The sequence below is a fragment of the Paroedura picta genome, chromosome 7 (genome assembly GCF_049243985.1).
Source record: "Paroedura picta isolate Pp20150507F chromosome 7, Ppicta_v3.0, whole genome shotgun sequence".
In the NCBI taxonomy this organism is placed as follows: Eukaryota; Metazoa; Chordata; class Lepidosauria; order Squamata; family Gekkonidae; genus Paroedura; species Paroedura picta.
Genome location: NC_135375.1, coordinates 121,582,913 through 121,871,270, shown reverse-complemented (window position 1 = coordinate 121,871,270; position 288,358 = coordinate 121,582,913). Strand labels below are relative to the sequence as shown.

The window sequence follows — 288,358 nt, the reverse complement described above, 5'->3', positions numbered from 1 at the left end:
GGAGATAAAATCTTGATATGGACACCATCAATTGAGTCGAAGAGCATCAAGGAAATCGCAAATCCAGGACCCCTGAAGTCAGGTCACAGCCACAGTCCAGCTTAATAACGGACTGCAGGGAAAATTCATACATCATGGGCACAGTCTCTCGTGGCTACCTGGGCCCTGGAAAGGCAGTTTGGGGTTGGGGAAGTTGATTGCAGAGCTAGGAAAAGTACAGAGGAAGACAACCTGTCAAAATCATGGGTTATGCTTTTGCTGAGTATTGGCCATATTGCTTGACATGCCTTGACCTGCATATAAGAACCAACTCTTCCTCTTCCTCTTCCTCTTCCTCTTCCTCTTCCTCTTCCTCTTCCTCTTCCTCTTCCTCTTCTTCTTGCCCTGGACTGTTCTGATGTCATAACCATATTTTATCATTTTACCTTCTATTATATCACTTGACCTGCCTGCATATCACTGTGGTGTTTGATCCCGTAGGGACATTTGATCCATGGATTAGCAGAGCTGTAGCTAGCTGGCCTGGGGTTTTATGGAGGGGTTCCATGTTTGAAACTGGGGAACGTCCATCTTTCTCACCTTCTTTGGGACTTCGCCAGTGCCTGCCTCTGTCCCGGTCAGGAAAATTGACTGCAGAGCCACCGTGGTGGAGCGGTGACAAATATCTGACTAGTATCTGGAAGACCTGGGTTCGAATCCTCACTCTTGCCATGGAAGCTTGCTGGGCCAGTCACACTTTCCTAGCCTCCCTCACAAGGTTGTTGTGAGGATAAAACAGAGGAGAGGAGCATAACATAAGCCACGTGATGTCGCCCTTGGGAAGAAAGGCAGGATATAAACAAACTTTAAAAAGCATAAATAAAAGGTTCCATCAGTCAAAGTTAGTCTTGATCTGTGGCTCACATATTGAAGAAGGATAACATTTGTTTAGGATGAACAGTCTGACCTGCCTGGCTGACAATTTCATTTATCAAATGGTAGATGAACCCACAAGAGGTTCAGCCATACTGGACTTAATACTGACCAACAGGCAAGAGTTGGTGGATGAGGTGAAGGAGGTGGGGACCCTAGGGGGAAGTGACCATGTCCTCATAGAATTCCTTTTGAGATGGGGAGCCAAGGAAGCTTGTAGCCAGACGCGGATGTTGGGTTTTCGAAGGGCAAACTTTAATAAACTCAGAGACATGATGAGTGTCATACCATGGACAAGAATGCTGGAAGGGAAGGGAGCATGTGAAGGGTGGGCGCTACTCAAACAAGAGCTATTGCATGCTCAATCAATGACTATCCCAGAAAGACGAAAACACTGCAGGAGCTCTAAGAAGCCTATTTGGATGAACAGAGAACTTCAAGAGGAACTAAGAAAGAAAAGGAAAACGTTCAGGAAATGGAGGGAAGGACAGAGCTCTAAAGAAGAGTATCTACAGGTTACTAGGCACTGTAGATCAATCATCAGAAAGGCCAAAGCTGAGAGTGAGCTAAGATTGGCCAGGGAAGCCCATTGTAACAAGAAAAGATTTTTCAGTGTGAGGAGCAAACGTAAAGTAAAGGAGGCAATAGGCCCACTGTTGGGTGCGGATGGACAAACCCTAATGGAAGATGCAGAGAAAGCAGAAAGGCTTAGTGCCTATTTTACATCTGTTTTTTCCCACAGGTCAAAGTGTTTAGGCACATCTAGAGATGGCCGTAGCCAAAGGATAGTGTCTGGGTGGCAGGTTAACATGGATAGAGAGGTTGTCGAGAGGCTTTTAGCTGCATTGGATGAGTTCAAATCCCCTGGTCCGGATGAAATGCACCCGAGAGTACTCAAAGAACTTTCCAGAGAACTTGCACAGCCCTTGTCCATCATCTTCGGAACCTCTTTAAGGACTGGAGATGTCCAGAAGGACTGGAAGAGAGCAAATGTTATTCCGATCTTCAAAAAAGGGAGGAAGGATGACCCGGGAAACTACAGACCAGTGAGTCTGACCTCTGTTGTGGGGAAGATAATGGAGCAGATATTAAAGGGAGCGATCTGCAAACATCTGGAAGACAATTTGGTGATCCAAGGAAGTCAGCATGGATTTGCCACCAACAGGTCCAAGTAACCAAGTAACAGGTTTGCTGGACCGGGGGGAATTCGATTGATGTCATTTACTTGGATTTTAGTAAAGCTTTTGACAAGGTTCCCCATGATGTTCTGATGGATAAGTTGAAGGACTGCAATCTGGATTTTCAGATAGTTAAGTGGATAGGGAATTGGTTAGAGAACCGCACTCAAAGATTTGTTGTCAATGGTGTTTCATCAGACTGTAGAGAGGTGAGTAGCGGGGTACCTCAGGGCTCGGTGCTCGGCCCGGTACTTTTTAACATATTTATTAATGATCTAGATGAGGGGGTGGAGGGACTACTCATCAAGTTTGCAGATGACACCAAATTGGGAGGACTGGCAAATACTCCGGAAGATAGAGACAGAGTTCAACGAGATCTGAACACAATGGAAAAATGGGCAAATGAGAACAAGATGCAATTTAATAAAGATAAGTGTAAAGTTCTGCATCTGGGTAAGAAAAATGAAAAGCATGCCTACTGGATGGGGGATACGCTTCTAGGTAGCACTGTGTGTGAATGAGACCTTGGGGTACTTGTGGATTGTAAACTAAACATGAGCAGGCAGTGTGATGCAGCGGTAAAAAAGGCAAATGCCATTTTGGGCTGTATCAACAGAGGCATCACATCAAAATCACAAGATGTCATAGTCCCATTGTATACGGCACTGGTCAGACCACACCTGGAGTACTGTGTGCAGTTCTGGAGGCCTCACTTCAAGAAGGACGTAGATAAAATTGAAAGGGTACAGAGGAGAGCGACGAAGATTATCTGGGGCCAAGGGACCAAGCCCTATGAAGATAGGTTGAGGGACTTGGGAATGTTCAGCCTGGAGAAAAGGAGGTTGAGAGGGGACATGATAGCCCTCTTTAAGTATTTGAAAGGTTGTCACTTGGAGGAGGGCAGGATGCTGTTTCTGTTGGCTGCAGAGGAGAGGACACGCAGTAATGGGTTTGAACTACAAGTACAACGATATAGGCTAGATATCAGGAAAAAAATGTTCACAGTCAGAGTAGTTCAGCAGTGGAATAGGCTGCCTAAGGAGGTGGTGAGCTCCCCCTCACTGGCAGTCTTCAAGCAAAGGTTGGATACACACTTTTCTTGGATGCTTTAGGATGCTTAGGGCTGATCCTGCATTGAGCAGGGGGTTGGACTAGATGGCCTGTATGGCCCCTTCCAACTCTATGATTCTATGATTCCCTTTACCGGCCAAGAGAGTATATTTCACAGAAAACAGCAAAGGCAGCAGTGACCTGTTGTCTGAAGACAGAGTAACTGCAAGAACATCTTTTGAGTTGCAAAATTTCGGAGGTCAACTATCCGCCAAAGAGAATGGAGAAGGCAGCATTGCAAGACAGTATTCAAAGTCGGGCCACTCCCTCAGGTTGGCCCCTCCCTGGGGTTAGACCCCCACGGGATCCTGCAACTCACCCCTTGCTTGCCCCCCACCTTGCCTTCCTTTCTGGTGACTGTTTGACAGGTGTGGCTCTGCAGGACCCTCAGCTTGTCATTAAAATCTAGGATGGCAAGCCACTGCGACGACGCTCCATGAACAAAACCAACCAGCCGGCTTCCTGGGCTTGAAAGAGCTTCCCTGAATGGATGGGAACATTCGCCTTTGTGTTTCACATCTCAGAAGGGGCTCAATTAAAGCCATTTGCTTTGCTATGCAACCGTTTCCACCCCGGTGGTGTGAAGGAGCTGAAGTGGGCATATTTTAAAGAGCCATCTCAAAATTGTTCCTTTTTTTGTCCCTCTCAGCAGTGAGTTCCCGCCCCCGTCCCTGGTTCAAGCCATCATTTAACACACATATTGAACGTGAAGATCCCGCCCTCTTCCACCTGGGCTCCTGTCCCCTCCCACACTCACCGCTGAATGCTATAATTAGTACAAACTCTAGAAATATAAATTATTTCCCCCTGCAAATTTTGGTCCTCTGTTCCATGAGCTCCAAGAAAGCTATTTGAAAAGCAGCTGTCTTCCTGGTCCTGCGACTGTAGCCACGATGTCACATTTCCTGGCAATAAAAGCAACACACCTTGCGCAAAATAACTGGGGGAAAGGGCATTCTTCTACATTTTGCGCAGTGCAACAATGAAAGAAAACCCACCTTGCTTCCTTGCCTTAACGGTTTACTTGTCAACATTGAAACTTCAGGGCAGAAAACTTGACTTGAACAATTAGACAGAGCAATCTATATATATTTAAAATAGCAAACGTCTGTGGATATGTAAATCTGCTGATTGGGGCTACGCTTATCCAAAACTGGTTATCCCCAGGTTTGCAGGACAATGTGAAAAGTTAAATAAATTCCCTGGGGAAGGCTTAAATAGTAGTAGTCGTAGTATCACATTGGCAAAATGCTCATAATCGTCTGGGGATTTCATAAAGTGCCCCATCATGCTGTCAAAGTGAGGACACTTCCATGTCCCTGCCCCAGTATCCCACCAGAGGAGTTTGCCTTCCTTCCTTCCTTCCTTCCTTCCTTCCTTCCTTCCTTCCTTCCTTCCTTCCTTCCTTCTTGTATTACCATTGCCAAGGATGATGTGGATTCACGCAGAACCTGACCCACAATCCAGTGGGAAAGGTACTGTTTTCTTCCCCATTCATATGATTGTGTGGAATTGTCTCTGGTACTGGATTGTTCTCAGTTGAGTTTATTGTGGTCTCCTACCCACAAACATAATTCCCATTCACTGACACTCTCTGTGTTTTCATTGTGTGCTCTAGAATAGATTGTCCTGTTTCGATAGACTTTTGGGAGCAAAATTAGTTTTTGTCACAGTTGTGACACAGGGCCATTCCGCACTCGTTCAAAATTGCACAATGGTTACAAATTGAATCGCTACTGTTTTGCTGTTATGCACAACGTCATTGACAATCTGCAACACTCCTGAAACCGATCCGCAAAAAGCGCTTCATTGTAGCGCTTTCAGGGAAATCCCCAAAAGTGGATTTACCCTCCAGAAAGCGCTACACTCTTGCAACCAATCTGCAACACTAGCGGGAAAGTTCTGTGTGTTACCATTGTTGCGGTTTCTGCAAAGTCCCTCCCCCTAGCTCTCTCCTCTGATCTTCCAGCGAAGCGATCGCCATTTTTTTTTCTCAGAGCAAGCGGAGATCAACACACCAGCGAGCCTTCGTTTACCCAGCAAGGCTTCCCTGGCTGCAGTCCCTCCCCAGAGCTGTTTTAAGTCACAAAGCACCAAGCAACACACAGACCCGTTTGCTGGTTTATTTTCCCTTTATTTTTCACTCTATTTTCGGCCGAAAATCGCGCCCGTGCAGGGGGGGAGGTATTTTTTTTTCCACTCGGGGGGAGTGTGGCAACGATGAAATGGCAGCTCAAACACCACCTGCTAGCTAGATGGGTCTCTCCGTTGCAACGAATCAACGCAGATTCGTTGCAACGTGTTTTTTTTTTTTAATAACCTTCCTTAAAGGGAAAGGGGCTTTTCGGGAGCATGATAACGGCCGCCCATTGACAGCCAGGGGTGGGACAAAGCTTGGCAATATCGCTTCCTGGCTAGCGATTTTTGCCGAGACCAGAAACCTGTGGGAAACGATAGAAACGCAACTGGATTCCACTACAAAGGCTGGTATGCATAACAACTAATTCCACTATTTAAAATGCCGTTTTTCCATTCTGCAACCAATTTGCTACATAGATCCTGGTGCGGAATGGCCCACAGTTTCCTTTCAGTAAATTCTTCCTCCTCCTTCTTCCTTTTTCTCTTCTTCCTTCTTTCTCTTCCTCCTCCTCCTTGCTTCTTTTTCTTCTCCTTGTCCTCTTCTTTTTTTTCTTTTTCTTTTTCCTCCTTCTTCTTCTCTTTCTTCCTTGTCAGCACAAGAAATGCACTTGTTATTTGCATATACTCTTTCCCCCTTTCTTGCTTTGATGCTTTACCAGGGCCCTAATTCTCTCATGGGACAACTCATCCACTGTGAACATCTTAACACTTTTGAATGAAGTTCAGTGTCTATGTTGTCCTCAGTCTCTCTCCCAACTTCTGACTACTCTCTACTCCCTTATCAATTAATATCCAGTATCTCTAGAATTGCAGCTGGCTGGCCATATTTTTCAGTCTGTGTCATTTTTGTCAGCGTTTGTCCTTATGGCTTGATCCTGGGCAAAGATGTTGTATCTCCTCCCGGTTCTATTTGCCAAGGGCATGCTGTGAGCATCAAAACAAGTCAAGGTTTGCAGTGCCTGAGGACTTGCTCCTCTTTACTGTTCTCCACCCAACAGCAAAACTGGGTTCCTCATGACCAGTGGCTGCGTTGCCTGCATTCACGTGGATGTCATTTCCCCAGAACTGCTGAGCCAGAGGTAATTTCTGAGCATGCCGTGTGCACAATGGGGAGTGCTACAAGCAAATAGTTGAAATGGGAATTCCGTCCATACATATGCACAGAGGACGGGACATGAATTAGTACACAGCGTAATTTAAGATGTTTAACAGATGCAAGGGCCTCACAGGAATAACAAGCACATTATATTCTTGTTCACAAGTTGGTAAAATGCGGTATGGATCCTAATTCTGTCTGGTGAATCAATAACCGGTTGACAAATCGTGCCCAGAGGGTACTTGTTAATGGTTCAGCATCTTCTTGGAAAAGAGTGACAAGTGGAGTACCCCAAGGATCTGTCCTGGGGCCTGTGTTGTTCAACATATTTATAAATGATTTGGATGAGGGATTAGAGGGGAGACTTATTAAATTTGCAGATGATACTAAACTGGGAGGGGAAGCAAACACAACCGAAGACAGCTACAGAATACAGGCTGATCTTGATAGGCTCGAGAAGTGGGCTAAACTGAATAAAATGAAGTTCAATAGGGACAAATGTAAAGTTCTGCATTTAGGTACGAAAAACCAAATACATCAATATAAAATGGGGGGCCTTGTCTTGGCAGTAGCATGTGCGAAAATGATCTAGGAGTCTTAGTAGACCATATATTGAACATGAGTCAGCAGTGTGATTCAGTGGCTAAAAAGGCAAATGGGATTTTGGGCTGTATCAAACGGAGTATCATGTCCAGATCACGGGAGGTGATGGTACCACTGTACTCTGCTCTGGTTCGGCCTCACTTGGAGTCCTGTGTTCAGTTTTGGTTACCCCAATTGAAGAGGGATGTTGACAAACTAGAACGTGCTCAGAGGAGGGCAACAAAGATGGTGAGGGGTTTGGAGACCAAGACATATGAAGAAAGGTTGGGGGAGCTTGGTTTGTTTAGCCTGGAGAGGAGATGACTGAGAAGGGGTCTGATAACCATCTTCAAGTATTCAAAAGGGTGCCATATGGAGGATGGAGCAGAATTGTTCTCTCTTGCCCCAGAGGGACAGACTAGAACCAATGGGATGAAATTAATTCAAAAGAAATTCCGTCTAAACATCCGGAAGAAGTTCCTGATAGTCAGAGCTGTTTCTCAGTGGAACAGGCTTCCTCAGGAGGTGGTGGGTTCTCCATCTTTGGAAATTTTTAAACAGAGGCTGGAGAGCCATCTAATGGAGAGGCTGATTCTGTGAAGGTTCGAGGGGGTGGCAGGCGACAGTAGATGAGCGATTGGGATTTGAATGTCCTGAATTAACTCTATTATTCTATGATTCTATTATTCTAAACAGATTTTATAAGATTGTTCTTGTTTGGGTTCAGTTGTGGGGGGGGGGAATATAGTAAAGGAAATAAAAATGTCAAGATTAGAGGCTAATGGCCAGATGCATCCCCAGTTGTGGACCACTGAAATAAATTAACAGACAACCTGTCATTGCACTCCATCACTCTCCCCCCTGTCAGAATCAGGCGTCTGATCTCTGCCATGATTTGTGTCCTGTGTAACACCATTTTGGTTTATTATGTGTTGTTTTAAGGATCTCTGTGTAACTCTGTTTATGTAACCCCGAGCTGCCCGCTTCAAGCTGTAATTTAGACTAGCAATTGCTGTCCTGTTCTGTGTTACCAGGAAGGGAGGATCTGTCTAACACCCAAGGCCGAGACAGCCTGGCCATTGTCTGGAAGGGAGCCCGGGATGGCACCTGTGCAAGGGGGGCTTCTGCTCTCTGGGAACTGGGCAACTTTGGACGGGAAAGAACTGGTAAAAGTGTCTGTTGTCTGTGAAGTGGCCAGAATCGACTATGAGCGTTGAGGTGTCTTGATCTGCTATCAATAACGCTTTCTATTAACCCAGAAGCAAGTTGTTAGTCTGTCTTCCCTTGACACCCCCAAGCATGGAGACATCCCCACAAGTGACTGGTCATGCAGAGTTATGGCAGCTTGGTATAGTGGTTAGGAGTGCAGACTTCTGCCGAGCTGGGTTTGATTCTGCGCATGAACCAGCTGGTTGACCTTGGGCTCACCACAGCACTGATAAAGCTGTTCTGACTGAGCAGTGATATCAGGGCTCTCTCAGCCTCCCCTCCCTCACGGGGTGTCTGTTGTGGGGAGAGGAATGGGAAGGTGAATGTAAGTCATTTTGAGATTCCTTCAGGTAGAGAAAAGTAGCATATAAGAACCAACCCTTCTTCTTCTTCAGTAATCTCAGGGCTCTCTCAGCCTCTCCTCCCTCGCAGGGTGTCTGTTGTGGGGAGAGGAAAGGGAAGGCAAATGTAAGCCACTTTGAGACTTCTTCTGGTAAGAGAAAAGTGGCATCTAAGAACCAACTCTTCTTCTTCTCCTGTCCTCAGACCAGAGAATTAAAATCCAGTCTCCCATTCTAAATTACACTGTATTCGACTACTCATTACATTATATTACAATCCACTATTCAATTCTATTATCCCAAATAAGAAATAAAATAACATGAAAAGGATATATGGCCCTCATGGGGGGATTGTCAGGAAAGCAGATATAAGGGCTGAATGAGGTTAGCATGCATAGTGAAATAAGAAACCAATATTGCTGTTCAGGCCAGGGCAGTTTAACAGCCTCCCTCTTTCCCTCATTTTTTGAGAGTTATAATAATTTCCCTTTCCAGGTTTTTCCAGCGCCTGATTTCCTAAATGATTGCCATAGCCCTTTGGACCCAGGTGGCAGCGCCTTGCTTTCCCCAGTTTGAACTTGACTCCTCTGAAGTTGGGTCTGTGTATCTTGGAGAAGAGTAGGGCAAGGAGGGATAGGAGAGACATGTTGAAGTGGGGGCCAGCTTGTTTACTGCAGCTTTGGAGGCAAGGACTAGGAGCAATGAGTTCAAATTATGGGAAAGGAGGTTCCACTTCAGTTGTTGTTGTTGTTATGTGCGAAGTCGTGTCCGACCCATCGTGACCCCCTGGACAATGATCCTCCAGGCCTTCCTGTCCTCTACTATTCCCTGGAGTCCATTTAAGTTTGCACCTACTGCTTCAGTGGCTCCATCCAGTCACCTCATTCTCTGTCGTCCCCTTCTTCTTTTGCCCTCGATCGCTCCCAGCATTAGGCTCTTCTCCAGGGAGTCCTTCCTTCTCATCCACTTCAGTAGTAGAAAGCAATTTCGGGTCTGCGTGGGCTGTTCAGCAATGGGACGTGCTGCCTCAGAGGGTGGTGAAGTCTCCTTTGGAAGTTTTTAGAAGGAGATTGGATGAGGCCTTGTCAGGAATGTGTGATTTGTTAAGTCCTCGGGAAGGGGGGGGGGCTGGACTGGATGGCCCTTTGGGGTCTCTTCCAGCTCAGTCTATTCACTGAAAATGTGGGCAGTCCCCCCTGCTGTAAAGACGGAGCTGTTAACTTGCCTGTTTTCGCCCTTTGTTATTTCTTCACATTTTGCCAAGTTGGGGTTTTTTTTTTTTTAATTGCCGTGAATGCCACTGATCGGCTGTTTCCATGGTTACTTGTTCCGGCATGGCAGTGCCAGAAAACACACACACAGACACACACACACACGGTCACATGCCCAGCTTTTAACCCAGAACATCTGCAGGTTGTTTTGTCACCGGTGCTATTCTGAATGCTCTCTATTGGAACTGCAGGCGTTGGATTGGCGCGGCAGATCTTAATAACTTAATTACCTGTTGCCAGAGGCAGTGCTGGACCAGTGCTGCTTCCCTGCGTGGGACTTTCAAGAGGTGAAGGCAGCAGAGGGCATGGCCACATCCCAAGAGTGCATTGCAGCCCCTGCATGAACCGGACTACAGCAGGCCCTTTTCCCAGAGGAAGCCCTCTTTCCTCTAGGGTTGCCAACCTCAAAGGAGGGTGAACTCTAGAAGTACGCCAAGCCCTGTGTACAAAAAGCGGAGAATCTCATTCAAAGCACAGAACATGTATTAACAACAAAACAAAATCAGAGTCCAGAGGCACCCTTAAGACCAACAAAGATTTATCCACTTGATTTATTCACTTGCACTCGAAAGCTCACGCCTTGAATACATCTTTGTGGGTCTTAAAGGTGCCTCTGGACTCTGATTTTGTTTTGTTGTGCTGCTTCTGATCAACACGGCTTCCTACTTGAATGAATTAACAAATTACATTACGTTAACAGCCATCGATAATAGCCCCCCAAATCCTTAGTCTGCACACTGCACCAAAAGGCTCCATTAGATTCTTCCTTTGCAGGTTAGCTTTTCTTGCCTGGAAGAATTTTTTCCACGGAGTCACAACTGCTGGGTGCTGAAACAAGCTCTCCCAAAGATAAGTCCTCTTATAAACAAATTAAGGCCAATGGAACTCCTGGGTATATTCTCGATTTCGAATACTTTCTTCCAGGGTCAATGGGGACTCACAAATACATCTTGTTATTTTCATAACAATCTGATGGACCACAGCTTTGCAGAAGAATGTCTTAAAGCAGGCTGTCCAGTCTCAGCTCATTTCTCTGAAGAAAACAGAGGCTTTGACAAGTGGACTCTGTGACATTGTCCCCTGCTGAGGTTGCTCCCTTCCCCAACTTAGCCTCATCCACTTGCTCATCCTTGTTTGGCTTGCTGTTTTGGCCAGAGACTGCACACAACTCTGATATTGAGGATTGTAGTTTCAGAAACTAGTAAGGCGGTGCATTTCCATCTTTTCAGGGCTTTCCGATGGTGATCCAGCATTCTCTTGCAAAATAACCCGGAAGTGCTGAATTAGAATTCCTTAAGAGGCCTGAGAATATCTCCCCTCCCCCAGGGTTGAACAAGGACCTGAGGTTTCTTAATCCCTATGCTGCTGCTGCTGCTGGTGATGATGATGATGATGATGATGATGATGACGACAATCATAGAATCATAGAATCATAGAGTTGGAAGGGGCCATACAGGCCATCTAGTCCAACCCCCTGCTCAACGCAGGATCAGCCCAAAGCATCCTAAAGCGATGATGATGATGATGATGATGATGATGAAGATGATGTTTAAATTTATTGCCCACCTCTCCCTGAGGGCTTAATGAGCATTAAGTGTCTCAGCAAAACCTGGGATGCCCCACCCAACACAGACGTTGACTAGCTTAGCATAACTAGTGCTCTTTGTATTTTCCTTAGCAAGTTTTGCATCTTTTGTAATCACCTTTGAACCCTGCATTTCCTGGTCTCCTGGCACCACCATTTAAAAAAATATATCCCTACATAAAATTATGGCATGAAGAATCCTGGTTAAAAATCAACTCTGGTTGCTCATAATACACATGAGCATGTGGACCTGGGTAACCCCCAGCCACTTTACCCAGTGTGATGTCATGGTTGATTCTCCGCACCTCCACATGCAGCCAACTGGGTGACAGTGGGCCAGTCACAGCCCTGATAGTGCTGTTCCGACCGAGCAGTTCTGTCAGAGCTCTCTCAGCCCCTCCTATCTCACAGGGTGTCTGTTGTGGGGAGAGGAAGGGAAGGCAAATGGAAGCCCCTTTGAGACTCCTTCAGATAGAGAAAAGCAGCATATAAGGACCAACACCCCCTTCAAGGATCGCTGCCTTGTTGTGGCAAGGGGGCTTGCGTAGCTCAGTGAAGCTATGAGCTATGCCGTGCAGGGCCACCCAAGACGGACAGGTCATAGCTGAGAGCTCTGACAAAAGGTGATCCACTGGAGAAGGAAATGGCAAACCACTCCAGTATCTTTGCCATGAAAACTCTATGGACAGTTCCAATAGGCATAACGATATGACGCTGGAAGATGAGCCCCTCAGGTCGGAAGGTGTCCAATATGCTACTGGGGATGAGCAGACGGCTAGTACGAGTAGCGCCAGAATGAATGAAGCGGCTGGGCCAAAGCCGAAAGGACGCTCAGTTGTGGAAGTAACTGGTGGCGAAAAGACAGTCCGATGCTGTAAAGATTTTTATTCCATAGGAACCTGGAACGTCAGATCCATGAATCAAGGCAAGCTGGACGTGGTTAAACAAGAAATGAGAAGACTGAACATCGACATTTTAGGAATCAGTGAACTAAAATGGACAGGAATGGGTGAATTTAATTCAGATGACCATCAGGTATACTACTGTGGACAAGAATCTCGCAGAAGAAACGGAGTAGCCTTCATAATCAATAAGAGAGTAGGAAAAGCAGTCTTGGGATACAATCCCCAAAATGACAGAATGATCTCAGTTCGAATCCAAGGCAAACCATTCAACATCACAGTGATCCAGGTCTATGCCCCAACCACTGCTGCTGAAGAGGATGAAGTTGATCAGTTCTATGAAGCCCTACAACACCTTATAGAAGCAACGCCAAAAAATGATGTGCTTATCATCATGGGGGATTGGAATGCTAAAGTAGGAAGCCAAAAGATAACTGGGATAACAGGCAAGTTTGGCCTTGGAGTACAAAATGAAGCAGGGCACAGGCTGGTAGAATTTTGTCAAGAGAATACAATGGTCATAGCAAACACTCTTTTCCAACAACCCAAGAGACGACTCTACACATGGACATCACCAGACGGTCAACACAGAAATCAGATTGACTATGTACTCTGCAGCCAAAGATGGAAAAGTTCTATACAGGCAATAAAAACAAGACCAGGAGCTGATTGTGGTTCAGATCATGAGCTTCTTGTTGCAAAATTTAGGCTTAAATTGAAGAAAGTAGGGAAAAGCACTAGGCCACTCAGGTACGAACTAAATCATATCCCCGACGAATATACAGTAGAGGTGACAAATAGATTTAAGGAATTAGATCTGATAGACAGAGTGCCTGAAGAACTATGGACGGAGATTCGCGACATTGTACAAGAGGTAGCAACTAAAACCATCCCAAAGAAAAAGAAATGCAAGAAATCAAAATGGCTGTCTGAGGAAGCTTTACAAATAGCTAAGGAGAGAAGGGAAGTGAAAGGCAAGGGAGAAAGAGAAAGATACACCCAATTGAATGCAGAATTCCAGAGAAAAGCTAGAAGAGATAAGAATGCCTTCTTAAATGAACAGTGCAAACAAATAGAAGAAAACAATAGAATGGGGAGGACCAGCGATCTTTTCAAGAAAATTGGAGATATGAAGAGAACGTTTCATGCAAAGATGGGTATGATAAGGGACCAAAATGGTAGGGACCTCACAGAAGCAGAAGAGATTAAGCAAAGGTGGCAAAATTATACAGAAGAACTATACAAGAGCGAGCTTAACATCCCTGATGACCACAGTGGGGTAGTTACTGACCTGGAGCCAGACATCCTGGAATGTGAAGTCAAATGGGCCTTAGGAAGTCTGAGCAACAATAAAGCTAGTGGTGGTGACAGCATTCCAGTTGAACTATTCAAAATCTTAAAGGACGATGCAGTAAAAGTGCTACACTCAATATGCCAGCAAATTTGGAAAACTCAGCAATGGCCACAGGATTGGAAAAGGTCAGTTTACATTCCAATCCCAAAGAAGGGCAATGCCAAAGAATGTTCAAACTACCGCACCATTGCACTAATTTCTCATGCTAGCAAAGTTATGCTCAAAATCCTACAAGCTAGGCTCCAGCAATATGTGGACCGAGAACTTCCAGAAGTACAGGCAGGATTTCGAAGAGGTAGAGGAACTAGAGATCAAATTGCCAACATACGCTGGATCATGGAAAAAGCTAGGGAGTTCCAGAAGAACATCTACTTCTGCTTCATTGACTATGCTAAAGCCTTTGATTGTGTGGAGCACAACAAATTGTGGCAAGTTCTTAAAGAGATGGGAATACCAGAGCATCTTATTTGTCTCTTGAGAAATTTATATGCAGGTCAAGAAGCAACAGTGAGAACTGAACATGGAATCACGGATTGGTTCAAAATTGAGAAAGGAGTTCGGCAAGGCTGTATACTGTCGCCTTGCCTATTTAACTTGTATGCGGAGCACATCATGAGAAAGGCGGGATTAGAGGAGTCACAAATTGGGATCAAGATTGCAGGGAGAAATATCAACAACCTCAGATATGCAGATGATACCACTCTAATGGCTGAAAGTGAAGAGGAACTAAAGAGCCTGTTGATGCGGGTGAAGGAGGAGAGTGCAAAAGTTGGCTTGAAACTCAACATCAAGAAAACAAAGATCATGGCAGCCGGCCCTCTCAATTCCTGGCAAATAGATGGGGAAGAAATGGAGATAGTGACAGATTTTATTTTCCTCGGCTCCAAGATCACTGCAGATGGGGACTGCAGCAAAGAAATTAAAAGACGCTTGCTCCTAGGGAGGAAAGCTATGGCAAATCTAGACAGCATCCTAAAAAGCAGAGACATCACCCTACCAACAAAAGTGCGTTTAGTCAAGGCTATGGTATTCCCAGTTGCAATGTATGGCTGCGAAAGTTGGACCATAAGGAAGGCCGAGCGTCAAAGAATTGAGGCTTTTGAACTCTGGTGCTGGAGAAGACTCTTGCGAGTCCCTTGGACTGCAAGGCGAACAAACCGGTCAGTCCTAGAGGAGATCAGCCCTGACTGCTCTTTAGAAGGCCAGATCCTGAAGATGAAACTCAAATACTTTGGCCACCTCATGAGAAGGAAGGACTCCCTGGAGAAGAGCCTAATGCTGGGAGTGATCGAGGGCAAAAGAAGAAGGGGACGACAGAGAATGAGGTGGATGGATGGAGTCACTGAAGCAGTAGGTGCAAACTTAAAAGGACTCCAGGGAATGGTAGAGGACAGGAAGGCCTGGAGGATCATTGTCCATGGGGTCGCGATGGGTCGGACACGACTTCGCACATAACAACAACAACAAAGGACCAACACTTCTTCTTCTTCAGTAATCTCAGGGCTCTCTCAGCCTCACCCACCTCACAGGGTATCTGCTGTAGGGAGAGGAAAGGAAAGTTTAATGTAAGCCGCTTTGAGACTCTTTCAGGCAGTGAAATATAGGGTATAAAAAAAACTCTTCTTCTTATAAACCAGACATTCATTAAAAACGTCCGTTCACCCCAAACCCTCATGCTCAGTTCATTTCATATATTTTACAGTCATAGGCCATTAAATATCCAGCATCAAATAGAGATAAAAACAGTAAAAAGGCATCTGAATAAAATAAAATCATGTAAAAAATTATGAAATGACCTCCGTGCTCACTAGGCTGAGCCTAATGTTGTCAAAAAGGTGCTCTGCTCTCATATAGCAATATTTCTTCCCCCTGCCCTGAGGTACGTAACGTGTGGTGTCCGTTGTTTTGAAAAGAGGGGCCGTTTCCACTTATGGCCTCCTGTCTTCGGTTTATCCACACTGTAATTACCGCAAGTAGGCAGGTGCGTAGAGGTCTGACGGAACTGCATGTCCATAATGCAGCGCGCTGTCGGCTGTTCGGGTGAAAGCAATTTGCTTCTAACCCTGCCAGGAGTCCTTTGTGGGTTTCATTAGTGTCACTTTATCCTTCTGTCAAGAGAAGTTGCCGGGCAAAAGACCGTGGGGTGTGACTCAACTGTGTAAGAAAACCTGGGGGTGGGAGGGAGCTGGCAATTCATCAGAGCTTGCATGACTAAAATTAGAGAATCTTAAATAATAGCTGCACACAAATCTCTCAGTACAACTTGGAAACGATCGGCACAACCCGGAAATCATGGGCAACCAATATGGTTTGGGGGTTAAGAGTGGCAGACTCCGATCTGGAGAACCGGATTTAATTCTCCACTCTCCCCCCCCCCCCCACTCAGGACTGCATAGTCAAATCAGGGCTGAATTGCAGGAATGAATGGTAAGTCCCTTAAGCTCCGTTCAGTGAGAAGAATCATACTGCACTGCTTAAGGTTGTCCATGCACTTTGTTCAATGTTGAAATTTAATTTTTTGTGTTTGCAAAAATGCTAGACATTGTATCAGGTTTTAGTGTCCCCTACCTATGTTCATCTGAGTTGTAGCTATCTGCATCTACTTGAATCTTTATGCCATTAAAGTTAATCCAGATCTGTATCTATCCCCACGCCTCCCCATGCAGCCAGCTGGGGGACCTAGGGCTAGTCACAGTTCTCTTAGAGCTGTTCTCTTGGAGCTCCCTCAGCCCCACTTTTTTTTACAAAGTGTCCGTTGTAGGGAGAGAAAGGGAAAGGTGCATGTATGAGATAAAGAATAATAAAAATGCTTAAAAGGGCAAGGACTTTGATGGTTATTCATTAGCAAGCAAAAGGCTTTGTGTGTATGCACAGAGGCACACATTCTTTAATACGAGGACATTGCTTTCTAATTGTTGATTCGAACCAAGCCGAATGAACCTGGATGCTCCTTTTTCTGTTCCTGCCCCACCTCATGCTCCTCCTCAAGGCCCAGTTGAAACCAACAGCCCACTTCATGCAGAGAAAACAATTCTCCCCTCCCCTCAAAAAGGGTTTATTCTCATTTCAGTGTTCTTCCCAATGGTTTGCCTACTTATTCAGGAGACATTAAAGTGGATAAAACAAGAGGGCCCTGGGGAGAAAGGTGATGGGGCAGACTGATTATAGCTGAATTGGATAAGGAAAGGGTTAACACAATTCCCCTTACATCACCATAATGAAAAGGGCTAGACAATTAGTTTTAACAATGAAAACTAGGAATGCATACAGGGCATTTTTCAGCAAGCTTGTTGCCCCCCCCCCCATCTGCCCTCCTAGCGCAATGGGCCTGGCTGTTGATGTGTGAAGATGCTGGCATTTCAGGTCATAGATAGAATCCCTGTGCTCACAACTGAAAGAGAAATCAAAGATCGGAGTATTCACAATAATGATTTCAGCTTCTGGCCCTTCATCTTCATTTAATGGTATTCCCCAATATATTTTCTGAAAATTGTACTATTTGGGATTATTTCCCCTTTTGAAGCAAATGCATTCTCACTTTCTGCATGCATTCCAGCTTAGAGTTGGGCACAAACCAGTTCACAAGGCAAAATTTGGAACTAGCATGAGCCAGTTCAGAGCCCCTAAACCAACGTTCAAGTAAGGCACATTCCCCAAACATTTACTGAACTTTTGTCCAGTTCAGTTGTTCAGGGCAATTTAAACCTAACAAAAGGTTTCCTGTCAGATGTTAGGTTTTACCAGTCAATTTTGCTCCCCCCCCCCCCCCCCCCGCTTTGAGACTGTAACATTGGCTGGACCTCGCTCATTTGGAGGGTAAGTCCCCCTTCCACCAACCAGCTAATTGGTGGCAGGGCAGTGGGGTCTGGCAGTGGGGGACCTCTGCCTCCACGGGGGGGGGGGGGGGAGAACAGGGGGACGGACTGCCAACCCTAAACCAGTTTTCAACCCTTCCTCCTTCCCTTTGCATTTTCATGGTTATGGAGTCAGACTATTTGCTTCCTTGAACCTTAAAGAATCAAGGGAGGATAGAAGAAGAAGAGTTGGTTCTTATATGCCACTACCTGAAGGAGGCTCAAAGCGGCTTACAGTCGCCTTCCCATTCCTCTCCCCACCCAGCTGGTTGCATGTGGGGGAGCGCAGAATCGAACCCAGCATGCCAGATTAGAAGTCCGCACTCCTAACCCCTACACCAAACTGGATACTGTTTTCAATGGGGTCATCACCGCCGTAGACACAGTACACATACTCCCCCCCCACACACACACACACTACCTTTTTGCCATAGATATATCAACATCATGGCTCAATTCCAAAAAGAGAAAATGAACAGGCACTTAGGGGTAACACCTGCAAGGCTTCAGGGGGGAGGGTGGCATTCCTGGGGCTGGGGGCTGACTTGGTTCAGGCCTCCACAGTCCCTCTTTGTGGCAAAAAGCCAAACGAAGCCATGTGCGGGGCGTGTCCTGGAACACCTTCTGTCCCCCAGCCTGACACCCAATTCCAGCTGGGGCTGATCTGGAATGGCTGAGCCCTTGGCTGCAATTAGTGACATCGTGGGTAATGGAGACCCTCCCTTCGGATCTACACAAACACCAGGCGCTCTTGACAATCCCTGTGAAGATGAACATCCAGTAATTGTTTCTTTACGTTCTGAAAATTATAGTAATTACGTTGTGTACAGTGCACTGTTTATTTCGGAGCTTGGAAGATTTCAGGGCACAGGGCAGAATTATTGACTCACACTCTGAGACACGGGTTCGTGCAGATCCCAGTGAAGGAGCAGTGAAGTCGTTTCTTTTGCAGCTGCAAAAAAATAAAACTTTAATCTTGAATCGTCCCTCCAGTAGACTGTGTTGAGCAAGCTTCAGAACTCTGGGAGAAGGAGCAAAAATGCCTGTTAGAGGAAACACCACCACCTCCCCCCCCCCTCCATACTAGGCATGTGAAAAGGGAAAAAAAACTTGGGTTGTTTCTAATTTGGTTTAACCTGAATCACCTGAATCCAAATTTCCGTACTGGGATTTCAGTTCAGCTTGGTTCAGGAAAGCCGGTCCCCCCGAATCAACAGCCTGACAAACAGCTACTCCAAGGAGAGGACTCTTTCTGCGGATCATGCAGATTCGGGAACCCAAATCAAAAGCCAAAATGATTCAGATCCCAAAACCAGCAGGGGATTCTTGCTTCGCTGTGTTGGTCTGAAGGAGCACAACAAAGCCAGAGTCCAGGAGCCCCTTTAAGACCCACAAAGATAGATTCAAGGCGGGAGCTTTCAAGTGCAAGCACAGAGTGCTTGCTCACACCTTGAATCAATCTTTCTTGGCCTTAAAGGGGCTCCTGGACTCTGATTTTGTTAGGGATTCTTGGTTCAGGTTAAAACTAAAAGAACAAAAGGAAAACAAGACATCAGCACTGATTCATTTTGTCCAAGTTTTACCCATCCGAATGCAGACCCTTAGTCCTTACTTACCTCCCTTATGCCCTTCCGCCCCTCTTCCAGGCTTCTAAGAGGTTTTTCTGATTCTCAGGTGCCTCTCCCCAGGGGTCCCGGTTTCAATCTGAGAAGCACTGAAAGGCTGGCAAATGGTTCTTTCCACTCACTCGTCCCCATGAGCTGAAGGCTTTTTAGCAACCCCAGTGGGTTCTGCGCAATTTGTCATTTATGCAAATCACCGGGTCACTCTATGCAGTCACATTGTCCCAAATAAAATAAAAAGAGAGGATCATAAGAAGTGTGGCTATAAGAACAGAATGAAGTTAACTACCCACTTGAATCGCATTGTAGTCCACCCCTGTTACCTGTGCAGAAAAGCCCTCACAAGTAGTTCAGTTTTGCATCGTTTGTGGAAAGCTGGGGGGGGGGGGCAGGCTGTTCCGCAAGTTAGGGGCCACAACTGAAAATGCACACGCCTAGGCAGTTGTTGACTTTGCACATTTCCCTTGCTGTTGTTTGAAAATCTGTTTTCCTTGGATTGCCAGCTGAAGCTGTTATTGACTGGCAGCCAGCCCATGACCCCCTGCCATTTTGAATGTGCCGCTTCAGCATAAAGGGCTTATTTTGGCCCTACCACATGGCCACATCACAGCATCAGCCAACAAGGCCAGGGGAGGGCTGGAACTGAGTCACACAGTGCTGGCTGCCGTTTGTGAGTTTTTGTAAATGTGAACCTGTACGTGAAGATGTCTAAATGAAAAACTGGACAGAGGGGTGCCCCTCAGCTGACAGTAGCCAGGAACCTGACTCAGAAGGCAAAATGTTAAATGCTTGGTGTCTCCCGAGAAATGGTGGATGACAGACAGAGGGAGGCTGACCAAGGCAAGTGGCCTACTGCCTCCGAACGTGGAGGTTTCCATGGCTAGGAGCCACCAACAGATCTATACTCCATGAATCTGCCTAATCCCCTTGGGACTGTGGACACAATTATTACATCTTCTGGCAGCAGATTCCACATTTTAATGACACACCGAAGAAATCATTTCCTTTTCTCCCTCCTGAATTTCTTGTCCATCAATGTCAGTGGATGTCCTAAAGTTCTAGTCTTTTGGGAGAGGGACGAAAATTTATCATTGTCAACTCTGCCAACCCCATGCATTATTTTAGAAACCTCTCTCATGTCATCCCCCCCCCAGTTGTCTCTTTCCTAAAGTGAAAAGTCCCAGCTACTTCTGCCTTTCCTCGGAGGAAACATGCTCTGATCCACTTTATAATTTTGGATGCCCTTTTTTTGCCCTTTATCCAGTTTTCCAATATCTTTTTTGAGATATAGCCATGAAAGTTACACACAGTATCCCAACTGAGGCTGCACTGTAGATGTGCAAAGGGGCATTATAATATTGTCTTTATTAGTTTTAATATTGGTTTCATTTCCAGCCTCTTTCCTAACAGTCCCTGGCACAGAGCTTGCCTTTTTCATACTTTTCCCCACTGGCAGTTAGATTTGCACAGTGACAAAAATGGAGATGCTGCTTAGACATAAAGTTTGCATTAGGCTTTGTGACTTTCAGGAAGAAGCAGATGTCCCTTGCCCCTCCAGCAAGGGTCCCTTTGCCTGTGACTTTTAAAATGAAGAATTTGGGACGAGACATACAGATGTTGCAAGCACAGCTGAAGCCCAGAGGGTTGTGGCCTGCAGTCGCCACCCCATGCTTCTGGACTAGAAAGCCAGCACTTGGATTTGCATTTTTAAAAGCTGAACAAAATGTGGTCCAGTTCCTGCCATCCACACGCCCCATTTGGGCTGCCAAGGAAGTCTCAGACGAACAGTCGCTTCCGTACAGGCCTGCCTGCCTGCCGTTGAGCAGCCGTGCCCTTCGCTGGATTGGGCCGCGGAGATTGTCCAGTTAGCCCCAGTCCGGGTCAGACTTCCAACAGGAGCCCAACACAGCCTCTCTCAGCCCCACCTCGCCCCTTGGTTGGCATCTGGAAGTGCCCCCTGAGATGCCCGCGGGGAGGGCAAACCGGCTGCTTCTCTCTGTGGCTCCGGCAGCCCCAGTCTGCACCGTCCCCTGGCGCTCGGGGGCCGAGCTAATTGCCCTTTCGTTATTCAAAATACATAATGATTTTGCAACTGGGGGGAAATCTGGCTGCCAAAGGGATTGTGCTGAGAAGTTTCACGAGGCTCCCGTTGCCAAGGAAACCGCTGCCTTCCCGTTTCCTCATGTGGAGCCGCCGTTTCGAGAGAGCTGCTCCCGTCCACTGATCAGGGAGGGGGGGACAGAATAATCAGGAGGGGTTTTGTTTTGTCCTTAAAATTGTATTCGGTGTTATTTCCTAACACGGAATACCGGGCAGAAGCTTTTCAAGGGAGGCAAAAAAAACCCCTTGTGGGAGCGGTGTGATTATTTCGTGCATCCGGAGGCAGGCGTTCTGGCGAAGGGGCTAGGACATGAAGCCAAGGTAATGTGCCGCTGGAAAAGATGCAAGGCGGTTCTTTAGCCGCTCGGCCCCTCTAAAGGCACCAAAGCCCCACATCCGAAAGAGCAAGGGGTGGATGTCCAGTCTGCCCACAATGCTTCAGAGGCGCTCCACAGCATTTGCATAAAATACACTAATATCCAAAATGACGGAGGAGGATGCGTGTGTGAGGGCATCACAGGAAGAGGCAGCAGGGCAGCAGATGAGGGTACAGGTGGGAAAGATACATCTCTACGAGAGGGAGGGATAAAAAAAGAAAAACATTAAAGACAGCAACCTACAGAGATTGACACCTTATCAAACCATTACCTATCATGGAGTTAGAGGATATAACGCCGCTTAGGATCACACGGTAACTTTATTGAAAATGGAAATCATCCTCTCCAAAAATCTCCTTTAATTAAGAAAAGGGTCACATATGCGAAGAGCAAAAACATGGCAGTTACTTGATTGTGCAACAACAAAATTACCTCTTTAAATGTGCTGAATTGTTCTAACTTTCCAGAGTGCTAGGTAAAGTTTCTATAAATGTGAACAGTTCACAGAAGGGTACTTCTCTTTGGCTATTATCTGGCAATACAATACATTTTTAATGAAGCAGAAACAAAGCTAAATAACAGCAAATGTTCCAAAATGAAACTCAGTGTCATTTTTTATTTATTTAATTTTATTCATGACATTAATATCCCGTTATTCAATTACCAGGGAGATACAAAATTTAAAAATACTTTTTTTTTCAAAGCACACCCACATTTAAAAACCATTAAAATTAAGCCTCTCCCCCGAAACACACATAATGGAAACAAATTAAAAACAGAGTTAAAATACATAGAAAACATTTTAAAAGTAGTTAAAACACTGATTACGAGGGAAAGATCACAGAAGGCTTTCCAAATAAAGCAGGAAATGTTGATAGAAGATGGCAACAGAAGGGGACAGACGAATCTCCAAGGATTACATCTCTGCTGAGAGAAGTTGGGGCTTCTGGAGCGCAGTCACTTTAAGACAAGCCTTGCAATCAGGATCCAGGAAGTCTTTGAACTGATGCCCTGGCCAATCAGAGAAGACTGCTTTGCTACACAGCTCCCCTGGAGAAAATGGCTGCTTGGGAGAGTGGTCTCTACAGAGTTGTACCCCACTGAGGCCTCTCCCTTCTCCAAACCTGTCTCCTTAGGCTCTACCCGCCCCCTCCAAATCTTCAGGTATTTCCCAAGTGTGATCTGCTGACCCTAGTCTCAAGACTACAGCAAACAGCTCTCATTCCTGACCTGGCTAGCCAATGGAATTGTGAAGAAACTGAGAATCAGAAACACCCAGAGCTGGAGGAGGCCACAGAGGGACGCCCAGACCAGCCCCCGACCTTCTCGGGGGCTTAAAAACCACACCCTCCTGACAGGGGCTTATCCAATCTCCTCCTAAAAGCTTTGGACAGTGGAGATGCCACCACCCTGGCAGGCAGCACATCCCGTCGACGAACAGCCCTCCCTGACAGAAACTGCTTCCTAATATTTAAGCTCGACCTTCTTTCCTGTAATTTGAATCCCTTGCTCCTAGTCCATTTCTCTAAAGCCGCAGTCGGTAGGAGATGCTGTTTGCCAGATACCAGAGAGCTGCAGCCACCCTCTCCTCCACATGTTGATGGACTGCCTCTGCAGCCTCCCTTGGAGTAGGGAGACCAGCTCCTCGAAGGTTCCTCAGGTTGTCCTGAAGTTCAGGATCTACTGGCTGTCGCTCCATGAGGACTCAAAAAGTTCTCCCACCAGTCAGTGCTTCTCTTATCCACCCACATCTGTCTCAGAAAGTGCACCTCGGAACTCAGAGGGACATTTGAGTCCTCCAAACCAGTGGTCCCCAACCTTTTTATCACCAGTCAACGCTTGAGAATTTTATTGAGGCCTGGGGGTGGCCTTTGCCCAGGGATGTCGCTGCTGCCTCCACTTGCTTTCCCGGCAGCGCCCTTGACTTCCCGCCGTCCACTGGGGGGCCCTGCCAGCAGCAGCTGCGGTGTGCCACGCAAGGGGGAGCCCCAGCCATGGCAACCACTGGAGATCACCAAAGGCAGAGTGGTAGGGCAGCCCCTCAGGCAGCAGCCAGGGAGGAGGACAAGGAGGAGCTGCGGCCCAGTACCAACTGATCCATGGACCGGTCCCGGTCCCTGGACCAGGGGTTGGGTACCACTGCTCCAAACCACCGCTGAGAGGGGATTGGTGGCTTCCATTGATTGACAACCCAAGAAGCGGGGAATAAAGTTCACCTTGTCTGTGCTTCAAGCTTCTCCACCACCTCATAGGAAAGGGACACAATGAGGCAGCGGGAAAACACGGGAGGGCTGTCCTGTCAGAGAGTGGCCAAATGCTCATTATACCATCATGCCTTTAGAAACAGGAGGCGACGTGCACTTTCCGCTTCCGTGAGAAATTGGTCTGAGGCTTAGCTGTGGTTGATATAATTACAACAGAGAAGGACAGTAAGGGAGTAAATGGGGAAACCACTTGTTTCCAAACACTCCCAAGAAATTCACATGGATTAAAAGTCTGCATCTGATTGGATCCACGGAGGATCCTGCCACAAGCCAACCAGTCAGATTGTGGCCACTCACTGTGAACCCACTGGCTTCTGTGAGGAAGCCAGCCAGCCACGAGCCAATCAGAGGCTGCTCAATCCTCAGCAGGGCTGCATCCACAACAGTCTTGGCCTCTCTGCCCGGTTGGTGGAACTTCAGAGGAATTGGTTGGCCCCTGGGTGAGACAGGATATTGGCCTAGGTGGAGCCTTACTGGTCTGATCTAACCGGGCTCGTCTGAAGTTCTTATGAAGGCCTCAGTTCTCTGCCCTGTTGTTGGCCTTCTAGAGCAGTGGTCCCCAACCCGCGGGAAGGCTTTAGCGGCCGATTTGCTCGCGGCCCAGAGGGGCCGGGAGGGGGAGCCGCGGCCGCCGGCATGGCGGTGGCGCAAACGCGCATGCGAGGACTGCCGCGCACGCACGTTTGCGCCCCTGCTGGGTGCAAATGCGCGTGCGCGGCAGTCCGCGCGTGCGCGTTTGCACTCGGGCTGCCGCACGTGCGCGGGCCCTCGGGCCACCCTCTTCCCCCACTACGCCGCAGCGGTCCACAGCGAGCGTAGGCTTGCGGACCGCTGTTCTAGAGGAACCAGGTGGCCACTGTGTGGGACAGGAGGTTGGACCAGATGGCCCCCTGGTCTGATCCAGCAGGGCTCTGCTTAGGTACTTAGGAAGGCCTCAGGCTCCCTGCACTGTGGCTGGCCCTCCAGAGGAACTGGTTGGCCACTGAGTGAGATGGGAGGCTAGACTAGATGGACCCTCCCTGGTTGGACCCAGCAGGGCTCTTCTGAGGTTCTTTGGATTGACTGAACCTCTCTGCTGTGTGGCTGGCCCTGCAGGGGAACTGGCTGGCCCTTGTGTGAGGCTAGACTGGATGGGCCCTCCCTGGTCTGACCCAACAGGATTCTTTTTGTGTTCTTATGAAGGCCTCGGCCTCTCTGCCCTGTTGACCTCTGGATGAGACAGGATGCTGGACTGGATGGATCCTTGGTCTGACCCAACAGGGCTCTTCTTGGCCTCTATGCCTTGTTGTTACCCCTCCAGACACAAAGCTGATGGGCTGTTGACCTGATCTAGCAGGGCTTTTCTTATGAAGCCCATGGCCTCTCTGTCCTCTTGTTGGCATTCCAGAGGAACTGGTTAGCCAGTGTGGGAGACAGGATGCTGGACTGGAGGGACTATTTGTCTGATCCAGTAGGGCTCTTCTGATGTTTTTCTTATTAAGAAGCAGAGTACATTTGTCTGAAAAGCTCAACAGCTGAGCTTCCTGTGCAGCCATTAGATCAGCGCCACCCCCCCTCCCCAAACCCAAGCAGTTTATTGCCTCCCCCCTCAGCTTGGCTCTCCAACATGGAAATCTGCTGGCTTCCATCTCTCCTGAGGCAACTCCACTTGAAACACACTTGAGACCAAAACATATCTGAGCCCTCGGCTACAGACCGCCTGTCTTCCTTTGATAATCCCGCCCCCTCTTTTTCCTTCTCGGGGAGCAATGTACAGGAACTACGGGTGCCTTGTGGTGTGGATCCAGGCCCCCTACTTTCCCCCAAACAGGAAAATGAATTATGCCAAACAGCTAAAACTGCAGAATTAAGTTATGCAAAATAATGGGAAATGTTAAAATGTGCTTGGTTTGCATAAAAGCTTTGGGCTTTTCTTTCTGTCTTTTTAAAAGCTCTGTATTTGGTTTATTTTCATGCAGTTTTCTTTTAGCTGCAGAATCCACAAGCCCTTCTGTGTTTATTAATGGCTGACTGGGTGTCTACATGGGCAGCTGGACCCCTGCTGGAGATTGGGGGGGGGGCAGGGACATTGGGGATGACATCATTTCCAGGGCAAATCCAGAAAAGATGTCTCTAGGATTCAACATCTATGATTTTGCAAGGGATTGTAGAATTTCCACTGAATTGTGGAGCACCACGACAGCACTTCCAGGCTTGCACAGGAAATGACATCATGCCGGCTGCTGGTATGTTGGCTTTTGTTTTGCCTTGTATTTCGTCCACTCTCCTCCGAAGAAGGCCACCAGCTGGAGGGGGAGAGCTGGCAATCTAATCCCTAAGGCAGACCCAAGATGGAGCTGTAGCTTGGTACGGGGCCACCAGACCTTGAAGGGCGGGGTTCCAATAAGATATTGACCCAGGGCTTTCCCTGTGGCAGGACACCCCCCCCCCCAGCCGTCAGATTTGCCCACCACTCCTCCAAGCAGTGGTGGAAGGTTTTTTGTGTTTTTAATTGACATCAGCTATATTGTGGCATCACTTCTGGGGAAAACTAGTGACTTAGGGCCCCTCTATGTTTAGCCATGGAACAGAGATTAAGATGTGGAGAAGAATATCATGTGCAAAAGTGCATGACAAGTGGAAAGACATTGGGGGTGGGGTGGGGGTGGGACCCAGCCAGGTCACCAAGAATCCCAGCAGGATGGGAGAAGGTTGGAAGAGAGAAAGAGTTGTATCCATTCCCTTTCTCCTTTGTCCCCTGAAACCAGACAAGTGTCCACCCCTTCTCTTCCCGTCCTCTGTTTGATTCAGGAGCCCTATGGGGCAGGCAGTTAATGGCTCTCTCAGAGGAGACGGCCCCCTGGCTGCCTGTGGGAGCTGAATAGCCTGCTGCTCTTGATAAAGCGTCTCCCGCTAGTTCCACACCTCAGCTTGCCAGGTACACGGCTGCTCCGACTCCCAGGAGAGGCAGGGACGGAGCGATGCAGTTGGCAGCAACCGGTCAGCAGCAGCAGACCCACGAGGAGAGCCCTTCTCCCTACTGGAATGTGCCTGCCTTCTGCCTGACCTATCGGAAGATAAACCCCTTCCCCAAGGTATGTTTCTGGCTTGCTTCACCCTTGTCTGCAGAGCTGTGCAGGTCCCCACTGGCTCACAAAAGAGGCCCAGGAGAACATGGCAGGGCCGGAGGGCAGAGTCCATGGCTCTGTAGCTTACCGAGGTCCCCCTCCTCCCTAGCCCCGCCCTCCCCAAGCTCCAACCCCAAACCGGCAGGAATTTCCCAGCCCAGAGCTGGCAACCCGGTTCCTGAAAGACCTCTTTAAAAGAGCTATATTTTCTCCAAGTCTATTCTATGACTGAAAGTCAGGGCTCTATAATATATTAGTTTATGATTCAGGATGTAACACAGAAAAAGCAGCTTATATTACTAAATACAAAATACAAGAAGAAGAAGAAGAAGAAGAAGAAGAAGAAGAAGAAGAAGAAGAAGAAGAAGAAGAAGAAGAAGAGCTGGTTTTGGTACCCTGCTTTTTACCAGCTGAAGGAGTCTCAAAGCTGCTTACAATCACTTACCCTTCTTCTCCCCACAACAGACACCTTGAGAGGTAGGTGGGGCTGAGGGGGCTCTGAGAGAACTGTGACTCAAGGTCCCCCAGCTGGCTCCATGGGGAAGAGGAGTGGGGAGTCAAACTGAGTTCTCCAGATTAGAGGCCACTCCTCTTAACCACAACACCCAGCTGGCTCTCAAATCAATTTTCAACTTTCAGATCTGTTGTGCATAATAGATCTTTCTCCTAATAGCTTTGAAAAAGATGGCAGGGCTAACGTGGTAAGCAGGAGGCCTGGCTCAGGAACTGAGACCTGACCCATTATGGGGCTGCCCATCCCTTGAAGGAACAAGTCCTCCATGTGGCTATTCAGTTTCTATCTCAGGCCCTTCCAAGAAACCATTCATAGCTCTGGAATTGGATGCCGTCAGCCTGCGAGCGACACCCAGCCCAATATCTCTCTCTACAAATCGCCTGGCAGTGCAGCAGAGGTTTTGAGCCCCTGCGTGACTTCCGAGGCTCAGAATCAACAAACTGAAACGGAATCCAGGAAGGACACTATTCAGGCCCAGGGCGTTCCTGCAGCATTTGTTGGGGGGAGAAATCATGGTCAATCCATCAATCGCCAAAGCTCTGCCTTTCGAGCGCACCGCATCTGTTCATCTTCATCCTCCAAAACCTCTTCCCTCCCCCACCTCTCTGTCATCTTCTCAAAGGCTGTTCCTTCTGGCCAAAGTGCTTGCCCCTTGGCAGGTCTGAGGGGTATGTTCATTCATTGTTTTCTGAAACAATTTACCTTGTTTGCAACTTAACGGCACCTGTTGTTGGTCTTCCAGAAGAAATTGTGAGACAGGAGGCTGGACTAGATGGACCCCATTGGTCTGACCCGGCAGGGTTCTTCTTCTGTTCTTAGAAAGGCCTCATCCTCTCTGCCAGTTGTTGGCCATCCAGAGGAACTGGCTGATCCAGCAGGGTGTAACTATCCTGGTATTCACTGGTCTCCCATCGCAATACATACCAGGACTGACCCTGCTTAGCTTCGGAGATCTGACCAGAGATCTGACCCAGGATTACCCAGAATTCTGTTTTTACTTTCTGTGAAGATAGTTTCAGAGGATTACATCAGAGCAGCCATATACGGATCCCACATGATTTTCAGAGTATGAGCTTTCAAGAGTTAGATCTCCTTTCATCATGGACCTGGGGATCTCGGAATATTTAAGAAATAACAATTAAGCCAACATTTTCATTTTCCTTCTCGGGCATGTTGGCATCTCCCCTACAGCCTTGGAAACAGCCAGGTTATCAGTGTGACGGACCTGCCCGGTAAACCATGCCCCCGGCCACGCTGCAAGCAGGGAAGTGGCTAATTACAAAGCATCTGCTGCTTAGATGAGGTTTTTCAGAAAACAATTAATTGAAAGCACCAAGGCTTTACGCCTGGCAACAGACCTTGCATGCAGATATCTCTGGTCTGCAGCCATCCATTCTGCGCTCAGGAGAGCTTGCTCTCCGCTGAAGGATATCCCAGTATCTTGTCTGCACGCACAGCCGCATGGAAAAGAACTGCGGTCAAAGAAACCACAGCCGACACACTACGGACTGCTGAGTTCGATAAGCCTTCTTTGCGACTTCTTCCTTAAAGACAGGAGATGTCAAACCCCTTTTCCATTTCTCAAGGTGTAGCAGAATATGTTTGGATGCGAGTCGAATGGTGGTCAGAGTCTCCCGGAATGACAGCTGACCTCCGGAGGAAGTTCCCCCGGAGGAAGTGGCAGCTTCGGACGGTGAACTCTGTGGCAGGGGTGGCCAAACTGTGGCTCTCCAGAGGTCCATAGACTACAATTCCCATGAGCCCCTGCCAGGCAGGAGCTCATGAGAATTGTAGTCCATGGACCTCTGGAGAGCCACAATTTGGCTACCCCTGCCCTATGGCATTATATCCCACTGAAATCCCACCACTCCTCAAATCCTGCCTTTTCTGCAAATTCTCTAGGAATTTCCCATGACTGTCCTAATCCGGTTCCCCAGGCCCATCTTGAGAGCCGAGTGAACATTGCTAGAGAACAAAGTTTGACTCCAATGGCACGTTTAAGGCCAACAAAGTTAGATTCAAGATATAGCTGTTGTGTGCTTCGGACCAACACAGCTGCCCACCTGAATCTAGAAACATTTATGTGTGGAGCATCCATATCTAGAGCCTTTTTTCATTGGTTGAGGAGGGATGGAGAGATGTCTGTTGAGTAATAACGTGAACCAGTAAAACCCAGTCCAAGGCTGGATGACCTGATGGACAATATTTCCATTCACAGTAGGACATTTAGGAACCTCACCTAGGGCTTGGGTGTGTCTGAACTAATTTGTGGAGGCATCTCTTGACCCCTCCCATCCCTCTTGTTGGAGGAGTCTTGGAGAGGAGATAGACCATGGTTTTCATTGTGGTGAGATTGTCCAGCTGGACATGCAAGTTTGGACTTCTGGTCATGTAGCTATCTGCACTAGCTCCCAAGTGGAGCCCAAGTCAAATTCAATCTTCGGATTCTTACCTTTAAAGCTGGACTGGGACCCCTTTATTTATGGGGCAGTCGCTATGACCCCCAAACAGCACTAAGATCGAGTGATCAGAACTTTTTGGGGGTCCCCAGCCTGAAAGAAGTGAAACTGGCCTCAGTCAGAGGCAGGGCCTTCTTCACCCTGGCCCCTTTCCTGGTGGAACCCTCTCTCTGGTGAGATCATGAGCCTTCAGGAACTTCGGCAGTTCCAGAGGTAAAGACATCTGTTCTGCCAGGCCAGGAAACCAACTAACATCCCTGCTTAAGAAGACATCAACGTACCCAGGATAAATTAGCCCCCCCTGGAATGTTTTTAGGTGGCAGCATTTGGGAAAGTAATTTTCACCTAAATTATGGGCCATTCTGCACAATGACCAAAGTTGCTAAATGTTTGCAGTATGCAGAAACGCTATATTTAATAGTGAAATTTCGTCATTCCGCACATCTTCAATTCTAGTGGAATATTGAAGTCCCCGTAGCGGTCTATTCATTCTTCACAGGTTTCTGGTCTCGCCGGAATCGCAACAAAGAGGCGATATTTTTCCGCGCTTCTTCCCACCCCTGACCGTCAATTAAACAGAACAGCCAATGTTCGTGCTCCCAAAAAGCCCCTTTCCCTTTAAAAACTGTATTAAAAAAATCCCAAAACACCAGTAGCAACGAATATTTGTTCATTCAGTGGCTCAGAAAGACTTTTTTTGCTGGCGTAGGAGCTGGTGCTTAATCGTTTACACACTCTTCAAGTAAACCCCCCCCCCCCAATGGGTGCAATTTCTGGCCGAAATTACGGGCAGTGTCGAACAGGGGGCTGTATTATGCTCAGAAACTATAAAGACAGTTGCAGAAGGGAACTTTGTTTGACTGTTAAGCACTTCTGAATTGCTTGTGGAGGGACTTCAGCTGAAGAAGCCCCGCTTATTCGATGCTTTCACCAGTTTAAGGGGGAAAAATGGCAATCATGTCTCCAGAACCTTGGGAGCAAGAGCTAGCGAGGGACATTCTTTCTACCGCTATTTTGAGAACGCACATGTCTTTTGCTGATTTCTTGTGGCTTGTGCTCAGAAGTGTAGTGGTTTTTTCAGGGGGAATCCACTTTTCTAGATTTCCCCCTAAGCGCTATAAAATTCCGATTTTTGCTGGAGTTTGGTGGGAGTTTTGCGGTTTGTTTACAATGTCATGTGGAACGTTAAATTAATAGTGTTTACAAAAGGTAAGACCGGCTACATTTAAGTCGTGTGGAATGGACCTATATATTCACTAGTTTAAATATGTAAAGCTTATGATTTTGTCTAGTTTGTGGTATTTTGTTGTTACGCAACCTGAGCCATTTGAGAAGGGCGAGTTATAAAAATAAAGTGATTGTTTTTATGAAAGCAGACCCTCCTTCTTCCCAGGCAGGATCGAGTGAGGGGGACACTTCTCATTGCTCTCCTCTGCCCCCTCTCCATTTTGTCCACGTCCTCTTTGAAGTGAGGCCTCCAGAACTGCCCACAGGACCAATGCAGTATACAGTATCGGGACTGAAATCGGGACTGACATCAGGACAGCCCAAGGCTGCATTTGCCTTCTTGCCTGCTGCATCCCACTGTCTGCTCAGATTTAGCATACCATCCACAAGTACCCGAAGATCTCGTTCACACACACACGGTTACTCAAAGGTATCTCCCCTCCAGTAGGCCTGCTTCTCATTGTTGTGACCCAAATGTAGAACTCTGCACTTCTTACTGAATTTCATCTTGTTCTCATTTGCCCTATATAGCACGATAGAGCAGCTGGGTCTCAAGTGCTCCAAAGACTGACATTGTACATGGTCATGGAATTGCAGCATGGCACATCAGTCATACTGGCATAAGATGTTCTTTTTATGTCTAGCTTTACTGGGCTTTATTAATAAAGCCAGGTCTGTTGGGCCGTACACAGGAAACTGAGCCAAAGAAGATGAGAACATCCAGACACGGAAGATGTGTGAAAAGCAGGCCTCTCCCCTGTCACGTGCTTAGAAATATAGTATCTTGAAAGATTACAGTGGTTAATTTGCACATCTGTAGTTCTGCCAGCTTCATTTGTGGGAGCTAATTTGCTTATAAAGCCGGCAGTGAGTGCATGGTGCATTTCAAAAGCTAATTATTTTCACAAACTCTGACAACCTTGATCTGGCAGAAGGCAAGGGAAGTTCTATAAATACCTTCGCCACAGACACGTTCATTAAATCCCTCAACCCCAGCGTCTCACGTTCGGTCTAAGAACATTGCTTGAAAGATGAGTCAAAAGTGAGCAAGGCTTCCTCCCCGTCAGTCACGCCAAGGGCTCTGGCACACCTGGGTGAAAGGAAAGCCGGCTGCTGTCATCTTCCAGCCTCACCAAGCAGCCCCAGAAGCATTGCTGCTTCCAGCGGTTTAGTCATATCGCGGTTCTTCAGTTCACATTCCAACCATGCTGCGGCTAGACAGAAAAAGAAGGAAACAGGGAAGCCCTGATACATTTTCCCCATTACCAGCCCCACTCACACTTATCAGCACAGAGCTGTGTCAGCGTTATTGCCTACAGAAAGACGATCCGAGTTGGGATCTCTCACTGAACTTCGCTCACGTCAACTTGCAACTGACTTACGGCGGGCCCAGCAAGTGAGAAGCAGAGGAGGGTGGCCATTGCCTTCCTCCGCAGAGCCTTCCTTGGTGACCTCTCATCCAAGCCTTGTGACCCCAGGACGGGGCTTTGAAGGCAAGCAAGAGGGAGAGGTGGTTGGCTATGGCCTTCCTCTGCAGAGCCTTTCTTGGTGGTCTCTCATCCAAACCTTATGGGGACCAGTAGACAAGAGAGAAGGAGAGGTCATGGCTTTCCTCTGCAGAGCCTTCCTTGGTCGCTTCTCATCCAAGCCTTATGGTGACCCCAACTAGACAAGAGAGAAGCAGAGGTGGTTGGTCATTGCCTTCCTCTGCAGAGCCTTGTTTGGTGGCCTCTCATCCTTGCCTTATAGTGATCCCAGGATGGGGCTTTCAAGGCAAGAGAGAAGGAGAGGTGGTTAGCCATTGCTTTCCCCTGCAGAGCCTTCCTTGGTGACCTCTCATCCAAGGTTTATGGGGACCCCAACTAGACAAGGGAGAAGCAGAGGTGGTTGGCCATTGCCTTCCTCTGCAGAGCCTTCCTCGGTACTGACCATCCAAGTACTGACCCTGCTTAGCTTAGACTTAAGGAGACCCCAGCAAGAGGCTTTTGAGGCAAGGGAGAAGCAGAGGAGGCTTGCAAGTGCCTTCCTCTTCAGTCTCCCTTGGTGGCCTCCCATGTCAGTTTCGACCCTGCTTCACTTCCCAGGTCTGCCACCTTCCTCCTGAACTTCCCTCGGGGGTCTCCTGTTCTTCACCTAGGAGGTCCTCCTAGGCAGCTGCAGCTTGCGGGACAGTCAGGCCTGTGAGAAAGTCCAGCGGTGCCTTTTAGACAAGGGCTGCTTGTTCAGGAAGCAGGGTCATGATGCCAGCCAAGAAACCGCAGCCCTGGACCACAGGCAGCCTTCACAGATCCACGAGGGGAGGTGGAAGCTTCTTGTCTCAGGGCTTCATGGTCAATGCTTCATGAAGAAGGAGTTTGTTCCTGCAGGGTGATCCAATGGCTGGGGTTGACGCTGAAGGAGACAGGCAGGAGAGGTGAGGAAATGGCGCACCATGAAGCACAATCTAGACTGATCATCTTGTATCTTGATTCTGTCTTCTGGTGTGTTTGCTACTCCTCCCAGTTTAGTATCATCTGTAAATTTAATAAGCACCCACTCTGTTCCTTCATCCAAATTATTTATGCATATGTTGAAAAACACAGGGCCCTGAACAAACAATTTGCTTAGAAAAAGGCACTAAGGGCTATGGAGAGGCTGAGATGGGAACAACACAGTTGTTGCCAACCTCCAGCCAGGGCCTGGAGATCTCCTGGAATTACAGCTGAAGTCAAGATGAAAGAGATCTTTCTAATTGATTTAAAACTTATTCCAGTTCTCCTGGAACAAAATGCTGCCCTAAAGAGTGTACAGCATGGCCTTACAACCAACTAAGGTCCTTCTTCTCCCAAAACCCCACTCTCAAATCTCCAGTTTTATCCCAACCTGGAGCTGGCTTTCTTGGGCCCTTCCCCTCCACCAACCTGCTTTCTCCAGCCACCACCCTAAACTTCCAGGTATTTCCCCACCCAGAGGCAGAAATCCTCATGTTCAAGTACAAACCTGAGCTGCAAGTTTTTGTGTCAAGAAATGTGCATAGGAATAAAGTGGCGGCACTGTGGACACCCATGCTCTGGATGCCGAAGGAGGAGGAAGGGAAGAAGAGGAGGCAAGTTGGTTTTGTATACCCCTCTTTTCACTACCGAAGGAGTCTCAAAGTGGTTTAAAAATACCAATCCCTTCCTCTCCTTACAAAGGACACCCTGTGAGGTAGTTGGGGCAGAATGAGCTCTGTGAGGAGGACTGCCCTAAGAGAACTGTGACTAGCCCAAGGTCACCTAGCTGGCTGCGTGTGGAGGAGTGGGGAATCGAACCCGGCTCTCCAGTCAGCCACTCTTTAAACAGGACACCACACTGGCATGAAACTTTATAGGCAAGGGCTAAAAGGCCGGGTTTCCCCATGGATCAGAAAAGATTGTGGAAGTAGAAACTAGGAACAAATGTTCACAACAGAAGGAAGCAGAGGGTCCTCCAGAGGAATAAGTTTGGGATTGGCGCTATTCATTCGTTAATGAGCTGGAGGCAAAGATAAGCAATGAGACAGCTAATTGCAGGCGGCAGGAAGTAATTTGTGCTGCTGGGGAAGCAAGCAGGTGGCAGTGAGCTGTAAGAGGAACTCCGCAAGCTAGGCAAGCCGGCAAAACTTTCATTTTAAAGGCCAGGAAAAGAAAAGAGATCCGATGTACAGCAGTCCTCCTCCCTGCATACATGTGGGGATAGGATCCATAGGGGCTGAGAGTCTCCAGAGGTTCTCGGGGGGCACTGCACAGAATTTGCATCCGTGGTTTTCAGCAGGGCTTCAAAGGGGACAAAAAGACACATGAAATCCTATTCAGCATTTCCTCTAGTGAAAAAGGTGCAGTGGAAAAATATACTCTATTTATAGTTCTAGACTTTTTTGAGATTAAAATTTTCAAGGACCTAGAAATACTAAAAATATACCAAGCCCATTGTCAAGATCTGCAGGAGCAGAGTCCAAGTTCAGAGCTATCTCAGTCTCTAGGGTTGATTTATATGGCGCAAATGCCCCAGCACAGAACTTCAGAATTTATTTATTTATATTTATATACCGCTCTCCCCTGAAGCTCAGGGCAGTTTACAGAAAATACAGAAAATAGTACATGGAACTTAATTTTCCATAACAACAACAATAATATTAACATTAATAACATTAATACTTTCCTGTCACCCAGTTTACGCACATTGTTCTGCTAAGTACCTATTCCCTGTTTAAATATGCAAAGCGGAGCAGCATTGGCTGCTTAAAAGAATGAAATAGTTTCATAAAGAAGAGAAACAAATCTTGTAAGTAAGAGAGGAGAGGGATAGTCCTAACAGCCTAACTGACTAATGTCCCGTGGAGGGAAGTCAGGCAGGAAATGTGCTCAAAGGAGCAGGAAGCCTCCTGTTGAGCCAATCACAACACAGGAGGAGATCATTTGAAAATACCAAGAACCTCCTAATTTAAATATGCTGTCTCCTCCGGTAGCCCCTGTAAGATATTCTTCTTAGGCTGTTAAATCATGCCCACTACAGCTCTTGGCTATTCCGACATTCCCGCCTGCCGAGGAATGGGTCATTCTCTTCTTCCCAGGCTGCACCTGGACATGCCTTTTAAACGCTTCCCCAAGGGGCTCAGCCAGTCCTTTCTCCCCAAGGAGTGACAGGCCCCTGGGCCAACAGATGCTTGCCTTGGGATAGTGAGCAAACTGGTCCTCCCCCCGACTTCTTTAAAGGGCTGGCTGCCCCATTTAACCTCTTCTAAGAAGGCTGGTGCTGCCTGCTGCTCTGTTAAGAACAACCTGGACCTGGTTGAGGCCAGGCGTGCTTCTGTGGGGCCAGGGATCAGCGGCCGGTTGGCTTTGGCTGAGTGTGGTGCTCTTTGAGGGCCATTGGCAGAGAGGCAGTCCCTCAGGTACAGAGGGCCCAGACAGCATATGGCCTTGAAGGCCCTCGGCTTGATTTGGGATTCCACTGGCAACCAGTGCAGCTGTTGGAGCATAAGCTGGCTGTGGGCCCTCTAAGGTGTTCCTGTCAGGACCCTGGCTGCAGCATTCTGAACCAGTTGTAGTAGTTGTAGTAGTTCACCTAAGGAGGTGGTGAGCTCCCCCTCACTGGCAGTCTTCAAGCAAAGGTTGGATACACACTTCTCTTGGATGCTTTAGGATGCTTAGGGCTGATCCTGCATTGAGCAGGGGGTTGGACTAGATGGCCTGTATGGCCCCTTCCAACTCTATGGTTCTATGATTCATGCATAAGGTTTTTGAGGAAAGGAAAAGAAGACCCTGCATTTTTGTCCTGGCTAATCCGTACATGCTATGCAATACCAAAAAGGGAACATATTTTAGAAGGTGGGCCCCAAACCAAAAACTTAGGAACACTAGCTGGAGCTACACTGAACCACCATGTTTATGCAATATCAAATATATTAAATAAATAAATATATGAAATATATTAAATTAGACTTCCCTTTAAAAAATACATGCTTATTCTAACATGTCTTAAACATTCATTTTTTCAGGATTTTTCGTGGCCACCCAGCAAGCTTTTAGATTTTGCTCTTATGCAAGGCAGCCACCTCACACAAGATATCGACCACTGAGGAAGACCCCTGGGGGTCGAAATGCGACTGGCCCGTTCTGTCTTGTGCAGTTAGATGTGTGTTGTTTTTACTTTATCTTTAATATACCATCGGTGTACTCTGCATAATAAATATTTGTAAAGATTTTTTAAATATTGTTTTGCAGCTCAACCTTTGGGTCCCTGAAATCAGTACATGCTTAGGCAGTAATTGCTGTGCTGTGACATCTTTGCTCTCCAACCTCGAGGTGGGGCCAGAATTGCAACTGATCTGCAGACCGCAGAGGTCAGTTCCTCTGGGGGAAATGGCTGCTTTGAAGGGGGGCTGTGTGGTGGTGTACCCCCCCCCCGAGGTCCCTCACATCCCCAAACCCACCTGATCCAGTGTCAAGGGCAGGCAGACTAACAACTTGCTTCTGGATTAATAGAAAGCTTTATTGATAGCAGATCGAGACACCTCAACGCTCATAGTCGATTCTGGCCAATACAGGTCAAACCCACACTTTTACACTATCCACTTTCCCGCCCCAAACCGTACAATTCCCAGGGAGTAGAATCCCCCCTCCCACAGGTGCCAGTCCGGGCGCCATTCCAAACAATCATAGAATCATAGAATCATAAGAGTTGGAAGGGGCCATACAGGCCATCTAGTCCAACCCCCTGCTCAACACAGGATCAGCCCACAGCATCCTAAAGCATCCAAGAAAAGTGTGTATCCAACCTTTGCTTGAAGACTGTCAGTGAGGGGGAGCTCACCACCTCCTTAGGCAGTCTATTCCACTGCTGAACTACTCTGACTGTGAAAAACCTTTTCCTAATATCTAGCCTATATCGTTGTACTTGAAGTTTAAACCCATTACTGTGTGTCCTCTCCTCTGCAGCCAACAGAAATAGTGAGGGCGACTTGGCCTTGGGTGTTAGAGAGTTCCTCTCCTACAGATAAGTGAGCTAACAGAAATATGCGCAGATACTAAATCAAAGCCAAAGCAAGCAGACAGCTCAGGGTTACACCAAGGTTTCAAAAACAGCACACATCCCCCCAAGATGGAGTTACACAGGTCAAGCACAAATCATGGCAGAAGTTTAATACAACCATTCCTGACATCCAGCCTCCACCCCAAATATCCAGGAATTTCCCCACCCCAGAATTGGCAGCTCTATGTGTCAGGATTGTAGAATCTCTGCCATAAATTAGCCTGAGTTCTTCCATGACAGTTATATTGCTTGGCGCCTGGTTGCTCCAGGTCCTATATTCCCGCTAACAATTAAATGTGAAATATGTTGTTGTAACTCTTATCACTTGTTGAGGCCTCTCGGCTGGGCCGGTTTCGCTATCGCCCAGTCAAGGCCATGAGAATGTATCACTGTTTTAATTGCATGTGCCTCTTCCCTCCTTCTCCCCTCCCTTGGGAACTTTCAAGTTTTGAGCGGGAGAATTGTATTGATAAGAAGAAGCAAATCTGTACTCAGGTCAGATTTGACTTCGCCAGTCTTGATGCGTGTAGTACTTCTCAATAAAGCTTTCTGATTATTAAGAAGCTAGTTGTGAGTTCTCTCAGCGCTTGACACTATGCCTCTATCTGAGAGCCTCTTGTGGCGCAGGGTGGTAAGGCAGCTGACATGCTGTCTGAAGCTCTGACCATGAGGCTGGGAGTTCGATCCCAGCAGCCGGCTCAAGGTTGACTCAGCCTTCCATCCTTCTGAGGTCGGTAAAATGAGTACCCAGCTTGCTGGGGGGTAAACGGTAATGACTGGGGAAGGCACTGGCAAACCACCCCGTATTGAGTCTGCCATGAAAACGCTAGAGGGCGTCACCCCAAGGGTCAGACATGACTCGGTGCTTGCACAGGGGATACCTTTACCTTTATGCCTCTATCTATGGATAGCCATCAGACGTAGAGGCTGATTCTGTGAAGGCTCAAGGGGGGGGGGCAGGTGACAGTGGATGAGCGAGAGGGTTGTGAGTGTCCTGCACAGTGCAGGGGGTTGGACTAGATGACCCCAGAGGTTCCTTCCAACGCTGTTATTCCATGATTCTATGCCTTCTTCTGCTCCAGGTGTGAAAACCTCAGCCCACGGACAATACCGATTACAGCACAGGGAAAGCAGAAGAGCAAAAGGAATGGCTGAAGTCGAATCAGCTCAGCAAATCAGAAGACAGGCAGGGGGGCCATTCTGGGCCACAGTCTGCCAAAGCGAGTCCATCCAGTCGAGGGTCAGGCGGTTCAGGGAATGATGAACTGACGCCAAGCAGAAACATTCACCCGACTCGTTAATTGTCACCTCTGCCCGATAGCAAAATGATGTGGCAATTTAGTCAATTCCACCTCAGATTATGTGGGAATTGCGCTGAAACAATTAACTTTCCAAAGGGATCTTTAACTTGGGGACATGATTTAACTGCTAGAGGATGCCTGAAGCATAAATCAGCGTATTCAAAGGCTTTCAGGAAAGACAGAAAAAACCTGCTTCAAACTTAGAAAAAGGCTAATTTTGGAAGGTTGGTATGCAGTTTCACGTTTAACCATATCACGTTTGGTCTCTGCAGGAGCTTTTCCAAACAGTGGGATATACTGGATATACTGGATATACTGGCACCCTACATGTGGACACTGGGGTGCCAACTGGTGGAGGGTGGTGGAGGACTAGTGGGAGCTGCAGGGAGTCCCGTCTGATGTACAGGGGCATGTCCACCTCACTTCCTGCGTGACCTGGATGTGATGTCATCATGTCCAGGATGTCGGGATGACACTCTGGTACTTGGGCAAAAACTCTATGGCAGAAGCCAGGAAGAATTGCTGCCCAAATACCAGAGTATCTCTCCAACATCAGGGATGTGTTGTTGCCACTTCTGAGTCATGTGGGCAGTATGTGTAGACATGTCACCGCCTCTTGGATGGATCTCCCTCTTTTTCAGGGCAAGTTCTCCTTCGCTGGCCAGCTGATCAGCAGTGGGGAGGTGGGGCCTGGAAATGGGGGACTCCGCCTCCAACCAGAGGCTCTAGCAGCCCATCTCTTCAAAGCCAGACAAATATGAGCACGCATGTTCACAGGTACCACGTGGCACCAGGAAGCCATTTTAGTGCCCACAAATATGTGCTTCCAGGGAAGCAACGGTGCAAGTCAAAGAATCACATATTCCACCAAAGCACTGTCCAATTCCCGGTCCTGAGAATTTTTCTCCCCTTTTATGCAGGCTTGCAAATGTCATGGGATGTGAGTAAGCAGGTGAACCCAAGCAATGCAGAGATATCTCAGAGCATCATGAGATATGAGCATTAATCATGACATGTCACTGTGCAGTTCCAACCTTTCCTTTTAAAAAAAGCCCTGTGAATTTTTTTTTAGGGGGGTAGGGCCGACGTCCTCTGGTCACTTGGATGCTGCTTGTGCTCTTTTCTGCTCTAAATCCCTCCCTGCTGTCTCCTCTTGTTGCACTCAGCACACAGCTTGGGTCTTAAAGGGGAAGCCACCTGGGGGTCGATTTAGACTCTGCCTTTCCATACTGACCCACCTAGGTGGATAGTCTGCAGGGCAGGATTTCTCAACCAGGGTTTCATGAAACCCTGGGGTTTCTTGACATCTCTGCAAGGGTTGCCCAAATGGGTAGGAGAGAATTCACTTTTAATACATTTTTTAAGTTTGTTAAACATTTATAGTGGTATGAGCATCTATAGCCACCCCCTCCTCTCAAAATGGTCACTGATGGCCCTGGAAGAGTGGAGTCCGGGACATGTCTGGGTATCCAGACATTGCTTCCAGCTGCATGGGCCAATCCAGGCATACCCAGCAAAGCTGGGTGCGCCAGGATTGGGCCAGAGCCTGGCCACTGGCCGCCACCAGAAACTGGCTGTGAGGCACACTCGCAGCCTCGTGGCCAGACACTCCCTGGCCGCGGAGGAGAGTGGTCCTGCAGCGCCCTGCCCAGCCCACTGCTGTGGCTGCCCACCAGCTCGCCTGGCAGCCCGGCTGGCTGCCGGAACAGTTGCCCACACCGCATCCGGTGTGGCTGTCATGGGCTCCCGCTGCTCGCTCCCACTGCATCCCTGGGTGCAACGAGCTTTCAGCCTAGTCCCTAATAAAGAGTGAGAAAGCAGAGCTTCCTTCTCTAGGCAAGGCAAGTCCCTCACGGATCGTGTTGGGGCCTGGCTTCTTCGTTGGAAGACATCAGCTGCCCCTCCAGCGGCCCAGGAAAATGAAGCTAAGCAAGGAGGCACCAGAAATAACCGGCAGGCTTCAATGTATTCCTAGTTTCTGGAAATAATTTTGTTCCCATTGAGAGCATTTCCGATATGCATGATTTGTAAATATCTGTAAATATTCATGTGAGCCTCAAAGGGGCCGCCTCTCTTGTTTTCTTGGAAGTGGGTTTTAATAAGGCCAGCCAGCCAGCAGCATGACTTTCGGAGACCAGGGCTGGGGTGGATGCTCTCAAAATCAATCCTTTCCTTGCAGAAGGGGTGCCTTGAGGAGCAGGTGTGTTGTGGGGGGGGGGGTGTATGGCAGGGTGTATGAGATGCCAACCTCCAGGTGGGGAACAAACAGATAAGTTGGCCAAATGGTGGAGATGAAAATAATAGTCCAAAAACCTTTGGAGGCCAACAACAAAAATAATGTAAATAATGTATTCCTACTAAAGTTACTAAACTATTTCCTGATATCTGAACTTTTTTTCAATCGTGAACTTCACAAACAGAGAGAAAAAAGACTCCTAAAAATGGAATGCAAAACTCGAGTCAAAACATATTCAAATGAGTAGCCATGTTGGTCTGAAGGAGCACAATAAAATCAGAGTCCAGGAGCACCTTTAAGACCAACAAAGATTTATTCGGGACGTGAGCTTTCGAGTGCAAGCACTCTTCCGCAGACTATGATCTTCTTACATGACAGGGAATATATAGCAAAAATCAGTTCTGTTACATCAGTAGACACAACCAAATACAGCCAATGATAATCCTTTGTCAAAACAGCCAATCAATCCCCTAGAATTCAGTGTACTTTCCAAAGAGAAACCAAAAGGTGGCTGATAGGGAGATCAAAGGCTATCACCTCTCCACATGTTGCTTGCTCCATACAACTGTCACAGTGCCCCTGACTTCCCGCCGCTCGCTGGGAGGTGCTGCCAGTGCCACACCGAGGGGGAGCCCCAGTCATGGCGACCGCCAGAGAGCACCAAAGGTGAGCCGGCAGCAGAGTGGCAGGGCAGCCCCCGAGGCAGCAGCCGGGGAGGAGGACGAGGAGGAGCCGCGGCCCGGTACCGACTGATCCATGGACTGGTACCGGTCACTGGACCGGAGGTTGGGGGCTGCTGTTCTACACCATAAGTCTGGTGGAAAAAACTATATGAACAAAATTTCCTCAAATGCAACTTCCTAGACAGAGTCGATCTCAACCTGGGTCCTAACCAGGAATATTTCTTTCTTTATGCATCTGTTCCTCCTTGTGCACGGGCAAACATTTTCCTGGAGGAAAATTTGTTCTTAAAGATTTTTTCTACCAAATTCATGATGTAGACACTTTTACATAACTATTTTGATTTGAGTTTTGCATTCCATTTTTAGGATATTTTTTCCCTCCATTTGTGAAATACTTGACTGAAAAAGAGTTTAGATATAAGGTTTTGTGCCATAGTAATATATTATTAAAATTATTTTTGGACTATTTTTTATTTTCTAGGAGGGGCTTAGAGAGCCTCCGGTATTACAACGGCTCCCCGGGTCACAGAGATCAATTCCCCTGGGGAAAATGGCTGCTGGGGAGGATGAACTCTGAACCTATACACTACTGAGGTCCTGCCTTGTTCCCTAAACCCTTATACTCTACCCAGGTTTCATCCTCAGCTGGGTGCTTGCTACGGCCCTGTCTGTTAGACTTAAGTTGGTGGCTCTCCAGATGTCCTTGGACTACAGTTACCATGTGCCCCTGCCAGAATGCTGGAGACAGACAAGGAATGTCACTATACAGGGGAAAGGGTGCTGACCTCACTATCTTATTCTAATAGTGCAAGTTAATGTGCAAAAAGCAGAAATCTGCCCACACTGGTGGCTGTCTTTCAAATATCGTGGTTTATATCCACTCCTGGATATCACAAGGGAAAGATAGGATCACCACGGATCAATCATGCATGTTGCAGAGGGAATGTGTAAGTGCCCAAAATCAAAATGGAAATCGAATTCAGTGCAGACAGGAGGGATTTATTTGAGCTGGAAGTAGCGGAAAAGCCCCGTGGAGACTCATGCAGACTCATGGTTCTCAGCACCGTTATTAAACGACTGGCTGCTCTGGGACCCCCGTGTTGCACCACAGAGCTGTCGAAGGGCTCCTTATACCACCGATGTCTTCTTTTCCCTAAGGGGATTTATTTATTTGCTTTTCCCAAAGGAATAATGGCTAATTTGTGTGTGCAGATGTGCATATTACAGCAATGTGTTCACTGAAGTGCGCGGGAAGTCATACGAGTGTGTCACGGAGTGTCCTAATGAGGCAGCATCTCTCAGATGCTCCAAGGAGCCAATAGGAAAGTCCAATAATTTAACTGGGGCATAAGAACGTGGGTCAGGGGGCAACCTCTGCTGATGCGAGTGCAATCCCATTATACCAAGGTTAGCAGCAGGAGTATCAACGTGTCTTCTCTGAGACGAAGGGGAGCCCAGCTAAGCAATCAAAGATGTGTGTTTCATGCAGAAAAGGCTGGACGCTGAAACTTGGCTGCTGCTGCTGCTGCATAGTTTCAACTACTGTTTGCAACAGCCATGCCAACCTCCAGGCTGGAGTCTGGAGAACACTATCTCCAGATTACAGAAACCCGTTCCCCTGGGTGGCTGCTTTGGAGGGTGAAATCTACAGCATGCCCCAAGGAATTCTCACCCTCCCCAAACGCCACCCTCCCCCCCCTCCCAATATCCAGGAATTTCTCAACTTAGAGTTGGTAGCAGGCTTTTCTCAGCCTTGGTGCTTCTTGATGGCCCTGGAAGGGTTTCCTAAGTGGGTGGTAATTAATTTTGTATGTTTTTAACATTTGTTAAACCTTTATTGTGATATGACCATATATGGTCATACTAACCCGTTTCACACACACACACACACACACACACACATGTCTAATGATGAGCTTGGAGGGGGTGGGAAGGGGAGGAGCCCCAGATGGGCATGTCCACAGCCATATTCTGTACAATGGCACCATTTCTGGGGTGTTTCAGGGGTTCCTCCAAGATAAAAAAGCTGAGACAGGCTGGTTGGTAGAGTTGTATGGCTTGTTTTGATCATCCTTAAACCGCCCGCGGCGCCGCGGGCGCCGGAGACTAAATAAAACGCTAAGTACTGTTGGGGAGGAGTTAGGGCGGGCTCTGTCCGGGATAAAAACTCCGAGTGTCAATCCTGGACCAAGGAGGCAATGGGGAGGCGAGCTTCGCGCGCCTCCCCATTGCCTCCTTGGCCGCCATTGCCTCCGAATCGATGCGGGGAAAGGAGCAGGGCTGCTGCGTCAGAGACACGGCGGCCCTGCTCCTTTCCAGCCGCACACCCGCCCAACTGTGCTTTCTCCTGGCCGCTGGGTCGTGGTGGGGGGGGCCACGCCGCCTTCTCCCGGCTGCTCCAACGGCCGGGAGGTGGCTGAAGATGGCTGCCGTTGCTGGCCTGGGCCCTCTCGCTGCTGCTGCAGCGGCCTCGCAGCCTCCGGGTCGTTGCCCCACCGCGCCTGAGCTGCGACACACGCCCGGACGCCGACCACCTCGCGGCCGCACCGCAACAAGGTCAGTCTAGCGCCCATTTTATTAAAAAATAAAATGGGCTTTAACTCTAGTTGCTTTATAGTTGAGTACTTAGGTTTTCCTTTCCTTTGTCTTGGGGTACTAATCTAAATTGTCTTCCTGAACACAGCAATCAGATGTCCAGTGGGGCTAGAACAATGGCTGAAAAGAAATATAGTACTTCAGACCGGGGAGACCAGTATGGCTTGGTTAAGTTTTTCTATTTGCAAAGTGGGATCCACTTCCGCTCAGGTTGGCAGCCCCTAGCTGGGAAATTCCGGAGATTTGTAGGTGAAGCCTGAGGAGGGTGGCATTTTGTGAGAGGCAGGGTGGCTAAAATACCACAGAGCAGCCATGGAGGACCCCCTGAAATATTTTTTCAGGTTTCGAGCGACCCTGGAAGTGGTGACCTGCCCCTCCAGAGAAGTGGGCACAGAAATAGGATGCAGGAGCCAGCCCAGTCAAGAGAGTGACCATTCCCATTGTGGAGAAAGAGGAAGACATAAGGCCTGCAGAGCGACAGGGGAAAGGGGCTCCAGGGACGCCCCTAGTGATGTCAGAGGCCATCCAGCATCCTGGGAAAGGCCGAGTAACCAGCGGGGAGCTCTGCGGAATCTCTGCTGTAGAGTCTCTCCCCAAAGCAGCCATTTTCTCCAGGGGAACTGATCCCTGTAATCCTGAGAACAGTTGAGAGAGCCAGTTTGGTGTAGTGGTTAGGAGTGCGGACTTGTAATCTGGCAAGCCAGGTTCGATTCTGCGCTCCCCCACATGCAACCAGCTGGGTGACCTTGGGCTCGCCACGGCACTGATAAAACTGTTCTGACCTAGCAGGAATCTCAGGGCTCTCTCAGCCTCACCCACCTCACAGGGTGTCTGTTGTGGGGAGAGGAAAGGGAAGGCGATTGTAAGCGGCTTTGAAACTCCTTCGGGTAGGGAAAAGTGGCATATAAGAACCAACTCTTCTTCTTCTTCTTCTTCTTAAAATTTATTTTCCCATTTTTAGCCCGATACTCCTACAAGCAGCTCTGGCAAGTTGCAAACTGGTTATTCCCTGATACCCCCCCCCCCCCAATTTTGAAACACCATTTAAAGCCCCCAAACAGTCACAATGTCCAGCAGCGGAAAAAAACCTTGCTCCCCATCCAGCCAGATGCCCCACCCCCCAGGCCTCAGGGTGAGGGTGTAGCCCAATGACCTGACTCAGCCTAGGGGAGGCCATGAGCCTCAACCTCAACCAAAGACCTGGGCCTATTCTGCTCACAATAGATAATGCACTTTCAATGCACTTTAGAAGTAGATTTTCCTGTTCTGCACAGGAAAATCCAGCTGCCAAAGCATATTGGAAGTGCATTATGCTATATGTGCAGAATGGGCCCTGGTGGAAGAGCTCTGTTTTGCAGGCCCTGTGGAACTGTGATGGCCTCCATCAGGGCCCTCAGCTCTTTGGGTCCCACCGTGAAGGACTGGCCACCCTGGATTTGGGGTGGTGGGATCGGACTGGCTCAGTGGTTCTTCCCCATGGCACAGAAATAACTCCCTTGAAGCCCCCTGACTGAATCCGAGGTCAACCAACGATGCCTAAGATTTTACATCCCTGGCTAAAGCTTCGGTTATAAACGTTTACCCAGCACAATAAATCCCCCCTTCCTCTCCTGTACAATTCTGTCAAAAGTCCTCCGGAATTTATTATCCGAATGTTGCTGGCAGATCTGTTTTCACCCAGCCAAAAGTGAGGGGTGGGGAGTGTATTTTCCAAGGAGTTTGCTTTAAAATATCCCGGCGGTTCCGCTGAAGGCAGCTGTCTCTCTCGCTTCCGAGCGGCACCCAGAGAGATCTCTGAGAACACAGAACCTGCAAAGCGAAGGTAGGGGAAAGGCATCACATTTTAACGGGATCGCTGGGAGTAGGACAAAAATATATCTGTGCCTGAAATTAGAATTGCATAAAGCAATTCTCCAGCTTTTATTATTGCCTGTTAAGTCAGGAGCATGACAAGCTTCAATTACAGTATTAAGGATCTGTCTGAAAGGTGGAGGTTGTGGCAGAGGGAGGGGGGGGAAGGGAGGCTTCTTTGGCAACGAATCGTTTTTGTCAGAGAATCATCCCTTCCCCTCCTCATCCAGGCTTGTCAGCCACTGTGAAGCAGAAGCCTAGCTGTGGGATCTCTAGGCCTGCCGCTCTGGGCAGGGAAATGCCTGGAGGTTTGGGGGTTTAGGGAGGGGCGGGAATTCAGTGGGGGATAATGCCGAGAATCACTGGGGGGGGTGGCCTCCCCCGCCCCCATTGCACATCTCAATGCTCCCAAGATTCCAAAGTCCCTTCACATCCAAAACTCAGGGAGGGTAAGAGATGAAGGGTAGGACAATTGGTGGAGCTGTCCGTGTTATCAAAGCCACAAAGAAGAATCAGTTCTCTCTTTACTTTCCAGAAGAGTTGTCTTTCCTTTGCTTCTAATCCTGCTCTGTATACAGTCTAAAAAGATAAGTAGAGAAAGACATAAGAACATGAGAGAAGCCATGTTGGGACAGGCCAGGGGCCCATCCAGTCCAGCACTCTGTTTCGCACAGTGGCCAAAACCCAGGTGCCCTCAGGAGGTCCACCAGTAGGGTTCAGAACCCCAGAAGCCATCTCATTGTGGCCCCCCAAGCATCAAGAAGACAGAGTATCCCTGCCCCAGAAATATATACCTTTGGGCAAATGCTCACTGTTAAATCCCTGCTCCCCATGAGAAATGAGAGAAGCCATGCTGGATTAGGCCAGTGGCTCATCAAATCCAACTCTCTTTGTCTCACTGTGGCCAAATCTCAGGTACCCTACACAAGTCTTCCCACCATGGCCCCCCGAGAACCATCACTGCCCCAGAGAGAGTGTCCCCTCTAGACTTTCTGGCTGATAGTCACTGATGGACCTCTGCCGTACATGAGAACATAAGAGAAGCCATGTTGATCATGCCAGTAGTCCATCCAGCCCAACGCTCTATGTCTCACAGTGGCTCAAAACTGGTGCCTCAAGAGCTCCACCCCCAGGCCAGAAGACCTCCCACTGCTGCTCCTGAAACACCAAGAGCATAGAGCAAGACTTCCCCCAACAGAGTGTTACATCTAGACCTTGTGGCTAATAGCCCCTGATGGAGCTCTGTCCCATATGTTTACCCAATCCCCGCTCAAGCTGTCTATGCCTGTAGCCACCACCATTTCTTTTGGCTGTGAATTCCAAGAGTCTGCTCTAATGGTTAGGGGCAGTGACTCCTAATCTGATGAGCTGGGTTTGATTCCCGCTCCTCTTCCACATGCTACCAGCTGGGTGATGCAAATCACAGTACTGATAGAGCTCTTCTGATCAAGCAGTAATCTCAGGGCTCTCTCAGCCTCACCTCCCTCACAGGGTGTTTGTTGTGGGAAGAGGAAAGGGAAGGTGACTGAAAGCCGCTTTGAGACTCCTTTGGGTAGAGAACAGCGGCATGTAAGAATCAATTCTTCTTCTTCTACTTCAGTAATCTCAGGGCTCTCTCAGCCTCACCTCCCTCACAGGGTGTTTGTTGTGGGAAGAGGAAAGGGAAGGTGACTGAAAGCCGCTTTAAGACTCCTTTGGGTAGAGAACAGCGGCATGTAAGAATCAATTCTTCTTCTTCTTCAGTAATCTCAGGGCTCTCTCAGCCTCACCTCCCTCACAGGGTGTCTGTTGTGGGGAGAGGAAAGTGAAGGCAATTTGTAAGCTGCTCTGAGACTCCATTGGGAAGAGGAAAGTGGCATAGAAGAACCGACTCTTCCTCTTCAGTAATCTCAGGGCTCTCTCAGCCTCACCCACCTCACAGTTGCTTGTTGTGGGGAGAGGAAAGGAAGGTGATTGGAAGCCGCTTTGACCGTTTATGCACTGGAGGTTTCATGCCAGGCTGCAAGCTGAGGTTTTAGTCGTGGCCAGTTGTCCCACCTCTTCCTGCATCCACATGGGGGAGCATTTGGCCTGGTGCACATCGTCCGCCCCTGATTTGTGCTTCTGCACAGGAGCTGGGGCAGTGCATAAATGGTCCCAGTGCATAAACGGTCTTTGAGACTCCTTTGGGTTGAGAAAAGTGGCATATAAGAACCAACTCTTATTCTTCTTCTAATGACTCTTTGGGTGAAGAAGGACTTTCTTTTATCTCTTCTAAGGCTTCTGCTCGATTTCATTGAGTGCCCATGATTCTATGACTTTTTATGATTATCCAGGGGTCTTTTGCTGCTGGCATCCTTGGGATTCTTTGCTTGGGGCACAAAGAGCAGATGTGCATTCCTGTTGGTTACTGGACGCCCCATTCCCCCCCCCCCAAGGAACGTCCTGGGGGTCTGTGAGAGTACACTTGATTGGGAGCAATTTTTTTTTTCTGTCGGGAAATTTAATCTTCTGTGCTTTTATTGCACAATGTAAAAACAACTCATTTCTGTGCAGTTTTATTTTCCGGTAGTCCACCTATGGTCATTCTGAATGAATGGTGAGCAAATGTCATTATAGAATCATAGAATCATAGAATCATAGAGTTGGAAGGGGCCATACAGGCCATCTAGTCCAACCCCCTGCTCAACACAGGATCAGCCCTAAGCATCCTAAAGCATCCAAGAAAAGTGTATATCCAACCTTTGCTTGAAGACTGCCAGTGAGGGGGAGCTCACCACCTCCTTAGGCAGCCTATTCCACTGCTGAACTACTCTGACTGTGAATTTTTTTTCCTGATATCTAGCCTATATCGTTGTACTTGTAGTTTAAACCCATTACTGCATGTCCTTTCCTCTGCAGCCAACGGGAACAGCATCCTGCCCTCCTCCAAATGACAACCTTTCAAATACTTAAAAGAGGGCTATCATGTCTCAGGCGTCTCTAGCCTTATTAAGGTTTAATAGTCTATAATCCATAGTCTAATGGCAGAAAGCGAAGAAAGCGAAGAGGAACTAAAGAGCCTGTTGATGCGGGTGAAGGAGGAGAGTGCAAAAGTTGACTTGAAACTCAACATCAAGAAAACGAAGATCATGGCATCCGGCCCTCTCAATTCCTGGCAAATAGATGGGGAAGAATTTGAGGCAGTGACAGATTTTATTTTCCTGGGCTCCAAGATCACTGCAGATGGGGACTGCAGCAAAGAAATTAAAAGACACTTGCTCCTCTCTATCCATGTTAACCTGCCACCCAGACACTATCCTTTGGCTACGGCCATCTCTAGATGTGCCTAAACACTTTGACCTGTGGGAAAAAACAGATGTAAAATAGGCACTAAGCCTTTCTGCTTTCTCTGCATCTTCCGTTAGAGTTTGTCCATCCGCACCCAACAGTGGGCCTATTGCCTCCTTTACTTTACCTTTGCTCCTCACATAACTGAAAAATCTTTTCTTGTTACAATGGGCTTCCCTGGCCAATCTTAGCTCACTCTCAGCTTTGGCCTTTCTGATGATTGATCTACAGTGCCTAGTAACCTGTAGGTACTCTTCTTTAGAGCTCTGTCCTTCCCTCCATTTCCTGAACATTTTCCTTTTCTTTCTTAGTTCCTCTTGAAGTTCTCTGTTAATCCAAATAGGCTTCTTAGAGCTCCTGCAGTGTTTTCGTCTTTCTGGGATAGTCATTGATTAAGCATGCAATAGCTCTTGTTTGAGTAGCGCCCACCCTTCACATGCTCCCTTCCCTTCCAGCATTCTCGTCCATGGTATGATACTCATCATGTCTCTGAGTTTATTAAAGTTTGCCCTACGAAAATCCAACATCCGCATCTGGCTACAAGCTTCCTTGGCTCCCCATCTCAAAAGAAGAAGAAGAAGAAGAAGAGTTGGTTCTTATATGCCGCTTTTCCCTACCCGAAGGAGGCTCAAAGTGGCTTACAGTCGCCTTCCTATTCTTCTCCCCACAACAGACACCCTGTGGGGTGGGTGAGGCTGAGAGAGCCCTGATATCACTGCTCGGTCAGAACAGTTTTATCAGTGCTGTGGCGAGCCCAAGGTCACCCAGCTGGATGCATGTGGGGGAGCGCAGAATCGAACCCGGCATGCCAGATTAGAAGTCCGCACTCCTAACCACTACACCAAACTGGCTATGAAGGAATTCTATGAGGACATGGTCACTTCCCCCTAGGGTCCCCATCTCATTCACCTCATCCACCAACTCTTGCCTGTTGATCAGTATTAAGTCCAGTATGGCTGAACCTCTTGTGGGTTCATCTACCATTTGATAAATGAAATTGTCAGCCAGGCAGGTCAGAAACTTGCATGACTGAGGACGCTTTGCAGAGTTTGTTTCCCAGCACACATCTGGGAAATTGAAGTCACCCATGATGACAAGGTCCTGCCGCTTGGATATTTTCTCAAGTTGCTCACAAAGTGCAGCATCCACATCCTCTCGTTGGTCAGGCGGTCGGTAGCAGACACCAACCACCACACTGTTTGTTTTCCCCTCACTTATTTTCACCCAGATGCTTTCCACTGTAGATATGCTCTCCTTCACTAGAATTTCCTGACAGGTAAGCCCTTTCCTCACATACAGTGCCACTCCTCTACCTCTTCGATCTATTCTGTTTTTTCTGAACAGTTCATATCCATCCACCATTACATTCCAGTCATGAGAATCATTCCACCAAGTTTCTGTGATGCCTACTAGATAATATCTTTCCATCAGCATGAGAAGTTCCAGCTCTTCCTTTTTATTGCCCATGCTTCGGGCGTTAGTATAAAGACATCTGAATCCTTTTACTTTTGGTTCCCTATGAGCTGGCCTTGCCGGTTGGGCTGCCTCCGATCGTTTTCCTTCCATACACTCCCTATGTTGATCGTCTCCTTCCCCTAGTGGCTTTAGTTTAAAGCTCTCCTGATGAATCTCCCCAGGTTCCTGCCAAACACATTCTTCCCCAGCTTCGATAAGTGCAGTCCATCAGGTGCTAGTAGGCCTTCCTCAAGAAAGCCTATCCCATGGTCCCAGAAACCAAATCTCTCCTGCTGGCACCAAGTACGCAGCCGGTGATTCACCTCCATTATCCTCCTCTCCCGACGCATTCCTCTTCCCTTGACAGGCAAGATTGAAGAGAATACCACTTGTGCCCCCATTTGCTTGAGCTTCCTCCCCAGATCTTGATAGTCTTTTTTAATAGGAGCGATGGTATTCAGGGACATGTCATTCGTTCCCACATGGACCATCACAAATTATATACTACATCGAATCATAAAGCTTTCTACGGCATTGTCCTGTATTTGGGGCCACCCTTGATGAGTGTCTGGAGCTGCCATTGATGCAAAATGCTGTGGAGGGACTGCTGGCTGGGGCCAGATAGTGGGACCAGGTAGTAATGCATAGAAATGCCAGCCCACAGGGGGGAGACACAAGAAAAGTTGGTTTTTACGCCCTGTACTTCTCTACCCGAAGGAGTCTAAAAGCAGCTCCCAATCCAGTTCCCTTCCTCTCCCCACAACAGACACCCTGTGAGGGAGGTCGGGCTGAGAGAGCCCTAGTGTTGCTGCTCTGTGAGAACAGTGATATCAGGGGGTGTGACTGGCCCAAGGTCACCCAGCTGGCTTCAAGTGAAGGAGTGGAGAATCAAACCCAGCTTGGCAGATTAAGGGCCGCCACTCTTAACCATGACACCAAAATGGCTCTCCAAATGAATGGGTTACACTGCATGGGTTATAAACCATAAGATAGCTGAATATTATTTTAAATATTCTACTGATGGTCTTATTTCCAAATAAGTGAGCAGCAGTGTTTCAAATGCTTAATGGTTTACAAAACTGAAAGAATTTCAGTGGAAGAGGCATCACTGATTTTCCAGAAATATAAGACATTTGATAGTGAACATTATTCTCCTGCTCAAGAGATACAAATGTCTAGTCATGAGTATGATAAATAAAGTATGATAAATAAAGTATGATAAATAAAGAGTCAGTTGTTAAACGGCTGTTTTCAGAAATGATTCTTTCATGGGGCTTTAGTAAGGTCTGAGCATCCATAGAAGAATTTTTCTTTTCAATAAGCTCATAGAGAGTGGTAAATTTTGTTATGCTTTATTATAGGCACGTCTCTGTGTATTTGTAAGCCGACATTTTATTAACTCCCATATTTTGTTACTTAATTTGAGATAACTGATTAGGGTGTGTGGAGGAATCATATTTTTAAAAAACAGCTGCTTAACAACTCACTACACAACTAATTTGCATCTCTTTACCTAGGAGAACAATTATTTCGGTTCCCAATCAAATTTCATCTGTCTTAGGAAGGTCAGTGACACCTCTGCAACGGAGATTCTTGAAGTTTTGCACACTGCTGAATGTTTGTAATGCTGCTGCTCAGTTATTTGGTAATAAGATCTTTGAAATGATATTCAGCTTTTTTGCCTCTCGCGGCTTATACCAATTTCCAACCACCCGATGAGGCCTGGAGATCCCCCAGAATTCGTACACCTGTCCCTGCCAAGGGATTAAGATCACAGGAGAGCCTCTCTGAGTGTCCCAGATCAAAACAAAGTCCATCCAGGGGCACCTTTAAGACCAACAAGGTTTTATTCAAGGCCTAAGCCTCTCTGTGTGAGCAGACGTCTTCAGATACATTGGAAAAGAAGTTCTCTGTCCAAGTGGAGAGGCAGAGGGGGAGCAGCGGATCAGCCTGCAGCAGGGGTGGCCAAACTGTGCCCCCCCCTCACATGTCCATAGACTACATAGACTTTAAACTTGAAGGAAAATTAGGCTGCACAGGAAAGGAGAACCAGAAATGCAAGACATTTAATTTTATTCCAGAGAATATTTGGCTTGTCAGTCAACCCAGCACTGTACATGAATGCACACAGGAATGAAAATGCATTTGATTACATTAATATTCATTTTGGTAAAAATTAGCCAAGGCAACTTATCAGACAGACTGGAAGCATAAGATTATCACATTTTATCCCTCCATTTTGCTCAGATCCAGCGTGGTGTCGTGGTCAAGAGCAGTGGCCCCTGATCTGGAGAGCCGGGTTGGATTCTCCTCCACAGGCAGCCAGCTGGGTGACCTTGGCCCAGTCGTGGTTCTCTCAGGGCTGTACTCACAGAGCAGATTTCTTAGAGCTCTCCCATCCCCACTTACCTCACAGGATGTCCGTTGTAGAGAGAAAAAGAGAAAAGAGCTTGTAAGCCACTTTGGAGCTGCTTCAAGTAGTGAAAAGTGGGGTATAAAAATGCCCATCTCTTCTTCCCTACCTCATGTGCATGGATCTCACATCATGCCTCACAAAAAGGGCAAACTGATTGGCCCAAGGTTACCCTGTGAATTTTCAAGCCAGAGTGAAGATACAAACCCAAGTCTCCCCGATCCCAGTTGTAAGCAGCTAAGGAGTTCAGAAATAACCTCCCCCCAAACACCAACACACCATCTCAGTTATTTATTCTATTTGATTTATTAACCCCCCCCCCCGCCCCCTTTGGGAATCAAACGGGTCAACTGTGGGAAAGGGAAATTGACACCCAAATCTGGGTTTGAGGGGTGGGGGAAACAGCGAGTCTATCTGCCTGGGTCTTCTATTGTTCTGTGTCTTCCACAATGCCCATCTTTCGAGGCTGGCTGCCTGTAGATGCCACCTTGCCCAATAAGGACTACCTTAGATTTCCCCAGTACCTGGGACACCTGCATGTTTGTTGTTCATGGTCTGGAGGGTGGACTACCCCTTCCCCTCCCCAGATTCCACCCTCTCCAGCTTCCCTCCATAGATCTCCAGGAATCCATTGAATCCTAGAGTGGGAAGGGGCCACACAGGCCATCTAGTCCCACCCCCTGCTCAGTGCAGGATCAGCCCAAAGCATCCAGGAGAAGGATCTGTCCAGCCCCTGCTTGAAGACGGCCAGTGAGGGGGAGCTCCCCACCTCCTTAGGCATTCCACTGCTGAACTACTGTGACTGTGAATATTTTTTTCCTGATATCTAGCCTATATGGTTATACTTGTAGGTTAAAGGCATTACTGTGCGTCCTCTCCTCTGCAGCCAACAGAAACAACATCCTGCCCTCCTCCAAGTGACAACCTTTCAAATACTTAAAGAGGGCTATCATGTCCCCTCTCAACCTCCTTTTCTCCAGGCTGAACATTCCCAAGTCCCTCAACCTATCTTCATAGGGCTTGGTCCCTTGGCCCCAGATCATCCTCGTCGCTCTCCTCTGTACCCTTTCAATTTTATCGACGTCCTTCTTGAAGTGAGGCCTCCAGAACTGCACACAGTACTCCAGGTGTGGTCTGACCAGTGCCGTATACAATGGGACTATGACATTTTGTGATTTTGATGTGATGCCCCTGTTGATACAGCCCAAAATGGCATTTGCCTTTTTTACCGCTGCATCACACTGCCTGCTCATGTTTAGCTTACAATCCATGAGTACCCCAAGGTCTCGTTCACACACAGTGTTACCTAGAAGCGTATCCCCCATCCAGTAGGCATGCTTTTCATTTTTCTGACCCAGATGCAGAACTTTACACTTATCTATATTAAATTGCATCTTGTTCTCATTTGCATAAACCCTTTGACCTGTGGGAAAAACAGATGTAAAATAGGCACTAAGCCTTTCTGCTTTCTCTGCATCTTCCGTTAGAGTTTGTCCATCCGCACCCAACAGTGGGCCTTTACATTTGCTCCTCACATAACTGAAAAATCTTTTCTTGTTAAAATGGGCTTCCCTGGCCAATCTTAGCGCACTCTCAGCTTTGACCTTTCTAATGATTGATCACAGCTTTGGCCTTTCTGATGATTGATTACCCGAAATCACACTCACACACATTGCTCCCCAGAAGTGTATCTCCAGTCTGGAGTTGGCTTCCATTTCGAGTAACCCTGCCACTCCAGAGAAGATTTGAAACAGAAGAGCCATGCAGGGCCCTTTTATTGGAGACTGACAAAAACAACCTTGTAGCTTACTCTCCTCTCCTCCCTTTTAGCCCCACAACCGCCTTTTAAGGTAGGGTCAGCTGAGAGAACGTGACTGCCCCCAAGTCACCCACTAAGCTTCCATGGCAGGAAAGGGGATTCGAATCTGGGTCCCCCCCCCTGATTTTGGCCTGCATCACACCACACTGGCTCTCACATTGGCTTTCTAATTCCCTAGAATTCTCCTCCTTGTCCAAAAAGTGAGCAGAGCGCTGCACTCTGACAGTCAAAAAAGCAGCGAGAAGAACAGGAAAATTATTTTTTTAAGCGAAAAGCAGGCACTTCCCATACGGCCCTAAAAATAGGCAGGCACCCTCTTTGCCACTCTAATTGTGCCGCACGTCCCCCGTGATCAGTTCCACTCAGCCTTTTATGTCTAATTCATCGTCATGGTATCAAACGGGTGCCCTACAGCTTAAGAGGCATTCATTTCCCCCTTCTGAATCACTGCCGTACCTTTGCCCCGTCCCACCTCCACTGCAAGGCTGTCCCTTGCTGGGTTTAAGGGCTCTGCTCACCATTCTGGAGCTGCTGCATCGGAAGAGAGAGCAGGAGGGGGGACAAAGGACCTTCCGTCCTGGTGGTGCAGCCAGAGAGGGGTGAGAGGCAGGTGGGGCATGACATGAGAACCTCTCCACGTGCCCAGGAGCCTGAGGGGGCGAAGGCAGAAAGGTTGTGCACCATGGCCGGAGAGACAATTGATCCACCTGATTATCAGCCAAATCTTCAGCTTTCTTGCAGGAGGAGGCCCCCTGGCTCCGTATCTTCCACCCTTGGCCAACTCGGTCTCAGTGATGGGGAGAAGTGGTGCCCCACTCAAATCTCGCCCCATGCAGTACAGCAGCCTTCCTCAACTTCTTTACTGTTGAGAAACCCCTGAAACATGCTCTAGTCTTCGAGGAACCCCAGAAGTGGCAGATTGCGCAGATCGTGGGTGGGAAACCTTGGGACATGCCCCACTGAAGTCCCTCCCCTCCTCACTCCCTAAAGGCCCATCCTTGGCCAGTTTGGGAGGGGGGTCAACACAACCATATATGGTCATATCCCCTGATAAATGTTAAACAAATTAAATATATATATATATATATAAAGAATTAATTGACTGTCACCCATTCAGGAAATCCTTCCAGGACTGTGAAGAAACCCCAGGGCTTCACGAAACTTTGGTCGAGAAAAGCTGCAAGAGATTCAGAACCGACAAAAGGAAATGCTTCTCTCCTTAATGAGTGATTAGAAGGCGGAACTGGCAGCCGAGGGATGCGCAGGACGGCCACGAGCCAAGACAACGGAAAGTGGATTAGACAGATTCACGGGCATTGGCCTGTCTCTGTGGCTACTCGCCATGGTGGCCAAGAGGAGCCTCCCTGTTCAGAGGCACTAATTCTCTGAATCCCAGAGCCACGAGGTAACATCAAGAGAAGCCCTCAGCTTGCTCCTCTTCCGGCACGGCGTCCTTCGACGGGCTGCACTAGCCATGGCAATCCACTACCCGATGGCTGTTGGCCTCAACAAGGGCCACAAGGTGACCAAAAATGTGGTCAAGCCACGCCAGTGCCAACGCCATGGGCACTTGACCAAACACACCAAATTTGTTCGGAACATGATCCGAGAAGTATGCGGCTTCGCACCATATGAGAGACGAGCAATGGAATTGTTGATAGTCTGCAAGATAAGCGAGCTCTGAAATTCATAAAGAAACGGATTGGGACTCACATCCGGGCCAAGCGAAAGCGTGAAGAACTCAGCAATGTTTTGGCAGCCATGAGGAAGGCAGCTGCCAAGAAGGACTGAGTGGCTCTCCCAATAAATGCTGCCTTGAACACCCAGCAAAAAGAGAGCGAGAGAGAGAGAGAGAGAGAGAAGCCCTCAGCTTCTATGCCTTGTTGTTGGCCTTCCAAAGGAATTGTCGTTGGCCCTCCGGAAGACCTGGTTGGCTACTGTGTGAGATGGGACACCGGACTAGACGGACCCTCCCTGGTCTGATGCAGCAGGGCTCTTCTGATGTCCTTAGGAAGGCCTCGGCCCCTCTCTGTTGTTGGACATTCAGGGGACCTGGTTGGCTACTCTGTGAGCTGGGAAGCTGGACTAGAGGGACCAACGGACTTTGCCTTGGCCTCTATGTTTGAATAGTCAATGCAGGGAAAAAACCTGGAGCTTTACACCCATGGCAACAGAAAATGGGAGAAGAAGCAAAAAGCAAGAGTCCAGGAGCCCGTTTGAGGCTAACAGAATTTGTGGCAGATGAACTTTAGTGAGCCACTGGCCACTCCTTCAGGTATGATGAAAGCCCCTCGCCTGCCAGTCTTGAAGGTGCTCCTGGACTCCTGTTCTTTTCTGCTGCTACAGACAAGCACAGTGACCCATCTTGATCTGTCTCCTTGGATAAAAAGAGATCTCAATCTGGTTCTGAAAAGTCTAAAAGGTTTTTCATCAGGAGAAGGGAATGCCTACCCAGTAAAGCAGGCTCTCTCAACCAGGGCTTCATGAAACCCTGGGGTTTCTTGATGGCCGTGGAAGGGTTTCCTGAATTGGTGGGGAAAATATAGATACTAGCTGAAAAGCCCCGTGCATTCAGGAATGCCATGGGCACTAGCAGGCAGTGGCAGGGAGAGCAGGCCAAGGGGGAGGGGGGTCCGTACCAGAGGTGCAGCGGCAGTGAGCAGGTTGCCAACTCTCAAATATATATATTTAAACATTTCTCAGGTGAGCCACCCCTTCCTCCCCAAATGGCTGATGATGGGCCTGGAGGGGGTGGGAAGGGGAGGGGTCCCAGGGGGGCATGACCACAGCTCTGCTTCCCAGCCATATTCTGCCACTTCTGGGTTTTCTGGAAGCCTGAAGAATGTTTCAGGGGTTTCTCAAGAGTAAAAAACTCTTGTTGAGTAAGGCTGCATTAAAGAGACAGCAGAAGAGTGAAGCTCCTCTAATCTTTTTTATTAACTTAGTTATCTTTTTCTTTTTTCTAAGAGCTGATTTGAATGCTAATTACATTGGTCCCTGCTTCTCCCCGGAGGCATTTGCAGCTGAAGCTTGCTTCCGTCCTCAGGGGAAATTGTGTAGACTCTGTCCTCAAAGAAGGGAAGTGCAGACTGAAGTCACAAATCCCCCACGGAGTCTTTGCGCGGATTCTTGCAGAGCCCCACTGGTATAGCAGGAGCATCACTAAGCCATTATACCCACCGGGTCCAATCCAGTCCCGCTGAGAAGCTACGTCTCACCCAGAACCATTTGGTTCTCATCCCCAAGAGCGTCTGGTCAGGTCAGTGGGGCTCCAGGTGGGCAGCATGATGTGGAACCTGACTATAGATGAGGTCCCCAACAGGATACCCACGGGCATCAAAGTGCCTATTGGCATCTCTGGTGCCCACCAAGTGTTTTTAGGAAGTGAGTGGGGCCAGGTGGGGCTCCCGGAACCCCGGAGTTCTCATTGGCTGCACAGCAATGATTTGGTGATAGCTGCCACTACAGTATTCTTTCTCTCTCTCTCTCTCTCTCTCTCTCTCTCTCTCTCTCTCTCTCTCTCTCTTTCCCAGTGTATTTTTAAAAATTGTTTCTCTTGTCCCCGGTCCTTGGGCCTCTTCTTTGGGTAGGAAAGGGCTCCACCTGCCCCGGTTGCTGTTTCGTGGCTGGACCCACCACCCAAAGGCCTGTTAGCAAGCCAGTCCTCAGCAAGCCACACATCCTCTTGGCGCACGGAGCAGGGAGGACGTGGAGGACCTCTGCAGTGCCGCAGGCTCAGGTGGAAGCCGGCAGTGATGCTTCATAAACCCAGACTTTGCAGGACTTTGAAGTTCACAGCCAGCTCTTTGAACTGCAGCTGGAAGAAATTGGCTGAGAGTAAATCCTTCAGGACAGGTTAAATATGTGCTGCATCATTTATGCCAGACAGTCAGCTCTGTCTTTTTTGGCTGCATTTTTGAACTAGTGGAAAATCCTGAACTGTCTTCAAAGGAAACGTCATGTTGAGAACCACACCGTCGCCTTTGCCGTGGGATTTCCCCACAGCCTCTGCCTTTCCACAGCATCCTGTCAGGTTTGCTCTCCAGGTGAGTAGAGGAGGGGTATTTTGCTCCTCGTATTTTGGTGCCACCTGGAGAAGCAGGTGAACAATTTCCTGGGAATAATCCCCATTGGGCAGGGGGTTGAACTTAGCTCTGAGTAGACCAGCTAAGGCTTGTTGTGATAAATGGTGGTAGATCCTTGTTTCTGTGAATGGCTGGCCAGTCCTTCTTTGTCTCTTGGCAATCTCTGGGTTCACAGAGCCCCATTCAATCCATGGCCTACTGGCCTGCTGACTGAGCAGTACTTCAAGTATGCAGGAGAGAGCAGCGAGAAGCCAGGGGCTGCCCTGATGCTCACTCCAGAAAATGACCGTTTACGCACTGGAGGTTTCATGGCAGGCTGCAGGCTGGAGTTTTAGTCGTGGCAGGTTGCCCCACCTCTTCCTGCACCCACATGGGCCTGGTGCACCTCACCTGTCCCCTGTTTGTGCTCCTGCTGGGGCAGTGAAGTTCCCAGTGCGTAAACTAGTCAGATTTCATTGCACTAGGCCATAGGCCCAGGGTAGTCAAACTGCGGCCCTCCAGATGTCCATGGACTACAATTCCCATGAGCCCCTGCCAGCGTTCGCTGGCAGGGGCTCATGGGAATTGTAGTCCATGGACATCTGGAGGGCCGCAGTTTGATTACCCCTGTCATAGGCCATCGCAAGATCAGACAACAATAAAACTGTTCATAACAAACACAGATCTGTCACAGTTATCGCCTAACCAGAATAAAATATTGGACTTAACCCATTCATTCTGCTCATCAGCTACTTAGAAAGCCCACAGTGTTGGCCCCAAGGCCAGCTCGGATCTTTCTTGTGGCCAAAGCAAAGGTGGCAAAACTTTGTTTCACAAATGGGTCCGTATCAGAAAGCAAATGCCTTATTTTATCATGAGCAGAAGAAAATGGCCCTGGAATAATTTTATTTGGAAATTTCCTCCTTGGATCTGTATAAAGCGGACATTCCAATAGACAGTGTGGCAGATCTTCATCTACTGGGTTCCCACAGATACAGAGATGTTGTAAAAGAGGAATTTGAGCATATCTCCCAGTCAGAACAGAAGAGGACATTGACTGAAATCTCAAGGCTGAAAATGCTACCCTTAACCCTTAAACGTTCGTTAGTTTGTTCACTCATTCATTCTACCTTTATTGGCACGCTTATATTAACCAGATATCTGGCTCTGCTGTGATCTTATTTAAGGGTCTTAAACCACGGAGCACACCTGGAGTGCACAATTAAAGATCTGCCAATTTTTGCATCTTGTAGGAAAACCCACTGTTTAGGTCTTTATTATTTCTCAGTTCTGCTAATAAATCATCTGGTGTAAGATCAAGAACATGTGGTAGCACAATCATGGACGCAGGTACAACAGCTAACAGCTCCGGGGCCGCAGACAGAGGGTAGTGATAGGAGAGAGAGCATCTAACCAACACCAGCTCACATGTGGAGTCCCACAAGGAGCAGTCCTCTCTCCTATTTTATTCAACATCTTTATGTGCCCTCTGGCTCAGCTGGTGTGGAGGTTTGAGCTGGGCTGCCGCCAATATGTGGATGACACCCAGCTCTTCCTCCCTGACTCCCCCCCAGAATCCTTAGCCAGATGCCTGGAAGTAGGGACAAAATGTATCAAGCAGAGTTGTCTGAAGCTCAACCCTACAAAGACGGAGGTCCTATGGTTGGGTAGGAAGGGACCATGGGAGGAAGCGTGTCTGCTCATCCTGGACGGTGTGCAGCTCTCAGCAACACACACCGCCAGGAACCAGGGTGTGACCCTGGATGCTTCCCTTACAATGGAGGCCCAGGTCACAAAGGTAGCGCGGCTGGCATTCTACCACTTCTGCCAAGCCAAGCTACTAGCACCCTACCTGGATCCAGAGCACCTAGCCATAGTGATCCACGAGACGGTCACCTCTAGGTTGGACTTCTGCAACTCACTCTACGCAGGCCTACCCTTATCCTTGATCCATAAACTGCAACTGGTACAGAATGCTGCGGCCAGGATTCTCACTAAAACATCATGGAGATCCCACATCCAGCCGGTACTCCAACAACTTGGCTGGCTCCCAGTTGAATTCCGGATCAAGCTTAAGGTTCTGGTAATCATTTTTAAGGCTGTTTGGGCCCAGTGTATCTGAGAGACCACCTCCCTGCCTATACCCCCAAAAGAGCCCTATGCTCCACCACCTCCAACTGGCTGCAGATCCCTGGCCCCAGAGAAGCACGTCGGTCCTCAACAAGGGCCAGAGCTTTCTCGGTCCTGGCCCCCACCTGGTGGAAGGAGCTCCCTGAGGAGATCAGAGCCCTGCCCAAACTTCCACTGTCCCGCAGGGCCTGCAAGAGGGAGCTCTTCCACCAGGCATTCACTTGAGGCCGACCGACTCAGTACACCTGCTGAACCCCCAGACTGAAAGAACCAACCCCCAATGTTACTGTTGTTATTTATATTATAACTAGTAATATAGCCCGCTGTGTGAGGAATACAGCGGGCGCTAGGAACTAACCTTTGTGTCCCCCGGCGGCGGTCCTCTGGGTGGGCTCTCTGCGGCGGCGGCTGTTTGAGGGGGTGGCCTGACGCGGCGAGAGACGCTTCGCGGGAGCCCCCCGGCAGCGGCACTTCGCACGACTGCCGGGGTCTCCCTGGGGCGGCGGCCTGACGCGGCGAGAGGCCAGGAGCAACTGGTCAGGCCGGGAGCAACTGCGAGCCGCGCTGTGCGCGGCTCGCAGTTGCTGGGGCTGAGAATCAGAGGGACCAATCGGCAGGCGCAAATCACCTGTCAATTGGTCCCTCCAATTGTCTGTCCAGAGGAAGGGTCCAATCCGGACCCTTCCTCATCACGGACAGATCCCGCCCCAGAACCCCTTAGCGAATTATTTAGTCCGCGGCGCCCACGGGTGGTGTTTAGATGTGGTTTTGCAATGTCTTGATGCCTTATTTGAAAGTTGATGTTACATATTGTTGTTACTATATGTTGTTCCACATAATTTGTATTGTATTACATAATGTTCAATGTAAACCGCCCAGAGCTGCAAAGAAATGGGCAGTATAGAAATCTAAATAAATAAATAAAATAAATAACAAATGAGTCGGCAGCTGAAAAAAGTTATGCAATGAAAAATGCAATGGAAATCTGTAAGGAAGTAATTGTCGACCAGCAACATTTAAAGGACATGAAGATGCAAGCTGAAAGCGCCCAGGAGGCTGGGCATGAGGTGTGCCCTTCCCAAGTCCGCCACATTCCTCACAGGATGGCCGCAGGCAGCAAGTGTCATGCTCCAGCACTGCATCCCGACGGCTCCCTTATTTTGGGGATGATTCCAAAACTTTAAAGATCTACATTTTCACCTCATCGGCATCTTTAACCTAACATAAAAATAATTTGACATTTAAAAATTGAAAATGTTTAAAATGTTCTGAAAACTTAATGCAATAAATGTTTGTTTTAAAAAAAGGTGTTGTTAAATATTTGATGTTTACACATGGATCTTACATGACAATCCAATTCTCGACACTTTTTTCAGCTGCTGACTCATTCGTTAGCTGTTGGACCTGCGCCCATGATGGTGCTACCAGATTTCCCTCTGGCTGCTGCATACGATGTTTTCCCATCAATAAATACCTGCTTCACTTGGTAAGCTCTGTCCGTCATGAACCCTGAGCTGGTCGGGGTGACCAGAAGAGACCCCCTCAAAAAGAACTGCTCCATTCACAGGCTCCATTCACACCTCCCCGTGTGCTGTTGACAGAGACAGGCATAGATTCCCACCCCACCTATACATAGAGGAATAATTTAGGCAGGAAAAATAGTTCCCATCGAGGAGGCTTTTGATCTAAAAGGTGTGAATTCAGGAGACATCCCCTCTGCCCCCTCTGCCATCCCTGGCAGTAAATTTCCAGCCCCTACTCTGTGAACTAAGGATGAGGAGAGATAAAAAAGAGTTCTTCCCGGAAGGGAGAGACAGTCTCTACAGAAAAATGAAAGGAACATGGAACCTCTAAGTTCCAGGGGAGCTCAGGAGAGCGATCATGACACTGTCCTGATTTTTGAGGCAGAGCTATTGGACCAAATTCACCTGCTTGGATGCAAGCCTCCTGGTTTCTGTCCACTTGGAAATGTTTACTGGAAGCCTGGTAGACAGCCTTGCCCAGAGGGGAGAGAGAACGAGCCTCCCGAAAGGGAATCAGTTTTTACTCCTTACCATAAAAAGGGAAACTGCTGTCCCCAAGACAGAACATTTGAAGGGTTTATTGACTGGCTAAAAAAGATTTATATATTGACTACTGGAAGCATAAATGCTGAGAAGACTCCACTATGCTTTCGATCACAGGCGACAAATGGTTGGTTGTTGCTCAAAGCCCTCTTCCTTCCAAGGATGCCATCAAAACCTTGAGCATTTATGACTGAAGAGAGGAGTCAAGCAAGAAATGAGCTCCTTTCTAACCAAGGTTGAAACCCTCCAGGAAACAAATGCTCTTGCATGCCAAGTGCCTGGATGGCCAGGGCTCCGTCCCACCTCCTCACCTGCCATCTGCAACTGTGTCCATAACGGAGGGTTACTTGCCCCAGCTGGGATATGGTCTCCGTTCTTTCTGTGCCTTCAAAAATGTTGTCTGCTAATCACGGGCAAAGGCACCATTGTGGGAGGCAGATACGAAGCTGAGCGCAGCTGCCGGGGGCTCCCTGCCCGGCGGCCTGACGCAGCGAGAGGCGCCCCAGAGAGCCGCTGCCCCAGAGAGCTGCTGCCCCAGAGAGCCGCTGCCCCAGAGAGCCGCTGCCCCAGAGAGCCGCTGCCCCAGAGAGCTGCTGCCGGGGGACACGCCAAACTGCAAACTGTAAGTTGCTAGCGCCCGCTGTATTCATCATACAGCGGGCTTTATTACTAGTTTATTAATGATCTAGACTAGATGAGGGGGTGGAGGGACTACTCATCATGTTTGCAGATGACACCAAATTGGGAGGACTGGCAAATACTCCGGAAGATAGAGACAGAGTTCAACGAGATCTGAACACAATGGAAAAATGGGCAAATGAGAACAAGATGCAATTTAATAAAGATAAGTGTAAAGTTCTGCATCTGGGTCAGAAAAACGAAAAGCATGCCTACTGGATGGGGGATACGCTTCTAGGTAACACTGTGTGTGAATGAGATCTTGGGGTACTTGTGGATTGTAAACTAAACATGAGCAGGCAGTGTGATGCAGCGGTAAAAAAGGCAAATGCCATTTTGGGCTGTATCAACAGGGGCATCACATCAAAATCACAAGATGTCATAATCCCATTGTATACGGCACTGGTCAGACCACACCTGGAGTACTGTGTGCAGTTCTGGAGGCCTCACTTCAAGAAGGACATCGATAAAATTGAAAGGGTACAGAGGAGAGCGATGAGGATGATCTGGGGCCAAGGGACCAAGCCCTATGAAGATAGGTTGAGGAACTTGGGAATGTTCAGCCTGGAGAAAAGGAGGTTGAGAGGGGACATGATAGCCCTCTTTAAGTATTTGAAAGGTTGTCCCTTGGAGGAGGGCAAGATGCTGTTTCCGTTGGCTGCAGAGGAAAGGACACACAGTAATGGGTTTAAACTACAAGTACAACAATATAGGCTAGATATCAGGAAAAAGATTTCACAGTCAGAGTAGTTCAGCAGTGGAATAGGCTGCCTAAGGAGGTGGTAAGCTCCCCCTCACTGGCAGTCTTCAAGCAAAGGTTGGATACACACTTTTCTTGGATGCTTTAGGATGCTTAGGGCTGATCCTGCGTTCAGGGGGTTGGACTAGATGGCCTGTATGGCCCCTTCCAACTCTATGATTCTATTATTCAAAGCAGCTTACAGTCGCCTTCCCATTCCTCTTCCCACAACAGACACCCTGTGGGGTGGGTGAGGCTGAGAGAGCCCTGATATCACTGCTCGGTCAGAACAGTTTTATCAGTGCCGTAGTGAGCCCAAGGTCACCCAGCTGGTTGCATGTGGGGGAGTGCAGAATCGAACCTGGCATGCCAGATTAGAAGTCCACACTCCTAACCACTACACCAAACTGGCTCTCAAAGGAAACGTTATGTTGAGAACCACACCGTTGCCTGTGCCGTGGGATTTCCCCACAACCTCTGCGTTTCCACAGCATCCTGTCGGGTTTGCTCTCCAGGTGAGTAGAGGAGGGGGGCATTCTTGCCTTGATATCCCCATGAAGGGTTGCCAAAAGTCATTGGTGATCTGACGGCACCTTCTACCATCAACTTCTGGAAGAGAGCAAATGTTATTCCGATCTTCAAAAAAGGGAGGAAGGATGACCCGGGAAACTACAGACCAGTGAGTTTGACCTCTGTTGTGGGGAACATAATTGATCAGATATTAAAGGGAGCGATCTGCAAACATCTGGAGGACAATTTGGTGATCCAGGGAAGTCAGCATGGATTTGTCTCCAACAGATCCTGTCAGACCAACCTGGTTTCCTTCTTTGACCAAGTGACAGGTTTGCTGGATTGTGGAAATTCGGTTGATGTCATAGAATCATAGAGTTGGAAGGGGCCATACAGGCCATCTAGTCCAACTCCCTGCTCTATGCAAGATCAGCCCAAAGCATCCTAAAGCATCCAAGAAAAGTGTGTATCCAACCTTTGCTTGAAGACTGCCAGTGAGGGGGAGCTCACCACCTCCTTAGGCAGCCTATTCCACTGCTGAACTACTCTGACTGTGAAAATTTTTTTCCTGATATCTAGCCTATATTGTTGTACTTGTAGTTTAAACCCATTACTGCGTGTCCTCTCCTCTGCAGCCAATGGGAACAGCATCCTGCCCTCCTCCAAGTGACACCGTTTCAAATATTTAAAGAGGGCTATCATGTCCCCTCTCATGTCGTTTACTTGGATTTTAGTAAAGCTTTTGACAAGGTTCCCCATGATGTTCTGATGGATAAATTGAAGGACTGCAATCTGGATTTTCAGATAGTTAGGTGGATAGGGAATTGGTTAGAGGATCGCACTCAAAACATATTTATTCATGATCTAGATGAAGGAGTGGACTACTCATTAAGTTTGCAGATGACACCAAATTGGGAGGACTGGCAAATACTCCAGAAGATAGAGACAGAGGAATAGGCTGCCTAAGGAGGTGGTAAGCTCCCCCTCACTGGCAGTCTTCAAGCAAAGGTTGGATACACACTTCTCTTGGATGCTTTAGGATGCTTTGGGCTGATCCTGCGTTGAGCAGGGGGTTGGACTAGATGGCCTGTGTGGACCCTTCCAACTCTAGAATTCTATGATTCTATTATTCATATTGAAGTCACCTTGACCCGGATGGGCCAGGCAAGCCTTGGAGGTTAGGCCATTTGGATGAGACACCACCAAGGAAGTCCAGGGGTGCTCTGCTAAGACAGGCAATGGCAAAGCACCCAGAGGGATCACCACAAGTTGTGTGGGACCAAACATCATCTACCATCCCATCCATCCAACTTTGTCCTGATAAGCAGGTGTTCTGTACCACACAGACTATGTGGGCCATGAAGACCTACTTGGGTCCAAATCCTTGGACAGCCTTGAAGCTCACTGGTTGCCTCTGAGGGTGGCCAGCCATGCAAAGTTCTTGAGGCAGTCCTGGCAAGGCAAATGAGGAAAGAGGAAATGGGCTCCACTCATTCCACCCATTGTTGTGACTTTGTGCAGATTGTACCAGTAGGCACATTCTGAGTCTTCACAATGGGGAAATGGGGAAGGGGAACCTTCGAGGACTTGAGGGGAACGGAAATCCCTCCCTCGCAGTCCCCGGCTTGTTTCCCTTTTGCTCTCATTGGAGAAATGCTGATGTCCCCCTTCATTTGGGCAAAGATGAGCTGAAGACACAGGAATCACTTTCACCTAGGGATGGTAACCTCCAGGGGAGACTTGAGAATCCTCCGGAATTACAGGACATTTCCAGACTAAAGAGATCAGTTCCCCGGGAGGAAATGGCTGCTTTGGAGGGTGGACCCCTTAGAATTATACAACATGTGAGTCCCTCTGTTGGGACTTTTGGATTTGACTCAATCCTGAGTTCCTCCAGAGAAATAGAGCTGAAGAGTAATAGAGTGTTTGTATGTATGCAATCGTTAATTATCTTTGTGGATGAGGCACAGATGTAGACTCACAACACTTTTGAGTTTTAAAAGAGAATTATCTTTACTGGAAAGTTTATTCATGAAAATATATATCATATTCATCTGCTTCAGTCTCCTTACTGAAGCAGACTACAGAAGTAGTTACAAAAGCAGCACATTGCAATGCTCTTGTGGCTAGGCTGCAGGCAGACTACATGCCACACAGATCAGCAGATGGAGAGCGCAGAGAGCCTAAAGGCTGCTTGCTTGCTTCTGCAAAGGGCACACACACTGAGCTGCTTTTCCTGAGGAAAGTGGAAGTGGGTGGGAGCTCTCCCTCTAACAAAAGAATCCTTAGAGTACATGATGGGGACTTTCCACTGCTTGTGACTGAAATTTCCAGCCCCACTAGTGATTGGAATGACCTTCCAAGAGACACTAGGAGAAAATGATTCCCCCTCTACCGGGAAATTAAATATTCCTCTGAAATTGATCTGCCTCTGGACTTTATCATGTGAACACTTCCTAATTTGGGGTGGTCATAGATGCATGCACCATGCAATGCATTACGACAGCCCAGACGAAGGGTTGTTTTCTTCAAATACCCCCAAACCAAATAAACTGTGACTGCCGAATGGCGGGACTTCATTCACGATCCAATATTTTCTTTTACCATCCGTAATACGAAGCAGAAAGAGATATACTTTTTGAGAAAACAGATTTTGAAATAGTCATCCTTCCCTGATAATGGAAGACTAAGATTGAGTGGTTTATGTCAAAATTGTGTTGTGGACTACAGCAAACCTCTGTTTTACTGTCCCTTAAAATGTGTGAATTGAGAGGTGTATGGATTGTTTTTGTTAGGTGCGAAGTCGTGTCCGACCCATCGCGACCCCATGGTGTCAGACGCACAGGAAACTCACAACAAAACTTATTCAAAAGAAAATAGTTTTATTGATTAGCACTATACGCATTGGACTGAAAGTCAAATCTGACTCGAAGCCAGATTTGCCTCAGCTTATCAATACATTTCTCCCGCCCAAAACTTGACAGTTCCCAAGGAGGGGGGTTAGTGAGAAAAGACATATGTGAAACAACAACAGGATTCCAAACTCCCATCCTTGAGAGAACGACAACAACCCTGTGTGCCCATAACAAGATAAGGTTAGAATAACATCACTATTCTATTTTATTGCTACAAACTACAAGGCCGGGGCTAGCAGGCGCCAGGTTCAATTAAGCAATATAACTGACATGGAGGAACTCAGGCTAATTTATGACAGAGATTCTACAATCCTGACATCCCTCCGCATTAAAACTAACTTCACTCCTCCATCTAGCCGGCATCTACTGGGCGAGGACAATCCGGGAATGCCCGATGGAAAGCCCGGAGGAGGCGGGGTGCCTTCACATTCCTTGCCTCCACCCACTCTTTGTCCCTCGAGGGGAAATCTTTCCAATCGACCAGATATTGAAGGCGACCCTTGTGCAAACGAGAGTCTAAAATTTGGTTGACTTCATAGTGGGTGTCTTTATCGATGAAAATTGGCACAGGCTGGTCTGGAGGAGGGTGCCACTCGTCAGGGACCGGAGCTCTCCGCAGCAGGCTGGAATGAAAAACCGGATGCACATTCCTATAAGTCTTTGGTAAAGCTAGCTCAACAGTCACAGTATTAATCAGTTTTATCACTTTAAATGGCCCCACGTATTTAGGGCCAAGTTTCTTTGATTTCTGTTGGCACCTCAAGTTCTTAGTAGACAAATAGGCCAGGTCTCCCACTTTCCAGTCAGGTGCAGGTACTCTTTTCTTATCCGCTTGAGCTTTATAGGCTTGTTTTGCCTCCTTGAGGCTAGCTACAATTTCTGGCCAACCTGTACTGATGGTGGCTGCCCATTTATTTATGTCAGGAGCCTCAGTGGAGTGGAGCTCCCAGGTGGGGGCTGTTGCTAAATCAGTCCCATACACTACTTTGAAAGGTGATACCCCAGTTGAGGCGTGAACCCCATTGTTGTAGGCAAATTCAGCCATCGGTAATAAAGAGACCCAATTGTCCTGCTGGTGATTGATGAAACAACGTAAGTACTGTTCCAGGATTTGGTTTACCCTTTCGGTCTGGCCATTTGATTCAGGGTGATAGCCTGAAGTGAGGGCTTGCTCCACCCCCAAAAGTCTCAGGAGTTCCCTCCAAAACTTAGAAACGAACTGGGGGCCCCGATCCGTCAGGACACGTGTCGGGATCCCGTGCAGACGTACCACGTGTTCAATGAAAAGAGAAGCCAACTTTGGTGCTGAAGGCACCCCCGTGCAGGGAATGAAGTGAGCCTGTTTGGAAAAAGCATCCACCACCACCCATATAACGGTGTTCCCATGGCTGGGAGGGAGGTCCGTAATAAAGTCCATAGTGACATCTGTCCATGGACGAGAGGGGGTGGGCTGTGGTTGCAATAGCCCCTTTTTCTTGCCTCCAACTGGTTTTGAGGCAATACAAATAGGGCATCCCTGCACATATTTCTCCACATCTTTGCGCAGGGACGGCCACCAATATTGTCTCCTGACTAGGTGCAAAGTTTTTACAAAACCAAAGTGTCCAGCAGTTTTCGCGTCGTGGCAAAGTTTCAAAACTTTTCCCCTGGCCACAACAGGAACAAAGAGTCTCTCGCCCTTAAAAAAGAGCCCCCCCTTCTCAGTCAGATCAGGGCGGAGGGAGCAAAACTCCGGATCTTGTGACATCTCCTTCTGGACCCAGCCCCCTGGGATGGGCGTATCAATCTTTACGTGGCTGCGCGTCACAGCGGCCATCCCTAGTTGGGCGGGAGTGAAAACGGTGTCCACCAATGGGTCTCGTTTGCTGTTGTACTGGGGCAGGCGTGATAATGCATCTGCCAAAAAGTTCATTTTACCCGGCAGATGCTTTAGGGAAAAGTTGAAACGGGCGAAAAACTCTGCCCATCTCATTTGCTTGGCGGAAAGCGATCGGGGCTGCTTAAGTGCCTGAAGGTTTTTATGATCCGTCCAGACTACAAATGGGATCGCGGATCCTTCTAGCCAATGCCTCCAGGTGGAAAGGGCCAATTTTACTGCAGCCGCCTCTTTTTCCCAAATTGCCCAATTTCGCTCTGCCCCTGAGAATTTCTTTGACAGATAGGCCAGCGGGTGTAACTTTCCGTCCTCCCCCTCTTGGAGGATCACGGCCCCCATTGCTACGTCCGAGGAGTCTACTTGTACAGTAAATTGCTTAGAAGGGTCAGCATGGGCCAGTACGGGTTCGGACGTGAACAATAACTTTAGTTTGTCGAATGCGTTTTGACAGGGGGGAGTCCACAGAAGGGGCGTCCCCGGGCGGCTCGCCGTTTTTCCCCCTTGTTTGGTTTTCAACAAGTCAGTGAGGGGCAGCGCCACTTTGGCGAAATTGGGGATGAAAGTCCTGTAAAAATTAGCGAACCCTAAGAAACTTTGTAGTTGCCTCCTGGTGCGGGGAGGTTCCCAAGCCAGCAAGTCACGCACCTTGCCAGGGTCCATCTCAATCCCCGCTTGGGAGACACGGAACCCCAGAAACTCCACCGCATCGCGGTGGAACTCACATTTAGACAGTTTAGCAAACAATTGGTGCTTTCGCAAGCGGTTGAGCACTTCGCGTACCAGATCAGTATGACTCTCAACATTCTCAGAATACACAAGAATATCGTCAATGTAAACCAACACCCCTTGGTACAATAAATCATGCATAATTTCATTAATCATATTCATGAACACGCCCGGAGCGCCGGCGAGGCCGAACGGCATTACGGTGTACTCAAATTGCCCCAGGGGGGTGTTAAAAGCCGTTAGATATTCGTGCCCCTTCTTGATCCGAACTCGGTAATAGGCTTCCCTCAAATCCAATTTTGTAAAAATTCGTGCCTTCCCCAAGTGGCCCAACAAGTCTTTTATCAGGGGGAGCGGGTAGGCATTGCAGGTGGAGACCGCATTCAACCCACGGTAGTCAGTACACAAACGTAGCGAACCGTCCTTCTTTTTTACAAAAAGGACCGGGGCCGCCAATGAAGATGTGGCCGGTCTAATAAAACCCCTCGCCAAGTTCTTATCCAAAAATTCCCTAAGCTCCGCCATTTCCCGGGGGCTCATGGAATAAAGTTTGGCTTTGGGGAGTGGTTCCCCTTTCTTTAATTCAATGGCACAGTCAGTTTTACGGTGGGGAGGCAGTTGGTTGCACTCTACCTCCGCGAACACATCAGCAAAGTCTCGATACTCAGGAGGGAGCGCTGTCCCCCCCGATCCCAAAGCGGCCACAACCCCCGTCAGTGGGGAATCCCGCGGTCGAGCGTGCTGCTCGCAGGCGGGAGAGGTAAAGTCCACGGTCCCTTCTTTCCACTTCACTAGGGGGTCATGTTCCTTCAGCCAATCCAACCCTAACACACAAGGGAAGGCAGAATGAGGGGCTACCAAAGGCTGGATTTGCTCCCAATGTTTTTTTATGTCCAAGTCCATTGGGCGCGTTTTCGCCGTGGCCTCCCCTCCGGGAGCACATTTCCCATCCAATTGGGTGATGGGCAAGGGTTCCCTCAGCGGCACCTTTCCCACCCCCAAAGTCTCGGCCAGTGCTGGGCTCACTAGGGATTGGGTGCACCCAGAGTCCACGATACACCGGACTCCCACTGTTTTCCCCGACTTGGGGTTGGAGAGCTTGGCAGGTAGGAGTAGTAAGGGGGAATCACTCACCACGCGTTTGCCCCTGTTGGCGGCCTGCTGGCGGGGCGCCTTTACAGCAGACCGTCCTCGTTTCCCGACTGCTCCTCGGCTTGATCCTCGTCCTCCAGCCCGCTTCCCTCCTCCGAGTCGTCCACTGCTGGCACGGCAGTCACCGGCGCCAGGAGAGACTTGGCACTTTTCTTGGGAGTGGTTTTCTTGGCAGGCTGGGCTTTCGGTGGGGCGCTGCTCACGGCCCTCGGGGTCGCTGTTGCTTTTGAGGGGCAGTTTGCGAGAAAGTGCCCCGCTTGGCCACAACCCAAGCACAGCCCTTTTTCCATGCGCCGGGAGCGCTCAGACGGCTCCAACTTGGCTCGGGGCTTGGTTTTCGCCGGGGTGGAAGTTTTCGCCACGGTTTTGCCTGCCAGGACTTGCACCATCGAAGCTCGCTCCAATCGATTTTCCATCTCCCCAGCCAATTGGACCCAACCTTCGACTGTAAGCGGGTCTTCCAGGAGGAGGCATTTGTCTGCCAGAGTAGGATTGAGGCCCCCCACAAACGACAGCACACGTTGGGGCTCCGTCCAGTCCGGCACCGAGGAAGCCAGCTCTTTAAACTCCCTGGCGTACTCGACCACTGACAACTTCCCTTGTCGGTGAGCCCTGAGTTTCTTCTCCGCGGTCTCTCGCTCGAACGGTTCCACGTACATCTGGCGCAGGGCTCTCATGAAATGGTTGTAGTCACGAATGGCTTGGGGGTGATAGCGGTACAAGTCCACAAACCATTTGGCTGCTTTGCCTTCTAGGGCTTGGCCCACGAAGCGCACTTTCTCAGCATCATCCTGGAAAGTGAACCCCATTTCCATCATGTAGGCCTGGAGGTGCACCAGAAACGTAGGAAAATCGGAGGGGTCTCCGGAAAACTTAGCCTTGAATTTATAGGTGCTCCGCATCTCCACACCCCGGAGGTGGGCTGGTAGGCGCCCCGGGCCCCAATCCGCCGGTGCCGGGGCCGGTGCTGGGGGTCTTGCACCGCGGCCGATGCCTCGTCCTCTCCCCGCCGCCGCTCTTGCTCGTTCCGCCACCCGGGCTGCCTCCGCTGCTCGTGCTGCCGCTCGCGCCGCTTCGCGCGCCGCTGCTGCCGCCGCCGCCTCGGCTCCCGCAACGTCCGCTGCCGCCGCCGCTGCTGCCGCCGCCGCTGCGTCCTCGCCTCCGTCCGCGCCGTCTCCTCCGGCTCCATCGCCGCCCGCGCCGCCTTCGTCCTCTCGCTCCTCGCCCTCGCCTTCTTGTTCGCGTTGCTCTCTCGCTCGAGCCTCTGCCTCCGCCTCGATTTCCAGCTGCGCCCTGGCCCTGGCCACCGCCTCAGCATCCGCTGCCGCTTGCGTGTCCGCCATGCCGTGCTCCCGCAGTGCAAGCCCACCACTCACTCGTCGCAGGCTGGTATCGTGCGCACCACCACCACGCACTTCCTTCAGCAGGCGTTGCGTTCGGCGCTTCTCCTCCGGATCCAACCGACCCGAAAGATCCTGCAGCCAGTTAGTCACCCTGTCCAGCTTGTACTGCAAGTCCTGTGTCTCACCCACAGGCTCCAGCGCGTAGCTAGGCAGTCCCAGGTGCTCCGGCCACCTCTCGTCCCCAGTAGGGCGGTCGTATTTTGACAATCGCCTGCGCTGGGTGACGTGTCGTTCCAAAAATTCCTCGGGCCCCGGGGTTGTCCCCGAGATTGCCCGCATCATGCCCGAGCTGTGCGGGCCGGCACTCGCGCCGTCGCCCTGGGAGAGGTCCCAATCCAGGCCCTCTCCCTGCTCAGAAAAAGTATGTCCCTCGCCCTGCATTTTGCAGGTGAAAGGAGTTGTGAGATTTGACTTGATGTCAGACGCACAGGAAACTCACAACAAAACTTATTCAAAAGAAAATAGTTTTATTGATTAGCACTATACGCATTGGACTGAAAGTCAAATCTGACTCGAAGCCAGATTTGCCTCAGCTTATCAATACATTTCTCCCGCCCAAAACTTGACAGTTCCCAAGGAGGGGGGTTAGTGAGAAAAGACATATGTGAAACAACAACAGGATTCCAAACTCCCATCCTTGAGAGAACGACAACAACCCTGTGTGCCCATAACAAGATAAGGTTAGAATAACATCACTATTCTATTTTATTGCTACAAACTACAAGGCCGGGGCTAGCAGGCGCCAGGTTCAATTAAGCAATATAACTGACATGGAGGAACTCAGGCTAATTTATGACAGAGATTCTACAATCCTGACACATGGACAATGATCCTCCAGGCCTTCCTGTCTCCTACCATTTCCCAGAGTCCATTTAATTTCACACCGACTGCTTCAGAGACTCCATCCAGCCACCTCGTTTTCTGTCGTCCCCTTCTTCTTTTGCCCTCGATCGCTCCCAGCATTAGGCTCTTCTCCAGGGAGTCCTTCCTTCTCATGAGGTGGCCAAAGAATTTGAGTTTCATCTTCAGGATCTGGCCTTCTAAGGAGCAGTCCGGGCTGATCTCCTCTAGGACTGACCGGTTTGTTCGCCTTGCAATCCAAGGGACTCGCAAGAGTCTTCTCCAGCACCAGAGTTCAAAAGCCTCAATTCTTTGACGCTCGGCCTTCCTTATGGTCCAACTTTCACAGCCATCAAGACCATAGCCTTGACTAGACGCACTTTTGTTGGCAGGGTGATGTCTCTGCTTTTTAGGATGCTGTCTATATTTGCCATAGCTTTCCTCTCCAGAAGCAAGCATCTTTTAATTTCTTTGCTGCAGTCCCCATCTGCAGTGATCTTGGAGCCCAGGAAAATAAAATCTGTCACTGCCTCAAATTCTTCACCATCTATTTGCCAAGAATTGAGAGGGCCGGATGCCATGATCTTTGTTTTCTTGATGTTGAGTTTCAAGCCAACTTTTGCACTCTCCTCCTTCACCCGCATCAACAGGCTCTTTAGTTCCTCTTCGCTTTCTTCGCTTTCTGCCATTAAACTATTATTATAAACTATTAAACCTTAATAAGGCATAGAGAATCTATGATTCTATGATTCTATGAGACCACTCAGGGCTGGAATAAGGCATTCCCTGTTGCATCAAGTGATGGTCTTAGCTGATCTTCACCGTCTTCACTGATCATTATGTTTCCCCTGATCAGGCTTGCTTGTAGCTGTCACGTGACAGTTCTGCTTCTATCTACAAGGCAGTCAGGCAGCTTATTGCTGGGTGGGAGGGGCAAAGGCCGGACAGCCTGCCAGCAGGAGCAAGCAAATATTCTATCTCTTTCCTGAAACTAGTGGACTCCCTGTCATGGAAACGAGAAAATACCGTATACGTTTGAGCTTCTGCCTCTGTTGCTTCCTCTGCCTTGCCTGACAGCATGGGAATGCAAGGCCTTCTTTGCCTCAGAGAATGAATACCGGGCTCTGTGAATAGGCAGGAGGAAGCCATCCCAACACCGATGGGATGGTGCCTGAATTTGTGCCTCTTGAGAAATGAACCAGATAGAAAAACAGCCAAACTTGTCAGACTGGAAGCTTTACAGCTGCTCCCACATGTCAGAAATAATCCCATCTGAATTCAGAGCCTTTCTGATATTTATGAATGGGCGTGGTTAAAGTTGGGTTTTGATTAGTGAATTTTCAGGGGCATGTCTGTAATCTATAAATCCCCCCCCCTGCTTTTGTTCTGTTTGCAGGCACTCCTTAAAGTAATTTGGGCTTCCTTGACATTCATGAATCATTCAAGGCCAATTGCCAGGCTAACTGACTCTCCCAAAATAAATCAAAGACTTTCATTCATGTACACTCTTTGCTTCATGAATATTCTAACTTCCTTTCTCTCAAGGAAAAAATAACGTTTTAAGCACTCTACTTTCAAGCGTTCTGAGGAAGTGGAGCCTGCAGGAAGGAACTAGAGCGGCAACAAAGGAAAGAGGACCAGAGGATGAGGAACATGTTGGCCAGGGTCACCAGTGTGGTTTTTGACTCAGGGGTTACAGGAACACAAGCGGGATGGATGCAGATACTCAAAATCCACTCATGGTTCCGGAAGAGAGCAGGAACGTGAGGCTGGTATTGCCTCCTCTCCACTCAGCCCTCCTCTGCAGCCTAAAGATGTGAATATATGGACACGGACACAGGCACCTCTTCCTGAGGAAAGACCCAGCAGTTATGTGATCCGAGAGAGCAGATAATGAGATCGTATAGGGCAGGGATTCGCAACCAGGGGTCTGGGGACTCCCAGAGGTCCACTGGAAAGCCAGAGGGAGTCCGCAGCCTTCCCCTCCTGCCTTGATGGACTCAGCCACAAGCTGGACAATTGGCTGCTTCCATTGCTCCCCCCCCACACACACACACACACATCGAGCATAAGTGAGCACTCTCATGATTTCTGCACCTGGGAGGGGTGGGGCCTGCATTAAACCATTTCCTCTCTCTCCTTTCTCCAGTTCTCCTCAAATCTGCCTGTTAACATGGGTGGTGATGCCCCCTCCAGTGACATGTCACTCCCGGGGGAGGTTGCAGGGGTGTGTGGCCAGCTGCCATCAGTTCTGGGACTTCTCAAAGCTTGAAAATTATTTCAGGGGCTCCTCCATGGTCAAAAGGTTGGAAAAGGCTGCTCTAGGGTGTTTGTTTGTGTTTGTAAAATTGAGCAAGGAAGGCAAGTTGGTCTGTAGGTTTAACAACATGGAATAAAATTAGGTCATTCACAAGCCCGATCCGGGAGCTCGCTTGTTAGGATGCAAATCCCCAGGAACCTATGGCCAGAGTATGCTAAGAATTGTAGTTATTTAGATACTTGAGAATTTAAAAAGTATGGATTGTATTCCTTGAAAGGTGAAGACATATAGAGGAACAGGCCCCTGAAGATTGGTTTGCAAATGGATAAATTAATTGTATACCAATTTTAGCTTGACCCACTTTTGAATAAACTATAAGAAAAGGACATAGGAATATACAAGAGACAATCTGATAGTTGGTTTATTTTCTTCTTTGCTGTGGTTAAAAAATGTCCAGGAAACCTCTCAAAAAAACAGAAAGTCCTCTCTCGAAAAATCTCTTCTGTTGCAGTGTGTGTTTGTAACTGTGATGGCTGGAAACATTCCCTGTCAGTTTCATTCCCTCCAGAATCTGCCTCATGTACCCAATGAATCTGATTTCTGTCTAAAGCAAATGAACCACCAGAATGCTGCAACTACTGTAAAGGCAGATAAACCTGGATATAAGACATCTCCCCGCCCCGCCCCCCCATGGTACACAAAAAATTCTGTTTTTATATAGTTATAAAATATAGTTTCACTTGATAGCTGTTGTAGCCTGCAGTAGAATGACTAAATTTGAATCCAGTACCAGCTTAGACAGCAATGAGATTAAAGGGGTAGAAGCTATAGACCCAGACAACTTGGAAAATAAAACAGAATTCTGTTTGGGGGCTTCCCCCCCCCCTTTTTTTTTTTTTTTTGCATTAGTTGATTCCTGCACTTTTGCATGGCATTTATGCTGAATTTTTAAACACATTCTTCTTTCCTGTCGCTTTCACTACACACCTCAGTTGGGAAAAATTTTGTCGCTTGCCTTGATGTCTCCCCCGTCAGCGTTCAGTTCACTTTCCAAGTGCTTGCTTCTGGGTTATTTGAGAGTGTTTTGGGGTTGGTTTCCCCCCTTGCTTCCCTGGAACACCCCTCCTCACACTTTTCTCTGTGCAGGAGGACCCCGTCCCATGATCCCAAATCCATGCAGTTGCTCAAGGGAGGGGCCCTTCTGTCTCCTGCTGGCTCTCTCTGGGCTCCTGCCCCCACTGCTCCCCCTGGAGGCCTGGCCATCTGAAGAAAGGGGAAGTGTGTCAGCACAGGCCCGGGGCCAGTGGAAGGACAGCACTGCAGAGGAGCGTGGAATAGAGTGGCCAGGAGCATCCCGCTCATCTGCTCCCCTGTCTGTCTCTCCTCCAGGGCTGTCTGGAGCCCAAAGGCCGAGTCGTGTCCTAGATCAGACCCAGAGCCAATTCAGCCCACACTCCACTCATAACAGCGGACAGCCCAGGGCTGCTGGAAGCCTATCGTGGGTAATTGCCAGCGACAGATGCTACGTGATTTTGTCTAATCCTTTTTTCAAAGCCAGGGCTTTCTGGAATCCCAGGCGAGATCATCACTCCACCTCCCACCCACCACCACTCTCTGCATTTTCCAAAAGAAGAAAGAAACAGACTGAGCTGTGGAGCTCCATAAGAATGCCGCTGCTTCAGAACTTGACTCAGGAGCCTTGATCTCGCTGCACTGGGTGTCTCTCAGCAGGGATCGGAGTGCAGCAAAGGTCCTTGCAAGAGTTTAGTTTTCGGGGCTGGCTTCTGCTAAAGAGAACCGATGCTTACTACAGGAACCACTGGGAAAAGATGCAACTTCCCTTTGTATTTCGGAGCTAGTGTGGTGCAGTACTTGAGTGTATCACACTAGGATCTGGGGGACCCAGGTTCCAATGCCCCTTCTGCCATCAAAGCTCACAGGGCAATCCTGGGCCAGTCATAGTCGCTCAGCCTCACCTACCTTCTAGGGTTGTTGTGAAAAATAAAATGGAGAGGCAAATGCTGCAAGTTGTTTTGGATCCCTACTGGGGAGAAATGTGGAGTACAAAGGAATTGAATACAAAAGGAAATGGGAAGAGTTGAAGGAAGAGACTGTTTGATGAATGGGGGACTGACTGTGTAACTTTTAGAAGATGTGTATGAGAGAAAGGCTAAGGCAGGCATGACAGACAGTCAACAGTTGTTGCTGTTATCTGGTCTGAGAACCTTGGAGGAGAGGAGATTCCGATGAAAGTGTCAGGAACTTTGAGTTGACAGTTCACTGCGAGAGACCAAAGGAAGCTGTGGGAGGACCATGAAGGATCCTCGGTTAGGGAAGTAGGACACATAGCCCATCCCTATCAAGACTTAGGGAAATAGCTCCTTGTTAAGGGAGGTGATCCTGTCAAGTCTGAGGGAAATAAGTCCCAGAAGACAAGGGTGATTCCCTAGGCAGTAGATAAGGAATGAAACTGGAATTTGTGTGAATGTTCCTGCTTTCATCAACTTTAGGGTCTCTGAGACCAAGAAATTTAAACTTGTTTATGTAAGCAGAGATTACCAAGAAATCTCTTCCCTCAAGTTTTAAATCCCAGTTGAAATAAATACTGACTTGTTTGTAACAAGTTACCTGGTGTCTATTTTTATACAAAGTTACCCTATTCCTGTTGCCTGTTCACCTCGTAAGTCCTAAACCTGATTCCTACCTGACCGTTTCCCCTCAAAATGAAATAGTTTGTTAGTTTTAGCTTACCATCAGCCTCACATGTGTCATTATAAAACACAGACAAAAGAAGGATTTTAGTCTCTCCCCTCAGTTCCTCAGTTCATTCATCTCATGTCTCCTACTGTCATAATCCAGTTTGGTGTAGTGGTTAGGCGTGTGGACTTCTAATCTGGTATGCCGGGTTCGATTCTGCACTCCCCCACATGCAGCCAGTTGGGTGAACTTGGGCTCGCCACAGCACTGATAAAACTGTTCTGACCGAGTAGGAATATTAGGGCTCTCTCAGCCTCACCCACCTCTGTAAGGTGCTTTGAGACTCCTTTGGGTAGAGAAAAACGGCATATAAGAACCAACTCTTTTTCTTCTTCTTCAGTAATATCAGGGCTCTCTCAGCCTCCCCTCCCTCACAGGGTGTCTGTTGTGGGGAGAGGAAAGGGAAGGCAATTGGAAGCCACTTTGAGACTCCTTCGGGTAGAGAAAAGCGGCATATAAGAACCAACTCTTCTTTTTCTTCAGTAATCTCAGGGCTCTCTCAGCCTCACCTCCCTCACAGGGTGTCTGTTGTGGGGAGAGGAAAGGGAAGGCGACTGTAAGCTGCTTTGAGCCTCCTTCGAATAGAGAAAAGCTGCATACAAACCAACTCTTCTTTTCCAAGCATAATGGTCTTTTCCAGTGACTCTTGTCTTCTCACTATGTGACCAACATCCAACTGCCTTATCTGAGTCATCTTGGTTTCTAGGGAGGGTTCAGTCTTGATACGGACCACTTATTTGTTTTTCTTGGTGGTCCACGATGTGTGTCAAACCATATTTTGAAATGAATCAACAATTAAAGTCTTGTTAATACAAAACACCAACTATAATAATAATCTTTAACCACTCCGTGGGAGCAGTATAAATAAAGCAGTAAGGGCCCTTGGGGTGGGCCCAGTCCGGGACGGGGAAGAGTGCCGATTGGCCCCTTGGCCCTGGACTGGGCCAACCCCCTGGCCACCGACATGGGCTGGGGAGCTTTGGGGCCAGTGAAGGGACAGCCCCGTCGCATCACAGACGAGGCAGCCGTGTCTCTTTGCCGGCCCCGAAGCCCTGGGAGGCGGGCGGGGGTGGGGTGGGTTTGGCTCAGCCCAAGGGACAGACCCGCCGCATCGCTGACATGGCGGGCCTGTCCCTTGGCCTGCCCTGAAGCCCCGTGGTCGGCCCCGGAGTGGGGGGTGGGGGTGGGGTGGGGCGGGCTTCCGCGCAGGACTCCAAGCCCCACGCTGAAGCTGGGAGTGAGGGTGGGCGGGGCAGTGAGTGCGTGTGGGGGAAATGAGTCGGGGGAGTGAGTGGGGGCCTGGGAGGGGGGGCTCCAGCACCCACCCACTGCCCACTAGCGCCTGCTGTATTTCGGATACAGTGGGCTTAATTTCTAGTGACGACAAAAATAATCATCTTTATTTTCATAGCCCGCCCTTCCCGGTTGGCACAGGGCAGTTAACAACAAAATAAAACATACAAATAATAAAAATTGTGTAGTTAAAGCAATATATGAATTTAAATAAGGTTATTCTAAAACCCACCTTCTTAAAAACCTGAGACTTTTTCTGTTCATTCGGTGACAGAGCAAATTCCTGCATCCACATGGCAGCATTTCCAGGCCGGGGTTGTCCCTGGCCCAACTCAGGCCTTTGTCTGCTTCGGGCGCGGATGAGGCCCATGTCAGGACTGGGCCATTGCGGACGGAAGAGTCGGGCTGTTCTAGCCCCACCCATGGCCGCCAGTGCGGCATCCCGGAAGGGACAAAAAAAGTCCCAGGCAGCTCCGACACACTGTGCAGCGCGCTGGAGCTGTCTGGGGATTTATTTTTATTTTTAAGAATTTAAGTATTTTTAAGAATTGAAAAATACAAAGACATGCCCCAGCCGGTTTAGCAGTGTGGGGGGACCTCTTTGCCCCCGCTGCCTCATCCAGAGCCACAAATCCTGGGTGACAAAATGGTCCCCCATCTGGAACCCGGAAGGATCAGGGTGTCTTGCCCCAGATCGGGTGCCTGGTGGCAGCGCGGCCTAACGCCTCCTGTGTGGAATAAGTTTGTGGGAAGTTAGTTTATAGCGAGGGAGTCAGTATTTTGTGGGCGAGGTTCTCAGGCAGGGTGGGGAGTGTTTCCTTGACATTTCCTGGTTTCAACCATAAGCCTGGTGGATCAGCGTTGTCTTCCCGGCTTTCTGGAACTGAGGGTGCTCTACTATACAACAGTAACACATGCATTGGCCCTAGAAGCTTTTCTAGCCCTTTCTGTTTGGTTCAGTTTCCCTCGCAAATCTGCCTTGAAGAAGAAGGCCTGGTGGTGCCTCCAGAACTGTCCCAGGTGGGAATGTTATTCACGTCCGTGGGGAGACCGGACCAAAGAACATGCCTCATGGCCAAAAGGCTGCGTACTCATGGGCAGTTTTGTAAAGAGGAACTATCTTGATTCCCCTGAACCCAGCTTCTCTCTGACATCCAACAAGAGAGGAGGAGCAGGAAGGGAAGCTGGCCAGCATTTCTGAATGTCACTCTGCAGATGTTCGGACCCAGGCAATGACTTCCAAAACTTGTCCTCCGTCTATGGCACCCTTTGGTGTGCAATGCTGAAAAATTCTTACCTGAAGAGTGCAGAGAGGTATCGCAGAAAACTACAAAGAGAAATGAAAGAGAAATTCTTCTTTTGAAGGGGAAAAAAGAGAATAAATCAACAGCTATCTCTTTACATCCCAAAAGTGGATTTCAGAAAAATATACTTCGTTCTCCGAAACATTCCTGAAGACATGACTGGCCGAATGGGTGTCAGGACTGGATCACTCAAAAGATTTTCTGGGCTCCCAGCAGGACAGTTAACCCTCAGGGCTGTGGGTCCCAGCGCATGTAGAGATTCATAGAAATCTCTACACCTCTCTGCTGCTCTGACTGGATTCATCCGCAGCCTTTAAAGTGTTGGATCTCGCCACCGTGTTGAGATATTCACTCACAGAAGGATCACGGGATGTGCACGGTCGTGGTCTGAATCATTCCCGATGGGTCAGACTCAAAGGGCTGCAGTTGGAGATCATTGTTACAACGGCTGCCTTGGTCTCCCAACTCGTTCTGTTAAGGTTTGTGGAGAACAAAGAGAGTCTGTGCTGGGAAACCTTTTTCCTTCCAATACCTTTTTTCTGCTCCAGGGATTGGGCTACTGCTCTGATCTGGGCCCATTCTGCACCCAAGGGCTAATGCTCCTTCAATGAACCTTAGAAGTAGATTTTCCTGTTCTGCACTGGAAAATCAAGCTGCAAAAGCATTGAAAGTGCATTATCCTATGTGTGCCCTGGATGGCCTAGGCCAGGGGTAGTCAACCTGTGGTCCTCCAGGTGTCAATGGACTACAATTCCCATGAGCCCCTACCAGCGAATGCAAATGCTGGCAGGGGCTCATGGGAACTGTAGTCCATGGACATCTGGAGGACCACAGATTGACAACCCCTGACCTAGGCTACTCTGAACTCACCACATCTTGGAAGCTAAGTAGGGTCAGCTCTAGCAGAGGGCCCTCAAGGAAGTCCAGTATCTTTATCTGATCCTTGAAAACCCTATGGCAGGGGTGGCCCAACTGCGGCTCTCCAGATGTCCCTGGATCACAATGCATTTATTGATTGCATTTGTATACTGCCCTGCTGTAAGGCTCAGGGCGGTTCACACAGAACGTAACAGAACAAACTCACTCATTATAAATGAAAGGTAATAGTAATAACAACAGTAAACAGAGAAATCACATTTTGCATAATGAACAATCTTAACAGGCCCATGGTTGGTTCGATCTGTCAGATGGGTTCAGGGAAGGAGGATTGGGACCCAGCAGCTGTTATTTAGTTTTGGTCGACCTCAACCAAATGCCTGGTGGAGGATTTACCTTTTGCAGCCCCCATGGAACTGTTTAGTCTCCTCTAGGGCTCTGATCTCCTTCGGGAGCTCGTTCCACCAGGTGTGGTTGAGGCCAAGCGAGCTTCCCTGGGGCCAGGGATCACCAGAAAGTTGGAATTGCTAGAGCGTAAGGCTCTTTGGGGGGTGTAAGCAGAGAGGTGATCCCTCAGGTACACTGGGCCCAGACTGCGGATGACCTTAAAGGTGATTACCAGAACCTTTAGCCCAATACGGAATTCGACTGGAAGCCAGTGTAGTTGTTGCAGGATGGGCCAAATGTGGGTCCTCTGTGGTGTTGCTGTGAAGACCCTGGCCGCAGCGTTCTGGACCAACTGCAGTTTCCGGACCAAGGCTAAGGCCAGGCCTGCATAGAGTGAGTTGCAGAAGTCCAGTCTGGAGGTGACCATCACATGGATCACTGTGGCTAGGTGCTCTGGGGCCAAGTAGGGTGCTGGTAGTTTGGCTTGGAGAAGGTGGCAGAATGCCAGCCGTGCTACTTGGGTGACATGAGCCTCTATAGTGAGGGAAGCATCCAAAACCACACCCAGGTTCCTGGTCAGTTTATTGATATATCCCCCCCCCCCCGTTGCCTTCCCTTTAATTTGTTCTTCTTTAGTAATGCCGCTAACTATAAAACATATATCTAGGCAGAGAGATATGTTCTACTTCCAAGATGCTGTCTTCTGAAACAGCATCTTGGCAGGTTTCTTTTCTAGTTAGTGATACGCAACTCAATTCTTTTTGTTACACTGTTTCCATTAATGTAGGGGGTCTAAAAGGGGAACCAGTTCAATTTAATGGATCTTGCATCTCCGAATCAGGAGCAGAAATATCCATGCATTTGCACATGAACTTGAAATCTTTATTCAATGTGTCAAAAGGCACAGAGAGCATTTGTAAATCTTGTCTTCCAGATGCTCAGAGCTGTCACATTCTCTTTACCATCTTTCTTTCTGTCTCAGCTCACATAAGAGAGCCAAGTCTGTTAAGGACTTGGGTATAGACATCGGTGTTTGTTCAGGATCCTCCTTAAATTTTACACTGCAGGGTTTTCAGTAAAACTGGGTATATCCACAGGCAGATGGGAAATCAAAAAGGGCCCTGGAAAAAATCCTTATGGTTGCCACCTCTGGGTTTCAGGAATACTGGGATATTTTGGGGGGGATGGAGTTTGGGGGAGTGGGATATAGGGAGGGTGGGACCTCAGCAAGGTCTACTCTCCCCAAGCAGCCATTTTCTCTGTAATCTGGAGACCAGCAGACATCTCAAGAGAACTCCAGCCACTACCTGGAGGTTGGCAGCCCTAAAAGCCCTCCAGAGTAGCCTCAGGTCTGTTGGTAGAATTTGAATACACACAGAGAGAAGAGCACCAGGTTGCTTAAAGGACAAAATTATTTCACAAAATAAAAATTCAGATGAGATACTGTATCGAAAGACAGACCTAACTGACAGTTTTGGCTGTTGTCTGCAGTCATCTTGCTCACTGTTCTGGAGGCAAGCAGGGAGGAAGTGTACTCAGACAAACAAGAAGTCCCCTGTTGAGCCAAGCAGGATGCTGGAGGAAGTTCCTAACCAAATGATCCTCATCTCCTCTGATGCCCCCTGCAGGACACCTTTTACGTGATGCGCTCTGCAGATCTTGTGTATTCTAACAAAGGGCTGATTCTGCGCTTACTTAGGGCCTTTTCGCACGGGGATCTTTGTTGCAAATTGTTTGCGGAATGAAAAATCGCCATTTAAAATAGTGGAATTCGTCGTTATGCATACCTGCCTTTGTAGTGGAATCAGTTGCGTTTTTTAGCGTTTCCCACAGGCTTCCGGTCTCGGCAGAAATCGCTAGAAAGGAAGCGCTATTGCCAAGCTCGTCCCGCCCCTGGCCGTCAAGCAGCCAATGGGCAGCCGTTAGCATGCTCCCAAACAGCCCCTTTCCCTTTAAGAAAGGTTTTTTTAAAAAAAAAAACCGACCCATAGCAACGAATCTAGGTAGATTCGTTGCTACGGAGAGACCCATCCAGCTGCCTAATGTGAGCTGTCGTTTGATTGTATGATCGTTTGCACGCTGCCTCGAGTGATAAAAAAAAATCCCCCCCCCCTTCTCACGGGCCCGATTTTTGGCTGAATTTATGTGTAAAAAATAAAGGGACTTTATTTCAGCAAACGGGCTTTTAAGTGGTTTGTGCTTAGTGACTAAAGGTGAAGGACTGAAGCCAGGGAAGCCTCTAAACAGAAAGAGGCTCGCCGGTGCGTTTATCCCCGCTCGCTCGGAAAAAAAAAATGGCGATCGCTTCGCCGGAAGTTTGGAGGAGAGAGCCAGGGGGAGGGACTTTGAAGAACCAGCAACAATGGTAACGCACAGGTCTTTAGCGCTACTGTTGCAGATTGGTTGCAGGAGTGTATCGCTATCTGGAGGGTGAATCCACTTTTCTGGATTCCCCTGAAAGCGCCACAACGAAGCGCTTTTTGCGGGTCGGTTTCAGGATTGTTGCAGATTGTCTACGACGTCGTGGGTTATGGCAAATTAGTAGCGTTTCCAATTAGCAACCATTGTGCTATTTTGAAGCCGTGCGAAATGGCCCTTAGTTTATTCCATTGTGGATCCTGCTGATTTCAGATCGATTTGAACTTGGGTTTTCCTCTATCCTTCCCGCCCCCCATTGAAACAAAAAAGTGTTCTACACTAGATAGAGGGGAAGCTTTGAACGGGGGAGGGGGGAGCCAAGTGCAGCAGGAGCCTCTTTCTTTTCTTGAATGAGAGGAGGGGAGAGGATTGGAGACAACAGAGGGGGGGGGGGCAAGAGGCAAATCACTGCTGAGAGAAGTTGGGGCTTCTGGAGCGCAGTCACTTTAAGACGAGCCTTGCAACCAGGAACCAGGAAGTCTTTGAACTGATGCCATGACCAAGCAAGGAAGACTGCTTTACTACCAGGCACGGAGAAGGAAGTTAATTCACAAAAAGTAGAAATCTGCACACTTACTAATGGCGATTTTTGAAATATCGAGGGTTATATCCACTTCTGGATGGATATCACGGGGGAAAGGTAGGGTCACTCAGGAAAATTTAAAGCGCCCAAAATCAAAATGGAAATTGGATTCAGTGTAGACAGCAAGGATTTATTGGGACTGGGCGTGGGTAAAAAGCCCTGTGCAAACTGCACCCAGGTCTACGTGTAACACCTAGCCGCTCACAGGTTGGAGATTTCAGGATTTGAGCCTGCAGACGTTGAAGTTGAATTTTTCTTTTTACTTTTTCACCTGCCATTGTTTTGAGAGCTGGTGAGCAACAGGAGGAACCCGTGGGTCATTCTCAGATCACACTGGGGGCTGGACAGCCTTGTAAAAACCAAGGAAAGCTGACCCCATATTTCTTTGACCTCTTGACAGTGGTCTGACTTGTCCATTGTTCTAGATGTGTCAGGACCCATTGATCAGCCATGGAGCTGGAAAATGAACACACGTATGAAAGCTCTGCTGTGTCAGCCCAATACTCCCACTGCTGTTCCCACCTCTGGTTTGGGGAGATTTCTTTCCAGCGGCTTAGAAAGGAGGCAGCTCGTTAGCACATCCCCGGCTGAAGCAGGCAAGCCCCTTTTGCTCCGAGGATTGCCTGCTGCGTTTGTAGGGAGGATTGTAGGCAAGTTTTTGTTTAAAAAACCCCCGGAGAATCTGATTCCTGCCACACGAAGGTATCAAGCGCCTCTGCACGTGTATTCCAGTTTATTTTTAATGTGACATTGGGGAGAATGGGAGACGAGGACCATGGAGCACTAATGACCTGCTTAGTTACGCATCCGGCCAAAAGGAAACAACATCGTCGGGTCGGGAATGAAATGAAAGGCAAGGAAATATTCTGACCCGCCTGGAGTCACAGCTCTGGGCTGACCTGCAGTGTCAAAACCCCAGCTCAACAAAGGCACTCACCCCAAAAACCTAGCACGGTGTCGTGGTTAAGAGTTGCAGCTTCTAATCTGGCAAGCTGGGTTTGATTACCTGCACCTCCACATGCAGCCAGCTGGGTGACCTTGGGCTCGTCACAGTCCTGTTAGTGCTGTTCTCCCAGAACAATTATGTCAGAGCTCTCAGCCTCACTTCCCTCACAGGGTGTCTGTTGTGGGGAGAGGAAGGGAAGGCGATTGGAAGCACCCTCACACCACTTCTGAGGGTGCTCGAAGCCTCTAAAATGGTTCAGGGTTTTCTCAATGGTTGAAAAGTTAAGAAGGGCTGCCTTAGAGTTACCAGCTGCAGGAGGGCAAATTCATGGAGATTGGGGGGTGAAGGCTGGGGTGTGCAGGGTTTGGGGAGGGGGACCACAGTGGGGTCTAATGCCCTACAGTTCACGCTCCAAAGCAGCCATTCTGGTCTTTGACACCACTGATCCCTGTACCCTGGAAATCAGTTGTTATTCCAGAGGAGCTGGGCAGCCCAACCTTGGCATCACACCTCTGTGCATGTGATGCCAGCTTCGGCTGCCCACTAGGAATGCCAGCCTCCAGGTGGGGCCTGGGGATCCCCCGGAAGCACCACTCATCTTCAAAGCACAGCGATCCATTCCCTTGGAGAAAATGGGTGCTTTGGAGGGGGGACCTCGTGGCCTTGTCCCCCACTGAGGTCCTCCTCAGGCTCCATTCCCAAATCTCCACGAGTTCCCCAACTGGGATCTGGCCAGTGTGGTGTCATGGTCGTGGTTAACAGCGGTGGCCTCTAACTTGTAGAGTTGGGCTTGATTGCCTGTTCCTCCACATGCAGCCAGCTGGGCAAGCCTGGGCTACCTCACAGAGTATCTGTTGCAGAGAGAGGAAGGGAAGGCGGTGGGCAGCTGCCTCGAGACTCCTTTGGGCAGTGAAAAGCAGGTATAAAAACCAAGTCTTCTTCTTCCCTCTCCATCCCCACATCCTCTGCCAGTGGCCAGTGGGTACCGCATACCACAAGGACCCTTCAATGGCACCATGTCATGGAGTTTTGCAAAATGGCCGCTGGGGAGGGCCCTCCCACCCTGTGAAAGGAAAAGGTTTTAATAAAAAAGAAATCGACCCTTATTTGTGCAGGTTGACCCACCCCCTCCGAAACTGGCCAATGATGGGCCTGGAGGGGAGGGAAGGGGAGGGGCCTCAGCCATTTAATCCTTTCCTGGCTGAGGCTCCTCTTGCTTCTGTGGGGGTGTGGCAAGGGGGCGTGGCCCGTTGACATCACCTCTGGGTGCCTCGAAGCCTGAAAAATATTTCAGCAGTACCTCCACAGTCAAAACGTTGAAAAACTTTGACTTAGGCCAGGGGTAGTCAAACTGCGGCCCTCCAGATGTCCATGGACTACAATTCCCATGAGCCCCTGCCAGCATTTAAGGCATCAGTCGGCCTTTATCCTGTCCTGGAGGACCCTAGGACTTCATATTCTGAAATGGTTCCTCCCTGTGCGAATGCTGGCAGGGGCTTCTGGGAATTGTAGTCCATGGACATCTGGAGGGCCGCAGTTTGACTACCCCTGACCTAACCAGTGCCAGAGACTTTAGAATTCAAGACAGGCCCCAGCGGCAAATCCCCACAGATCCCCCAACCTGCAGCTGCAAGCCCTGGTCCCCAGCCCTAACAAACTGGCATTGCATCCTTTCTCAGTTTGCTCCAAGCTCTGTTTCACGGGGGCCTAAGAGCATCTCACACTCTGAGAACTGTTCAAAGGCCTAGCTGCGGGGCGGGGGGAGCGGAGGCGAGAAAGCATCAAGGGAGCCAATGACACGGCGTGCATCGGCCAAGCCCTTTGCAGGAAGGGGCTGGGAATGTGGGGGCAAGCACAGTGTGGGGCAGAGGTCCTAATGGCTTTGACTTTGTTGTGCGTTTCATAACTCCGGAGGAATTGGGGAGCGAGTCTGCGACTCCACGCTCTGCGTTAACAGCTCGGCTGACAAAGGAAGAGTGGGGAAAGTTCCCGCCAGGAGCCACTCCACTGCAGCGCCAGAGAATATGCTTATTATTTTGCAGAAATATAACAGAGCTATTATCTCTGCATTTCTAATGAACAGCCAGGGAAGACTCCCTGCGCTCTCCCGTGGAGGGACTTTAAAAGGCATTCTTCCGCCCCAACAAAGAGGTGAGGTCAAATAAGCCTTGAAAGGTGGGGCAGAACCAGCCCGCTTCGGCCTTGCAGGCCCAGTTCCGTCCTTGCCCACCCCATTCTGGCTGGGTGCCAACTCCAGGCAGGTGGCAAAACGAACTCTCTGGGTAACCACTGCCACCACCTGGCTAAAGTACAGCTCCGGAGCTGGGGGAGCCTGGACCCCTAGCTGCCCCTTTCACCCCTGTGAGGCTTTGCCTCTGAGGTCTCCCACAGCACCGTGGGGGATGAGATCCTGCATGGGTCCACCCCTCTAGGCCTTCCCTTTGCACTTCCGCTAGCGTTTCCAAGGCGGGTGAGCACTACGTGGATCTGAGCACCGTGGCCCACTTCCAGTTTATAAAAGATTTATAAGAGAACAAGGTTTAAAAAGCAAGTGTTTAGCACAGCACAGAGTTAAGCAAAAGAGACCCAAAGAAACTGGATGAAATGCAGTCCTCCTGTCCCTCCGCTAAACATGCCCTCTCTGGTGTTAAGAGCAGGGCAGGCACCTTGGCTTAAAGAGGTCCCAACGTCTCATTGAGGCAGCTGCATTGGTTGCCAACCCCAGCCCCGCTCAGAGAGAGCGGAAAGAATGTAAAAATGCATGATGAGGCTTCCACATTTTTGTGTCGCATTTATCCAAACTTGTGTCATTTGTTTCAACGATAGAATACCTCGCTCCCTTTGAGAGCTATTATCAAAGGAACACCTCTCCCTGTAGAAATTGTTTCCTGAAAGTTTATAGAATCAGCTAAATGCTCTGGCAAGTCTTCTGCCTGTTTACTGGCATTAAGGACATGAAGGGATTCTACTTGTAGTGGTTAGGAGTGCGGACTTCTGGCGAGCCGAGTTTGATTCCACACATGCAGCCAGCTGGGTGACCTTGGGCTCACCACTGTCTCAGCCTCACCTACCCCACAGGGTGTCTGTTTTGGGGAGGGGAAAGGGAAGGGGATTAAAAGCCGCTTTGAGACTCATTTGGGTAGAGAAAAGCGGCATATAAGAACCAACTTCTTCTTCTTCAGTAATCTCATAGAATCATAGAGTTGGAAGGGGCCATGCAGGCCATCTAGTCCAACCCCCTGCTCAACACAGGATCAGCCCAAAGCATCCTAAAGCATCCAAGAAAAGTGTGTCTCCAACCTTTACTTGAAGACTTCCAGTGAGGGGGAGCTCACCACCTCCTTAGGGAGCCTATTCCACTGCTGAACTACTCTGACTGTGAATTTTTTTCCCCTGATATCTAGCCTATATCGTTGTACTTGTAGTTTAAACCCATTACTGTGTGTCCTCTCCTCTGCAGCCAACGGAAACAACATCCTGCCCTCCTCCAAGTGACAACCTTTCAAATACTTAAAGAGGGCTATCATGTCCCCTCTCAACCTCCTTTTCTCCAGGCTGAACATTCCCAAGTCCCTCAACCTATCTTCATGGGGCTTGGTCCCTTGGCCCCAGATCATCTTCGTTGCTCTCCTCTGAACCCTTTCTCAGGGCTCTCTCAGCCTGCCCTCCCTCACAGGGTGTCTGTTGTGGGGAAAGAAAAGGGCAGGTGATTGGAAGCCGCTTTGAGACTCCTTTGGATAGAGTAAAGCGGCATCTAAGAACTAATAATGCAGACTGTCTTTCTGGTTTTCCTCTTATCAGTTTAACTTTTGTTCTGTGGACAGTCTCCAGGGTGGAGTCTGCACTGAGCTTTTATTCCAGGTCGATTCAGTCCCTTCCATCTCCACTGAATGCGATTTCCATTTTGATTTTGTCCAATTTAAATTTTCTCTCTGCAACAAGCATGATTGATAGGGAGTGACCCTACCTTTACCCTGCTATATCCTAGAGTGGATATAAACCTCAATATTTGAAGAATCGGCTTGAGAAAGCATAAGAAAGCATGAAGAGCTCTGACTGCTTCTAATTTGTTCCTGAACTCTGTGGTAGAGAAGACCTGATTGGCCAAGGCTGCCCAGGTGACAAGCTTGCCTTAAAGGGGAAGCCCCTAATTTCTCTCAGCAGAAGCTCCCAGAAGCCCTAACTTGTCGGTAGAGATTTTCCTCTTCCTCCCTCCTCTGCTTGCTCCAATCCTCTCTTTCATCCACTTCAAGAAAACAAAGAAAGAGGCTCCAGCTGTCCTTGGCTCCCCCCTCCCCTTCTGAACTTCCCTAACCATGTGCAGAACACTTTTCTGTTTCAATGGGGGGGGGGGAGAGGAAGACCCGAGTTCAAATCGATCTGGATTAAACACAATGGAATAAACAAAGTAAGTGCAGATTCAGCCCAGGTACTAAACTCCAGATGACAGAGATCAGTTCCCCTGGAGAGAAGGGCTGTTTTGGGGGGTGAACCCTATAACATTGGGCCCCACTGAGGCTCTACCCCGATCCCAAGGAGTTTCCTAAACCAGGGCTGGCACTCCTAAGTACCCTGGTAGAGTGGGGACAGCTATTATTATTATTATTATTATTATTATTATTATTATTATTATTATTATTATTATTATTATTATTATTATTAGATTTATAGCCCGCCACTCCCTTGCGGCTCGTATAAGAAGCTATAAGTAGCTTTGTGTTTTGTGGCCATAGTGGGAGGGGAAGCTGAGGTCAGGTCTGGCTTGCAGTTGCCACCCCATTCCGCTGCTACTCTCTGCTTTTCCCTTGGGGAGGAACAACCCCGGAAGCAGAGCCTGGTGCTCTGTCAGCAACATCCCGCTGTTAAAAATGCATTTCAAATATTTATCAGCCACCTTCTTTCCTTAGGGCTCCCAAGGTGGCATATACATTCTATAAAGGAAATCTGCAGAATACGTAAAAAGGCATAAAACCAACACTTAAAAAAACACTGTTTAGGACTGCTCTAATCAAATCAATCAAATCTTATCAAAAGCCTCTTGTGGCGCAGAGTGGTAAGGCAGCGATATGCTGTCTGGAGCTGTCTGCCCATGAGGTTGGGAGTTCGATCCCAGCAGCCGGCTCAAGGTTGACTCAGCCTTCCATCCTTCCGAGGTCGGTAAAATGAGTACCCAGCTTGCTGCTGGGGGGTAAACGGTCATGACTGGGGAAGGCACTGGCCAACCACCCCGTATTGAGTCTGCCATGAAAACGCTGGAGGGCGTCACCCCAAGGGTCAGACATGACTCGGTGCTTGCACAGGGGATACCTTTACCTTTACCTAATCAAATACAGTCTGAAATGTCTTCTGGTGCCCTGAAAAACGAGAGCCAAAAGGCTAAATGTGCCCCCGGGGTAGGTTGTTCTGTAACTGTGGAGTGGCCACTGAAAAGGCCCCGTCTTGTGTCTTATGGCCATATCACCTGATCAATGTTTAACACATTTTAAAAATATATATAAAAATTAATTAACGCCCACCCATTTGAGAAACCCTTACCAGGGCTGTCAAGAAACCCCAGGCTTTCACAAAACCCTGGTGGAGAAACCCTGATCCTCGGTAGCACAGCAAAACGGGAGCCCAGCCATGCCCCAAAGCAGGGGTAGTCAAACTGCGGCCCTCCAGATGTCCATGGACTACAATTCCCAGGAGCCCCCTGCCAGCATTCACTGGCAGGGGGCTCCTGGGAATTGTAGTCCATGGACGTCTGGAGGGCCGCAGTTTGACTACCCCTGCCCCAAAGGTTTATCCCAGGATCCGTCCAGTCCAGCCTCCTGTCTCCCACGCTGGCCAGCCAGATCCTCTGGAGGGCCAAGGACAGGGCAGAGAGGCCGAGGCCTTCCCCCGATGCTGCCTCCTGGCGGTGGGATCCAGAGCAGTAGCACCCCTGCATGTGGACGTTCCCCTCAGTCAGCCCGGCCAGCAGCCACTGACAGGAGGTAGCTAATCCCGCTTCCCAGCTGTGTCTTCCTGCGGCCATCCCTCCACCCTCTGGCAGCAAACCCCACCAATTTGAATCCCTCCCTGCGTCAAGTGGTGTTTCCTGGTGTCCCCCCTGAACCTACTGCCGTCGGCAACCTCGTAGCAGCCGGAACACGGACAGCGGAAGGGCGGAGCGCTTTATAAATTCTGATTTTGACAAAGGTTCTGCCACCTTTGACTCTCTCTGACCCAGTGACGCCTTTAAATATGAAATGCTGTTGCCTGCTGCCCACAGCCCCCCTGCTGGGAGCCCGGTCCAGAAACCCGACCCAGCAACTAACGCACAGGACCAGGCCTAGTCCTTTGGGAGGGGCAGGAGAACTTCTCTTGGGCAACTCCCCCCCCCCCCCCCGCATCCCTGTCGGAACCTCCGCGCCCCCAGCCCCGCCGCTCCCTCGCGAGCTCCGCAGCCTTCCGTGCCGGGCGAGGGGCCCTGCGGTGCCCTGCCCGCCCACTAGGGGTCGCCCGCCCCGCAGAGCCCCCGCGCGCCGGATGCGCTCCGTGCCGCAGACGCCCAGCGAGGCAAGGCAAGGCGAGGCCAGGAGGCGAGGCAGGCTGAGGCTGGGGCTGAGGCTGGGGCTACGCTCCCTCCCGGCCTCCTCCCGGCCTCCCTCCCGTCCCCGGCGGGGCCGCGGGGCAGGGTCGCAGCGCCGCCCGGCGCCCGTCGGGGGCATCGTGGCGAGGGCGGCGCCAGCAGCCGGAGCAGCCGCGGCATCCCCGGCAGGGGACTTCCCCGCCCGCTCCCGCTCGCCTGTTGCGCGGCCGCCGAGCCCGGGCGCCTGAGCGCGGCGGCGGAGACGGAGCCGGAGCCGGAGCCGGCGCAGGAGGCGTCGCGGTCGTCGCGCTGGAGCCCCGCGAGCGGCCAGAGGCGGCCCGTGCCCAGCGGCGCAGGCGAGGCGGAGGCAGCCGCGCGGCCGGGAAGATGCAGCTGCCCCCCCGGGCCCCGCTCCCCTGCTCAGCCCCGGTGAGTGACGGAGGGAGGGAGGGGCTGGTAGGGGGCTGCCGCCGACCCGAACTTTGCCCGGCGGGGGCGCGTCCGGCTCCGGGGGAGTCTCTGCCCCGAGGACCTTCCAGGGGGCGCGTTGGCCCCCCTCCTTCCGGGGACCCGGGATCCAGGCAACCCTCCCCCCCCACCGCACTTTCCCTTTTTTTTGGTGGTGGGGGGGGGCGTCCAGGACTTTCCCTTCTCAGCCCTCGCCGCCGCCTCCTCGCCACGGAGGTTGCTCTCGGGATGTTGCGTGTGCGCGGGGCGGCGTCGCCGGGCCCCTTCCCGGGTGGCGGGAGATGTGGGGCGCCCTCCCGGGTCCGCCGCCTGCCAGAGCCGCCATCCCCGGGGAGCCCCCGCCGGGGGAATTGGGGAGCCGGAGCCGGCTGGCGGGAGAGAGTGTGCCCGTTTGGCAGATGGAGGGACGGAGGTGGCGGTCGTGGCCCCGGGGCTCGGCACCTCGGAGCTGGGGGTGGAGAGGAGGGGTCCGGCCGGTCCGTGGCGGCCCTGGAGCACCAGCTGCCCCTCTCGCCCTCCGATGCCATCCAGGGAAGCCGCGGCGTTTGGGGAGGGTCTGCCAGGAGACCCGCCGACTCGCTTGGGCTTGAGGAGAGGCGCTCCCTGGCCTGCAGATGGCAACGGCCGGCCCCGGGCAGTCCCTCCACCTGTTGGGCTCGGCGGAGAGACGGCCAGCTCTTCTTCGCCTGCCGGGTGGGAACCGAGCTCTGCAAAGGAGCGCAGCTGCGAACGTCAAAGGGATCAAGGGCGCTGGGGCCGAAAAGGCCTGCTGGATGCCCGATGGGGGGGGGGGGGCTGGAGGGGCTGTGGGGCGGAGGGGGGCAGGCCCTGACCTTGTGGGGCGGCCGAGGGCAGAGGAGGGAGCTCGGACCAGGCACCTGTTGAGCCGGAACAGAGATCCCTGGGCTGCTCTGTGCTGCGACTCTGTCAGGGGCGGCGGTGGGCCTTGGAGGGGAGGGGGAGCTCCTTTCAGGAGCATTAGTGCTGCACCAGGGCACCGCTCCCCCCCTCCCCTCCCCAGGGGCTTCCATCCCCCCAGCCCCCCCACCCCCCAGGCCCAGGTCCCTTGGGCTTTTCCAGGGGCTCCTGTATAACAGACTGCCTCATGGGGGCCAGACTAGGGCTTAAATCAGTAGCCCCCCCCCCCTTCCCGATTGTTTGGCTTCCTTTTCAGGATCAGGAAGGTTGTGAGGCAAATCCGTCCCTCAGAACATGAACTTCAATCCACAGGGTTCTTTCCCCCAGCCAGAGGGCCCTTTGGAGTTTGCACAGACTCCGGCTGTCTCCGCAGGGTATTTCTCCTTGGGAACTTTTATCGGAGACGACGGCTAAAAATATTTTTTATTGCATTTGGGGAAGCCAGCATTGGATAGCGAGCGGAGGGATGTGCAGGCTGCTGGCGGAGCTCTTGGGGAGAATCTTGTCGCCTTCAGCCCCACAGAGTTGCTTGGGGGGGGGGGGAGACAGAGAGAGAGAGGGGGGGGGAGGCAAGGGAAGGAGAATGGCAAAGAACTCCTGTGAAGGGAGTCCTGCAGACCGACTTATATGGTAAACAGAAGGGCTGGAGGAATTCATCGGTGCGCTGCATTTGCTTGTGTCAACTCCGGCATGGGTCGGCTGTGTTACGGCATCCATCACAGAGGTTTGAAGAAGTTGTGTGTGTGTGTGTGTGTGTGTGTGTAGGGGGGGGGGGCTGCGGGGAACTGGAGAGACCTGGCTTGGGACCCTGCAGAGTTGCAGGATTACAACCGTCGCTACCTGGCGGCATTTACACGGCACATAAGACTGTCTGCCTTTCGCCCTGCGTCTTCTGTTGGACATTTGATGCCTTCCATCAATTTTGCACGAGAATGATTGCGGCTTTTGTAAAGCTTGTAGTCGGAGACTCAGGCTCTGGATGTTTTTAACTTTACCAGTGTGCACGCCATATAATCCATCGATTAACATTTCTGATATTATTTTGTTTGATGCAGCTTGGCCCTTGTCTGCCGTTCTGCCATATTTCAGATCGAGTTTGTTTCCTTCATGCGTTCAGCTTTGGGTTCTACCTCCTTTTGCTTTCAGTAGCCTCTCCGCCGATTTTCATCTGACCTGGCAGCCAAAATGCTCATGAGCGTTGAGAGAGAGCAATCAAGAGCCTGCGTAGGACTAGAACCCGCTCCCCCCTCCCCGGGACAATATTTGTTTATTCCTTATTTGCAGAAAATTATTTCTTGACTTCCTGTGTTTGCAGGGGCTGCTGAGGCAGCTAACGATTTAAAACAAGCAAGACAAAATCACATTGCCAAACTATGGAGAACAACTCCCCCCTTTCAAACAGACATCATTAAAACAGATTTGGAATAGAGTTAAAGTACGTGCAGAGACCTAAAAACAGGAACTGAAACGTTGGTCAGGGAAGGAGGGATCACGGAGGGATTGCCGGGGGGGGGGGGGGAGTCTGGATGACCAATAAACATCCTGCTATAAAAAGAGACCCCCCCCCCTTCTCTGGCTGTTAGAAATCATCACACTCTCGACAGGCATACCTAGTCCATTTTCTTTTCTGGCCAGAATCTCAGGGCAGAACATCTGGTTGTACCTCATTTTTTGTCTACCCAACAGCCCTGTGAGGTAGGTTAGTCTCCAAGAGTTTGACTGATCCAGAGCTTCCTGATGGGGTGGGGATTCGAACCTGGGTCTCCCCGGCACTCTCAGCGCTGTATCAAAGAGGTATGAATGACATCCTCTATTACAGGTTTGGCCAAGCTGTGGCAGGAGCTGCTGTGAATTGTGTCCGTGGACACCTGTCCCTGAAGATCTTATAACAGGAAGCTCTGTCTGAGCTGGCTCTGAGGTGGGCAGTAACAGGAAGCAGGAGGAAAGGAGAGGTCCACTAGAAGGGCACATTTTGAGTCCAGGGCACATGGTCTGAATAAAACTTAGTTGGTCTTAAAGGAGCCCCTGGAATGAAATGTTGTTCTTCTGCTTCAGACCAGCATGGACACCCACCTGACTCTCACTAGAAGGTACATTTTGCCTTCCTTACGACATTTCTTATTTTATGTCTTTAAAGTACCAACGCCTCCAAAGCAGTGCGAATTGTCTGGCTATAGAAGTCCTGCCCCTTAGTGGCCCAGGCTAGCCCCGTTTCATCAGATCTTGGAAGCTAAACAGGGTTAGTCCTGGTTAGGACTTGGATGGGAGACCCCCAAGAAAACCTAGGTTGCTATGCAGAGGTAGACAATGGCACAACAATCTGTCTTTGCCCTGATCTGGGCCCTTCCTGCACTCGCATTTTCCCCCACTGTAAATCATGCTGAATTGTGGTCAATTTGAACCGATCTCTACAGACTTCCTTTCCCCCAATTTTAAATATGTTGCCCTTCTGCATTTGCATTTTCCCAATTTTCAGTCTCCTTCCCTCTTGGGGGTGGGGGGGAGTCAGGTGAAGCTCCAGCTGGCATCCGAGGAGCACAAGGCTGGAGAGTGTTTTATTTCCGACCTTTTGACTCCCGAGGATACAGCCAGAGCAAGCCAGGGGGGAGGGGCAAGTGGAGCATGAGGCTGCTTGTTTATCTTTCTTTTCCTGCAGGAGCGGGGTGGGGGCAGGGGAGAGGAGAGACATTAGCCTTACAGAGAATGAGGAGGGGAAAGTAAATCCAAGAGGAAAATCTCTGCTGAGAGAAGTGTGGGCTTCTGGAGCGCAGTCACTTTAAAACAAATCTCAAAGTGAAGGCAAAAATAAGTCTGGGGGGGGGGGGGGGGAGTCTTGCAACCGGAAACCTGGCAGTCTTTGACCTGACTCTCTGACCAATCAGCAACAGACTGCTTAGCTATGTCAGCATTGGAGGCGCCAGGGAGGAAGTTAATCCACCAAAAGGCAGAGATCTAAACTTAATAATGGAGTGGTTATATCTGCTACAGGGCAGATATAACCTTGAAGCAGATATAACCTTGGAGTGGTTATATCTCCTACAGGGCTGCCAACCTCCAGGTGGTGTCTGGAGATCTCCAGGGATTACAACGGATCTCCAGATGACAGAGATCAGTTCCCTGGGAGGAAGCGGCTACTTTGGGAGGAGGACTCTATGCCACTGAAGTCCCCCCCCCCTCCTCAGACTGAACCTGCCAAATCTCCAGGTTTTTCCCGGCCAAGAGCTGGCAGCCCTAATGGGGTTTCTGTGGCTCTCAGAAATGAGTTCCCACATGGTGGGAAAAAGCTTTGCTAGACTCATTTCTGCACTCCAGGCTGTTCTTCAGGGGCTTGGGAGTCGGGCCTTCTCTGTGCCAGCTTGCCCCCAGCCTCCTGTCGCCTTCTGAGGAGGAACTGCTCATGGGAGGTCCTTTAAAAGGGCCTTGTTAGATAAGTGATTGCAGTAGAGCAGGGGTAGCTAAACTGCGGCTCTCCAGATGTTAATGGACTACAGTTACCATGAGCTCTCACCATGGGCTCATGGTAATTGTAGTCCATGGCCATCTGGAGAGCTGCTGTCTGGCCACCCCTGTCATAGAGCATCTTGGAAGACACTGTCTTGCAGATATGTGGATAATAAACCAGGGGAAAGAAGAGCTGTTGTCTTGTACCCTGCTTTGTGCTAAAAAAAGAGCCAGCGCGGTGTAGTGGTTGAGAGCGGCAGCCTCTACATTGGAGATCTGGGTTCGATTCCCCACTCCTCCACATGTGACCTTGAGTGTCACAGTTCTCTCAGTGCTGTTCTTGCACAGAGAGCTCTCTCGGTCTCACCTATCTTGCAGGGTGCCTATTGTGGGGAGAGGACGGGGAGGCGTTTGCAAGCTGCTTAGGGCGAGAACTCTACAAGAGTCCTGCTGTTTCCCCCAAAGTTCCAAGAGTGCATTGCATCCCTGCCCCAGTCAGAGCGTTCCATCTATACCATGTGGCAAATAGCCACTCAGGGGCCTCTAGAATCATAGAATCACAAAGCTGGAAGGTGCACCCACAGTCATCTAGTCCAATCCCGTGCACAATGCAGGACACTTACAACTACCTGCCTACCCACAGTGACCCCAATTTCATGTCCAAGTGATTCCTCCACCAAAAATCTCCGGAATCCAGCCTGGCCTGGAGGGAATTCACCTACCAACCCACAGGGGCGATGAGCAATTCCCTGGGTATGCAAGGAAGGGACCAACACTGGCACATCCCTTCCTGCCCATCCACTCACAATCTACCTAAGTTCATAAAATCAACATTTCTGTCAGATGGCTATCTGGCCTCTGCTTCAAAACTTCCAAAGATGGAGAACCCACCACCTACAAAAGAAGCCTGTTCCACTGAGGAATCACTCCGTCAGGAACTTCTTCCAATTGTTTAGTGGAAAATTCTTTTGAATTAATTTCATCCCATTGGTTCTGGTCTGAACCTCTAGGGCAACAGAAAACTTTCTCTGCTCCATCCTCTATGTGGCAGCCCTCCAGGTATTTGAAGGTGGCTATAATATCACCACTTAGTTGTCTTCTCTCCAGGCTCAACAGACCAAGCTCCCCCAACCTTTTCTCATACGTCTTGGTCTCCAAACCCCTCACCATCTTTGTTGCCGTCCTCTGGACACACTCCAGTTTCTCTACATTCTTCTTCAATTGTGGTGCCCAAAACGGAACACAGAACTCCAAATGAGGCCGAACCAGAGCAGAGTAAAGTGGTACCATCACCTCGCGTGATCTGGACACTATACAACCCCAAATCCTATTTGCCTTTTTAGGTACAGAGTCACATTGCTGATTCATGTTCTGTGTCTGGTCTCCCAAGACCCCCAGGTCCTTTTCACACATACTACTACCAAAACATGTCTCGCCCATCCTATAGTGATGCATATTTTTCCTACTTAAAGGCAGAACTTGACATTTTTTACTATTAAAATTCCTTTTATTCATTTTAGCCCAGTTTTCCAGCCTGTCAAGATCATCATGTATCCTGATTCTGTCTTCTGGTGTGTTTCCTTCCTGTCCCAGTTTAGTGTCATCTGCAAATTTAATAAGCACCCCCTCGATTCCTTTCTGAGGTCAGGGACCGCCTCCGGTGGTGAGGGGAGAGCCGACGGCCCAGGTGCCGTGCACACGTGCGGCAGCTGCACGCAGACGCGCACGTGCAGTTGCCGCGCATGCCTGTTTTTGCTACCAGGTGGCGCTGATGCGCATGCGTGCAGTTGCCACGCATGCTCATTTTCACCACCAGGGGGCGCAAACGCGCATGTGTGGCAACTGCAAGCATGTGCATTTGCGTCGCTGGTGTGCCGGCGGCCGCGGCTGCCTCTTCCCTTCCTTCTCGCTGTAGGGGGGGGGAGGCAAGGCGTAGCTGCTGGTGGCCCGGTATCGTGGCCTTTGCGGCCTGGGGGTTAATGACCCCCGATCTAAATCACTTATGAATATGTTAAACAACACAGGGTCCAGGACAGACCCCTGAGGCACTTCACTCATCACTCCTCTCCAAGGAGACGAGGACCCATTTAGAAGCACCCTTTGGGTGTAGTCCGTCAACCAGTTCTCGATCCACCTGACAATAATAGGATCCATACTGCATTTTACCAACTTGCCAATAAGAATATCATGGGGAACCTTATCAAAAGCCTTAATGAAATCCGGATAAGCTATGTCCACAGCATTCCCCTGATCTTGCAAAATAATAACTTTCTCAGTAAAAGAGACAAGGTTAGTCTGACATGACTTGTTCATCACCTGTTACAATGTCACTTTCTTGTCCCCTAAAACAGCAGAGCCCCTGGTTGCCCCTTCCACTTTCTGGGAAATGAAGTTGTCATCAAGACAAATCAAGAATTTATTGGACTTTTCATTTTTAGCAGATCTGGTCTTCCAACAGATATCTGGGTAATTGAAATCTCCCATGACCACTAGGTCCCGTCTCACTGGTATAGGAGCATCTCATCCAAGTCCTCTGCCTGGCCTGGTAGTTTACAGCAGACCCCCTCCATAACACCACAAATATTTCTTACTCCTTTTATCTTTACCCAAAAACTCTCAGCTAAACTCTCATTCTTGGATACACATATTTCCTGATTCTTAACATATAATGCTACTTCTCTACCCTTTTTTTTATTTGTCTGTCCCTTTTAAATAAGTTGTACCTCTCAGCCCTATTATTCCAGTTATCCCACCAGGTTTCTGTAGTGCCTATTAGGTCACAGCCCCCCTCCTGTATCAGGACTTCTAGTTCTTCCTGCTTGTTTCCCATACTCTGTGCATTAGTGCAGAGACATCGTAATCCTTCATACGAGTATCCCAGGCTTTTAGTTTTTGAGCTTTCCTGTAAGTTCATAGTTCCCTGCATATGTGCCATTCCCTTTAAATTTGCAGTCTTCCCATCTACGGTTATCTTAATTGAACTAGGCTTTGAAAGTACGTCTCGCTCCCCCATTGTACTTAGTTTAAAGCCCTCCTCACCAAGTCCACAAAACTCTTTGCAAAGACATTTCCCCCCACATTTGTGAAGTGCAAACCATCTGCCATATGTGAGAACATAAGAGAAGCCATATTGGATCAGGCCTACGGCCCATCCAGTCCAATACCCTGTGTCACAGACTGCCCCAAATGCAGGTGTCATCAGGCGGTTCATCAGGGGAGCCAGACCTCCACAGGACACCCCCCCTTTGCCCCCCAGGATGCAAGAAAACATTGCATCCGTGCCCGAGACACAGGTTGCCATCGATACTTTGTGGCTAAGAGACAGTGGTGGACCTCTGTTTCCTATGAGAACAGAAGAGAAGCCATGTTGGATCACACCAATGGCCCGTCCGGCCCAACGCTCTGTGTCACGCCATGGCCAAACCCCCAAAGTCCTCAGGAGGTCCACCAGTCAGGCCAGAACTCCAGGATCCCTCCCATCCCCCCCCCCAAGCACCAGGAAGACAGAGCATCACTGCCCCTGCTTTTAGTGCACAGTGAGAAGGTGCAATGTTGCCAGGGAGCTCGCTCAATCGCTCAATCGCTCGCTCCGTCCCGCAGCTCAGGGAAGCTTTCCGTTCCCCCAGCCACAGGATCCGGCACTGTCTCTCCTGGAGCGTGCGCTCTCTCCCCGGCCCCTGCCCGCAGCGTGTGCAATCAAGCTGTCGGCTCATTCTGCGCATCGAGGGCTCATCCCAAACAATCGTTCTGCCCGCAGCCTTTTTTGCTCTCTCTGTTTTCCGCCTTGGCGATATTCTTGCAGCTTAGATAAACAGATTTGGTGGGCTGAGGTGAGAATTCCCGCCACTGTGTGCCCTGCGCCTGTGGTTCAAGCCTGACCGCTCAGGCCCCTGCCTCTGCCTCCCCTTCGGCCTGGCTTCTCCTTCTCGAAGGGATGCATTTTTACCCCCACGCTCTCTTGTACTGCTGCTAACCAGCGGCAGCATTTTTAAAAACTGGCAAACCTCTCCCCTCTGCCCCCTCCCCACCTTCCCCTTGTGCTTTCTGGGAGTCCTCTCTGCATGCACCCTTTGTTACAATGGACTCAGAGGAGGGAGAGTCATTACATTCCAGTTCCCCTTCATTATTCCTTCCTAGTACAAGCCTATCTTGTGAGCAAACGTGAGGAAATGATTGAGGAGGGAGAGATCTGAAAGGTACCTTGCCTCTGAGGCTTTCTTCCTTCCCTTTTCCTTCCCATGTCCTTGGCTCTCCCCCCCCCCATTATTTCCCACCTGTGGCCTCATTTGCCCCCTTCCAGTCAGCCCCACTCTGTCCCCCTCCTTCCGGTCAGTCCTGTGGCCTGTGTGACGGAGGAAAGGGGGGTCTAAAGGCTTCCAGTTGAAAGGTGTTCATTATAATCTGGCGTTCTTTAAAGACCTGACCATCTGCTCCCTGCACTCTACGGAAATTTTGCAACCTTGAGAGTTGTTTCCAAAGCAAGATCAGAGAGAAGCAGGGAGGCGTAGAACTGCTCTGATCTTCCTGGGGGATTTACTAACGCCCGGCGTCAGGGATTGTGAGCGAATGCCTTTGTAGTAGGATCAGTGGCATCGTACATGCTTTATAGGAAACGCGCAGTGCCTTTGGGATGGAATTCCCGAGACTCTTGGCCCCTTTCCTCCTGGGGTGTGCTGATTGCCAGGTGTTCAGAAAGACACATAGGTGTATGTGCACATGAGTGTGCTGCTTGTGTGGCTAATGAAATCCCCCAAAAGGCTTCTTTCCCGCGAAGGAGGGAATTCCACTCCTCTTCCCTGTGCATCTCCTAGGGGTGGGAGGCAGGTGTGCTGCTAGTGGCTTTCCTGATTATACGCCTGTTGCTCATGCTTTGAAAGAAGCTCTCTCTCGTGTGGCACAAACCTTAATCCAATTGGACACCGTTTCCATGCTTCGTGAAGTGGTACCAGCATCGGAACTGCGAGGAACAAGAGCCATAGATCAGGGGTAGTCAACCTGTGGTCCTCCAGATGTTCATGGACTACAATCCCCATGAGCCCCTGCCAGCATTTGTCCATGAACATCTGCAGGACCACAGGTTGACTACCCCTGCTATAGATGACTCCAGTGACGTTCATCTCACCATGTTCTGGCAGTGAAAGTGGGTTTACTGTTTGTTTATAACCCATCTATCTCCCCAGAGGAGCTTACCTCACTCTCCTCTCTTCTGTTTTTCCTCAGAACAACCCTGCAAGGTAGGGTAGTCCGAAAGGGTGTCCCTGGCCTAAGGTCGCCCGGCAAGCTTCCATGGTAGAGTGGGGATTCGAATCTGGCTCTCCCAAGTCCTCGTCTGGTGCTTCAGGTGCTTTGCCAACCTAAACCAACCAAGACGTTGCTTTGTGTGTACGATTGGAGGGGAATGGAGCATGTCAAAGATTTGGGCATCTTAAGTCACCAAAGGCAAGAGAACAGAAAACTGAACTGCATGTGGCCATTGATTGGCTTCCATGACTGAAGAAAGTCAGCCTAGCCACCCTATGAAATAAGGATGTGTTTTAAAATATGGGGCATGTGTAATGCACATTGTGTGTTTTGTGTGTGTTTTGCACTGTGCATTTCACAGCATGCTGTAGTGGTTAAGAGCGATGGCCTCTAATCTGGAGAACAGGTGTGATTCCCCCGCTCCTCCTCCACATGCGGGCAACTGGGCGACCCAGGGCCAGTTACAGTTCTCTCAGAGCTCTCTCAGCTCCACCTGCCTGTTGTGAGGAGAGGAAGGGTAGGTGATTGTAAGCAGCTTTGAGACTCCTTCGGGCAGGAAAAAGCGGGGTTCAAACCCCAGCTCCTTGTGTCCCTTAACACGAAGCAAGTGTAGTGGTGAGAAGAAAGAGTGGAAGCTCTGTATTTCAGAGAGGGTGTTCAGTCCAGCACAACTGGGGATCAAGGAGAACGAGATTCACTTGCAGAAATGCTTAGAGTGGAAATTGTGGGCCTAAAAGGAAACTCTCCTCTTGGAGTCACCCGATCGAAAGTTAGAGGAAGATTTAAAAACGGCCGAAGGATTATGAAAAGCAGCTAGATGAAACAGCCGTGTCAGAACAGGTGATTTTAACTCCCCACACATTGATTGGGTCAATATGTGTTCAAGTCAGGAGAGAGAGATTGTGGCCCTGGAGCAGACGGTCACAGAACTTGCCAGCGGGGAGGCGACCCTGGACTTGGTCCTAAGCAATGCCCAAGACCTGGGGAGAGAGGTAAATGTGATAAATTTATAAACGTGTTGGGAACGGTGCCCACCCTTATCCACTGTTGTTGTTGTTCCTCTATATATTTATGAAACAGCACAGGGGGTGGGATGTGTCCGGCTGTCCAAGTTGGAATAGGGCCAATCAGGGTGCAGCCAGCTTTGCCCTGATTGGCCCTGCCCCTGCAGCTCCCGCCCTCCATCCCTGGACTCTAGCCTCTTTGCTCTCAGACGCCTCAGTGCCTGGAGCCAGCAGCAGGAAAGGGGAGAGGGCCCTGGACAAAGGGTCATGGGGGAGGGCTAGCTAACAAGGGCCTCTTGGCTTGCTAAGCAGGGCGTGCTAACGAGGGCCTCCTGGCCTGCTGACTGCCTGCTAAGGAGCTCTGTCCAGGGCCTGCTAACGAGCTACCCAGCCCCCGCCTGCACCACTTGATCTGGCTGCGACCTGGGGCCCAAAGCCACCTTAAGCTGCCTGGCCAGGGGAGGGGGCCCTTTCAAGGCCTGTTCTTAGGAACAGGCTTTGCAGCTAGTTAACACTATGAAGTTAAGTGTCTAGGCCGGGGCTTGCTCCCAAAGACTGAGATAACCACCTTTAACTTTAGAAAGGGGCTTGTGAAAAAGAAGCTGAAAGGAAATGTAAGGAGGGTCGAATCCTTCTGGGACGCTTGGAGGTTCACAAAGCTATAGAAAAAGGCTTGCAAAGTTAATGGACCCCTCCCCACCCCACCCCCTCCAAGTCCACCAATGGCCATCTTGGGTGGGGGGGGGGGACAAGTTGGCATGACCATATATGGCCATATCACCTGACAAATGTTTAACAAAGTTTAAAAATATATTTAAAAATTAATGAACTCCCACCAATTCAGGAAACCCATCCAAGGCCGTCAAGAACCCCCGGGTTTTCCGAAGCCCTGGTAGAGAAAACCTGCTCTACACCCATGGGATCCGGCTTCAACGGGCACCCTTCTCCCTTTCGCCTTCCATTGTTTCTTGCGGCAGAAATTTAATTGGCTTGGATAGATGTGGGGCCTGTCACTTTTTTGAAAACATGAAGCCGAAATCCTTTCGTGCGGCAGGCTGCGGTGCCCTGTCAGACGAGGCAGATGCGATTTGCCACAGGCTCCCGCTGATGTTTGTCAGCTCTCGCTCGTCCCAGGATTCCCCTCTATCTCGTGGCCGCAATCCTGTCGTTTCCGCACCAGTTCTTTCCACTCCCATTTACATAATTTGTCCCCTCCCAGGCAACGTGGCTGCCAAACAACTCGGTTTCTGTGTTTTCTGTGATACCCTCTCTGCCCCCCTCCATTAAAAACCAGACATTGTGTATTGGGTTTTCCAACTGGTGGGATGATACGGACTGGGAACGGGTCATCGGGGTGCCTGGAGGAGGAGTGTGCTATGCACAAGGCTGTTGCGGGTGTGCTGATGGCACAGTAAACGCACGTTGGAACAAATGCACATAGGACCCAACGTCAAGACTGTCGCGACCCACTTTCTTTTCTGGTCTCATTGGACTGTCACGAGGGAAAGGAGCCCCGGAAAACCACAGCTATGGTTCCCTTCCTCACAGATTGTGAAGCAGAGCAGTGCCTCAGTGGTGCTCAAGGGGTGCCAAGGACCTGCAAGGACCGATCCAGGGCAGTGAAATGGAAACAGTTTATGCCTGGAGGGTAACATCTTACTCTGTGTTATGCAGTCACATCAAGCAGACATCCAGACTGACTCTTTTAGTGTTTTGTTTGTGACTGATTAACAGAGTTCCTTCATTGTCCAGCCTCTGCTCTCAAAGGATGAATTTTGATTTTAAAGAACATTGCCGCTCTTTCAGTAAGACGGAAGTCTTGACTCACGAAAGCTCCTCCCCTGCCACAAATGTGGTTGGTCTTACGGACAGCGTGTAAACCAGGGGTAGTCCAGCGAATGCTGGCAGGGGCTCCTGGGAATTGTAGTCCATGGACATCTGGAGGGCCGCAGTTTGACTACCCCTGGTGTAAACACTTAGGGGCTAATGTGGTGCTTAATAAAAGTCAACATGGATTTCTCAGGGATAAGTCCTGCCAGATTAATCTTATTTCTTTTTAAATGATAGAATGACTAGTTTAGTGGATGACGGAAATACGGTGGCTATAGTACATCTTTGTTTTAATAAGGCCTTTGATAAGGTCCCCCAGGATATTCTTGTCAGAAAGTTAATAAAAGCAGTGATGGATAAGGTCAGAACCAAATGGATTGGTAATTGGCTGGCCCAAAAGTCACCCCACAGGAGTGAGGGAGGCGACCAGGGGTGCACCGCAGGGTTCTGTGCTGGGGCCGCTGTTGTTTAACATTTTCATTAGTGGATGAGTCAATAGGGGATACATTGATCAAATCTGCAGATGACACTAAAATGGGTGGGGTGACTAATCCCCTGAAGGACTATGATTCAAGGAGATCTGGGTGTAGTCTTTATAGGGCTTTTCACCTGCTCCCAGCTCGAATAAATCCCTGCTGTCTACACTGAATTTGATTTCCACTTTGATTTGGGGTACTTTAAATTTTTCCTCTGCAGCACACATGATTGATCTGAAGTGATCCTACCTTTCCCCCACGATATCTTGCAGTGGATAGAAGCCTTGATATCTCAAAAATTGGCACCAGTAAATGTGCAGCATTCTGCTTTTTGCTGATTAACTTGCTTCCTCCTGCCTCCAATGCTGTAGCAAAGCAGTCTTCCCTGGATTGGCCAGGGCATCAGTTCAAAGACTTCCTGGTTCCCAGTTGCAAGGCTTGTCTTAAAGTGACTGTGCTCCAGAAGCCTAACTTCTCTCAGCAGAGATTTGCCTCTGTTGTCTCCAAGCCCCCCCCCCCCAGTTCTAGAAAAGAAAGAGACTCCTGCTGCTCATGGCTCCCCTCCCTGCTTTGAGCTTTCCCAATTGAGTGCAAAACACTTTCTGTTTCAAGGGGGGGGGGGAGAGGAAGACCTGAGTTCAAATCAATTTGAATTCAGCAGGATCCACAATTGATAAAACAAAGTTAAGTGTAGAATGAGTCCTGGATAGACTGGAAAATTGGGCCACAGCCAACCAACCAAATTTTAATAGGGAAAAGTGTCAACTACTACATTTAGGTAATAAAAATATGATGTATAAATATAGGACGGGGGATACCTGGCTTGAAAGGGACTTTGCAGTTCTGGTAGACAATAAGTTGAATCTGAGATGACAGAGCAATAAGACTGCTAAGAAGGCTAATGGGATATTGGGCTCAGAACCTAGAGCAAGGGAAGTTCTAATACCACTCTATTCCCCGTTGTAGACCTCATTTGGACAACTGTGGCCAGTTCTGGGCTCCGCAGTTCAAGATGGACCTTGACAATTTGGAATATGTTCAGAGAAGGGCAGCTGGGATGGTCGAGGGGTTGGAATCCAGGCCTTAAGCATTAAGGTTCAGAGAGCTGGGCCTGTGTAGCTTGGAGAAGAGGAGGCATCGGGTGCTAGGACAGCTGTGTTTAGCTACGTAAAAGGAAGACATGTCGAAGAGAGGACCAACTTGTTGACTGCGGCTTTAGAGAATTACGAGCAAAGGGTTCAGATTCTGGGAAGGAGGTTCCACTTAAATATTAGGAAGCATTTTCTGACGGGGAGCGCCGTTTGTCGATGGAATCTGCTGCCTTGGAAGGTGTGGAGTCTCCTTTGTTGGAAGTTTGTAGGAGGAGACTGGATGAGCCTCTGTCACGATGGTGAGGGGGGGGGGCTAGACGGTGTTCCCCTTTGGTGGTCTCTTCCATCTCCGTGTGATTCTTCGGATTCTTCGGATTCTTCTTCTACTGGACTCTTCCTCTTTTCAGAGAACTGGGACTGGCCCTGTGGAGGAGGCAGAGAGGGGAATCAAACCCAGTTCTCCGGATTAGAGGCTGCTGCTTTTTAACCACTACACTAAGATGGCTTTCTGATATTTTTTGCAGTGTCAGGGCTGTGCAGGGACTCACAGCTTCAGCATGCAGTGTCTCAGGAGCAGACCAGTTCCTTCTGGCTAGGCAGTGGCCTAAGGCATGGAGGATTTGGGTTTCCTGGGATTGAACCTGTGGCGCTTTATGTGCCAATCAGATTCTCTACCACGGTGCCAGGGCTTGGTCAGCACGATGGGGTCTCTGAGGGATTTGGAAAGCAGATCTGTAAGCACATTTGTACATCTGTTTGAAGTATCGGGCAACTGGGGAAGGGAGAGGAGGAGAGGGGACGGTCTTAGGGGCAAGGAAACATTTATTTATTTTATTTTATTTATCATACTTTTATACCGCCCTCCCCGGAGGCTCAGGGCGGTTTACATTATAACAGAGAACCATACATAAAACCATACATGGCCTAGGTCTGGGTCGGCATCGATGTGGCCAAAGCAAAAAGGAAAAATGACAGGTGATAAGAAATAGATTTCTTTAATCAAGTCTCTGTGCCATTCGCTGTGTAGACTCTGTTGAGGGAAATCTATGAAAACACAATTTTATATTTTAATCTTTAACCACTCCTAGCAGATTAAATAAAGTAGTTAAGGGCCCCAAGGGCGGGCCCTGTCCGGGATGAGGAAGGGTGCCGATAGGCCCCTTCCCCAAGACTGACAATCGTGCGCAGCGCGGCTTGCAATTGGTCCCTTGCCACCGGACTGACGAATCGGAAGGCACTTCGCGCCTCCCGATCCGCCTCCCTTCCTGTTCGCTCGCATGCTGCCAGTTGCCGCCATTACGAGCCTCGCCTGGGAGAGGACAGGTCGCTGCCTCGCACTGTCCACCCGAGCCTGCCTTCGCCTGCCACAGCACTTTCCAGCCTGCACGCCAGCCATCCACGTCCCCGCCCGCCCCGCCACACTCCGACTTCGCATCCTGCCCAACGAGCCCTTTGCCCAGCCGACCACCGCAAGGAGCGCTGTCCACGCAGCAGCCGAACTTCGCCAGGGAACCGATGAGCCAGGTAGTCAGCCTGCCGCTCGCTTCCCGCTACGCGCTCTCCCCTCTCTTTCAAGCCCTCCCCATCCCCGCTCGCCTCCACTGCCCCTTCCCACTATGCGCTCTCCGCCCTTTCAATCCGTCCCCATCCCCCCTCAGCTCCACCGTCGTTGCCCAAAACACTTTCAACCCCCATCCTTCAACCCCTCCCCACCTACGCACACCTCCACCGCCGCTTCCCCGCATGCGTTCTCCCCCCTCCCAAGCCCTCCCCATCAGCAGACACCTCCGCCAACACTTCTCCGCCCTGCCTTCTCAACCCTCTGCCACCTCTCCCACGCCCCCACCCATCCCTGGTCGCCTCTGCCGCTGCTTCCACGCCCCGCATTCTACACCCCCACACCGCTCCCTTCCTCCCACCACTCCCTTCGTCCGCCATCCCTTCCTCCCTCCTTTCTGCCTTCCTTTCTGAATTTCTATCCCCCTTCCTTCATCTTGTTCTCTGTGCGTCCCTTTATTGCTGTCTTTCTTTCTGCCTATCTTCCTCCCTTCCTTCTGCCCCTCCAGCCACCCACCCCGCTATTGCCCGCTGTATTTTGGGTGCAGCGGGCTTTATTTCTAGTATAAATATAATTTATATCATTTGTAAAATGATTAAAAACAATATTAACAAGACAGGATCAAAACTGGGATGCCTGTTGGCCTAGATACCATGAAACAACCATGCAAATGCTGGCAGGGGCTCATGGGAATTGTAGTCCATGGACATCTGGAGGACCACAGATTGACTATCCTTGGACTAGACCATCTGAGTAGGTCAGGCTTTCTCAACAGGGGTTTTGTGAAACCCTGAGGTTTCTTGATGACCCTGGAAGTGTTTCCTGAATGGCTGGGAGTTTATATTTGGTCCTGGCCCCAACCTGAGAGCCATGAAGGGGAGCTGAGGGCCATGAGCTGAGGGCCATGAAGGAGCCTGCAAGGTGGAGCTCTTCCACCAGTCATTTAGTTGAGGCCAGGACAAAGAAGACCTGGGTCCCTTCCTTAGAGGCCCCCAGATGCCTGATCATCTAGGCAGGTGACCTCTCCTGAGGTCAGTGGGCAGTGCACTCTGGGTCTGGACTGGTGGGTTGGGAGGGAATAGAGGGAATTTTGCTGCTAAGGCTGGTATCTATTTTGTTATTGTGTTTCATGGTTTTTATTGTAAACCACCGCGAGCTGGCTTGGTCCAGGAGTCACAGTTAATAAACTTAATTACACAGACAAACACACACATACATATATGAATGGCTATATTAATTATTAATTATAATATATGGTTATGTTGACCAGCTCCCCCCCCCCAAAAAAATGGCCAGTGATGAGGGGGGGGGTAAGGGGAGGGGCCCTGGTCATAAACATCCTTGCTGGCCAAGGCCTGTCACATGTGGTGGTGACTGAAGACCAGGGTGACAAGTACTCCCATTTTCATTTAACTTTGTTGCGGGGGAGGGTGATGGAACAGGATATCACATTTGGTGGGAGGATCTGGGTGACGTCACTTCTGGTGACCTGTGACTTCCAGGGGTGTTTCCCGGGGTGGTGTGTCCTGATGACATCACTTCCGGGATTTCTTGAAGCCTGAAGAATGTCTCATGGGTTTCTCATTGGTAAAAAGGCTGAGAAAGGCGGGAGTAGACAAAACTGATGGACCAAGGGTCAGATTCAGAATATGGCAGCATCATATTTGGAGATGCTCAATGGTGTAGAACAAGGGTAGTCAAACTGCGTCCCTCCAGATGTCCATCGACTACAATTCCCATGAGCCCCTGCCAGCTCATGGGAATTGTAGTCCATGGACATCTGGAGGGACGCAGTTTGACTACCCCTGGTAGAAGGTCCCTGGTTCAATCCCCACCTCCCACCCCCCCAGTCTCTTGTTAAAAGGATTAGGTTTTATGTAATGTCAGAGAACTCTGCTGGAGACCCTAGGGAGTCTGAGCAGACGTTGGTGGACCCAGGGTCTGATCCAATATGAAGCAGTTCCTGTGATCTTGCATACAAGTCTGATAGTGTCTGATCTGCATCTGAACAAGGTAGCTTCACTACGGAATCTCCCTTAGAAAAAAAATTGTGTTGATGTTCTTGTGACCTGTAAGTCTACTAGTGAACATCCAAGGAGGTTCATACACTCTCCTCCCTGGTTCTGAGCACTTCTATTTGGATTGTCCGACTTGTGCCTGTTTATTGCTGTGCATATAAAAGTCTGCTGTGCAAAATGGTACAAGGGCATTGCTGCCACACTATTTGCTAGGTCACATTAGCAGGTAAGGTGACAATGTCGCTTGAGTAGAGATGGTTCAATCCCTGGCTTTGAATTCCCCTTGAGTGATCCGGTCCTCCTGGTGCCCTGCCACTTCATGGTTAAACAGCAAGCTGCATCAGATGCTTGGTCAGTATTGGCAGTGACTCTCTAAATGTCTCTGGCAGAAGATTTTCATATCACCTCCTAACAGATCATTTTAACTGGAGATACCAGGCATTGAACCTGGGACCTTCTGCATGCCAAGCAGTGGCTCTTCCACTGAGCCACTGAATGACTCTCATTCAGGCCTAATGAGGGGGAGGTCTTATCTTCCAGGAAAGACCATAGATCCCTGACTTAGCCTTGAGCTGCCCTTGACATGGAATAATAGCCTCTTGTCTACTTGATGGTCCTGATCCGTGGAATTTGTCTAGTTGCCTCCGGACTGTTCCTCATTTCAGCAGGTGAGAACTGTAATTTCAGGTCCACGGGGTAAATCTTGCAGGGTTTGTTCCCCATCGGGATCTCTGCAGAGGTAGCTAGTAGGGATGTGTGCCTTGGCTTGGTTCAGCCACCTTGGTGTGCCCCCTTGGGCTTCGGTGATCACCAAGGTGGCCGAACCGAGCCGAGGCACACATCCCTAGGGGCTAGGTCTTTGGGTTTGGCTGTAGGTGGTGGACTGGATGCAATGTTTTGGATGTCAGCACAGTGCATTTCAGTGTGAATTTTGGGCTGGGTTTGTGATGTAAACCAATAACTCTTTTTGGATATGAGAACAAATCTGTGTGATAGCCTTTAGATTTCACAGAATCCTTGGGAGAATAAGCAGGGAAGTTTTGCTTGCAGCTAGTGTTGCTTCATCGGTTAAGATCGGCTGGTTTTTAATTTATGCAGTCTTTAGTCTACTTGAAATAATAATTCTGTTTGTTTTTTTTTTTTAGTAACTGTTAAACAAGTTTACTTAGATTCAGGGCAACCATTAGAAGAACAATTCTTGTAGAGCTGGCAGGCTCTTTTCTTAGGGTTTCAAAGGTTTCAGTTGTAAGAACGACAGATGTGGAATCATTCTCCCAGGTACTGACTGAAGAAAATTTTGGTGAGAACACATTTCTTTTGTTACTTTTACTTACCAAGAGATTCACTCTGCCTCAGACATACAAACGGAGGAGACACTCGCAGACCAACTCGAGCTATCCAGTTAATTGACAAAATAGACAGAACCAGAATCATAACAGATTCTCCCATGATAGATTGCTCTTCCCTCCAGTATGAAGAGTGCTTGTATGCGAGGATGTAAAGCCCTATAAGAAAATACTGGGACAAAAAGCTACACCAAGTCAATTTCTTTTCCTCCTCCTCAACTTGATATACAGGAGGAAGACTCACCAGAGCATTCCCCGGTTCAATAAATGATTTCACATCATAATCTTCTTCAGTGACAAGTTTGAATTAAGTAATAAACGTAATTAACAAAAATATAATGTTTATTGTCTTGTTTAGTAAATAACAATTTAACTACTTAGTCCATTTATGTTTATTATAACAGCTTCCAAAACAAGTGTAAATTTAGCACAATATTCTCTGACCTCTGTAACATTAAAGAATCATACTAGTATAACTGAATGTAAAAATTAACAAAGTATTCCATTATAGGTAAGGTAAGTACATAGAGAGATAGTATACATATCTTGTATGTATACATACATACCTACTAAATTAAGGGTTTTTTTAACTATAGAAGACAATATATTTTTTGGTTAAGTCTATTTCTTAATTTGGAGTTGCCCCTGAAGAAAATTATGATGTGAAAGTGTTTATATAACTGGGGAATGCTCTTCCTCCTATAAATCAAGTTGAGAAGGAGGAGAAGAAATTGCCTTGGTGCAGCTTTCTATCCCAGTATTTTCTTATATTGTGTAACTTTTGTACTGGGTGGTCTTTGTTTGCATGGGATGTAAAGGTAAAGGTAAAGGTAAAGGTATCCCCTGTGCAAGCACCGAGTCATGTCTGACCCTTGGGGTGACGCCCTCTAGCGTTTTCTTGGCAGACTCAATACGGGGTGGTTTGCCAGTGCCTTCCCCAGTCATTACCATTTACCCCCCAGCAAGCTGGGTCCTCATTTTACCGACCTCGGAAGGATGGAAGGCTGAGTCAACCTTGAGCCGGCTGCTGGGATCGAACTCCCAACCTCATGGGCAAAGCTTTCAGACAGCTGCCTTACCACTCTGCGCCACAAGAGGCTCTTGCATGGGATGTACAACCCAGCAAACAGGTATCATGATCAGTATGGCTCCAGTGCAGATGTGATGTTCTCTACCCCCGCTGTGGACAGACCTTCATCTTCTCACCCCTCTTAGGAACATTGCGAAGGAATTTGAATCCTGCTGAGGGATTTCAGGAGCCCCTTGGGAGATTCAGTCCCAAACCTCCGGTTTGTTGCCCGAGATCCACAACATCTTTTGGCCAACTGCCTGTTAACGCTTCCAGTGTGTGAGGAGGCAGGCTTCAGCTCTTGAAAGCTTCTGCCACAACAAATTAATTCATTTGGGTTGTTTTGGTTGCAGCAGCCTAATTTGGCTAACTATCGCTTTAAAATTCTTGTTGTTAAAAATAAAAGAAGGAAGTTGTCGGGGGAAACCTGATTCTTTTGAGCAAGCTGGCCTGTGGCATTTTGGTTTTAAGAGTCTTGGTCATTGGCTTGTTAGCGTGCCACGTGGAGTGATTTGGGTAGAACATAGGTTGGCCAACTTCCAGGTAGGACTTGGAGATCCCCCAGAATCCTAGCCAATTGACAGGCGACCAAAAGCAGTTCCTCTGGAGAAAATGGCTACTGAGGACCCTGTTGAGGTCCCTCCCCTACACAAACCCCTCCACTCCTCCCATACCTCCAGGAATTTGCCAAACTGGAGTTGGTAACCCTAGCTGGAAAGGAGGTCTAGGGACCATTCTTGCAGACTGCATGCTGTAGTAAGCAAGGACTGATGCTGGACAACCTGTAAGCAAGAAGAAGAGGAGCTAGGATTTTTATACCCTGCTTTTATCTACCCAGAGGAGTCTCAAAGTGGCTTACAAACCCCTTTCCCTTCCTCTCCCCTCAACAGACACCCTGGGAGGTAAGTGGGGCTGAGAGAGCTCTCAGAGAAGTTTTGCAAAAACAGTTTTTTTGAGAAGGGAGAAAATATGAAGAATTTTTTTTAAAAAAGCTATTCAAAATACAGTTTGAGTCCAGGGGCACCTTTAAGATCAACACCGGTTAATTCTGGAGGTAAACTTTCACGTAAGTACAGTTTTCTTTGCAGGCTTATTTTCCATGCAAAAGCTTCTACCCAGAATTAAACTTTGTTCGTCTTTATGGTTCCATTGGACTCTAACTTTGTTCTGTCACTTCAGGTCACCTTCGCTACTCACCTGAATTTAGCGATCCAGAGTACAAAAAGAATTCGTACCAAAGGCTGTGGAAAGCAATAAGAACAATAAAGAGAAGTTCCAGTAATCCCCTTCATATCCAGTTAATCAGGGGAACTATCTCCCCCAATTTCCAAAATATGTAGTGCTGAAAAAAGCAACAACAGGGGGAGAGGCATTTTTTTTTTCGAGTGACAAAGGACTAGGACATTTTTTGAGCTAATCAGATCAGATTTTTTTCCTTCCTGGCAAACATTTGCAGTAGATAGAGCTTGATATCATTATTGCAGAAAGGAAAGCCAGCCTTCCTCATGTTTCTCATTAAAGGGTTCTTTCCCTTCCCGCAAACATTGAAAGAAAGTTAGTTAACTCATAAACACAGTATTTAAAATGTTATGTTCACAGAACAAAGCCGCAGTCCAGTGGAACCTTTAAAACTAACAGTTCTGTGCATCAAATTGGAAAAAAGAATCCTTACCCGATCTTGCAGAGCGTTAAATAAATTGATGGAATATGGGTCAATGGCAAAACTTACATATTTGTTGAGCAACAGATCAATATCAGATTTTAATAGAAAACGGAGTCCAATATTTGAATATATACATGGATAAAACGAGATGGAAAGAAATAAATTGTTTGTATGCGATATACGTAAACGATGGAAACATGTGAACTCCAGGGGGACAACAGGTTCTCTGCAAAAATATGTAAGATATAGTGTGATACATCAGCTTAATATTCATACTTTTGCAAATGAAATATGTAATGTCTTTTTCTTTTCTTTATTCTGTACTATATAATGTCTATTTTGGAAGAAATAAAAATTTATATCCCCCCAGGCAAAAAAAAAGACCAACAAAGTTTAATTCTGAGTATAAATGTTTTGATTAACACCTCTTCAAATGAAAAAGACCACAACCCATATTTAGACATTGCTGGTCTTCAGGTGTTACTGCACTTAAACCCACCTAGATTATTCCATAGAACTAGTAATAGTACACTCTATTGCTAAACTAATGTAATCCTGGCCTCTCTTAGCATGTTGTTGTTGTTGTTATGTGCGAAGTCGTGTCCGACCCATCGCGACCCCATGGACAATGATCCTCCAGGCCTTCCTGTCCTCTACCATTCCCTGGAGTCCTTTTAAGTTTGCACCTACTGCTTCAGTGACTCCATCCATCCACCTCATTCTCTGTCGTCCCCTTCTTCTTTTGCCCTCGATCACTCCCAGCATTAGGCTCTTCTCCAGGGAGTCCTTCCTTCTCATGAGGTGGCCAAAGTATTTGAGTTTCATCTTCAGGATCTGGCCTTCTAAAGAGCAGTCAGGGCTGATCTCCTCTAGGACTGACCGGTTTGTTCGCCTTGCAGTCCAAGGGACTCGCAAGAGTCTTCTCCAGCACCAGAGTTCAAAAGCCTCAATTCTTTGACGCTCGGCCTTCCTTATGGTCCAACTTTCGCATAGCATAGTTGTCAATAAATATTGGTATGGAAAGGACATTTCCCAAATCTTAAAAAGACAATTAAGAGGCCTGCTGGAATTTGATTACCAGTGGTTTGGTGTATATATGTATTTGGCAAAATATTTTATATTTGTCTTTCTAATATTTTATATATTGTCTTCCTAAACTCCTTGACACTACCACAACACCACTGCATAAGGTTCTAGAAGCTTTGTGACAGGTAAATATGGATAGATAAACAGTTTCTCAAATCTGCTAAGTAGATGATATCACCATAGGAAATTTCTCCAAGCTGTAAGTGAATTGCTGGATGTATAGCTACCATGGAAATGTATCTCCCCTGAACGACTGAGATCCTAATAGACCAATTTCTTCCCTGTTTTATATATTTCTTGACTTGCTGAAGCTATACATTATAGAAGGCGTCGATCCAAAAAGGTCACTGTCCGTTTTTCGAACACCATCAAATGTTCTTTATGCGTTGCGACTTCTTAAAGCTTCTTAGGGTTTAAGTACTGGGAAATGACAGTATTTGTCATCTTGAGGGGTTTTATTTGTTGGCGGGCGAGAGATGAGAGAAATCTGTAATAAAGTCCATAATGTGAATTGTATTGCTTCTAATGACGCAGTAAATGAGTTTGACAGGGCTCATTGCTTACGACAATAAAATGTCCTAACTTGTTTATTGTGGATTTTAGGTAGGGTTTGGCCTTGTAGTTGTCCTGATAGGTCTTTCTTTTTTCAGACAATTTCCAGTCTGAAAACAGGACACCTGTGTCCTTTCCAACCCATGGCAAATTGTTTGTTTAATTGATTGATTGATTGATTTTATTATTCATTATATCTGTATGCTGCTGCTCCTGAGCCTGCTGTCTCATGGTGGCTAACAACAACAATAAAAGGAAACCATTACATGCAATCACATACCCCCCCCCCAAACCCCTAACCACCCACTGTCACCGTCCCTCCATTCTGCCAGATCCCTGAAGTCCCTGGGGATGATGTTATAGGGGAGAGAGTCCAAACTCCAGAGGAGGGGCAAGATCTTCTGTCAATCAAAAGCCTAGTGGAAGAGCTCCGTCTTACAGGCCTTGTGGAACTGAGTCAGCTCTGGCAGGGCCCTGATCTCTCCTGGGAACTCATTCCACCAGGCAGGGGCCAGGACCAAAAAGGATCTAGCCCTGGTCGAGACCAGGTGAACCTCCCATGGGCTAGGGCAGTGTTTCTCAATCTGGGGGTTGAGACCCTTTGGGGGTTGAATGACCCTTTCACAGGGGTTGCAGCATGGCAAGCAGCTTGGCCAGGGGGGGGGCGCCATCCACACAACAGCCTGAAGCAGCGGAAAAGTGCGAAATCGGCATGGTGGGACAACAGGCTGAACTGAACCAAGAAACCCCGGGGAAAAACCAGTTCATATGCAGTCATGAACAATGGATATTCATGCCATTGGTCAGTTTCAGTTTAATTTCTGTGAAAGAACACTTGCAGAATTTTGGGGTTGGGAGTCACCACAACATGAGGAACTGTATTAAAGGGTCACGACATTAGGAAATTTGAGAACCACTGGGCTAGGGATTACAAGTATACTTGCCCTGTGGGGAATGTAGGAAGACAGTCCCTCAAGTACACTGGCCTTAAAGGTTAATATCAGCACCTTGAACCTGATCCAGTATTCAACTGGCAACCAATGGAGCTGCCACAGCACTGGCTGGATATGGGCCCTCCAAGGTAATCTCACGAGGACCCTAGCAGCTGCAGTTTGCACCAGTTGTAGTTTCCTGGTCAAGCCCAAGAGTTTGTTACAGTAGTCCAGTCAGGAGGTAACTGTTGTGTGGATCACTGTGGCCAGGTGCTCTAGGGACAGATAGGGCACTGGTAGTCTTGCCTAGCGTAGGTGGAAAAATGCCACTTGGGCTACTCTAGCGACTTGAGCCTGCACTGTGAGAGAGGCACCAAGAATCACGGTCAAATGTCTGGCAGAGTGCACCCTGTCCAGGAATTGTTGCTTATGTAATTAAACCATTCTAGGGGCATTTCCGCACATCATTAAAAATAGTGTCATGTCAGTTGTGGCGTAACGCTACATATAATCACACCTCCCGCCCCCTTCTCACCTTTTTTGCTGTCTCGCTCTTCTCTGCCACCATTTTGTGCTTCTCTCCCTGCACAAGTGTTGCTGGAAATGGCGGAAGAGAACAACACGATTTATACGCGACTCTCTTCTGCCTGTCAATCAAGCCAGGCAGCCAATCTCCTTTCTCCAGGTTTTAAAGGGCCCGTGATGCCTGCTTATTTTTTCAAAAAAGGTTGCTTGTTCCAAACAGATATCGTTCCAAACAAATAAGGTTGGTTGTTCCAAACTTGATTAAGGTAAAGGTAAAGGTATCCCCTGTGCAAGCACCGGGCCATGTCTGACCCTTGGGGTGACGCCCTCTAGTTTTTTCGTGACAGACTCAATATGGGGTGGTTTGCCAGTGCCTTCCCCAGTCATTACCGGTTACCCCCCAGCAGCAAGCTGGGTACTCATTTTACCGACCTCGGAAGGATGGAAGGCTGAGTCAACCCTGAGCCAGCTGCTGAGATTGAACTCCCAGCCTCATGGGCAGACAGCTTCAGACAGCATTTCTGCTGCCTTACCACCCTGCACCACAAGAGGCTCTTATAAAACTTGATTGTACCCATATAAATGTTTACGTCCTGTCACAACTGAAGCTTATATTGACTTCAACAGGAGGACCCATCAATTCAACTTTATCGGTTTGCAGACATATCCTCCAAGACTAATGTCCAGGCAGGAAGGACCGTTCCATAAACAGGTTTTTGCTGTATTTCTTAAAGTCCCTCAGAAAGTTTGTGAATGGCGTTCAGTGCATTTATTGCAGGCTTTTACTGTTTTTTTATAACCTTCCTTGGCTCTTTCTGGGAAGGCAGGAGACACGCGGAGTCATTCAAAGAATAAATGCAGTGGTGATGTCAGGCCAAGGGAGTCGTGACAGTGACTCGGCAACTGCGCAAGCTCCAGAGGCGACCCGTGGGAAGGCTTCAACAACTCGGAGTGATCCTACGGAATTAGAACAGGAGTCCTTGCCAGCTGATTCTTACTGACAGCAAGAAAATAGGCTTGGGTTGCGTCCTGTAATTTCACAGGGAGGCGGCCTGTGCAGAGAAAAACCTTCTCTTATTCCATCGCTTGTACTTTACTCCTCCTCTCTCTGTGACTTATTCACTGCAAATGGAATTGCTTCTAACCCCCCCCCCCCCCCATCCCATAATTAAGTGCTAGCAAACACTTTAGGCACGATCCGGTGTGGTGCAGTGGTTAAAGAACAGTGGACTCTAATCGGGAGAAGAGACATTCATTCCCTCCTCCTCCTCCTCCCTGGTCTGCCGCTGTGCCGTCCACTCCCCCCCCCCCCCTGAATTAGCAAGCAGCGATCCAGTTTTACCCCACTGCAGGGGAGGGCAACTTTTGAGGGACTCCGGGAGGACTGCTGGATTGGGTCCGGCCTTGTACCAACGGCCCTATCGAAATCAGTCCCGTCCGCTCTCCAGCGTCTTGGGCCAAGGTCCTCCCCATCATGGCCTGCCTTGGTGGTCCCCAAGCTTTTTGACTTTGTGGGCAACTTTGTAATTCTGGGCCAGGGGGGTGGGTGCAACCGTGAAAGGGATGCCGTAGGGGCTAGAGCCAGCCACAGAAGGGCTATCGTCACCCAGAGGATGCCCAAAGGCTGAGGGGGAGAGGCCGTGATTCAAAAGTGAACAGGGAAAGATGAACAAGGGAGCATAAAGCAAATGGGCCGCTGCAGCTGAAACATTATTTTAACTAACTTTTGAGGTCCATCCAGTCTCCAGTAGCCGGTCAGATGGTTTTTCTGGGCAAGAGTCTTACCCTGCCCACTTTATGAAACCTCATGGTGGGTGCTGGGAAAGGTGTTAGCGGGTGCTCTGGTACCTATCTGGAGGTGCTAGGCCTCAGGGGTGGCAAAACTATGGCTCTCCAGATGTCCATGGACTACAATTCCCATGAGCCCCTGTCAACAGGGGAATTGTAGTCCATGGGTGTCTGGAGAGCCACAGTGTGGCCGCCCCTGTGCTAGGTATTGACGTGGGGGCTTCTGCGTGCCAAGCAGGTGTTCTTCTGAGCCTGGGCCCCTCCCTGGCTGTTGGTAGAGCTGACCGTGGCTTTTCTAGTCCTACTTTTTATAGTTGCTCACCACTTCTGTGCCCTTTGTCAGAGGAATCCCCACAGCGTACAGTAGGATCCGCTCAAGTGAGGAGGAGCCAAAACCTCGGTGTGGTGCTTAAGTGTGGCGACTTTTAATCTGGTGAGCTAGGGTTGATTCCCCACTCCTCCTCATGCAGCCGGCTGGGTGATCTTGGGCCAGTCACAGCCTTGATAGTGCTGTTCTCACAGAACGATAATAGGGCCCTCTCAGCCTCCCCTCCCTCACAGGGTGTCTGTTGTGGGGAGAGGAAAGGGAAGGTGACTGTAAGCTGCTTTGAGACTCCTTATTGTACAGATAAGTGGCATATAAAAACCAACTCTTCTTCTTCAGTAATCTCAGGGGTCTCTCAGCCTCCCCTCCCTCACAGGGTGTCTACTGTGGGGAGAGGAAGGGAAGGTACATGTAATCCACTTGGAGACTCCTTTGGGTAGTGAAAAGCGGCATATAAGAACCAACTCTCCTTCCTCAGTAATCTCAGGGCTCTCTCAGCCTCCCCTCCCTCACAGGGTGTCTGTTGTGGGGAGAGGAAGGGAAGATGACTGTAAGCCACTTTGAGACTCTTGGGTGGTGAAAAGTGACATATAAGAACCAACTCTTCTTCTTCTTCAGTAATATCAGGGCTCTCTCAGTTTTACCTCCGTCACAGGGTATCTGTTGTGGAAAGAGGAAAGGGAAGGCGATTGTAAATAGCTTTGAGACTTCTTTGAGTAAAGAAAAGCAGGGTGTAAAAAACTCTTCTTCCTCCTCTTCTTCTTTGCTTCTTCTCCTTACACACAGAGAAGGGACAATATTTGATGACGATGTTATCTGTTCAGTTGTGTCCGACCCTCAGCAATCCTATAGAAAAGTTTTTGCCATACGTTTCTGTCAATGGCCACTTCTTTTGGTTAGTTCATGGTCATCCCTGTGTCGGCTTTGATCGTGTCGAGCCAGCGGATCCTTTGGCGACCACGTTTCCTTTTGCCGCTGACCATGCCGAGCGTTAATGATTTTTCTAGCGAGTTTGGACATGATGTGTCCAAAGTAAGTGAGCTTTAGCTGTAATATCGTGCCCTCTAATGACATCGTTGGTTTGCTCCTCTCTAAATCTTGTTGGTCACTTTGGCTGTCCATAATTCGAAAGCATCGATTTTCCTCTTCATGTTTAGCTTGTGTTACTGGCGCAGGACAGAACCTTGCAGGGCTGAGGGAAGTGATGCGGGATCAAGGACCGTGGCAAGAGCCGTGCCATGGGATCACCGCGAGTCGGACACGACTGAATGGCTGACAACGGAAACACCTGCTACTGTTACTACGGCACTTCCTTTGTGTATAGCGCTGGGGGGCATATTGGAGACTGTGTCGGGGGGGGGGGAGAGCAGGGCTCGCACCCAAACGGGAGCAGAAGAGTGGTGGCCGAGTGTGTCGCTCAGATTTGTTTTCTTCTGGAACTTCTTGTCTGGCAACGCAGCCCAGAGGCAAATGGAGGGAGATGGCTGCAGTCCGCTACCGAACTTGACAGCTGCTTATTGCCTGCCTTTTCCCCCAGGTTGTTTCTTGAAACAATCTTATGCAACGACTGCAGTGGAAACTCAGAGGGTCGGTAGGAAGCCGGTCCAGGCCTTTTCCTGGGGCTCTCCGTCTTTCAAGAAGATGCCATGTGGTGTTGACGTTGAGGCCTGCTTCTTCCTGAAGCCTGCCGTTTCCAACCCATCAGTGCTGTGTAGGCGAGCGATAACCCCCAAACCTCTTTTCAGTTTGGAGAAAAAAGCACTTCTGTGCCCCAATAGCAGGGGTCCCCAACGTGGGGACAGTGAGCAAGGACCCTGCCCTCTCACACGCCTCGTGGTCTCCACCAAATGTCCTTATAAAATGGGGTGAGGCTTGAAAAGGCCTTTGCCCAGCAAGGCTTCTGTTTGGCCTTTGGAGATTGGATTGACTCATAGAACCATAGAATCCTAGAGTTGGAAGGGGCCATACAGGCCATCTAGTCCAACCCCCTGCTCAACGCAGGATCAGCCCAAAGCATCCTAAAGCATCCAAGAAAAGTGTGTATCCAACCTTTGCTTGAAGACTGCCAGTGAGGGGGAGCTCACCACCTCCTTAGGCAGCCTATTCCACTGCTGAACTACTCTGATTGTGAAATTTTTTCCTGATATCTAGCCTATATCGTTGTACTTGTAGTTTAAATCCATTACTGCGTGTCCTCTCCTCTGCAGCCAACGGAAACAGCATCCCGCCCTCCTCCAAGTGCCAACCTTTCAAATACTTAAAGAGGGCTATCATGTCCCCTCTCTACCTCCTTTTCTCCAAGCTGAACATTCCCAAGTCCCTCAACCTATCTTCATAGGGCTTGGTCCCTTGGCCCCAGATCATCCTTGTCGCTCTCCTCTGTACCCTTTCAATTTTATCTATGTCCTTCTTGAAGTGAGGCCTCCAGAACTGTCTGCAGAGGCTCTGTAATGAGGTCAATCCCCTTATCCTCTTCAGGACTGGTTGTATCGTTTTTATTCCGAGTTGCACAGCTCTGGTCTATGAACTCCTCCCTTTTCTTAATTTGGGTCAGAGTAATAATCCTCTCTTCTAACCCCCTAATCCTTTCCTCCAAAAGTTTTACCCGCTTACACTTGGGGCAGATGTAGTCCATCTTGTCTTCAGGGAGGAAGGCAATCATGTCACACTCACTGCAGATGATGGGATGAGTGTCCTGGAGGTCCATTGTAACTTCTAGGCAGTGCAACTACTAGGGAAATATAATCTACTGATAATAATTGTTAGGCCAAGATCCCCAGGCTAAGAGCTGCAGGCCAAGAGCCCTTTGTCTCTCGCACCTCTGGCGAGGAGCAGCCCTTTTTAATCCTCCCAGCAATCACCCAGCCATCACCTCACTCAGCACCACAATAGCCTCACCTGGTCAGCAGCAGCAGCACTCCACAGCAACTCTCTCCACGTGCTCTCAGTTGTCTGAGCTCTGCAGCTTTTATAAACTTGTTGCTTTGGCAACAGCTGCCAGGTGCCATCCACACAACAGCCTTGCAGGGTAGATCAAGACAGAGCATTCATCTGTCTGGAGCAGCAGAAAAGAGTGAGATGGGCATGGTGGGACAAGAGGCAGAACTGAACTGAGAAACCCCGGGGGGGAAACCAACTTATAAGCAATCATGGACAATGGATCTTCACGCCATTGGTCAGTTTCAGTTTAATTTCTGTGAAAGAACATGTGTATGATTTTATGGTGGGTGGTCACCACAACATGAGGGTCACTGCATTAGGACTGGACTACACCGTGTCAGATATGGCTTCCTGCTCAGAAAGGATGGGAGCTGCTGCCTGAAAGTTTAGATCTCCTTGTGGCAACTCAGACCAGTGGTCCTCAACCTTTTTATCACCGGGGACCAGTCAATGCTTGACAATTTTACTGGGGCCCGGGGGGGGGGGGAGTCTTTTGCCGAGGGACGTCGCGGCCGCCTGAGCCCTTGCTTCACTTGCTTTCCTGCTGGTGCCCCTGACTTCCTGCCAACCACTGGGGGGGCGCTGCCAGCAGCAACTGCACAGTGCCATGCAGAGGGGGAGCCCCAGCCATGGCGGCCGCTGGAGAGCACCAAATGTGAGCCGGAGGCAGAGTGGCAGGGCAGCCCCCGAGGCAGCAGCCAGGGAGGAGGACAAGGAGGAGCCACAGCCCAGTACCGACTGATTGACGGACCGGTCCCGGTCCCCGGGCCAGGGGTTGGGGACTACTGACTCAGACCAAGAACCTCCTGGACCGTGTGTGTTTCTTTTCAGAATTCTCAACATAGCACAGTTGGCTCACATCCACGAAGGAGAGCAAGATTTCTTTCACTCCCCCTCCCCCCTGCCAAGGATAAGAAATCCACTAGTTTGAAAGTGCTGGAAATGACGAACAGGCTCCTATAAGCCTAACAATAACATTGGGACGTGTTCGGCCCATAGATGGATTGCACATGACATCTTTGGTCTCTTGCTGCTCGATACTTGGCAGGCCCAGTTCAGGTTCAGTCAAGAGACGCCACTGTCAGGACACCTTTGATACATTTCAGATCCCCCCCCCCCCGTCTATTCACCTGTCGTGGTCGGCATTAAAATCTCAGGGAAAAGTTTGCCTGTCCCTCTCCTGCGCATTGGTTTATGACTTCCATGCCACGAAGCGGCTCGTAAAGTTAAACTATTTAATAACAGCTGGAGACTCAGAAATCAGAGCGCTCATAAATTTAAACTTTCGCTGTAAAATATGAAGCGGGCACTTCCTTAAATGAATCTTGACTAATGCACAACGTGAAAGGAAAATTAACAGCAGCTGAACAGTGTGGGGGGGGGGGAATGAAGGACTGGATGGAGGCAGAGAAAAAACAGGGGAAGTAAACTATTTGACAGTTTCCAAGATGTTTATACTCTGAAAGAGGAGTGAAAAGCACCACTCTGACCCAGGGCATATCACCTGCTTGCGGCTTCTGTGAAAACTGATCTCACAAGGAGCTTGAAAGCTGCAAAAACCCTCAACAGGATTTGGCGCTAGGTCAGGGAGCTGTGAAGTGCATTCTGCCGGTGAAGAATGCCAAGGTGGCTTTCGGATTTCAGAACTGTTGGGACAGCTGAGTAAACTTGTGATTGCAGGCTCCACTGAATTCACATTCTCTTTCATGCGGAATGTAAGAGTGTCTCAAGGCTGTCAGAACAAAGTTTGAGTCCAGTGGCAACTTTAAGATGAACATTATCATGTGGCTGAATTTGGATGCTGTGACACAGCTTACTAATTTAACAGAATTAATTTTTGCTTTATATTCCCACTGTCATGATGGTAGTTCATAGTCTGAGAAAGAGTGCTTGCACTCGAAAGCTCACACCTTGAATAAATCTTTGTTGGTCTTAAAGGTGCTGCTTCTGACCAACACAGATACCCTTTTGAATCTAAGAATAAAACCGGTTCTGTTTCATGACTTCCCATCGGAATGTTTGTTCAGTCATGAGATCCAGGAACTCAAAAGTGGAGCTATAAAACAACATAAAAAATTAACCATTATGTATTAAAGAGCCTCTTGTGGTGCAGAGTGGTAAGGCAGCGATCTTGAAAGCTTTGCCCATGAGGCTGGGAGTTCAATCCCAGCAGCCGGCTCAAGGTTGACTCAGCCTTCCATCCTTCCGAGGTCGGTCAAATGAGTACCCAGCTTGCTGGGGGGTAAAACGGTAATGACTGGGGAAGGCACTGGCAAACCACCCCGTATTGAGTCTGCCATGAAAACACTAGAGGGCGTCACCCCAAGGGTCAGACATGACTCGGTGCTTGCACAGGGGATACCTTTACCTTTACCTATTAAAGTGCACCAATATTAAGTTAAAAACAAAATAAAATCAAAGTAAAAACTATACAGATCTAACTGCACATGAACAGACCAAATGCATTTTGACTGGGTATTCCTTTTTTTGGAGCCCCATGTAATATCTAGGAACACCACTCTCAGTAAAACTACTTTGCATAGCTTTTCCGACATATATGAGAAACACAAAAAGAAATTTGTTGGGGCTACACCTCACAGATTTCCCTTGACCACCCAGCTATGCTCTAGAACTGGTTTTAGATAAGAGTGCATTATTATTTAACTAGATTTCAAGCCCATTTTAAATTGAAATAAAATGGGCGCTAGATGGGCTGGGGGGGAGAGCCCGTCCCCCGCAGAAGCCGGAGGGAAAAGGGGGGCTGAGAAGGGAGGCTCCCACCCCCCCACCCTCCCCAAAGGCTCCCACGGCGTCCTGTCGGCCCCGGGAGCGGGCTCGCCGGGCGAGGCCGCTGCCGGGGCCGAGAGAAGGCCGGCTCCCACCACCCCCACCCTCCCCAAACGGCGAACGGCCCCCGAAGCGCTTACCTGTTGCTGTGCGGGTGAAGCAGGGAATGGGGAGCCGCGCTTTGCGCGGCTCCCCATTGCCTGCTTCGGGCGGGATGGACACTTGGAGGGGCCAATCAGGAGCCGCTTCGCGGCTCCTGATTGGCCCCTCCGAGTTTTTATTCCGGACCGGTCCCGCCCTAACTCCTCCCCACTACCCCTTACTCCTTTATACAGTCGCCACGGGCTGTGTACAGATATTATTGACCACTGAGGAAGACCCAGTAGGGTCGAAATGAGTTCGGTCCGTTCATGTGCAGTTAGATCTGTACAGTTTTTATATAGTTTTTACTTTGTTTATAACCTAATATTGGTACACTTGAATAAATAACGGTTAAAATTTTATCTTGTTTTATAGCTCCATTTTGAGTTCCTGACTTTGTTATTGGTTGGGTTTTCGTTCCCTTTTTGGTTTTGCAGTCATGAGATCCATCACGAAGTAAGGACCATGAAGCTTGCATCAGGCTCAGTGGCTTTATTTGGCAGTTCTCCCTTGAATGTGGGCTCTGTGTGAGATGGGGGATTGGAGAGGCTCCAGTGTCCTTCTGGGTGGGCGGGGGGGGGGGATAAGAAGCGTTTAGCGTGGCTAAGGGAGTGGCTGTGGCTCAGAAGTAGAGCACCTGGTGGAAAGGTAGAAAACCCCAGGTCTAGTCCCTGGAACCTCCAGGTAGAAGGAACAAGTGGCAGGTGATGTGAGAGATACCCGGGAGAGCCACTGTCAGTTTGAGGACAATTTTTATGATTGTCTTTTATTATTGTAATTGTGTTTGTGTTTTTATTGCCGTGAGCCACTCCGAGCCATAAGGGGAGAGACGGTATAGAAATTAAGTAACAACGACAATGGCCTTGATGACAGAAGACAAATTTAGAATGTGAAGCGCTTTAAAATAATATATGAATATATACAATCATCATCAAATGTATTATAATACTGAAGCAGAATAAGAACAACATTTCATAGAATCCTAGAGTTGGAAGGAGCCATACAGGCCATCTAGTCCAACCCCCTGCTCAATGCAGGATCAGCCCTAAGCATCCTAAAGCATCCAAGAAAAGTGTGTATCCAACCTTGGCTTGAAGACTGCTAGTGAGGGGGAGCTCACCACCTCCTTAGGCAGTCCATTCCACTGCTGAACTACTTGGACTGTGAAATATTTTTTCCTGATATCTAGCCGATATCATTCCACACACAGTTTAAACCCAGGACTGTGGGTCCTATCGTCTGCTGCCAACAAGAACTGCTCCCTGCCTTTCTCCAAGTGATAACCTTTCAGATACTTAAAGGGAGCAATCATGTCTCCTCTCTTGATTATAAATTTCCCCTCTCTTCAATATCTGTATAAAGAATTTAAATTTGAATAATATTGATTCCCCCCCTTTTATTGTGAGATATTTAATGGTTTTTCTTTTTGGAATGTGATATATTAAAGATCATAGTTAATAAGTTGCAGTTGATAGGCAGAGGTATTGAAGTGTTTGATGTGGAATAATGTGGTAATGATGACAACTAATAATATAGCAGTCAGACAGAAATATTTGAAGTGAGAACTACAATTAAGATTATGACAAGGAGAATGTTGTTTCTGGATTGATTGTTTTAGAGACCCTGGAATATATAGTATGGTTTGAACACTGTGAATTGTTATCTTTTTATCTTTTTTTCTTAAAATGAAAAACATCATTTAAAAATTATCTTAACAGACCCTGGTTCCAGGGTTGCTGAATCAGCCCAGGGGTCCATCTAGTCCAGCCTCCTGTCTCACACAGGGGCCAGCCAGTTCCTCTGGAGGGCCAACAACAGGGCAGAGAGGCCGAGGCCTTCCTAAGGACATCAGGAGAGCCCTGCTGGATCAGACCAGGGGTCCATCCAGTCCAGCCTCCTGTCTCACACAGGGGCCTGCCAGTTCCTCTGGAGGGCCAGCAATAGGGCAGTGAGGCCAAGGCCTTCCTAAGAACATCAGAAGAGCTCTGCTGGATCAGCCAAGTAGTCCATCTAGTCCAGCATCTTGCCTCTCTCACAGTGGTCAACCTGCTCTTCTGGATGGCCAACAACAGGGCCTTCAGAAGAACATTGGAAGAACCCTACTGGATCATCCAAGTGATCCATCTAGTCCAGCATCTTGTCTCTCACAGTGGCCAACCTGTTCCTCTGGAGGTCCAGCAACAGGTCAGAGAGGTTTGTAAAATGATTCATGGGCTAGAGAGAGTTTTCTCCATCTCCCAAAACACTAGATCTCAAGGATATCCATTGAGGGCAGTAGATTCAATGTGGCCAAAAGGAAATACAGTGATTTAAATGTGGATGTGCTGCCAGAGGATGTAGTGATGGCCACAGGAATGGACACATGACAGTTAGGTCCATCATTGACTACTAGCCATGACGAGTGAAGTTCCACTTTCGGAGGCAATGAACCTGTACATCCCAAAGGCAGGAAGCAACACCTGTGGAAGACCTCGGCCTCTCTGTCCTGTTGTAAGTCATTCAGAGGACCTAGCTGGCCACTGGGTGAGACAGGAGCTGGACTAGGTGGACCCCTGGGCTGATCCCGCAGGGCTCGCCTTGGTTTCTATGCCAGGGTTGGCCAAACTGTGACTCTTCAGATGTCCATAAACTACGATTCCTGTGAGCCCCTGTCAGCAGCCTGGCAGGGGTTCATGGGAATTGTACTCCACGGACATCTGGAGAACCACCCTTGTTTGTCCACCTCAGCCATAGATCCATACTAGGGTTGCCGGGTCTTCTGGCCACCAGCAGAGGGTGCTGGGGACGTATGGTTGCCGGATCCAGGTTTGGGGACTCCTGGAGATTTGGGGTAGGCATCTGGGGAAGACAGGGGCCTCAGTGTGTTACCATGCCTTACAGTCCACCCTCCAAAGCAGCCATTTTCTCCAGGGGAACTGACCTCTATCATCTGGAGAAGAGCCACAATTCCAGAGGGTCCCTCGGTCCCACCTGGCAGCTGGCAACCCTAACCTATGCAGGGACGTTACAATATCAATCATTTTATTCTCCATCCCTTCCCTAATAATCCCTAACCTACAGTTTGCATTATTCACCACTGCAGCCCCCTGTGTTGAGTTACCCACCATGGCCCTCTCAGCAAGTTCAGACCCCCTTAGCCTCGACTTGAAGCTGGGAGTTCTTCTTTTCTCCCAATGTGTGTATCAATGTCTTTGTGCCTCATGCTTGTTTCAGCCCAGAGAACGAGCATAATTCACAACCTCCCCGTGTGTCCAGTTTCTTTACGCTGTGTATTGTCCGTTCCGCAGCAAGGACAGTGTCCCTTCTGACACTCACTAGTAGCATAGGGAGAATGCGTATTCCCCCTCCCCACGTGGGAGTTCCCCCTGGGAAATTGGGGGGGGGGTCTGCAGGTGTCAGATGATGGCTGGGCCACGCTGCAAAACCCTCCCCACCTTCCTGTTCCCTGCCTTGCACCGTTGTACAGAATGATGTGTTTAAAGGAATGTTCTGATTTTCGAACGCTTGGAGTCGTCGGCTTGATCGCCAATGCATTTGATGCTACCTGACAGCGTCTCTCCGCCGGGCACTCCGAAATGCTCCCGAACCTGGAGAAGCTCTTCCTTCAAGAACTGGGAGAGAAAGAGCCCGTTTCGGCAGCAAAACACTCTTGCTAAAAATATCAGTTATGATTTATTTTCTTACGTGCTGAACCAAGGAGAGGAAGGGAAATGATACTAGCCAGAGGGCAGGTAAGGACTGAGTACAGGTAGGGGCATACCATCTTAATACCTTCCCCCACGTAACTACCAAACATTCATTTAAAAGTGAGCACCTTGTGGCTCTCACCCTTGTCACCGCTGTGTTGGGTTAGCAACCTAGCTCTGATAAACCCCTGGTGGGGGGTAGAGAGCTGGTGGAACATCATTGTGCAACATCACTGTTTCATACCCCAAAAGTGACACCACCACATTGGATTTTCATGAATCTCTATGGTAGGATTTTCATAAAACTCTAGAGATTGGGGAAATTTCCCTAGACGGCCCCATAGCAAGTTGACATCACTTCTCAGTCTACACCCAGAAATGACGTTGCAGCATCGTATGAGGCTTTGCCCCTGCATCTTCCCATTCTCCCCCCCCCCCCGCTGCCCTGCAGAACAGCTGGAGCGGATGGAGCTGCATATAATGATAGAATCATAGAATCCTAGAGTAGGAAGGGGCCATACAGGCTATCTAGTCCCACCCCCTGCTCAAGGCAGCATCATTCTAAAACAGAGGTAATCAAAATGCGGCTCTCCAGATGTCCATGGACGACAATCCCCATGGGCCCCTGCCAGCATTCACTGGCAGGGGCTCATGGGAATTGTAGTCCATGGACATCTGGAGGGCTGCAGTTTGACTACCCCTGTTCTAAAGCATCAGTCTATAGAAGGCAACCTCCTGCTGTGTCCATGTGTGGGTTTCCCCAAGAGTCCAAATAGCTCTTCCTCCAGACTCTCTCAGGTCAGGAGAGCAGCACAGGTGAGAAGGCTGAAGCCCATTCCCCCGGCCATGCCACAGTCAGCACACGAAGAGCTCCATTGCCTGGCCAGTGAGCTGCATTTTGCTCACCAAGTCTGAAGTTGTGCATCACAGTGAGAATTGTCTGCTCAGACTCACATTTGCTCTACAGGGCCTCAGTCTTTCCACTGGTCCTTTTTAACTGGGAATGCCGGGGATTGAACCTGAGACCTTTTGCATGCCAGACAGGTGGTCTGCCACTGAGCCACAGCCCCTCCCCAACAAACACCGGGGTAAAAGTTCTGTGCAAGCAGGTGCAAATTCACCTGGAGGTTGTGACATCCGTTCCAGGGCAGAACCCTCACACTCCTTTTGGTGAATGAGTGAGCATGCAGTCAGGGGCTCATGGGAATTGTAGTCCATGGTCATCTGGAGAGCCACAGTTTGGCCACCCCTGGTCTATCCACACTTAGAATGTGGTGGTGCCCCCCGATGCCCGGGCATGCTGAGTCACTCCAGTGCAGGATCTCTACGCTTGACATGTGATTTAAAAGAAAACAGCTCCACGATGGCAGCGTTTATTTACTCAAAAATCCATGGCAGATTCCTGCCATTTAAAAATAGTTTCCGGGCCCAGTGGCAGGGCTCTCGTGCTCCCCTCTGAGCATGACGGGTGAGTCATAAGGAGCCAAGATGGGGAAGGAGGGAGGGGACGCTGCTCTCCCCATCCACTGAAGTCCTCTGTAGTTTGTTGACGATGCAGCTGGTGCAGATGCAACCCCCAGAGACCGGAGCTCTTGTGTGTGTGGTGGGGGTGGTGGTGATGGGGAGGAATGCATTAATTCTGAGCCCAGCACCTGAGTTCTGCAGAGGCCCAAGCAACTCCGTTTATGAGGCATCATGAAATGTTAACTCTCCTACTGGAAGGGAAGTGGGGGGAGAAGTTGGGCGCCAGGAGCAGCAGGCAGCTTCCTGGCAAGTGGCAGAAGGGGAGGTATTAAGCCTGAACTATTGGGGGGAGGGCACCGGTCCGTCGCAGTCACCACACCATGGACCTTGAGGCTGTGCTTTATACCTCCTCTTGCTAACACGCTGATCACACTTGTGACGATGTCAAGGCTCTTGTCCAGATGCCAGCTTCCAGGTGGTAGCTGGAGATCTCCCCGTATTGCAACTGACCGCCAGGCCACAGAGATCAGTTCCCCGGGAGAAAAAATGGGAGCTTTAGAAGGCAGTCCTTATGGCATCATACCAGCCTGAGGTCCCTCCCCTCCCAGACCCCGCCCTCCTCAGGCTCCACCCACAAAATCTCCAGCTGTCTCCTGACCTGCAGCTGACAGAGCCTCTTTCCTTGTTCTTTTTGTGAACCGTTCTCCTCTCTTCTCTGCCCCCCTGTGTCGCTAATGCAGCTCTGATGGTCAGTTCGTCTGAGTTTCCCAGAAGAGCGAACTCTTTTAAAATCTGGCCAAAGCCTGGATTTCTTACATTGCATGTGCCTGCCTATTTTGCGTTTGATGACCAGCAAGGAGTGTCAGATCTGTAGTATCTGATAGATCCTGATGTTTATGGCGTACAGATTATCTGTGGCTCTGACCAAGAAGAATTGGATCCCAGATATCAGGGATGCAAAGGCCTTTGCTAAATTTAGGGGTGATGGTTAAGCTTACCTTGTTGGCAAGACCTGTTGCGAATGCTGTTGAGGGTCTCTTTCGAATGCCTGAATGCAGCCTTTTTCAACCTTTTGACCATGAAGATACTGCTGGGATATGGCTCAGGCTTTAAGGTACCCGGAAGTGATGACAGATGGCCATGCCCCCTGCCACGCCCCCGGAAGTGGGAGGAACCTCAGGCAGCAAAGGCTTAAATGGCCAGCCCCCCCCCCCTTTCCCACCTCCTCCAGGCCCACCATTGGCCACTTTGGCAGGTCAACCTGCCCAAATAAAAGTAAAATATTTCAAAAATTAAAAAAAAAGAAACTTTTTCTTTTCTCCTTGCTCAGAGCTGGAAGTGGCAAGCCCAGGGTGGGAGGGTTCTTTCCAGCCCTTGTTATGCCAGATGGTACCTCAGTACTGTAGTTGGGAAACCCTGCCTTAAAGATTTGCTGGTGCATTGTATTGCAGTCCTCCCTACCACAGCATTGGGCAGGGGAGCAAGGAAGCACCTTGCGTTGCCAAGGACTGTCTGTCGTCAAGTCCTTTTGTGCCTGCATCGTGGTCTGACTCCCTCCCTCTATTCCTCTTCACAGCCAGGATCCTTTTCTTTTCAGTTTTCAAAGGGGACGTGTTTTTTTTTAACGTGTCCTTTCTAAAAGTTCCCAAATGCCTTAGAAATATCTGCTTCTGGTATGCTTTTGCAGGACAGTCCTCACACCAGGCGCATCTTTTAAATCCGATGAGATTGATGCTGATGAGATTGGAAGGGCATAACTTTTTTTTAGGATTGCCCGGATTGTGTCTAGTCCTGGCCTAGGAGCCCGGAACGGAATTGACTGCTGAGGAAGGCTTTGGGAAATAGCCCTCTCCATCCCGGGAAAAACAGATCCTGACTCCGGAGAGCTAGTTCCTAAAAGTGATTTTGGGCAGGGAGAGGGCATTTTAAAGTGGTGTGAGAACCTGCAGGCCCAAATGTTTCCTGATCTGAACATCTTTGCCTTTCCTGTTAAGCCATGCTGGGTCTGAGGGACTTTGCAACTCTCACCATGCTGTAAAAGTTTTAGGGAGCCTCAGAAATGTGGTGAACGGGGAGGGGTGATGTAGGTAGCAGAAGATGGCGAGGAGGGGAAAGAGATCCGCAGAACATGCATGCGCAGGAGGCTTGGCAGCACCCTTGAGAATACACATGAACTCTTCGTATCCCCAAACAAGCCAGTTCTCAAGGCCTATGGATGGCATGTGTGCTGCACTATCAGACTGACCAAACATCTGTGCTAAAAATCAGATATGGACACGTTGGACTCCAAGGCTAACTTATCAAATGATAGAACAGCTTTAGCATCCAGGGGCACCTTTGAGACCAACAAAAGTTTTATTCAAGGTATGAGCTTTTGTGTATACAACGTTATGGAATGGAATTCATCAGTTCAAATGTATAGGTAGAGTGTGAGCGTAAATTAACATACAGCGTAATGGAAACGGTTAGCACGTTCCAGAGATAATTAGCGGAAAAACAGCAATTTGGATTTGTTTGTATTCACTTAAAATTGACTTGCCTGGGAAACATTTAGCCACAGTAAAAACATAAATGTCTGCATTAGGAGAATGCTGGGCAAATAGGTAGTCAATTGCTAATGATGATTTTTTAAAAAATGAAAATAAATTCCAGAGTTCTGTTTCTCCCCCCCCCCTCTATTTATCACATGCATTACCTGCCTTTCTACCTTGCAGAACTCAAAGCAGCTTAAAGAGTAGAATCTTCAGGGGTTGTCAAACTGCGGCCCTCCAGATGTCCATGGACTACAATCCCCATGAGCCCCTGCCAGCAAATGCTGTGGCCCCCCAGATGCCTATGGACTACAATTCCCATGAGCCCCTGCCAGCAAATGCTGTGGCCCCCCAGATGCCTATGGACTACAATTCCCATGAGCCCCTGCCATCGAATGCTGGCTCATGGGAATTGTAGTCCATGGGTATCTGGAGGGCCGCAGTTTGGCTATCCCTGGAGTAGATAAATGAGGCCAGGTTAGCATGTTAGTCTGTCTGTAGCAGCAGAACAAAAGTCTGGTACCACCTTAAGCAGAGTGGCCAAACTGCGTCTCTCGATGAACCCGTGCCTTAAAGACTAACCACATTAGGGGAGGAGTCTGCGTGAGTCACTGCTCACTTCTTCGAAGACTAACAAAATTGCCAGAGATGCTGTAAGTCTTTAAGGTGCTACTGATCTCCTGCCTCTCCCTTCCCAATAGTGGGTGTATCAGTCTTTTAGGCACAGGGACAGATTTATTTTATCGCCTTGTTTGCTGTGTTTTTCTGTATTGTATTGATATGCCCTTTTAATAGGAGGTTTAATGGTTTTTTAATGACTTTGTGACCTGCCACAAGCCATTGAATGGGAGTGGTGGGATATAAATCTCATTCATTCATTCATTCATTCATTCATTCATTCATTCATTCATTCATTCATATGCCGCCCTCCCCTGGGGCTCAGTGCAGTTTACATAAAACGCGGAAAACAATACATGGAGTTCAGCTTTTCACAATAACAATAACATTAAACTATAACAGAGGTAACAGAGTATAATGCAAACAGGTCCAGAGCAGAACGCGTGGGAGGGAGCAGGGGCTCTGTAGATGTTGCTACTTGACCTTGGATATTTCCATGGGAAAATTGGGTTTGTGCCCATCCCTAGTTGCCAGCTCTGGAAAATTCCTGGAGGTTTTGAGGGTGGAACCCACGGAGAGCGGGGTTTGCGGGGGGGGGGGGAGGCACCTTAGCAGGGTGTAATGCCCCAGAGTCCACCCTCCCAAGCAGCCATTTTCACCAACGGAACTGACCTTTGTCATCTGGGATCTGGGGATCAAGGGTAACAGAGGGGCATCTCCAGGGACGCCCTGAAGGTTGGCACTTTGGTGTCATATCCCTGCCAGACTCACTGGTGGTCCTTTGGGTCAGCTGTTCCCTGAGTCTCCTGGGGGGGGGGTTGTGAGTTGAGAATGGAGGTGAACCGCCTTCAACTCCTTCGAGGGTGGAATAAAACCGGGCTCAGTGCTGGAACATGCGAACTGAAGGCCCGGACGTCCACCGCTGCTCCTTCTCTTTCCTCCCTCTGCCTTTGCCGCTCCATTATGAGCAATCAGACTCCGAACGACAAAGATTTGTTCCGCTCGTGTCGTAATGGAATTGAATAGGATAAAATCATAGCAGCAAATCAAGAGCCAGAAAGGCGTCTCCCGTAATAACCGTTCATCACATCGACCTGTTAAAAAATACGGCGCCCTCTGGCAGCGGTGGTTACTGTTTGCGAAAAGCATCATAATTTTGCTTTATGGGAAGGCCTTTCTGTGTAGCAGGCCTTTGGGATATCTGAACTCCAAGTCCTTACAGAGGAAACAATAGGGACATAAGCGCTTCGTTCTTCTCCTACTATAAATACTCGGACCATAATGGAGCTTCCCTCATAATAACCAGCTGGAACTACAGAGGTTGCTCGCTGGAAGTTTTGAAATTTAGATGCCAGCCCTCCTACAGATCAGCTCCATGGCCTTTCAGATCGACACAGAAAGCATGTGGAACTGAATAGGCTGCCCAGACCTCTTGGGAAAGTATTGAGGGTGTCCAGGGATTCTGGCTATGAGAGGGCCCTCCTCTGGACATGGAACTGGGGCCCCTGTGGTTGGGCAGGAGTGGTCAATTCCCTGCATTCTGCCAGAGGTTCAACTAGATGACCCTGGAGGTCCCTTCCAGGTCTCTGATTCTGTGATTCTAACATAGAATCTAACTTGATTCAAGCACAACATGACTTACATTTCAGGTAAGGTTTGGCATGCCCTTGGGGGCACACTTTTTCTCATGCTGCTTTAGTTTTCGAGACCCTCTTGACTGGAGCCCCTTGTGCGGAGGGAGCACATCACAGTAATTAGACCCTGAAATTGTCAGGAGAAGTATGTGGACTTTCAGATTCAGAGGTGGAAAATGTGTGTGTAAGTTTCTCGTTGGGTGATGTGAATGAACAGTGCTTGCTGATGAATCCCAAAGCACCTTAAGGCGGCAAACGCGGGGGCTGGTCCTCATGAATGTCCAGAGCTCTTTCCCTTTGCTTGCCGCACTTCCCGGTGGTGGTGTGGAGTCACAGTAAGCCGTGGCAGATGTTTTGTAGCTGGCTCCGCCTCCTGTGGCAAGCAGCCATTTTGGGGCCGAGCGCATCATGCTGTGCTGGAATTCCAAAGATATCCGCAGACTCAAAAAGTGTGGTGGCCTAACAAGAATGAGGAGGGAAGGGCTGTGAACTGGTCTGGCCCTTCCTCAGGGATGGCGAGAGACTGTGGCGGGTTTAGCGGAAGCTGGGAGAGGAGGGCGGTGGCCTCAGGTGTTGTCCCTTCCTCTCATTCAGCAGGGCCTTTCTTAGTTGCCAGTGCTCCTTCCCTAACCTGGATCTCGCTTTTGCAGGGTCAGAGAAGACTTTGTTGGATAGAATGAGAGTCAGGATGCTGCCCATTGTGCAGTGAATGCAGTTTTCGGCAGTTGAACATCCTGACAGCTGCCGTCCTCCATGAGCCGAATCTTGGAAAAACTGATCAGTTTGCTCATTCTTTGTTCAAACAGTCAACTGCCAAATGGCTCATAGTGACCACAGGTCTATGCAGGGGGCGGCAGGGTTCTCATTGGGCTGTGCAAAAACCGATATGTGCATTATCATGTCTGGCTCTGTTTAAATGCACGGAAACTAACCCTCCCAACAGGCTCCAGTTGTTCACAAGCAGCTAAACTGCATGACAGAACCATGGCTATCGGCTCCTGACTGGTGAGCAGAATATCTTGGCATTGTTTGTTTCCCATCCCCGCCTGCCACGACTTGGGAAGGGTGTGTGAGTGTCCCTGACAGCATACAGCGTCTGTAAGGCCTCCAAGAGGATTCTGGCTTGCATCGCAGATACGGCTTCCAATAACCCTGCAAAACAAAATTCTTTTCAGATGTTTTAATTTACGGTTAACCTTTACGAGCTGCTACAAACACGCTGTACAACTCAAGCGGCTGGAGTGTCACTCTGAAAAAAGCCATGCATGGAGGGCGGTGTGTTGGAGCGTGGCCATTTTTATACGGGATGGCAGGATGCCGGTTATGTGTAGCCCTATAACCTGTGGGCTCACACCGGCAGTCGTGGGAACTAGTGGCAATTGGATCCATGAAATGTCCACCAGGAAAGTCAGGGTTTCACAAACTGCGCTGTTTCCATTTGAAATGCGTCGTTCCTTCAACTGACATTAAAGGACAACTTTTCTTACCTAAATAGTGGAGGGAAACAACCTCCTTCAGGAAGACCCTTCGGTGCCTGCTTTTTCATTTAAGACAGGCGGAATCCATGATCAAACAGTTTTTCTGGGTTAATCTTGCATGCATTATTCAGGCCAGACCTCCCGGCTTGCCCTTTTGGGCCCTACTTCTTCTCATATTAGATGAGTTAAAATGTCAGGGACATAATCTCTGAGATGCACCAAAATGGGAGGGGACCTAATCTGACCTCCCTGCCTAAGCTGTGCCGCTCAGAAATATGGGCGATAGGGATTCCTCTGGCAAGCCAGGGATCTGCTGGAAGAGAGTTTCAGAGGGTAGCCATGTTGGTTTGTAGTAGAGTCTGATAGTTCCTTGAACACCAACAACATTTTTGGAGTATATAAGCTTTTGAGAGTTAAAGCTCTCTTGGTCAAATACAGCTAGGAATAGAAGAAGAATTGGTTTTTATGCCCCACTTTTTACTGCCTGAAGGAGTCTCAAAGTGGCTTCCAGTCAGCCTTCCTTCCTCTCCCCGCAACAGAGGGAGCTGAGGCTGAGAGAGCTCTGACAGGTCTGTGAGAACAGCACAGTGAGAACTGCTCTGTGAGAATAGAACTATCAGGACTGTAATGAGCCCAAGGTCACCCAGCTGGCTGCATGTGGAAGAGTGGGGAATCAGAGCCAGCTTGCCAGATTAGAAGCTGCGACTCTTAACCACGACACCGTGCTAGGTTTTTGGGGTGAGTGCCTTTGTTGAGCTGGGGTTTTGACACTGCAGGTCAGCCCAGAGCTGTGACTCCAGGCGGGTCAGAATATTTCCTTGCCTTTCATTTCATTCCCAACCCGACGATGTCGTTTCCTTTTGGCCGGATGCGTAACAGAGCAGCTCATTAGTGCTCCATGTTTCTCTTCTCCCATTCTCCCCAATGTCACATTAAAAATAAACTGGAATACACGTGCAAAGTCACAGAACTGTGACTAGCTTAAGGTCACACAGCTGGCGGCACGTGGAAGAGTGGGAAATCAGACTTGGTTCTCCAGATTAGAAGTTGCTGGTCTTAACCACTGCACCAAGCTGGATCTCCAGGCAACAGAGATCTGCTCACTGGGAGGAAATGGCCACTTTGGAAGGTGGAATCTATGGTATTATACCCCATGGAAGTCCCTTCCCTCCCTAAACCCCACCCTCCTCAAGCAACCCCCCCCCCAAAAAAAAAAAAAAAAGAATCTCCAGGTATTTCTCAATCTGAAGCTGGCAACTCTGGAAGAAGTTGGTTTTTATAGGCTGCCTAAGGAGGTGGTGAGCTCCCCCTCACTGGCAGTCTTCAAGCAAAGGTTGGATACACACTTTTCTTGGATGCTTTAGGATGCTTTGGGCTGATCCTGCGTTGAGCAGGGGGTTGGACTAGATGGCCTGTATGGCCCCTTCCAACTCTAGGATTCTGTGATTCTATACCCCTCTTTTTGCTGCCTGAAGCAACTTACAATCTCCTCCCCTCCCTCTCCCCACAACAGATACCCTGAGAGGTAAGGTGAGGCTGAGAGAGCTCTGAGAGAAACGCGCTGTGAGAAAGGCTTTGACAGGACTGTGACTAGCCCAAGGTCACCCAGCAGGTTGCTGCATGGAGGAGTAGGGAATCAAACCTGGCTCTCTAGATCAGAAGCTGCTACTCTGAACCGCTACAGCAAGATGGCTCTTTGGGCCCTTATATCCCACTGTAGAAGGTGAGAGGGGTGTCGCAGAGATGAAAGTCAAGCTATGGGGATACAATACAGACTGTACTTAACTGGATTAGATTAGAGCAGAAGAGAGGAGAAATGCCCTGAGCGTTACGGCCCTGCTCTTGTCTAGGAGGCACTGACTTGGATGACGCAGGCTGGCCTCGTCTCAGAAGCTGAGCTGTCTCTGGCTAGTATTGGATGGGAGACCTCCAAGGAGCACCGGGGTCATGACCCAGAGGCAGGCGAGGGCAAACCACCTCTGAATGCCTCTTCCCTTGAAACCCTTTTGGGTCACGGGCTCTGACTTGTCAACACGGCCAAGCCCCTAATCTAGCCGAGCTAGCCCCTGTGCAGAAATGGGCGATGGGCAAGAACATGAAAGTGGCGTCCCGTTTTCTTTTTCTGTGTTTTGGCTGCTGCTGTCGCCCTGAAGCGCTTGGTGCAGCTGTAAGGCTGTGTGGTCACAACACTCGCAGGAATGCTGCTCGATCGATCGTGAGCAGAGGTTCTGGAGGTTGGTTCTGCTTTTCCACGATGACTTATTGCAAGGGAAATGGTGTCAAGTCTTCAGCTGGTCTTTCCAGTAGCGCTGCCAGCTCTGGGTGGGGAAATGCCAGCAGAGGCCTGGGCACTATTTCTCCAGGCTTACAGCTGAAGCCAGAACAAGTAAATAGAACCCGGTGGGCCTGCCTCCTTCCCTCTCCTCCCCTTCCACAGTATCTTACCGTCTAACATACGGCTGGGAAGGGGGGCTGCAGAGGATTATGGGGTATCTGTTCTTTTTACTGTTTTACTGTATTTTAACTAGACTGCTAATGTTGTATACCACCATGTTCACAGAGAGGGGTGGTCTATACATTTAATAAATAAATAAAAATACAAATTTCCTGACCGACTGCTCCCAGCCAGTGATCACTACGAGAGATCTCATTTTAAATACCCGCCTATTGAAGCTGTGATTGTGGCTAAGAACTAGGAACATTCCTAACCTTCCAACCCCCAGAGAGAAATTTTGACGTTTTTTAAAAATAGCCCCAAAGTGGATGGGCACCAAACCAAGAGGTCAGAGCACCCTGAGAAGGAGCATGGAGGAACACTGCCCTAAATTGTGTGGATTGTGTAGTGGCAAAGAACACTTCTTCCGGTTGGTAACAGACTTTTTGCAACTGAGAGCGGAGATTTATGTTGCAGTCTCCAAGAAGAAGAGAGGAGAAGGAGTAAGAGATACACTTGGGACTATTTATCTTCTCCCAATTAAATGGCTGTGTCCGGGCTAAGGGCTTTCTGGTTATTATGGTAGTTGTGAAGGGGCGTGTGTGTGTGTGTGTGTGTGTGTGTGTGAGCAAGTGATCCAATCAAGCAATTTATCATTTATCATTTCCCTGCGGAGAAAGTGACTAGGGTCTATTATGCAACACGGAAAACTCGCAAAAAGACTGCCAACATCTTATTTTTAAATTCTTAACGTGGCATCGTTTTTGCAGCGCGAAACCCTTTGCATTATCTTTGTTTTTGCATTGCAAAGTCTGCCCACAGTTTTGGCAGCGTTTTATCAGCGAGGCTTCGGAAACTAGTTTAACAGCGACTTTTCTTGTGTTAGGGTAGCGATCCCCAACCTGTGGGCTGCGGACCACATGTGGTCCTTCGACTAATTGGAGGTGGGCCCCGAAGGACACCTCTTCCCCCCCCGGCCCTTTACAACACACTTCATTGTTGTGGCGTGTCTGTCTCTTATTTTGAAGGGATGTTTAAACATTACCATAGTGATCAGAGAGCGTTAGGGCAGTGGATGGGAGTAGAGGGGTAAATTACCCCCCCCCCACTGGGCCTCAGTCAAAGGTGTTGAGTGGTCCCCGGTGATAAAAAGGTTGGGGGCCACTGTGTTAGGGCACTGAGAGCAGTCTTTTCTTGATGTATAAATGTCAGTGTGTTTTTGGTCTCCTCCCCTTTTCTGCCCGCAGTCCGTCGTCGGCCAATGGGAGCTTGAATGCCTGCTGCTGTTACTCTGCCTTTGTCCTGGCAACCCAGCCAACTTTATTGCTATCTAAATTATTATTATTATTTATTATTATTTAATTTTTAGACTGCCCTTCTCCCAATAGGTCTCAGGGCGGTTTACAACATAAATAGTTAAAACACAATAAAATCCCCATAAAAACCCCAATTAAAAGTTACATATAACATATCACATAACATATAGCGGCGGTGGTCACAATTCTGATCTGATTAGTAGAAATTACCCCGTGGCATGCATTTCCCCCACAGCCTTCCACAAACTCTCCTGAGACAACAAACCTCTACATTTGATCAGGTACGCGGGGAGGGGGGGCTCGAGGCACCTGCTGCTGATTTCTTCTTCCTCATTGTCAGCGATCAGGGGAAGGTACAATTGGATTCAGTCTCCCATTGGCCGTAATAGCCCGAGGATGGCCTGTGTGTCCCGCATGGTTTTTTCTTAGGAAGGAAGGGGTTTTGCTTTAATTCTGGGTGGCTCCCTGGTAGCCAGTTTAGAGCGATTTCTCCCAGAAATCAGTCCTTCGTAGCTTGATTTACGCAGACCAAGGCTCTCTGACTTAAAGATACTATCTGCAATTGAAATGCTAATTGTGGATAAAGCTAGTTGGAATGAGAATGATGTTGCCTAGCAATGGAATTCCCTCCACAAACTCTCACCCCCCCCCCCGAGTTGCCGTAGGAACTATTTGAGGTGCATAATCTCTGGAGTGGGGGGGGGACGATGGAGTATTACAGGTCAAGGGTAATTGGGAATGTTTTAAAAACATTTTTAAAGGACAACTTGAAAGGGTTGGCAAACTGACTGTTGAAAACTGATGCGTGCATAATAGGCCTAGGCCTGCCGGGCAGCAGGGGGAGCGGACTCCAGTGATGCCTAGCGATGTCTGCAGCCATCCGAACTTCTAGGAGAGCCCGTGGAACCTCCAAGGAGCTCTCGTGGAAGCCCAGAGTTATCCGGCACCCTGGTTGGGATTCCCCGCCCCTAGAGAGACAGACTGTCCTGAAAAAGGCCAGCAAGATGAATCTGGGGAAGAAAAGTTGGACGGGGAGGGAGATATAAGGACCCCACGAAGGAAGGACAATGTGGAGAGGATCCAGGAAGGAGAGGAAAGCTGAAGGTCACACCCTCGTTTTACATGAACAGCTAGTTCTTTAGCAGCATCCCATTAGACTGTAAAGTGCTGTTAGGTTTTGAGTTGCCTCTCTTCTGTTTTGGCCACATAGGACAGGTGGGTGGTAGGACCCCAGCCCTGGTGAAGTCTATGTTGTCCCCCCCTTCCTTGCTCTGTGCATTAAAGAAGGTTTTGAAGCCATCCTGCCTGCTATGTCTCTCTGGCCTCAGGGCAGACCATTTACCCACCTCCACAGGGAGTACAGTGGACAGAGCAGACAAGCGCCACATGGTGTCAGAAGTGAATCTGCTCTTTCAGTCCAGCCTCTCCCGGGGCCTGTGTTTTCTGTTCAAACCTGTACGAGCCAGTCTTTCAAGCCTCCATCTGAGTCGGTCTTGACTGGGAGAACTGGAGGAGATGGGGGGGGGGGGGAAAGCTTCATCATGGTATCCAGTGAAATAAATAAACGAACCAGAAGGATATAAGATGGTATTCCTAGAGCGCTGCCTTGGTAATAAAGCCTCGGAAATACATAATAACATGCAGAATGTCTTTGCCGGCTCATCCAGGAAAACCTTGGAAGAAGTCCTAATAGCCTTTAAAAATGATTGTTAGCCCAGGAAATTAACCCTGTTTGTGAACATTACCAATTTTGGGAGCAAAGGTTCAATGAAGGCATCAACAGTTTTGTCGCACAACTGAAGTTCAAAGCTCACGATTGCACATTTGGAGCAGCAGAGGATGTGAGGATTAAGGACAAATTTGTCTTTAGCATTACTGATAACAAGTTAAATGAGAAGCTGTTAGAAGAGGGGTTTCCAAAGAGGGGGGTAAACCCCCCTGGACGCAGTGGAAGGATCAGAGGGGGGATATGGAGTTGGGGGGCAGTAGGGGGGGTGAGGGAGGGTGCTTAGGGCTGATCCTGCACTGAGCAGGGGGTTGGACTAGATGGCCTGTATGGCCCCTTCCAACTCTATGATTCTGTGATTCTATGAATCTGGGGGCACTAGCAGTCTGATTCTTCCTGCTGCAGCTTTGGTTTCTTAGTGAGACACGTTCTGAGGTGGCTTGCCTTTGCCTTCCTCTGGGTAGTAGCGACCCTGGACTTCCTCTGTGGCCTCCCATCCCGGAGCCAGCCCTGCTTAGCTTCCTGAAGGAAACCATAGCTTCAGAAGGGGGCCTGGAGGGGATCCTCTTCTTGCTGAATTTGAATGTGTTTTCCTGTCACACGGCCATTTTGTGTCATCATTGATCACATTCACCTGTCCACTGCCCTCCCCCTCAAGGTGTTCCCAGGATAGCCACCGGAAAATCTCCTGCCTTCCACCTGCCTTCCTAACTGTCCTTGAGAGGGAACGCAGGAAATGGCAGGCAGGGAGGGAGGCTGACCCTGCCTGCCCGCCTTCCTCTTCTTCTCCAGGCACTGCCAGTTCAAAGGAATGATGCAGAGATGACTCCCTCCCCTGGCGGCCCTCTTCCTCCCCTTCTGCATGAACTCTGTTCCCAAGCCGAGCATCTCCTTTGGGCTCCACACCAGTTCTTCGGGTTTGCCATGCCTGGCAGGAGCCTCTCCACTTGGGGAGTGGGTGGGTCAACCAGTATCTTACCTCAGGGCATGGTCTCTACCTTGCCGGTGACCGTGCAGGAAGCTTCAGCAAATGTCATTCTAGTTAGAACCTTGGAGGCTGAAAGCAATACTCACAACTCCCTGCACGGTTGGCTCTCAAACAGCCATGTTGACCTTCTGTGTCACGGAAGATGACGAGCTCCCTCTGCCTGGAAAGCCAGCCTGCATGGCCCTTGACCTTCGTAGGAAAGTTCATAGTATGTCGCGGCCTGCCTTGGCTTCTAAAGATGACCTTTTGCAAACCTACGCAGATGGCTTTCAAGGGCTTGGACAGTTCCCCAGAACTGACCATATCCATGTAGTTTGTGAGATGCAGTCAGTGCATACACGGGTATTGCAAAATTCCCTGTGGTACACTGCCTGTCCTCAAGAGTACCTTTGACCATCTGGAAAAGACCAACGTTATTTCTGGGTTTATGAAGCCAACTTCCTGGAGTAAAGCCTTGGCATTGCTCAGAAGAATGGTCACATTGCCCTTGCCTGGACCCTGAGCTAAATAACGGCACCCAGTGGCTCCACTTTTTCACCCCTACCGTTGAGGATGTGCAGCAAATCCTGGCTGGCGAAAAATTCTTCACCATCTTGGATGAAAATGATGACCACAGTCAACGAGAAATCTGATGAACCGTGCCTGTTCAGGACTCTGCGGGGCTGCTGCCCTTTCAATTGGATGCCTTTTGGGGGGCTTTATGGGGTAATCGTTAAGGTTTTAATTGTTAGCTGTAGTAAAAAGTTCCAGCTCTTCAAGACATTTATTTGTTAGCCGCCTCAAGGCGACAAAAGTCGTGAGAGTCGGGATATAAATCCTAATAAATAAACTATAAATAATCAAGCCCTTCCGCATGTTTGCCATAAGTTGGGGAACCCTTTATGCGCATGCGGATCCTGTGGCTGAGGACCGTGCAATGCTCTTGTATCACTGGGCTCTTTTGCGGGTGTATTGAATCTGGGAGACCCAGACCTGGGTTCAAATCCCCCCTGCTGGGTGGCTTTTGGCCGATCACACACTCTCAGCTAAACTTACCTCCCAGGGTGGTTGTGAGGACAAACGAGAAGGGGGAAAGGTGCTTTCGGTCCCCACTGGGGTAAAGGCAGGCCTTGAAGGGAGCAAAATCAAATGCAATACGTGGTGTGACACAAATCATCAGCGTTGTTACTGGGTAGTAAAGAACTATTTTTAGGAGGCTTTTCTGGAAATAGATCTAGACGGGTGGGCGAGCTAGCAGCAGAAAAAGCGAGTCCAGGAGCACCTCAAAGACTATCAGGGTTTGTGGCAGGGGAGGAGTTCTTGTGAGTCATTGCTCACTTCTCCAGACAGGACATATCTGAAGAAGTGAGCAGTGAGTCACAAAAGTTCCTCCCCTGCCAGAATTTTTATCAGTTCTTAAAGAGCTCCTGGACACTTACTTTTTACTGAAAATGCAATTCATGGGAGATGGGAGACAACATCTCTTACTTGAAGCTGCTGCTGTTCCAGAAAGTGATTAGTTGGGGTTAGTCCCAGTGATATAAAGAGAACAAGTGTGGCTAACATCCAAATCACAAGATGCCATAGCCCCTAGGCTGTATATCACATTGGTCAGACCCCACCTGAAGTCCTGTGGGAAGTTCTGGAGACCTCACTTCAAAAAGGATGTGGACAAAATGGAGAAGGGGCAGAGGAGAGTGATGAGGATGATTTGGGGCCTCCTGGGGACCAAGCCTTATGAGCAAAGGCTGAAGGACCTGCAAATGTTCAGCCTGGAGAAACAGAGGTTGAGAGGGGGTCAGGATGGTTCTTTTTCAGGATTTGAAAGGTTGTCACTTGGAGGAGGACAGGGAGCACTTCCTGTTGGCAGCAGAAGGTAGGACTCACAGTAATGGGTTTAAGCTACGTGTAGAATGTTACTGGCTAGATAGCAGGGGGGAAATTTCCACAGTCAGAGTAGTTCAGCAGTGGAATGGGCTGCCTGAGGAGGTGGTGAGCTCCCCTCACTGGTGGTCTTCAAGCAGCAGCTGGACAACTACTTATCCTGGGTGCCTGAGGCATTGAGCAGGGGGTTGGACTACATGGCCCTTATGGTTCCTTCCAATTCTATGATTCTAACTTAAATTGTGTTGCCTTAACTAGGGCCTGATTTGGACTGTCCATTACGGCCAGCAGGGGGTTTTCTGGTGGACCTATGCCCGGGGCAGAAGGTCCACAGTCTAGCTCAGGGCAGAAGATCCACACATGTTCTAGGAAGACAGATAAGCAGCATGCAGCCTGGAGAAAGTGGCACCTGTCTCAGGGAACTCTGTAGTCCATTCTGCACAGCGCTAATGTTGCCAAAGTTTTACCATTGTGTAACACTATTTATTTTGCGTTATTTACAATCTGCAACACTCCTGCAACACCCCCGCAAAAATCGCTTTGTTGTTGCGATTTTCAGGGAATCCACAAAAGTGTGTTCCTCCTTAAAAAAAACGCTTGACTCTTGAGAACAACCTGCAACACATCCGAAAAAGACATGTGCGTTCTCAGTATAGCTGTAGCAAGCATGTCCCTCCCTAATCTCTCCCCCCTGCGCTTCCGGCGTCACGATTGCCATCATTTCCCCCATAAACCGGCCAAAGCAACGAATAAGCGATGCTTCTTTGGCTGAAATCCCTTCACAAGCAATTGTCCGTAAAGTTTCCGAGCACAATACACTCTAGCACTCAGACTTAGCAAAATTGCCCGTTGTGCGGAATTGCCCTGTCTCAGACCTGCATGACCCAATGCTGCTCCAAGCCTGCTTGAAACTCTGCATCTGGCCTGGTAAAAGTAGTTCCTGGCTGTAGCTGGGCTGCTGTGATCCATGAATTGCACAGGGTGCAGATGAAAAGGCCCTGTGGAGCCACAGGAGGTGCCTCGCTGAGCCACATGAAGTAAGGGAGTGGCTGACTTTTCCTCTGCTTTTCTAACTTGTCATCATAGGGCCCAGTGTGTGGAGCCCTTTCCAAGGCCAGTTTCTCCTCCCAGTTCACCCCTGATTGGTGCTTTGCCTGGGCTAATATTCATTGAAGCAGGACATAAGAATGTCAGAAGAACTCCGCTAGATCAAACCAGTGGTTCATCCAGTCTACTGTTCTGTCTCACATAGTGGCCAGTCAGTTCCTCCGAATGGCCAACGACAGGGCGTAGAGGCCGAGTCCATCACCTGATAAGAACATTCAGAGAGCCCTGCTGGATCAGACCAGGGGTCCATCCGGTCCACCAGCCTGTCTCACACAAGGGCCAGCCACTTCCACTGGAGTTCCAGCAACAGGGCACAGAGGCTGATGCACTTCCCCTGATGTTGCCTCCTCACTCTGGGATTCAGAGGAATAGTACCCCTAAATGTGGAGGTTCCCCTCAGTCAGCATGGCTAATAGCCATTCGTAGACTTATCCTCCATGAATCATTCAAATCCCCCTTTATTCCTGTGGATAAAAAACTTGGATAAAAAACTGTGAATAAAAAACTTTTTATTCCTGTGGCTGGCACTCAGTTGGCACAACATTTCACATTTTAATTGCTTTCTATGTAAATAAAGTATTTCATTTTGCCCATCTTGAACCTAATGCCCATGAATTCTAGTATTTTGGGAGAGGGAGAAAGATTAAACTAAGTCACCTCTCTCCACCCTATGCCTAATTTTCTAAACCTTTATCATATTCCCCCTCAGTCATCCCATTCCTAAACTGAATATTCTCTTCCCCATGCTCCCAGTCTTTTTGGTTGTCCTATTCTGTACTTTCCCGAGCTATGTAATGTCCTTTTGGATATACAATGACCAGAACTGTACACAGTGTTCCAAATGAGGCCATACCACTGATCCAGACAGGGACATTATATTATCACCTGTTTTATCTTCAGCCCCTTTCATCATCAGCATGTGTTTATTTACGATCATTGACCAGCATCAGAACATAGGTAAAACCATAGTAACATTAAAACGAATTAACAGCCAAGTCCCTTAACATCAACCAAGGATTCTGTATTTAACAGAACTTCACCACTATATAAGATATAGAATTATCTTTATCAGCAAGTAAGATGGAAACTAATAGATCATCAGCATATCTAGAGATCCACGTAGGACATGAGTAATCGATTCAATTGTAGCTGCAAGGTCAAAGTTGATCCTTCATAGGCAAATGCTGAAATCTTCCACTAAGCAGTGCTGACGGAAATGCATTGAAGTGAGCTCTCAAAAAAGCCCATTGGAATTTAGCAAGGCTGATATGCCTTAAGTATGGAGTGGTAGAGAAATCCCCCCCAAAGATTTTAATAACCTGTATGGGCTTGGAAGGAGGGGCAGCTCAATATCCATACGTCATTGATAAACCAGTTGTTTTGCCTGCCTATATCTTAATCCCAGTAATTGCTGAGGAGCTAATCCTATTTTGAGAAGTTTGTTAATTATCTCAGTACACCAGGTAGGTTGTGGGCTAACTGATAGGAAGAAAGGAATAAGGCCTACAGGTTGAAGGTGAAGTCTCAGCCAGTAAAATTCCCCCCTTTTCACTGCTGCAGCACACTGGCTTGACAGGTTCGTTGAGCTCTCCACTACCACCCCAAAATCTTTTCACCTTTTGGTCTTAGCCAGTTCAGACCCCATTAGCCCAGACTGGAAGTTGGGATTTTTTTTTTGTCCCAACGAACATTGCCTTATTCTCTGATCTCTGTCTTATCTGTGCAACGTTTTCTGCTCTTAGCAAATGCATTGATTTCATTAGCGGCTCTGTCCCTGTTAGGGAAGCTGGATAGAATCATAGAATCATAGAGTTGGAAGGGGCCACATAGGCCATCTAGTCCAACCCCCTGCTCAATGCAGGATCAGCTCAAAGCATCCTAAAGCATCCAAGAAAAGTGTGTATCCAACCTTTGCTTGAAGACTGTCAGTGAGGGGGAGCTCACCACCTCCTTAGGTAGATAAAGTGGGTATAAGACTTTTCTGTTGCTCCATGGCAGGAGTTCTTCTGCATCCACCTCTCTAGAACAGATTTAATCTGCCTCATTAAAATAAGAGTGTCCATCAGGGAGACAGTGGAAGCTCCAGGGAGGGAGGGGGGAGGCTGTACAGGATCCATGTGTCTCATACCAGAGGCACGGGGAGGATAAGAAATATATTTTGTGCAGCTAATGGAAACCATTTTACAAGATGAATCATGCCAGATTCTGCGGGAGAACAGATAAACAACTATTAAGAACCACACGGTGTTGCCATGTTGGTCTAAAGTAGCAGAACAATATGTGAGTCCAATGGCACCTTTAAAATCAACTGAGTCTTACTCAAGGTGTGCTGTGTACCTGGAACGTACGCCTTGAATAAAACTTTGTTGTTCTTAAAGGTGCCAGTGGGCTCAAACTTTGTTCTATTGAGAACCACGTACATGACGCTGCCTTCCGCACTCCTCTTCCATAGGCAGCCAGCTGGGTAAACTTCAGCTACTCACAATCGTATTAGAGCTGCTCTCACAGAGCAGTTCTGTCAGAGCTCTTGCAGCAACACCTACCTCAAAGGATGTATGTTGTGGGGAAAGGAAAGGGAAGTGATTGTAAGTCACTTTGAGACTCCTTCGGGTATTGAAAAATGGGGTATAAAAAACAACTCTTTTTCTTTCTTCTTACACTGAGCTGTCCACACAGACTGGCAGTAGCTCTCCAGATTCTCAGGCTGAGGTATTTCACATGCTTGGTCCTTTTAACTGGAGATGCTGGGGATTGAACTTGGGTCCTTCTGCATGACCAGGGGATGTCTACCACCGAGCCCCAGCCGGGACCTTGATTGGATCCACAGAACCATGAGTCGAAAGTCCATATGTAGAATGGATTTGTCCTGTCTTCCACTCTCTGGTGCAACCCATCCCACATACAGTGCCCCTCCTTGGGTCAGGAAGCTCTTAAAAGAATGAGAGTGAAGTAGGATTCTGGGTGCCTGCGGAGGGAAGGGATAGAGTCGAGTTGTTGAGTGGTCAACATGACACTCTTGAAAATCCAGGCTGTTGAGTCAATGACATGGTGCTGATGTGCTGCCAGGGGGTAGAATGTCGGGTTGCCAACTCCAGACTGGGGAATTCTTGGAGATCTGGGGGCAGGGCCTGAGGAGGGTGGGGTTTGGGGAGGGAGCTTAGCAGGGCTATGATGCCACCCCCTAAAGCAGCCATTTTCTTCTGGGGGGGGCGAAGTGATCTCTTTCATCTGGAGATCAGTTGTTTAATTCCAAGAGATGTGCAGACTCCACCTGGAGATTGGCAAACTAGCAGATTAGGGATGTTGCAACAGCCCCGGAAGCAAACTGAGACAAGCAGGGACTCTGAATGTGCACCACACAACACTGAATGCAGTGTCCATTGGTTCTGGCTGCCAGGGGCATCCAAGATCTCCCCTGAGAAATTAGGAGGCTGGTTGTTCCTTGTTGCAAGCCGTGACCTAGACAGCTCAGGCGAGTCCGATCTCATCAGAAGCTAAGGAAGGTTGGCCTTGGTTACTGCGAGGATGGCCAGGGTTGCTATACCCTCCATTAGCCTGACCTGCTCAGTTTGTTGAATTGTTTGGCTCAGATTCTTGGGAGGCAATTCTGCCGACTGGTTGGCCACCGGGACAGCAACTTGAGCACAAGGCTAATCCACCGCATGGAGAAGCATAAACATTTCCGTGAACCTTGCAGGTTGTTTTTCTTTTTGTGAAAAGCGTGTTGCTGGTCCACTGTCACAGACTCTCGTGTTGTCATTACCTTGGGAATTGCAAGGGGAAGCTGGAGGCCCAGCTGAGTCAAGCGGCCGATTCCTTTTTCTCTCCACGCCAGATGCTCAAAGTGCACCCTCGACATGTTTCGCCTCTGGCTCCTGCAGCTGTGATTCCACAAGCAACGAAAATCAGTACGCTGAATTATAATGCCCTTTTAGTAACTTGAGTCCCATGGAGTGTATTTGTGGAAAAGGCAAAACTGTCCAAATGGCCAATGCTAACGAGCCGTGGCATTTAGTCAGTTCCAAAAGTTTTTACAGGGGAAGAGAAGGATGGCAGACATCATTATGGGTCATCATGATTCATGACACAACTTTTACGGGATTGCAAACAATATCCTTCTCCTGCATGAAATGAACATGTGTGCCCTGACTCTGCCTTACAAGCCACAGTCAGACACCAAACTGGGGTCTCTTTGACCTGCAGTTTGCATCATAGACGTTTTGTAAATCCTAGAGTGCACTGAAACACCACTTCCACATTTTACCAGAAGTGGCATCTTCTTGCCGGGATGACTTTTAATCCCAGTCCCCACCCCCTAAATACTCAGGGAATTGTAGCATAGAGGTTTTGTCCTGTTGCATCACTTCTATATTTTATGGACATGTCATCATTTTGCCTGGCTGATTCTGAATCCCAGTCCCTTAATTACTCGGGAAATTGTATCACAGAGATTTTATAAATCCTAGAGTGTCCCATGACTTCACTCCCATATTTTACAGGAAGTGACATAATCTTGCCAGGATGATTCTGAATCCCAGTCCCCACCCCTTAAATACTAGGAGATGGGAGGTTGCCGGCTGAGGCCTGAAAGCCCTGGGCACGCCCCACACTATATTGTGTAAAGCCCACTTTATCTGCCTCTTGCCTTCCTTGCTGCCTCCGAGCAGGATCTTCCTCCGCTATCTCAAGGCTCCTCGTGTGTTTGGGATTGAAACAGACACAACTGCTGTGGGTAGGCGTGCCAACCTCCAGGTGGCTTGGGGTGGAAAATATATCCAGAATGTTTAATCATTCTTTTGTCAAGTAACAGTATATTATTTTTTTTGTCAACAAAGTCAAAGTCTAGCTTACTAGATTTTTTTTTTAATTTGGAGATTGCTCTCCCAAAGTAAAAACATAGAACAGAGAAAGCAATATTGTCTCAAAAATAATTGGGAAGTCTCCAAGCGACTTCTGGTAATGTTTGAGCTAAAGTCTTTGTCAGGATATTAATTTATGAAATCCAAAATTGAAACATATTAAAATATACTCTTACATCAGTTAAGCCATCTGCAATGTAATTAAACACCTAATGTACCAAGGTTAGAAACAAGCATACACGTTATTGTGTCGGTCCTTCCAGAGAGAATCATGCTTCGTTGGAGCATATGACATTAAAGACAAACTCAGCAGCACCCAGATTTTCAAAGGCAGTGACAGGTGTTGCCAGTTTACCTACAGAAGGACCAGTAATGATCCCAGAATTAATCATAACACACACTATAAAATAATGGGTAGGGAGGATGAAAGAGAATGGAACCTATTTTTTGCATTTCATATTTAGGAGAGGAGTCTCCAAATTTGAAAATTCATTTGGAGAATTCAGACAAGCAGGAAGCATTTGATCAGTTCCCTGGCTGTCTGTGTTCTTTAGACAGATTTCCATTTTTTTTTTGCAAGGGCTGATTAAAAGGGGCGAGCTGGAGGATTGGGGGGAGGGTTGGGAGCATCTCAGAAGAAATTTTGAATTCTTAATTTTTTTTTTAAGGCCTTGTCTATTTCAGGATGTTCTTACCGTGGAGTTCCTAGTGATCCCTAAAGCTATCCAGAAATATGGGATAGTTCTAGGACCGCAGTTCTCAACTGCCATCATGCCGCAGCCCCAACTGCAGCGGCTGTTGGGGGTTTTCCATGGGCCTGTTTGCCCCACCGCTCCCTGTGTACCCATGGGGGACGGTCTGCCCTGGATTTCTGCATCCACATGGATGGTTCCGCCATGTGTGGGAGGTGGCGGAGGGTGGCGGTTCTTGGCATGAAGATGGGGCTGCAAAGAAAAAAATTGCATGAAGTGCCATGGAGCAGAGTGGGGGCGTTTTGTCTCCCCTCCGGGACACCATAGGAGGGGAGACAACTGGGCTTGGAAGGGGGCTCTTCCCTGTCCACATGGGCCTGCCCTGAGTCAGGCCTTGTTGGCCCTCCCGTCAAAACAAGGAATGTATGTTTCTTTGTGTGTTCTTTCCATGGGGCAATGGAGGGTCTGATCTGGGGCAGGACCGGGATGGCGCTGATGTTGCATGGACAAGGGGAGTAGCCCTGATGACATACGAGTGACGGCCCGGCCTTTTCCACCCATGTGGGATCAACCTTGGTCAGATAACCAAAAAGTATTCAGAAAATCAAGCGCAAACTGGACTGCAGTACTAAATTCTTTCACACCTGTTCCTCTCCAAAACAGAGATCTTGTGCTTGGAACAATAAATGCTAGTTAACATTTGCTGAGGAACACCTCCCAAGAGAGAGGATAAATGGGTTCCCCGAATAATCAGTATTCATCAGGGAAGCAGCTATTGAATTATTCTTCAGATGACAGTATCTGTATGAATCAGTCACTATAGAAACCATTACGATGTGGCTCTTGAGTCATAATTCTGAAATATTCATAATTTAGAGTGGCCATGATAATAACCAGGCCATTCTATCCACAACGATATTCATCTGCCTTCCGGAATAAGGGCCATAGATAATGAAATTCAGCTTTGCTTGGACAACACAAGTGCATTTCACTGGTTCCTCCCTTCTTTCTGTGCTCCAGGCTGTGAAGGATTTCCTGTCTTTATCTTGCCTTGAGTGGACTTGTGTTTTAGTAGCTGGAGAAAACCTAAGCCTTGTTAAGGAACCAGCTCCTTGGAATGTCTGTCTTTCCCCCCCCCCCCCCCCCGTATCAACCCAGAACTTGCTTCAGTTGCATGCACACCAACAGACATACGCACAAACTCTCTTCCTGATTGACTTGCTTTCACACATGTACATCACTGAAGAGATTAAAGGAGCTCCCCCCTCACTGGCCATCGTCAAGCAGGGGCTGGACAGATACTGTCCATCAACTTTGGGGCTGATCCTGCTTTGAGCAGGGGGTTGGACTAGATGGCCTGCAGGACCCTTCCCACTCTAGGCTTCTAGGAGTCCATGTAACGGTGCCCAAACCATTTTCATTAACTTGGGCAATTGTCCAGGGTTGGGACGGTTGATGGAGCTCTGGAAGCAACAATTCGACTTGAATGGTGGATGCAACAAACCAGCAGCTACATCCAGACTTTGTTTCCCAGGTTTTGCATTACTTTCCCTACTTGTAAGGATCGTTTTGGATAATTAATGCTGTAATGCATATTTGATTGCGTTTAAGGCACTGTGCAGTCCAAGCGCAAAATACTAGCCAAACATTAGCCAAAGTATGATTATTTTAGAATGTGTTTATTAATTTATAAGGTTAGTTATTAATTGAGAAGGGTCATGACTGGGGGAGGAGAGAGGAGGGAGACCTGGGTATCTTTGAGCCAACCTGACTGTGTCCTGACAAATCGCCACTGCCTCCGTTGGGGGTCGGATGGGACAATGGGCTGGGGGGGGTGGAAAGTCCACCTCTCACCCTCCCATTCCACAGTAGGGCCATTTCTTTCTGCCTACTGCTGTGGATTTGGGTTTTTTAAAGCTGATATGGGTTGTGGTGATTTCACAAGTTTTAGAACAGGGGTAGTCAAACAGAGGCCTTCCAGATGTCCATGGACTACAATTCCCATGAGTCCCTGCCAGCGAATGCCACAGTTTTAGAGGATTGCTCAGACTTTCTCAATGTTTTTATTACTGAGAAATCCCTGAAACATTCTTCAGGCGTCAAGAAACCACAGAAATGGTGCGATCCTGCACACGCACACAAAGAATCCCCCCCCCTTCCTTACCTCTTCTCCCAGGAGGGCAGCTCTGCAGCTTGCTCATGGGTCCTGGGAGGCCTGGCGGGCCAGCTCACAATGTCCCCTGGCCTCGGGTCGCTCAGTGCTGCCCCTCAAAGGTCCACCGTGTTTATGCAATCTCAAATATATCAAGCAAATACAAATAGATTACATCAGATATTTTTTAAAACTATATGCTCATTCTAACATGTTTTAAACATTTATTTTTTTGGGATTTTTCTTTGCCTCCCAGCAAGCCCTTAGATTTTGACCTTGTACAAAAGAGCTTTCCACACAATAATTTGACCACTGAGGAAGAAGAAGAAGAAGAAGAAGAAGAAGAAGAAGAAGAAGAAGAAGAAGAAGAAGAAGAAGAAGAAGAAGAAGAAGAAGAAGAAGAAGAAGAAGAGAGTTGGTTCTTAGATACCGCTTTTCTCTACCTGAAGGAGGCTCAAAGCGGCTTACAGTCGCCTTCCCTTTCCTCTCCCCACAACAGACACCCAGTGAGGTGGGTGAGGCTGAGAGAGCTCTGAGATTCCTGCTCGGTCAGAACAGCTCTATCAGTGCTGTGACTAGCCCAAGGTCACCCAGCTGGCTGCATGTGGGGGAGTGCAGAATCGAACACGGCATGCCAGATTAGAAGTCCGCAGACCCCTTGGGGTCGAAATGTGTTTGGTCCGTTCTCCCATGTGCAGTTAGAGATGTTGTTACTACTATGTTTTTGATATAATGAATCAGTGCACTTTGTTTAATAAAGATTTTTAATATTGATGCTGCAGCTCTTTCTTAGGGCTGCCAGCTTCGGCTGGAGAACTACCTGGAGGCTTTGGGGGTGGCGCCTGAGGAGGAGGGGGTTTGGGGAAGGGAGGGATTCAGGGGGTCTCGTGCCGCAGAGTTCACCTTGAGGAGCAAGCAGTTTTTCCCCCAAGGGACCTAATCTCTGATCAGTTGTAAGCCCAGGAGATCCCCAGCCAGCACCTGGAGGTTGGGAACCCAGCTCACTCTTGCCCCCACCTTGTTTTCTTGAACCAGCCTGGCTTTTAGTTCGTTGTTTTGATATTTCCTGCTCTTACGCCTGGACTCAGCCCTTAATGGCATTTCTTGCAGTTGCTTTTCTCGCGGCTCTTGGAATATTAGCTTCTAATGACCACGGAGCTAATTTTCGCCGCATTATCCCTACATGAGGCACGGCCTGAAAAGCCAAGCACCGTTTCCCCCTGGATCCCCCCGTGCATCACTGAGACATTCTGTTCCCTTCCGCTGTTTGCTCCCATCTTTTTGCTCATGGAGATGTTTGTGCAGGATGAGGTGGAATGTCCTTTGTGCCACATCCTACCACTGTGTCGATTTTTTAAAAAGTTAAGTCGTGTGCCTGGGGGTGCCAGCTTTATTACCACTGGAGATTGGATAAGGCCCTGTCAATGCACTTCGGAAGTAGATTATCCTGTTCTGCACAGGAAGATTCAGCTGCAAAAGCACATGGAAGTGTATTATCCAGTGTGTGCAGAATGGGCCCCGTACATATCAGTTTCAAATATACTGCAATTAATCGCACGTCATCATTTCTGGTGGACTTCATAATCGTTGCTGTGGGATTAGACCACACTCCCTTCAGTTCAGCGGGGAAATGCGTGAGGCATTGGGCATTTTTGATGTAACATTTGTCTGTTTTTATTTATGAACTGTGTTTCGGCTCTTACAAGGTGGGGTTTGTGCTGCCAGTTGGCGCAGGATTTGAGAGCTGGCGTTTGAGAACCAGCCATTATTTAGATAAGCAAACCGATTTAGATAAGCAAATGTGCTAACTGCGCTTTTCCCCTTGACTTTTCTATAAAAATGGCTGGAGGCTATTTTGGGTGAGAGGGTAGGAGGAATTAAAATTTAGAAACAATAATTTGTTGCAATAGATAATTGCAACACACTTGTGCTTCAGCAATCTAGCAATCCCTGGCATTTAAGAAAGCTGTCTGGGAGGGTGACAGTCACAGGAGGCACCAACAAGGAAACTCTGGGAATCCGCCATGGCCACATCATGGGCCTCTGGGTTTGCATCAGAGATGTAAGGTCAATACTCTGTTCCTGGATACGATGACTATTGTGGAATAGTTGGAAGTTCTAGGATAGCTATGCATTGTAAGCTGGGCAGGGTGCAGGGTTCTCAGACACTGTGCCAGCAAAAGAGCCAGCTTGGTGTAGTGTAGTGGTTAGGAGGGCGGACTTCTAATCTGGAGAGCCAGGTTTGATTCCCCAATCCTCCCCCTTGTGCAGCCAGCTGGGTGACCTTGGGCTCACTGCAGCACTGATAAAACTGTTCTGACCGAGCAGGAATCTCAGGGCTCTCTCAGCCTCACCCACCTCACAGGGGGTCTTGTTGTGGGATGAGGAAAGGGAAGGCAAACGTAAGCCTCTTTGAGACTTGGGGAGAGGAAAGGGAAGGCAACTATAGGCTGCTACCAAAGACTGTGTGGTCAAATGAGTGCGGGTAAAGTGGTGATGTTCCTAATACAAGGGGGCTAAGATAATCTAGTAAAAACTGTAGACCTTATTCGGTCCAAAGGGTCCTTCCTTCTTACTTTCCTCCCTCCCTCCCTTCCTAGTTTCCTCCATTCTTCCCTCCATTCCTCCCTCCCTCCCTCTCTCCCACCTTCCCTCCCTCTCTCCCCTCTCTCCCTTCCTAGCTCCCTCCGTTCCTCCCTCCCTCCCTTGTCTGCTAATGTTGACATTGTTTATGTTAAACAAATATATTTTTTTTAAGTTTAAACCACTTTTATTGTATTGTATAGGTTTGGGCTACCATGCCCACCTTGGGTGTGGCAATAATTAGATTCCTTTCCAGCAGACCCTCTGATTTAGAATAACAGCGGGAAATTTGCACTGGAACGGAAGCGTTTGTCTAATCAGAAAGCATCGGAAGTCTTGTGAAGGTTCGGCCTTCTAACATACCAAAGCAAGTATTAAAGCCCTGCCTGGAATAATCTATTTAAACGAGCTGTGTATTATGCAAACTTGTTTAACCATCTGTACAGCTGGAAATAAAATGCCTTTAATATCAGAAGGGAAATGTCAAAATTTGTCGTTATGTTTTTGGCACTGAAAAGTCTGACCAGCTGCTCAAAGTGATCGTATTCACTAATACGGTTAACTAATATGGTTAACTTGGCCAGCAGTTCTTTCTTCATACGCAAAAGGTAGACTTCTTCCCCCAAATGAATAGGTTTTCTGCAGTGTGGAAATGCAGCCACTTCTGAAAATTTGCCAAACGTTTCTCTCTCTCTCTCTCTCTCTCTCTCACACACACACACACACACACACACACACACACACACAAACCCTGACTGGCACATCAATCTGCAAATTAAACTTTGGAGTGCTAAATTGGTTTGCTTGCTGTCTGGCACTTCATTAAACGCGGCCCGCTAGGTCTGGACCTTAATTTGCTTCGGTTTGACAATTAAACCCTCCAGTGGTGACTCCTAATTCCGCGATGCGGCATCACCAACGTTCTGATTTTAGTCCTCAGGCACAGTAAGCTGCAGCCGACTTGAAGCATTTCCCTCTGGAGTGCCTTTCTGTACGCAGTGATTCAGGAGGTGACAGGGAGGTTTGGGGCAAATTCGGGGTTGCGTGCTCTCTCTTTGTTGGGGATTTCCGTTGCCTTGGGAAAAGCCATCCGTCCCCCTGGGGACTCCTTCCCTCCTTCTTGGATTAAGCTACGGGTGGCAACCTCCAGTTCGGATCTGGGAATCCCCTCAAATTACAGCCCCCCTCCAGGCTGCAGAGGACAGTTTCCCTGAGCGGATGGCTGCTTTGGAGGGCAGATTCTGTCCTCCACTGGGCTCCTTGTCCTCTCCAGGATCCACCCTCATGTCCTTGTGGCCGTGGCTCCAGCTCGGTGGAATGTGCTCCCCAGAGAGATCAGGCCCTCTCAGAAGCCCAGCAGTTCCGCAGGGCCTGTGAAACAGGTCTCTTCCGCCAAGCCTCGGGTTGAGGCCAGCCAGGATACAGTTAGGCAATCATGCCCCCCCCCACATGCGCCCCCTACTCCTTCACTGTCACCTCTGCTAAATACTGGGCTGATTTATGACTGCGGCCATTTGGCGATTGGGAGGGTTATTAATCCTGATCTTCCCTTGGGTGGGTTTTATATTATTTTATGGTTTCATAATGGTATTGTACCCTGTGCTGTATTTTAACTATACTTTTAGCCACCCTGAGATGCTGAGTGAGGGGTGGGATATAAATCTGATGATGGTGATGAAGAGGAGGAGGAGGAGGATGTGGTGAGGTGTGGGCAGGAGTCACTTTTGGAGAGGTGGGAATCTAGCTGCTACACTAATTATGAATTCATGTGTCCAAGAACGTGCCCCTGGAGGATGATCCTGTGCCCTTTTTCGTTTGTTTCTTTAACTGCAGAGGCGCATTCTTCGGGTGGTGTGAACTATGGCCCAGTTCTATTACAAGCGAAGCATCAATGCCCCTTCCAGAGACCGCATCCCTCTCCGTATTGTGCGAGCCGAGTCGGAGCTCTCGCCTGCCGAGAAGGCCTACCTGAACGCTGTGGAAAAAGGCGACTACGCCGGCGTCAAGCAAGCCCTGGAGGAAGCCGAAATCTACTTCAAAATCAACATCAATTGCATTGACCCGCTGGGCAGGACGGCCCTCCTGATCGCCATCGAAAACGAGAACCTGGAGCTGATCGAGCTCCTCTTGAGCTTCAACGTGTACCTCGGGGACGCCCTGCTGCACGCCATCCGAAAGGAGGTGGTGGGGGCCGTGGAGTTACTCCTCAATCACAAGAGGCCCAGTGGGGAGAAGCAGGTAGGTAGATTCACGAGGCAGGAAGAGCCAAATGGTGTCCACTCTTGGGTGCTGCAGTTCAGGAAGGATCTTTACAAGTTGGAATGTGGTGATGAGGGTGGTTGAGGGTTGGAATCCATGCCGTATGAGGAGTGGCTGAGAGGGTGGGGTATGGGGTAGCTTGGAGAAGAGAAGGCCTCCTCATTTCCGAGGTCCAAGGGTTATTCTGGGCTTGGCTTTTTCGGGGCTGTGCATTGCCGGTGCGAACCAGCTGCTAGAACCAGCTGCTTTTCACAGGATTTTAAAGATTTTGAGGTCAGTTGATACCTGTGAAAATTCAGCTCAGCAGCTGCCCAGATGTGTTGGGGTCTGAGGGATGTTTTGTATCAAACAAACAGGAGCCCAGGTGTCACTCAACGTTGTGCTGCCAGGGCACCAATCCACAAGACGAGGAGCCACACTGCTGCACGTAGGGGTGCCAGCAGGAGCTTGGGGGACACGGACATGGTGGAACAGCATTGTTTGTGCCACAATTTTACTCCTGTGGAATTCCAGGAGTGACACCAGGTAGTTCTAGGAATCATTGGAAACTCTATGGTAAAACTGACCTTAACATTTTTTCCCCACCATTGGTGAGCAACAAAGGTGCTTGTGGCCTGTGAACTCTAGTCGCCTGCATAATCGGAACAAACTAAACATATAGGGTCAGATCTCTGGGCCTCGGCCCCACTGCTGTCCAGCAGCCTCTGCCTGGGGATTTCCCTGACTGCAATGCTTCACATCCTGGGAACTGACCCCCAAGAACAGCGGCATGGGCCTCCTGGGGCCTCCTTCTGCAGACAGTGAGTTTTCAAAAGCAGACGTCTTCTTGCGGGAGAACGAATCCCTGTTTGCAGATCAGTTATGATTCCAGGAATTTTCCAGGCCTCAGTTGGTTCGGGCAAGAAGTTCAAGGATGGAGAAGACCAGTTCAAGGGAAGGTGAGAGGGAGAAAGTCCCTGTCCCACCCCCAAGCAGGAAAGAATTATCCTGAATGGGATCCTCTCCATTGCTTCCCCAGATACTGTGTGTTCTGTTGAGATATGGAAAAAAGGAACTCCAAAGTAATCAATATTCAACAGCTTTCTACTCTGGAAAAGCAGCTATAAAATGCCTCCCTAGGCCTTTTCTCTTCCTTCCTAATATTAAGTGGCGAGTACATTAAAACAGAACGTGCCTGGGCATATTCTCCATAGAGACACAAGCATTTTTGTTTAGGATATAGAATTTGGGAGAGATTCCAGTTGTTTCTCTTTCTGGTCCATGTGGCTGCAGAGTTAAGCCTAGAGGTATTACAACCACGGCTGCTCACCAGGAAACTTTTAGAATTCAGCCCGAAGGACAGCATTTAAAGCAGGGGTAGTCAAACTGTGGCCCTCCAGATGTCCATGGACTACAATCCCCATGAGCCCCTGCCAGCGAACGCTGGCAGGGGCTCATGGGAATTGTAGTCCATGGACATCTGGAGGGCCGCAGTTTGACTACCCCTGATTTAAAGTCTCATTTCTTCCGAGTCAGTCGTGTGTCTCCTTGAGGGCCTTAGTTCTTGTCCTCTCCTTGTCCTCTCCAGGATCCACCCCTTCATGTGGGACCGACGGGGGAGGCATGCTGGGGTTCGGTTCCCACCCCGTTTGTGCAAGTGGGTGGAAGCCAGCTGCTTCTTCTGCCAAACCCGTGCTGTCTCTTCCCGGCGTATCTGCAGAGTTGAACTTATCTTTCTCCTGGCTTGACCAGATGTGGGGAAGGGGCAGGAGGGAGAAGGAGAGCGGCTGCTAAGGGGAACAAGTTCGGCTTCATCGGATGAACTGTTGTCACTGGCAAGGGGGGGGGCATGACAGTAGGGAGGAGAAATCTGGGCAGGACGTACCCTCACGATTAAAGGCAAGGGTATCCCCTGTGCAAGCACTGGGTCATGTCTGCGTTTTCACGGCAGACTCAATACGGGGTGGTTTGCCAGTGCCTTCCCCAGTCATTACTGTTTACCCCCCAGCAAGCAAGCTGGGTCCTCTTTTTACCGACCTCGGAAGGATGGGAGGCTGAGTCAACCTTGAGCTGGCTGCTGGGACTGAACTCCCAGCCTCATGGGCATATCTGCTGCCTTACCACCCTGCGCCACAAGAGGCTCTTCTACCCTCACGATTACGGGGTGGTAAATCTGACCCGCCACAGTGCTAACTGCCATGACTGCCATCTGGCAAGCTAGGCAAGCCCCAAAAGCCAGGGTCTGCTCCTTTGATGAGTACATTTCAATGTGGCCAGGCATTTGCTCAATGGTTGAGGCCTTCTCACCTCTCCCTAGAAAGCTTCTCTCAGCCTGCCCTGGCCTCCCTGTGATTCTCTGCTGCTGCTGTTAGACAGGTGTGTCCTACCTGAGGTCCTGCAGCGAAGCCATCTTGTAGGGCAGTGAGGGGCAAGTTCCAGCACATCACTGATCAACCCACTTGCAACCCAGAGGATAGTATGACTGCCAGCTTCCAGGTGGGATCTGGAGAACTCCCGGAATTGCAGTTCCCCTCCAAACTAACAGGCATCATTTCCCTCCGAGAAAAGGGCTGCTTTAGAGAACGGGCTGGCGGCATCACACCCCAACAGAGCTCCCTCTCCTCCCTAGACTCCTCTTCCCCCAAGCTCCGCTCCTAAATCTCCAGAGGTTTCCCGACCCAGAGTTGGCAGCCCTGAAATGGATGATCAGAGGCAGGGCGACGCAAGCAGCCAAGTGAACGAGGCAAAGCTCTGCTCTCATCAGCACCTGGAGAGGTCACTGGAAGACTCCCACCCCAGGACTGGTCCAGGAGATGCCAGGATCTCTAACTGGCGAGCAAGATAGTCTTGGTGTCGAGGACTGGAGAGAGGTGCCAGTTTCTTTCCTGTCCTCGCAGGCTTCAGTCTGGGAGCCTGTGTGAAGAGGAAGAGTGTCTGGGGCAGGGGTGGGCAAACTGTGGCCCTTCAGATGTCCATGGACTACAATTCCCATGAGCCCCTGCCAGCGAATGCTGGCAGGGGCTCATGGGAATTGTAGTCCATGGACATCTGGAGGGCCACAGTTTGCCCACCCCTGGTCTGGAGGCCTCTCGCAACACACACAATATCATTTAATTACAGGATCCTGTTCTCATTGCAGATTCAACAGCGGACCATGAGCAAAACGTCTAATTCCTTGCGGCATAATACGAGCCCTGAGTTCTGTTAGCGCTGCCTCATCTCTTTAGTGGCACGGCTGTGCAATCAGCACACAAGGGCAGGAAGGAAAAGATATCCCTTTACAGAGCTAAAAAAAAAACCTTCCTTTTTTTGGAGGAGGCTGGGGGAGAGAAGCTGACCTCCCCCCATCAGCTACTACTTTCGCAATGCCTAATTTTAGAATTAGATCACTCAGCGAGAAGGAGCCACATTACCTGTCTTCCAGCATGTCATTTCCCATAAAGCCTTTGCATCTCTGTCCCCAGGAGGGCAGAAGACGCACAGAATGTGATGCTGGGCAGAAAAATCTCACCGTTGGCTACGGAGTTCCCAGCTCTTGTTTTTTGTTGTTGCAAAAACAAAAAAAAACCCTTGAAATTATGGGCAGAGGTCTTTGCCCCTTCCCACAAATAGCAAACACTGCTGAATATGTTTGTGTCAAATGGCAACAACGGTTGGACACATGAAGCGCATGACAGTGCAAAGATGTATTCTGTTTGAATACTGATGCAAGTTCCCAAACCCGGTGGGGAGGGGGGGGGCTGGTGCATGGTTTGGTGACTTTGCAGAATGTTCGTTTAAAAAAAAAACAAAAACTGTTGAGTACAAGCACCTTCACCCGCGTGAGAAAATGGCAGCTGACTAACCATGAAAGGGAAACATCAGAGGCGATCTGTCCAGCCGCTGCTTGAAGACGGCCAGTGAGGGGGAGCTCCCCACCTCCTGAGGCAGCCTATTCCACTGCTGAACTACTCTGACTGTGAAAATTTTTCCCCTGATATCTAGCCTATATCGTTGTACTTGTAGTTTAAACCCATTACTGCGTGTCCTTTCCTCTGCAGCCAGTAGAAACAGCATCCTGCCCTCCTCCAAGTGACAACCTTTCAAATACTTAAAGAGGGCTATCATGTCCCCTCTCAGCCTCCTTTTCTCCAGGCTGAACATTCCCAAGTCCCTCAACCTATCTTCATAGGGCTTGGTCCCTTGGCCCCAGATCATCCTCGTCGCTCTCCTCTGTACCCTTTCAATTTTATCTACGTCCTTCTTGAAGTGAGGCTTCCAGAACTGCACATAGTACTCCAGGTGTGGTCTGACCAGTGCCGTATACAATGGGACTATGACATCTTGTGATTTTGATGTGATGCCCCTGTTGATACAGCCCAAAATGGCATTCGATAGATGTTTGCAGATCGCTCCCTTTAATATCTGCTCCATTATCTTACCCACAACAGAGGTCAGACTCACTGGTCTGTAGTTTCCCGGGTCATCCTTCCTCACTTTTTTGAAGATCGGAATAACGTTTGCTCTCTTCCAGTCCTCCGGGACATCTCCAGTCCTTAAAGAGGTCCCAAAGATGATGGACAAGGGCTGTGCAAGTTCTCCGGAAAGTTCTTTGAGCACTCTCGGGTGCATTTCATCTGGACCAGGGGATTTGAACTCATCCAGTGCAGCTAAATGCCTCTCCACAACCTCTCTGTCCATGTCAACCTGCCACCCAGACCCTATCCCTTGGCTACTGCCATCTCTAGATGTGCCTAAACCCTTTGACCTGTGGGGAAAAAACAGATGTAAAGTAGGCGCTGAGCCTTTCTGCTTTCTCTGCATCCTCTGTTAGAGTTTGTCCATCCGCACCCAACAGTGGGCCTATTGCATTCTTTACTTTACATTTGCTCCTCACATAACTGGAAAATCTTTTCTTGTTACAGTGGGCTTCCTTGGCCAATTTTAGCTCACTCTCAGCTTTGGCCTTTCTGATCTACAGTGCCTAGTAACCTGTAGGTACTCTTCTTTAGAGCTCTGTCCTTCCCTCCATTTCCTGAACATTTTCCTTTTCGTTCTTAGTTCCTCTTGAAGTTCTCTGTTCATCCAAATAGGCTTCTTAGAGCTCCTGCAGTGTTTTCGTCTTTCTGGGATAGTCATTGATTGAGCATGCAATAGCTCTTGTTCACATGCTCCCTTCCCTTCCAGAATTCTCGTCCATGGTATGACACTAATCATGTCTCTGAGTTTATTAAAGTTTGCCCTACGAAAATCCAACATCCGCGTCTGGCTACAAGCTTCCTTGCCCCCCCCCCCCATCTCAAAAGGAATTCTATGAGGACATGGTCACTTCCCCCTAGGGTCCCCACCTCCTTCACCTCATCCACCAACTCTTGCCTGTTGGTCAGTATTAAGTTCGGTATGGCTGAACCTCTTGTGGGTTCATCTACCATTTGGCAGGTCAGAAAGTTGCAGACTGAGGACGCTTCGCAGAGTTTGTTTCCCAAACTGAATTGCACAGAGCTGGAAGAGACCACAGAGCGCCATCCAGTCCAGCCCCCCCCCCCCACACACACACACACAAATGCCACCAAATATCGCATGAGCCTTTTTAGCTTCCACATGACACTGTTGACTAATCGTCAGTGGATTGTCTCCCAGGCCTCTTTTTCACATGTACCACTCTCAGGCCAGGCATCCCCCATCTTGTATTTCTGCAAAAGAGGATGGATGCTTGGCTTGATATCAGGACACGTGGAAGGGGCTTAGGATTCTGGTAGACAATAAACTCGCAAAAAGGGACTTTGTCAAAATGTTTGCTGAAATCCGAATGCTCACTTCGAAGGGGAGCGTAAGACACAAGGAAGCAGCATTACGAGGGAGTGTTTTGGGGCACCTGAAGCGATTTCTGCAGAGAAATAAATTGCTAGAATTGATTGAAAAGCTGCAGGCTAGCCCCGTAAGATATCCGCCCACACAGACACATAGAAAGACACACTGAGATGGAGGCTTCCTTCCCCCTGCTCCTGATTTGGTTGCTAGCAAGGAGAGGCACATTTGGGGATTGCTCACCTTAATGACAGCCTGGCCAGGATAAACCCTGGGCTGGCCGCCCATCACACCCCTCCCCTGCAGGAACCTCGTGGCTCCTCAGAAGCCCTGGGGCAGATGGGGGCTTTGCAGCCAGGTGTGCTCACGTGGAAGGGCCATCTGGAAGGGCCACAGATGTTGCCCTGCTCCTTGGGAACTGCCACCTCCACACCTGGGCTGCCTGGTGGAAATCACAGCAGTCACTGGTGGACAGCCGGGCACTTATGCTCACACAGGTGTGTCCCCGGGGTGCCCTCGTTGCCTTCCTTTGCATCCCCTGATTTGGATGCCCCCCGAAGGACCAGAAGGCAACAGAGAGCTGGAAGGGTCTTCAAGGGCCATTGAGTCCAACCCCTTGCACGGTCCAGGAAATCCACAGCTGCTCCCCTTCCATCACTCCCCCAAGGACCACTGTGCTGGGTTGCCAGCCTCCAGGTGGGACCTGGGGATCTCCCAGAATTACATCTCTTCTCCAGACTAAAGAGATCAGTTCCCCTGAAGAGAAAGGCTGCTTTGGAGGGGGGACTTGTGTCCTTGTAGCCCACTGCTGTCCCTGTCCTCCCCAGGCCAGGCTCCATCCCCAGATCTCCAGGAAATTCCTCACCTGGCTGGTGGCCAGGAGGGACCTTCTTACCCTACCCCTGTGGTATGCTCCCCCCCCCCACACACACACAAACCCTCCAGGATCCCCAGGCCAATGTGGAACTTCCTGACAACAAAGCATTGATCACCGTTGCCCAGAGCATGTAAGAAAGGGCCACAAGCAGGGGTAGTCAACCTGTGGTGCTCCAGAGTTCCGTGGACTACAATTCCAATGAGCCCCTGCCAGCGTTTGCTGGCAGGGGCTCATGGGAATTGTAGTCCACGGACATCTGGAGGACCACAGGTTGACTACCCCTGGCCACAAGAGCCGAGCCCCTCCAACCCTGACCTCTCTCTCCGTGCCTGCCTGATTTCATACAGAGTCCTAGGACCAGCACTGCTGAAAAACCTCCGGAGAAGGAGAGCCCACCCCCTCCCCCGTCCCAGGAAGGGGCCACCTTGCCAGGAAGTTCTTCTTAACGCTTTGGATTTAATTTCGACCCCTTGCTTCTGCGGCAGCAGAGGATGCTTGATCTGCAGAAGGGGACGTTTTCCTAACGCTCTGCTTGGATCCGTTCCTCCGAGGATTTGGCTGCCCTAGTTCTCTGGTCTAGTTTCCAAAGCATCACTGATGCATTAGGAGCCCTGCAGTAATTCATAGCCGAGTTTCAGATTTGCAGCAGAGCGCTGCGTGGAGGTTTGCCGCAGGTTTCATTTTCCCTTCCCTTGCACCCAAGTGCACGCACGCAAGGATCAAACTACAAAAGAGCAAGCCCGCTGTAATCCTATCTGTACTTGTATTAGGATGGGGATGTGTGCCATGATTTATTCATGTGCATCTCACTGCGTGCATGTACAAACACACACACACACACGCACAATCCTGATGCAAACCTATCTGAAGTCGCATTACCGGTAGCGTTTTTGCATTATTTCCCCTCTGCACACATGTGCTTTGGCAGCCTCGTGGGTAGGAAACAACAAAAGGGAAGGGAAGGGAAGCTGCGCATGGTCCCATTTTGGGATTGATTTTTAAAATTCTCCTTGGCCATGCTGGAAAGAAAAGGGAGCAGAACTCGGAGCAGAGGGGACCTCTGATGCACTGTGCAAATGGAATCGCTTCTGACAGCCATGTTCTATTCCTTTATTCACTACTCAGGCAAAAGTTCACCTTGATTCAGGAAGAGAAGAAGAAGAGGGAGAAGAATTGGTTTCTGTACCCCAGTTTTCACTGCCCAAAGGAGCCTCAAAGCGGCTTAGAATCACCTTCCTGTCTTCTTCCCTGTGAGTTAGGTGGAGCTGAGAGAGTTCTGACAGAACTGTTCTGTGGGAACAGCTCCATCAGGACTGTGACCAGCCCAAGGTCACCCAGCTGGATGCATGTGGAGGAGGAGCAGAGAATCAAACCCAGCTTTCCAGATTAGAAGCTGCCGGTCTTAACCAAGACACCAAGCTGGCTCTTTCCTACACCAAGCGTGCCTTCCTCCTTCAGAACGACCTTTGAGTCCAGTGACACCCCTAAGACCAACAAACTATTATTTAAGGAGAGCTTTAATGTGCCTGGGCTTGAACCTTTGCTGGCAGGGGCTCATGGGAATTGTAGTCCATGAACATCTGGAGGACCATAGGTTGACTACCCCCACCCTAGAGCCTACCTATCTCCAGTGGGTAGATTTTTACCTTCGCCAGCCTTGACTGTCAGGTTCCAGTCGACTTCCCCAATAAGCAGGCTCTTGGTTGAAGAAATCTCTTTATGGAAGGGTTAACAAAATAGGTTTGCCAAAACTAAAGTTAGCACTTGGCGCCAAAATCACAGGTGCTGAAATTCAATGTTCCCATGCCACAAGATTGTCAGAGCAAAAGCGAATAAACAGACTGCCAAAGTCATACCAAGAGCAAGGGCCCTGCTGCCCAGGGTCAAGGGAGCTAACCAGACAGGGGTGGCCCAACTGTGGCTCTCCCAATGTCCATGGACTACAATTACCATGAGCCCCTGCCGGCAAGGGCTCATGGTAATTGTAGTCCATGGACATTGGGAGAGCCACAGTTGGGCCACCCCTGTAACTAGGAGACAGACAGGAGGCTCTTTGGACATTCACTGCTAGCCTCCCCAGGGTTGAAAAGTTAAAATAAACAAGGTTCATAAGATGTTTCCCATCTACCCCTATTTTTCGGTCAAACTCTGTAAAATAATCATAGAATCATAGAATCATAGAGTTGGAAGGGGCCATACAGGCCATCTAGTCCAACCCCCTGCTCAACGCAGGATTAGCCCTAAGCATCCTAAAGCATCCAAGAAAAGTGTGCATCCAACCTTTGCTTGAAGACTGCCAGTGAGGGGGAGCTCACCACCTCCTTAGGCAGCCTATTCCACTGCTGAAGTACTCTGACTGTGAAAAACTTTCCTGATATCTAGCCTATATCGTTGTACTTGAAGTTTAAACCCATTACTGCGTGTCCTCTCCTCTGCAGCCAGCAGAAACAGCATCCTGCCCTCCTCCAAGTGACAACCTTTCAAATACTTAAAGAGGGCTATCATGTCCCCTCTCAACCTCCTTTTCTCCAGGCTGAACATTCCCAAGTCCCTCAACCTATCTTCATAGGGCTTGGTCCCTTGGCACTAGATCATCTTCGTCGCTCTCCTCTGTACCCTTTCAATTTTATCGATGTCCTTCTTGAAGTGAGGCCTCCAGAACTGCACACAGTACTCCAGGTGTGGTCTGACCAGTGCCGTATACAATGGGACTATGACATCTTGTGATTTTGATGTGATGCCTCTGTTGATACAGCCCAAAATGGCATTTGCCTTTTTTACCGCTGCATCACACTGCCTGCTTATGTTTAGTTTACAATCCACAAGTACCCCAAGGTCTCGTTCACACACAGTGCTACCTAGAAGCGTATCCCCCATCCAGTAGGCATGCTTTTCATTTTTCTGACCCAAATGCAGAACTTTACACTTATCTTTATTAAATTGCATCTTGTTCTCATTTGCCCATTTTTCCATTGTGTTCAGATCTCGTTGAACTCTGTCTCTATCTTCCGGAGTATTTGCCAGTCCTCCCAATTTGGTGTCATCTAAAAACTTGATGAGTAGTCCCTCCACCCCCTCATCTAGATCATTAATAAATATGTTAAAAAGTACCGGGCCAAGCACCGAACCCTGAGGTACCCCGCTACTCACCTCTCTCCAGTCTGATGAAACACCAGTCTGATGAATCTTTGAGTGCGGTTCTCTAACCAATTCCCTTTCCACCTAACGATCTGAAAATAATGACAACCAGTTTATAGCACCAGAATATACAAGATAAGTGCAGCCCAGAAAGTTGTTTGAAAGTTGTTCATATGTTCCATGTAAAGTTATGTTTCAATGTAAACTGCCCAGAGCTGCAAAGAATGGGCGGTATAAAAATCCACATGAATGAATGAATGAATGAATGAATGAATGAATGAATGAATGAATGAATGAATGAATGGAGGGAGGGAGGGAGGGAGGGAGGGAGGGAGGGAGGTTGCTCGGATATTCATAGTGCAGCTGTCTGTCGATAGTTTCTCTGTGCCCGGTTATTGGGGAAGTGGAATGCGAGGCCGGCCTTATGGCCTCTGGCCACATAATCAAGATGAGTTGTGAGGGGCTGGCTGTGTACTTCCCAGTTTCTAAACAAGCCATGCCAGTATGCTGCTGTGGAGGGCATTGGGTTCCAATTTCCATTCCGTGGCAGAAATTTTGTTCCAGTGATTTCTCTCTTGCTTACACTCTCTGCCGAGGCAGCCCATTTGCCTATTCACGTAGTTATAATTGAGGTTTATGCTGGCAGGGGCTCCTGGGAATTGTAGTCCATGGACATCTGGAGGGCCGCAGTTTGACTACCCCTGATCTAGACCTTGTGGCTCAGAGCCACTAAAGGACCTCTGCTCCATATAAAACATAAGAGAAGCAGTGTCGGGTCAGTCCCATGGCTCATCCAGCAACTCTGCATGACACACAGTGGCCAAAAGCCAAGGGCCATCAGGAGGTCCACCAGTGGGGACAGAACCCCACCAGCCTCCCCCAAGCACCCAAAATGAATCCCCATCACCTCATTGATCATTCCTCTTGCTCGTATGCCCTTATCAGGGGTTTCAAGGGCTAACTAGTAAGCATCAAAGATTTTGTAAACTTCTCTTGGGGTGGCTGAGTCTGGAGTGTGTGACGGCCTGAGAATTCCTACCTGCCTCTGCAAAGCAAAAACCGTGTTTTGTTGCCAGTTTGTGGTTTGGCCCATCGGAGAGCGTGACCAGTGCAAAACAGATGGGTCACTTGCACAACACAATGGCGTCAAAGTATTTTACAATCCAAGTCAAAGGCAAGCTACTCGGAATGAAGTGGCCCACCTGTGCTCTCTATTCACAACTTCCCATTTATAAAATGCATTTTTATTTTCGACTCAGGGCAGCCATTTTCACACTGGTTGACGGCCTGCCCTGGGCCTCTCTTTGGTGCTTCCTCTTCTGAACCTGGCAGGAGAAGACTAGGTTTTGAAAAAGTCTGCTGGGTGACTGGGAGGAAACTGTGAATGACAGGGGGAAATAGTCGCGAAAACCCAGAAGCAACATCAGCCTGTTCAGGGAATCACCAGAAGCCCTTGTAGTTTTACCATAGAGTTGCTAGTGATTCCTAGGGGAGCTGATATCATTATGGGCTATAAAGTGCCAGCCTGAGTTCCAGGTGGAAATTTATGGTACCCTTAGTTCGCATCTCAAATGGCAATCCTAAGAATAGAGCAGTGGTGCCCAAAATGTGGCTCTTCAGATGTTCATGAGCCCCTGTCAATGAGCCATGCTGGCAGGGGCTTGTGGGAAATGTTGTCCATGTAGTCCACTCCTAACTACTACACCAAGAGCTACCTTAGTGTAGTGGTTAGGAGTGCGGACTTCTAATCTGGCGAGCGGGGTTTGAATCTGCGCTTCCCCACATGCAGCCAGCTGGGTGACCTTGGGCTCACCACGGCACTGATAAAGCTGTTCTGACCAAGCAGGAATATCAGGGCTCTCTCAGCCTCACCCACCTCACAGGGTGTCTGTTGTGGGGAGAGGAAGGGAAGGCGAATAGAAGCTGCTTTGAGACTCCTTCGGATAGAGAAAAGTGGCATATAAGAACCAAGTTCTTCTTTCTTCTTCTTCTTCTTCTTCTTCTTCTTCTTCTTCTTCTTCTTCTTCCTCTTCCTCTTCCTCTTCCTCTTCCTCTTCCTCTTCCTCTTCCTCTTCTTCTTCTTCTTCTTCTTCTTCTTCTTCTTCTTCTTCTTCTTCATAAGCAACTGGCCACCCCAGTTCTGGAGCTTTCAGCTTACTACCTACGATTGTTAATGGACTGGTACTGAGGCTGTAATTCTGTAATTGATGATACTGCATTGTGGCACTTTGGTACTGCATCATTATATTGCTATATGAAAGATTATTATACTGTTTGATTTAAAAAGTCTAAACAGTGATTTGTTAATAGCCTATACACTGTGGTTTCATCTTTTTGTATTAACACTGTTTGGATGCCACAAATAAGGACGTTTTTATGATGCCATGATCTTGAAAACGAATATGAAATACTGCAGTATCCAGAACTTCAGAACAGCTAGAAAACTGTTCTTTTATTCAGAGTACCTGTTCCATTATTAGGTACAAATTCACTACTCAGTTGCTTCTGGCAGAGTTGGTGAATAAAACATGCGGTAATTGCTAGACAGGTACAAGGGGGGGGGGGATACTGTCGTCCTGGGCAGATATTCCAGGGGGAGGCACATGGAGTGATGAGGGGTGAGAGATTGTACCTGCGGACTCCCCATCTCACGGGAAGATCTGCTCACCCTTCCCTAATGCATGCAGAACTGTCCCTGAAGGACTCAACTCCAAAATATACCGATAATGTTGCACAATTCAAGCTACCTCAAAATATTATCAAAATATATATTTATTATCTGGTGTCCACACTGGCGAAGATTTCAAAATATAAGATCTGAATATCAGACAACAGAGAACATCAAAATGAGCTTTACATAAGCTGATGATTTCACATACATAAACTGATGATTTCACACGTACAGTTGAGGAATAAATCCAATGACCAGCAAGACGATGCAAGTTTCGGCCTATGGGGCCTTCCTCAGTGGTCAATAGTATATACTCTTTGAACACACACATATTCAGGAGTTAATCAATAAATCCAGACCAGAAGCTGTTTTATGAAAGTTCATATTGTTATAATGAATATAAATATTATAGATAAGGATGTGATGATATTACAGCTTATGTAGAGCTCATTTTGATGTTCTGTGTAGTCCGGTATTCGGACATATTTAACCTTTGCCATTGTGCAGAGTCACAAACCAGACAAAAAACAGGGGCTCTGATCACAGACACTCTTCCTCGCAGAAGACCACGTGCAAAGCTCACAGGAAGACCAACTTACCGGGTCTTGAATTCAGTTACGAAGCCTGATTGCCCCCCTACTTCTGTGGCTTCCAGATTCTCCGCTCTTTCCGAGGGAGGCTGTTTGTGACAGTTGTTTAGGAAAAGGTCATTTTTGTCTCCTCGCATTGCATGGCCTCCATTGTGAGCCGCACAGGTTCTTGAAGCACAAGCGATACCCCTCCAAAATGGGAACAGAAAGACGGAAAGGAGATCCCTCTGAATCAGGGGGAGTCAAACTGCGGCCCTCCAGATGTCCATGGACTACAATTCCCATGAGCCCCTGCCAGCATTCGCTGGCAGGGGCTCCTGGGAATTGTAGTCCATGGACATCTGGAGGGCCGCAGTTTGACTACCCCTGCTCTGAATGATCAAATCTCCTTGATCGAATCTTGGGAAGCTTTGTAAGCTTCTTATCACTTTCCAGTTATGCCCGATGACAGAAATAAAAAACATCCTGCATGCAAGAACAGCAGATTTTAATTTAAGAAGGCAAAGCACATTTAAAGATATGTCAGAAGCTTGTCGGAAGCTCCTCACCTTCGAAGAACACTTTCAGATAGCCGTGTCTGCTGAGCCGCTGTGGAGTGCCACAGGCTACATGACCACGTGACCGTTGGCTCTCCAGGGAGGAATTGACCTTCGAACTTATCTGGAAAGGTCATGGGGGGTTGCTGTCCGGGGGGGATCAGCGAGGGCCAGCATGGGGGCAAGTTTGCTCAGGGCCTCCTCCCACGCCATGCTTTGGGCTGCTGGTTCAGAGGCTTCTGGCGGCAGCACATGAGGAGACCCAAAGAAGAGGGTTGCTCGCTCAGACCATCTAGTGCCAGGGTGGCCAAACTGTGGCTCTCCAGATGCCCATGGACTAAATTCCCACAACTGTTTAGTAAGGAATTTTGCATTATTCAAAATTGTGTTCCCTATGCATTTTCGTTATGAGTTATGGATAGTCACCTCTTCTTGTTCTTGATATCGCTAGCTAAAATGAATGAACTTGAACTGATGCTGGCAGGTGTGTGTGACCCAGTAGATCACAAGTCATGCAGAATCCACATTTATTTCACGATCGGACCCACCTCTGCGTAGACCTCTGCTGTTCCTCACATGTGTTCCCGAATACCCTCTTGGTTGCCAAGAAGCTGTCTTCCAATCCAAATGTATAACCTTTTCTCATTTCAGCTGTGCCTCTCTCAAAACATTGGCCACAGTATTAGACTAGAAACCTGTAATTATGGGAACTGCTTTTCATTTATACCATTAGAAAGTTATTTAAATGCAGCACCTGAATGCCACCAATAGTTGTTTGGGAAAAGTTGTGTGCCTCTTCTGGCTCACAGAGCCCCCCCAAATGCGCCGGAGCATGAGGGTACATTTACCGCTCAAAGCCCAGAACTGATTCCAGACTAGCTCTTGCAGCAGTGAGGAAATACTCGAGAATATACTAGTATAAGCCAACTTTTCCAGCACATTTTTTATGCTGAAAAAGCCCCCCTCAGCTTATAGTCGAGCAAGAGTTCCCACTTACCTGTTATTGTTGATCCCATATTGTTTTTGTTGACCCTCTTTTCCACTGACAGAGCTAGTTTACTGTTTTTCTTTGAAATACATATTCAAAAACATTTAACCTACTGATGGCTCAATTAATGTAATTTTATTGGCATATATGTTTATTTTTGAAATTTACCAATAGCTGCTGCATTTCCCACCCTAGGCTTATACTTGAGTCAATACCAGGGGTAGTCAAACTGCGGCCCTCCAGATGTCCATGGACTACAATTCCCACAAGCCCCTGCCAGCATTCACTGGCAGGGGCTCGTGGGAATTGTAGTCCATGGACATCTGGAGGGCCGCAGTTTGACTACCCCTGGTCAATACATTTGCTCAGTTTTTTTGTGGTAAAATTAGGTGCCTTGGCTAAATTTCATGTCAGCTTATGCTCAGGTCTTTAAAAAAGTACAAGCCTTCTCTCCCCATATCTCACAGCACCAATCTTAATCAGATCTTGCTTCTAGTTTGCCAATCACATCTCTGCTTCTAGTTTGCCAATCACAATCAACCTCTTGGTGCTTGGAGTTCTGGCCCCACTGCTGGGCCTCCTGAGGGCCCCTGGGCTTTGGCTACTGTGTGACACAGAATGTTGGACTGGAGTGGCCATTGAACTGATCCAACATGGCTTCTCCCATGTTCTCTAGGGCAGAGATGCTCTGTATTCTTGGTACTTTGGTGGGCAACAGAAGGAGGACTGGAGTTTTGGCCAGTGTGTGACACAGAGTGTAGGGCTCGAGGGGCCGTAGGCCTGATCCAACATGGCTCCTCTTATGTTGCTATATGGAGCAGAAGTCCATTAGTGGTTGTTAGCCACAAGGTGTAAATGGGGCAAGGTTGCTCAATATTCTTAGTGCTTGTGGGGCAACAGGGGGAGGACTTCTAGAGTTCTGGCCCTGCTAGTGGGCCTCCTAATGACACCTGGGCTTTGGTCACTGTGTGATACAGAGTGTTGGACTGGATGGGCCATTGCCTGATCCAACACAGCTTCTCTTATGTTCTTATGTTGTTCCAGGCAGATTTTGATAAATTCTCTTTATGTACTTATGTACTTTATGTACTTACTTAAGTTACAGTTTGTCTTTCTCACACAAGACATCTGATAAGAGGGGGTGTTGACTTCTTAATGTCCCAGTGGGGATAGGGCAAACCTAGGGAAGAGGTGTGGCCAAGCATGGAAGGTGGTGCCAAAGGCTAAGATCCAAAAAGACAGTTGGAAAAAGTTACGTAAAACAGCTCTCCATGACATGAATTAACAATGGACATAGCACAGTCGATTAAATATTCATTAGAACAAATGCAGGCTATGCATATATTGCTAGGATTGTTCTTCTAATTCACATTCCCTGGAGGAACTCATTAGCTGTGTTATGATCCACTTCCCAAGGGATCTGCTGATGTCCATGTAGAATAGCTGTGTGACTGAGCCTGATTGTCCCCTGCTTGATTACAGAAAAGTCTTTAGAATGACCTTTAGGATGAAAGTACAGCTAAAGGAAGGCCTGTTTTAACCAACAGACTACCTGTGTCAGTTTGTGGTAGGAAAATAAAACGAAAGTCGAGTGGCCCCTTAAAGACAAACAAACGTTTACTCCAGCACAAACTTTCACAAGTCAAAATGCGCTTTTTCAGTTGAGCAGCAAGAAAATCATTTCAGGAGTTTGAACATGGAAAATTACAGAGGGAAGGAGGTGTCGAGGCACAGCGTGGTTCCAGAAATTGTCTCTTTTTCCCTTCACAACTTGTAAGACTCATCCATTGATGTGCTTCCCTGTAATGCAAATGTTATAACAGAAAAACAAGTATAAAGAAGAGGTTAGCAGCCTTTGACAATGTAATAGGGCTAGGATTACAGCAATCTGAAATGAAATATAGAGTATTGGGTATGATATCGCAAGCAAAACAGTAAATGGGGTTATTTGAGTATAAAATGCAGTGAGAGCAGAAATATACAAAGAGTAAACAGATGTCTTTGGTAAACATTGGAGTACTCCATGCTTTCTCTCCCTTTAAGCACCTTCTTGAAACATTCTTCGTAATACTGGAAGTATCAATAAGGTTGGACCGAGGGGGGGGCAATTCTGTGGACCCCCAAAGAAAGCACTCCCATCTTCCATTGGTTTCAGTGGAGGGGGAAAGGTGTTTAAAGGGATTGTGGTCCCTTTAAATGCCTTCTCCAAGCCAAGAATGAACTAGGAAGTCATTTAAAGGGATCATAGTCCCTTTAAGCACCTTCTCCAAACGGTGACTTCACCTAGAAGGCATTTAATGGAACTGCAGGACCCTTTAACAGCAGCCTTGAAAAATCCGGAATATTTCTGGAGTTTAGGGGGGCTTGACCATTTTAGGGATCTGACAAAATACCCAAGTCTATCCAGCTGAAAGAATAGCCAGAAAATACCGGTAAGGTGTTTTTTGGGTATTTTTTCCAGCTACTCTCATAATCTCTTGCCTTGAAATGTCCACGGAGCCAACATAAGTTGCAACTTGACGGTGCTTTCTGCTACTAGGGCACAGGAAAAGATATTTCCAACAATTTGGAAAGTACGAATTACAAGATCTAATGAGTTTTGTTAAGAAATAGATGAAGATCCCAGATCAGCTATGCACCAAACAAACAGTATAGAAGCGGATAAGTAGAGGAAGCTTTAGCGCGTCATCGCAATTAGAGTTTGGAGAGTCTTGCTGTAAAAGCTTCAAGGGGAATTATCCTTATTCAAAGAGAGAGAGCAGAGTGTTGGTGTCAATTTAGCAAGATTCAAACGGGCAACAGAACACCGTTAAGCAGGTGCTGGTAAGAAAATTTCAATTAGCAAGAGTGTCTCAGGTTGTCCAAAATGGTTGTCCAGAATTGGCTTAGCTGATACGTTCCTGAGAAATGGTCTCTTGGCCTTTGGCTAGCGATAAGACTTACTCTCGCCTTTATCTTTCCTCACAGGTGCCACCCATCCTGTTGGATAAACAGTTCTCGGAATTTACACCGGACATTACACCGATTATCCTGGCCGCCCACACCAACAATTACGAGATCATCAAACTTTTGGTGCAGAAAGGGGTTTCGGTGCCCCGGCCGCACGAAGTCCGCTGCAACTGCGTGGAGTGCGTCTCCAGCTCGGACGTGGACAGCCTGCGCCATTCCCGGTCCAGGCTAAATATCTATCAGGCTCTCGCCAGCCCCTCGCTGATCGCCCTGTCCAGCGAGGATCCTTTCCTCACGGCTTTCCAGCTAAGTTGGGAACTGCAGGAACTAAGCAAAGTGGAAAATGAGTTCAAGTCGGAATACGAGGAGCTGTCACAGCAGTGCAAGCAGTTTGCAAAGGACCTTTTGGATCAGACACGGAGTTCCCGGGAGCTGGAAATTATTCTTAACTACCGAGATGATAACAGTTTAATAGAGGAGCAGAACGGGAACGATCTGGCAAGGCTGAAGCTGGCGATTAAGTACCGGCAGAAAGAGGTAAGGGAGGAGGGGCGCAGGGGGATGTAATCACAGGGGTAACAACAGGAGAGAGAATCCTTGAAATGGGAGACGTGCTGCTCTTGACGTCTCTTGCATCCTTTGGGGATTTCCTTTTAACCAAGTGAACAGATGATTAAGTGAACAGATGATCAAGGCTGAGGGAGAGCAGAGCCTCAGATATCGCAGAACCTCCTTGGTCCATCTGTCAGAGCCCACCGAACAACTCATGTGGGCAGCTCAATGACACACACCCCTTTCCCATGACAGAAGAGCAAGCAATGTGTTTAATTCTTGTTTTAATACTTATAATTTGGTGTATTTGTTTTAAATCTCTGTTTGGTACACAGTTTGATACATTTTTATCTTATTGTACTCCTCCCTGAGTCTTAGGTACAGGGTGGAAAATAGACGTTATATTAATAGTAAGAAATAGGGTTGGCTGCTTTGCCACCTGAAGCGGCCGTTCGCGCTCGACTGCTGGCTGCATCGGGAGCGAACAGCTGCTTTGGGTGCCGAAGCGCCCAACCACAAAATGTTAGCTATTTGGGGGGTTTTTGTTTGTGTTTTTTGTTTTCACAAAAGAGCTTTGTCTGACATCCAGGCTATTGTCATTCTCCCCCCCCCCCAAAAAAAAGACAGGGACATTTTTTTTACTCATTTACAATTCAGTGAGTTACTTTAAATCAGGGGTAGTCAAACTGCATCCCTCCAGATGTCCACGGACTACAATTCCCATGAGCCTATGCCAGCAAATACTGGTATGGGCTCATGGGTATTGTAGTCCATGGACATCTGGAGGGCCGCAGTTTGACTACCCCCGCTTTGAATGCTTGAGTCATGACAAGGTGTGGGTGCCTGCCTAGGAACACACTGATAACAATCAAGTCAGGAACCACCCAGAGATGTGTCACTTGGCATTGCTGGGTGGATAAATCCCAAACAGGGAGGCATGTTAGAAAGATCCCATCCTGCATTGTTCTTGGACCGGCGGCTGGGGTCCAGCAGTTCTGCAAGGATAAAACAGCTTAGAATCTGCAAGCCTGCTTTGCAAAATGAGCCCCGGGACCAAGGCTTGGACATAATAGTTGTTTCTGAGGCTGCGACTCAATGTCCGTTTCCCGGGAAGTGAAATCCTGCCGTAATCAGTGGGACAGCTCTCTGAATAAACGTGTCCTCCATAACCAGCAGTATTTGGGCAAACAAACAAAATCGGATTCTGTTTGATTCAGGAAAGTTAGCTCTAGCGCAAATTACACTTTGGCAGAATGCTTGTTTACTTTTGTGATTCAATCAGCTGCAAGCCGGAGCACCTTGAGGTAGCTTCAGTCAAATGGAAATACATGTTTAATCCAGATTTTCCGAGTAGAATATTGCACAACACTGTTCACCTTTGGACATTTTTTTTCAATTAAAACGGGTAAGTACTGGAATGCTTTTCGCCAATAGAAATGCAAATAAGAGTCCAGGAATTCAGGTATCGATGAGTGAAGCCAAGGGGGCAGGTGTACAGCAGCCTTCCTCAACTTTTTTGCCATTGAGAAACCTCTGAAACGTTCTCCAGGCTTTGAGAAACCCCAGAAGTGATGCAATCGTGCAGAATTCAGTTTGGAGCATCTGGGGCTCCTCCCAGTTTTGTGTAGAGGCAGTTTGGTGTAGTGGTTAGGAGTGCAGACTTCTAATCTGGCATGCCAGGTTCGATTCTTGCACTCCCCCACATGCAGCCAGCTGGGTGACCTTGGGCTCGCCACGGCACTGATAAAACTGTTCTGACAGAGCAGTGATATCAGCGCTCTCTCAGCCTCACCCACCCCACAGGGTGTCTGTTGTGGGGAGAGGAATGGGAAGGCGACTGAAAGCTGCTTTGAGCCTCCTTCGGGTAGGGAAAAGCGGCATATAAGAACCAACTCTTCTCCTTCTTCTTCTTCTTCTTCCCACCTCCTCCAGGCCCATCATTGGCCATCGGGGTAGGGCACGTCAATGTGACGATTTACGGTCATGTCACCTTATAAATGTTTAGCAAATTGTAAAAAAAATGAATTAACTCCCGCATATTCAGGAAACCCTTCGAAGACTGATGGGGGAAAAAAACAGGGTTTCACGAAACCCTGGTTGGGAAAGCCTGGTGTAGAGGGCTTGATTCCCTTTTCCCTTCCTTGATCCTTTAATCCTCTACATTTCCCGGTGACAAATGACAAAGATGCTAATAAAAGAAAGAGAATGTACTTAGAAGCATATCTTAACACGACATATTCAAGTAAATACAACAGCTAACTTCAAAAAGGCGAACCAGATGAGGAGAGAGAGGAAAGACAAGCACTGACCACAGAGGCTTATATCGGTCCCCTTTTACGGTCTCCATCCCATCCATTTTGGCCCTGTGCAAGATTAAGGTTTGGGGTGTTTGGGGGTTGCCGTCCCTTTTTTCATCAAGGAACGTTGCTTAGTGGGACCAGAGCGAAGATCCAAAAGAAAGTCTTTATTAAACAGAACAATACAACAGCTAATATGTGCCAAGACTTGGTGAACAAACGTCAGAGAGAAAGATACAGTAGACATTAGGGTGTACTTATAAGGGGAGCCAAGCATGGGAGGGGGCATGAGGGATCAGGACGGCGGGAAAGGTACATTTGCAAGAAGTTACAAAGTTCCCAGCAGAGCCAGATGGCCCAGCTTTGATCTAAACCGGTACTCCTGTTGAGTATCCAGCGAGACTAGCAAGGTCACAAGAAAGCGAGGGAGATAAGGGAACCCCCCTGAGGGCAGCTTGGGTATGCAGAGGCGGCCAGGAACCAGCACAGGGATTTAAGGTTTTATGACAACCGGCCTGGAGGAGACCGGGAGAATGAAGCAGGAGGAGGGGTCATGAACCGGGGTTCAAAACATCCCAAAAGTGGTGTGAATATGGATGGGCAGCATAGCTGCATATATGCCCACCCGGGATCCTTTCCCTTCCCACCCCCTCCAGGCCCATCATTGGCCAGTTTGGGAGGGGCGGGTAGGTTGACATGAAGTTATGTAGTCATATCCTAACTATTAATAGCCCTATAATAATTCGGAAAATCCCCGGTGGGTGGAACGTGTCTGGGGTCCAGAGAGTGTCCAGCCTCAGTTACTGGCTGGGCACACTCTGCAGGCTCTCCCTAGCCAGCTGTGCGGCTCTCTGTCACCCCAGCCACAGACAAGCTTGGCTGCCAGGGGCAATGCATCTATGGCGCCCCACCACTCCACCTGGGTGGTGGCAGAGAGGAGGAGCTGGTGGCGGCAGCAGAGAGGAGCAGGTAGTGGTGAATATGGTGGAGAAGAGGCGGTACCGACGGCGGTACCCAGGCCAACGAGCGCCAGCCCCAAGGGTGATGTGCGCTCACCCCGCCACCTCTGGAGGAGGATGTGGGTGAAGGGAAGTGAAGCTGCTCCATGCCTCACCAGAGCTGTCTCTCCATGTGCCCATTGCCTACTCCCCCACCACCCTTTGCCCTGTTAGCGCCTGCTACATTTAAGGCTGCACCAGGCTTTGTTGCTAGTCACTCAATAAATGTTTAACAAATTTTTAAAATTTGAAAAATTAATTACCACCCATTCAGGAATCATTTCCAAGGCCATCAAGAAATGCCAGGGTTGAGAAAGCCTGGTTTATACCCAGAATTAAACATTTTTGGTCTTAAAAGAGCCACTGGACTAAAAATTCAGCTTGGTTCGCTTTCCTGAGAGATCTGCTCTGTATAAGTTTTGATTTCTCTGACGTTGAGTTCACTAATTTTGTAGTGAGCTAGGAGCCTCCATATTTCCCATCTGGAAAAATGGAAGGATTGTACTCCAGAATGTATTCGAAGTGCTGAGTGCTGAATGCATCATGCCTTCATAACATGCTGTATTGGTGAGTGTTCCATATGTGAATAAGGGTGTAACAACTTCGTGTTCACTGTGTTATTGGCTTGTTTAGTTTGTTTGCCCTCAATCATATGCCTGTTGGAAGAGTGTCATTGTCCAGGCCCTGTGGGTCTTTGGCAGTTCCACCAGGGCCCGAACTGGGGCCAGGGCCAAAAAGGCCAGCGATTGCCCATTTATCAAGTTGCTGTTCGGTGGGACTTGTAATTCCATGGAATAGCCGTGTTAGAATAGCGAGATTTCATGTGCCAGGCAGGCTGGCTTCCTCTCACAAACAGCCAAATCACAGGAAAACCAAAGTGCCCTGCCCGCCCGCCCGCCGGCATATAGAAACTAAATCTTTCCCCCTCCCTGCCAGGCAGATACAGCCTCTGATGGTGAAATAGGTCGTGCCAATCCAGGACCTGGTGCTTACCCAGAATTAGGAAATAAAACCAGAAGCCCTGTGGTGCATTAAAAACCAACAACATTTATTCCAGCATGAGCCTCCATGAGTCAGGGCCCGTTTCCTTCCAGGCACTGAGGATGATAGTCATTTTGCTCGTTTTTGTAAGGAAAGTGCACAGGGAAAGGGAGGAGAGAGAGGCGCCCTCATCCATCTTTCAGATTTGAATCTTTGTGGACAGGTCTGGACCAGGTTAGGCGGTTGCAGCGGAGGGAGGGCAAAAGTCCCAGCCTCTCTGTCAGACCTGCAAAAGCGTAATTAAGTAGGAGAAAGAACTAATGGGGGAAGAAGCAATGGGAAGCATCATTAACTGACATCAATAAAGGGTCATAGTGTATACTAGCAAAGGCCTGCAAAACTCACAGTGCGGGGGACTTCATCTCTTCCTCCCCCCATCGCTGAGCCCGGTGGAAGTCTGGAAGTATTTCAGTGGGAGCTCTTGATTCAGGACAACCGTAGCTAGGCGTTTCATGCCATTTATTTATTTTGCAAAAGTAGATTGGGACCACCCAGTGGATTCCCCCCCTTCGAAAAAGTTGTTTTCATTCTTTTCCTTTAGTCCAATCTGTTGAGTTTATCTGCAGTCCCTCTTTGCTGTGGTACTTTTCCTTCCCTGTGTACACAAAGGAGGGCCATAGAGCAGAGGCCCCTGACCTTCTTCAGCCTGCCGGCAGCTTTGGAATTCCAATCTAGCACGTTGTGTGATGGGGGAACGGGGGAACGGGGTACCTACCAAGGCGAGGGAAGCGGTGGTCGCCACTGTGATGTCACTTGCATCGAATTTTGGGGGGAATGTGAGAGTATGACGTCAGCATTTCCATGTTGCACTGGATGTGACCTCGCCGTGCAGTGGCAACCGTTGCCCCCCTTCCCCATTGGGCCATCCTATCGACCAGTTGCCCATTGGTGGGTGGTGGCCATGTTCCCCAGGAGTTTGCCCATAGTTAGCAGGCATCCGTCAAGCCAAAACTGCAGAGAGAAGCTGAAACAGAAGCCAAGCACTTTGCGGGGGAGGGCTCTTGTCACCCTTTTTTTTGCAGCCCGTTATTTTCCTGCTAAAAATCCTCCGGACATGCGGCTGCCCAGCTCCCTGGTGGAGCCTGGTTTTTTCAGAATTCTGGGTAGACTTGCTTAATCTGGCTGTCCCACCTCTCAGGGTTATTGTGAGAGGAGGAGGGGAGAATAGGGCACTTTGCATCTCCGTTGAGAAGGAAAGCAGACTATGAATGAATGGATGGACGGATGGACGAACGAACGAATGAACATTGAGGCAACCTTCCATGAGAACCGCAGACTTTTTTCCATTGGAATTTGCAAATTGTCCACAATTTATGCATTTCTCCCCTGAACCATCTTCACTGCTTTTGGCACACCAGAAGTGGAAGCTGAGATTATTGGAGGACATGGCAGGGGTGATACTCGGCATAGGCCAGGGGTAGTCAAACTGCGGCCCTCCAGATGTCCATGGACTACAATCCCCACGAGCCCCTGCCAGCGCTGGCAGCAGGAGCTCATGGGAATTGTAGTCCACAGACATCTGGAGGGCCACAGTTTGACTACCCCTAGCATAGACCATCACTTTGCCATGCTATACCTTGGAGAGAGATGCAGTTCGTCTGGAGACGCTAATCCAGGCACATGCTGAACTTGGCAGTTTTCACCAGAGCTCCGGAACGGCCTTGGGAAATCGCTTGCTCATTTGGAGTTTTTTGTAAGATTATTGGGGCCACTAGGAGATCACTAGGAGAATACAGGGCCTATATAACGCACCGTTTGTCCACACTGAGAGCCAGCTTTGCCGCTGAAGATTCAACATGGCCCTGATGTTCCGCCATCTTACATTCTCCCCTTGCCGCTGACAGCTATGAATCTGATTCTAATTTACCAGGACTGTGGGTCAGGGCTCTTCCTGTTTGGCGTAAGCCGGGAGAGAAAAGAGTCTTGTGTAGAGGAGATTATAAGAATTAATTACCAAAGAAATGGATTCATTAGAGCTGGAGACTCTTCTAAATAGCTAACCTCCAGGGCTGCATTAGCATGTTCTTTATGGTTCACCAAAAGCCCATGACTCAGTTAAGGAGAACCTGGCACTAAGCCAGGCTAAAAGCATGATTAGACAGGGAAATAATCTGACATCATATTAATAAAATCCAAGAGACTGAAAATGCCATGCTGCTTGGCTGCTTATCTTTCATTCACCAGCGAGAACATTGGGAACATATCTCAGGTCTGCACAAGGAAGGCTGGTGAAAAGAATGTTCTGGACTTTATGCGATATGTATAATTCCTTTCAGTTAGGTCACTGCTCTTTGTCCACCATCAAAACCCCACTCTTAAGATGATGGCACACCATCCCTCCACTCTTTTGAGCCTTTCTCCAACCTCAGGGGGCATTCCACCCTCTTAAGCAACTCACAGCCTTTATTCGCATGGGCTAGGCAATTGTGTATCCTCCTGTATTTTGATGTACTCGTAGTTCAAGATCAAGTAGTATGTATGCATGGGTCCTATACTGCCCCCAATTGGCCGTTCTTTACCACTGAGGGTCATACTAGTCCTGATGTCTGCCACAAGTTAATTAGGGTCTCCTATCCCACATGTTGTCCAGGAACGCAGTGTTCCCACACGTGAGGTCCAAGTTAGTGCTTCACTAAGAAAGGAGGAGCTGCAGCCTCCGCCCCCCCCCCCCCCCCCGTGTTATGCTCCTGAGCCTAACTGAGCTCCCGCACATTTGGGGATGTTACTTTCCCAGTGTCACATGTGTGAGGTGAGGCTGGGGAACATTACATCTCCTGGCATTTTGACTTGTACAGTTCATTGAGGTGGCACAGCCCAGGATAAATAGATGATCAGGAGCAACAGACAGGAGCAACAGATCAGGAGCAACGGGGAGGTACTGTGGCACAGTGGTAGAGCCTCCGCTTGGCATGCAGAAGGTTCCAATTTCAATCCCCAGCATTGCCAGTTAGAAGGGCCAGGCAGGAGGTGGTGTGAAATGCTGCAGCCTCAGACCCTGGAAAGCTGCTGCCAGTCTGAGGGGACAATATGGAACTTGATGGACTGACTCTGCTTGACAGAAGCACTGTAGGAGAACTTGAAAACAACTGTTGTTGTTAGGTGTGAAGTCGTGTCTGACGCATTGCGACTGCATGGACAATGATCCTACAGGCCTTCCTGTCCTCTACCATTCCCCGGAGTCCATTTAAGTTTGCACCTACTGCTTCAGTGACTCCATCCAGCCACCTCATTCTCTGGCGTCCCCTTCTTCTATTTCCCTCGATCGCTCCCAGCATTAGGCTCTTCTCCAGGGAGTCCTTCCTTCTCATGAGGTGGCCAAAGGATTTGAGCTTCATCTTCAGGATCTGGCCTTCTAAGGAGCAGTCTGGACTGATCTCCTCTAGGACTGACCAATTTGTTCGCCTTGCAGTCCAAGGGACTCGCAAGAGTCTTCTCCAGCACCAGAGTTCAAAAGCCTCAATTCTTTGACGCTCGGCCTTCCTTATGGTCCAACTTTCACAGCCATACATTGCAACTGGGAATACCATAGCCTTGACTAAACGCACTTTTGTTGGCAGGGTGATGTCTCTGCTTTTTAGGATGTTGTCTAGATTTGCAATAGCTTTCCTCCCTAGGAGCAAGCGTCTTTTAATTTCTTTGCTGCAGTCCCCATCTGCAGTGATCTTGGAGCCCAGGAAAATAAAATCTGTCACTATCTCCATTTCTTCCCCATCTATTTGACAGGAATTGAGAGGGCTGGATGCCATGATCTTCGTTTTCTTGATGTTGAGTTTCAAGCCAACTTTTGCACTCCCTTCCTTCACCCGCATCAACAGGCTCTTTAGTTCCTCTTCACTTTCTGCCATTAGAGTGGTATCATCTGCATATCTGAGGTTGTTGATATTTCTCCCTGCAATCTTGATCCCAATTTCTGACTCATCTAACCCCGCCTTTCTCATGATGTGCTCCGCATACAATAGGCAACGTGACAGTATACAGCCTTGCTGAACTCCTTTCTCAATTTTGAACCAATCAGTGATTCCATGCCCGGTTCTCACTGTTGTTTCTTGACCTGAATATAAGTTTCTCAAGAGACAAATAAGATGCTCTGGTATTCCCATCTCTTTAAGAACTTGCCACAATTTGTTGTGCTCCACCCAATCAAAGTCTTTAGCATAGTCAGTGAAGCAGAAGCAGATGTTCTTCTGGAACTCCCTAGCTTTCTCCATGATCCAGCGTATGTTGGCAATTTAATCTCTAGTTCCTCTGCCTCGTCAAAATCCTGCCTGTACTTCTGGAAGTTCTCGATCCACATATTGCTGGAGCCTAGCTTGTAGAATTTTGAGTATAACTTTGCTAGCATGAGAAATTAGTGCAATGGTGCGGTACAGTCTTTGGCATTGAACAGTCTTTGGCATTGCCCTTCTTTAGGATTGGAATGTAAACTGACCTTTTCCAATCCTGTGGCCATTGTTGAGTTTTCCAAATTTGCTGGCATATTGAGTGTAGTACTTTTATTGCATCGTCTTTTAAGATTTTGAATAGTTCAACTGGAATGTTGTCACCACCACTAGCTTTATTGTTGCTCAGACTTCCTAAGGCCCATTTGACTTCACATTCCAGGATGTCTGGCTCCAGGTCAGTAACTAGCCCATTGTGGTTATCAGGGATGTTAAGCTTGCTCTTGTATAATGTATAATTTTGCCACCTTTTTTTAAGCTCTTCTCTTCTGCTTCTGTTAGGTCCCTACCATTTTGGTCCTTTATCATACCATCTTTGCATGAAACATTCTCTTCATATCTCCAGTTTTTTTAAAGAGATCTCTGGTCCTATTCTGTTGTTTTCTTCTATTTGTTTGCACTGTTCATTTAAGAAGGCATTCTTATCTCTTCTAGCTTTTCTCTGGAATTCTGCATTCAATTGGGTGTATCTTTCTCTTTCTCCCTTGCCTTTCACTTCCCATCTCTCCTCAGCTATTTGTAAAGCTTCCTCAGACAGCCATTTTGCTTTCTTGCATTTCTTTTTCTTTGGGATGGTTTTAGTTGCTACCTCTTGTACAATGTTGCGAACCTCCATCCATAGTTCTTCAGGCACTCTGTCTACCAGATCTAATTCCTTAAATCTATTTGTCACCTCTACTGTATATTCGTCGGGGATATGATTTAGTTCATACCTGAGTGGCCTGGTGCTTTTCCCTACTTTCTTCAATTTAAGCCTAAATTTTGCAACAAGAAGCTCATGATCTGAACCACAATCAGCTCCTGGTCTTATTTTTACTGACTGTATAGAACTTCTCCATCTTTCGCTGCAGAGCGCATAGTCAACCTGATTTCTGTGTTGACCATCTGGTGATGTCCATGTGTAGAGTCTTGGGTTGTTGGAAAAGAGTGTTTGAAAACAATATAGCACAGCAAATGAAGCAATGAATGGAGTGGCCAAGATATGAATCTATGTCTTTAAGAGCACAATGGAGAAAGGTTAAGTAAAAAGTATCCTCGTTGTATTTAATCCATGGTATGTCTGCTGTAAACAACGCTGGAAGTTGATGCTGAACAAGGTTCCGGTAAATCCCTCTCTCAATTGAATTTCCTCAGCAGCAGAGCCTATAAGGCATAGAAAATCAATCTAAAAAGGAACCCAGCTCTTTTAGCTTTTCTTGCTTATAGGCTATGGCTCTATGGACCCCTGGCGGTCCACAAGAGCTCCCAAGGGAGTCCACAGCCTTTCTCCTCTTGCCTTAATGGATTCAGCCACAAGCTAAGGAACCAGCTGCTTCCATGACTCCCCTCCTCCCGTCCTAAACACGAGTGAATTCTCTCGTGGTTTCTGTGCCTAGGAGGGGGCGGAGCCTGCATGCCTACCCCACCTTCAGCCGCCTTTTCAGCCCTCCTCAAGCCTGCCTGTTAATATAGGTGGTGATGTTACTTCCAGTGACGTCACTTCCGGGGGAGGGGGTATGACAGGGAGGTGTGGCCAGCTGACATTATTTCCGGGGCTCCTTGAAGCCTGAAAAATTATTTCAGGGGCTTCTCCATGGTCAAAAAGGCTGGGTTAGAGAAGGACTAGAATCTTCGAGACCCAGGTCTGTATTCGAGCTCTTCCATGAAACCTCGCTGGGTGGCCATGAGCTGGTCACACGCTCTCAGGCCAACCTACCTCGCAGGAGGGTTGTGAGCATAAGGTGGAAGAGAGGAGAATGGTATAAGCCACTCTGGATCCTCCCTAGGAGGAGAAGTGGTGTCTAAATGAAGTAGATGAATAGCCAAAGCTCCACCTTGGGTCCCTTGTGGAGGAAGGTGAGATATATATGGGGAAAAAATAAAGACAATCCTGCAGGACCATTCCCGCGGAAAACTGGGTCTGTGGAAACACCAAAATAATAGTAAAACAAACTGATTCCAGAGCTTGTGAATCGACTGTCAAGAAAATCAGGGGAAAGTCTAGTCTGCAGAAAAGGTCAACACTAAAGGAAATGGCTGCTCCCTCTAGAACGGCTGAGATGTAGCAACGAGGAGCAGACCACCTGTTTTGAAGTACCTTGGTGCCCACTTAAAACACAGTTCATCCGTACGAATTCTAGAGACGTTCCGTTCCTCTGCTTACCACGCCTCTCTTTAGAATCACTTAGGGTGCTTTGCCTGTAGGGTAGTTAGGCCCCCTCCCCAGACAACCAGAGGAGTTGGTGGGCAGGATTGCCAGGTCCAGATTGGGAAACCCCTGGAGATTTGGGGGTAGAGCCTGGGGAGGACAAGTACCTCAGTGGGGCACAAGACCACCCTCCAAAGCATCCATTTTCTCCTCGGGGAGCTGATTTCTGTAGTCTGTATATCAGCTGTTATTCCAGAGGATCCCCAGGTGCCACCTGGAGGCTGGCATCCCTGTTTGCCTGACACTGTGTGTTTGGGTACGTGCCTTTGGAAACCTTGTTGGGTACGTGCCTTTGGAAACCGAATTTCGCAGTTATTCAGTTCCGCTCCCCAGTTTTGTGTGTGTGTGTGCGTTTGTGTGGGCTGGTGTGTCTGAGATTTGGCTAGCCATGTCATTTAAACACCTTGGATTGTCCTTGTCATGGGAACACCTGCACTGAAAAATGTGCTGCTCAAGCCCAAAGGCTTCTGCATTTTCTAGCATTGCACTGGGAGAAGCTCTGTACATAAGTAAACATGTATTAAATAATCATTTTGTAGGCAGTGAAGAGTGCGTGTGTGTGTGGAGTGTGTGCATGTGGTGGGAGGGTGGAGGGGATGCATTTGGGCCGCTTCTGATGTAGTTGTGCTGGTGAGTGGGTGGATGAAATTCAGCTGAGAAATTCAGCCGCAGAGAATGTCGTGAGCCCGCCTGCCTATCCTCCATTACCAGACTCCCCTGGCAGGTGAACGCTGTCTGCCAAGCTTTGTTCAGATAGGACCAACTTCCTTGATTTTGTCATGAATACAATTTCCGGGTTTTATCAGCCTGGCATCATCTCTAACAATCCTGGCACGTCAGCCCGGCTGCCAGATGAGGTGTACTTATGAAGACTTGAATCTGCCCCACACTGAATAGACCAGGGGTAGTCAAACTGCGGCCCTCCAGATGTCCAATGCGAATGCTGGCAGGGGCTCATGGGAATTGTAGTGCATGGACATCTGGAGGGCCACAGTTTGACTACCCCTAGAATAGACCCTGGGTCCATCCCTGGCCATGTTGCCTGCTCAGACTGGTGTTACCAAATTGCAATTTACACATGCCCTGAGACACGTATATTAAGCCTTGGGGAATTAGCTGAGCAGCAAGGGAGAGGGGAAGTAACAGCATTTAAGGATTGATTTTGCCTGTGTTTATGCCCTTAAGAGCTCAAGCCAGACACATTGGTAAATTATATAAATAATAATAGGAATAGTCTTTATTAGAAAAAAAAATAAAGGCGTAAATATCTATTTATTTATTTTTCACATTTATATACTGCTGTCCCCGAAGGCTCATATCTTACACACTGACAGACAGTCATATAGAGAAGAATAGGGTGGGAAAAGAGGGTCCCTCTGGAAGGGGAAGTGGGCCAGGCAGGTTCAGGCCACTGCCTCTTCAACCAGTCTGTGGGTTTTTCTTAATGGATCTTGAGTGGTGGGGCCCGGGCTATGGGCCAGCAATACCCAGAAAAGTTAGCAGGGGGGCTTAATTCTGCTGGGGTGCAAAACAGGGCGTCACTGGCTAAAGACCGCATGCAGGCCAGAGACCGCAGGCCAAGAAAGCACAGACTCTGGTTGCACTAAATATTGGTTTATTGGAGAACTCCAGTCTGGACAGGAAAGGTAAGAAGATGGTCCTTACTAGAATGTAGCTAGTTGGATGGGGAGAGATGCAGGAGACATTTCTGCACCCATCATTCTGCAGGCAGGCAAGATGGAGAAAGAGGATTCTGAAGGAGAAGCAGGAAACTTATGTTGTTTATTTGATTGATTGATTGATTGATTGATTGATTGATTGATTATACTTATTACTCATCACTCCCCATCAGCCGGCTCAAGGTGATGTACCTGGATGGATGTTGCTTACCTGCATTTCAGGGTTCCCTATGATGTTCCGATGAGTAAACTGGAGGACTGCAGAATGGATTTTTGGATGGCTGGGTGGAGAGCGAAATGGCTAGAAAACCACCCCCAAAGAGTTGTTTTCAGTGGGGTGGAGGGAGCTGAGTAGTGGGGAACCACATTTTTATCATTGATCTGGATGGGGGGGGGGGTGGAGGGACTACTTATTCAATTTGCAGATGACACTAAATGAGGAGGACAAGTCAGTACCCCAGGAGATAGAGAATAGAGTTCAGTGAAATCTGAACATGCTGGAAAAGTGGGCAAATGAGACCAAGATGCAATTCAACAAGGAGAAGAGCAGAGTTCTACATCTGGGTCACAACAATGAGAAGTATGCATGCTGGATGGGAGAGGCACTTCTGGGTAGCAGTGGGTGTCATCTTGGGCTACTTGTGGACTGTAAGCTAAGTATGAGCAGACAGTGTGATGTAGAAGCCCCTAATTTCTCTCAACTTCTGTCGGTCCTGGATTTTTCCTCCCTCCTCTGCCTTTTTCGATCTTCTCCCCCCCCCCCCAAGAAAAGAAAGAGGCTCCCTGCTGGGCTCCTCCCCCCCCCTTCAAGAAAAGAAAGAAAGAGGCTTGGCTCCCCCCCCCCCCCCCGCTTCTGAGCCTCCCTAATCACGTGCAGAAGACTTTCCTGATTCAATGGGGGGGGGGGGGGAGAGGGAGAGGAAGACCCGAGTTCAAAGCGATCTGAATTCAACAGGATTGACAGTGGAATAAACAAAGTAAGTGCAGACTCTGCCCTAGTTTGGCACACTAACTATCCCACTGCAATGGTGGCTTCTATGTGCACATTTTAAACGGAAAGTAACATGAACATAAGGCTGATAGTCCCTTAGGATTGCCAGGTAGCTGCCTGTTGGGGGCTGGGGGGGAGGTTCTGGTATTTGGGCAAAACTTCTCTCTTAGCAGCTATTTTTACCCTAATGTTTTCTTCCTGCCACTTGAGTGACACAGTGATATCACATCCTAGCAAAGCTAGGCTAGGTAAGCTCCCCCCATCACCAGCCAGCTGATTGGGGGGGGGGGAGCAGTTGGGGAGTGCTCTGTCCCGAAGTTCATGCAGCCAGCATGGTGTAGTGGTTAAGAGCAGCAGCTTCTAATCTGGCAAGCAGGGTTTGATTCCCTGCTCCTCCTCCACATGCAGCCAGCTGGGTGACCTTGGGCTCGCCACACACTGATAAAGCTGTTCTGACCAAGCAGTGAATCAGGGCTCTCTCAGCCTCACCCACCCCACAGGGTGTCTGTTGTGGGGAGAGGAAAGGGAAGGCGATTGGAAGCCGCTTTGAGCCTCCTTTGGGTAGAGAAAAGCAGCATTTAAGAACCAATTCTTCTTCTTCTTCAGTAATCTCAGGGCACTCTCAGCCTCGCCTCCCTCACAGGGTGTCTGTTGTGCGGAGAGGAAAGGGAAGCCGCTTGGAGACTCCTTCAGGTAGAGAAAAATAAAATAACAACTCTTCTTCTCATGTGAAGGTATGCAAAGAGGATGAAAACCAAAGAAAAGCGAGAATTGTGGGTCCTCTTATTGCTGCAGAGAAAGCAAGTCAGCTTTTGCACACCGGAGACGCAGTTGGCAGAACTATCTGTGAACTGGAAATCTTGCACTGCCATAGACATGAATGGACACGTCGCCTGATGGTCACGTGCAGGAAAGAATCTGGTTCAGCTACAGTTTATTGACAAGAGGGCTTTTTGAGAGGCGATTGGTGTTGTGATTAATTTGGAAAGTGTTTCAGAGATGAAAAGGAGACGTGCTAATTAGGACTGTTGTTAGAAATAATTCTCACTAACAGGGTCAGAGCCCAGCGGGTGCAGCAGACTTACTGATAATGTGGATTTCTCACAGTTGTCTCCTTCACCGCGTTTCTCGTCTTGCCTCTGCGACGGGGCCGGTTCATCCACCTCTCTCTTTATAGCCAGTCGAGTTAACCAAAAGCACAGTCCCCAGTCAAAAGACACCAAATAGATTTTCTTCCGTCCAACCAAAGCAACACAAAACAGTGCTCCAATGTTTGGGTTTCCCTGATGTCAGATGAAGGGAAGAACCCAGGGGGGAAGGGAGAAGGAAAAATGCCCCAGGCTTCACTCGTATAGCCCCTCTTAAGGCTGAAACAGGACTTCTCACACACAGGATGGGGGAAGAAGTCCTCAGTGTAGACCACGGGTAGTCAAACTGCGCCCCCCCAGATGTCCATGGACTACAATTCCCATGAGCCCCTGCCATGCTGGCAGGGGCTCATGGGAATTGTAGTCCATGGACATCTGGAGGGCCGCATTTTGACTACCCCTGGTGTAGACCAGCCTTTCTCAACTTTTTTACCAGTGGACAACTCCCTAAACATTCTTCAGGCTTCGAGAAACCCCAGAAGTGGCAGAATATGGTTGGGAAGCAGAGCTGTGGGCACGTCCACCTAGGGCCCCTCCCCTTCCCACCCCCTCCAAGTCCATTATTGGTCATTTGGGGAGTGGGGGAATAGGTTGACATAACCATATATGGTTGTTTCGCCCAATAAATGTTTAACAAATTTTAAACATATACAAAAAATTAATTAACTCCTACCCATTCAGGAAACCCTTCCAGAGACATCAAGAAACCCCAAGGTTTCACCAAACCCTGGTTGAGAACAACTGACATGTCTGCAGGCAATTGAGATGGTTAGCCCCTCTGAGCCACCTAGAAGAGGAGCTGTGGCTCAGTGGCAGAGTATCTGCTTGGCATGCAGAAGGTCCCAGGTTCAATCCCAGGCCTCTCCAGCTAAAAGGATCCGGGGGCAGGTGATATGAAGGGCCTCTGCCAAACACCTGGAGAGCTGCTGGCCATCTGAGTAGACAGTCCTGACCTTTACAACCAAGAGTCTGGCTCAGTATAAGGCATCTTTATGTGTTCACCTGCAGCTTGTACAGCCTCGCCTAAGAGGAGGACAACGTTCCTTGCAAATCTAGGAAAGGGTCAGTGTTTACCAGAACGGCTTTCAGGTCTGCAGAGGGAACCCTCCAGATACCTCTCAGCTCTGGGGGTTTCCATCCAAGGGAGGGAGAGCATATTGACCACTGCTCAGTGGCACCACCTTCGTGCAACATGCACCCTCGTACACCCTCCCCCCAACAGCACCTTGGTTTTCCACACGTCTGAGTTTCACTTGTGTAGACGGATTCCTGTACATACTAAGACTCCATTTACTAGTCATTCTTAACCTTTTTTGGAGGGTCATGCCCCAGAATTCTGATATTTTGTAGTCCTTGTCAAGCTCAACCACTTCTCCGGCTGAGCAACATCTGCGTTTTCTGGCAGGAGACAATATTTACACAACAGCTTGGTAAACATCCAAGGATGCTTGGCGATGTCATTTTTTCTCTCGTGTTTACCTGCAAATCTCCAGGCAAAGCGAGTGTCTCCGGATGAACACCAGACTTTATCCTCCTTTGGATGATATACTGGTAAAAGCCAGCGCCTACGGTGCCCCTTCGGTAAATGTCCTCTGCATATTTACTCAGGAGTAAGTCTAGTGCACTGAAATTTACCAGGCACTTCGCTGCAAGACTGGGTGGACGTTTACTGCCTGACCCGACAACTCCAACCCCAGTGACGGGCAGAGAGCTCTCCTGGCATGAGCCCCTGACACTGCAGGCTGGCGTGGGGTGGGTCTCCCAGCTCCTTGTCCAGCACTGTAACCACCATACTGCACTGCAAGATCAGGACAACATGTGGCTGCTTATTCTTTAAAATTGCATACTGTTATTGTCACACATTTAAAAAGACAAATATTTGTGTGTGATATATGTACTGCAGTGTTCTACACAAAAAATACAAATCACAATTATATCAAAATATGCCTAAAACTACCCATAGATTGGAGCACCCTTTCCTGTCTTTTCAAACTCTGTCAAACCCATCGCTTGTACCAAATACCGTATATACTCGCATATAAGCCGAGTTTTTCAGCACAGTTTTTGGCACAGCCTGCTCCCAGCCAGCCAATCGTAGCATTGCCTTTTGCAAGCTGAGCTTGTTGCCAGCTGAGCTAGTTGCTCCCAGCCAGCCAATCATAGCATTGCCTTTTGCAAGCTGAGCTTTTTTCAAGCTGAGCTAGTTGCTCCCAGCCAACCATTGCCTTCTACAAAGATCTTGAAAGCTGAGTTTACTCTGGCAGCTTGTAGGACATCATTGGTTTGATTCAAGGATTCTGATTCCCCTCCCCTTCTTTTCCTAATCACTTTTTCCAAACTATTCTTTTGGTTTCTGTGAGGTGGGGTTAGGTGGGGTGGGTTTTGTAGTGCTTTGGGATTTACTGTTTCTTTCTCCTAGTGTTTCTTTCTTCTTTTATCTGAGGGGCAGCATTGTTTGCCTTTTCTTCTTGGGGTTGTGTTTCTTTAGAAAGTTGATTTTTACAGTTCTTTCTTTCAGTTTCCAGTTTTATAGTTCTTTATTTCAGTGTTTAGTTCAGGGGGGACACTGTAGCCCCCAGTTTGGTAGCTGTTGCACTTGTTGTAGTAGGTTGCCAACTTTGGGTACTGTCGTTCTGCTCTGGTTTGCTGGCCTGGGGGGCACTGATTGGTTCTCCTGCCAGAACTGACCTCACAGACCAGTTCTCTCAGTTCTGTTTCAGGGTGTCTGGCATCAAGAGAGGAAGGGAAGGCCGCTTTGAGACTCCTTTGGTTAGTGAAAAGTGGGGTACAAAAACCAGCTGCTATTCATCCTCTTGACTTTTCTGTATTTGTTGGGGGGGGCTGGATGGGAGAGCCTGTGATGACTGAGCATGGATTAAGCGCTTAGGCCACCCTGTAAATTTACCAGTAGCTGCTGCATCTCCCACCCTTGGCTTATATGCGAGTCATTAAGTTTGCCCAGATTTTGTGGTAAAATTAGGTGCCTCGGCTTATGTGCAGGTTGGCTTGTGTGAGTACATACGATGTCAGTGCAATCCTACAAAGCAATGTCTGCAATTCTTCTCTCCATGGTGGTGGGGAGGGGAGGGGGAGGTATTTTTCCATTATAAAGGAAATACTGAAGGTGCTGCCAGAGGGCACCCAATCAGGGCCAGGAAATTTCTGGATATTTGGGGGTGGAGCTTGAAGAGGAAAGAATTTGCAGAGGGATTTCAGCAGGAACTCTGTGCCATACTGCTCCCCCTCCAAAGCAGCCATTTCCTCCACAGGAAGTGATGTCAGCCGACCATGCCGCCCTGCCACATCCCCAGGTAGCAAGAGGAGCCTCGGGTGGCAAAGGTTTAAATAACCAGACACCCTTTCCTTTCAGCTCCCTCCAGACCCAACATTGGCCACCTTAGGAGGTGGCAGCTCAAACTGGCCCAATAAAGGTAGAATTTTTTTTTTTTAAGAATTAAAAAACTTTTTTCTGTCCTCTTCACTTGGAGCTGGAACTGGCAGGAGGCCTTTCCCAGCCGCCATTTTGAAACCCTCCATACTGCAGTACCACTGAGGGGCCTTCACTCTGCCATACGGTCCCATGGTAGAATCAAAGGATCATAGAGTTGGAAGGGACCTCCAGGGCCATCTAGTCCAACTCCCAGCAGAATGCAGGAAATTCGCAACTACTTACCCATCCACAGCGTCCCCAATTCCATGCCCAGATGATGCCCCTTCCCAAAAAGAAAGCCAGTCAATCCATCAATGTTTATTTTACGGTCATTCAGACCAAAATTCAAATCCCTCAAGGAAACTTGCCTCCCAACCCAAAAGTGGTGACCGGCATTTCCCTGGAGCCAAATTGAATGGGAAACCCAATTTTGGATGAGACCCCTGCTCTTGTTTGAAGACCCGTTGTAACCCCAGGGCCCTGAGGGGCTTTAGCAACCCTAGACGGTGCTGGGAGATGCTCTGATGAGACAGTGGCATTCTGGGAGTTTGCCTTGTGCAGGCCTTGAAGGACCTTTAACCGGCACAGTGAAGCATGCGTGATTAGTGAGGTAAGGTTTAAATAAATGCCATCTGACATGCTTAATTAGGGGAGATAATTGATTTTCCAAAAATGCATCATTATCAAGTGAATTCAATTAAATTTAATCATCCATCTTGTGGTTTCTAAGACATCTGAAGTATATCTTAGGTTTTTGCACTATTAGTTGCTTTCTACGGAGCCCTCTTTGCCAACCAGACCACCTGCCTCGTGTTCCTGGCCAGCAGTCGAGACAGATCGGGTGTTCCTCGAGAAACGGAGTCTTCCTCCGCCTAGGTTTCCCTCTCAGAACCGTGGCTGCATTGGGGGGCTGAGCGAGCAATCAGCTCTGCAGTTTCTAAATGTGAGAGGAATCAGACCTTCGGACCAGGGGTAGTCAAACTGCGGCCCTCCAGATGTCCATGGACTACAATTCCCAGGAGCCCCTGCCAGCATTCGCTGGCAGGGGCTCATGGGAATTGTAGTCCATGGAGATCTGGAGGGCCGCAGTTTGACTACCCCTGCTTGAACAAACGCTAAAAGAGCAGCAGTTTCTAATCTGGAGAGCCCGGTTTGATTCCCAACTCCTCCCTCGGACTAGTCACAGTCCTGTACGGCTGTTCTCACAAAGCAGTTCTGTCATAGCCTCACCTACCTCACAGGGTGCCAGTTGTGCGGAGAGGAAGGTACGGCAATTGTAAGCCGCTTTGAGACTCTTTCAGGCAGGGGCTGTTTGACAGTTTCCCCATTCAGATCCGAAGGAATCACAACTAAACAAAATGCTTTGGGTTATTTTCTTTATTTTAGTTGATGCATAAGGGGGGGGGGGGGACACAACTTCCAGTACAGGCTACTGAGGTCTGAACTTGGTGAGACTGAGAGGGGAAAAGATATTGAGGTCATAGTAGATCACCAGTTCTGTGTGCCACAGCAGTGAAAAAGGCAACCTGTATGTTGGGAATTACAAGGATTGGACATAAGACATCTGATATTATAATGCCCCTGGATGGATCTGTCGTGCAGCTTCATTTGCAATACTTTATGGAGTTCTCGTTTCTGTGTCTTAAAAAGGACATTGCAGAGCTAGAAACAGTACAGAGGACGTCACCCAAGATGATTCAGGGACTTGTGCACCTTCCCTAGAACTTTTCAGTTAAGAAAATGCTAATATTATGAAAAGAAATGGGTTAATATTTGCTCAAGTTAATATTTCCACACAAACGGCCGAAGTCCTAAAAAGATGCCCCCCCTCCGGTCCCTCCTTTCCTTGCATTAATCTGTTGTGGTGTTTATAAATGTGGAACAGAAGTTAGAACTCCTTCTCTCCCTCCCCCGCTCAGTGGTTCAAAGTGATTTAATTACATTTTAAACACTGTTCAAGCTGTGGCTTATTATTATTATTGTGTTAGTGAGACTAATATCCCTTTGTAAATGCCATGTGAACGCGTTGGGAATAGGCATTAAGTTTTGTGGGCATTAAGCTTCATGCTGTGTCACAAATTGTGTAATTAAAAAAAAAATTGTGAGCAAACCGGCCCAAGGTCACCCAGCTGGCTACACATGGAGGAGGAATGGGGAATCAAACCCACTTCTCCAGGGCAGAGTCTGCACTTACTTTCTTTATTCCATTGTCAATCCTGTTGAATTCAGATCGCTTTGAACTCGGGTCTTGTTCCCCCCCCCCCCCCATTGAAACAGGAAAGTGTTCTGCACTGGTTAGGTAGGCTCAGAAGAGGGGGGGGGGGCAAATGGAGACTCTTTCCTTGTTTTCTTGAAGGAGGAGGGAGGAAAAAAATCCTTTCTTTTCTTGAAGGGGGGAAGGCACACAAAAAAATCCAAGGCCGACAGAAGTTGAGAGAACTTAGGGGCTTCTCCTTTGAGGCAGGCTTGTCACATGACCACCTGTAGCCAATCACGGGTCCTCTACCACGGAGGAGAGCCCAGATTCAAAACAAGGTGATTTTCTGAATATATTCAGGATTAGCAGCAGTCTGAGATATCCCACAATAAAGGCGGGGTCACTCCGGATCAATCCTTCTTGCTGCAGAAGGAAAATTGAAATCACCCCAAATCCAAACAGAAATCGCATTCTGTGTAGAGGGCAGGGACTGAATCGATCTGGGGTTGGAATAAAAGCTCCATGCAGTTTACACCCAGGTTAGAGGCTGCAGCTCTTTAGCCACGACACCACACTGGCTCTTTAAATACCTTTGTAGTTCACTCACAGCTTGCAAAAGGCAATCCTTTTAAACACCCCCCCCCCCTTCCTTCCATTGAAAGCAATGGAGGATACAGGCATCTTCTTTGGACCCGGCATTTTGAAACCTGGGAGATTTTTTGAAGAGAGGCACCAGCAGCTTTGCTGCTAATTTAGTCCCTCGAAACATGCCCCCCCCCCAGCTCCAGATACCCCTGGATTGATTCTACATTATACCCTATGGGGACTATTAATTATAATCACAATATTAGAAGCCCCAAGACACAGTGCTGCGGGGTGCCAGTTAAATGGCCCATTTCATCCCCCTCTTCTTCAAGCGCTGTTTCTCAGACCATCTTCAACATGATCGTGTACTCGTTTCTTGTTCCAAATGCAATTTGTTCAATTAATTTCAGCCCTGCAAGGTTGAAATTCTATGTGTCCACAAGGATTCCTCTCAAATCAAACATCAGGAGTGAATTATTATCAAAATAATCTCCCGCATTCGCAGAAGTATGCTTCTATAGAGTCACAATTACTACCACATCAGGAAGCTGCTCGAATTGTGTTCTGTTATCACCGAGCATCCGAAATGGCAGTTGTAAACTTGTCCACCTGGTGGTTATGTTTGCAAATTGATACCGTGTGAGAGGAGCATCCAAACAGTTGGGGTCGTGCATCTGTTATATAGATTAATAACATCAATTGGAAACCACAGTCATTGTTCAGTTGGTAAGCTGAGAATATTCCATTTTTTGACTGAACAATACAAGCTTTGAGATTGAAAATTCTCTTCACCTTGATGTTACTATGAATGGATAATTCTTTAGTCTGAGAGTGTGTTTAAATGCATTTCGCATTTGGTTACATGGTCTCTATATTTGGTTAGTGCTATTTACACAGTTTGGAGTTTCATTTGTCTTTTACTATTACTGTATTACAGATATAGAAGATAGACAGAGCAGGCTTTCTCAACCAGGGTTTCGTGAAACCTTGGGGACTCTTGGTGGCCCTGAATGGGTGGGAGTTCCCATCCCCTCTAGGCCATAGTTGGCTGTTTTGGGATGGAGGAAGAGTTGACATGACCATATATGGTGCTATCACCTGATAATTGTTTAACAAATTAACTCCCACCCATTTGGGAAACCCTTCTAGAGGTGCCAAGAAACCCCAAGTTTTCACAAAACCCTAGTTGAGAAAGCCTGCCATATATGGTCATGCTGACCAGAAGCCCCCTCCCAAAATGGCCAGTGACAGGTCTGGAGGGGGTGGGAAGGGGAGGGGCCCCGGGTGGGCGTGTCCACAGCTCTGCTTGCCAACCATATTCTGCATGGTGTCGTCCCTTCTGGGGTTTCTCGGAGCCTGAAGAACATTTCAGGGATTTCTCAATGGTAAAAATGTTGAGAAAGGCTGCTATAGACAGTGTACCTTTTTTGGTGTGTGACCTTCCAGGTTGGGCCTGGAATATCTCTGGAATTACAACTGACTTCCAGGCTATACAGATCACTTCCCCTGGAAGAAATGGCAACTTCAGAGGGCCATCTTTATGGACTCCCTGCTCCGTGATTTATCATCAGTTCTTGCAGAAAACCTACTCTAGATTCCTTACTCCTCAGACACCACCTCCTAAACTCCAGGAGTTCCCTGATAACTCTTGTTGACAACTCTTTGCATCATAAAGTGCCTTGAATATCAGTAAGATAGAGAGGTAGATTATAAATGTTTTAAAGGTAAAGGTAAAGGTAAAGGTATCCCCTGTGCAAGCACCGAGTCATGTCTGACCCTTGGGGTGACGCCCTCTAGCGTTTTCTTGGCAGACTCAATACGGGGTGGTTTGCCAGTGCCTTCCCCAGTCATTACCGTTTACCCCCCAGCAAGCTGGGTACTCATTTTACCGACCTCAGAAGGATGGAAGGCTGAGTCAACCTTGAGCCGGCTGCTGGGATTGAACTCCCAGCCTTATGGGCAAAGCTGTCAGACGGCTGCCTTACCACTCTGCGCCACAAGAGGCTCATAAATGTTTTAAATAAATACATAATTTTAAAAACCCTAGTACCATGATGATGTTTGTCGTTACTACCTGGAACCACAAGGTCTCATCATACCATGTGAATATGTAAAACACAGCTTTCTGGATTGGAACTGGAAGGCATTGTCTTGTCCTGCCATGTAGTTGGGATGTCTGGCCACACTGGTGTCCACATTTCTGTCTCTGGAATGTGTGGAGAGGTGGATACAGGGATAACAGACACACTTCTGCCTGCTGGGGGGCAAAAGAGGGAAGACTCCTGGAGTTGTGGCCCCACTGGTGGACCTTCTGATGGTACCTGGGTTTTGACCACCGCGTGACACAGAGTATTGGATGGAATGGACCATTGGCCTGCTCTAGTATAGCTTCTCTCATCTTCTTATTCAGAAGTTGTTCACTGTGTATTTTTTCTGCTAGAGGCCACATCATGTGCTTGTCCATTTATTCGAGCAGCCCTGGCTGAGTGCAGAATTGTTTCTCGGCCCGATGAACATAGTGCTTGAGCTCCAAGTATACGTCTCCCTCTGTGCCTTCCTGTTTTTGGCATTCAATTGGCAGATGGATAAGCTCAGTTTGCTCATTGGCTGTACCCGCTACATGGGGCTACCCTCATGCCATTCAAGGAAAGGGGGTCTGCGTATAAAGTTTTGAAGAAGACCTTAGCTAGCTTAAGCCAAGCCCTGTTGGGTATGGATCCTCAAGGTCCTTACAAATTACAGGAGAATCCGAAGTGTGATTTTCCAGGCCAGATCCAGCTCTGAACTACTGATCATATTGAATTATGCCTTTTGTGGTTTCAGTTGTCCTTTGAGTTCGGCTCCTGAGCAAGAGACATTAGCTAAGAAGTCAAGAGAGGCTCTTCAAAAGGTGTATAGAAGGGGAGGTTCCCCTGGTTGTTGTCCCCCTATAAGTGCAACACCATCTTTCTTTTTAATTCAGATGCAAGAGATGGCCAGCTAGATTGGAATCCAGTAGTACCTTAGAGTCCAAGGGCCTTTTCGCACGGGGATCTTTGTTGCAAATTGTTTGCGGAACGAAAAATCGCCATTTAAAATAGTGGAATTCGTCGTTATGCATACCTGCCTTTGTAGTGGAATCAGTTGCGTTTTTTAGCGTTTCCCACAGGCTTCCGGTCTCGGCAGAAATCGCTAGAAAGGAAGCGCTATTGCCAAGCTCGTCCCGCCCCTGGCCGTCAAGCAGCCAATGGGCAGCCGTTAGCATGCTCCCAAACAGCCCCTTTCCCTTTAAGAAAGGTTTAAAAAAAAAAAAAACAGACCCATAGCAACGAATCTAGGTAGATTCGTTGCAACGGAGAGACCCATCCAGCTGCCTAATGTGAGCTGTCGTTTGATTGTATGATCGTTGGCACGCTGCCTCGAGTGATAAAAAAAAAAATCCCCCCCCCCTCTCACGGGCCCGATTTTCGGCTGAATTAATGTGTAAAAAATAAAGGGACTTTATTTCAGCAAACGGGCTTTTATGTGGTTTGTGCTTAGTGACTAAAGGTGAAGGACTGAAGCCAGGGAAGCCTCTAAACAGAAAGAGACTCGCTGGTGCGTTTATCCCCGCTCGCTCGGAGAAAAAAAAATGGCGATCGCTTCGCCGGAAGTTTGGAGGACAGGCTCAGGAGGAGGGACTTTGAAGAACCCGCAACAATGGTAACGCACAGGTCTTTAGCGCTAGTGTTGCAGATTGGTTGCAGGAGTGTATCGCTATCCGGAGGGTGAATCCACTTTTCTGGATTCCCCTGAAAGCGCTACAACGAAGCGCTTTTTGCTGATTGGTTTCAGGAGTGTTGCAGATTGTCTGCGACGTCGTGCGTTAAGGCAAATTAGTAGCGTTTTCAATTAGCAACCATTGTGCTATTTTGAAGCCGTGCGAAATGGCCCCAAGTGTTGCTGGGTGTGAGCTGTCAAGAAAAGCTCCCTTGGGATGATACCTGAAAATTTTGCTCATCTCTAAGGTGCAAATAGATGCAAATAGATCTCTTCTGCTGCAGACTAACACAATAACCCTCTGAAACTATCTTCAAGGGAAGGCAAGGAACTCATGTGGCCATTCCGCACAAGGACCAATTTTGCCAAATGTTCACAGAATGCAGAAACTCTATATTAAATAGTGGAATTTCGTCATTCCGCATTTTAGTGGAATATAGAAGTCCCAGTAGCGTTTCATTCATTCCCCACAGGTTTCCGGTCTCGCTGGAATAGCAACCAAGGAAGTGATTTTTTTCTGCACTTCTTCCTGCCCCTGGCTGTTAATCAAACAGAACAGCCCATTGGCTGTTGTGTTCATGCTCCCGAAAAGCCCCTTTCCTTTTAAGAACTGTTTTTTTAAAAACCAAACACACCCATTGAAACAAATATGCGTTCAATCGTTGCATTGGAAAGACATTTTTGCTGGCGTAGAAGCTAGTGACTAATCGTTTACACGCTCCTCAAGTAGAAAAAAATATCCCCCCACCATGGGTGCGATTTGTGGCCGAAATTACGGGCAGTGCCGAACAGGGGGCTGTGTTGTGCTTGGGAACTTAGGGAGCTTTGTTTTACTTTAAATCACTTCTGTGGAGGGACTTTAGCCAGAGAAGCCTCGCTCGTTCATTGCTTTCGCAGGTCTAAGGGGAAAAAATGGCGATTGCTTCTCCGGAAGTTCGGGGCGAGAGCGGGGGAGGGACTTTCTTTCTGCCGCTACATTGAGAACACACATGTCTTTCGCTGGTTTGTTGCAGCTTGTGCGCAGAAGTGTAGCGGTTTTTTCAGGGGGAATCCACTTTTCCTGATTCCCCGAAAAGCGCTACAACTAAGCGCTTTTTGCGGGAGTGTTGCAGGAGTGTTGAAGATTGTGTTCGACGTCATGTGGAACGTTGCATTTGTAGCAACGGTAAGACTTCTGCTATATTTAAGTCGTGCGGAATGGCCCATGCTTTTACCATGAGTACAGAAGGGGGTACGTTTCAGCTTTCATTAAAGGATAGTTCAGCTTCTATATAGGGGGTGACAACCAAGCAGGACCTGCTGAAATTCCTTCTCTCTGGAAGCATGAGGCCCTGGCCTGGTTGGGTCACCCTAGCCTGATCTCATGATATCCTGGGAGCTAAATAAGGTCCGCCTTGGCTAGTATTTGGATGGGACACCACCAAGGTAGCCAAGGGTTGCTGTGCAGAGGCAGGAAATGGCCTTTGTTTCTTGCTTGCCCTGACATGGCTAGCCCAGCCTAGCCTGAACTCAGCTCTCAGAAGCTAAGTGGGGCCAGTCCTTGTTAGTATTTGTTTGGCAGACCCACAAGAGATTCCAGGGTCACTACGCAGAGGCAGGCAATGGTAAACCATGCCTGTTTGTCTCCTGCCTTGGAAACCCTACCGGGTCAGCTGTTACTCGCCTGCAGGTTCTCTTTCTCTCTGTGTATATAAGCAAGCGATGATGTTGTGCTCCATGGAAGAGATGTGACTGTTCTTTTTCTTTCCCTTTAGTTTGTTGCCCAGCCCAACTGCCAGCAGCTCCTTGCCTCTCGCTGGTACGATGAGTTCCCCGGCTGGAGGAGGCGCCACTGGGCCGTGAAGATGTTGACCTGCGTCATCATCGGCTTCCTCTTCCCCATCTTCTCCATCTGCTACCTGATAGCCCCCAAGAGCCCGCTGGGGCTGTTCATCAAGAAGCCCTTCATCAAATTCATCTGCCACACAGCATCCTACTTGACTTTCTTGTTCTTTCTGCTGCTGGCCTCTCAGCACATTGACCGATCTGATCTGAACATGCAAGGGCCTCCGCCAACCATCGTCGAGTGGATGATATTACCGTGGGTCCTGGGTAAATGTATTAGTAACGAAAATCGAGCCCAATTCTTTGTGGTCCAGGAATGATTGTCTTGCATCCATTAAGCCCGTCAGTGTGAAGCGCTGGAATGTATCAGGATTATGATTCAGACTGCAGGTCCCCAACCTTTTTTGACCCCATGGGCACCTTTCTAATTCTGACACAAAATGGCTGCCTCAGGAGGCAGAGCTAGCCACAAAATGGCTGCCCCAGCTTTCTTTCAGTCATGCAGTAAAGATCCTTGTGCTGCAATGGCATCCGCTGCCAAAGCAACTTAAAATCTGCACAGCCAATCAAATCTCCAGTGGCCAGTCAGAAGCCCTGCTAGGTAAAAACTTCACCCGGATCCCCCTACTTCCTAGAAATATTTGGTGAGTCCCAGGGAAGCTGTTTGTGGACACTGTAGTGTCCATGGACATCACATTGAAATGGCCTGAATCAGACCATAAGACTAGACAAAATTGTTCAAATAATGGTTATCTGGACCACAAAAAAGCCGCTATTTCCCCCCCTGGACTATATTTTGTTACAGCAGATGACCTAAAGATGGTTAATATCAATGTCTACCGATACTCACAGAAAAGTGGAATTATTAGCATTTGACAAACTTCTGGTTTTCCGGAGCTGGGAAAATAGAGGCGGGTATCTGAAAGACTTGGATTTTAAATATGGTCTTTAATGCATTTAAAAAATCAACACAAATATGCTAAGAATACACCTATATGTCCTCCCCCTCCTCCTTCCCCCAGCAAAATTTTACTCATAAAACAAACATTTAAAAATCTATAGGGGCAAATATCTGTAAACAGTTCTAATAAGAAAGCAATTTCCTTAGAGAAGAAGATACATAATATAGCATCCTGTTTTACTGCCAGGAGTAAATTGAATTTCAGATAAATGGACTTTTCTCTAAAACCACCTAAATTGGATCCCCCACTGATTCTCCCAGTCTTCCCGGTAAAGCGCAGCTTGTTTTGAAAGAACAGGGCAAATGTAGACAACTGATTTGCTTATTGTCATGCCCAACTCTTAGGCAGAATGTGTTTGGGACCATTTTTCTGCAACAATTATTTGAAAATCTAACAAATATGTACCTAGGCTTTAGGTTTCTGTTTTGAAATTCCTTAAATTGGAAACGTAATCAAAAATCAATTTCTGATCTTCGTTCCTAAAAAGATGCAAGCACAAAGATGTAAATATTGAAATTGTAAATACAATGTCAGAACCCTGCCAACTTTCTCAATGAATGCACATTAGCAGAAAAAGCAGTTTATTGAAGTAGCAATACGAAGCTCATGATTATTCTTGCTGAGACTAAATTGATAAACAATACATTGATCAATATAAACCCAAAAGCTCCACTTCCAGGCACACAGGAGAGCGTTCCAATTAGGAAAAGGTGGCCTTCCCCTATTCCCAGGGAAAAGTGTGCTAGACAGTCCTGTGCCCAGGTGTTTATTACAACACCCCTCCGAGACTGACCCAAAGCCTGATGCACCGATAAAATCCAGGCTCTCTTTCCCATGGTTCCATCTTCAAGAATATAAATTGGCCATTAAAGGTAAAGGTATCCCCTGTGCAAGCACCGAGTCATGTCTGACCCTTGGGGTGACGCCCTCCAGCGTTTTCATGGCAGACTCAATACGGGGTGCTTTGCCAGTGCCTTCCCCAGTCATTACCGTTTACCCCCCAGCAAGCTGGGTACTCATTTTACCGACCTCGGAAGGATGGAAGGCTGAGTCAACCTTGAGCCGGCTGCTGGGATCGAACTCCCCACCTCATGGACAGACAGCTTCATACAGCATTTCTGCTGCTTTACCACTCTGCGCCACGAGAGGCTCATAAAATTGGCCATTAGACTGCCCAAAAGAGATATGCAACAAAAGCAAGCAACCGAAACAATTATAACTCCCCAGGCCATTGAAAGCTCACAGACTCCTCCCCCCCTACAGTTGCAATTAACAATACAGTGATAGCTGTGATTATTGATACATCGTTGATACATGACAAATGACCTTAGCAGGAGGCTGACAGACAGCTCCCCCCACTAGCAGTCTTCAAGGAGCATCTGGACAGATCCTTATCCCGGATGCTTTAGGTGGATCCTGCACTGAGCAGGGGTGGTGCTAGATGGCCTAGAAGGCCCCTTCCCACTCTAGGATTCTATACAGTACATTTTAGTCATGCATGCCCTTTGAAAATCCCTTTACTCGATTTGCCTATATGATTCTCAGCAGGAAGTTCTACATCAGGGGTCCCGAATATGGTGTCCATGGTGGTTTTAGTAAGTGGGTTGGGCCAGATAGAACTGTTGTTCAGCAAGTCTTCTGATTGGCCATTCGGATTGACCGTGGAGAGTTCTGAAAATGTTGCTTTCGCAGCAGCTGTTTCCACAGCTCCAGAGTCTTCACTGTCTGGCTGAAGGTAAGCTGCGGCGGCCATTTTGTGGCTGGCTCCACCTTGAGCAATGGCAGCCATTTTGTAGCCGTGCCCACCCCTCCAGGCCAGAATTCCAATGGCTGCTTCAGACTCACCTGATTTGAAAAGCATGGAGATTAAGGACTCGTTGCCCTGGTGGCCATTTTTCAGCTCAGCATTCCTGCTTCTTAGCTCACTGGATTCCAGATATCTGTCCAATGCACCTGGAGGCCAACAGAGGAGAAAAGGACTGGGCGATACATTGAATGGGCAGCAGGGCAGGGTGACAAGTGCTGTTCAGCCAACGAAGGCTTCTCTTTGCAGTCTGTGGCCCTCCCCGTCTAGGACGCTGAGAGTGCTGGTTTGGTGCTTTTCCAGGGGTTGGTGAGGGGTCCGTTGGCCTTTGCCAGGAAAGACCGAATCTGAGCCCACCAATAATTTGCTGAGCCACAACTTATTTTGAAGAAAACACAGCTTATCTTGAATGGTTTGGGAGGGCCGCAGACTCAACAGAGACAGTCTAGACCAGGGGTAGTCAAACTGCGGCCCTCCAGATGTCCATGGACTACAATTCCCAGGAGCCCCTGCCATGGTCATCTGGAGGGCCACAGTTCGACTACCCCTGGTATAGACCAGCCTTTCTCAACTTCTGTGTATGAGTGTGTGTGTGTGAGAGAGAGAGAGCATTCGCTGGCAGGGGCTCATGGGAATTGTAGTCCATGGACATCTGGAGGGCCGCAGTTTGACTACCCCTGGTCTAGACTATGCCTTGGTGCATACAGGTTGTCTTCATGCAGCAAAATCTTGTGGGCAGCTTGTCCTAGTAGAACCTGGGGTGGGCGGGCAGGAGGGTGTCATGGGAGCAGCTGAAGATGACTTGACACTTAGGGGAAAAAAGGTAAGATCTGTTTGAGAATGTGAATTGATGTGGTAATGAAGGTAGTTATCTTTTTAAAAGAGCAAAGTTTGAGTCCAGTGGCAACTTTAAGACCAGCCAAGATGTTTCATTGTCGTTGTTGTTATTTAATGTAGAGGCTCAGTGTGGCTTACAGCATATAAAATGATTAAAAAAAACATTAGTAGTAAAACATAATTTGAAACATTAACATTTAAAACAACTGGTGCCTTGCCCTTTAGGGTATAGATTTTCATGGGCACGCACATGTTCTTCAGATAAATGTGGAATGGAAACTTCTCAGCATCATGACGGGGCACCTGAAGAAATACGCATGCACTTGAAACTTTATACGCAGCATTAAACTTGGTTGGTCTTCAAGGTGCCCCCGGACTCTGCCTTTGTTCAGGGATGCGAAGCCTTATGCCTGCACACGACAGCTCGTCCCAGAATTAAACTTGGCTGGTCTTCAAGGTGCCCCCCAAACTCAAACTGTCGCTTCAGACCAACATGGCTGCCCGCCTGAATCTACCTTCTTACAAGGTACTGTTATATGCCAGTCTGGCTTTCCACGCAGCACCTTGGGAATTGTGGTGTGTCGAGATTCTCTAATGATCCTCCCTGGGGAGAGACAACAGCTGTCACCTGCTTCAGAGATGAGGAAGCTCATGGATGGACTGTCTTGTCTCCCCCTTCTAGCCCCGTGGGCTCGGCCACAGCCTTCCAGGAAGACAAGGAATGGCGGGCGGAGGGGGGCACCAGCTGCATGGCCTTTGAATTGACCTCCAGAGCCTCTCAGTCAGTAGCAGGTGCCAGATGGTGCAGCCAGGCTCGGTGGAAGCTAATGAGCCAGCACGGGGCCCAGACAGTCAACAGATATTTTATCCCAGCTACAGCTGTACAAATTGGGACGATGGCACTGTCGGACCAGGGTGTGTGTGTGTGTGGGGGGGGGGTGTATATTATAGAGCACTAAAAGAGAATGAGGGACTCCCCAGAGCGAACGTTGCTTGCCTTGGCGGTTCCGTTATTGCAGATCGGCCTCTGGAATGTCATTTTAATGGAACGGGGAGAGCCGAGGCCTTTGGGGGGCCGCACGTGCCATGCAGGCACAACCGAGGCGGCAACCATTCCTCCTGAGGCTTGTTTTACCGGGGGGGGGGGGGGGGTTTGGACTGGGCTCGGGCATTTTGTGAGCTTGTTCAGGCAGTGCAAGTATCCCTTTTTTTGAATTCGCTTTTCCTGCAAGAGCCAGCTTGGAATAGTGGTTAAGAGCGGCAGCCTCTAATCTGGATCACCTGGTTTGGTTCCCTGCGCTTCCATGTCCAGCTACCTGGGTGACCTTGGGCAAATCACTGTTCTTTCAAAGCTTGCTCAGTCTCACCTACCGCACAGGGTGTGTGTTGTGGGGAGAGGAAAGGAAGGTGATTGTATGACGCTTTGAGACTCCTTCGGGTAGGGAAAAGTGCGGTGCAGAACACCAGCTCCTAACCTCTGAATCTACATTCCAGCACCATTTTCAGTTTCCTGGCATAGAATTCTTCTGGTTAAATATAGTATCCTGTCGTGTGATTTGTGTGCCAGTAAGTTAACGGCATGCCCTGATCCGATGGCCCGAGTTAGCCCAATCTGGTTGGATCTCGAAAGCTAAGCAGGGTTGGCTCAGGTTACTGTTTGGACGCTTGGGTGGAAGACCACCAAGGAAGTCTTGGCTGCTGTGCTAAGGCAGGGAAAGGAAAGCTCTTACTCTGAACACCTCTTCCCCTGGAAACCCTGCGGCACCTTTTTCAACTTTTTGACTGTGGAGACACCCTTGAAATATTTTTCAGGCTTTGAGGTACCCCGGATGTCAGCTGGCCACGCCTCCCTTCGCACCGCCATCACCAGTGACATCACCAGACACTCCCACTGAACTTTTAAATGGGAATGATTTATTTTAAATACATATGAAAAAAAAAAACATTTACAACCAGAGTGCTGAAAACATAACTGCCAAAGCCCCCCTTCCCTTGCAGCCATTCTGGGGGTGGGGAGGGTCATTCCTCGTGGGGCAACCACAGCTGTCTTTCCCCACTGCTACTCACCTACCACCAAAACCATATTCCAACCCTATTCTCTTCCCTTCACTCCTTTCCTCGCCCAAATGTACGTGTGAAAAAGAATGTGGAAATAAGTTTTTAAAAAAATCAGGCTCCCACCCCTCTCCTCACTCCACCACTCCTTGGCAGGAACTTTTCAATTAAATAAGCAAATAAAATAAAATCATCTTCCCTCCCCATACCCCAGCCCTCTCCCACCATATCTTGGCTGCAGGGCTCATCCAAAATAGAAAACAAAAGATGTACCAATAAAATAAAATAAAAAACTGCAAGGAAGCCCATCTCGCCACAATGTCCTCGCCCCCACCCCCACTCCGGGGCGGTCATGTCTCTTCTTCCGCGGCATTCTGGTGTAGGCAGGCTCCTCCGGCCCAGCTTGCACCTTCCAAGAGCCCCGTCTCCCCGTGCCGGTGCTGGCCTGTGGTTCTGCCTTGCACAGATGCTGCAGTTGAGCCTAAGGGCCCTGTTTGCCGCACTTGCTCATGTTGCTGGCGGCCAAGTGGTTGGGAGCAGAGAGAGCAGCGGCTGCAGAAGGAGAAACAGCCCCTGCTGGCGAGGAAGGAGCAGTCAGTGAGAAGGAGGCTGAGGAGGAGGCCGCAGTGGCTGTGCTAGAAGAGGAGGAGGAGGCTGCAACAGGCAGGGTGGTTGCGGAAGCTGCTCCAGCCCCACCTGCAGGCTGCTGCAGCTGGCAGTCAACACCCCATCCTCCTACTCCCCTGCATGGGAGCAGGGCTGAGGAAGGGAGGCGGGACAAGGTGGACCCACGCAGGTGAGATGCTGCCTGGCACCCCTTGGCAAGCTGGGTGGGCTTCGTGGTTAAAGAGCAGCAGACTCTAATCTGGAGAAGCGGGTTGGATTCCCCACTCCCCCTCCACGTGGAGCTAGCTGGGTGACCTTGGGCTAGTCACAGTTCTCGCTGAGCTCTCTCAGTCCCACCTACCTCTCAGGGTTTGGCTTTATTTATTTATTATGTATTGATTGATTTGATTTCTCCCCCAGGAATGTTTGTCAATTGTACCATCTGACATTCAGACCCCCTAATGTTTTTAATTTTATACATGCCAAATATTGAATAAATATTTAATTTTTTTATTTGTTGTAGCTTGACCCTTCTGACGCAAATTGGAAGATTTGGGGTTGGGTTTCTTTCCCCTCTCTTGTTGCGTACTTTCCTTCAGGCCAGAGGAGTTTCTCTTTGGCCCAACATATCCGGGCAGGGCTCCCCGTGAGAGCTGGCTTTGCTCCGGGCAGAGTCCCAGGCCTCAGGCAGTGCTGTGGGAATGCATCCCCTGGCCCCCTGCTCCAGAAAGCCCCCAAGGAATGCAGGAAGCAGGCCCAAATACCTGACCTGTTTGTTTCACACAGTCCTTTGGAGGGAAAGATGCATTGTGACCCTGGTGACATCATGCGCCTGGGGACAACCCTTTGAAGCCGTATCTGAAAGGTCGTGTGGGCATTTTTTGCACCTCCCCTGAATCACCGGGAATCCCCCAGCTCAGAGCTGGTGGCCTTCAAAAGGAGGCCAGGCTCCCGGTATTTGATATCTGGGACATTTCTTGACCCCCTTTCCAATATTTCCTTCCACAGAGGCCCAAGGAGCACAACCCAGACACCATTTTATCCTCCAGGCCCAGAAGAGAATCCAAAGGGACCCCACTTTAATCTCCTTTCAGCACCAGTGAGAGTGCCCTAGAGGTGGAGTGTGCTTCTTTGTGCATCAAATTGAATGTAGGGCTGGTGGATCAAGGCCTTGAGACGGTCCAAGGCTTCGAATCCGGATAGACGTAAGGATTGAGCAAGGTGCAAGCTTCCTCTGGCACCCCAGACTGAAGCGCAAAGAAAGATCCTTGTTTGTAGCTGATAGACTCGTATTTGGGCACCCCACAGATCCATCAGGCCACTGCTGTGACTTGTGCTAGTTCATGCCGCTGTATGTTAGTGGCCCCTGTTGTGTCTCCCCTCTTCCCTCCACCCTTCCTCTGAGCAGCCCAGGGTTCGGTTCTCTGGGGTTTCTCCTCACAGCAACCCTATGAGGTAAGTTTGTCTGCGGAGACTCTGTTGCGTGAGGACATTTGGTCAATGCGGGAGGATTTGAACCCATGCAGTCCTAGGCCAGGGCTTCTCCCCACATACGTCCTCTTCCAGTCAGGGTTTCAGGTGTACTGGATTGCAGTTGTAGGTATAGAAAAAATAGGGAAGGACGATTAAAACCACTAATCCACTGCTAAAACAAGGTGGCGACAGGAGGAGAAGTCATTGCCCCCCATTTTACCTCAGGCTGAGGCTGCCTTTTAAAAATATCCCTCTGTGCCTTCAATGGCTGCCTGATTGGTAGAGGTTCAAGTGAAAGTTTTCAGGTTTCAGAGCACATGAAGGTGCCTCCCGACAAATCAGCCCCGTTCTCCCCTTGCTCAGCTAGAAAGGGAACCATGATGCCCACATTTTCTGTGGCCTCCTGTGTCCTGTTCAACAGGAAAAGCACAGGATCTGAGGGCACGCCAGACACGGAAAGACCCTCTTGTAGGGGGTACAAGTAGGCATAACAAGGTCCTCAGGGACAACCAGGGAATCCTGGCACCATTTTAGAACTCTTTCAGCACATGATAATGTGTGGGGTGGGTGGGGGGTGGATGGGATCCTCATTGGGCCCAGGCAGCATTTTCAGATGGTTTACATTAGGACAGGGGTAGTTAAACTGCAGCCCTCCAGATGTCCGTGGACTACAATTCCCATGAGCCCCTGCCAGCATTTGCTGGCAGGGGCTCATGGGAATTGTAGTCCATGGACATCTGGAGGGCTGCAGTTTGACTACCCGACGGTCAAGGAACAGTGACATCCCCAGGTGGTACCTGGGGATGCCATAACACTTACTTGTGTTCTCAGGGTGGGGTTGCCAGCTCTAAGTTGAGAAATCCCTTGAGATTTTGGGGGTGGATCCTGAGGAGGGTGGGACGTGGGCAGGGGAGGGACCACCTTCCAAAGCAGCCTTTTTCTCTAGGTGTCGTGGTTCGGTCCTTGGTGGCTTGGGAACCGGACCGAACCCCGCCATCAGAGGCGCCCGCGATCACGGAGGTAGGGCATGGTGATCATAGGCAAGCCGGCAGCTGGGCGCCCCACCCGATCGTTGAGGTGGCAATGGCCGCTAAAGAACCTCAATGTCCCCCTCCACCTTTTGACAAGGGCCCGGAGATGGCCCTTTGTTCCAGGAAAATGGGCCATCAGGAACCCCGGAAAACCTCGCATATGTGCATGAGTCATGATTGTATCAGCATGTTCCCTCCGCAAGTACTGGGTGGGGCAATACAGCCTAAGGAGATGGGTTTTGTATAAAAGGGAGCTTCCACCTGGAGTTCAGTGGAAGCTCTTACTCCATACCAGCGGACTCCACGTTGCTGAAATAAAGCTTGTTCCTGTTGTATCGTTCACCAGGCCTGGCGTGACGTTTTCTTCAAAGGGGCACCCTGTTTTTTCAGTTAGCAAGCGGGTCCCCGACATCGTAAGAGCTTCCCGGTTCGTTGCGGAGGTCCTCCGCCCGGCGTGCCTGCTGGGGGCGTGTCGCACCTCCCCCCTGGGAGAGCCCGCGGTCCTCCCCCCCTTGCCGTTGGCACGCTGCTGCGAAATGTCCTGACCCCCCGCATTTCAGGCACAGACCTTCCCGGCGTCTCCTTTCCCGCTCGGGGTTCGGGGGTCGTTTGGGGCGAGAGTTGTCGGGGCCCGGTCTCGGCGCCTCGGCTGACCCGCCTTTGGCCTCCCGGGGGGGTGCGGCGGCCCAACCCAGGCTGGCTTCCAGCTTGGCGACCACAAAACACCACCCCTCCAGTGTAGACAGATCTTCTTCCGTCCCCTTGATCACGGCCCATTCCCTGAGCTTCGGGTTAAGGCCCTCCCGGAAGTACTCGATTTGGGTCTCCTCGTTCCAGGAGAACACCTTGCCTGCTTCCCTCCGGAAAATGTCTATATAGTCCATAACCCCCCTAGTACCCTGTCGAAGTCCCTTGATCCGACTCTTTGCCTTGTCCTCAGCCTGGGGGTCCTGGAATCGTCGGCGGAGCGCGACCACGAAGTCCTGCAGGTCCCGAGTTGCCGGGTCGCCGCGCTCGGCCAACCCTAGGTACCACTGACCCGCCTTGCCCTGGAGACACGAGGCCACCCCCCAGACCAAGTCCTCGGAGTCCTCATACCGGTCTCCATACCTCCGGGCATGCGTCAGCGCGTGGAGGAGGAACTGCGGGAGGTCGTCCGGCGTCCCGTCGAAACGCGCCTTAAGCTCTGGGGGGGAACGTTTTGGAGAGTAGTCCGACCCCCTCCGGATCCGGGATTCTCGGCGTCCGCCGTCTCGTCCTGCTCCGCTCCACCGGCTACCAACTTGCCCAACGACGCCGTGCCGCTCCCTGCCTTGCACGTCGCTCCTGCGTTGGTCCGGCTCTCGCCGCCCCGTCGGCTCACCCGCTCCCCCGAGATCCTCTGCTGTCTCGCCTCTCCGCTGGCCGTCTCGCCTACTCGGGACTGAAAACTGCTCCGGGTCGGGGTCCGGGGCCCGCTCACCAGTGCCGGGCTCGTCCTCGTCGCTGGAGACGTCCTCACTCGACGCGATCCCCTCCGCCGTTGTATTACCAGTCCCTCCGGGCCCGGCCCGAGCTTGCTCACGGGCTTCAGCTGCCTGCAAGCGCCTGGCCAAGTCCGCCATGGCCCGCCGCAGGTCCTCTAGGGATTCCTCAGGTCCTACCGGGCGAAGCGCCTGCCTCAGCTGGGTGTCCCAGGTTGGGGCCAACGAATCGGGAAGCGCCCAGGCGACGGGAAACGGCCAGGACCTGCTGTAGACGGCGCCGGGCAGCAGGTCCCGCGGTGCGAGGGAAAACCCCTACAGCATGAGGCGCGACCTCCGAACGTGGTAATTTTAGAGCTCCGGAACCCGGAGAACGGACTAAGTTGGGTGGGGGAGGCTCTTTTGGACTCTGGATGCGACCACAGCATGGTCCACCCCCAGATAGCCCGGGCTTTGGGGCTACCGAAGCGCATTCGGAAGGTTCCCCTGGTTTTCGTCCAGATGGACGGCAGCCCGATTCAGGGGGGACCTTTCGGGGAGGAGGTGGGTCCTATCGCCATCCACATAGGGGACCACCAAGAGCTGCGGTGGCTGATCCAGGTCCCCGTAGCGGGATATCGGGTGGTGTTGGGCCTGGATTGGCTGAAGGAACACAACCCCATGGTGGACTGGCGGGCGGGGACCCTGAAGTTCGACTTGACGGTGGGTGCACGGCATCGGGTCCCCCACGAGAATTCCAGCCACAAGAGGACGGCGGCGCGTCCCAGGGGAGCGGCGGCGGCGCAGCAGGAGATACCAGAGCCCGAGGTCCCGCCAGAGTACCGAGACCTCGCAGCCGTTTTCAGCGAGCGGGAAGCGGACGAGCTACCCCCACACCGCCGCACGGACTGCGCTATCAACATCCCAGAGGGGGCGGTACTACCCAAAGGGCGCATCTACAAGATGAGTGAGGGTGAGCTCAAGGACCTCCGGGAGTTTTTGGGTAAAAATCTGGCCCGAGGTTTCATCCGGCCCGCTTCCAGTCCCATGGGAGCTCCAGTCTTGTTCGTCCGGAAAAAGGATGGGTCCCGACGGCTGTGCCAGGACTACCGGGGCCTCAACGCCATCGCAGCGGGGAACGCTTACCCCCTCCCGCTGATCCCGGATTTGCTGGCCCGGCTGGGCAAAGGGACTCTGTTCACTAAGCTGGACCTAAGGGAGGCGTACTACCGGGTACGCATCCGGGAGGGGGATGAGTGGAAAACAGCGTTTAACTGTCAATTGGGACAATTCGAATTTAAAGTGATGCCGTTCGGTTTAAGCGGGGCACCTGGGGTTTTCATGAGTCTAATTAATGAGGTGTTGCAGGACCTTCTGTTTCAGGGGGTGGTTGTTTATTTGGATGACGTCCTGATCTACAGCCAAGATCCCCAAGAGCACGTGACCCTGGTGAGGGAGGTGTTAAAGCGCCTGCTGGCAAACCACCTATACGTGAAGCTGGCTAAGTGCGAATTCCACCGTCCCTCCCTGGACTATTTGGGCTACCGCATCTCAGCCCAGGGCATAGCTATGGACCCCGAGAAGGTGCAGGCGGTGCTGGCCTGGGAAAGGCCCCGCACCCGGAAACAGCTACAAAGCTTCCTGGGGTTTGCTAACTTTTTTAGAGGCTTCATCCCCAGATACTCCTCCGTAGTGGCTCCCCTCACGGACTTGCTAGGTACCAAGGGGAGAGGTCCTCGCGCCACGCGGCCCAGCGCAGCGCTCGGCTGGAATGAGAAATCGGAGGCAGCGTTCCTGGCCCTCAAGCAAGCTTTCGCGTCTGAGCCCAAGCTACTGCACGTCGACCCAACCCAGCCGATGGTGGTACAAGTCGACGCCAGCGACGCAGCAGCCGGGGCGGTTCTCCTGCAGCGAGACAAGGCGGGACAGCTGAGGCCGGCGGCCTACCTCTCACGAAAATTCGCCGAAACGGAGCGGAACTGGTCTACCTGGGAGAAGGAGGCGTTTGCGATTAAGTTCGCCCTCACCGAATGGCGGCATTGGCTGGAGGAAACAGAGGAGCCGTTCGAGGTCTGGACAGATCACAAGAATCTGGAGGCGCTCCGGCAACCGCGATCCCTGAACGCCAAGCAGATGAGGTGGGCGGAGTTCTTTTCGCGGTACAATTTCAAGCTTGGTCACATCCCCGGCAAAGAGAATTTCCTCGCGGACGCCCTCTCCCGTCTGCCGCATTATGGGGAGGGGTACGCTCCCTGCACCAGGTCCGTGTTTGGTGAGGAGCAGCTGGGACGGGGGGTCGTCACTAGGCGTCGGGCCAGGGAGGAATGGGAGCCCGACCCGGCGACCGCCCCGCTCCGAGACCGCCTAGTGGCAGCCTACGGGACAGACGAGGAGCTGGCTGAGCTCCGGGACTCTTTGATTTTGGACTCCGGTCTCTGGCGGAGGGGGGAGGCTGTCTACGTCCCGGAAGGGCTACGACGGGAAGCCCTCAGCCTCTGCCACGATGCTAAGACCGCCGGGCACTTCGGTTTCGTAAAATCCTGGAAGTTGGCCCGGCGGCGGTTTTGGTGGCCCAGTCTGCGGCGGGACACAAAAGCTTACGTCAGTGGTTGTCCTGTCTGCCTGACCTGCAAGCCGGGGGTTGGCAAGCCGAAAGGTCTGCTGCACCCGCTCGAGGTCCCGACCCGGCCGTGGTCAGTGATCTCCATGGACTTTATAACAGACTTGCCTCCCAGCAAGGGGAAAACGGTGATCTGGGTGGTGGTAGATCTATTTTCCAAACAGGCCCATTTCATTCCTTGCGCCAGTGTCCCCAGTGCTTCACAATTGGCTCGGATGTTCCTGGATCACGTGTTCCGACTGCACGGGCTGCCGGACAAGGTGATTTCCGATCGGGGCTCACAATTCGTGTCCCGGTTTTGGCAAGCTTTCCTGCGCCTGTTAGACATCGAGCAAGGGCTGAGCTCCGCTTACCACCCCCAGACGGACGGGCAGACCGAGCGGGTTAATCAAGTACTGGAGCAGTACTTGCGGTGTTTCGGTTCCTATCATCAAGACACCTGGGTGCCCCTGCTCCCCCTGGCCGAGTTCGCGTACAACAACGCAGACCACAGCAGCACGGAGATGTCGCCTTTTGCCGTCGTCTACGGGACAGACCTGAGACACTTCCCGGAGCTTGGAGAGGTCCCCGCCCGGGAATCGGCCGACCTTCGCGAGTGGGGGAAGCGTGCCGGGAGCTGCTGGAAGTCGCTGCAGGAGCAGCTCCACAAAGTCAAGGCAGCGCAGAAAGAGGACGCCGACCGGAAGAGACGACCAGCTGAAGAGATCCGACCGGGGGATCGAGTTTACCTTTCCACCCGGAACCTACGGTTGAATTTGCCCAGCAAGAAGCTAGGCCCTCGGTTTTTGGGGCCTTTCGAGGTCTTGGCCCCGATCAACGAAGTTTCGGTCAAGCTCAAGCTCCCCAAGAACCTCCGGCACATCCATCCCGTCTTTCACGTGAGCCTTCTAAAAAAAACTCCGGACGGTGACGTTTGGCACCCCGTGGTTTCCCCGCCAGCGCCCGAGGTCCTGCCGGGGGGGGAGCACCACGAGGTGGCGGATATCCTGGACTCTAGACTCCACAGGGGGAAGTTGCAGTACCTCGTGGAATGGAAGGACTTCGCTTTGGGGGACCGGGAATGGGTCTGGGCAGCGGACGTCCTTGCGCCCCGACTCACTGAACGTTTCCACAAGCGGTATCCTGGCCGTCCCGGGGGGTTGGAGAATGGACCTTTGGGGGGGCAGAATGTCGTGGTTCGGTCCTTGGTGGCTTGGGAACCGGACCGAACCCCGCCATCAGAGGCGCCCGCGATCACGGAGGTAGGGCATGGTGATCATAGGCAAGCCGGCAGCTGGGCGCCCCACCCGATCGTTGAGGTGGCAATGGCCGCTAAAGAACCTCAATGTCCCCCTCCACCTTTTGACAAGGGCCCGGAGATGGCCCTTTGTTCCAGGAAAATGGGCCATCAGGAACCCCGGAAAACCTCGCATATGTGCATGAGTCATGATTGTATCAGCATGTTCCCTCCGCAAGTACTGGGTGGGGCAATACAGCCTAAGGAGGTGGGTTTTGTATAAAAGGGAGCTTCCACCTGGAGTTCAGTGGAAGCTCTTACTCCATACCAGCGGACTCCACGTTGCTGAAATAAAGCTTGTTCCTGTTGTATCGTTCACCAGGCCTGGCGTGACGTTTTCTTCAAAGGGGCACCCTGTTTTTTCAGTTAGCAAGCGGGTCCCCGACACTAGGGAAATTGATCTCTGTCACCTGGACAGCAGTTGTAATCCCAGGAGGCCTCCAGCTAGTATCTGGAGGTTGGCAACCCTACCTCAAGCTTTCAGACCACCTGCTGAAATATCCTTTTAAGTGGAGAGGCAGGGGATTGAACCTGGGGCCTTCTGTGTGCCAAACAGATGTAACACTGAGGCTTGGCACCTCCCCAATATCCATGCAAGGCAAAGCTGCACCTGCTGAATTTCTGTCTCAGCTGTGGCAGATGAAAACACAGAAAAAGTCAGCTGTCCCTGATAAAGCTTCACTCGATTGCTTGGAGCAGCCTTTCTGAACTTTTTTAAAGTTGAGAAATCCCTGAAACATTCTTCAGGCTTCGAGAAACCCCAGAAGTGGCGCAATCATGCAGAATATGGTTGTGAAGCAGAGCTGTGGACACGCCCACCCGAGATCCCTCTCCTCCCCACCCCCTCCAGGCCCATCCTTAGCCATTTGGGGAGGGAACAGGTCGACATGATCATATATGGTCATAAAGTCTTTGGATCTTTGGTTCAGTCCATTGGCATGACCTGTTAGAGCCCTGTTTCAGTTACCCTACTAAGATGTTCTTATGGGCCAGCATTGCATTTCAACCAGGACTCAGTCTTAATTCCCAGTAGTTGTGGTCCACCTTAGCAAATATAACAAACAAGTGGGGACCCAAGATATTTGTCGAGGAGGGGGGATCCCATTCTGGACCCCATGGATTCCTAGGGAAACAGACTTGTATTTAAAAAGTGTCTATTTTATTAGAAAGAGTTATAGCATATCAATTTATTAGTAGGCAACCCCAGTCTCTAAACGTCTCTAAAAGCAAGCAGGTTCAGAAAACAAGAAATGCTAGCTTAGCTATCTAACACAATGAAAGACTGCATTAGATGGCGCAGTCTTACAGCTGTGAAGTCTCAGGCCTTTAGCGTTCTTGAAGCGTTCTTTACAGTATGGTCCATTTGCAAACAGGCAGATCATAGCTGAGAGCTTGTTCCCTCAAAATTCAAGCTAGCTCCTAAGCCAGTTATGGGTTTTGATCCACCAAGGTCAAGCGATTCTAATGAGCCAATCAGAATTCAGTTATAATGAGGCAATCAGAATAGAAGATTCTCTCAAGTCTTGACTCTTCCTTTTCCCTCCTGTGACTCACCAGTTCTCACCTAGAGCCAATTAGCCACTTCACCCTTTGGCCTTGGAGACGATAAAAGGCCTACAGACTGCAGAGGCCAGTTTGGAAAACTGCAAGACGTAACCAGGTAGTCCTTACATCCATGAACCCTTGAGGGGAAGAATCAGGGGTACTTTGTTGTACACACCCCCATTGCCAAACCAGGTGTGGCTGCTGGAGTCTGTCACAGGTTGGCTTGGTGTAGCTGCTGGTGTTTGCTGCAAACAGGCCTTGTGCAGCTTCCATCCTCCTCCTCCACCACCACCACCCTGTGAGACTGGGGCCGGACTAAAAATGGCTGCCAGCATCCATGGACAGGCCAGCTGTGTTCTGATCCGCTAAGAGCGTTCTCTGTGCTTGTACAGAGAATGCTACATATTTTTTTCAGGGCATTTCAACCTCCATGTATTTATTATTATTTTCAGATTTTTCTGCAAACCTGGGAGGGGCTACATTTTTTCCTTTAAAAAATCTCTTGAGCCTCTATGTGGCCCCAATCAGAAGATTTAGCTGTCCACAGATTGCTGTCATCCATGGTGAACAGTTCATCAATGTTTTCCTTCTGTATGATCTGCTTTACCTAGGGGCTTTCTGCACCGGGATCCTTGTAGCAAATTGTTTGCTGAACAAAAAATCGCCATTTTAAATAATGGAATTCGTCGTTATGCATACCTGCCTTTGTAGTGGAATCCAGTTGCGTTTCTATCGTTTCCCACAGGCTTCCGGTCTCGGCAAAAATCGCTAGAAAGGAAGCGCTATTGCCGAGCTCGTCCCGCCCCTGGCCGTCAAGCAGCCAATGGGCGGCCGTTAGCATACTCCCAAACAGACCCTTTCCCTTTAAGAAAGTTTTTTTTTTTAAACACACCCGTTGCAACGAATATGCGTTGCTTCATTGCAACGGACAGACCCATCCAGCTGGCAGGTGTGTTTGAGCTGTCGTTTCATCATTGCCACGCTCCCCCCGAATGAACCCCCCCCCCCCTCACGGGCGAGATTTTCGGCCGAAAACAGTGTGAAAAATAAAGGGAAAATACATCAGCAAACGGGCTTCTCTGTTGTATGTGCTTAGTGACTAAACAGCTCTGGGGAGGGACTGAAGCCGGGGAAGCCTCTAAACGGAGGCTCGCCGGTGCGTTGATCTCCGCTCGCTCGGAGAAAAAAAAATGGTGATCACTTCACCGGAAGATCAGAGGAGAGAGCCAGGGGGAGGGACTTTGTAGAAACCACAACAATGGTAACGCACAGAACTTTCCCGCTAGTGTTGCAGATTGGTTGCAGGAGTGTAGTGCTTTCCGGAGGGTGAATCCATTTTTGGGGATTTCCCTGAAAGCGCTACAAGGAAGCGCTTTTTGTGGATCGGTTTCAGGTGTGTGGCAGATTGTCAACGACATTGTGCATAACAGCAAATCAGTAGCATTTTCAATTGGCAACCATTGTGCGATTTTGAAGGCGTGCGGAAAGCCCCCTAGTTTCAGGACTCCGTTCTGAAGTGGCCGCCTTAGGTTTTTGGGGTTTGCAGTTAACAAGAGGAACTCTCTATCATGAGAGGAAACCATGTTGGTTGGAGATCTTTGAAAGTTACAGGAACCCTACCAAAAAGCCAAAACCCGGGACCATCATAGCTTTCATTCCTTTTGCACACTGAAGAAATGCAGCTGCCCACTTTACAGAATCAAACCTCCAAACTTGGCAAGAATATGTACTTGTGGGGGGGGGGGGTATAAGTAGAAGAGGAAGTACCGCAATGAACCTGCAGTTTTGACCTCCAGATCTGCGGGCCCAGCTTGGGATGCCACCCCCTCCCCAGTTGGGCAGCGGGCGCACTTTTGTCCACCCGTGGAGACTCATAGATCCAATTGGATTCCGGAATGCTCTGCGGGACCCGATGCCTCCTGGTGACTCACTAGCGGCCTTGGTGGCGGACTGGCAGTCCCGCCTGTTGGCTGCTATAGATGAGATCGCCCCTAAACGTCCTCTCTGCCCTCGACTCAAACGGGCCCCCTAGTACACGGGGGTGCTCCGGGAAAAGAAGAGGGAAGTGAGACGACTAGAGCGAGTGTGGCGGAAGACTTGCGATGAAGCTGCAAGAACATCTTATTGCACGCTTATGAGGGCGTATGAGATGGCGGTGAAAGTGGCGAAGCGAGAGTTCTTTGCAACGGAAATCGCGTCCGCAAGCTCTTGCCCAGCCCAATTATTTACGGTAGTTAGATCCCTCACCGCCCTTCAGGGGCACCAAAATATTGGTGCTCGGTGCTCGGCCCGGTACTTTTTAACATATTTATTAATGATCTAGATGAGGGGGTGGAGGGACTACTCATCAAGTTTGCAGATGACACCAAATTGGGAGGACTGGCAAATACTCCGGAAGATAGAGACAGAGTTCAACGAGATCTGAACACAATGGAAAAATGGGCAAATGAGAACAAGATGCAATTTAATAAAGATAAGTGTAAAGTTCTGCATCTGGGTCAGAAAAATGAAAAGCACACCTACTGGATGGGGGATACGCTTCTAGGTAGCACTGTGTGTGAACGAGACCTTGGGGTACTTGTGGATTGTAAACTAAACATGAGCAGGCAGTGTGATACAGCGGTAAAAAAGGCAAATGCCATTTTGGGCTGTATCAACAGGGGCATCACATCAAAATCACAAGATGTCATAGTCCCATTGTATACGGCACTGGTCAGACCACACCTGGAGTACTGTGTGCAGTTCTGGAGGCCTCACTTCAAGAAGGACGTCGATAAAATTGAAAGGGTACAGAGGAGAGTGACCAAGATGATCTGGGGCCAAGGGACCAAGCCCTATGAAGATAGGTTGAGGGACTTGGGAATGTTCAGCCTGGAGAAAAGGAGGTTGAGAGGGGACATGATAGCCCTCTTTAAGTATTTGAAAGGTTGTCACTTGGAGGAGGGCAGGATGCTGTTTCTGCTGGCTGCAGAGGAGAGGACACGCAGTAGTGGGTTTAAACTTCAAGTACAACGATTTAGGCTAGATATCAGGAAAACGTTTTTCACAGTCAGAGTAGTTCAGCAGTGGAATAGGCTGCCTAAGGAGGTGGTGAGCTCCCCCTCACTGGCAGTCTTCAAGCAAAGGTTGGATACACACTTTTCTTGGATGCTTTAGGATGCTTAGGGCTAATCCTGCGTTGAGCAGGGGGTTGGACTAGATGGCCTGTATGGCCCCTTCCAACTCTAGGATTGTATTCTATTAGTCAATTGGCACTTGATTGCGAGGCATTAGCGAGCTTTTTTGTGGATAAAGTCTTGTTGCTTCGCCGTGACCTTCCCGTCACAATTAATACAGTAAACGAACTGGAGACCTGTTGGCCATCTTTGGTAGCGAGGTTTGATGGCTTCAGACGGCTCTCTTCTTCCGAAGTGGACAAGTTGCTGGGGTCGGTCAGGGCGACCACCTGCCCCCTTGATCCCTGTCCCTCTTGGCTTCTCAAGGGGAGTGGAGAAGGGATAGGAGGCCAACTCAGGGATATTATCAACCTTTCCCTGAGTTCCGGGGAATTCCCTGAGCAGCTGAAGGAGGCGGTGGTTCTCCCTCTCCTGAAAAAAACAACGCTGGACCCGCAGGACCCTGCCAACTACCGCCCGGTGTCGCACCTAGCGTTCCTGGGCAAGGTGGTGGAAAGGGCTGCGGCGGACCAGCTCCTAGCTTTCTTGGATGAAACTTTGGCACTTGATCCATATCAGTCTGGCTTCCGCCCTGGCCACAGGGTGGAGACGGTGTTGGTCGCCCTGCTGGATGATCTCCGTCGCCAGCTGGATAGAGGCGGGTCAGCCTTCTGGATCTGTCAGCTGCTTTCGACATCGTGGACCATGAGATATTGGTCCACCGCCTCGCCGGTACGGGGATATTGGGTACAGCCTTGCGCTGGGTACGCTCCTTCCTCCAGAACCGGACCCAGAGGGTTGCGGTGGGGGATGACCTCTCGCGCCGTTATGGACTCCCTTGTGGGGTCCCACAGGGCGCGGTTCTCTCCCCCACACTATTCAACATCTTTATGCGCACTCTGGCCCAGCTGGTACGGAGTTTTGGGTTGGGTTGCCCAGTACACTGACGACACCCAGCTCTATCTCCTCATGGACGGCCGCCCGGACTCCCCCCCGGAACCATTCGCCAAATGTTTGGAAGCGGTGACAGAATGGTTTGAGCAGAGTCGCCTGAAACTCAACCCCTCCAAGACGGAGGTCCTATGGCTGGGGGGAAGGGGGCGGGACCAGGAAGCGCATTTACCCACTCTGGCAGGGGCGCATCTTACCATCACGTCCCAGGCCAGAAACTTGGGTGTGACCATTGATGCCTCCCTGACTATGGAGGCGCAGGTCAGGAAAATAGCCGGCCAGGCATTTTTCCATCTTCGCCAAGCTCAGCTACTAGCGCCTTACCTGTCCCCCGAACACCTGGCCACTGTAATCCATGCAACGGTCACCTCCAGATTAGATTTCTGTAACTCGCTCTACGCGGGCCTACCCTTGTCTCTGATCCGGAAACTCCAGCTAGTACAAAATGCAGCTGCTAGGGTCCTCACCGACACACCTTGGAGGGCCCACATCCAGCCTGTGCTGAGGCAGCTGCACTGGTTACCAATTGCCGTCTAGATCCGGTTCAAGGTTTTGGTTCTAACCTTTAAGGCTTTACGCGGGCTGGGACCCACATACCTGAGGGACCGCCTACTGCCCTATGCCCCCCGCAGGGCTCTGCACTCTGCGAGTGAGAATCTTCTGGTTGTTCCCGGTCCCAGGGAAGCACGCCTAGCCTCGACCAGGGCCAGGGCCTTTTTGGTCCTGGCCCCCACCTGGTAGAATGAGCTCCCGGGAGAGCTGCGGGCCCTGCGGGACCTTTCAGCTTTCCGCAGGGCCTGCAAGACGGAGCTCTTCCGCCAGGTCTGTGGTTGAGGCGGGGGCTGCTGTGGTACATCGACTGCTCTCCCCCGGGCTTCTTCTTGAACACCGTTGACCCCCTTCTCCTCCATCCCCCCCTTGTGGGTAGGTGGGTAGGAAGGGGATTTTATTATTGTGCCGCCATGCTGTGATATTTTTAAGTCTTTTAATGGGAGTTTTAATGGGGTTTTAAGACACTGTAACCCGCCACGAGCCATTTGGGAGTGGCAGGAAATAAATAAACAAACAACAACAACAACAACAATAATAATCTTGCATTTCTGCCAAATCCACTTCTGACCTGATTCCAAGTCCCATAGAGAAAATCATGATTAGCCATGAGATGGATGAACTCTTTAGGCTATGAAGGGAGGCATCTGTCTAAATCTAAGTGGACAGCATCCACATTAACACATTGCATTGAAAGTAAAGGACAACTTGGTCAACTAGATTTGCTACTAATCAGGTTGGTTAAGGGAATCTCTGTGTTCAGAGTAAGTCTCTGAATCCCGGTTCAATCCCAACAGGCAACATTATAGGAAGACCTCAGCCTCTCTGCCCTGTTGCTGGCCCTCCAGAGGAACTGGTTGGCCTCTGTGTGAGACAGGAGGCTGGACTAGATGGACCACTGGTCTGACCCAGGAGGGCTCTTCTGATGTTCTTTGGAAGGCCTTGGCCTCGGCCTCCGTGCCCTGCTGCTGTTTGTCCAGAGGAATTGGTTGTCCAGTATGTGAGTCTGGATGCTGGACTAGTTGGTCTGATCCAGCAGGACCCTTCATATATTCACTCCAGAGTCTTTCCCTAGATGTCCATGTCTGTGTGGTGGGAAAACTGAGGGCCTTTCCACACAAGGACCAATGTTGCCAATTGCTTTCACAAAGCGGAAACGCTATTTTAAATAGTGGAATCTCGGTGTTCCGCATACCTGCATTTGTAGTGGAATCCAGTAGCGTTTCATTCGTTCCCCACAAGTTTCCGGTCTCGCAGGAATCGCTAGAAAGGAAGCGATTTTTTTTGTGCTTGGTCCCGCCCCTGGCCATCAATCAAACGAACAGCCAATGGGCGGTTGTTATCATGCTCTGGAAAAGCCCCTTTCCCTTTAAGCACAGGTTTAAAAAAACACACACACACACGTTGCAACGAATATGCCTTGATTCTTCCTAACATAGAGACCCATCTAGCTGGCATGTGAGCTGGCAAGTCATCGTTACCACGCTCCCCAGAGTGAAAAAAAAATCCCACCCCCCCTGCATGGGCACGATTTTCGGCCGAAAATAAAGGGAACTTGCAAACAGGGGGCTGTGTTGTGCTTGGGGACTTAGGGGAGCTTTAAAGCACTTCTGTGGAGGGACTGTAGCTGGAGAAGCCTTGCTAGGTGAATGAAGCCTCGCTGGTTCGTTGCTTTCCTTGCTCGCTCCGAGGGGGAAAAATGGTGATTGTTCGCCGGACGTTCGGAGGAGAGAGCTAGGGGGAGGGACTCTGTTGCAGCCACTACATTGAGAACGCACAGGTCTTTTTCGCAAGTGTTGCAGGTTGTTGGCAGGAGTGTAGCGATTTTCTGAGGGTGAATACACTTTTCTGGATTCACCAGAAATCACTACAATGAAGCGATTTTAGCGCTAGTGTTGCAGGACTGTTGCAGATTGTGTGCGACGTCATGCAGAATGGCTAATTAGTAGCGTTTACCATTTGTAAGCCTTCTGCTACTTTGAACTAGTACGGAATGGCTCTGAACTTTCCCCGAGGAAGAGAGCTTTCATGCAGGAGAACTTTCATACATTACAGGCAGTCTTCAAGCAGCAGTGGGACAAACTGTCATCAAGAATGCTTGAGGCTGATTCTGCATTGGGCAGGGGGTTGGACTAAATGGTCTCTAGAGACACCTTCCAACTCTAGGATTCTGGGAATCTACCCCTATGGTTGAGTCCAGGGTGGTTTAACACCATACGGGTCTCCTCTCCTCTCTGTTTCTGTTCTCTCCTTCCTCTGCTGGCACAGACGACCAGCCCTGCAGCCCAGATGGAGGATGGCTGATGGGGGGGGGGGTGGCTTTGTTACTTGCTGCTCATAAGAGACCTTTTCCCCTGGTTCTCTCAGCAGAAACCATTAATACTTTAATCACTGTTGTTGGGGGTTGTGCATGATGTGCATTAAAGGGCCATTTTTTGACATTACTGCCTCTTGCTCTCTCCGAGAGAAGTTTAGTGGCTCCCCATCAGCCCTTTCTGGGATCAGACACAGAGTGCAGTTTTGTAGCCCCTTAAAATGCGTCCTCATCATTGCCAAGCAAAACTCCCGGTATGCCTTAGCGCCGGTTAGTCCTTTTCCCGGAAAGTGCCTGCTGCATCCCCTGTGAGTGTCTCTGAACAGAAAGGCGCCGTTCATGACATGCCCGGGGTCACAGCATCCTGGGCCAACGACACAGGGGCACGTTGAGCCACTTCTCTCGGGTGGCCTTTGACCAGGAAAGATAAAGGGGCTCTGGCTTCCATATTCTGGTGACCTCATGGAGGGAGGTCCATTAGCAGAAAAGTACAGCCTCTGGGCTTCTATGTAGCCTCCCAGCTACGTGCTGCAGCCGATTCAGCTGCGATGGCAGGAGAGAGAGAATCCTTGAAACACTCCGCTCTTGACGTCCCTTGCGTTTTTAACCGAGTGAACACCTCAATGGATGTTTAGGGCTGAGGTCAGGACCTCTAGTGTTGCAGCCCCCCCCCCCCGAGGACCTAGATCCACCTGTCAGAATACACTGACCAACTCATATGACCATCTTTATAATAATAATAATAAAGGTAAAGGTATCCCCTGAGCAAGCACCAACTCAATACAGGGTGGTTTGCCAGTGCCTTCCCCAGTCATTACCGTTTAACCCCCCCCCCCCCCAGCAAGCAGATTTTACCGACCTCGGAAGGATAGAAGGCTGAGTCAACCTTGAGCCGGCTGCTGGGATTGAACTCCCAGCCTCATGGTCAGAGCTTCAGACAGCATGTCTGCTGCCTTACCACTCTGCGCCACAAGAGGCTATATAATGATAATGATATAGCATAATAATCACTATTTTTTACAGCCTACCCTTGACGAAGAATGGGCAATTAGTTTAATTCTTATTTTAATACAATTGTGTTTATTTTAAATTTCCGTTTTGTACACCATTTTACATGTTTTCATCCCCTTGTAATCCATCCTGAGTTTTACGAGATGGCAGAAAATGAACATCATCCTGAATAGTGGGGGTGGAGAATGCCGAAGCCTTCCAGCAGCTTCTGATGGCGTTTTCAAGGCAGGAGACTTTCAGAGGGTGTTTGCCATTGCATGACCACCCTGTTCTTAGTTGGTGGCTCCCTGTCCGAGTCATGCCCGGGCCAACTGACAGTTAACCCATAGGGTCTTCTGGGCCAGAAGATTAGACATTGCATGCCTCTGGATATAGCCCTGGACTTCCTCGGTGGTTTATCATCTGACTTCTGACGAGATCCAGCTAGCCTGAGCCATTCAAGTCAGTATTAGCAGTTGTGTGCCAGCAAGTGACAAGTCATGGTGAGCCCAGGAACATATTTTTATTCCCAAGCATGAGATCCCAAGTGTTGGCCATTGCTTGCCTCTGTCTTCCCTGGTTTTCCTTGGGTCTCCCACCCTAGTCTCAATCAGCACTGACTCTGCGCCTACATAGCAATCCACTGCTGTTCATGGGTCTAAATTGTACAACATGGAAAGCAGAACAGAAGCATTGTGCTGCTGAGAGAAAGAAGACAAACCCAATGGGATAATCTCTGCCGCCGGTCCGTTGGACCAAATAGACGTGGCCCTGAGCCAGGGGAGGGGATCAGGATGCCTTGGTTATTGCAGGAACAAGAACGGCACACGACAGAGGAGGAATGACAAGGCGGAAAGAGTCGCATTCTTGTTATAGCTAAACATCTTTCTTTATATATATTTGCAGGCTTTATCTGGGGTGAAATTAAACAAATGTGGGACGGCGGACTGCAGGATTATATTCACGACTGGTGGAACCTGATGGATTTTGTAATGAACTCCTTATACCTGGCGACCATTTCGTTGAAAATTGTCGCCTATTCCAAGGTAATTCCCCTGCGGGGTGTTGTTCCCAAGGGACATGTGAGACATACATTCTCCAGTGTGGTTCCTAAAATGCTCTTTGTTTCCAAAAATGCTTTCGCTTCAGAGTGCTCTTCTAGTCCTGCCAGTTCCTATTTGCTGTTGCGCTCCCTCTTGAGGGAGAAAAGCTGAGAAGAATTTTCCCGAATTAAAAACCTGGACTCGTTGAGAATATTGATGTTTGAACCAGAGTTTGGGAAGGACCTTGAATCACAGAATACTTTTTTGTTTTTGTTACAGTGATATAACTTTTTTTTAGCATCAATGATGCTACCAATCTATGGTTCTGTCCTGGAGGTTGTATCTTCCAAACAGAAGCAAGAAGGCCCACAGTGGTCAGAGCTAGGGCAGAAATCCAGGCTTCTTCCCCATCTCTGGACTGCTGTCTTCTCCGCTCACGAGACAGGAAACAACCCCCCACCTTGGATCCCATTTGAATTGGCCAATGCTGGTTGTTGATCCCTGTGCAAGATCACAAGCAAATTTTCTGTCCAGTTAACACAAAGCTGTGGGTTTGATTCACATGTAGATCTTCTTCTGTAGGATAAACATCTGAGGATTTCGGAGTACAGCAAAGAAAGTTTCGATACGGCCAGTAATGTTTTGTGTGGTGGGGAGTGGGTTGAATGTCTCCATCACCACCCAATTCAGCTAAAGTGAAATTTCGGTGCAAACTTGGAATTTGAAGGGGTTGGAATAAGACAGGCATAAATTCACAAGCAGGGACAAAAGGTTAGTCTCGGGCATCGGTCAAGTCCTTCCTGGCTTCATGGTGTGTTAGCTTCCTCTCTTCTTCCTGGAAAGTGTTTTTGCAAAGAGATGTTTTGCTCTCAGCACCTACCCTACTGCGGTTGAATTCCAGCTCTTCTTTGAGCTTCCTGTGGGAGGGAATCTGCAGAAGGCTGCATTCGCTAGCCAAATGACAAGGCTGCCATGTGCAAAATGAGATGCTGTTCAGCAAATAAGGCACGAATCTCTGAAGTGCAAAGCGGAGTCTCTTGTCAGATCACACAAATCATGCCATACATTTGTGATGTCCAATGATGATTCATTTTCAACTTCAATTATCTCGCCATTACAGTAAGCCCTGAATCTCTCTTCCAGCCCCAGTAGGGGAGCGGGAGTCTGCGATGACAGACGCGAGCTCCTGTTGAAAGGGATTCCTTTTCATGGGCAGGATTGGCTGTCTTTGCTCTCCAAACAAAATTGCGATCCGGTTTCATTGTTCCTAATTTGACCACTGTTTTAGTAGCTATCATAAATAGTTGGGAATTCAATTTTTACAGCATTGAGGTAATGTAACATGCTGCAGCCCCCAAGGCCCGTAATCCCATGGAATTGACTCGGCACAGGTGGTTGGTAAGAGCTGAAGGCCTGCACTTTGTTAGCTGCTCAGATAACTCATTTGCTTCAAAGTCAAAAGAAGGCCTTCAAGGCCACCTGGTGGGCATGGAAACAGCAGCCACAAAACTGTAAAGAAACCGATCCAAAATCAGCAGCAGGAGACCAAATGCTCTCACTGTAGTACCCATTTTACCCAAAAGCAGCAGGTATCCCGGCCCATGGGAGGGGAGATTTGTGGAGTAACTAGCAAGAAAGCCCATTGCAACCAGGAATTCCAGGAGACACCGGCAGGCGCAGATCTCTCTCTCTTGCAGCAGGAGCCATAGGAGGTAATCAGAGCTCCTTTGTAGCAGGGAAGCAAGGGCTGTTTGCCGTTTGGGGCTCGTTTGCAGTTTGTCTCCGTCTGTCTGTCTCTCTCTCCCTTGCAGCAGGAGCCATAGCAGGTAATCAGGGGTCATTTGCAGTTTGGCAGGGCTTTCTGTGTCTCTGTGTGTCTCAGGCGTCTGAGAACAAAGTGGCTAGCATCCAGGGAAGGAGGACGGGAGCTGGAGGCGGAGAGCCAATCAGAGTACAGCTCTATTCCATCTCCGACAGCCAGGACACTCTCCACCCCCAGGGCTGTTTCACAAATATTAAGAGGAACGATGGATAGGGATGGCTGGACATGACAAATGGTATGAATCATAGAATCATGGAATCAAAGAGTTGGAAGGGGCCATACAGGCCATCTAGTCCAACCCCCTGCTCTACGCAGGATCAACCCTAAGCATCCTAAAGCATCCAAGAAAAGTGTGTATCCAACCTTTGCTTGAAGACTGCCAGTGAGGGGGAGCTCACCACCTGCCAGTGAGGGGGAGCTCACTTAGGCAGCCTATTCCACCGCTGAACTACTCTGACTGTGAAAATTTTTTTCCTGATATCCAGCCTATATCGTTGTACTTGAAGTTTAAACCGATTACTGCAGCCGACAGAAACAGCATCCTGCCCTCCTCCAAGTGACAACCTTTCAAATACTTAAAGAGGGCTATCATGTCCCCTCTCAACCTCCTTTTCTCCAGATAGAACATTCCCAAGTCCCTCAACCTATCTTCATAGGGCTTGGTCCCTTGGCCCCAGATCATCTTCGTCGCTCTCCTCTGTATCCTTTCAATTTTATCTACGTCCTTCTTGAAGTGAGGCCTCCAGAACTGCACACAGTACTCCAGGTGTGGTCTGACCAGTGCCGTATACAATGGGACTATAACATCTTGTGATTTTGATTTGATGCCCCTGTTGATACAGCCCAAAATGGCATTTGCCTTTTTTACCGGTGCATCACACTGCCTGCTCATGTTTAGTTTACAATCCACAAGTACCCCAAGGTCTCGTTCACACACAGTGTTACCTAGAAGCGTATCCCCCATCCAGTAGGCATGCTTTTCATTTTTCTGACCCAGATGCAGAACTTTACACTTATCTTTATTAAATTGCATCTTGTTCTCATTTGCCCATTTTTCCATTGTGTTCAGATCTCATTGAACTCTGTCTCTATCTTCCGGAGTATTTGCCAGTCCTCCCTATGGAATAGGGTTCACTGTGAGTGGGCAGGTAGTTGTGAGTTTCCTGTATTCTGCAGGGCTTTGGACTGAAGGACCCTGGAGGACCCCTCCAACTAAAATTCTTTGATTCTAAGTTGGTGCATATAACTGGTCAGGTTAGCCAGAGAACACCTGTGGGACTGCCGTGTGTTGACACCCACAGACAGGTTCATTCAAAGGAGTTTCTGCAGGTATGCCAGTCCTAGACTGTTTCTGGATCAATTCCAGCGCTGTGTCTGGAAATAAATGGATTATTCTTGATTCAAGATGGTTGATAAGTGGGAAAATGTGATCAGTTTCAGTGAGTTCTTTTTAACACCCTGGCTACTATGCAGCTGGAAATCATGGTCCAAGCCCTATGAAGATAGGTTGAGGGACTTGGGAATGTTCAGCCTGGAGAAAAGGAGGTTGCGAGGGGACATGATAGCCCTCTTTAAGTATTTGAAAGGTTGTCACTTGGAGGAGGGCAGGATGCTGTTTCTGTTGGCTGCAGAGGAGAGGACACGCAGTAATGGGTTTAAACTACAAGTACAACAATATAGGCTAGATATCAGGAAAAAAGATTTCTCGGTCAGAGTAGTTCAGCAGTGGAATAGGCTGCCTAAGGAGGTGGTGAGCTCCCCCTCACTGGCAGTCTTCAAGCAAAGGATACACACTTTTCTTGGTTGCTTTGGATGTTTTGGGCTGATCCTGCGTTGAGCAGGGAGTTGGACTACATGGCCTATATGGCCCCTTCCAACTCTATGATTCTATGATTCTATGATGGTGATAGATGGATGCTCTTGATTAGGAATGGGCATAAACCACATTTTTGTGGTTCAGAACCTATATGGACTGGGAGATTGTGAACTGAACCAGTTCATACAGGTTCGTGACCAGTACGCTGCTTTTTGCAGGGAGCAGAAAATGGGGGTGTAAATAGCTCCAAGATATTTAAACCAAGCTTAGTGGTGCTCAGCTATTTGGTTTAATGGCTGAGGAACAGACTCAGCTGTTTAGACATTGAAACAGGTGAGCTATGGTAGCAGACTGCCAGTGTGGATCAGCTGTTTCTTATCTAAACAACTGACCAATCAGGAGCAGGCAGCTTTTGCTGGGAGGAGAAAGGAGGGGTTTAAACCCCTACTTTTTGCTCCCCATGCACCTCCACAAGGTGCCATTAAAGTTCAGGGGGGGGGGGGTTCAAGGATTGGCTGGAGTTCGCAAAATTTATTTAGCAAACCATGAACTGGCCAAAATTTGTCATAAACCAAAGTTCATAGGCTGGTTCATGGCCGGCCTTACTTTCAATGCATGTGTTCCAGGAGGGCCAGAAGATGGCAAAAGGCTCTCTGGGCCACAGACACCCCTTGAGGTGGGCTACAACGTCTGGTTGGTTCAAGGTGGGCTACAACGTCTGGATAAAAACTCCAATTAAAAAACAATCTTCCTTGCCACCTGGCCTCAACTGTAGACCTGCCAGAAGAGTTCCATTTTGCAGGCCCTGCAGAATGTCGAAAGTTCCCGCAGGGCTTGCAGCTTCTCTGGGAGCTCATTCCACCAGGTTGGGGCCAGGACTGAAAAGGCTGTGGTCCTGGCTGAGGCCAGGCTGCCTCCTTTCCGTGTGGTTTGGATTCACTTCAGTTTCTTATGCCTCATCCAGCTTTAGACAGCTATGTGGAATGTAAGTGGCCTCACCAGGCGTGGAGGAAAAGCATCGACATACTGAAGACATCACGTTTCTTCTGAAGTTCTCTCTGTGGCCTCAGACAGACACAGGAAGTTTCCTCATATACTGAATCAGACCCTTGATCTATTGAGGTCAGTAGTGCCTCCTCAGATTGGCAGGAGCTCCCATACAGGCTTGTGCGATTTGGCCGCTTTGGCGGCTGTTCCCTCCGGGCGCAGCAAGCACCGCGGGGTGTGTGTGTGTGTGTGCCGGCAGCGGCGTGACAGTGGGCGCAACCACGCAGGCGCGGAATTCCGCTTCTGGCACCGCCCTCCGCCCCCCCCCCCGGGAACGGCTGCCAAAACGGCCGAATCGCACAAGCTTACTCCCATATCCAGGAGATCTCATATCCACTCCTGCATGATCCTTTTAATGGGAGATACCGGGGATTGAACTTGGGATCTCCTGCATGCCAAGCAAAGGCCCTACCAGCGTGCCACAGTCCCTCCCTATTAAACATGGAGTCCTGCAGCAGCCTGTTGAGTAAATGCCACAGGGGAGAGCAACCATTGCCCAGCACCAACAGGCAGGAGCAGGTGCCCTGGCCCTGAGCGCCTTCCGCTCCCTCCCCTGCCACGCGATTGAGAAGGACACTGTGCGGGAGGGTCCTGAATGTGGGCCTCCGAAGACCTCTGGCAGAAGACATGGCTTCCCACTGTCATCATCGGAGACCCCCGGGATCCGTCCTTTACCAGCTGCTTTCAAGCCTTCCCTGTCCTTTCTAGGTAACGGAGACGTCTCCCACCCAGCGCGGATGTGAATAATGAGCTCCCCGGCAATCACTCTCTGTCCCAAAAACTGAGCGCAATAAAGGCCATCATTTCTGTAAGCGGTTAGGGCTGAACTACAAAGGAATCGTTTCTTCAAAGCCCCCGTTTCCCCTTTGCAAAGCGGCCCCAGGGGGATCCCACTTTCTAGGGGAGGGGGCAGAATCCTTCCCTGGCCCTCCTCCCACCACGATGCTGCTCTAACAAGGACCACGTATTTGCATCTGCTGCCCCTTCCGCTTGCAACAAAGGAACAGAAATGATGAAGAAGAAGAGCTCAAAGCAGCTCAAAGCGGCTTCCATGAGTCTCAAAGCGGCTTCCAGTCACCTTCCCTTCCTCTCCCCACAACATACACCCTGTGAGGGAGGGGAGGCTGAGAGAACTCTGAGAGAACTGAGACTGGCCCTAGGTCACCCCGAAGGCCTTGTGTGTCTCAGTATACAATTGCCTTCCCTTCCTCTCCACAACTGACACCCTGTGAGGTAGATGAGGCTGAGTGAGCTGTGAGAGAACTGAGACTGGTCCAAGGTCACCCAGCTGGCTACATGTGGAGGGGGAGGGGGGAATCGACCCCAGTTCTCCAGATTAGAGGCTGCTGCTCTTAACCACAACACCATGCTGGTGTTCTGTGATCCCAAGAGAGACTCCGTCTCCCTCCTCTTCAGACTTGGTTGTCTAAACGCTGCCATTTCTGTGTTACAGATGACCAAGTCTCACTCAACCAATGGAGAGCCATCTGGGGACAGGTCACACTGGCTGGCTAGCCAATGCAGGGGGCTCCGTGGAAGAGGGTCCCAAGGTCAATCCGGTTAAAAGTAGTAGGCAACAGGTGATGTGACAGGTCTAGGCCTGAATACCTGGAGAGCCACTCCAGTCTGAGGGGACAATACTGACCGTATGGACCGATGCATAAGCCAGTGTCATTCATGATCCAGTATCTTGTTCACTTTTTAATAGTAATTTATCGCTTGGCTTTTATATCACCCCTCCCCACAAGCCAGCTCAGCAGCGGTCCCCAACCTTTGGAAGATTGAGGACCGCCTCCGGGGGTGAGGAAGAGCCGGCGGCCCAGGTGCCACGCATGCACATTAGCGCCCCCTGGTGGTGAAAATGAGCAAGTGCGGAGCTGCCACGCATGCGCGTTTGTGTCCACCAGTGTGCCGGCGGCTGTGCCTGCATCTCCCTCCCCTCTAGCAGCAAGAAGCTAGCCGGGCCGCAAGTGAAGCGGCCACTTTGGCGGCCGCTTCTCTTGCGGCCTGGTGAGCTTCTCGCTGTGGAGGGGAGAGGTAGGCGTGGCCACCACCGGCCCACTACCAAGGCCTTCGCGGCCTGGGACCGGGGGTTGACGACCCCCGGTTTACAGGATCAAATCATCCACAATGTTAAAAATACAGTAGGCATATTTTGGTACTGTTGGCCTTTATTGTTTTAATTTTTATTATTATCCTGTTAATACACATGGCCCTTGGGGTGGAAAGGCTGCGGAGACATATTTATAAAAACAGGCAGGCATAAAACAACCCATTGCATTTGAACTAGGATTTTCTCCCCTGCCCCCCTTCGCAGGCCGTTCGTTTCTGGGATGTCACAAAAATGCTTCCATCTGGTAGAACCACACAGAATTCAACGTTTGTATTGGAGTCGATCTTCTTGTACCCCAGAAAAGTGACTCTCATATTTGCAAACTAAATGTTGATCATTCCAGGCTCTAGCTCTTGAGCTGTTACATCTACGGCTCCCAGTCCTCCTGCCTCTCTCATCTCTTGCTGAATGCAGGGATTAACAAAATGACTACCCAAATGTGGAAAAGGCTATTAGCATTTCCAATGGAGACTTCCAAAGCTGGCATTGTTCTCCCAGCTAGAATTGCCTGGGGAGTCCAATCTATCCTGCATGCTCCCTTCAGACCACAAGAATGGGGAAACTGGTGGGAAAAGAAGAGGGAGAGGAACATGTCCTTTACCCTCCCCCCCCCCAAATAAATTTAAAAAGCTAAAAGACTAAAGCTGAGAATATGATATGGTTGAGGTCCAGTTCAGTGGGCTAAGATGGTGACTGTTCAACACGCAGGGCCATTTCTGGTGCCTCTAGCCCAGCTCAGTCTCCTCTAGCTGACTGCAGATCTCCGGGGTTCCAGATGGGACCTTCCCCTTTGACTGAGCACGCTGTGGATTAAATCTGGGATTCATTCATTCATTCATTCATTCATTCATTCATTCATTCATTCATTCATTCATTCATTCATTCATTCTGTACATATACCACCCTCCCTTGAGGCTCAGGGTGGTTTACATAAAACTTAGTGGAATAGGGAACAGTACAGATAACTCAGTAGTTATAAACAGTAACAATACATTGATGACAAATAGAACAATAAGATTGAACAGCAGAACAAGGGTGCGAGTAGGGCTGTGCATGGCAGCGTCTGAATCGGCCGTTCCAGGAATTCAGCCCCGTGGGTTGGATAAATCTGCAGGGGTCTCCATGGGAGGGAGGCTTGTGGGCCAGTGGAAGGTCGGCCTCACCAAATGCCTGGCGCAGGAGCTCCCTTTGGCAGGATCGTCTCGATGCAAGGCCGCGACACATTCTTGTAGGCCGCTGTCTTGTAGGCTGACCCCGGATCGCTGGCGAGAGCAGCAATTCCTTTTCCACAGCTGTGAGGAATTTTCCGTAATGGGATCAGGATAGCTCTGCCTGGGTGTAACAACTGTGATGTTTGCACATGGAGGCATCATTGACTACCTGGAGCTCTTAAACGAAGGGCAGACTGCAAATAGGAAATCCAGTAATAGGTCAGATTGCTTAGTAAACAACCTTTTTCTCAGCTAGGCTGCTCTTTCTGCCGTTCGTACTATCTGCAGAGACCCTTGTCTCTATTCATCAGAAACTGGGACTCTCAGCTCCGTAGAACAACAAGCTATGCAAAAAATACCTGTACCCAAACCATGTGAAGTGCCCACGGATTAGAACCACAGAGAGCTTTGTGAGAAGGACAGCCAACGTGGCATCTTCCTCAGCTGGCAGCGCCCATGTCTCCATTTCACTGCCTTCCCGAGGTGTCCACAAGCAGTGTTTTGAATGCTTCCGCCTCCACATGGTCAGCTTGCAGGTTGGTTGGGTAGCTGCTGCCGGGTCACTCTCGGAGCTTCCAGACTTGAGCTGCCCCCCTCTCAACATGGGCCAGTCACGAGCCACTTGCACTCCTCTCCATGGGCATGCGCCTTCTGCGGTCAGTGGCAGTCAGCCCTGCGGCACATGACTGGGTCCAGCTGCAGTTCCCAGGTGGTACATTTTGTAAAGTATTTAATTTTTTTTAAAGAAGAAAGACATTACAGAAAAAAGAACTGTGAATGAATACTAAGCTGCAGTATCACTATAGATCACTATCTCCCTCTGTGTACCTGTGTGTTCTACTGCTGACCAACATGTCTGCCGCCTGAAACATCAAGCAATGTACACATTCAAAGCACCATCTGTAAACGTGATCATTGCTTATCAAAATAACCTTGTAAGCAAACCTGGGTCTTACATATCATTTCCTTGGGATTTCTGCAAACCTGGAGCTCCTGGCCAGAGACTCAGACAGGTGTGCATCCAAGAGAGGCCGGAGCTCCTAGCCTCCGGGCTTTGCAGAGAGGCTTCAAAACAGCAGTTCCCAGGAAATCAGGGCTCAGACTTAGCCCGAGCAAAGGGGACTACCTGGCCAAATATCTGAGGAGGCCGATGTGGCCGAAAGCCGTCTCAAGAGACGAGAGTGCAGGTGGGAAAGCGCGTCCTTGACCTGAGTGACCCTCCCTTTCTCCTTGCAGTACAGTGGGCTGCTGCCGAGAGAGAGCTGGGACATGTGGCACCCCACCCTGGTGGCCGAGGCTCTCTTTGCCATCGCCAACATCTTCAGCTCGCTGCGCCTGATCTCCCTGTTCACGGCAAATTCTCACCTGGGGCCACTGCAGATCTCGCTGGGAAGGATGCTACTGGACATCTTGAAGTTTCTCTTCATCTACTGCCTCGTGCTGCTGGCGTTCGCCAATGGGCTGAACCAGCTGTATTTCTACTATGAAACCAACGAAGCAAACAACTGCAAAGGGATACGGTGCGAGAAGCAGAACAATGCCTTCTCAACGTAAGTCCACAGCTCCTCTTTCTATTACACAGCCTTGTCTTTAGGCTTCATAGTGTTCTGCATATCCAAGAGGGGCAGTATATAAATTCCTGAACAAATAAATTAGGGGTTCCAGGTCTGTCGGTGTTCCCAGCAAGGGATGAGGGGCTCTTTCCGGGAGTAACGTGATGTGCTGATGTCACCCGGAAATGATGTCGCTGTGTTGGCTTCATCGGGGAACGACACTCTGGGCAAAACCCTAGGGTAGAATTTGCCCCTAACCATAGAGTTTTGCCCAAAAAACACAGCATCCCCCTAACGTTACTGGGTTACATCAGCAGGCAGGAAGCAAGATGCATCTGGAAATGGGGGGGACCCCAACCCAAACCAGTGAACCTGGCAACCCAACTGCTTATCCATTCTGTAACATTGATTGACTGCTAGGGAGTTAAACTTATTTTAAGGAAGGTGTGCTTGTTGCAACCTTCTCCTCCTGTTTCAGCCTTGGGCATAATAGTTAGACCCAAACTTCATCTGAGTACTGAACTCATGGGGGCTACAGTTAAATCTGGATCAGGAGTCCACAATCTTTTTGAGACTGCAGGCAATCACTGGAATGATGAAATAGGGCAATGGGAGCAGCCGCAAAACGATTACCACAAAATGGCAGCCCTGTGGTACAGAGCCAGACAGAAAATGGCTGCCACCACTTATCTCCATTGTGCTGTGGTGGCAGTTCCTGCCAAAGCAACATTTAAAAAAAATGTTTCAAAACTGATCTCTTTAGTCTGGAGCTGTAATTCTAGGGGATCCCCAGGTCCCACCTGGAGACTGGCATCCCCAGTTACAGTACCAGAGAGTTCCCCCTTCAAAACATCCGTTTTCTCTAGGGGAACTCCCCCCTCTCCCTGGGATCCCCCCTGACCCTTTGCCTCTGTTTGCTGTTTAGACCAAGGCCGTCGGGCTTTTTTTCAGGCTGCAGGTATGCATTTGGAGTGTACCCTGCTACGGTCCCTGTCCTCCCTAGGGTCTGTCCCCAAATCACTAGGAGCTTTCTAACCTGGATCTGGCCCCCCTGCCCCCCTCCGGACTGGCCAGGGAGGACACGGCAACGTTATGCCACATTCCCCTTTTTCTGCCTTTACAATTTCTGGAAATTTTACACGTCTAGTTGCAACTTCCCTTGCCCTCTGAAACTCAGTTTCTCCAGCTGGTGTTTTTTGCAAGTGGACAAGAGTCTTCTTTGTGCTGGGGAGAACGTCACCAGAACATGATTGAGGGCCAAGGAGCAGTCTCCATGCTAGCTGCATTTGGATGTTTTGCTTAATGTTGTAGGTTTAAAAAGTTTCCCTCAGAGTTTGGGCATGGTCATACCACTTTTTGTAAAAACAAAAACACACACACACATACCCTTTAGGTATTTTTTATCTTTTCCTGAACCTGTGGATACCCTCAGGAAACCCAACTGGGAGGGATCTCCACCCTGCGTTATTGAAATTCTCCTTTTCTTAACCCCCAGCTTATTTGAAACTCTCCAGTCCCTGTTCTGGTCCGTCTTTGGACTCATCAACCTGTACGTGACCAATGTGAAAGCCAGGCACGAGTTCACCGAGTTCGTCGGGGCCACCATGTTTGGCACTTACAACGTCATCTCGCTGGTTGTCCTGCTCAACATGCTGATCGCTATGATGAACAACTCCTACCAGCTCATTGCGGTCAGCCCCCCTTTTCTTATCTGCCTTGTTTTGAAAATGCTTTGCGTTTGTTGACCAGAACATGAGCTTTCTGGAAAGAAGAAATCTTACATCCAGGCCAGGGCTGAATCTGCACAGAGCTTTTATACCAATCCCATGTTGATTCAATCCCTGCCATCTACCTTCCCCCGCGATATCCTGGAGTGGATATAACCCTCAATATTTGAAAAATCGGCATGAGTAAGTGTGCAGATTTCTGCTTTCCCAGAAATAACACTGTAGAAAAGACCTGATTGGCCAGGGTATCAGTTCAAAGGCTTTCTCGTTCCCTGGCTGCAAGGCTTCCCTTAAAGGGGAAGCCCTACCTTCTCTCAGCAGAAGCTCCAGAAGCTCTAACTTCTCTCGGCAGAGATTTTCATCTTGGATTTATTCCCCTGCCTCTGCTGTCTCTAATCCTCTCCCCTCCCCCATTCAAGAAAAGAAAGAGGCTTCTGCTGTGCTTGCCTCCCCCCCCCCTCCCACTTCTGAGCTTCCCTAATCACGTGCAGAACCCTTTCTGTTTCAATGGGGGGATAGAGGAAGACCCGAGTTCAAATCAATCTGAATTCAGCAGGACCCACAACAGAATAAACAAAGTAAGTGCAGAATCAGCCCAGGTTAATAGCACAGTCCTAGACAGATTTACAACCTACCAATTCCGCTGGAGTCTATTTCACTGTGAGTTCATTGGTTCAAGCTTCCCGGATGGAACCGTTACAGGCCATCTGAGAGAGTCCAGCCTGGGTTTTCTGCTGAAATTCCAGTAGGAATGGTTGGAGTTCTATCTACTGTATTTCTGTTCCACTCTTCTGACAAGGAGCTCATGGTGACATACATGTGGCGGTGGTGGGAGGTGCCATCAAATCTCAGCTGACTTCTGACCCCCCCCCTCCTAGAGTTTTCCAGGCAAGAGATGGACAAAGGTGGTTTTCCCTTGTCTCCCTCTGCATAGCCTTGGACAAGTGAACATACCAACTTTCCTCAGCGCTCTGACAGACAGGGAAATGGACGCCACGGACCATTTGGTTCTTTTCAACTTTTTAAAATATTTAACTTATTTTATTTAATCAATTATACTGACCGTTGTGAACTGCCCCGAGACGGCCGGGCCAGTAAGGGCGGGTTAGATATTTGACAAATAAATAATGAATAAACAAGTAAGTAATAAATAGAAAATAGTTTCTTTGGACATCTCCCACACAAGTACTAACCAGGGCTGACCCCAAGATCTGGCAAGACCGGGCTATAAAGATCAAGGCAAAAGACATCCTGGGGAAGCAAAAGCCACGCGAAACCCTTCTCCCTCTCCTTGAAACCCTTCAGCTTCCAGAGATGGGTCCAAGTAAAGTCAGTGCTCTGTTCAGCCCCAGCACTGTTAAAAGCAGTGGCTTGATCACGGTTCTCTTTTGCCAGCCCTCAATTGCCTTCCCTCCCTTGGCTGCCTTGGGAGATGTAATGGTGACAAGAGGGTGAGAGCACGTCTTCCGGGGGTAAGAGGAATCAAGCTTGGGTTTTGGCCATCGCCTGAATGGTGATTTCACGGGGTGTCGCACCTCATGTAGGATTCCGGGAAAGGGCAGAGCTAAAAGCTTCTTCGTGTCACACTGTCTTTAAGGCGTTTCCCCCCTTCCTGTGTCCAGGATCACGCAGACATTGAATGGAAGTTTGCTCGGACGAAACTGTGGATGAGTTACTTCGAAGAAGGAGGGACGCTCCCCACTCCCTTCAATGTGATCCCCAGTCCGAAATCTCTCTGGTACCTGATCACATGGCTGTGGAGACGAGTGTGTGGGAAAAAAATCCGAAAGAAACCAGAGAGTTTTGGCACCATAGGGGTAAGCGTCACCTGCTTCTTCCCCATCCTCTCTTTTACGTGTAAGTGTTAACCCTGGGTGCCAGCAGAATGGGCAGAAGGCCAGCCTGGATCCCCTAAGCCAGGAGTAGTCAACCTGTGGTCCTCTAGATGTTCATGGACTACAATTCCCATGAGCCCCTGCCAGCGAACACTGGCAAGGGCTCATGGGAATTGTAGTCCATGGACATCTGGAGGACCACAGGTTGACTACCCCTGCCCTAAGCCAACGGTAACATCCTGCTTAGTCCCAATCACATGACTTCATCCTTCCTGGGAGCTCAGCACCAAGCAAGAACACCCCATCTCTTCCAGGGTTGCTAGCTACACCCTGGCAACTGGCTTACTAACAGCAGGGAGGCCTAGCCCAGTATCTAAGCTGAATCACCATCAATGTAGCGACAGAAGTGACAATCTGTGACCAGCTATGCGGTGACACTCTGGTGTTTGGGCATATCTCTGTGATTGAAGACATTTTTGCCACAGAATCTTTGCCCAAATACCAGAGCCCCTCATGTCGCCAGCGAAGTGATGGTGTCACTTCCTGTGTGTCCTGGGAATTATGTTGCCATGACACCAGCAAAGATGGGCGTGACATTGAGCTGTGCTCCAGTGCTGCCAGTAGAGGTGAGGACACTGGCCAGGTGATTGGTGGGGAGCGGGAGGGAACTTCCACTCACAACGGGGGCCTGGCAACCTTCCCCCCTTTCCTCAGCTGGTAAAAAGGGCTTACGAGTCAGTCTTGCCTGTGGCAGTCCTTGTGTTCTCTGTTTTGCCAGCCTGAAAAAACCTAACGTTCCAGCTCATTCTCCTCCCAAACCATTTCAGATGAAGGTTTTTTATCACAGAAATATCTTATATATCTCCCACCAGAACGAATGGGATGACATTAATTCAAAAGAAATTCCATCTAAACATCCGGAAGAAGTTTCTGACAGTTAGAGTGGTTTCTCAGTGGAACAGGCTTCCTCGGGAGGTGGTGGGTTCTCCATCTTTGGAGATTTTTAAACATAGGCTGGATAGTCATCTGACAGAGAGGCTGATACTGTGAGGGCAAAGGGGGTGGCAGGTGACAGTGGATGAGTGATTGGGATGTGAGTGTCCTGCATAGTGCAGGGGGTTGGACTAGATGACCCAGGAGGTCCCTTCCAACTCTATTATTCTATGATTCTATGATTCTAAGTCAACAACATAATAGCAAATTACATAAGGTTAAAACTTTAATATAGTTACCACATTAATTTAAACCAATAAAACCAGTTAAAACATTTCTTTAAAATTCCATCACCAACCGTGTCTAGCAGTGGCCAATAAGCGTTCCTCGTTTTCAGGGGAGATTCAACAGAGGATGTTACTGGTTATTGGGCCAAATGCCTGGCGGGAAAGCTCTAACTTGCAGGCCCTTTGAAACGGAGCAGTTCTTCCAGGAGCTCATTCCACCAGGTGGGGGCCACGACCAAAACGGTCCTGGCCCTGCTTGAGGCCAAACATACCTCTTGAGGGCCAGGCATCACCAGTATGTATGTATGTATGTATGTATGTATGTATGTATGTATGTATGTATGTATGTATGTATGTATGTATGTATGTATGTATGTATGTATGTATCTATCTATCTATCTATCTATCCATCTATCCATCTATCCATCTATCCATCTATCCATCCATCCATCCATCCATCCATCCATCCATCCATCCATCCATCCATCCATCCATCCATCCATCCATCTATCTATCTATCTATTAGCGTTTTAAACCACCCTGCCATCTGGCTGAGCCTAATGCCCTCTGGGGGGTGTATTCAGGAATGAGGACTCCAACATTACTCGGATGTCAAAAGAGAATCTGTGTTAGGCAGTCATAGCAAAATAAGATGGACATGGAGTGTCCTGCAGGCAAATCTTACACGGACGAAACTGCCTGGGCTACCCTGCGGTGCCATGAAGCTGTTCAGGGCAGTTTTTTCCTCCGTAGGGTGCGGAGGAGGCGAGCCTGGAAGGCTTATTGTTACTAGTATTAGCAAAATGGCAACTTGCCATGGGTAAAAGAACTACAAGCTGAGCCTGAACTGAAGTTGCTCCTAACTAGCCTGGACTTCTAAACTGGGCAGATTCAGACTCCTAACTCTTCTGTTCAGGACTCTTGAGCACATCACAACATGTGCGCCAGCTGTCTGCCCACCAGCCCACTGGGGAGTTTCTGATCCACATTCCTTTTATTTATAACTTGATTGATTTTCAAGAATTGCCTCTATTTATATAAGGGCAGAGCTAATTTATTCACAGCACCTGCTCATCAAACCCCTTCCCATTTCTGCACAAAGAAAGGACAACTGTCAGCAGAGGCTGGGACTTCTTGTGAACTGATATGCAAAACTTGACAAAGGGGTTTCTTTGACATAATGCTGTTCACATCTTTCCATGAATATATATATGTGCCCTCTAGCCCAACTGGTGCGGAGTTACGGCTTGGGTTGTCATCAATATGTGGATGACACCCAGCTGTACCTACTGATGGATGGCCACCCAGACTCTCCCCCGGAACCATTTGCCAGATGTTTGGAAGCCGTGGCTGGGGTGGCTTGAGCAGAGTCGCCTGAAACTCAACCCCTCCAAGACGGAGGTCCTCTGGTTGGGTGATATGGGGCAGTTCAGGAAGCGCGCCTCCCCACCCTGGTAGGGACACAACTAGTCACAATGCCCCAGGCCAGGAATCTGGGTGTGACCTTTGATATCTCGTTAACAATGTAGGTAAAAAAAGTAGCCAGCCAGGCTTTTTTCCATCTTCGCCAGGCTGGGCTACTAGCGCCCTATCTGTCCCCTGAACACTTGGCCACAGTGATCCATGCGACAGTCACCTCCAGAATAGATTTCTGTAACTTGCTCTACACGAGCCTACCCTTGGGCCTGATCCAGAAGTTACAGAATGGTGCAGAATGCGGCTGCTACGGAACACCTTGGAGGGCCCTTATCCAGCCTGTGCTGAGGCAGCTGCACTGGCTTCCCGTTGCTGCCCAGATCCAGTTCAAGGTTTTGGTTTTTACCTTCGAGGCCCGATGCAGTCTGGGCCCCACATACCTTAGGGACCACCTTTCACCTTATGCCCTATGTACAGATTTACGGTCTTCAGAGGCAAATTTATTAGTCATATTTTTTTTATTTATTTATTTATTTAACTAAAGGCCATATCAGTCAGTCAGTCTGTTTATTTACAGTCATAGACCATCCAATAAAGAAATGTAAAATATAAAATAATTTAAAATAAAGTAAAATGTAAAATGTTAATATGTAAAATGTACATGTAAAATCAATCAGTTATGAGGCAGGTAAAAAGTTGCATGAGTAAGACAAATGCATATAAATAGGGATCCAGTATATGTCATATAGCAGGGGTAGTCAAACTGCGGCCCTCCAGATGTCTGTGGACTACAATTCCCAGGAGCCCCTGCCAGCATTTGCTGGCAGAGGCTCCTGGGAATTGTAGTCCACAGACATCTGGAGGGCCACAGTTTGACTACCCCTGTCATATAGGGTCCAATATATGTCATTCAATATATAGAGAACCAATATATGTCAACCATTCATATATAGGATTGGACCAGCTCTTCCTCCTTAGCTCCTTATTTGTATCTGAGAGTATTAATTTGAGGTGTTGTTCCCTCAGACCTCTGGGACATTCTGCAAGCACTGATGCCAGTGCTCTTGCAAATATGTTATTATACAGTTCACATTCAAAAAGGACATGCTTGAATGTTATAGCAGAGCAACAAGGAGTTTTCATAGAAGGACACGCTACCTTGGATCACTGTATGCTGGTAGATCACCTAATAGCTAAGTATTCCTCTAAGAAATCAACCTCCCTTTATATTTCTTTTATCGGTTTTAAATCTGCTTTTGATGCTGTTCCAAGAGAACTGCTATGGGCAAAATTGGGCAGGACATCCATAAAGGTCACATCAAATTGAATCCAGATGGGTAATTTTTCACTGGTGGCCAATTCTGCTGATCTGCTATAGATTTTTTCCTTTATTACAGAGTCAACTAGAGCACCATTATCAAGAATACTTCCTAATATACACAACACATAGTGACAGATTCTGTTTTTATTACTCCCAGGCTCCACAATTAGGAAGGGATCAGTCCATTAATCTTTGACCGTGACATTTTTATTCCCTTATGTTCTTTTCGCCCAGAGTTGAATAAAAATGAAAGATGACCTTATGACCTTCGTGAACATGCTATGTACTAATCCAGGATTAGTGCTCTACTTATATGTGTCGCCTGTGCTGATTTCCATTTCCTTGTCTGAGGAAGAGTTAATGCTCATGAAAGCGTACAACTCGAATAAAACTTCGTTAGTCTTAAAGGTGCCGTGGGACTCAACATTTGTTCTGCTACTTCAGACCAACACGGCTACCTACTTGAATCTATTCATGACACAAAATACATGATAAATAGATCCTAACCATAAATATACTTCAGAAGAGTTCAAGTCCATTTTTAAATAGATCTCAGGAATTCTTCCCCCATGTCTCCATCTGGCTTAATTTTATTATAGGCAGTAATGGTCGGTTACCAAATATGTTTACAGATTTGTCTTGTGTTCTCCTCTGTCTGGCCCCGCCATATTGAAATTGTGGCCATCTTGCTCATTAGCAAGGCAAACCATGCTTTGCAAACCCAAATTTAAATAAAGAGGCTTCTCTTTCTTCCCAGTTTTGTGAAAGAGTTTATCTAGCAGTGACTAGAATATTTCTCAGAGGTTTCATCTTCTCTGGTTTCCAGCTTCTGGGGACTGTGCCTAATAAAGCGCATTTAGGGTCACATGACAATTTCACTATAAATATTTCTTCTGATCTTTTAAACACTTCTCTCCAGAATACCTTTACTACTGGACAGGAGCATCAAAGTGAAGAAGTGAGCCATTTTTACTATTACATCTGCAACACCCCTTGGAGACAATCTTGGCCATTCTATCTAGAGTTAAACACCATCTATACAGTATCTTCACTATATACATATATATGTTGAGTATATATATCTTAGATATATATATGTTCAATGGCCATTTCTTAATTTCCTTATGCAGAAAAAGCAATTCTTTATCTGTAATGTCAATTTAAAGATCTTGCAAAATAAGAGATTTTTAGTCCAAAATCTGTTAATAATATATAGTGGTCATCAGATTAGATTTTTTTTGGTGTCGTTTGGCTATAATTTTAAGCATAATTCCAGCTAATTCGTATTATTGGTTCTTTTTTTCAGAGGCGTGCAGCTGATAATTTGAGGAGACACCACCAATATCAGGTAAGCAGTCCAGGTATAGATATAAAGTCACTATATGTGCAAGCTGTTGCCAGGGATTTGAAAATACGAATTAATGCCTGTTTGAATGTTGTAGTCAAATAGAACTCACAGTTTAGTTCAACCTGGGGATGTGGAATGCAACAAACAACAAAGAAAAGGGAAAGCAAAAAAACCAAAACAACCTGAAAAACAGTTGAGAATCAAGAAGGATGAGGAACAAAAATGTACACATACACACACGCACGCACGCACACAATTTATTTCACAGAATTCAGTGTAAGATAACAATTTAAAAAAACACACAAAAGGGAATATTTCATTTCCATATGGATCACACACATGTAAATCAAACTCACAAAAATGTGATATAATTATGCACATTCTTTCTTCGGGGGGGAGGGGGGGGGCGGACGGACACTGTATTTAAGGAGAATGCCTTTGTGTTTTCCTGGGCCTGTACTTTGCTATTCTTGGTCTCCCCTGGAAGTGAGTAGATAAAATGGTGTGTCTCCCTGTGTGTGAAGTCAGAAGCTAGCTGTATACTTGTATCTGATTTTTAACTTCATCTCTGATGAAGATACTTTTGATCAAAATGCATCAGGTCATAGTCATTCATATTATTGGTGTACTTTTTGTATTACACTGAATTCTGTGAAATAATATTTTAATATACATTTTTGTCCCTCAACCTTCTTGATTCTCATGAACTGGGAATCCTAGAATCCTAGATGTATAAGGGTCCATGGAGGCCATCTAGTCCAACCTCCTGGTCAATGCAGGATCAGCCTAAAGCATCCATGAAGAATATTTGTCCAGCTGCTGCTTAAAGACCACCAGTGAGTCCCAGCTGCCCAAGCTACAAGTCCTCAAGGAGGAGTTCACTCCCCCTGGGAATCAGAACCTTTTGGCCTTTGTTACCATCAAAAGCCTGTGCAGATAGCCAGTTTAGGCTTCTTGAAATGAAATTCAGGTAGTGAAAAACAGATGTTTGTCTTTTTTTTTAATTACAAACAACTGGGGATTTATTCCAGTTTATTCCTGAATGAAGGGACATGTCTCAGGAGTTCAGCCTGTTTTAGTCATCAAACCCAGGCAATTTGCCCCAGCTGAAATCCAGAGGTGGTGGCCAGGAACAGACAAAATCTCTTTTTACAAGTTTTTGATGTGGAAACCTCTTACACAGCAGCAGACAACAAAAAATGCAACGGAAATCCATTACAGACATGAGTGGGGCAAAGGGAACACAGCAACAATCGCACTTCTCCCCTGTGAGGAGGAGGAGAAGGAGAAAAGAAGAAGGCGGAAAGGGGTGGAGAAAAGGGAGACCACGGGACAGTCCTTCAAAATCCTGAGGCAGAAGAGAGATGGGGCAGGAAGGAGGACCACCCCCTCTCCCCGGTGGCTGGAGGGAAAGTCTAAGCAAATTGATTTAGGACGGTTTAGACTGGAGTAACTCTGCTTCAAATTGCACTACTGAAGATATGGGCAACATCATCTTTAAATCACTGCAGTGCACTTTCTGTCTTTATGTCCTGGTTCTGCATTCCATTGCATCCAGAACTTGTATCTTCTTGAAGAGGCATGTATTGCTCCTTCTGTCTTGGTACCAAGGTCTTCCACTCTCTTCTGCCCCAAACCAAAGGAAGTCCTCTTTCTTCTCTTTCCAGCCCTCCTACTTGCTAGAAATGTTTCGTCTTCTGTTCCAGAACATACCAGAGGAGACCTTCCTCGGCCCTGAGCCGCTGGCTGCTTGCCCTTACCTTTCCAGTTCCAATTCTCCCGGCCATCCAGGTTCCCAACAGAATTTCAATCCGAGAAACTTCCATTTGCTGCCCTTGTCCTGTGTGGGAAGGTGATTTTAGGCTTGCTTCTGCAATTTAGTAGCGTGCAAATGCTTCTCCCCCCCCCCTACAAGCGATGCATTTGCACCTAACCTGTGTGAGACTAGGTGTCACCTCCTCACAAATGTGGCCCCATGTGGATTTGGCTGGCTGTGTAAATGTACTTGCCATTGGAACTGTTGTAGAGCAACTCTGTACGAATTTGGCCCCTCCGCTCCATTTAAAATAGGGAGCTAAAGTATGGTTCGTCCCTAGAGCTTGGTGTGTGTTGATGCTCCAGGCCCAAAAGTCATGAGAAAATTTAGAGTGCACAGGAGACAGATTCCATTCAATTCTCTCTTTTTTTATGATGATGCCCCAGCAGTATTTGGATTTATTGTCTTAACATAAATAATTATACGTCAGCAAGATAAAATCAGTCCATTAGCTATGTGGAATGGACAACCAAATGTAATTTCCTTCGAAAAAAATAGGTGGAGCCTCTTGAAATATTATTGCAACAGGGGAACGATTAGTACAAAAGGAAAGAAACCAGATGCTATTTTTAGGGTATTTAATTATCTTCTGTCTCAAGATTTATATTGTTGCCAAACTTTGCATAGACCTGGACATTGAGGTCTGATAATACTCTCTGGATGGATTCTGTGCATGACTCCAAAGCTCCAGTCTCTCCCTTCAAGTTTTTCTTTGCTTCCTCCAACATTTCTTGTGTTTCATCTTGGGGGTGGCTAATGAAGACCTCTCCAATTTGATAGGGGATCAGCAGCGAACCATCCTGGGCGACTTCAATTTTCCAGATGTGTGCTGGGAAACAAACTCTGCAAAGCGTCCTCAGTCATGCAACTTTCTGACCTGCCTGGCTGACAATTTCATTTATCAAATGGTAGATGAACCCACAAGAGGTTCAGCCATACTGGACTTAATCCTGACCAACAGGCAAGAGTTGGTGGATGAGGTGAATGAGGTGGGGACCCTAGGGGGAAGTGACCATGTCCTCATAGAATTCCTTTTGAGATGGGGAGCCAAGGAAGCTTGTAGCCAGACGCGGATGTTGGATTTTCGTAGGGCAAACTTTAATAAAGTCAGAGACATGATGAGTGTCATACCATGGACGAGAATGCTGGAAGGGAAGGGAGCATGTGAAGGGTGGGCGATACGCAAACAAGAGCTATTGCATGCTCAATCAATGACTATCCCAGAAAGACGAAAACACTGCAGAAGCTCCAAGAAGCCTATTTGGATGAACAGAGAACTTCAAGAGGAACTAAGAAAGAAAAGGGAGATGTTCAGGAAATGGAGGGAAGGACAGAGTAGTTCAGCAGTGGAATAGGCTGCCTAAGGAGGTGGTGAGCTCCCCCTCACTGGAAGTCTTCAAGCACAGGTTGGATACACACTTTTCTTGGATGCTTTAGGATGCTTTGGGCTGGTCCTGCATTGAGCAAGGGGTTGGACTAGATGGCCTGTATGGCCCCTTCCAACTCTATGATTCTATGATTCTATGATCATCTGACATCATTACAGCATCACAGGCATCTTCCAGGTTCTGGGGCTGTTACTTTTTATCCTCTATTCCGTCTTTCAGTTCTGTAATTCCACTGGTGTTTCTTGCCAATGTGTTGATTTTCTGTTGACCTCCAAATGTGACGTTGACCGCTTCTGCGACTGCTTTCTGCACAGTGGCCACCGTAGATCCCACTCAATTCCGCATTGCTTGGCCAGGGTTCAGTTTTCTTTCTTTTACTTATTCATTTTCTTGCACAGACTACCTTTCACTTCTGAAGAGCTGCACATACACACAACAGCTGATACTTCAAATAAAACATGGTTGGTCTTAAAGGTGCCCCGGGACTTGAACTCTGTTTTGCACCTTTCACACTAGCATTCATGGCATCCGTGTTTGATTTTGCTTGTCCCTTGTGCAGATGGAACTCCTTTTCATGGGATTTCCCATTTTATTTATTTTCGTATTTATATGCTGCCGCACTCCATTTGGATTCGTGGCAGTTTACAATAAAACAATAAAACCAGTCCAATCCCTAAAACTCCTTAAAATAACTCAATAAACATTGACATTAACATTAAAAGATGGTGCTACAGAGTTCTATAAGAGCCTCTTGTGGCGCAGAGTGGTAAGGCAGCTGTCTGAAAGCTTTGCCCAAGAGGCTGGGAGTTCGATCCCAGCAGCTGGCTCAAGGTTGACTCAGCCTTCCATCCTTCCGAGGTCGGTAAAATGAGTACCCAGCTTGCTGGGGGGGTAAACGGTCATGACTGGGGAAGGCACTGGCAAACCACCCCGTATTGAGTCTGCCATGAAAACGCTAGAGGGCGTCTCCCCAAGGGTCAGACATGACTCAGTGCTTGCACAGGGGATACCTTTACCTTTACCTTTTACAGAGTTCTAACACCCTCCCCCCCCACCTTTCCCACTGCCTGACTGGGGCCAAGAACTCTCTTTCATTGGGAGTGAGGGTCTTGATCTAATTGATGTTAAGGGATCCATCGATGCTAACTCCGGGACCCTACCATGGCCTCAGCCATACACCTCCCATCTCGTTGGCCCTGTGGAATGCTGAAATCTCCTGCAGATTTTACGTCACTCTGAATTATCCCTCTAAAAAGGACACTTTTTCTAACATTATTTGGGCTTCAAATCCACCTTGTACACTGTACATATAAATAATAATGCACATTGAAGGTATCAGGGTTGTATAGCTCACATACAGAGGGAGTGAAAGGAACCAAGGCAGTCTCACAGCAGTGGATATGGGTGTCAGGTTCACGCTGCCTCCCTTCCAGATGGGAAAGACAAAGCAGCCAGAGCTCAGTTCAAATATGAAAGAGAGAACACTCCAACAGGCATATCCTGTCATCTGAGAAGGCAGGAGGGGCAGAAGGATGAGAAGAGCAGTGTGCCCCCATAACCTCAGGGCAAAGGATGCTGGGAGTCAGGTCAGCCTCAAAATGATGGCAGGACCCCGGCATGCCTAGGCTTATCCAGGCTACCTCAAGCAGACCATTTCTGGTTAGCAAATGCCACTACTAAAAGACAGTCAGAATTCACCCCCTCCCCGTGCGGGGGGAAAAACCAGGGTCTTGAAAAATAAGTGGACTGGAAATTTTCATGATGGTAAAATACAGAAAGACAAAAGTTGGGGTCCCTTTGTCCATCCTTCTGCTAAGTGTCCCCCTCCCCCCTGCTCTAGCCACTCAGCAGTCCAAGTGCTGCTGAACCCGGTTCCCATCTTGACCACAGATGGCCTGTGGGCCTACTTAGTGTTTTGCTGTGTTCATCTCTTCTCATTTCTCTTGTGGCTAGAGTATAGAATGGCAGGGAATGCAGTCCTGGCTCATCAAGCCCCAGTCCGCATGGCTAGAGAATACTCACACAACAGTTTGTCTCTTTCAGGAGGTCATGAAAAACCTGGTGAAGAGATACGTGGCAGCGATGATAAGAGATGCTAAAACAGAAGAGGGCCTGACGGAGGAGAATTTTAAGGTGCCTGGTTTTAGCTCAGAGGGATTTGGAACCTCGCATCAGCTTCAAGCCTGCTTGGGCTCTTCCGATTTTCTTTGCTCACCTGTCCCTGTGGCTTCATTGTTGTTTTCCTTTCCCATGTGATTCCCCCCCCCCCCATTTCCACATAAAAACCTAGATTTTAGACCTGTTGGGAGATATGCAGAACAGACAGCAGTGTAATATTGAATTGACCACTAGAGGGAGCAAAGCACATGCGGAAAAGGGGAAAAAATGAAGTAATAGGGCAGGGATTCCTAACCAGGGTTCCCAGAGCTCCTCAGGTCATGCAGCCTTTCCCAGAAGTTTGGATGGCTGCTGACATCACTAGACATCACTGGAGCCCACTCTACAGGCCTCGTCTCTTTCTCCACAATGGAAATGGTCAATGAGCAATTTTTGGGCTGGCTGGGTCCCACATCTTAGTTCTGCACCCACTTCTCTGAAGAGGCATGCCACCATTTCTGGGGTTCCTCAAAGCCTGAAAAATATTTCAGGGGTGCCTCCTCAGTCAGAAGTTGGGGAAAAGCTGCAATAGCGACACAAGCAATGAAAATGAGAATGCAGAAGAATTTCTTGAGATTCGAGAACACACTCAAATGAATTGTACCTGTGCAGCTTTGGGGTGTGTGTGTGGGGGGGGGTGTATTGGTGGGAGGAGCAAGTCGCAGCCTTTGCCTATATCTCATCCCCCCACTGGCCTCTGCCCACATAGGGGTTTGCAACCCAGGAAATTACCACTTGAGAGAGTAGCAAAGCATGGAGATGCTGGACCCTGGCCCTCATGCCAGGAGGGCGCTGCTCCCAGACCCCTTAGTGGATAGACCAATTGATGGGGAGGTTTCTGATTCCCCCTCCCTCCCCCATTTGACAGACATGATTTGGCTTTTCCCAAATGGGGACAAGCCAGCGGAGACCTCTGCATCCGCTCTATATTCTTTCTACTGTTCTTCCAAGAGCTGGCAAATTGAATTTCCTCTTTGAATGCTGTTCTTTCATTGTAAGCCGTGACTTCTCTTTGGGCTGTTCTCTCTGGCCAGAGGAGAACCGGAACATCCTGTTGGAATTAAATCCCTGCTTCCTCAACACTTCCCGCCACATGACTTTTCCTTGTGCTTGACTGTAGACAGAGACAAGGCAGATGAGATGAGCCTGGCAGAACTGACTGCCTTCCTTGGGCAACTGGCTGCCAACACAACAGCCCCCCACTGGGTTGGTCATCCAGTGCTCCTGGCAGGGCCAGGCAGGGCCAGCATCAGCATAGCCTGAGTTGGGGCAGCTGCCAGGGGGCCTGGTGGGGCCCACCGCTGCTCACTCCTTACACATTTCCTCTTATGCCTCTCCTCCCCCTACTCACACCTCTCCTGTCCGCCATCTGCTCTTGAGTGCTTTATCACCTGTGCTCTCAACTGCACGGGCTGCTTCTCACTGCTGGAGAAAGCCTTGGGGGTGGTCCACAAGGCATCTGTGTTCCTGGTGGCCTGGCCATGGCGCTCCTAGCTGCACCCCCCAGTCAGCCACAGAGAGGAGAGGGCGCACCTGTGGCTAGGTGGTGGAAGATCTTGCGAGTAGGCTGGGAATGGATGTGCAGGTAGAGGGAGCATGGGGGAGAACCTAGTAGTGGGCACAGGGGAGCCTTAGGCACTCTCTGCTCAGGGCCCCCCAAATCCTGGAACCGGCCCACCCAGATTGCCATATGCCACACAGCGGGAGAGGACTTCTGCACAGTGGGAGCAGGGCAGAGCAGCATTTCATAACATGGGCTGGGGAAAGGAGTGGCCAGTGAGGTAACTCTTGGACCTGTGCCTTCAACTCGCCATTCAGGAGAGTTGTCGCCCTGTGTTTCCCACGCACAAACAAACACAACTACAGTGTTCTCTTAATACCCTTTGTAACTCAGCAGCTGCAAACCTTCAGGCTGTTTAGTACTCAGCGTTTCCTGCTGTGTCCTCTGTCCTTTAAAAGCCGCCTGTTTTTCTGCTTGCGTTTAGGAGCTAAAACAAGATATTTCCAGTTTTCGCTTTGAAGTCCTCGGCTTGCTCAAAGGAACCAAACTTCCCAACGTGCCGTCTGCAAAAACAGGCAAAGACGAGGAGCCTTTACCGGAGATCGAGGAAGGAGAAGGGGCCGAAGGACAGGCCAAAGCGAAGCGGAGGAACTTGAGCCTTTTTGACATCACAACCATGATTCACCCGAGGGCTGCCGCACGGGTCTCCGAAGGACACCTCCTGAGCAATGGCTCGGCCCTGATGGCACCCGCGTCTGCCCAGGACAAGCAAAAGAAGGTGAACTTTGTGGCCGACGCAAAGAAGTTTGGGTTCTTTCATAAACCATCCAAAACCGTCTCTGCTGAGCAAAGGGCCAACCAGATCTACTCCATTTCTGAAGAAGTCGACCGCCAACAAATGGAAGAGCAGCTGGAGAAAGCTGAGAAGGCGGAGGAGGAAGGACTGGAGGTGGACTGTGAGTTGAACATCCACAGCCCTCCCGGCCAGCACACGGCTGCTCCCAAGAAGCAGGCTAAGAACAAGACTTTGGATCCAGAGCCCGGTGAGGGGCCTTCCTCCAAGGACACAAAGAAGCACGCGAGGCAGGACTCTGAGCAGCTCACGCCAAAGGAGCTGCTGGACAAGGAGTTGGACTTCAGTAAGGACACACAAGAGACGGTCGTGCAGGACAATTATATCACGACAAGGTTGTGATGGGGGCCTGTAGGGAGGCCACGGAACGATGCCCACGGCGAGAGGCTGCAGAATGCTCTGTTAACACGGAAAATGCAGGAAGAGCTTCCCCTTTCACTCCACGGAGGGATGGCAGGAGAAGGCCCCTCACTGTTTTGTAGCCCGCTTTGCAGCCACCATTTCTTTGACCTTTTTTCAAGTCAACAGAAGCCTCTTGTATTCTTGTACTGTCGCAATAACCCCAACAGAATCTTGATAGCTCTTTTTCCTTCTTTTCAATTTGAAAGAAATGCAATTTCTTCTCCTGTGATAGTTTGATGCCTCTGGTCAGTCTTTTTCTATGCAAACCAAAATAGCTTGACTAAGGCGTAGGAGCCCCTTGAGGAACCTCTTCTAGGGCCCCTAAGGACAAGGGTGGGCACAAGGACTGCCAGCACTTTCGGTCAAGGATTTTTAACTCACTAGCGTTTTATTACTATAAATACAATCGGAAACCAATGACCATTTAATTTATTAGAAACTGCTAATTCTTGTAATTTACAAGTATTTTTTTTTTATTGAGCAGGGTTTGCCTCATTTGCTACGACCATTTCCACCGATGAGAATGCTGAAATAGAATCCGCTCCCTTTGAAACGCCCAGATTTTCCCTAGAGCGGGGAGAATGCAGTGGCTTCTTGGCTTCCAGAGCCATCGCGCTCTTGTTTTCTGCCAAAATGTGGGTAAATCTGGCCTTTCAAATGCGTCTGTGGGAGTTATTTGTTTACCAAAACGTTCTCTCACCTGCTTCCTGCCCACACAGTCCTCTGAGAGACATTTGTGGCCCAAAAAGGGGGTGGGGTGGGAGAGAGAAATCACATTTTGCAGATCTGCTCTGCCAGGTGAGTATTGACAAGCCTGACTCAATCTTTGCACTTTATATATTGGGAAGAATCCCTGTTCGCTTTGGCTGTGGCGGTTCCAGAGGTCTTCTTCGGTTCATCCTGCCACACCCTGGAGAAAGACTCCTCTGGAGGTTCCCTCACACAATGACAATCATGAGAAACCCTCGAAAGACTAACCTGGATGAATGGACCCGTTGATTGGAGGGGGGGGGGGCCCTCCTCTCTGACAGTTTGTACAATAAATATGTTGGCTTTCCAATGTAGAGTCCTATTAATCTGAGAGTATTTTCATATGTAAATGAGTGTTTTATTGTCAGCCAAAAACAATTTTTTTGAAATTAAATCTTGTTTCTTTCTCATCAGCGCCTGGTGTTCTGTTCTTTAAAAAGGGCTGATTCACACAACACACAGTCTTCATAAGGGCCACTATGTGTCAGGACAGTCAGGGGGAGGGCTGTACCTCCCAGGGAAGCGTGGGTCCAATTCAAGGGTTGCCAGCCTCCTGGTGACAAGAGATCCATTCGCCTGGAGAAAATGGCTGCTTTGGGGTGGCCAGACTGTGGCTCCCCAGATGTCCACAGTCTACAATTACCATGAGCCCCTGCTGGCCTTCCTGCTCTATGGGATTTTACCCCACTGAAACCCTTCCTTTCCCAAACCCTGCTCTCAGGCTCCACCCACAGATTATCCAGGGGTGTTTCCACACAAGCTGGCAACCCTCTGATGGCCATAGTGGTCTGTGATTAGAAGGGCTTCAGGTTGGTTGTTTTGGATCTTGAAACAGCATAGGATAGCTGCTGCTTTTCCCTGTAGAGCAAAATGGGAGTCACTGGTGTTGTTTCAGAGCATGAGAAGTTGTGGGAAAGGAAAGGCTGAAGCCAGCGGGATGGAGGTCGGATACAGGGTCCTCACAGCAGCCGTGCCGGTCTTCCGGGTCATCACGTGTGGCGACCATGACTGCTGCCCCTCCTGCTTGGCCAACCTGCGTCTGCCTACTGTGTCTGCCTCGGAGCATCTTCAGAGTGACATTCCGACATTTTTTAGACCCCCCCCCCTTCCTGGTCTCTCCTCTTTTTGAAGTTTCTTTGCTCCAGATGGAACAGGTTAGAAAGCAGACTCCAGATCCCTAAAAAGAGGGAAATCAACAGTTTTGTTGGATATCTGGGAGAAGCTAGGTAAGGAACAATGAAGAGATGTAATTTAAATGGGCTGAAATGCCTCCCCGTCCTGAACCCCGCTTTCTCAGGCAGCCCCTGAATATGTCCCCTGAGGAGCCACAGCAGCAGTGAATTGTCTGGCAGTCCCTGGCCCCAGAGAATCCAACTGGCCTCTACCAGGGCTTTCTCAGCTTTGGCCCCTGCCTGGTGGAATGAGCTCCCAGGGAACATCAGGGCCTTTATGGAACTAGCACGGTTGTGTAGGGCCCGCAAGATGGAGCTCTTCTGCCAGGCTTACGGTTGAGGCTATTCTGGATAAATTGACAACAAAATACCCATGGCCCTCCCCTGCTGCAGCAGCCTTGCTGTGGCTGCTACGGCTGCAATAATAGCTGCTCTAACAGCCTTCCCTCCTGCCACCTCCCTCAAGGCAAGAAGAACAGAGACCTCCCAGGCCAACTAAGCCAATAAGAAATGGCTAGCAGCTAAGGTCATTGAGATGGTTTTGCTAATTATTTTGTTTTCTGATTTTAACCGCACGATCTATACATAAATGTTGTGAACCACCCTAAGACGCCTAATGCAATAGGGGCAGTCTAGAAAGATAACAGACAGACAGAAAGATAGAACATCCTGCTGATGTTCATGGACTACAATTCCCATGAGCCCCTGCCAGCACTCATGGGAATTGTACATGAACATCTGGAGTACCACAGGTTGACTACCCTTGGCTTCGGCTACCTTGATTTCATTGGATCTCAGAAACTAAGCAAGGTCAGCCCTGGTTAGTATCTAGGGCAGGGGTAGTCAAACTGCGGCCCTCCAGATGTCCATGAACTACAATTCCCAGAAGCCCCTGCCAGCATTCGCTGGCAGGGGCCTCTGGGAATTGTAGTCCATGGACATCTGGAGGGCCGCAGTTTGACTACCCCTGATCTAGGGGTTCCAGGGTCACTCCACGGAGTTAGACAGTAGCCAGCAGTGAACACTAGTGGACCCCCCAAGTCAGCTGCAGCTTAACCCTACCTGCCCCCACCCGAATCATAGAATCATAGAATCATAGAACCATAGAGTTGGAAGGGGCCATAGAGGCCATCTAGTCCAACCCCCTGCTCAACGCAGGATTAGCCCTAAGCATCCTAAAGCATCCAAGAAAAGTGTGTATCCAGCCTTTGCTTGAAGACTGCCAGTGAGGGGGAGCTCACCACCTCCTTAGGCAGCCTATCCAAAGCAGCCGAATCGCACAAGCCTGTATGGGAGCTCCTGCCAATCTGAGGAGGCACTACTGACCTCAATAGATCAAGGGTCTGATTCAGTATATGAGGAAACTTCCTGTGTCCTTCTCTGTCTGAGGCCACAGAGAGAACTTCAGAAGAAACGTGATGTCTTCAGTATGTCGATGCTTTTCCTCCACGCCTGGTGAGGCCACTTACATTCCACATAGCTGTCTAAAGCTGGATGAGGCATAAGAAACTGAAGTGAATCCAAACCACACGGAAAGGAGGCAGCCTGGCCTCGGCCAGGACCACAGCCTTTTCAGTCCTGGCCCCAACCTGGTGGAATGAGCTCCCAGAGAAGCTGCGAGCCCTGCGGGAACTTTCGACATTCTGCAGGGCCTGCAGAACTCTTCTGGCAGGTCTACAGTTGAGGCCAGGGGGCAAGGAAGATTGTTTTTTAATTGGAGTTTTTATCCAGACGTCGTAGCCCACCTTGAACCCACCAGACGTTGTAGCCCACCTCAAGGGGTGTCTGTGGCCCAGACAGCCTTTTACCATCTTCTGGCCCTCCTGGAACACATGCATCGAAAGTAATGCCGGCCATGAACCAGCCTACGAACTTTGGTTTATGACAAATTTTGAGAAAAGCAGAACCTTTCCAAGGCAATTGGCACAATACATTTTATATATTGATAATTTCTTAAGGACCAACCAAAACGGTTTCTAGATATACGCTTCAGACTCATTTACATGCAGTGTATCTTAATGAATATCTAAAGAAGGACAGAATCCCTAGGGGACTTAGGATACAAAAGAACCCTACTCTTTTCACTGACAATGATGAGTTCAAACAAAAATGGGCAGCAATTCTGACCAAATGCTCTATTGATCTGATGCTTTTAATCATTGAACAAAGGTTTATCTTTTGTGCCAGTACCAAAGTACAATGCTTTCCATACCAGGGTGGACTTGTTCAAAGTAACAAGATTGTTAAAGCTAAAACATCTTTTTGCACATTCCCCTCCCATAAGACAGGCTACTTCGTTTAGAACTAAATCTACATTTACCCCCATAATAGATGTTCCAACTATTACCACATTTGAAAAAGTTGTCCTTAGGGACTTAGAAAAATTAAAATGTAAAAGGAGAACTGTCCCATTTAATTTATCTCGAGAGGAATTTGAGGTGCTTAAGCTGTTAAAGTCAGACCCTAATATTATTATCAAGCCAGCTGATAAAGGGGGTGGCATTGTTGTTATGAATTGGTCTGATTATAAAAACGAGGTGATGAGACAACTGAGTGATAGATCTTATTACAAACCTGTGAGTTATGATTGTATCAACATGGTCATGTGAATTATAAGAATTGTAATTCATGAAGGTCAGAGACCTGGGTTACAATAGTAAAAATGAAGCTATGTTTTTGGAGAATAAGTATCCCAGAATACCTCACTTATATATATTGCCAAAATTCATAAACCAGATCGCCCTCCTAAGGGATGACCAATTGTATCACAATGTGGATCGTTTCTTGAACCTCTTGCTAAATTTGTGGATTTTTATATTCAACAGACTTTTTCAAATTGTGAGACCCTGCTTAAAGATACCACACACTTTATTAATTTAATTCATAAATTAATCATTCTGAAAGGGGCAGTCTTATTATCTATGGATGTGACTTCACTTTATACAAACATCCCTGTAGACTAGGAAGCCAGAGTGGTAGTACAGAATGCACTGGATCAGGGGCAGGAACTGAGACCACCAACTCATTTCCTATTGGATTTATAGGATTTAATTTTGGAACATAATTATTTTGAGTTTGATAGAGAATTATATTTACAGGTACAGGGGGTATCGATGGGGTCTCCAGTAGCACCGTCCATGTCTACTTTGTTCATGCTAGATTTTGAAAACAAATGGCTTCTGAATGAGAATCTTAACCCATTCAAATCAGATATATTTTTTTACACCAGATTCCTTGATGATAGTTTCATCATTTATCTAGATGGCGAAACTGTGATGCAATTTATTGAGTGGTGTAATAGCCTGCACCCTTCAATCAAATTTACAGGTCAACACAGTTCTTCTCAATTAGCCTTTTTAGACACTTTGGTTACTTTTGATCCCCAAGGTAAACTTGTCACAGCCTCATATAGGAAATCTACAGATAGGAACACACTGCTTCATTATAAGAGTTTCCACCCCTCACATCTAAAAAGGAATCTGCCCTGTGGGCAATTTCTAAGACACAAGAGAATAAACACTAACGATGCATTATATGAGGAAGCGTCTGAGGCATTATCAAGAGCACTAAAACAACGTGGATATCCTGAAGGAGTGATTTCTAAGGCAAGGACCAGAGCTAATTGGAAGGGAAGGGAGGAGCTGCTTCAATATGGCCAACGTAGAGAAAACATGAAGTTCACCTGTGTGTTTGATTTTTATTATTTTGCCTCAGATATCAACAAAATACTGCAGAAACATTGGCATTTGATTAGTGACATTCCGGGCTGTGAAAATGGCTTTAGATTAGCATGGAGAAGTCATAACATTGGAGAGTTGGTAACAAAGAGGGAACAGAATAAGGAGGCAGGTGAAACCACTTTACCGGTAGGAAACTATATGTGTGGCTCATGCATATGCTGCAAGTGCTTACTACAAATTAAAGAATTTGAACAATCAGAAAATGGTTTTTCTGTTAAAATTAGAATCATAGAATCATAGAGTTGGAAGGGGCCATGCAGGCCATCTAGTCCAACCCCCTGCTCAACGCAGGATCAGCCCTAAGCATCCTAAAGCATCCAAGAAAAGTGTGTATCCAACCTTTGCTTGAAGACTGCCAGTGAGGGGGAGCTCACCACCTGCCAGTGAGGGGGAGCTCACTTAGGCAGCCTATTCCACCGCTGAACTACTCTGACTGTGAAAATTTTTTTCCTGATATCCAGCCTATATCGTTGTACTTGAAGTTTAAACCGATTACTGCAGCCGACAGAAACAGCATCCTGCCCTCCTCCAAGTGACAACCTTTCAAATACTTAAGAGGGCTATCATGTCCCCTCTCAACCTCCTTTTCTCCAGATAGAACATTCCCAAGTCCCTCAACCTATCTTCATAGGGCTTGGTCCCTTGGCCCCAGATCATCTTCGTCGCTCTCCTCTGTATCCTTTCAATTTTATCTACGTCCTTCTTGAAGTGAGGCCTCCAGAACTGCACACAGTACTCCAGGTGTGGTCTGACCAGTGCCGTATACAATGGGACTATGACATCTTGTGATTTTGATGTGATGCCCCTGTTGATACAGCCCAGAATGGCATTTGCCTTTTTTACCGCTGCATCACACTGCCTGCTCATGCTTCGTTCGCCATCCAGCAGCCCTGTTCCCGTCGCAGTGGGCACTCCTGCATCCCACCTGTGCATTTCTTTGTGAGAAACAGCCAACACACGTTCACTTTGCAAACAGGGCCAGGACCTGATCCAAGGATTAATCTGGGGCGTAAGTCACCCTCTCAGCTGTGATGAAGTGTGGCGGCCTCTAATCTGGATTCCCCCACTCCTCCCCATGCAGCCCGCTGGTTGACCTTGGGCCAGTCACAGTCCTGCTACAGCTGTTCTTGTGGAGTAGTTCTCTCTGAGCTCTCTCAGCCCCAACAGGGTGTCTGTTGTGCGGAGAAGAAGGGAAGGCGATTGTGAGCCGCTTTGAGCCTCCTTCGGGTAGAGAAAAGTGGGGTATAAGAACCAACTCTTATTCTAAATCATCATCATTATTAATAATTTTGTTTTTATGCCACCCTTCCCCAAAGGCTCAGGGCAGCTTGCTAATCAAAACCATTCCAAATTCATAAAATACTGGAAAACATTAAATGTATAAATCCTTCAAGAAACCCCCCTGCTTCATCACTCCCGTGGTGTTCTGACTGAGTAGGGAGGCCAGCAGTTTTGAGGGCCCCTACCCACCTCGACCAAAGGCCTGAGAGAATAGTTTTTTGTTGCAAGATCTGCGGAAGAACTTGAGGCCTCTCAGAGCTCTGATGCCATTCCACCGGGCCAAGACCCCAAAGACCCTGGTTGAGGCTACTTTTATTTCTTTGGGTCCAGGGACCCTAAGCAGATTCAGGTTGCTAGGCCATAACACTCTTGGGGGGACCTCGTGGGAGAGGCAGTGCCCTAGATAATGGTGAATGTAGCCTTAGTCAACACATGTGTAAAGAAAAGTCAAGTGTACACTGCACAGGGATTGCAGGTGTGTTTTCTGTGAGTTGCCACTGCATTCCACTACATAACAATCGTAGACTTTGTTGTTGGTCTCCCATCCAAGTATTAAGCAGAGGTGACTTTGCTTTGCTTTTGAGATCTGAAGAGCCTGGACTATCCTGAGCCATCCAGATCAGGGCACGCGGCAGCTCTTTTTAACACCGAATCACAACTGATGTACAGCAACCACCTGGGGTTTGCAAGACATGGGATGTTCAGAGGTAGTTTCCATTGCCTGCCCCTACATAGGAACCTTGGTTTTCCTCGGTGGTGTAATAGTCTGGCCCAGCATGAATATCTATTTGCAGCAGCCGTCATCATTCTTCCAAACAACCAAAGCCAAAGGAGGAGACAAGATACAATCTCATTTCAGTGCAAGGTTCAGGATCCCAGAGGTCAGGCAAGCTGGACAGTCCTAGAAGCCAAAGCTTTCAGGATTCAGACAAGGCAGTGCCAGCTTATAGTCTACATCCCACTGCACAGCGTTCCTCAAGTGATTTTATAGTTAAATGCCAGCTGCTCAGACTTAATCCTGCAACAACTCATCACTTTCAGCAGGTAGCTGACGTCTAGCCATATAGCAAGCGCTTTTCCTTTTAACCTGCAGCTCTGTTCTAAGCCTGCGCCTTTGCTCCTCTAATGAGGCAGATAATCCTGGAGGGCTGGAAACAGGCAGCTGGATAGATCAGAGCTGGGGGTGGAAGTGGCTCTATACAAGCTCTGGGCCCTAAGTCTTGGAATGCTTGCACTTCCTCCTCTTGTTTGTCAGCTCCTGCTGCCTCTTTCCTGGCAGTGCTGGCACCTTCCTCCTCAGACCCACGACAAGTATTCTCCTATTCAAGTACAAACTAAATACAGTCCTGCTTAATGTCCAGTATCTGACAAAGAAGATCATGGTTGCCTGGACCATCCAGCTCAGAGATATCAACAGAGCAAGGCTGCATTTATAGGTTCCATTTGGCTACTACAGCTTTTAGCAGATCTCTGCTTTACCGTTTTCTAGGGTCCTTTTGTTGTTTGGATTTATTTTTTTAACCAGTCCTGATGGATTTCTTACTGGGTACTGATTCTTGCTTTCAGAATAACTACTTTAAGTAAATGTAGCTTAATGCACAAGAGTAGATATAACAAAGGACAAGTACGCAATAGAAATATAATTGCCCTGATCCATGTATTGTATTAGCGGTACACACAGCTTGAATGTTCCGAAGCATTTGCAAATTATTTTCCGTTTTTACGATAATGGAGGAAAAATACAGTTTGCCGGCGCAAGAAGCCAAGTTCTGCTTTTATCTGCAGCAGGGGCGTTTCTGCCAGGTTTCTTTGCCAAAGTGCACCACTGTGTGACTCCAACAGCTGCTCGCTCTCTTACCTTTTACAAACAGTAAAGGGAATGGGGGCAGAATTGAACCCCAGAGGCATTTTGAATGGAAATATGAGTTGTCCCGGCAGTGAGAAATATCGCATGCGGGTAGCCTCCGAAAGGACAGTCCTGCAGAGCAACGTGGCCAGGTGGGTCGGCCGGTGCTGGATGCTCCGCAGGTGCTCAGGTGAGTCAGCTGTGGGGGAGGCAAGGAAAGGGCACTGCTTTTTCTCCTCCACCTTCGGAGCAGCGGCCCTGGAGCGAGGAGTGCGAGGAGTGCGTTACCCCCTTATTACTCATACTGTGAAAAAAGCCCCAAAGAGTGAGAGAACGACCCTTCCACTCGAAAGCATTCACTTCAAACACAGCAGCCGTTGGTATAATCGAGCCCCGCTTGGCCACTGAAGGGTCTATAATTGCTACATCTGGCAATCTCAGAGCGTTTTAAAAAAATTATATTGTCTCCCCCACCACAGGGGTATAATATCAGCGTTTTTAAAAATGCATTTTAAGAATATAATATCTCATTATATTCTTCAGATGGTACCTTCTGTAGGTGTTGGGTTTAGGAGCCGATACAAAAACCGGTAGGGGGAGGGGAACCGGAATTTGATCATGCTGCCTGTGCTGAGATCTGGATAGAAGGGCCTCGGCTATCAGAGGGAAGTAGGGGGTGCGCAGGACCCCTTTAATCCTGCAGACAGGACATGGAGATCATTGTGTTTAATGACAACCTTGGACGGAGGATGGCAAGTGGCAGAAAGAAGGCAAGGAAGAGTCAAAGGACCAGGAACCTAAGCCCTGGTTCATCATTCTGCTGGGAGCCAGAAGTAGGGTTGGCTAGGAAAAACCTGGAGAATTTGGGGGTAGAGCCAGGAGTGGGTGAGATTTGGGGCGGGGACGGACCTCAGTGTTGCATAATGTTCTGAAGTCGACTCCCCAAAGTAGCTCTTTAATCCAGGGGAACTGATCTCTTTAGTCTGGAGAGGAGCTCTAATTCCAGGGGATCCCCAGGTCCTGCCTGGGGGCTGGCATCCCCAGTTTTAATGTTGGAAGACAGTGGTCTATATAGTCACTGCTTGCTTAATCTTAAATATACTACCAACTATTACAAATTTATGACAGATTTCTTTACCTTCACAAGTAAATCATTCTTTTCCCTTTTCTACAGAAAGCCAGCAGTGCGTTTCTGATTTGCAATCAAAGCCCTGGTCATTCTTCTCCCTAATCAAAGATTAGCGTGACCATTTCTGCAAATTCCACCACTTTCCTTGTCCACCGCCTAGTCCTCTGCTGTGGGTCTCTTTGAAGTTTTCCAATTTGCAGAAATGGAGCTTGAAGGATTCTTTTTCAACGAATTTCCATGTCTAGTCATGTTCATCCTCCAATAGAGTGTTACCATGTGCCGTCAGGCTGCAGCATGAGCACAGCAGATCAGTTTAGTTGTGAACATGACCCACTTTCCAGTCAGGCCCAAACCCGCTGCACAATTCCCGGAGGGTAAGGAAGCAGCTCAGCCTCTCGCCACCCCTACCCCCACCCCTGCCCCACAGGCCCGTGCAAGGGGAGCGGCCAACTTGGGTTCTGGACCTGCTTTAGGGCCTCTGGCTTGCAGCTAGACGGGAACTGCTGACCACGTGAAGCCAAATGACCTGTTCAAATTTTTAATGTGTGAGGTGTCAGGTTGGATTCCCTGCAGCCACACAACATCTGTGGGGAATTCTTCTTCTTTTAAAACAGGGGTAGGCAGACTGCAGCCTTCCAGATGTCCATGGACTACAATTCCCATGAGCCCCTGCCAGAAAATGCTGGCAGGGGCTCATGGGAACTGTAGTCCATGGACATCTGGAGGGCCGCAGTTTGACCACCCCTGATTTAAAGGAGAACCCAAACTGGCTTTAAATGCCACTGTGGGGAGAAGAGGGGCTCCGGTCACCCTAGCTGAAGCTGTTTTCCTGTTTAGATTCCATCCTCCTGCCTCCCCATTTCGCATCATCTGATACAAATAACCCTCTTTGTTTTCCTTGTGGACAGTTTGGGGCATTCCTTTTCCTCTTGTTTGTGTCTCCCCCCCCCCCCCAAAGGAACTTTGGCTGCTAAAAAAGACAGGTTAGAACTCAAAGCCATATTTTCTCGCTTGAAAACTTGAAAGCCAAGAAACTGACATTGAAGACTCCAGATTCAGGTATGCTTAAGACATGCTATGTTTATTGTGTGTGGCCAAAGACCATTACAATCGGACACATGATTACAAATATCCAAGCCAAATCTTTATTATTACGGTACTAGACCGTACAATTACAAAATACATAAAAACATCTGGCATTAACAAAGTACATAAAAGAAACTGATAACTAAAATAGTATAAAATTTTAAAACATTCCAGCTATAAGAATCATTCTAATTTTAAAATTCACAAGCATTATCTCAAGCAATTGAGACTATCTCTACCTACGTTGCTCCGAATCCACCCAGCTCTTCCTTGTTTTGATTCCTCTCCAAGCAAATCTGGCCACAACAGAAGCTATTTCTGTGCTTTTGTCTGACAACATGTCTGTGATCGCCTCTGAGTTGGGCTTATTCTGTAGAGAAGATATAAGTTCTCCCCTGAATTGATCGTATAGCCTACATTGGAGTAATACATGTTCAGATGTCTCAATGTTCCCATCCTGGCAGATGCATAAACGATCGCAGATGGGTATTTTTTTTGAATAAGCCTTCCCTGAAAGTGGATGGGAGCATGTTATATGACAAATATCAAAACTGAAACAATCTAAACAATTAAACAACAGGACCAGAAAGTACAAATCAGGTCCTCAATTAAGTCCCTGCCTATCTGATGGACCGCTTGTCTCCTTAAGTGCAGGGCACTTCGTCCATTGAGTGCTAATCTACTAGACATCCCTGGCCCAAAAGAAGCATGCCAGGCCTCAACCCATGCCAGGGCCTTTTCGGTCCTGGCCCCAACCTGGTGGAATGAGCTCTCAGGAGAGCTCAGGGCCCTAACGGAGCTTTCAGATTTCAGCAGGGCCTGCAAAATGGAGCTGCCAGGTCTTGAGGTTGGTGCTAAGAACAATGGGGGACCCTCCTGAGGTTACACAATAACATCCACTGTATTGGAGGGATACTGGGGGCCGGGATCCAAACGATCATGGGCCAGGGGCGCTATGGCTGGGGGAGGAGGTTGGACAAGAGAAGGGGTGGGAGCACTGGTGTCCCGCATAGGACCTGGCGGTGGAGATACGGCCGGCGCCCTGGGTGTGCTCGATCCCCTTCTAACCTCCGTCCCATCCCCAGGGCAGTGAGGGTGGAGGCTAGGGAGGGTCCGATCTTGGTCCTGTGCAATGCAAGGTCGATTAAGAACAAGACCTCCACTCTGCAGCACTTCTTTGCAGAGTCGGGGGCGGACCTTGCTTGCGTGACCGAGACCTGGGTGAGGGAGGGGGAGTCGGTGGCCTTGAAAGAACTGGCCCCCCCAGGATTCTCGGTCCTACACCAATCTCGGACCCATAAGAGGGGAGGGGGGGTGGCAATTCTGGCCCGGGAGACTCTCGCCTGCAGGGCTCTCCCGGTGCCGGAAATCAGTGGAGTGGAGTGTGTCGGTATTGGGTGGGGCTCGGTCGAGAGCGCGGCCATCTGGCTGGTATACCGTCTGCCCAACGCGCCACCAGATGCCCTGCCCCGCCTGCTGGAGGCGGCGGCCGCCTGGGCGTTGCAGTTCCCTAGGCTCTTAATCCTGGGTGACTTCAATGTCCACGCGGACTCGCCCACTTCAGGACTTGGTGGGGACCTGGTGTCATCCATGGTGACACTAGGGCTCTCGCAATTTGTTGCCGGTCCCACTCATCACGCCGGCCACACGCTTGACTTGATTTTCGGTGCCGGGATAGAGGTGGTTCTGGAGCCAGCTTTGGCCGTGCCATGGTCAGACCACTATGCCCTGCGGGCCCGGCTTGGGATGCCACCCCCTCCCCAGTTGGGCGGCGGGCGCGCTTTTGCCCGCCCGCGGAGACTCATGGATCCAATTGGTTTCCGGAATGCTCTGCAGGACCCGATGCCTCCTGGCAACTCACTGGCGGCGTTAGTAGAGGACTGGCAGTCCCGTCTGACAGCCGCTATAGATGAGATTGCCCCTAAACGTCCTCTCTGCCCTCGACTCAAACGGGCCCCCTGGTACACGGGGGTGCTCTGGGAAAAGAAGAGGGCGGTGAGACGACTAGAGCGAGTGTGGCGGAAGACTCGTGACGAAGCTGCAAGAACATCTTATCGCACGCTTATGAGGGCATATGAGATGGCGGTGAAAGTGGCGAAGCGAGAGTTCTTCGCCACGGAAATCGCGTCTGCAAGCTCTCGCCCGGCCCAATTATTTAGGGTAGTTAGATCCCTTACCGCCCTTCAGGGGCGCCAAAATATTAGTCAATTGGCACTTGGCTGCGAGGCATTAGCGAGCTTTTTTGCGGATAAAGTCTTGTCGCTTCGCCATGACCTTCCTGTCACAATTAATACAGTAAATGAACTGGAGACCCGTTGGCCGTCTTTGGCAGCGAGGTTTGATGGCTTCAGACGGCTCTCTTCTTCCGAAGTGGACAAGTTGCTGGGGTCGGTCAGGGCGACCACTTGCCCCCTTGATCCCTGTCCCTCTTGGCTTCTCAAGGGGAGCGGAGAAGGGATAGAAGGCCAACTCAGGGATATTATCAACCTTTCCCTGAGTTCCGGGGAATTCCCCGAGCGGCTGAAGGAGGCAGTGGTTCGCCCTCTCCTGAAAAAATCAACGCTGGACCTGCAGGACCCTGCCAACTACCGCCCGGTGTTGCACCTAGCGTTCCTGGGCAAGGTGGTGGAAAGGGCTGCGGCGGACCAGCTCTTAGCTTTCTTGGATGAAACTTCGGCACTCGATCCATATCAGTCTGGCTTCCGCCCTGGCCACGGGGTGGAGACGGTGTTGGTCGCTTTGCTGGATGATCTCCGTCGCCAGCTGGATAGAGGCGGGTCAGCCGTGCTGGTCCTTCTGGATCTGTCAGCTGCTTTCGACACCGTGGACCATGAGATATTGGGCCACCGCCTCGCCGGTACGGGGATACGGGGTACAGCCTTGCGCTGGATACGCTCCTTCCTCCAGAACCGGACCCAGAGGGTTGCAGTGGGGGATGAGCTCTCGCGCCCTTATGGACTCCCTTGTGGGGTCCCACAGGGCGCGGTTCTCTCCCCCACACTATTTAACATCTTCATGCACCCTCTGGCCCAGCTGGTACAGAGTTTTGGGTTGGGCTGCCATCAGTACGCTGATGACATCCAGCTCTATCTCCTCATGGACGGCCACCCAGACTCCCCCCCGGAACCATTCGCCAGATGTTTGGAAGCAGTGACAGAATGGTTTGAGCAGAGTCGCCTGAAACTCAACCCCTCCAAGACGGAGGTCCTGTGGCTGGGAAGTAGGGGGCGGGAACAGGAAGCGCATTTACCCACCCTGGCAGGGGCGCATCTTACCATCGCGTCCCAGGCCAGAAACTTGGGTGTGACCATTGATGCCTCCCTGACTATGGAGGCGCAGGTCAGGAAAGTAGCCGGCCAGGCATTTTTCCATCTTCGCCAAGCCCGGCTACTAGCGCCCTACCTGTCCCCCGAACACCTGGCCACTGTGATCCATGCAACGGTCACCTCCAGATTAGATTTCTGTAACTCGCTCTACGTGGGCCTATCCCTGTCTCTGATCCGGAAACTCCAGCTGGTACAAAATGCAGCCGCTAGGGTCCTCACCGGCACACCTTGGAGGGCCCACATCCAGCCTGTGCTGAGGCAGCTGCACTGGTTACCAATTGCTGTCCGGATCCGGTTCAAGGTTCTGGTTCTAACCTTTAAGGCTTTACGCGGGCTTGGACCCACATACCTGAGGGACCGCCTAGTGCCCTATGCCCCCCGCAGGGCTCTGCGCTCTGCGAGTGAGAATCTTCTGGTCGTTCCCGGCCCTAGGGAAGCACGCCTAGCCTCGACCAGGGCCAGGGCCTTTTCGGTCCTGGCTCCCACCTGGTGGAATGAGCTCCCGGGTGAGCTGCGGGCCCTGCGGGACCCTTTAACGTTCCGCAGGGCCTGCAAGACGGAGCTTTTCCGCCAGGTCTATGGTTGAGTCTGGGGCTGCCGGGGTACATCGACTGCTCTCCCCCGGGCTTCTTGAACATCGTTGACCTCCTTCTCCTCCACCCCACCCCCCCTTTTTTAGGAATGGGGGTAGGAAGGGGATCTTATTATTGTGCTGCCATGTTGTGACATTTTAAAGTCTTTTAATGGGAGTTTTAATGGGTTTTTTAAGACATTGTAACCCGCCGCGAGCCATTTGGGAGTGGCGGGAAATAAATTGAAATAATAATAATAATAATAATAATAATAATAATAATAATAATAATAATAATAATAATAATAATAATAATAATAATAATAATAATAATATATCACCAATCTTGTTTTATCCTCTTTTATCCTTGTTTTGTTGTTTGTTATGGGATGGGGTTTTATCATGTTTTATGGGGGGGGGGTTATACTGTAGCCTACCACAAGTCCCCAGACTGTGGCAGGCTAAGGAATGAATGAATGAATGAATGAATGAATGAATGGCAGCATTGCCCTCTTTAGATGCAGCTCTAGCCTGTGTTTTTTTGGCTGCTCAAGCCAAGAGTAGCTCTCTATGACCATTAACGCACTGGAAGTTTCATGCCAGGCTGCAGGCTGGAGTTTTAGTCGTGGCAGGTTGCCCAACCTCTTCCTGCACCCACATGGGGGAGCATTTGGCCTGGTGCACATCATAGAATCATGGAAGGGGCCATACAGGCCATCTAGTCCAACCCCCTGCTCAACGCAGGATTAGCCCTAAGCATCCTAAAGCATCCAAGAAAAGTGTGTATCCAACCTTTGCTTGAAGACTGCCAGTGAGGGGGAGCTCACCACCTCCTTAGACAGCCTATTCCACTGCTAAACTACTCTGACTGTGAAAATTTTTCTCCTGATATCTAGCCTATATCGTTGTACTTGTTGTTGTTGTTGTTGTTATGTGCGAAGTCGTGTCCGACCCATCGCGACCCCATGGACAATGATCCTCCAGGCCTTCCTGTCCTCTACCATTCCCCGGAGTCCATTTAAGTTTGCACCTACTGCTTCAGTGACTCCATCCATCCACCTCATTCTCTGTCGTCCCCTTCTTCTTTTGCCCTCGATCTCTCCCAGCATTAGGCTCTTCTCCAGGGAGTCCTTCCTTCTCATGAGGTGGCCAAAATATTTGAGTTTCATCTTCAGGATCTGGCCTTCTAAAGAGCAGTCAGGGCTGATCTCCTCTAGGACTGACTGGTTTGTTCGCCTTGCAGTCCAAGGGACTCGCAAGAGTCTTCTCCAGCACCAGAGTTCAAAAGCCTCAATTCTTTGACGCTCGGCCTTCCTTATGGTCCAACTTTCGCAGCCATACATTGCAACTGGGAAGACCATAGCCTTGACTAAACGCACTTTTGTTGGCAGGGTGATGTCTCTGCTTTTTAGGATGCTGTCTAGATTTGCCATAGCTTTCCTCCCCAGGAGCAAGCGTCTTTTAATTTCTTTGCTGCAGTCCCCATCTGCAGTGATCTTGGAGCCCAGGAAAATAAAATCTGTCACTATCTCCATTTCTTCCCCTTCTATTTGCCAGGAATTGAGAGGGCCGGATGCCATGATCTTTGTTTTCTTGATGTTGAGTTTCAAGCCAACTTTGGCACTCTCCTCCTTCACCCGCATCAACAGGCTCTTTAGTTCCTCTTCACTTTCTGCCATTAGAGTGGTATCATCTGCATATCTGAGGTTGTTGATATTTCTCCCTGCAATCTTGATCCCAATTTGTGACTCCTCTAATCCCGACTTTCTCATGATGTGCTCTGCATACAAGTTAAATAGGCAAGGCGACAGTATACAGCCTTGCCGAACTCCTTTCTCAATTTTGAACCAGTCAGTGATTCCATGTTCAGTTCTCACTGTTGCTTCTTGACCTGCATATAAATTTCTCAAGAGACAAATAAGATGCTCTGGTATTCCCATCTCTTTAAGAACTTGCCACAATTTGTTGTGCTCCACACAATCAAAGGCTTTAGCATAGTCAATGAAGCAGAAGTAGACGTTCTTCTGGAACTCCCTAGCTTTCTCCATGATCCAGCGTATGTTGGCAATTTGATCTCTAGTTCCTCTGCCTCTTCGAAATCCTGCCTGTACTTCTGGAAGTTCTCGGTCCACATATTGCTGGAGCCTAGCTTGTAGGATTTTGAGCATAACTTTGCTAGCATGAGAAATTAGTGCGATGGTGCGGTAGTTTGAACATTCTTTGGCATTGCCCTTCTTTGGGATTGGAATGTAAACTGACCTTTTCCAATCCTGTGGCCATTGTTGAGTTTTCCAAATTTGCTGGCATATTGAGTGTAGCACTTTTACTGCATCGTCCTTTAAGATTTTGAATAGTTCAACTGGAATGCTGTCACTACCACTAGCTTTATTGTTGCTCAGACTTCCTAAGGCCCATTTGACTTCACATTCCAGGATGTCTGGCTCCAGGTCAGTAACTACCCCATTGTGGTCATCAGGGATGTTAAGCTCGCTCTTGTATAGTTCTTCTGTATAATTTTGCCACCTTTGTTTGATCTCTTCTGCTTCTGTGAGGTCCCTACCATTTTGGTCCCTTATCATACCCATCTTTGCATGAAACGTTCTCTTCATATCTCCAATTTTCTTGAAAAGATCTCTGGTCCTCCCCATTCTATTGTTTTCTTCTATTTGTTTGCACTGTTCATTTAAGAAGGCATTCTTATCTCTTCTAGCTTTTCTCTGGAATTCTGCATTCAGTTGGGTGTATCTTTCTCTTTCTCCCTTGCCTTTCACTTCCCTTCTCTCCTTAGCTATTTGTAAAGCTTCCTCAGACAGCCATTTTGATTTCTTGCATTTCTTTTCCTTTGGGATGGTTTTAGTTGCTACCTCTTGTACAATGTTGCGAACCTCCGTCCATAGTTCTTCAGGCACTCTGTCTATCAGATCTAATTCCTTAAATCTATTTGTCACCTCCACTGTGTATTCGTCAGGGATATGATTTAGTTCATACCTGAGTGGCCTAGTGCTTTTCCCTACTTTCTTCAATTTAAGCCTAAATTTTGCAACAAGAAGCTCATGATCTGAACCACAATCAGCTCCTGGTCTTGTTTTTATTGACTGGATAGAACTTTTCCATCTTTGGCTGCAGAGCACATAGTCAATCTGATTTCTGTGTTGACCGTCTGGTGATGTCCATGTGTAGAGTCGTCTCTTGGGTTGCTGGAAAAGAGTGTTTGCTATGACCATTGTATTCTCTTGACAAAATTCTACCAGCCTGTGCCCTGCTTCATTTTGTACTCCAAGGCCAAACTTGCCTGTTATCCCGGTTATCTTTTGGCTTCCTACTTTAGCATTCCAATCCCCCATGATGATAAGCACATCATTTTTGGGCGTTGCTTCTAGAAGGTGTTGAAGGGCTTCATAGAACTGATCAACTTCATCCTCTTCAGCAGCAGTGGTTGGGGCGTAGACCTGGATCACTGTGATGTTGAATGGTTTGCCTTGGATTCGAACTGAGATCATTCTGTCATTTTGGGGATTGTATCCCAAGACTGCTTTTCCTACTCTCTTATTGATTATGAATGCTACTCCATTTCTTCTGCGAGATTCTTGTCCACAGTAGTATACCTGATGGTCATCTGAATTAAATTCACCCATTCCTGTCCATTTTAGTTCACTGATTCCTAAAATGTCGATGTTCAGTCTTCTCATTTCTTGTTTAACCACGTCCAGCTTGCCTTGATTCATGGATCTGACGTTCCAGGTTCCTATGGAATAAAAATCTTTACAGCATCGGACTGTCTTTTCGCCACCAGTTACTTCCACAACTGAGCGTCCTTTCGGCTTTGGCCCAGCCGCTTCATTCATTCTGGCGCTACTCGTACTAGCCGTCTGCTCATCCCCAGTAGCATATTGGACACCTTCCGACCTGAGGGGCTCATCTTCCAGCGTCATATCGTTATGCCTATTGGAACTGTCCATAGAGTTTTCATGGCAAAGATACTGGAGTGGTTTGCCATTGCCTTCTCCAGTGGATCACCTTTTGTCAGAGCTCTCAGCTATGACCTGTCCGTCTTGGGTGGCCCTGCACGGCATAGCTCATAGCTTCACTGAACTACGCAAGCCCCCTTGCCACAACAAGGCAGCGATCCTTGAAGGGGGTTGTACTTGTAGTTTAAACCCATTACTGCGTGTCCTCTCCTCTGCAGCCAACAGAAACAGCATCTTGCCCTCCTCCAAGTGACAACCTTTCAAATACTTAAAGAGGGCTATCATGTCCCCTCTCAACCTCCTTTTCTCCAGGCTGAACATTCCCAAGTCCCTCAACCTATCTTCATAGGGCTTAGTCCCTTGGCCCCATAGTGCCGTATACAATGGGACTATGACATCTTGTGATTTTGATGTGATGCCCCTGTTGATACAGCCCAAAATGGCATTTGCCTTTTTTACCGCTGCATCACACTGCCTGCTCATGTTTAGTTTACAATCCACAAGTACCCCAAGGTCTCGTTCACACGCAGTGTTACCTAGAAGCGTATCCCCCATCCAGTAGGCATGCTTTTCATTTTTCTGACCCAGATGCAGAACTTTACCCTTATCTTTATTAAATTGCATCTTTTTCTCATTTGCCCATTTTTCCAGTGTGTTCAGATCTCGTTGAATTCTGTCTCTATCTTCCGGAGTATTTGCCAGTCCTCCCAATTTGGTGTCATCTGCAAACTTGATGAGTAGTCCCTCCACCCCCTCATCTAGATCATTAATAAATATGTTAAAAAGTACCGGGCCAAACACCCAGCCCCGAGGTACCCCGCTACTCACCTCTCTCCAGTCTGATGAAACACCATTAACAACAACTCTTTGAGTGCGGTTTTCTAACCAATTCCCTATCCACTTAACTATCTGAAAATCCAGATTGCAGTCCTTCAACTAATCCATCAGAACATCATGGGGAACCTTGTCAAAAGCTTTACTAAAATCCCGGAACTGAAGATGGCGCCATAAAAAAAAGCTGGACTTCTGTTCAGCTCTTAAGCCATGCCGAGGGTCAGGAGCTTCTGCACCTGGCTGACCTGAGCAGATACGCAAATCTGCTCACCGGTCGCCCCAGGAACCGGGAACGGCATCCTGAGGGTCCTACAGATCCGTGGGGAGATAGGAAGACCTCCCTGGATTAATAGCGGCTTGTGCTCAAGGTCACGATGGCGTCTTTGTCGCAAACAACTTTACAAGCTTGAAACGACCAGCTGACCTTACATTCTTCCCAGACCATCATTTACCAGATCGACAGGAGCAGAAGCTGACAGAAGCTGGAATCTGCAACAGTAAGAATTGAAAGCTTTCTGGCTTTTCTCTCTCTTCTCCCACAAGCTCTTCCCTCCCCCCCCCTCAACCAATTCACAAGCGAATTCCTTCTTTCGCCGAGTGAGAGACTCCCAGCTAATTATACCCATTAACCAAACAAAGAGAGTGCTTCGAAGATTTATTGGTGAAAGTTCAGTGGGGGAATTTGACTTGATACGGAGATCGACAAACTGATAATTTGGGATCGCTCGTGCTCCCGCGAGACCTCACGAGACTTTCTGTTTATAGTTTGTGACTGCCTAGAACTATGGAAGAATTAACTAAGGCACAGCTTTTCCATTTGTTATGCAAAGGAAACTCAGAGATACTGAAAGCAGTCAATAAGCTGGAAAAGGAAATTCGTGGGACTAAGGGGGAGCTTTTGGATGGAGCCCAAGGTCCGGAGAGACCAGCTGATGACGTAGCTCAGCTAACAGTAAATCAATTGAAACTTCAATGTCTGGAAGTTAATCAACTGGAGGGAGAGAGTGCCAGAGATGTAAAAACCCAAAGTACCTTTAAAGAACCTGGGAAAACAGATTCACGGAAGGAAAGTACCGAAAACCTGGAAGTCTATTCAGAGCAGGAAATGACTTGGATCAGCAAAATAAAAAGAGTCTATTCAAAAGCGACAGCAACTAGGAAGCTATCAGGAGATATTTCTGTGCGACCAGAGGAAGAGATCCAGATTGACAAAGGATTCAGAGCCCCCTCAAAGGCGATTACAAGCAAGAATCAAGTAAGAGATTTCTTTGGCCCTGACAGAAGGACAATCAGAAATACTCTACTATGGAAAAAAACACAATTTCATTTTCTGCGACCACCTGAAAGATGAGCTGAACAATGGAGTATTCTCCTGGCTTCCTGTGGGAAAAATAGTAGTAGTAACCTTTAGGACAGGTCCAATATATGAAGGGAACTGACTTTATATCATTTAAGACAATAATAGAATATATCCTTATAATAGATTATACCCTCCTATGTATCAACAACTACTTTGTTAAGAAAGATGGTAATAACTCCTAGATCAGGATTAATATGCGATGGGAATTGAATATGTATGTTAATATGTATGCTAAAAGAGGATGACAAACCATATTTTATAGGCATTAACAAGACGACAGTAGTAATTCTTGGGTCAGGGCCAATTTATGAAGGAGACTGACCTAATATCATTTAAGATAATAACAGAATGTATTCCTATAACAGATCATACTCTCATATGTATTAACAATCACTTGGCTAAGAAAAATGGTAAAAACTTCTAGATTAGGAATAATATGTGATGGGAACTAAATATCTATGTTAAAAGAGATGGCAAACCATATCAACTGGTCGCTTTTTCTTTACAACATCTCTGTAAATGCTTTATATAATAATAAACAATAAAATTATTATATATATATATATATAAAAAGCTTTACTAAAATCCAAGTAAATGACATCAACCAAATTTCCCTGATCCAGCAAACCTGTTACTTGGTCAAAAAAGGAAATCAGGATTCAACTGAAGATGGCGCTGTAACAGCTGGGCTTCTGTCCGGCTCTTAAGCCATGCTGAGGGTCAGGAGCAACCGCACCTGGCAGACCTGAGCAGATACGCAAATCTGCTCGCCAGTCGCCCCAGGAACCGGGAACGGCATCCTGAGGGTCCTACAGATCCGTGGAGAGGGAGGGAGACTAAGCTCTCCGGATCACCGCAGCATGTGCTCAAGGTCATAATGGCGCCCTTGTCGTAAATAACTTTCTAAGCCTGAAACGACCAGCTGACCCTACATTCTTCCCAGATCATCTTTTACCAGATTGACAGGAGCCGAAGTCTACAACAGTAAAGACTGTGAGTTTTCTGGCTTTTCCTTTTCTTTCCCCACAAGCTCTTCCCCCCCCCCAACCAATTTACAAGTGAATTCTTTCGTTGAGTGAGAGACTCCCAGCTAATTATACCCACTAACTAAACAAAGAGAGAGCTTAAGAAAAGAGAGACTTTAAAGTTTTGCTGGAGAGAGTTCAGTGGGGGAAGCTGACTTGATACGGAGATCGACAAACTGATCATTCTGGATCGCTCGTGCTCCCGCGAGACCTCATGAGACTTTCTGTTTATAGTTTGTGACTGCCTATGGAAAAATTAACTAAGGCACAGCTTTTCCATTTGTTATGCGAAGGGAACTCAAAGATACTGAAAGCAGTCAATAAGGTGGAAAAGGAAATCCGAAAGACTAAGAAAGAGCTTTTAGACAGAATCGACGGTCTGGAAAAAATAGCTGATGAAAACACAATTCAGCCAACAACACTTCAAACGAGAATTCAATGTCTGGAAGTTAATCAACAGGAGGGGGAGAGAGCTAGGGACGTAAAAATCCAAAGCACCTTGGAAGAACTTGGGAAAACAGATTTAAGTAAGGAAAGCACCGAAAACCTGGAAGTCTATTTAGAGCAGGAAGTGATTTGGATCAACAAAATAAAAAGAGTCTATTCAAAGGCGACAGCACGCAGGAAGCTATCAGGAAATATCTCTGTGCGACCAGAGGAAGAGATCCAGATTGATAAAGTATACAGAGCCTACTTAAAGGCGACTGCAAGCAAGAATCAAGCAAGAGACTTCTTTGGCCCTGACAGAAGGACAACTAGAAATACTCTACTATGGAAAAAAACATAATTTCATTTTCTGCGACCACCTGAAGGTAGTGATGAACAGTGGAGCATTCTCCTGGTTTCCTGTGGGGAAGACAGCAGCAGTAACTTTTAGGACAGGGCCAATTTATGAAGGGGACTGACCTTATATCACTTAAGATAATAATAGAATATATTCTTATAACAGATCATACTCTCATATGTATTAACAATCATTTTGCTAAGAAAGATGGTAAAAACTTCTAGATGATAAATATGTGATGGGAACTGAATATGTATGTTAAAAGAGGATGGCAAACCATATCAGCTGGTCGCTTTTTCTCTTTACTTTTCTGTAAATGCTTCATATAATAATAAATAATACAATTATATATAAAAAAAAGGAAATCAGGTTGGTCTAGCAGGACCTGTTGTAGACAAATCCATGCTGACTTCCTTGGATCACCAAATTGTCCTCCAGATGTTTGCAGATCGCTCCCTTTAATATCTGCTCCATTATCTTCCCCACAACAGAGGTCAGACTCACTGGTCTGTAGTTTCCGGGTCCTCCTTCCTCCCTTTTTTGATGATCGGAATAACATTTGCTCTCTTCCAGTCCTCCGGGACTTCTCCAGTCCTTAAAGAGGTCCTGAAGATGATGGACAAGGGCTGTGCAAGTTCTCTGGAAAGTTCTTTGAGCACTCTCGGGTGTATTTCATCCGGTGCATTTCATCCGGATTTCCCACTCCTCCTCCACATGCAGCCAGCTGGGTGACCTCGGGTTAGTCACAGTGTTTGAGAGCTGCTCTTGCAAAGCAGTTCTCTCTCATCCCCACCTGCCTCACAGGATGTCCGTTGCAGGGAGAGGAAGGGAGAGGGGGTTGTAAGCTGCTTTGGGACTTCTTTGGGTAGTGAAGAAAATCAGCTCTTCATGTCACTGCTCTCACACTTTAGCATGGGCGGCTAAACTGTGGGGCTCCAGATGTCCATGGAGTGCAGTTCCCATAAGCCCTGTGGCTGGGAACTGTGGCTCATGGGAACTGTAGTCCATGGACATCTGGAGAGCCACAGTTTAGCCACCCTTGTGTATGTTTCCCCACCTCCTTTAATGGATATCTTCCATATCCCATTGAGACTGGTAAACAAGCGTTTTCTAAATGTACATCTGCCGGCAGCTTACGGTTTGTGCAGGGATGCAGCTAACATCAGCTCCGGGATCTTTCACGTTCTCATTTCTGCCTACTTTTACATCCAACACTGTTTGCTGCTCTTTCTCTTCCGAATTTATAACTGCTGCCAAGACCAACTGGGCTGTGCTGTGACACATTTTAAGAAGTCCGTCTCCTGGTATCTCATTCACATTCCTCGAGGTTTTCTTCTCTGCAGTGGCTAGGTGGGCAAAATGGTTCCTTTTATTGTAACAAACGTAGCCCCATGCTGGGCATTCTTCCTCTTTGGGGCTTCTGTGGTTCCTCCTTGCCCCAAAACTTGTGTTTTTGGGGGGCTGATCCTGCGTTGAACAGGGGGGTTGGACTAGATGGCCTCTATGGACCCTTCCAACTCTATGATTCTATGATTCTATGATTCAAACAGACACCAGGTGGGGCCCAGAGTTCTCCTGCCTGTTTGTGAGTTATCTCTTGAACTGGTATTTTGTGCCTCTTGTGATTTATATATTCCCAGTTGTTTTGACCTTTTCAGTACTTCAGAATACAGGAATTCATTACCTTTATTGGCATTCCATAGCATTACAACTTATAAATGGAATGCCAATAAAGGTGATGAATGCCTGTATTCTGAAGTATTTTCAGTTGTGCTCTTGGCATTACATTGGCATGTTCTACTTTCTCTACTGGGAGGCATTCCTCCTGCAGTAAGGTCTCCTGAATTTCTTTTGAATTAGACCAAGGGCAGCCAGCAAGGTATTGGGAAATCCTGGAGATTAGGGGGCTGGGGGTTTGGGTAGGAGAGGGACTTCAGAAGGGTATAAGATCATCATGATCACACAGCAAAGCAGAAATTTTTCCAGGAGAGCAAATCTCTGTAGGGATGCTAGACCTGACCAGTGGGCAGGAGTCCCCCAGTTTCAAGTGCTTCTTTTCACTTCTGGCCAGTGGTTAGGAATTATTCCCCCCTAAAAAAAGTAAAGAAGTCAGAAATTAAGGCAATGTGGCTATATCACACAAGGGTGACATCTGGGGGCGAGGGGGAGAGATGCTCTGTTTTCTGGGTAAAACTCTATGGTAGAAGCCAGGTCTATCAGAGAGTTTTGCCCACAGGTCAGAGCATTGCTCCCAATATCCCCTATATACCCATGTCCCTTTCAGATGATGTAGGCATGTCACATTTATTTCCAGAATTTTCCCTCTCCCTGGTCAGGTCACCCCTATCTCCCAACAGCTGGTCCCATGGATCTGGGAACCCTGGGTCTCTGTCTGCCCAAGATTGGCTGTAATTGTGGGAGATCTCTAGACCTTCCTTGGAGACTGGAAGCCCTAACTGGATGTCAAGCGTTGAAAGAACTCACAACTAGCTTCTTAATAATAAGAAAGCTTTATTGAGAAGTACTACAAACATCAAGACTGGCGAAGTCAAATCTGACTTGAATACAGATTTGCTTCTCTTTATCAATACAATTCTCCCGCCCAAAACTTGAAAGTTCCCAAGGGAGGGGAGAAGGAGAGAAGAGACACATGCAATTAAAAACAGTAATACATTCTCATGACCTTGACTGGTTGATAGCAAAAACCTGGCCCAGCCGAGAGGCCTCAACAAGTGATAAGAGTTACAACAACATATATTTTACTTTTACTAGTAAGCATGATTACAGGACCTGAAGTAGCCAGGCGCCAAGCAATAAAACTGTCATGGAAGAACTCAGGCTAATTGATGGCAGAGATTCTAGCAATCCTGACACTGGACACCCCTCCTGCCCCTGGCCTGCTTTAAGGCCTCTGTTGACCCACAGCCGCCATTGGTGGCCAGGCCAGGCTAGGCCCAGGCACACAGAAAGATCTGGGCCTTCCTCCCTGTGCTATGGTGACTGGGAAAGGACCAAAAATGCCCCACAGAGCGGATGTGGCGGTTCATGGCGCCATGGGGTTGAATGGTTGAATGGGGTTTTGTTTTTATATTTTGCAGGAAGGTGGGGTTGCGTGAGAATAAAAAATAAAATGAAACCCTCCACCCACCCCCTGTGCAGCAGAACCTTTCCACTGTGGCTGCGTTCCCCAGGGGGAGGTATTTTGGCCTGGAGCTGGTCCGTTACTAAAATGTGTCCCCTGCAGGGATGCAGAAGGCAGCGCACCAACTTGTGCCACTGAAATGGATTCCCGGTGGGGACACAGGAAATGGGGACACAAGCTTCTCTGCCATAATGCTCCAGCAGCACCCTCGTGTGGCCACTGCCGTGCATTGATATTCATAGGATTAACTTCTAAGTCAATCAGGTTTGAACTTTAAGGCCACAGGTTAGAGATGCCAGCTCCCAGGTGGGACGTGGAATGAATGCTCATCTCCATATGACAAAGATCACTCCCCCTGGAGAAAATGGATGCTTTGTAGGGTGGACTTTAGGGTCTTCTGCCCTCCCTTTAGGGACCCTGTCCTCCCTAGGCTACATCCCCCAAATCTCCAGGAATCTCCCGACCTGGAATTGGCACCCTGACTCACCAACTGCACCAGCAGGTGTCAGTAACTTTGCAACAACAACAAAAATCCATTTCCATTCAGCTATTTTTCATTTCTTCTTCTCAGAGAGAGTATATTTCATTGTCCGCTCCCACAAGTCACGCCTCTAACTTCCTCTACAGATTACATGTAGTTGGATAAGAGTGTGATCTAGTGGGATGAAGAGGTCAGTTGAATATAGGGGTTTTCTGTTGAATTCTGTTCAACCTTGACGGAACTGCACGGAAAAGCTACTGCAAGGTTTCCCCCACTAGAGGTCTCCCAAGAAATGCAATAAACGCTCGGTCAGAGAGCTCATGCCAGCCACACAACAAAGCTGCCTCCTTATAGGAACCTGCCTTTTCCGCATTTGGACTGTGGAGGGACCCCTGAAGTCTTTTTCAGGCTTCAAGGAACCCCGGAAGTAGTGCCATGCTCCTTCAGAGAAGAGGGCACACAAGTAAGATGTGGAAACCAGCCAATCAATCGATCGATTGTAGAGCAACAGGGGAACTATTTCTGCACTGGGAACTTCACTGCCCTGGTTCCCATACTGAAGCAAAAATTCGGGGTGCACAAGGTGCACCGGACCAAATGCTCCCCTGTGTGGGACCAGGAAGAGATGGAGCAACCTGCCTCGTCTCAAACTCCAGGCTTCAAACTCCAGCATGAAGCCTCCAGTGCGGAAATTGTTCCAGTGACGCCGAATGTCAGCGACCGCCTGAACTTCTGGAAATGGCCACGGAACCCCTGGGGAGCTCTTGCAGGACGCTAGAATCCCCCAGAACCCTGGCTGGGACTCTGAATCCTTGACTTCTATTTGCAAGCACCTTGTCTATCTCAGAAGAACTGGATTCGCATGATTTCTGCCAGGCGCCCTGCTCTTTTTGGCCTCCTACTTTGGACGGGAGAGTGGAATTCCCCGGATCTGCTCTTGAGGGGGAATCATATCACTGTATGCTGGTTTGTTTTTAAATCTTTTTCGGATTAAACAAAAAGACTTTGTTTCAGCAAGGGGTTAATTCTTGCTATATTCGTTTTTTTTTTTTAAACTAGCATCAGAGAATCAAAAGAAAAAGATTAGGGCATTTCCACACATGCTAAATAATACAGTTTCAATCCACTTCATCGACCATTTGCAAGACGGTAAAGATTCCAGCTCTAGACTAGGAAATCCCTGGAGACTTTGGGGGGGGGGGTGGAACCAGGAGTGGGCTGGATTTGGGGCAGAGAGAGATCTCAGTGTTATATAATGGGAGTCCACCCTCCCAAGCAGCCATTTCCTCCAGGGGAACTGAAGTTGTTCGTCTTGACCTGTAATTCCAGGGGATCCCCAGGTCGCACCTGGGGACTAGCATCCTTATGAAAGAGGAGTTTGCCATTTCATACAGTGAAACCCAATTGCCAGGTGCACTGAATGTGTGTTGGTTTAGTTTGTAGGACATAAAGCAGGGAGTGCCTATTGCCACGCTGGACTGCTGAACAGGCATTCCTCTTCCAAGGAATGCCAGAGTCCAATGTATTCTGCAACACTTTCTTTGGCCATCCCAGCAGTTCCCTGACAGATATCAGTTACCCTGGAGAACATGGCTGCTTTGGAGGATTGGCCCCCTAGCATTATTTGGGCTGATCCTGCGTTGAGCAGGGGGTTGGACGAGATGGCCTGTGTGGCCCCTTCCAACTCTATGATTCTGTGATTCTACTGCCACCCACTCTCAGCTCCACCTTTAAAGTCTCCAGGTGTTTCCTAGCCCAGAGCTGGCAACCCACCATCCTGAGCATAAAATGTGTCTCGGTTGTTTATTAAAGTTCGGTGCATGAGGCTAGTTATTCCACAGCTACGGAACACATTTTTTCTGTGTTCAATCTTTTAATGAAAAAGAGCCCCACTCCCCACCTGAGCTTCTGTGGGAGCCATGGGTAAGAACAAAATGTGGTAAGCAGGAACTCATATAGAGAGATATCAGGCCACCTCCTCTGAGAATGGGTTGTGCTGCTACGTTTCTGCGTCAAGATTGGGAGCTCCAAATTGAGAGATGGGGCACATTTAAACCCCCCTCCAGTGGAAATGGTTTAGAAAGGGGGAGGTAGGTTTGCCAACTTCCAAGTGGCGCCTGGAGACCTCCCAGAATTACAGGTGATCTCAAAGAAAATGGCCACTCTGGAGGGCACTCTCTATGGTCCCTCATCCTTTCCCCAAACTCCATTTTCCTCAGGCACATCTCCTAAATCATTAGGCATTTCCGAACCTGGAGGTGGCAACCGTAGCCAGAGCTGTGTTCAGAGATGCAGTAGGCAGCCTCCTCTATGTCTGCGTACTTTGGGCACACAGAAACATTAAGTCCTTTTGTTATGCTAGGGAACTAACTTTACCTCAGCAAGCAATTCACAGGTTACTGTTTTATATGGCTTAGCGCGTACTCCCAAATGGTTGTGCATAGGGGCTTGTGAGGAACAAGGAGAAATGTATTCTCCTTTAGAAGCACAAGAAGACTTGTTTGCAATGAACATTTGCTGGAAAGCTGGAGAGCAAAATCCGGAGGAATGAAGAACTGTATCATTTTGACTTTTGCTCATTATGGTTTCCTTTCGGTATGGCCCATCTGGCATACATAACCTAGTGTTATGCTAATAACATACTTTATGTGTAGCTTACAAACATACTTTTGAACCCACTGATGGGCTACAGAAGCTGTCCCCAACCACCCAACAGTAGAAATGGTGTCCTCAGACCCTTTTGGGTCAGGAAAATGGAACAGGAGAAAGGAGAAAGCAGTACAACCCCAATCTGAATCAGGACCTGTATGCTTGGAAATTTCCCTGCTCTCAACATCTGACAGTCAGAGCCGAAGTCAGGTTGGGGGCACGGCAGCCGCCAAAATCCAAATTGCAACTTTGGCCCTCAGCAGAGACATTCATCCTGACAGGCCAGTTTCGGATACACAAGATAGGAGGTGAGGTAGATGGTACAGGCCAGAAAATTGTGACCTCTTGGGTCCAGCGCTCTGGACTGCTCCAAGTGGGCAGAGCCTATTCCTGACTAAGGTCATCTTTGGTGGCCGTGCTTTGGAATCCCCCACCTTCTGAGATGAGGCAGGGCCTTCTCAGTTGTGGCATCAAAGTGTTGCAGCTCCCTCCCAAGGAAATCAGAATCAAGTTTATTGTGTGTCCATAGGCCTTTACACAAAACAGACAGACATAAGCAATAAAAGCAGGTCACTAGGCGATGGCACGTACTCTGGGTTCCATACCACGGATCATCACTGAGCATCAGAGTCCGCCATCACCCCTCGCTTGAGACTGGCAGCCAGAGCAAACAGCGTGACCCTACAAGAAATCTACGGACCTTTATCAGGCAATAGACACATCGCCTCTCAGAATCTGCAATGCCAGGGCCATCGGGGGTAATCTGCTAAGAAAGTTGGTTCTACGTTCCACGTAGAAGTTACAGTTCAATAAATAAGGGGCCAGATCTTCTGGGCATTTCCACACAGTGGTCAAAATGGCGAGACGCCTACGACCTGCATTAGCATGATATTGTATCATGCTATTCTTCCCCACCACAATTCAATTTCTTCCTGCCGCAAATTCCCCGTCGCACATGCTGCGCAAACAGCAAACGAGAGAGCGATCCCCTATTTCACTCATCACTCCTCGGTCTGTTAATCAATGGGGCCAACCAATCAGTGGTTTGGGGGGTCTCACCCCTCCCTTTTTTTTGCTTGAGACTTACACATAGGAATTCGCTTCTATGAAAATTCATTGGTATGTGGCAAGCGGAGGGAGGCAGATCCCCCCCCCCATCATTTCAAACAGCCAAAAGGCTCCCAGCCACCCCACCAACTGATCCAGTCAAATTAATTGGGGGTGGTTCACACACACCATCAACCTATCACCCCCACTCTGCCTCCTTCGCTGAGCAGGAAATGGAGGTGGGGAGCCGGGACGTTGCAGAGCTGTCTATAGTGCATTTCACCCTCCGTAATTCCTTTAGCTGGTTGCCTGCTGGTTGTCCGCTGGTGGAGCATGCTTTTTAGATTGGTGAATCTACTTTTTGTGGTTCCCGAACTCGCGTTTTAAAATGGGAGGATATAGCAAGCCAGCTGCTTCCTAGATGGTGGATATAGGCGACGTCCTATTGAGCAGTCAGAATATGCCGCCTACATTTGGCAAACATTTCGCTATGCTTATCATGTGCGGAAATACCTTCTATTTCCCCTTTGCCGCCGATGCACAAGCATTGCTCACATGGATGACCCTGTGGCATACCCCCCCCCCACAGCAGTGGCCCTTGCATGGAATCTTAGGGGGGTGAAAGCCATCCTCAGCCTCAGGTGCCTCATGTTCACAAAATACAGGGATCTGTTGGGATCATTTTTGAAGTATCTAAAGAGTTTAGATTTGGGTGATATAATATTGCTCCTATGTATTCAAGCATCCATTTGAAATATCCAGTCCCTCAGTGCCTGGCCAGCTTCTTTGTAAATTAGATCATCCGAGATGTTACATTTTTCCAAATGTGTCTGCAATGGACCTCTAAACGTTTCCCATCTCCAGAAAGAGACAGGGAGTGCAGCAGCTGCGGGAGTCTCAGCCAGTAAAATTAATTTCCAGCCAGTCATTCACGGCAGCTACATAGGCCTGGGCTCTCAGGGAACGGATGCCTAACTCTGCCCTCATCAGGGCTACAGGAGGACCCATATCCATCTTAGGAACTGGTTCTGGATACTTCCCCATTTGTCCAGGACCCAATCTCCCAGCCCCAAATCTCAATGCCGTTGAGCCTGCTGGAATTCACCTAGCTAGGAAATTGCTTGACGGCTGAATCAACCATTCCCCCCACCCCTTGTAAATAAAAAAATCACTATGGCCTCCAGGCTCCTCTTAGCTGATGCTTTAACAGCCCTTAAATGGGCTTCCCAAGACAGGGTCTCCCCAGGGAGATCTGGTGGCTTCCTTCAGTTGGAGCCATTCGGTACGGACATTTTTGTTTCATTTGGCATTCCCACAGCAATCCCCTCCCCTTCCTAACTAATGTTTTAATTGCTGTTTTTTTAAAAAAATTGTATCTGTTTTGGCCCTGCTTTTAATTGTTTTAATCAAATGTGTTGGCTTTAATGGTTTGCAAATGTGATGGCTACCCATTTCCAGTTCAAGTGGGTAGCCATTTTGGTCTGAAGTAGCACCACAAACATTTGAGCCCCATGGCACCTTTGAGACCAACATTTATAACTGTTGCCCACCTGGATGGCCCCCGCGAGGGTAGAAAGGCAGGAAACAACTTCTGGAAGCAGAGGATGAGTGCGATGATGGCAAAAGGGCTTGTTCCCTGCAGCAAAGAGATGATGTTGAATCAAGCAATGTCGATGTGCAGCTTCCTGGAAGAAGAGGCAGTCCTCCAACCACGAAGAACGTGAAGATACTAGGGCAGCTTTTTTAAACCTTTTGGCCATGGAAGAAACCCTGGAATGTTTTTCACGCTTCAAAGAACCCCAGAAGGGCTGACCTGCCCCTTCAGAGAAGGTGGCAGGGAAGTAAGATGCAGGAGCCAGCCAATCAATCTATAGATACTTGACCT

At 48.7% G+C, this 288,358-nt stretch overlaps 1 protein-coding gene and 2 pseudogenes across 3 annotated transcripts; 2 read left to right on the top strand and 1 right to left on the bottom strand.

Annotated features, from left to right (window-relative positions):
* Positions 1-56,821: 56,821 nt before the first annotated feature.
* On the top strand, positions 56,822-57,216 carry LOC143841903 (large ribosomal subunit protein eL36 pseudogene; annotated as a pseudogene).
* Positions 57,217-93,845: 36,629 nt separating this feature from the next.
* Positions 93,846-257,442, top strand: TRPC4 (transient receptor potential cation channel subfamily C member 4). 3 transcript variants are annotated; one of them, XM_077346251.1, is made up of 11 exons: positions 93,846-94,301; positions 160,036-160,440; positions 177,995-178,513; positions 205,014-205,350; positions 229,600-229,739; positions 238,982-239,295; positions 240,794-240,989; positions 242,648-242,842; positions 248,124-248,165; positions 253,413-253,502; positions 255,512-257,442. In XM_077346251.1, exons 2-11 carry the CDS (start codon positions 160,063-160,065, stop codon positions 256,220-256,222), a joined length of 2,922 nt encoding a protein of 973 aa, XP_077202366.1. In that variant the 5' UTR covers positions 93,846-94,301; positions 160,036-160,062; the 3' UTR covers positions 256,223-257,442. The 3 variants fall into 3 exon arrangements, with proteins under 3 accessions (XP_077202366.1, XP_077202367.1, XP_077202368.1); XM_077346252.1 differs by lacking the exon at positions 93,846-94,301 and adding an exon at positions 95,848-95,982; XM_077346253.1 differs by lacking the exons at positions 93,846-94,301; positions 160,036-160,440; positions 177,995-178,513 and having other exon boundaries at positions 205,181-205,339.
* Positions 250,560-253,307, bottom strand: LOC143841699 (prefoldin subunit 4 pseudogene; annotated as a pseudogene).
* Positions 257,443-288,358: the final 30,916 nt, after the last annotated feature.

What these genes read in the sequence shown, in the direction of transcription:
- TRPC4 (XM_077346251.1), top strand. Translation starts at nt 160,063, where the DNA reads ATGGCCCAGTTCTATTACAAGCGAAGCATCAATGCCCCTTCCAGAGAC. An exon ending in GGCCCAGTGGGGAGAAGCAG is followed by an intron (nt 160,441 to 177,994) that starts GTAGGTAGATTC and finishes CTTTCCTCACAG; the next exon opens with GTGCCACCCATCCTGTTGGA. An exon ending in TGACGGAGGAGAATTTTAAG is followed by an intron (nt 253,503 to 255,511) that starts GTGCCTGGTTTT and finishes GCTTGCGTTTAG; the next exon opens with GAGCTAAAACAAGATATTTC.